Below are 288,358 nucleotides of genomic sequence, written 5' to 3' on the forward strand. Positions count from 1 at the left end.
CTTTATGTGATGTTCTGGGTTTTAATGAGATTGAAGAGTGTTCTCTTAATTTGCATCTTGCGAATTCTACTCTCAAGAAACCCATGGGAAGGATGAATGATGTTCTTAGTATTGCAAATAGGAACTATGTACCCGTGGATTTCATTGTGCTTGACATTGATTGCAATCCTACATGCCCTATTATTCTTGGTAAACCTTTCCTAAGGACTATCGGTGCTATCATCGATATGAAGGAAGGGAATATTAGATTTCAATTTCCTTTAAGGAAGGGCATGGAACACTTTCCTACAAAGAAAATAAGATTGCCTTATGAATCCACGATGAGGGCCACTTATGGTTTGAGCACCAAAGACGACGATACGTGATTCTATCGCTTTTATGCTTAACTAAGGGCGTTAAACAATACCGCTTGTTGGGAGGCAGCCCAATGAATTTATATTTTTCTTTCTGTTTTGTTGCGTCCACACTATCATGATTATGTTGTGATTGTGTTTTTTGTGTTTCTTTTTGTGATTGAGCCAAGCAAAACCTTTATGACTAGTCTTGGTGATGGTTGTTTGATCCTGCTGGAAAAGACAAAAGCTTTTCGCTCACGAGATGATTTTTCATTTTTATTCAGAAAGAGTATTTGAGTTGATTCTTTTTGATGCTGGTTGATATGCCTTTTTCCCAGGCAGTTGTAATTGTTTAGAATTTTTGAGGTACCAGAAGTATACAAAGTATACAGATTGCTACAGACTGGTCTGTTTTGACAGATTCTATTTTTGTTGAGTTGGTTGCTTGTTTTGATGAAACTATGGTTAGTATCGAGGGGTACTAGCCATGGAAAAGTGAGAATACAGTAGGCCAACACCAATATAGATAGAATTCAAGTTTGCTACAGTACCAAAAGAGGTGGTAGTTTGTTTTCTTGTGCTAATGTTATCACGAGTTTCTGTTTAAGTTTTTGTGTTGTGAAGTTTTCAAGTTTTGGGTGATGTTCTCATGGAGAAAGAGATAAGGAGTGGAAAGCTCTCAAGCTTGGGGATGCCCAAGGCATCCCAAGCCAAATTCAGGGACACCAAAAAGCCTAATCTTGGGGATGCCCCAGGAAGGCATCCCCTCTTTCGTCTTCAATTCATCGGTAACATTACTTGGAGCTATATTTTTATTCACCACATGATAAGTGTTTTGCTTGGAGAGTCTTGTATCGTAGGAGTCTTTTCTTTATGTTGTGTCGCAATCATCCTTGCTGCACACCTTTTTGAGAGAGAGACATGCACTCATCGTGATTTTGCTAGAATGTTCATAGTGCTTCACTTATCTCTTTTGAGCTAGATAATTTTGCTCTATGTGCTTCACTTATATCTTTTAGAGCACGGCGGTGCGTGACTTGGTAGTTGGCTTATGCTATGAAAGTAGTCCCAAAAGTGATAGGTACCCAAAGAGGATACAAAAACCTCCATCTTCATGTGCATTGAGTAGAAAGAGAAGTCTTGATTCCTCTCAATTAGTTTTGAGACGTGGATTTGGTAATATTAAGAGCTATGTTAGTAGGGTGTTGTGAATCTAGAAATACTTGTGTTGAAGTTAGTGATTCCCGTAGCATGCACGTATGGTGAACCGCTATGTTAGGAAGTCAGAGCATAATTGATCTATTGATTGTCATCCTTTGTGTTGAGGTCGGGATCGCGCGATGATTAACACCTACCAACCCTTCCCCTCGGAGTATGCGTTTAGCACTTTGTTTTGATTACTAATAAAAACTTTCGCAACAAGTATGTGAGTTCTTCATGACTAATGTGAGTCCATGGTATAGATGAACTTTCACCTTCCACCATTGCTAGCCTCTCTAGTGCCGCACAATTCTCGCGGGTGCACAAACCCACCATATGCCTTCCTCAAAACAGCCACCATACCTACCTACTATGACATTTTCATAGCCATTCTGAGATATATTGCAATGCAATTCCCACCGTTCCGTCTCATGACTTGTGCCGTCGCTCTCATATTGCCATTGCATGATCATAAGATAGCTAGCGAGATGTTCCAATGTCATACGCCAAGCTAGATCGTTGCACATCCCGGTACACTGCCGGAGGCATTTCCTATAGTCATCATCATTTTTAGCTTTGAGCTGTGAGTAAATAAAAGTGTGATGATCATCATTATTAGAGCATTGTACCATGTGAGGAAAAAAAGAGGCCAAAGAGCCCAAATAAAAAAAAGCGGAAAAGAGAAAAAAGAGGCCCAAGTGCCCAAATAAAATAAAATAAAAAAGAGAGAAAAAGAGAGAAGGGACAATTCTACTATCTTTTTCCACACTTGTGCTTCATAATAGCACCATGTTCTTCATGATTGAGAGCTTCTTGCTTTGTCACTACCATATGCTAGTGGGAATCTTCATTATATAACTTGGCTTGTATATTCCAATGATGGGCTTCCTCAAAATTGCCCTAGGTCTTCGTGAGCAAGCAAGTTGGATGCGCACCCACTAGTTCTCCTTTTGAGCTTTCACATACTTATAGCTCTAGTGCATCTCTTGTATGGCAATCCCTACTCATTCACATTGATATCTATTGATGGGCATCTCCATAGCCCTTTGATACGCCGAGTCAATGTGACCATCTCCTCCTTTTTGTCTCACAACCACCACCACACTCTATTCCACCTATAGTGCTATATCCATGGCTCGCTCTCATGTATTGCGTGATAGTTATAAGAAGTTTGAGAAAGTAAGAGTGCAAAAGCAATTACTTGGCCAATACCGGGGTTGTGCATGATTTACATTAGTTGTGTGAGGATGATGGAGCATAGCCAGCTATATGATTTTGTAGGGATAACTTTCCTTGGCCTTGTTATTTTGAAAGTTCATGATTACTTTGCTAGTTTGGTTGAAGTATTATTGTTTTCATGTCAATAGCAAACTATTGTTTCGAATCTTACGGATCTGAACATTCATGTCACGTGAAAGAAGTTGCAAAGGACAACTATGCTAGGTAGCATTCCGCATAAAAAATTCATTCTTTATCACTTCCCTACTCGAGGACGAGCAGAAGTTAAGCTTGGGGATGCTTGATACGTCTCCAACGTATCTATAATTTTTGATGGTTTCATGCTATTATCTTGTCAAACTTTGGATGTTTTGCATGCCTTTTTTATATTTTTTGGGACTAACTTATTAACTCAGTGCCAAGAGCCAGTTCCTGTTTTTCCATGTTTTTGACCCCTTTCAGAGGAGGATTTTGAACGGAGTCCAAATGGAATGAAACTGCCAAAAAGATTTTTTCTGGAACAAAAAAAGATCGGGAAGCCGGAGAATCAGGGCAGAGGGCCACCAGGGACCACACAAGCCCTCATGGCGCGGCCAGGGGGCGCGCGCACCCTGGCTTGTGGGCTCCCTGAGGCTCCTTTGCCCTAGGTTTTGCGCCTATATATTCCCTAAAATTCCATAAAAAATGAGGAGATCATCGAAAGTACTTTTCCGCCGCCGCAAGCTTCTGTCTCCGCAAGATCCCATCCGGGGCACATTCTGGTGCCCTGCCGGAGGGGGGATTCGGATACGGAGGGCTTCTTCATCAACACCATGACCTCTCCGATGATCTGTGAGTAGTTCACCATAGACCTACGGGTCCATAGCTAGTAACTAGATGGCTTCTTCTCTCTCTTGGATCTTCAATACAAAGTTCCTCATGATCTTCATGGAGATCTATCCGTTGTAATCTTCTTTTGCGGTGTGTTTGTCGAGATCCGATGAATTGTCGATTTATGATCAGATTATCTATGAATCTTATTTGAGTTTCTTCTGATCTCTCTTATGCATGATTTCATATCCTTGTAATTCTCTTCGAGTTGTGGGTTTTGTTTGGCCAACTAGATCTATGATTCTTGCAATGGGAGGAGTGCTTGGTTTTGGGTTCATACCGTGCGGTGACCTCACCCAGTGACAGAAGGGGTAGCGAGGCACGCATCGTGTTGTTGCCATCAAGGCTAAAAAGATGGGGTTTTCATCATTGGTTTGAGATTATCCCTCTACATCATGTCATCTTTCTTAAGGCGTTACTCTGTTCGTCATGAACTCAATACACTAGATGCATGCTGGATAGCGGTTGATGTGTGGAGTAATAGTAGTAGATGCAGAAAGTATCGGTCTACTTGTCTCAGACGTGATGCCTATATGTATGATCATTGCCTTAGATATCGTCATGACTTTGCACGGTTCTATCAATTGGTCAACAGTAATTTGTTCACCCACCGTGATATTTGCTATTTTGTGAGAAGCTTCTAGTGAACACTATGGCCCCCGGGTCTACTCCACACCATATTTTCAGCCTTACTCTTTTTACTTCGTTGCACTTTCCGCCTTCAGATCTCACTTTGCAATCAATCTTGAAGGGATTGACAACCCCTTTATTGCGTTGGGTGCAAGGTCTTTTGTGTTTGCGCAGGTACTTTGGACTTGACGAGATTCTCCTACTGGATTGATACCTTGGTTCTCAAACTGAAGGAAATACTTACTACTCGTGTACTGCATCACCCTTTCCTCTTCAAGGGAAAACCCGACACAAACAAGAGAAGTAGCAAGAAGAATTTCTGGCGTTGCAGGGGAAGGAATTTTGTTGCCGTAGCAGAATGCCATTGATGATGTTGAAGAGGATATTCTTCATCATGCCTACAAAATCTTCTTCATCATCATGGCCCTTGATTAGCGCAAGAACACTGCAGAGGATTCTGTAAACAGTCCTGGGTTCATACTTCAGCTCATGGACCAGGAAGGTTGTTCTTGGTGGTTGCCCCTTGGCCGAAGGCTTCATGAGGACTTCCATCAGCTTATTCGGCAGCTCCCGTTCATCATACATCTTCACGGCATGCTCTGAAGGAATTGACACAGGAAGTTCTCGCAGCAGCTCATTTGCAAGGGCCTTGAAGTATGTGTGTTGCGTCATCCAATCCAGCACCCAAGTGTTGATATCTGTTGGATCTCCAGAGATGTGCAGAGTTGCATAGAATTGAAGAACGATGTCGTTGTTCCAATCACAAATATTAGAGCACAGAGGGAGCAGTCCTGCTTCATGAAGAACGTTGAGGACAAGGGCAAAGCAAGGAATTTCTTCAAGCTCAACATGAGGAATATGCGTGTGCTGAAATTTTTTGTTTCTTCCACAAAGCACAGATGCATAGTAGTTGAGCTGAGTCCTAGTCCAAAACTTCATATGCCAGATGCGAGGATTGTCATAAGTATTTTCTCTGATGAAATACATGCGTTCCACAAAGAATGCTTCCTTCTAAAACTTTGGCCGTTTGGAGAAGGGCTGACGCTGCATCGGCTGAAGGTTTTGCTTCTTCCCTTGAGGGGAGACAATCATTGCAGCTTCTGGATTGATAACTATAAGAGCATTCTCTGGATTTGGCGCAGGGGCATTTTCTTCAGCATGTTCCTCAGGATGAGGAATTTCATCTGCTTGTGCCTCAGGCTGAGGATCTTGCTCTGGGTGAGGAATGTCATCAACCTGAGCCTCTGGTTGAGGGTTTTGCTTAGGAGGAGGAATCTCTTCATCCTGTGCCTCAGGCTGAGGATCTTGCACATGATTTGGATTTTCTTCAGGCTGAGGATTTTCTCCTTGGTTTTCCTCAGCTTGAGGAGTTTGCTTGGTGGAGGAGCCAAATTCATCAGCTGGTGCAACTGATCCTTGAGCAGTTTCTTCAGGAGGAATGAATGTTTGAGGACTCTTATGAATTTGAATTTCCTCATCAGTGTGTTCCTCAGACTCAGCATTCTTCATTTCCTCATCAGTCATATGATCCTTGTCTTCGCTTTCGAAGGGAGTCATTTCATATGATGGAGCAATGTTGAGAGGCACTGGGTCCAATGGAGCATTTTCATTGTCAGACTTGAGGCGCTTAGCCTGAGTTGATTCTTCTGTTGAGGAAGCTTTTCTTTTCTTAGCCTCCATTTCTACAACCCTGGTTTTCTTCACGTATGATGCAGATGGAGTCATTTTCTTCACCTTTGAAGATTTTGGTGAAGGCATTTTCTCTTCAGGAGGCAGAGTCGTATCCTTCCTGACGGTTTCCTTAGCTGAAGCAGTTTCTTCAGCTGGAGCAGAGTCATCAGCTGGCTTAGAAGCATCAGTTGACTTAGATGCATCAGCTGGAGCAGTTTCATCAGCTGGAGCAGAGTCATCAGCTGGAGTTTCCTGGGTTATTTCCTCAATAGCCGGTTCAGCAGCACGACTTTCTTGAGGCATTTCCTCAACAGGGACAGGTTGTTCTTCCTCAATCTCAGGCTGCTGAGGTGTTGCTGGAGGGGCAGCCTTTTTGTTGTATTCATCAACTGCATTAGTAGCAAACTTTATGAAATTGTTCTTGAGACTTTGACGATCAGATATCTTGGTGTAGTTGTGAGTCAAAGTCTTCAATTCTGCGTGAGTGGACACAAGTGCATCAGACATCAAGGTGAGGAGATTCTGCTTGAGGAATTTCTCCTTTTCCAGCTTCGGAGCCTTATCTTGTTTGGCTTGCGTCTCCTTCCACTTGGCCTCGTTGATGAAAGTGGCCACCATGTGGCTGATGCGTGGGGGAAGCTTCAAGTCATCTATAGGTGTGTTGGGGTCATCATACCATACATTTATGTAGTCCAAAAGGACTTTTGGGTCCATGGCCAGAGGAATGGTACTGCCTGAAGCTTGTGCTACCCTATCCTGCTTGTTTTTGATGATAGTGCGCACAATCTCATTATCATATTCATCACCGCCTTCTGATGCAGAAGTGACTTTGGTGATTTTGCCTGGGCTTGGTCTGGTTCCTCTCCCAGCAGTCACCTTAGTCTTCATAGGATTTGGTGAAGACTTTGTTTCTGAGCTAGTTGCAGAAGGAACAGAGGAGCCGGAAACAGTCGGCAACTGCTTCACAATCTGCTTCTGTTCAGGCTTTGAAGCTTTGGTGGTGCTGAGGGTTTTGGTGCGGATGCAGGTGCTGCCTTCTGAAGCAATTTCTCCTGAGGCTTTGAAGCCTTTGGTTTTTGCGGCACAGACTTCACTTGAGAATGGCCGTGCCAGAAGTTTCAGCTGCAGAAGAGGTGGCTGCAGTAGCAGCAGCAGCAGCAGATTCTTCATTGAATTTCCACATGGCAGCTTTTGCCTGCTTCTGAAGCTTTGACAAGTGTTTTGTCTTTTCCTCAGGACAGTCATCAATTTTCTTGAGGCATCCTGATAGTCCTCGAGAGGAGGCTGTTTGCCAGGAGGCTTAAGAGCGAATTTCTTCGCGTACTTTGGAGTGACAAATCTGTATTCTTTCCACTCCTTAGCCCACGTGCGTTCTATCTTTTGAAGCCTTATCTCCCTCTTGGGCATTGTTTCTTGCTCATAAGGTGTGCAGTATTCCAGGTATATGTCATCAGGAATATCGATGGCAGTGTTCTGTTCAAGCTTCTTGCCACCCTTTTGCTTCCTTTCATCTTCCATTTTCTTCAGCCGAGGCTTTTTCTGAGGAAATTGAATTCTTGAGGATTCTGATGAAACTTGCAGATTTTCTTCAAGAAACACTACAAATGAGTTAAGTTGATGAGAACCCAGAGATTCATCAGCTGACATTTTGTACATGTGAACAGAGTATAGTTGCAAGGAATGTGGAGAGGTCATATGCGTTCTCAGATTTGATGAAATTGAAAATTTTAAAGTTGAGGAATTTGACCAGTGGGTTGAGGAATTTGTCTAAGCACTCTGATCTTGGGTTTCAGAGTTGTACAGATTCAAAAATTTGCACAATTGAGGAATCTCGTGAAGACTTTTAGATGCTTAGTGAAATTCATCAACAATTGAGGAATAAGCAGTGTTTGAGGAATAGAGACTGATAGACACATGAGAAAAAAATAGATTTCACGAATCTATGGTAAAATAGTAGATCGAAAGGGGCTGTAAAAATAGGGTTTTATTTACCCTATATAGCGCGCACGAAGAACAAAGGAAGAAGCAGCAGTAGATGCTCTTCGGTGCGAGTCCACTGCGCCCTAACTCGGCAACAGAGGACAGCTACGGCAGTGGCGGACGAAGACGTTCCGGTTCCGGCGTGATTTCGGCGATGGAGAGGTCGAGGCAGTAAATCTTTTCCTCGCCGGCGACGAGACTTCTAGCGGTGGCGCTAGGGCTTTGCTGTAGCGGAGAGAAGGCCGAGAGAGGGAACGAAGAGTTTTGACCGGAGGGGGTAAGGACATATTTATAGCCCAGGTGAAAACTGTCCGGCCGATTCTTTCGGACCGAACTACCCCTGCCCTTTAGTCTCCACAGGACACGTGTAGCAACCGTTTAAAGCGGTGGAGATCGTGCTTATCTGATCGTGGGAAGTGGGGTTCAGTTTCTGTGTAACAATTGAAAAATCATTTTTGAAGATTTGACGATTTTGTTACAAAATCATCAGCTGACAAGGACGCAGTAAAGATTTTGAACAAAGTTTCAAGTAGAACGCATATGAAGAATTGAACAGACCGGGTGAGAATAGCATAGAGGGGAAGTAGGGTCCGATCACATTCACTTAGATGAAATATCAAATTTGAAGAAATAGCTATAAGTGAATGTTGTTGAGGACTTTGAAATCATAGTCTATATATATATATATATATATATATATATATATATATAGGCAAATGAAAATCATCAAGTGTCTTTGAAGATTTTGATTAACTTGACGATTTTGTGACAAAGCGTCATGTTGATGAATTTCAGCTTTGAAGAAAGACACGTTTGAAGAACAACAACTTTGAATAAAATCAACTTTTGAAGAAATTCAGCTTTGAAGAATTTCAACTTGAGTAAATTCAAGTTGGGTGGTGGCGTGACCCACCATATAAGAATGTTGATTTCAGATGTCGCGTACAATTGTCGTAGGGCCCTGAGAATCAATTTCTTCGTTGATTTCCGCACACTAAGAGTGATATTCTTCATTGGTTGAAGAAAATCGATTCTTCATGTGTTGCACATCTAAGTCATCAATTTTGCATAAGTGTTAGGATGTGTGCATGTTTTTACAAAACATTTGAAGATTCTAAGATATTTAGCTCACACGGCAACTTGCAAAACCTTTTCTCATCCAAGGGCTTGGTGAAGATATCTGCTAGTTGATCGTCAGTCTTCACATGGTCGATGAGGATATTGCCCTTGAGGACATGGTCCCAAAGAAAATGATGACGAATCTGGATGTGCTTAGTCTTCGAGTGCTGTACTGGGTTGTATGCAATCTTGATCGCACTCTCATTGTCGCAGTAGAGAGGCACATTCTTCATGTTGATGTCGTAGTCCTTGAGGGTTTGCATCATCCATAGCAATTGAGCACAACATGAACCAGCAACAATGTACCCAACTTCGACATTGGAGAGTGAAACGCAGTTCTGCTTCTTTGAGGACGAGCAGACTAGCGATCTTCCGAGGAAATGACATGTGGCAGAGGTTGACTTGCGATCCACACGGTCACCAGCATAGTCAGAATCAGAATATCCCACAAGATGAAGATTTGAGCCCTTGGGGTACCATAATCCTAGTGTTGGTGTGTGAGCTAAGTATCAAAGAATATGCTTGACAGCCTTATGGTGTGATTCCTTCGGTTTTGCTTGAAAACGTGCACACATGCAAACACTAAGCATTATATTTGGCCTAGATGCACAGAAATACAGTAAAGATCCAATCATGGAGTGATATACCCGCTGATCGAATTCTTTACCATTTTCGTGAGTGCAGAGGTCGTCGTTGGTAGGCATTGGAGTCTTGGCACCTTTGCATTCATGCATGTCGAATTTCCTCAGAACATCCTTGAGCTATTTCTCTTGTGATATGAAGATCCCATTGTGTTGTTGACGAATTTGAAGACCTAAGAAGAATTTCAGCTCCCCCATCATAGACATCTGATATACTTCACTCATCATGTAAGCAAATTCATCACTGTAACGTTTGTCAGTACAGCCAAATATCATGTCATCGACATATATCTGGCACACAAATAGTTCATTATCATAAGATTTTGTGAAGAGAGTTGGATCGAGTGAACCAGGTTTGAAGCCTTTCTTCATGAGGAATTCCTTCAATGTATCATACCACGCCCGAGGGGCTTGCTTGAGACCATAGAGCGCCTTTTTGAGTCTGAATACTTTGTCTGGATTCTTTGGATCCTCAAAACCTCGGGGCTGAGAAACATATACTTCTTCCTCAAGCTTACCATTGAGGAATGCACTTTTCACATCCATTTGATATAATATAATGTTATGATGATTAGCATAAGCAAGTAGTATTCGAATAGCTTCAAGTCTAGCAAGGTGCAAAAGTTTCATCGAAATCAATTCCTTTAACCTGTGTGTAGCCTTGTGCTACAAGTCGTGCCTTATTCCTCACCACTTGACCATCCTCATCTTGCTTGTTTTGGAAAATCCACTTGGTGCTGATGATATTGTGCTTGCGAGGATCTGGTCGTTTGACGAGCTCCCATATGTCATTCAGCTTGAATTGAAGAAGTTCGTCTTGCATGGCTTGGATCCACTCCGGTTCCATGAAAGTCTCAGCAACTTTTGAAGGTTCTGTGATAGATACAAAGGAGAAATGCCCACAAAAGTTAACTAAGTGTGAATCTTTTGAGCGAGTGAGAGGATCTGGCGCGTTGATGTCATCGAGGATTTTGTCAAGTTCTACTTCATTTGCAATCCTCGAATGAGCTGGTTGAGGATTTCGTCTGGGCCGAGGAATTGGTTCTGGTGCAATTTCCTCACGAGCATCTTCTTGATTTTCATCAGTGCTGGGAATGATCTCTTCATCAATTTCCTCAGTGGGAACAATGTCTTCAGTCGCTTTGAGCTTTATTGCTTACTCAGGAGACAACTTATCTGGATCAGGAGGCAATTGCTCTCTTTGCGAGCCATTAGTTTCATCGAACCGCACATCTACAGTCTCAACAACCTTGTTGTGATAGGTGTTGAAGACTCTGTAGGTGTGCGAGTCCTTTCCATAACCGAGCATAAAACCCTCATGTGCCTTAGGTGCAAACTTTGAGCTATGTTGAGGATCTCTAATCCAACATTTTGCACCGAAGACTTTGAAATAACTTACATTGGGTTTCTTGTCACTGAGGAGTTCATATGAGGTTTTCTTGTGGAATTTGTGAAGATATACCCTGTTGATGATATGGCAGGCGGTGTTGATTGCTTCAGGACAAAAGCGATGAGGAGTCTGATATTCTTCAAGCATGGTTCTTGCCATCTCAACGAGAGTCATGTTCTTTCTTTCGACGACACCATTCTGTTGAGGAGTATAAGGAGGAGACAATTCGTGAGTAATACCAAGTTCATCAAGATAATTATCAAGACCAGTGTTTTTGAACTCTGTTCCATTATCACTCGTGATGTGTTTGATCTTGACGCCGAACTTCATCGAGGCCCTTGAGGAAAATCGAAGACTTCCTGCACTTCAGTTTTATACAAAATGATATGCATCCATGTGTATCTGGAATAATCATCAACTATGACAAAGCCATATAAAGATGCTGCATTTGTTAGTGTGGCATAATGAGTAGGTCCAAATAGATCCATGTGAAGCAATTCAAACTGACGAGTAGTGGTCATGATAGTCTTCGAGGGGTGCTTGGATCTGGTCATTTTCCCAGACTCACAAGCACCGCAGAGGTGGTCCTTGAGGAATTTGACTGATTCGATGCTGATGACATGCTTCTTCTTCGCGAGCGTGTGCAAATTCCTCATGCCTGCATGACCAAGCCTTCGATGCCACAGCCACCCTTATGAGGTTTTTGCTAGTAAGCAAGTGGCTGGTTGAGGACCTGTAGAGAAATCAACAATGTACAAATCACCTCTTCTAACACCTTCAAAGACTTTGGATCTGTCAGATTCCATGATGACAACACATCTATATCTTCCAAAGATAACAATCATATCAAGATCACAAAGCATTGAGACTGACATAAGGTTAAATCCAAGGGATTCAACAAGCATCACTTTGTCGATGTGTCTGTCCTTGGAAATAGCTACTTTGCCAAGTGCCAATACCTTGCTTTTACCTTTGTCACCATAAGTGATGTGCTTCAGGGGTGATGGAGTCAGTGGCATATTCATCAGCAGGCTTTTGTCACCAGTCATGTGATGTGTGCAGCCACTATCAAGAACCCACTCAGTACTCTTGGGTTTGTCATCCTGCAGATGAATTAGTACATCTTACCGTCTCACATGCTTCAGACTTGAAGAATATGATATCAATTTCATGAGATAGGAATTTCATCATAAATAGTAATTATCAGGACGTGTGAAATAACTTCATCAATATTAGCTTGCGTCCTATCAAGCATTTTCCTTAGGTCTCCAGCAAATTCTTCAGATGATGATTTTCATCTAGAGACCTGACCTGCAGAAGTGATTAGTTCAATTTCTTCACCACCCACATCTGAAGGGGTGGTAAAGCATTCATCATCCTGCGAGCATCATATGAGAAATGAGGCATTGAAGCTAATGCACTTCTCTTAACAGTAGGGGATTAAAGTACTCAAATGAATATGCAGAGAATTTATTTGAGGATTTATGAACATAATGATTTGAAGAATAACGCTCATATTCATATTCCTTGTAATTTCCCTTCATGTTAGAAGCATTAGCACGGGTATGAGCATATGTTTGACCAGTTGAGGATTTTGATCCTCTTGAAGACTTTGGTCCTCCTGAGGAATATGATCTGGGGTTCAAATTCTTCATAGGTGGTGTCATGAGGAAATTCACATGAAGATTTTCAAGGCAACTTTTGGGAACCCAGATTTTCCTCAGGGGAGGCCCATTCCTGCAGTTAGTTCCAACATATCGAGCAAATACTTCACCAGATTGATTTTTAAACAGTTTATAGTTGGAGTCAAATGACTCATCTGAGGAATAGGATAATTCACATGAAAAGCCTGTTAGATTGGATGGATCAAAAGGAGGCCCTTTAGCAGCAACCCATGAGGTTTTGGGATACTGTTCAGGTTTCCAACATGATCCATCAGCATTCAATTTCCTCTCAAAGGCAATTCCTTCTTTCCTCGGGTTCCTGTTCAAGATCTGCTTTTTGAGCACATCACAAATGGTTTGGTGTCCTTTGAGACTTTTGTATATGCATGTCACATACAATTCCTTCAGCCCTGCATTTTCATCATTGACATTCGTAGTTTCCTCAAGTGAGGAATTTGACACTACAGGAGCAGTTGAAGAATTTGTAGCAATAGAAGCATTTGATGATTCTGGTGAAGAATTAGTAGTTTCACGTTCGATGCATTTAAGGCATGGAGGAATGAGTTCAGCCTCAGCAGTACTGATCTGTTGAGCTAGTAATGAACCATTTTCCGTACGAAGATCATCATGAGAAATTCTCAGCTTCTCAAGATCAAGCTTCCTTTGAAGAAATTCATAGGAAAGTTTCTCATGATCAGCGAGGAGTGTAACATGACGATCTTGAACATTATCAAATCTGGACTGAAGACTTTTCATATCTTAAGTGAGGATTTGGGTAAGATTCATTTCATCATTCAACAGATCATCACTTCTGTCTAGCAGTTTCTGAAGCTTTTCTAGGGCAGTTTGTTGTTTAGTGGCAATGATAACAACTTTACTATAACTGGTTTTTTATAATCATCAGGTTCACAGTCACTTGAATCAGAGGAGGAAGCATCATTCAGTACCTTTGAACCTTTTTCCATGAAGCAATAGGTTGGAGCGAAGTCATCAACATAGTCATCAGTGTGGATGGTGTTATCATTTTCTTCAAGGTTGAAGATTGACTTGCTGACGAATGTGGTTGCAAGTGCAAGGCTAGCCTGTCCAGATTCTGAGTCTTCATCAGAACCCTCCTCTTCATCACATTCCCTGGATTCTACCTCAGAATCCATTTCCTTGCCAATAAGTGCCCGAGCCTTTCTGAAACTAGTCTTCTTGTGCGACGAGGACTTTGAGGATCAGGATTTTGAAGATTTATTCTTTTTCTTCGAGTCATCAGAACTTTCATCCTTGTATTTCTTCTTCCTTGATTCCTTTCCCCAACGAGGACAATCAGCAATGTAGTGACCAGATTTTTTGCATTTGTGGCAGGTTCTTTTCTTGTAGTCCTTAGATGAAGATTCTGATTTCCTCATATCTCTTTTTGAAGATTTACCAAACATATACTTCTGGAATTCCCTCACGAGCATTGCAAGCTCCTGTCCAAATTCTTCAGGATCACCAATGCTACCATCCGAGTCTTCTTCTTCAGATGAGGAAATTGCTTTGGCCTTCAGTGCACGTGGTCTAGAATAACTTGGTCCATATAGATCTCTCTTTTCTTCTTGTTGGAATTCATGAGTATTGAGTCTTTCGAGTATATCAGCCGGATCAAGCATCTTGTAGTCTGGTCTTTCTTGAATCATCAGAACTAAAGTATCAAATGAAGAATCCAAAGATCTTAGCAGTTTCTTCACAACTTCGTGATCAGTAATGTCTCGAGCTCCGAGTGCTTGCAGTTCATTTGATATGTCAGTGAGGCGATCAAAGGTATCTAGGTAGCTTTCATTGTCAAGCCTCTTGAAGCTGTTGAAGAGATTGCGAAGAACATCGACACGAGAATCACGCTGGGTTGATACTCCTTCATTAACTTTGGACAGCCTTTCCCAGATAAGTTTTGCTGAGCCCAAAGCACTCACTCTGCCATACTGGCCCTTGCTCACATGGCCACAGATGATATTCTCCGCTTGAGAATCAAGTTGCTTGAACTTCTTCACATCAGCGACATAGACAATAGCAGTGACGATAGGGACACCATGTTCCACAATATACCAGAGATCATTGTCAATAGCTTGTAGATGCATCTGCATCTTGGCCTTCCATAAGGGAAAGTCCTTTCCTTCGAAAGTAAGACATCCTGCAGTAACCTTGATCATGCCTGCAGTCGACATAACTAAAACTCCAGGTGGTTAAACAAAAATCACACAGAACAAGGGAGTACCTTGCTCTGATACCAATTGAAAGTGCGCTATATCGACTAGAGGGGGGTGAATAGGAGATTTTTAGAATATCATCAATGAGGAAATTCCTTTTGAGGAAATTTCTCACTCATGACTAACTTGCAGCGGAAACAGCAAAGGATCAGGAGTGCAAAGTATCACTACAACAGTTTTTCAAGGTGAAGAATATGAAAATCAGTTTGCACAGAAAGTAGGCATAGAGACAGTGGGTGAAGAATAACCGGTATGAAGAATTTGGGTTTGAGGAATTTCAGAGAAGGTCTTCAGCAAATTCTTCAAGCAGTGAGGAATGAAAATCTTCAACATGCAATGTGAGGAATTGAAAGAGTTGAAGAAATAGAACCCGTTTCGCAGCGAAGACAGTGGCTGATGACCCAGTTCCAACTGTTGTGACAGTTGTACATCTGGTTTGGAGTGGCTTGGTATTGAAACCAAAAGACACACAGTCCCGGGACAGCCAGTCCCTATTGTATTATCCCTGAGCTAAGAACACACAGTCCTCGCTCAACACTCGTGGTAAGTCTTCAGGGCAGACTTCCAAACCCTCACAAACTTGGTCACCTGGCGATCCACAATTGACTGCTGGATTGCTCTCGACCATGACGCCTAACCGTGTGGAGGATGCATAGTCCTCAAAGGTAAGAGGCTTCAGTCCCACACTGGAACAACTTCTTCAGTGATGCTCAATCACTTGGTTTACGGTTTATGGTTTGGTGTTTGGGGTATTTCCTCACTGATGAATTACTCTCGAAGTCTTTGAGGAATTTGGGTTGCTCTTATGACAAGTGTGAGTTTCCTACGGAGCATCCAACCAACTAATGGTTGTGGGGGGGGGGGGGGCTATTTATAGCCTGGGAGCATCCTGACATGATTTGACATTAATGCCCTTAAATAATATGATCGTTGGTGTGGATAAGATCAATGATGTGGCGCGACTCGCGGTAACGGTCGGGACCCTCAACTGTGAGAGTCCTCATGTCTCTCATATTCCTCACTTGAGGCTTTTGGTAGGATTAGGCTTGGGTTGAGCATCATGAGGAAATTCATTCCGACGTGTTAATTTGACACCCTTTAACAGTACGGTGTTCCTGTTACTCAAGTGTGAAGAAAATAAAACAGAAAGGATAAATCTTCATGCTTCAAAGTCTTTAGAATGATTTTCTTCAGGACACACCGAATTCCTCATTTTCAATATCTTCATGAGGAATATCAATTTCATCGCAATTTCTTCGCTATTCAATTCTTCAGCTTTAGACCAATTTCTTCAGCCGAAGATATACATTTTTAGGGGTCGATATTCATCGAATATTTCAGACTCCTCAGCGACTTATAGATTCTGTGTGCACTTATGAACACATTAGATACTTAACCTATAAGTCTTCAAACCACCAAAATCACTAAGGGGCACTAGATGCACTTACATATTTCAAAAATGTTTGTCGTATTTGGTCCCTTTGAAGGAATTAATAGACGGCGAGACATTGGAGAGTGCCACTTTTGAGCGTGATGATGATACATTCTTGGTGATCTTCCACTTCAACACGACGATGCCATATCCTTCCCATGGTGATTTGGATTTTGATCCGAGGACGGATCTTTCCCAAGGGGGAGGGGATGATGCAGAGCATCTTATGGACATCACCATAACAATAGTTCATTTGGCAAGTGACACATGCGATATCAACTCGACATACTTAAAGGTGAATCATCTCCTTTACACGTGTTCACTTGACCCCTTCGAGGAAGGTATACTAGTTGACACTCCTCTCATGTGCATATAAAGGTATTGTCGGAGCCCCACGAAGGACGAGGAGGAGTGCCAGCACCTACATACGACTACACCATCCGCGAGGGAAGATTGGAAGAGAAGCAAGAAGAAGAAAGGAAAACTACTAGAAGGCCCGGACCTTCCGGCGTGCTTGGAACCTCCGGACCCAGGACCTTCCAGCTTGCCCGGACCTTCCAACCCCCGGCGACTAGAGCAGCTCCGAGGCGCGCCAACTCCCTCGATAGCCCAAACCCTATCCGGACCTCGCCCGGAACCTCCGGACCCCGGACCTTCCGGCCTGCGTGGAACTTCCGGCCGCAGCGCACCCGAAGTCCGCCCAGTCTAGGGAAACCCCGGAACCTGCCCGGACTTGCCCCAGAACTTCCGGCACGTGGAACTTCCGTCCCAGCCCGAAACTTCTGGCCTGCGCGGGTGCAACCACTCGGGCCCGAGGCCCATGTACCCCCCTCTCGCTCCTATCTCACCCTAGACTATAAATACTTGTCTCCCACCTCTATTGAAACAATAACTTCTATACAATAAGAACATCCATATTAAGTGAAATAGATATGATACCAATTATATCTAATCATCGACATCGATGAATAGAAGAAGGTCCTTCATCTCATCTCATCATCATCACTAATGGTCAAACAAGTTATTACAAGTTTCGAAGAGATAGCGATACATGATACTACAAGTCTCGAATACATGCAACTAACCTTGGTCACAGTCATGTTTCATCATCTATGTAAGCTAGCTATGATCTCATCACATACAATACAAGGCCGATTACGATGAGCAAAAGTGGGATTATGTAGTAGTTCTTAAGGCGTCGGTTCAGATTTCTTTCTCGCGCTAGCGTCCACCGCAATTAATTAGCTTTCGTCTCGATTCTGCTATCAAACCCTTTCTGGCTGCCACTCGGGAAGCGATGCACTTGGTCCTGACACTCTGGCCACTCGTCGTACACTCCCGAAACCCTCCCTATGTACAGGGCATAACACCTCGCCATCAATGATATATATACCCGTCAGAGGTGCATATATATATACCATCAAGTGAATTCAACGATAATATGCAACATAATATATGACGTCGGCCTGTGGAGAGAAAGAGTTAGCAAATGGAATCAACATAAACATAGTTAACGAAATGCATCGAACCAAACTAACTAACTAGAGTGCGGTAGCTTTTACATCTAATAGTGACGTCGTACAGATAAATTCCAAGTTTCGGTTGTAGAGAAAGTAACAACTAAACACACATAGTGTCATCGTGAATCTAAGCAATGTGTCATGGTTTTGTCACGGCATATGTCCTCGTGCAAGGACTTAGGTGTGGAGCCATCGCAACTATGTGGCGGCTTGAGAGGGTCGGTTGGAATCGAGAGACGCGAGTTTACCCAGGTTTGGCCCCTCTGATGGAGGTAAAAGCCTACGTCATGCTTGTTTTTCATTGATGAAGATGATGGTCTCGATTACAAGAGCGCAAAATTGCTACCTCTAATCTCGAGGGTGCCTAATATGTCTATCTCCAGTGACTTGAACTTGTGATTCTGTCCCTCTTGGGGTGCCTTACCCCTCCTTATATAAGTGGAAGGGGTAAGTTTACATGTAGAGTCCTACGAGGAGTAGGAATAGGACTACTATCTCTTGAATCCTAATCCGGGTATTGTTTCCTTTGTGAGGGAGTCTTTCCTCTTCTTTGGGCCTTCTCTTGTGAGCCGGACCTCCTGGCCTCTCTATGAACCACCTTATGCGGGGTTTACGCCGGGCCTTGGGCCTTCAGTCTTGTCATTTGTCTGACCCGCCTACCGGGTCATGAGTGAGTCGCCTGTTGGGGAACATTGCATGGGAAACAAAAATTTTCCTACGCACATGAAGACCTATCATGGTGATGACCATCTACGAGAGGGAGATCAGATCCACATACCCTTGTAGATCGCTAAGTGGGAAGCATTAAGAAACGCGGTTGATGTAGTGGAACGTCTTTGCGATCCAAATTGCCGCCATCCCACGATCCATCCCGATCTAGTGCTGAACGGACGGTACCTCCGCCTTCAGCACACGTACAGCTCGACGATGATCTCCGCCTTCTTGATCCAGCAAGAGGGGGCAGAGAGGGAGATGAGTTCTCCGGTAGCGCAGCGGCATGACGGCGATGGTGGTGGAGCTAGTCTAGCAGGGTTTCGCCTAAGCACCGCTGAAAACTAGACTAGAGGAAAAACGAAGTAGTGGAGGGAGAGAGGGCTGCACAAAGGCTTGGGGGTGCAAAAACCCTCTCAAATCTCCACTATATATAGGAGGAACACGAGGGAGGGTTGGCTTGCCTCCTACTCCAATTAGGAGGGTTCGGCCTAGCCCAAGAGGGAGGATTGCTCCTCCAATTCGGTTTGGTGGGGGAGTCCTTCCCATCTTACCCACTTCCTTCCTTTTTTCCTTTTTCCTTTTTATTTTTGCTTCAGCTGAAATAGGATTATTGGGATGGCCTCACCAGCCCACCAAGGGCTGGTGCGCTACCCATGGGCCTATTAGGTCCTCTCCCGGGTGGGTGGCCCCTCCCGGTAAAACCCCGAAACCCATTCGTCGCTCCCTGTACTTTACCGGTAATGCTCGAGATATTTCCGGAAGCCAAATGCAACAATCCTATATATCAATCTTCATTTCCTGACCATTGCGGAAACCCTCATGACGTTCTGGATCTCATTCGGGACTCTGAACAACATTTGGTTACCAACATCAATAATTCAACTATACCAAAAACTTCTGAGAACACATGCATTTATGTTTCCATTCAATACAATTTTAGCATGGATAATAAACGATTATCTTGAAACAGGAATTATAAAAATAACTATTTTATTATTGCCTCTAGGGCATATTTCCAACAGTCTCCCACTTGCACTAGAGTCAGTAAACTAGCTTCACATCTTTATGTGATTTACAATGTAATGAAGCTAACACCCATACAGTTCTGGTGTTGATCATGCTTCGCTTGTGGAAGAGGTTTAGTTAGTGGATCTGCAACATTTAGATCCGTGTGTACTTTGCAAATATTTATGTCCTCCTCCTTGATGTAATCGCGGATGGCATTGAAGCGTCGCTTTTATGTGTCTGGTCCTCTTGTGAAACCTTGGTTCCTTGGCTAGAGCAATGGCACCCGTGTTGTCACAAAACAAATTGATTGGGTCGAGTGCACTTGGCACTACTCCAAGATCCGCCATGAACTGCTTCATCTAGACACCTTCCTCAGTCGCCTCAGAGGCAACTATGTACTCCACTTCGCATGTAGAATCAGGTACGACGCTTTGCTTGGAACTGCACCAGCTTACCACACACCTGTTAAGAATAAATACATATCCGGTTTGAGACTTAGAGTCATCTGGATCAGTGTCAAAGCTTGCATCGATGTAACCCTTTACGATGAGCTCTTCGTCACCTCATAAACGAGAAACATTTCCTTAGTCCTTTTCAGGTACTTCAGAATATTCTCGACCGCCGCCAGTGCTGCACTCCCGGATCACTCTGAAACCTGCCTGCCATACTTATGGCCAGGCTAACATCCGGTCTTGTGCACAACATTGCATACATGATAGACCCTATGGCTGAAGCATAGGGGACGACACTCATCTTTTCTCTATCTTCTGCAGTTATGGACATTGAGTCTTACTCAACTTTATACCTTGTAACACATGCAATAACCCCTTCTTGGATTATTCCATTTTAAACTTCTTCAAAACTTTATCAAGGTTTGTGCGTTGTGAAAGAACTATTAGGCGCCTTGACCTATCTCTATAGATCTTTATGCCCAATATGTAAGCAGCTTCTCCTAGGTACTTCATTGAAAAACTTTTATTAAAATAATCCTTTACGCTTTCCAGAAACTCTACATTGTTTTCAATCAGCAATATGTCATCCACATATAATATTAGAAACACTATAGAGCTCCCACTCACTTTCTTGTAAATACAAGCTTCTCCAAAAACTTGTATAAAACTGAACGCCTTGATCACCTCATCAAAGCGCCGATTCCAACTCTGAGATACCTGCACCAGTCCATAAATGGATCACTGGAGCTTGCATACTTTGTCAGCATTCTATGGATCGACAAAACCTTCGGGTTGCATCATATACAACTCTTCCTTAAGAAACCCGTTAAGGAACGCCATTTTGACATCCATCTGCCATATTTCATAATCGAAAAATGCAACTATTGCTAACATGATTCGGACGGATTTAAGCATCTCTATGGGTGAGAATATCTCATCGTAGTCAACTCCTTAAACTTGTGAAAAAATCTTTGCCACAAGTCAAGCTTTATAAACAGTCAAATTATCGTGTGCTTCCGTCTTCTTCTGAAGAGCCTTTCGACCTTCAGGTAATACTTCCAAAGTCCATACTTTGTTACATAGATTCTATCTTGGATTTCATGGCTTCTCACCATCTCTTGGAATCTGGGCCCACCATTGCTTCTCCATAATTCACATGTTCATTGTTGTCCAACAAAATGATTGGCAAGATAGGATTCCCGTACCACTCAGGAGCAGTACGTGCTCTTGTCGACCTGCGAGGTCTGAGAGTAATTTGATCTGAAGCTTCATGATCACCATCATTAGCTTCCTCTTCAACTGGTGTTGCCTCAACAGTAATTTCTTTCTGCCGTGCGCCACCATGTTGTTGAAATAGAGGTTCCGCAACCTCACCAAGTTCTATATTCCTCCCACTCAATTCTTTCGAGAGAAACTCTTTCTCAAGAAAAGCTCCGGTCTTAGCGATAAACACTTTGCCATACATCTGTTGGGCGACATCTTGCATCCATCTGTTGGGCGGCTCGTACAGGCGAGCACTGCACCACCGGTTTGATCTAAACTGGACCATGGGGGCGGGTTTTGCACGCGTTTGTTAGGCGGCTCGTATAGACAATTACTGCACCGACATATTGAGTTGAATGTGTGAGCTGTCTGGCGACTTGATACGGTCGCGAGAGTCGGTCATGGCGTTGTAAGCCGCCTTGGTTGGGCGTACGTGAGAGTTGGCCGCATCGTTGTAAGCCGTCTTGGTCGTGAGAGTTGGCCGTGTCATTATAACCAACGCAATGCGACACGGACAAACGCTGATCCAGCCTGATGTTGGTGCGTCTTCATCTCCGCGGCATAATGCCGTTTTCGTGAAGTAGAATTGTCGTGCGTACAAATATCACAGGCGAGAGTAATTGTTTTCGAAGGAATCGAAAATGTACCGATAAAATAAGGCAGATAGCACCTGTTATTTTTTGCAGATGAGCGCTAGAAAATCTTATGACATATTTCATATAGACCAGGCTGCGTGGGCGGTGGCTCAGGCACATCTGTTGTGCGACTCAAATGAGCAGGCGTGGCACTGATGGAATGATATAGACCGGACCGCACGGGTGGCGGCTCGTGCACCGACGTGTTGATGTAGATGCGAGAGTCGACCGCGGCTTTGAAAACCGGTGCAGATGCAAGTTGGCCACGTTGTTGTACGCTGGTGTGAACGTAAGAGGCGGCATCGATGCTATTGATGTCGACGGGCTCCATGCGCTCAATATACACCATCTTTGTACTGACAAATTATCGTGCATAAAATATACTATATGCCAGAGTAATTGACTTTGAATAAACAATGTATACTGAAAAGATAGATAAAAAGGATAGCACCTGGTTTGTTTTTATCGGATAAACACAGACGTTGGTGCTGAATAATGCTGGATGTATACTTTGACCCTGAGTATATTTTATATAGGCAGACCGGTGGTTGATGAATTCCCATTTACCAGATAATGATCGATGCCATGTCTTTCTTCTGCTTTGGCCTTAAGGCTGGCCATAGTGGGAGTAACTTAGGTGGTATCATATGCTTGGAATAGCAAACATGCTGATGTGGCAGATGATTAAAGAAGAGAGAGAGAGAGTTAGAGTAACATAGGTAGATACCGTAACATGTTAAATGCTATACTACTATGTGTCATGCATGTCAATAAATAAGGTGATCTATGATACTAGTTTATGATACTATGCATTATGGAGGTAGTATCATACAATAGTATCATATGCATGATACTACTATGGCCCTGTTTGGATCCATGAGTTAGAGTTAGTTTGAGCTAGTTGGGGTTCAACTAGCCCTAAAGTATCCAAACATAAGGGTTAGATTGGAGCTAGTTGCATCTAACCCACCCAAAAAAACTATCCCACCCAAGAGGTGCTAATTGGAGCTAGTTCTCATGGGGTCCATTAAAAAATATTTTTCTCTCTCTCTCCCACCAGCCAAGAGATGCTAATTGGAGCTAGTTCTAATGGGGTCCATTAAAAAATCACTTTTCTCTTTTCATAAAGTGCATCTATTGTCAATCTAACCCATCCATCCAAACAACTATTTGACTAGAGTTAGTTTAGGGTTAGTCATGAGCTAGAAACTAACCCTAACCACTAGCTAAGCTAGAGTATCCAAACAGGGCCTATATGTTACTCCCCACTATGGTCACCCTAACATGCATGATAGTCCTTTCCTTGAAGATTGTGTCCATCATTAGTACTAGTAGTATTTTACTAATTTTCTTTGGCTTTGGTGTGTGATGGCTTCGGCCTCCTCAGTGATTGAAAATTTGTACACGGACAACAGAACGCGACGATTTGTAGCAAATCGATTTCGCATCAATCTCGATTACGACGATTTGTACTTCCCATCGGATCAGCGTTGACCGCATGTAGTATCAAATCTGCGACGGAAACTCTCACCATCTTTGGTGATATGCGGTAGCGAACAGATCGCAACCCTAGATTTTGATATCCACCTTCTATCAGCTCTTCGGAATATTGTCTCAATACGGGTTATCCTGTGTGATTGTTCCATGCTCATAGCAGTAGTATTGATGTGGGACCTTTTTCCCGTATCAGTCAAATCTCCTGCATTTGCCTTCCTTCTCTGCAAATCTGTTGTTGATGCGCCACAGATGCTACACATCTCGTTGGTGGCAGCTGCGGCCTTGGAATTTGGTTGGTTTGACCCTGCTGCATGCGCCGGCCACCTATTGCCCTTTTTTTTCTTATTTCTTCTCTGTGTACCTTTGCTTCGATCGAGGTTGAGTACGGACGTTGTTGTCTCCCAAGGTGGATTTGATCTGTACGACAGCCACGTGAGTTCACCTTTTAATGCCCTTTGAGTCGGACACGACCGCTGCATATATTGCACATATTGATACTAAAGTAGAAATTTTTGATAGCTTCGACTAGGCGACTTGCGGTGTCGCACAGACGCGCAACCCTAATTCTTTTTTTCTGTGTCTGATGCTTTTTATGTCGATGCCGAAACTTTTCCAATCTTGACAAATGAATTTGGAGTCGATGAAGATTTTTCGAGCCGACTCTTGTGGATCCGGCGGGTCATAAACTCTCGATCCCTAGGAGAGATCCCTTCAAAAACACAACACCACCGTGCGTGGCCCCATGGTGGGCGCCAAATGTCGTGGTTTTTTCACAGCATATGTCCTCGTACAAGGACTTAGATGTGGAGCCATCGCAGCTATGTGGCGGCTTGAGAGGGGTTTGTCGGAATCAAGAGACGTGAGTTTACCCAGGTTCGGCCCCTCCGATGGAGGTAAAAGCCTATGTCCTACTTGTGTTTCGTTGATGAAGATGATGGTCTCGATTACAAGGGTGCGAATTGCTACCTCTAATCTCTTGGGTATCTAATCTGTCTATCTCTAATGACTTGAACTTGTGAATCTGTCCCTCTTGGGGCGCCTTACCCCTCCTTATATAAGTGGAAGGGGTTGGTTTACATGTAGAGTCCTAACAGGAGTAGCAATAAGACTAGTCTCTCTTGAATCCTAATCCGGATCTTGTTTCCTTTCTGAGGGAGTCTTTCCTTTTCTTTGGGACTTCTCTTGTGAGTCGGCCCTCCTGGCCTCTCTATGAACTGCCTTATGCTGGGGGTACGCCGGGCCTTGGGCCTTTAGTCTTGTCATTCGTCTGACCCGCCTACCGGGTCACGAGTGAGTCGCCAAGCTCGGCACGGTCATTAGTGAGTCGCCAAGCTCGACCGGGTCATATTTCAAGCCGGGTTACACCACAAGGTATATCCCCGACACAATGCACTCATGCCATCCGTCCATATCAGGGACGATGTACCCAAGCTTGTTGAAAGGCGTGTTGTCCTGGCGTGGTAGGGCTATGTGGGTGGGTGTTGGAAATATGCCCTAGAGGCAATGATAAAATAGTTATTGTTATATTTCCTGTTTCAAGATAATCGTTTATTATCCATGCTATAATTGTATTGAATGAAAGCATATATACATGTGTGGATATATAGACAAAAAATGTCCCTAGTAATCCTCTAGTCGACTAGTCAGTTGATCAAGGATGGTTAAGGTTTTCTGACCATATGCAAGTGTTGTCACTTGATAACTAGATCACATCATTACGAGAATGATGTGATGGATAAGACCCAAAATATGAACGTAACATGTGATCGTGTCATTTTGTTGCTATTGTTTTCTACGTGTCAAGTATTCATTCCTATGACCATGAGATCATGTAACTCACTGACACCGGAGGAATACCTTGTGTGTATCAAACGTCACAACGTTACCGGGTGACTATAAAGGTACTCTACAGGTATCTCCGAAGGTGTCCGTTGAGTTAGCATGGATCAAGACTGGGATTTTTCACTCCGTGTGACGGTGAGGTATCTCGGGGCCCACTCGGTAATACAACATCACATATAAGCCTTGCAAGCAATGTGAGTCAAGTGTTAGTCGCGGGATCTTGTATTACGGAACGAGTAAAGAGACTTGCCGGTAATGAGACTGAAATAGGTATAGAGACACCGACGATCAAATCTCGGGCAAGTAACATACCGAAGGACAAAGGGAATGTTATACGGGATTATATGAATCCTTGGCATAGAGGTTCAACCGATAATATCTTCGTAGAATATGTAGGATCCAATATGGACATCCAGGTCCCGCTATTGGATATTGACCGGGGAGTGTCTCAGGTCATGTCTACATAGTTCTCGAACCCGCATGGTCTGCACACTTAAGGTTTGGTGACGTTTCAGTATAGTTGAGTTATAGGTGTTGGTGACTGAAGGTAGTTCGGAGTCCCGGATGAGATAATGGACGTCACGAGGGTTTCTGGAATGGTCCGGAAATGAAGATTGATATATAGGATGGTTTCATTTGGTCACCGAAAAGATTTCGGGCATTACCGGCAGTGTACCGGGAGTGACGAATGGGTTCCGGGTTTTCACCGGGAGGGGCCCACCAACCTGGGAGTGAGCCCAATAGTCCTAGGGTGGCGCACCAGCCCTTAGTGGGCTGATGAGGCTAGCCCAAGTGGGCTATGGCGATAGGAAAGAAAAACCAAAAGAAAAAAAAGAGGGAGGTGGGAAGGAAGAGGAGGACTCCTCCTTCCCCAAACCGAATTGGAGTTGGAGTCCTCCTCCGCACTTCGGCCTTCACCCTAGGAGCTCCCTTGAGACCCAAGGCTGGCCCCTCCCCTCCTCCTATATATACTAGAGGTTTTAGGGTTTTTGGGGCACAACTTTTCCACGTGCAATTCAAACCTATACCTCGTAGTTCTTCCTCTACATCAGCTTTCTGTGGTGCTCGGGCGGAGCCGTGCAGGAATAGATCATCACCATCACCGGTGCGCCGTCACGCTGCCCGAGAACTCATCTACTTCCCCGTCTCTCTTGCTGGATCAAGAAGGCGGAGATCGTCATCGAGCTATACGTGTGTTGAACGCGGAGGTGCCGTCCGTTCGGTGCTAGATCGGGACGGATAATGGGACGACGGTGATTTGAATCACGAAGCTGTATCACTACATCAAGTGCGTTTCTTAACGCTTCCCGCTTAGCGATCTACATGGATATGTCGATCCGGTCTCCCTCTTGTAGATGAACATCACCATGATAGGTCTTCGTATGCGTAGGAATTTTTTTGTTTCCCATGCAACGTTCCCCAACAGTGGGGACGTCAGCTTGTGATATTGGACCTCCGTAGAACATCCCATTCTCTTCAATGACGTATTTAATGATGATCGATGCAATATCCTGTTGGATGCGATAGAGGCCATTTTATAGTCGATGATCCGGTACGGTTTGTAAGCCTTCAGACCATCTATGGATATGGGTATCAGATGAAGATGTCATGCAGAGTGACTGTTGATCCCTTTTGTACTCCATCATTAGATGGATGACATAGAATCCATCCTTATTATGTGTTGTTGGTTGCCGGATGCAATAGAAGTTAGTCTTATGGCTGAAACACGCTGTGCCCCTAAAAGTCTTCTTTATTTTGAGGAAGCCACCCCGCATGTTGAAGCAAAGGAGGGCGCTCCCAGAACATACTTGATGTTTGTGTAATCTTTCTTCTCTATGGTCATCGATGGGTCCAAATACACAATGCGTGAACAACGCGGGTAAAAAACGATGAGAATGGAGGTCTCATGGCTGCGCAAAATAAATACACAATCCAGTTAGCGTTCATGCGTGCAAAGTAATGATTGAAATGCATGAAAGGATGTATGTGCTATAGTGTCTATCTGCGGATGACTTACCTGGGATGATTAGGAACGAGAATCGCTTCCTTGTCCTTATTCTTGACCACGAACTCCTCGATGTACTGTGTCACATATTTATGGTTAGCTTCGTCGATCGACAAGAAGCCCTTAGGCATGTAGTATGGGTCCGTGACCGCAATACCGCTTATTTTTTCTCTCGTGACGATGTAGTTCATATGAAGCACAAAAAGACGGAAGGACGTCAAATCGAGCCGCCTCATTAGTTACATATCGAAGATGTAGTCAAATCACAGGAAGAACATGTGTGCAGGACAGTCTCGAATGTACTCCTTGTGAGGATACGACACATGGACCATATAAACCTGGTATCATGTATCCTTCGAGGAGAGAAGGCTTTTCCCCGTCAACAAAAAATGGTCATGCAGTCTCTTGAGATCCCCTATTATGGCGGCTAGCACATCCTTCAGTAAAATTGGTTGATCCGTGATATGGATAGACGACACACCTTTGACCGGTACACTATCTGCAACCTGGGTCTGAGGTGGCGGCTGCCTGCTGGAAGCCACTTTGGCAGCTTTGGCAATAGCCGGGAATTTCTTCGTCGGTCTCTGCCTCTGCTTCTTCTTGGTGGGCTCAGTTGCTGGTTGGTCTGCCAGACCATGTCTGACCACCGCCCCTAGTGTCGTCGGGCTCAACATTTCACGACCTTGTCTTAGTTAAGCTTGGGTTGAGGCGACGTCTAGAGGGGTGTCATGTGAGGCTTGCATGAACAACGACTTCTTGCACTCCCAAGGACGTTCCGGCTCTAGACGTTGCTCATATGACTGACTCATCACTACATCCTCACGTGTGCCAATATTGAGCCACTTCAAAGGGTCCTTGACCTTCATTTCATGATCCATATCCTCATCCATGTGGGCGACATCATCAGTCAGCACCTGACCAGTTGGACCCCCTTACTCGTGTCGCTCGCCCTCACCCAACAACATAGACGATGATTGTAATTGAGTAGGTGGGGTTTTTGTTATACCTTGCTTAGGTCCCGTTGATGTGCTCCCTACCATCTCCAAACAAAGAAGATTCTTCGGCGAGCGGATCAACCAATTTTTGGATTCACCAAGCTGCATCGGTGTCTCGTCATCCTATGCATCGATTTGTTTGGGAAGACATAAACCCTCGTAGCCCTGTACCACACTTGCCACGGAGACCATTAAGGCGTTACAAGGCATATGCCACCTATGGAACAAATGATTATTGGGCTTGATTATAGTATCCTTCCCCACAACCACCAACCCACCGTTCATGTGGTAGAGGACGGTGCATGGAATGGAGACAGCTTGCAAAGACATGTGTACGACGTCAGAGTTACGAAAGGCAACAGGAACAAAAGTTTAGTTAGTTACGTTGATGAGTGTGCGATGCATGTTTACCATGAGGGCATCGATCTCGGCGAATGTCGATGGCCCGACATTTAAGCCACAGACGGAGCACGGGATTCTACCATAGGGTGCATGTGTGGGAGCAAGTGCGGGAAAAGGTATGGGAGCATGCGGTGCTGCTGGAGTAGGTGCGGGTGCGGGCGCCATAGCAGGTCATGTCTACATAGTTCTCGAACCCGCAGGGTCTGCACACTTAAGGTTCGGTGACGTTTCAGTATAGTTGAGTTATAGGTGTTGGTGACTGAAGGTAGTTCGGAGTCCCGGATGAGATAACGGACGTCACGAGGGTTTCTGGAATGGTCCGGAAATGAAGATTGATATATAGGATGGTTTCATTTGGTCACCGAAAAGATTTCGGGCATTACCGGCAGTGTACCGGGAGTGACGAATGGGTTCCGGGTTTTCACCGGGAGGGGCCCACCCACCCGGGAGTGAGCCAATAGTCCTAGGGTGGCGCACCAGCCCTTAGTGGGCTGATGAGGCTAGCCCAAGTGGGCTATGGCGATAGGAAAGAAAAACCAAAAGAAAAAAAAGAGGGAGGTGGGAAGGAAGAGGAGGACTCCTCCTTCCCCAAACCGAATTGGAGTTGGAGTCCTCCTCCGCACTTCGGCCTTCACCCTAGGAGCTCCCTTGAGACCCAAGGCTGGCCCCTCCCCTCCTCCTATATATACTAGAGGTTTTAGGGTTTTTGGGGCACAACTTTTCCACGTGCAATTCAAACCTATACCTCGTAGTTCTTCCTCTACATCAGCTTTCTGTGGTGCTCGGGCGGAGCCGTGCAGGAATAGATCATCACCATCACCGGTGCGCCGTCACGCTGCCGGAGAACTCATCTACTTCCCCGTCTCTCTTGCTGGATCAAGAAGGCGTAGATCGTCATCGAGCTATACGTGTGTTGAACGCGGAGGTGCCGTCCGTTCGGTGCTAGATCGGGACGGATAATGGGACGACGGTGATTTGAATCACGAAGCTGTATCACTACATCAAGTGCGTTTCTTAACGCTTCCCGCTTAGCGATCTACATGGATATGTGGATCCGGTCTCCCTCTTGTAGATGAACATCACCATGATAGGTCTTCGTATGCGTAGGATTTTTTTTGTTTCCCATGCAACGTTCCCCAACAGTGGGGACGTCAGCTTGTGATATTGGACCTCCGTAGAACATCCCATTCTCTTCAATGACGTATTTAATGATGATCGATGCAATATCCTGTTGGATGCGATAGAGGCCATTTTATAGTCGATGATCCGGTACGGTTTGTAAGCCTTCAGACCATCTATGGATATGGGTATCAGATGAAGATGTCATGCAGAGTGACTGTTGATCCCTTTTGTACTCCATCATTAGATGGATGACATAGAATCCATCCTTATTATGTGTTGTTGGTTGCCGGATGCAATAGAAGTTAGTCTTATGGCTGAAACACGCTGTGCCCCTAAAGGTCTTCTTTATTTTGAGGAAGCCAGCCCGCATGTTGAAGCAAAGGAGGCGCTCCCAGAACATACTTGATGTTTGTGTAATCTTTCTTCTCTATGGTCATCGATGGGTCCAAATACACAATGCGTGAACAACGCGGGTAAAAAACGATGAGAATGGAGGTCTCATGGCTGCGCAAAATAAATACACAATCCAGTTAGCGTTCATGCGTGCAAAGTAATGATTGAAATGCATGAAAGGATGTATGTGCTATAGTGTCTATCTGCGGATGACTTACCTGGGATGATTAGGAACGAGAATCGCTTCCTTGTCCTTATTATTGACCACGAACTCCTCGATGTACTGTGTCACATATTTATGGTTAGCTTCGTCGATCGACAAGAAGCCCTTAGGAATGTAGTATGGGTCCGTGACCGCAATACCGCTTATTTTTTCTCTCGTGACGATGTAGTTCATATGAAGCACAAAAAGACGGAAGGACGTCAAATCGAGCCGCCTCATTAGTTACATATCGAAGATGTAGTCAAATCACAGGAAGAACATGTCTGCAGGACAGTCGTGAATGTACTCCTTGTGAGTATACGACACATGGACCATATAAAGCTGGTATCATGTATCCTTCGAGGAGAGAAGGCTTTTCCCCGTAAACAAAAAATGGTCATGCAGTCTCTTGAGATCCCCTATTATGGCGGCTAGCACACCCTTCAGTAAAATTGGTTGATCCGTGATATGGATAGACGACACACCTTTGACTGTTACACTATCTGCAACCTGGGTCTGAGGTGGCGGCTGCCTGCTGGAAGCCACGTTGGCAGCTTTGGCAATAGCCGGGAATTTCTTCGTCGATCTCTGCCTCTGCTTCTTCTTGGTGGGCTCAGTTGCTGGTTGGTCTGCCAGACCATGTCTGACCACCGCCCCTAGTGTCATCGGGCTCATCATTTCACGACCTTGTCTTAGTTAAGCCTGGGTTGAGGCGACATCTAGAGGGGTGTCATGTGAGGCTTGCATGAACAACGACTTCTTGCACTCCCAAGGACGTTCCGGCTCTAGACATTGCTCATATGACTGACTCATCACTACGTCCTCACGTGTGCCAATATTGAGCCACTTCAAAGGGTCCTTGACCTTCATTTCATGATCCATATCCTCATCCATGTGGGCGACATCATCAGTCAGCACCTGACCAGTTGGACCCCCTTACTCGTGTCGCTCGCCCTCACCCAACAACTTAGACGATGATTGTAATTGAGTAGGCGGGGTTTTTGTTATACCTTGCTTAGGTCCCGTTGATGTGCTCCCTACCATCTCCAAACAAAGAAGATTCTTCGGCGAGCGGATCAACCAATTTTTGGATTCACCAAGCTGCATCGGTGTCTCGTCATCCTATGCATCGATTTGTTTGGGAAGACATAAACCCTCGTAGCCCTGTACCACACTTGCCACGGAGACCATTAAGGCGTTACAAGGCATATGCCACCTATGGAACAAATGATTATTGGGCTTGATTATAGTATCCTTCCCCACAACCACCAACCCACCGTTCATGTGGTAGAGGACGGTGCATGGAATGGAGACAGCTTGCAAAGACATGTGTACGACGTCAGAGTTACGAAAGGCAACAGGAACAAAAGTTTAGTTAGTTACGTTGATGAGTGTGCGATGCATGTTTACCATGAGGGCATCGATCTCGGCGAATGTCGATGGCCCGACATTTAAGCCACAGACGGAGCACGGGATTCTACCATAGGGTGCATGTGTGGGAGCAAGTGCGGGAAAAGGTATGGGAGCATGCGGTGCTGCTGGAGTAGGTGCGGGTGCGGGCGCCATAGCAGGTCATGTCTACATAGTTCTCGAACCCGCAGGGTCTGCACACTTAAGGTTCGGTGACGTTTCAGTATAGTTGAGTTATAGGTGTTGGTGACTGAAGGTAGTTCGGAGTCCCGGATGAGATAACGGACGTCACGAGGGTTTCTGGAATGGTCCGGAAATGAAGATTGATATATAGGATGGTTTCATTTGGTCACCGAAAAGATTTCGGGCATTACCGGCAGTGTACCGGGAGTGACGAATGGGTTCCGGGTTTTCACCGGGAGGGGCCCACCCACCCGGGAGTGAGCCAATAGTCCTAGGGTGGCGCACCAGCCCTTAGTGGGCTGATGAGGCTAGCCCAAGTGGGCTATGGCGATAGGAAAGAAAAACCAAAAGAAAAAAAAGAGGGAGGTGGGAAGGAAGAGGAGGACTCCTCCTTCCCCAAACCGAATTGGAGTTGGAGTCCTCCTCCGCACTTCGGCCTTCACCCTAGGAGCTCCCTTGAGACCCAAGGCTGGCCCCTCCCCTCCTCCTATATATACTAGAGGTTTTAGGGTTTTTGGGGCACAACTTTTCCACGTGCAATTCAAACCTATACCTCGTAGTTCTTCCTCTACATCAGCTTTCTGTGGTGCTCGGGCGGAGCCGTGCAGGAATAGATCATCACCATCACTGGTGCGCCGTCACGCTGCCGGAGAACTCATCTACTTCCCCGTCTCTCTTGCTGGATCAAGAAGGCGTAGATCGTCATCGAGCTATACGTGTGTTGAACGCGGAGGTGCCGTCCGTTCGGTGCTAGATCGGGACGGATAATGGGACGACGGTGATTTGAATCACGAAGCTGTATCACTACATCAAGTGCGTTTCTTAACGCTTCCCGCTTAGCGATCTACATGGATATGTGGATCCGGTCTCCCTCTTGTAGATGAACATCACCATGATAGGTCTTCGTATGCGTAGGATTTTTTTTGTTTCCCATGCAACGTTCCCCAACAGTGGGGACGTCAGCTTGTGATATTGGACCTCCGTAGAACATCCCATTCTCTTCAATGACGTATTTAATGATGATTGATGCAATATCCTGTTGGATGCGATAGAGGCCATTTTATAGTCGATGATCCGGTACGGTTTGTAAGCCTTCAGACCATCTATGGATATGGGTATCAGATGAAGATGTCATGCAGAGTGACTGTTGATCCCTTTTGTACTCCATCATTAGATGGATGACATAGAATCCATCCTTATTATGTGTTGTTGGTTGCCGGATGCAATAGAAGTTAGTCTTATGGCTGAAACACGCTGTGCCCCTAAAGGTCTTCTTTATTTTGAGGAAGCCAGCCCGCATGTTGAAGCAAAGGAGGCGCTCCCAGAACATACTTGATGTTTGTGTAATCTTTCTTCTCTATGGTCATCGATGGGTCCAAATGCACAATGCGTGAACAATGCGGGTAAAGAACGATGAGAATGGAGGTCTCATGGCTGCGCAAAATAAATACACAATCCAGTTAGCATTCATGCGTGCAAAGTAATGATTGAAATGCATGAAAGGATGTATGTGCTATAGTGTCTATCTGCGGATGACTTACCTGTGATGATTAGGAATGAGAATCGCTTCCTTGTCCTTATTATTGACCACGAACTCCTCGATGTACTGTGTCACATATTTATGGTTAGCTTCGTCGATCGACAAGAAGCCCTTAGGAATGTAGTATGGGTCCGTGACCGCAATACCGCTTATTTTTTCTCTCGTGACGATGTAGTTCATATGAAGCACAAAAAGACGGAAGGACGTCAAATCGAGCCGCCTCATTAGTTACATATCGAAGATGTAGTCAAATCACAGGAAGAACATGTCTGCAGGACAGTCGTGAATGTACTCCTTGTGAGTATACGACACATGGACCATATAAACCTGGTATCATGTATCATTCGAGGAGAGAAGGCTTTTCCCCGTAAACAAAAAATGGTCATGCAGTCTCTTGAGATCCCCTATTATGGCGGCTAGCACACCCTTCAGTAAAATTGGTTGATCCGTGATATGGATAGACGACACACCTTTGACCGTTACACTATCTGCAACCTGGGTCTGAGGTGGCGGCTGCCTGCTGGAAGCCACGTTGGCAGCTTTGGCAATAGCCGGGAATTTCTTCGTCGATCTCTGCCTCTGCTTCTTCTTGGTGGGCTCAGTTGCTGGTTGGTTTGCCAGACCATGTCTGACCACCGCCCCTAGTGTCATCGGGCTCATCATTTCACGACCTTGTCTTAGTTAAGCCTGGGTTGAGGCGACATCTAGAGGGGTGTCATGTGAGGCTTGCATGAACAACGACTTCTTGCACTCCCAAGGACGTTCCGGCTCCAGACGTTGCTCATATGACTGACTCATCACTACGTCCTCACGTGTGCCAATATTGAGCCACTTCAAAGGGTCCTTGACCTTCATTTCATGATCCATATCCTCATCCATGTGGGCGACATCATCAGTCAGCACCTGACCAGTTGGACCCCCTTACTCGTGTCGCTCGCCCTCACCCAACAACATAGACGATGATTGTAATTGAGTAGGTGGGGTTTTTGTTATACCTTGCTTAGGTCCCGTTGATGTGCTCCATACCACCTCCAAACAAAGAAGATTCTTCGGCGAGAGGATCAACCAATTTTTGGATTCACCAAGCTGCATCGGTGTCTCGTCATCCTATGCATCGATTTGTTTGGGAAGACATAAACCCTCGTAGCCCTGTACCACACTTGCCACGGAGACCATTAAGGCGTTACAAGGCATATGCCACCTATGGAACAAACGATCATTGGGCTTGATTATAGTATCCTTCCCCACAACCACCAACCCACCGTTCATGTGGTAGAGGACGGTGCATGGAATGGAGACAGCTTGCAAAGACATGTGTACGACGTCAGAGTTACGAAAGGCAACAGGAACAAAAGTTTAGTTAGTTACGTTGATGAGTGTGCGATGCATGTTTACCATGAGGGCATCGATCTCGGCGAATGTCGATGGCCCGACATTTAAGCCACAGACGGAGCACGGGATTCTACCATAGGGTGCATGTGTGGGAGCAAGTGCGGGAAAAGGTATGGGAGCATGCGGTGCTGCTGGAGTAGGTGCGGGTGCGGGCGCCATAGCAGGTCATGTCTACATAGTTCTCGAACCCGCAGGGTCTGCACACTTAAGGTTCGGTGACGTTTCATTATAGTTGAGTTATAGGTGTTCGTGACTGAAGGTAGTTCGGAGTCCCGGATGAGATAACAGACGTCACGAGGGTTTCTGGAGTGGTCCGGAAATGAAGATTGATATATAGGATGGTTTCATTTGGTCACCGAAAAGATTTCGGGCATTACCGGCAGTGTACCGGGAGTGACGAATGGGTTCCGGGTTTTCACCGGGAGGGGCCCACCCACCCGGGAGTGAGCCCAATAGTCCTAGGGTGGCGCACCAGCCCTTAGTGGGCTGATGAGGCTAGCCCAAGTGGGCTATGGTGATAGGAAAGAAAAACCAAAAGAAAAAAAAGAGGGAGGTGGGAAGGAAGAGGAGGACTCCTCCTTCCCCAAACCGAATTGGAGTTGGAGTCCTCCTCCGCACTTCGGCCTGCACCCTAGGAGCTCCCTTGAGACCCAAGGCTGGCCCCTCCCCTCCTCCTATATATACTAGAGGTTTTAGGGTTTTTGGGGCACAACTTTTCCACGTGCAATTCAAACCTATACCTCGTAGTTCTTCCTCTACATCAGCTTTCTGTGGTGCTCGGGCGGAGCCGTGCAGGAATAGATCATCACCATCACTGGTGCGCCGTCACGCTGCCGGAGAACTCATCTACTTCCCCGTCTCTCTTTCTGGATCAAGAAGGCGGAGATCGTCATCGAGCTATACGTGTGTTGAACGCGGAGGTGCCGTCCGTTCGGTGCTAGATCGGGACGGATAATGGGACGACGGTGATTCGAATCACGAAGTTGTATCACTACATCAAGTGTGTTTCTTAACGCTTCCCGCTTAGCGATCTACATGGATATGTGGATCCGGTCTCCCTCTTGTAGATGAACATCACCATGATAGGTCTTCGTATGCGTAGGAATTTTTTTTGTTTCCCATGCAACGTTCGCCAACAGTGGGGACGTCAGCTTGTGATATTGGACCTCCGTAGAACATCCCATTCTCTTCAATGACGTATTTAATGATGATCGATGCAATATCCTGTTGGATGCGATAGAGGCCATTTTATAGTCGATGATCCGGTACGGTTTGTAAGCCTTCAGACCATCTATGGATATGGGTATCAGATGAAGATGTCATGCAGAGTGACTGTTGATCCCTTTTGTACTCCATCATTAGATGGATGACGTAGAATCCATCCTTATTATGTGTTGTTGGTTGCCGGATGCAATAGAAGTTAGTCTTATGGCTGAAATACGCTGTGCCCCTAAAGGTCTTCTTTATTTTGAGGAAGCCACCCCGCATGTTGAAGCAAAGGAGGGCGCTCCCAGAACATACTTGATGTTTGTGTAATCTTTCTTCTCTATGGTCATCGATGGGTCCAAATACACAATGCGTGAACAATGCGGGTAAAGAACGATGAGAATGGAGGTCTCATGGCTGCGCAAAATAAATACACAATCCAGTTAGCGTTCATGCGTGCAAAGTAATGATTGAAATGCATGAAAGGATGTATGTGCTATAGCGTCTATCTGCGATGACTTACCTGGGATGATTAGGAACGAGAATCGCTTCCTTGTCCTTATTCTTGACCACGAACTCCTCGATGTACTGTGTCACATATTTATGGTTAGCTTCGTCGATCGACAAGAAGCCCTTAGGCATGTAGTATGGGTCCGTGACCGCAATACCGCTTATTTTTTCTCTCGTGACGATGTAGTTCATATGAAGCACAAAAAGACGGAAGGACGTCAAATCGAGCCGCCTCATTAGTTACATATCGAAGATGTAGTCAAATCACAGGAAGAACATGTCTGCAGGACAGTCGTGAATGTACTCCTTGTGAGGATACGACACATGGACCATATAAACCTGGTATCATGTATCATTCGAGGAGAGAAGGCTTTTCCCCGTCAACAAAAAATGGTCATGCAGTCTCTTGAGATCCCCTATTATGGCGGCTAGCACATCCTTCAGTAAAATTGGTTGATCCGTGATATGGATAGACGACACACCTTTGACCGGTACACTATCTGCAACCTGGGTCTGAGGTGGCGGCTGCCTGCTGGAAGCCACTTTGGCAGCTTTGGCAATAGCCGGGAATTTCTTCGTCGGTCTCTGCCTCTGCTTCTTCTTGGTGGGCTCAGTTGCTGGTTGGTCTGCCAGACCATGTCTGACCACCGCCCCTAGTGTCGTCGGGCTCAACATTTCACGACCTTGTCTTAGTTAAGCTTGGGTTGAGGCGACGTCTAGAGGGGTGTCATGTGAGGCTTGCATGAACAACGACTTCTTGCACTCCCAAGGACGTTCCGGCTCCAGACGTTGCTCATATGACTGACTCATCACTACATCCTCACGTGTGCCAATATTGAGCCACTTCAAAGGGTCCTTGACCTTCATTTCATGATCCATATCCTCATCCATGTGGGCGACATCATCAGTCAGCACCTGACCAGTTGGACCCCCTTACTCGTGTCGCTCGCCCTCACCCAACAACATAGACAATGATTGTAATTGAGTAGGTGGGGTTTTTGTTATACCTTGTTTAGGTCCCGTTGATGTGCTCCCTACCACCTCCAAACAAAGAAGATTCTTCGGCGAGAGGATCAACCAATTTTTGGATTCACCAAGCTGCATCGGTGTCTCGTCATCCTATGCATCGATTTGTTTGGGAAGACATAAACCCTCGTAGCCCTGTACCACACTTGCCACGGAGACCATTAAGGCGTTACAAGGCATATGCCACCTATGGAACAAACGATCATTGGGCTTGATTATAGTATCCTTCTCCACAACCACCAACCCACCGTTCATGTGGTAGAGGACGGTGCATGGAATGGAGACAGCTTGCAAAGACATGTGTACGACGTCAGAGTTACGAAAGGCAAGAGGAACAAAAGTTTAGTTAGTTACGTTCATGAGTGTGCGATGCATGTTTACCATGAGGGCATTGATCTCGGCGAATGTCGATCGCCCGACATTTAAGCCACAAACGGAGCACGGGATTCTACCATAGGGTGCATGTGTGGGAGCAAGTGCCGGAAAAGGTATGGGAGCATGCGGTGCTGCTGGAGTAGGTGCGGGTGCGGGCGCCATAGCAGGTCCTGTCTACATAGTTCTCGAACCCGCAGGGTCTGCACACTTAAGTTTCGGTGACGTTTCAGTATAGTTTATTTATAGGTGTTGGTGACTGAAGGTAGTTCGGAGTCCCAGATGAGATTACGGACGTCACGAGGGTTTCAGGAATGGTCCGGAAATGAAGATTTATATATAGGATGGTTTCATTTGGTCACCGAAAAGATTTCGGGCATTACCCGCAGTGTACCGGGAGGGACGAATGGGTTCCGGGTTTTCACCGGGAGGGGCCCACCCACCCGGGAGTGAGCCCAATAGTTCTAGGGTGGCGCACCAGCCCTTAGTGGGCTGATGAGGCTAGCCCAAGTGGGCTATGGCGATAGGAAAGAAAAACCAAAAGAAAAAAAGAGGGAGGTGGGAAGGAAGAGGAGGACTCCTCCTTCCCCAAACCGAATTGGAGTTGGAGTCCTCCTCCGCACTTCGGCCTTCACCCTAGGAGCTCCCTTGAGACCCAAGTCTGGCCCCTCTCCTCCTCCTATATATACTAGAGGTTTTAGGGTTTTTGGGGCACAACTTTTCCACGTGCAATTCAAACCTATACCTCGTAGTTCTTCCTCTACATCAGCTTTCTGTGGTGCTCGGGCGGAGCCGTGCAGGAATAGATCATCACCATCACCGGTGCGCCATCACGCTGCCGGAGAACTCATCTACTTCCCCGTCTCTCTTTCTGGATCAAGAAGGCGGAGATCGTCATCGAGCTATACGTGTGTTGAACGCGGAGGTGCCGTCCGTTCGGTGCTAGATCGGGACGGATAATGGGACGACGGTGATTCGAATCACGAAGCTGTATCACTACATCAAGTGCGTTTCTTAACGCTTCCCTCTTAGCGATCTACATGGATATGTGGATCCGGTCTCCCTCTTGTAGATGAATATCACCATGATAGGTCTTCGTATGCGTAGGATTTTTTTGTTTCTCATGCAACGTTCCCCAACAGTGGGGACGTCAGCTTGTGATATTGGACCTCCGTAGAACATCCCATTCTCTTCAATGACGTATTTAATGATGATCGATGCAATATCCTGTTGGATGCGATAGAGGCCATTTTATAGTCGATGATCCGGTACGGTTTGTAAGCCTTTAGACCATCTATGGATATGGGTATCAGATGAAGATGTCATGCAGAGTGACTGTTGATCCCTTTTGTACTCCATCATTAGATGGATTACATAGAATCCATCCTTATTATGTGTTGTTGGTTGCGGGATGCAATAGAAGTTAGTCTTATGGCTGAAACACGCTGTGCCCCTAAAGGTCTTCTTTATTTTGAGGAAGCCACCCCGCATGTTGAAGCAAAGGAGGGCGCTCCCAGAACATACTTGATGTTTGTGTAATCTTTCTTCTCTATGGTCATCGATGGGTCCAAATACACAATGCGTGAACAATGCGGGTAAAGAACGATGAGAATGGAGGTCTCATGGCTGCGCAAAATAAATACACAATCCAGTTAGCGTTCATGCGTGCAAAGTAATGATTGAAATGCATGAAAGGATGTATGTGCTATAGTGTCTATCTACGGATGACTTACCTGTGATGATTAGGAACGAGAATCGCTTCCTTGTCCTTATTCTTGACAACGAACTCCTCGATGTACTGTGTCACATATTTATGGTTAGCTTCGTCGATCGACAAGAAGCCCTTAGGCATGTAGTATGGGTCCGTGACCGCAATACCGCTTATTTTTTCTCTCGTGACGATGTAGTTCATATGAAGCACAAAAAGACGGAAGGACGTCAAATCGAGCCGCCTCATTAGTTACATATCGAAGATGTAGTCAAATCACACGAAGAACATGTCTGCAGGATAGTCGTGAATGTACTCCTTGTGAGGATACGACACATGGACCATATAAACCTGGTATCATGTATCATTCGAGGAGAGAAGGCTTTTCCCCGTCAACAAAAAATGGTCATGCAGTCTCTTGAGATCCCCTATTATGGCGGCTAGCACATCCTTCAGTAAAATTGGTTGATCCGTGATATGGATAGACGACACACCTTTGACCGGTACACTATCTGCAACCTGGGTCTGAGGTGGCGGCTGCCTGCTGGAAGCCACTTTGGCAACTTTGGCAATAGCCGGGAATTTCTTCGTCGGTCTCTGCCTCTGCTTCTTCTTGGTGGGCTCAGTTGCTGGTTGGTCTGCCACACCATGTCTGACCACCGCCCCTAGTGTCGTCGGGCTCAACATTTCACGACCTTGTCTTAGTTAAGCTTGGGTTGAGGCGACATCTAGAGGGGTGTCATGTGAGGCTTGCATGAACAACGACTTCTTGCACTCCCAAGGACGTTCCGGCTCCAGACGTTGCTCATATGACTGACTCATCACTACGTCCTCACGTGTGCCAATATTGAGCCACTTCAAAGGGTCCTTGACCTTCATTTCATGATCCATATCCTCATCCATGTGGGCGACATCATCAGTCAGCACCTGACCAGTTGGACCCCCTTACTCGTGTCGCTCGCCCTCACCCAACAACATAGACGATGATTGTAATTGAGTAGGTGGGGTTTTTGTTATACCTTGCTTAGGTCCCGTTGATGTGCTCCCTACCACCTCCAAACAAAGAAGATTCTTCGGTGAGAGGATCAACCAATTTTTGGATTCACCAAGCTGCATCGGTGTCTCGTCATCCTATGCATCGATTTGTTTGGGAAGACATAAACCCTCGTAGCCCTGTACCACACTTGCCACGGAGACCATTAAGGCGTTACAAGGCATATGCCACCTATGGAACAAACGATCATTGGGCTTGATTATAGTATCCTTCCCCACAACCACCAACCCACCGTTCATTTGGTAGAGGACGGTGCATGGAATGGAGACAGCTTGCAAAGACATGTGTACGGCGTCAGAGTTACGAAAGGCAACAGGAACAAAAGTTTAGTTAGTTACGTTGATGAGTGTGCGATGCATGTTTACCATGAGGGCATCGATCTCGGCGAATGTCGATGGCCCGACATTTAAGCCACAGACGGAGCACGGGATTCTACCATAGGGTGCATGTGTGGGAGCAAGTGCGGGAAAAGGTATGGGAGCATGCGGTGCTGCTGGAGTAGGTGCGGGTGCGGGCGCCATAGCAGGTCATGTCTACATAGTTCTCGAACCCGCAGGGTCTGCACACTTAAGGTTCGGTGACGTTTCGGTATAGTTGAGTTATAGGTGTTGGTGACTGAAGGTAGTTCGGAGTCCCAGATGAGATAACGGACGTCACGAGGGTTTCAGGAATGGTCCGGAAATGAAGATTGATATATAGGATGGTTTCATTTGGTCACCGAAAAGATTTCGGGCATTACCGGCAGTGTACCGGGAGTGACGAATGGGTTCCGGGTTTTCACTGGGAGGGGCCCACCCACCCGGGAGTGAGCCCAATAGTCCTAGGGTGGCGCACCAGCCCTTAGTGGGATGATGAGGCTAGCCCAAGTGGGCTATGGCGATAGGAAAGAAAAACCAAAAGAAAAAAAGAGGGAGCTGGGAAGGAAGAGGAGGACTCCTCCTTCCCCAAACCGAATTGGAGTTGGAGTCCTCCTCCGCACTTCGGCCTTCACCCTAGGAGCTCCCTTGAGACCCAAGGCTGGCCCCTCTCCTCCTCCTATATATACTAGAGGTTTTAGGGTTTTTGGGGCACAACTTTTCCACGTGCAATTCAAACCTATACCTCGTAGTTCTTCCTCTACATCAGCTTTCTGTGGTGCTCGGGCGGAGCCGTGCAGGAATAGATCATCACCATCACTGGTGCGCCGTCACGCTGCCGGAGAACTCATCTACTTCCCCGTCTCTCTTTCTGGATCAAGAAGGCGGAGATCATCATCGAGCTATACGTGTGTTGAACGCGGAGGTGCCGTCCGTTCGGTGCTAGATCGGGACGGATAATGGGACGACGGTGATTCGAATCACGAAGCTGTATCACTACATCAAGTGTGTTTCTTAACGCTTCCCTCTTAGCGATCTACATGGATATGTGGATCCGGTCTCCCTCTTGTAGATGAACATCACCATGATAGGTCTTCGTATGCGTAGGATTTTTTTGTTTCCCATGCAACGTTCCCCAACAGTGGGGACGTCAGCTTGTGATATTGGACCTCCGTAGAACATCCCATTCTCTTCAATGACGTATTTAATGATGATCGATGCAATATCCTGTTGGATGCGATAGAGGCCATTTTATAGTCGATGATCCGGTACGGTTTGTAAGCCTTTAGACCATCTATGGATATGGGTATCAGATGAAGATGTCATGCAGAGTGACTGTTGATCCCTTTTGTACTCCATCATTAGATGGATGACATAGAATCCATCCTTATTATGTGTTGTTGGTTGCCGGATGCAATAGAAGTTAGTCTTATGGCTGAAACACGCTGTGCCCCTAAAGGTCTTCTTTATTTTGAGGAAGCCACCCCGCATGTTGAAGCAAAGGAGGGCGCTCCTAGAACATACTTGATGTTTGTGTAATCTTTCTTCTTTATGGTCATCGATGGGTCCAAATACACAATGCGTGAACAATGCGGGTAAAGAACGTTGAGAATGGAGGTCTCATGGCTGCGCAAAATAAATACACAATCCAGTTAGTGTTCATGCGTGCAAAGTAATGATTGAAATGCATGAAAGGATGTATGTGCTATAGTGTCTATCTACGGATGACTTACCTGTGATGATTAGGAACGAGAATCGCTTCCTTGTCCTTATTCTTGACCACGAACTCCTCGATGTACTGTGTCACATATTTATGGTTAGCTTCGTCGATCGACAAGAAGCCCTTAGGCATGTAGTATGGGTCCGTGACCGCAATACCGCTTATTTTTTCTCTCGTGACGATGTAGTTCATATGAAGCACAAAAAGACGGAAGGACGTCAAATCGAGCCGCCTCATTAGTTACATATCGAAGATGTAGTCAAATCACACGAAGAACATGTCTGCAGGATAGTCGTGAATGTACTCCTTGTGAGGATACGACACATGGACCATATAAACCTGGTATCATGTATCATTCGAGGAGAGAAGGCTTTTCCCCGTCAACAAAAAATGGTCATGCAGTCTCTTGAGATCCCCTATTATGGCGGCTAGCACATCCTTCAGTAAAATTGGTTGATCCGTGATATGGATAGACGACACACCTTTGACCGGTACACTATCTGCAACCTGGGTCTGAGGTGGCGGCTGCCTGCTGGAAGCCACTTTGGCAGCTTTGGCAATAGCCGGGAATTTCTTCGTCGGTCTCTGCCTCTGCTTCTTCTTGGTGGGCTCAGTTGCTGGTTGGTCTGCCAGACCATGTCTGACGACCGCCCCTAGTGTCGTCGGGCTCAACATTTCACGACCTTGTCTTAGTTAAGCTTGGGTTGAGGCGACATCTAGAGGGGTGTCATGTGAGGCTTGCATGAACAACGACTTCTTGCACTCCCAAGGACGTTCCGGCTCCAGACGTTGCTCATATGACTGACTCATCACTACGTCCTCACGTGTGCCAATATTGAGCCACTTCAAAGGGTCCTTGACCTTCATTTCATGATCCATATCCTCATCCATGTGGGTGACATCATCAGTCAGCACCTGACCAGTTGGACCCCCTTACTCGTGTCGCTCGCCCTCACCCAACAACATAGACGATGATTGTAATTGAGTAGGTGGGGTTTTTGTTATACCTTGCTTAGGTCCCGTTGATGTGCTCCCTACCACCTCCAAACAAAGAAGATTCTTCGGCGAGAGGATCAACCAATTTTTGGATTCACCAAGCTGCATCGGTGTCTCGTCATCCTATGCATCGATTTGTTTGGGAAGACATAAACCCTCGTAGCCCTGTACCACACTTGCCATGGAGACCATTAAGGCGTTACAAGGCATATGCCACCTATGGAACAAACGATCATTGGGCTTGAATATAGTATCCTTCCCCACAACCACCAACCCACCGTTCATGTGGTAGAGGACGGTGCATGGAATGGAGACAGCTTGCAAAGACATGTGTACGACGTCAGAGTTACGAAAGGCAACAGGAACAAAAGTTTAGTTAGTTACGTTGATGAGTGTGCGATGCATGTTTACCATGAGGGCATCGATCTCGGCGAATGTCGATGGCCCGACATTTAAGCCACAGACGGAGCACGGGATTCTACCATAGGGTGCATGTGTGGGAGCAAGTGCGGGAAAAGGTACGGGAGCATGCGGTGCTGCTGGAGTAGGTGCGGGTGCGGGCGCCATAGCAGGTCATGTCTACATAGTTCTCGAACCCGCAGGGTCTGCACACTTAAGGTTCGGTGACGTTTCAGTATAGTTGAGTTATAGGTGTTGGTGACTGAAGGTAGTTCGGAGTCCCGGATGAGATAACGGACGTCAGGAAGGTTTCTGGAATGGTCCGTAAATGAAGATTGATATATAGGATGGTTTCATTTGGTCACCGAAAAGATTTCGGGCATTACCGGCAGTGTACCGGGAGTGACGAATGGGTTTCGGGTTTTCACCGGGAGGGGCCCACCCACCCGGGAGTGAGCCCAATAGTCCTAGGGTGGCGCACCAGCCCTTAGTGTGCTGATGAGGCTAGCCCAAGTGGGCTATGGCGATAGGAAAGAAAAACCAAAAGAAAAAAAAGAGGGAGGTGGGAAGGAAGAGGAGGACTCCTCCTTCCCCAAACCGAATTGGAGTTGGAGTCCTCCTCCGCACTTCGGCCTTCACCCTAGGAGCTCCCTTGAGACCCAAGGCTGGCCCCTCCCCTCCTCCTATATATACTAGAGGTTTTAGGGTTTTTGGGGCACAACTTTTCCACGTGCAATTCAAACCTATACCTCGTAGTTCTTCCTCTACATCAGCTTTCTGTGGTGCTCGGGCGGAGCCGTGCAGGAATAGATCATCACCATCACCGGTGCGCCGTCACGCTGCCGGAGAACTCATCTACTTCCCCGTCTCTCTTGCTGGATCAAGAAGGCGGAGATCGTCATCGAGCTATACGTGTGTTGAACGCGGAGGTGCCGTCCGTTCGGTGCTAGATCGGGACGGATAATGGGACGACAGTGATTTGAATCACGAAGCTGTATCACTACATCAAGTGCGTTTCTTAACGCTTCCCGCTTAGCGATCTACATGGATATGTGGATCCGGTCTCCCTCTTGTAGATGAACATCACCATGATAGGACTTCGTATGCGTAGGAATTTTTTTGTTTCCCATGCAACGTTCCCCAACAGTGGGGACGTCAGCTTGTGATATTGGACCTCCGTAGAACATCCCATTCTCTTCAATGACGTATTTAATGATGATCGATGCAATATCCTGTTGGATGTGATAGAGGCCATTTTATAGTCGATGATCCGGTACGGTTTGTAAGCCTTCAGACCATCTATGGATATGGGTATCAGATGAAGATGTCATGCAGAGTGACTGTTGATCCCTTTTGTACTCCATCATTAGATGGATGACATAGTATCCATCCTTATTATGTGTTGTTGGTTGCCGAATGCAATAGAAGTTAGTCTTATGGCTGAAACACGCTGTGCCCCTAAAGGTCTTCTTTATTTTGAGGAAGCCACCCCGCATGTTGAAGCAAAGGAGGGCGCTCCCAGAACATACTTGATGTTTGTGTAATCTTTCTTCTCTATGGTCATCGATGGGTCCAAATACACAATGCGTGAACAATGCGGGTAAAGAACGATGAGAATGGAGGTCTTATGGCTGCGCAAAATAAATACACAATCCAGTTAGCGTTCATGCGTGCAAAGTAATGATTGAAATGCATGAATGGATGTATGTGCTATAGTGTCTATCTGCGGATGACTTACCTGGGATGATTAGGAACGAGAATCGCTTCCTTGTCCTTATTCTTGACCACGAACTCCTCGATGTACTGTGTCACATATTTATGGTTAGCTTCGTCGATCGACAAGAAGCCCTTAGGCATGTAGTATGGGTCCGTGACCGCAATACCGCTTATTTTTTCTCTCGTGACGATGTAGTTCATATGAAGCACAAAAAGACGGAAGGACGTCAAATCGAGCCGCCTCATTAGTTACATATCGAAGATGTAGTCAAATCACAGGAAGAACATGTCTGCAGGACAGTCGTGAATGTACTCCTTGTGAGGATACGACACATGGACCATATAAACCTGGTATCATGTATCATTCGAGGAGAGAAGGCTTTTCCCCGTCAACAAAAAATGGTCATGCAGTCTCTTGAGATCCCCTATTATGGCGGCTAGCACATCCTTCAGTAAAATTGGTTGATCCGTGATATGGATAGAAGACACACCTTTGACCGGTACACTATCTGCAACCTGGGTCTGAGGTGGCGGCTGCCTGCTGGAAGCCACTTTGGCAGCTTTGGCAATAGCCGGGAATTTCTTCGTCGGTCTCTGCCTCTGCTTCTTCTTGGTGGGCTCAGTTGCTGGTTGGTCTGCCAGACCATGTCTGACCACCGCCCCTAGTGTCGTCGGGCTCAACATTTCACGACCTTGTCTTAGTTAAGATTGGGTTGAGGCGACATCTAGAGGGGTGTCATGTGAGGCTTGCATGAACAACGACTTCTTGCACTCCCAAGGACGTTCCGGCTCCAGACGTTGCTCATATGACTGACTCATCACTACATCCTCACGTGTGCCAATATTGAGCCACTTCAAAGGGTCCTTGACCTTCATTTCATGATCCATATCCTCATCCATGTGGGCGACATCATCAGTCAGCACCTGACCAGTTGGACCCCCTTACTCGTGTCGCTCGCCCTCACCCAACAACATAGACGATGATTGTAATTGAGTAGGTGGGGTTTTTGTTATACCTTGCTTAGGTCCCGTTGATGTGCTCCCTACCACCTCCAAACAAAGAAGATTCTTCGGCGAGAGGATCAACCAATTTTTGGATTCACCAAGCTGCATCGGTGTCTCGTCATCCTATGCATCGATTTGTTTGGGAAGACATAAACCCTCGTAGCCCTGTACCACACTTGCCACGGAGACCATTAAGGCGTTACAAGGCATATGCCACCTATGGAACAAACGATCATTGGGCTTGATTATAGTATCCTTCCCCACAACCACCAACCCACCGTTCATGTGGTAGAGGACGATGCATGGAATGGAGACAGCTTGCAAAGACATGTGTACGACGTCAGAGTTACGAAAGGCAACAGGAACAAACGTTTAGTTAGTTACGTTGATGAGTGTGCGATGCATGTTTACCATGAGGGCATCGATCTCGGCGAATGTCGATGGCCCGACATTTAAGCCACAGACGAAGCACGGGATTCTACCATAGGGTGCATGTGTGGGAGCAAGTGCGGAAAAAGGTATGGGAGCATGCGGTGCTGCTGGAGTAGGTGCGGGTGCGGGCGCCATAGCAGGTAAGTCCGCGGTTGCGAGGTTCAGTGAGTTTCTCCTGGTGAAGCTAGGGATGGGAATATCAGACGGGGGCGGTTTTGATTTTTTTGCACCAAACTGACCATACTTGGAATCAAGCTTGTCAATGCAGCTACCATATCATTTTTGCAGGCATCTAACGCTGTCCTTCTTGCCTCTTCTACGAGTTCAGTTTGTTTTTCTCCAGCGCAAGCGCCACCTCCTCGTCAATAGTTACTTGAGTTAACTTCTTTCTCTACTTGTTCTCCTTGATGTCCTCCTTATGATAGTACTTCCACATGCCGCCGTCTCCGGCGGCATGCACACGACGATATTGTGGCCGCCTATCGAGCGGTTTTCCGTACATTATGTTGATTGCCCGATTAAAAGGGGTGTCCCATTTGTACTTCATCGACGACTAAGTCGACCAAGTCGGCGATTCACTTTCTGTTGCAAGCTTGTGTTGCCCTCTCTGCAAAATGAGCGTGAATAAATTACGAATGTGACTACAACATCGTCGACTTGATCAGAAGCTAATATAAGGTGGTAAAATAAGAATTACCAATATTCTCATGAATTCCCTTGTAGGCCCGTTCGTGTAATATTCCTTGTTTATAGGCTCCCACTTGAAATGGGCCCTGATGAAGTCATGCTCCCGTTGGTCGATGAACTCAGACAAGGGGTCTGGGAGCCCCAGACGTTCACGTTCCGCGTCCTCCTTAGCCCACACAGGTCTCTTGCCCGTGTAACCATGACTTCCGAGGTGGTGGTTCCCCATCTTCCTTGCCTGAAGCTCCTTGTCTTTATCCGACCTGGCCTTGGCAGATTCTTCAGCGGAATTCACCTTGAACTTTTCAAAGTCCTCTTCCAAAATTGTCGGATTGTCTTCTTTAATGCGGGTGTTGGTTTGATGGTCTACTTTAATCACCTTTGTCACCCCTTGTTTTCTAGGTGCTCAAGTTGTTGCTGAACTTTGTTAGGGCTTTGTTGTTTATTATCTTCATGACATGATCCTTCCACGGGTGCTCGATTTCTTTTTCATTCCGTTCATGGAACAAGAATCTTGCCTGCAACCTAGTTAGGAGCAGGATTCTGAAAGGTTCATTCTTTCAGATTTTTGTGTCACTCATGTTAGCAGTATCCCGTAGGTTGCATGCTAATTGGTTGCTGTACGTCCCTACCACTTCCCGCGGCGGTATTGGCTCGAAACCGCCTTCATGCACCTTCGTGATCACTACTCTTTCGGTCCTGAGTTGATTTGGGTGGTGTGCTCTCTTTGTCTTCTTCGTCCCTTCACTAGCTTCAGTGTCGTCGGTGTCACGATACCCTCTAGTGTTTGTGGCATCAGTATCGTTGGTGTTTTTAGTGTTGGTGTTGGTGGCATTGTTTCCTCGGCGTCGGGACCATCGACGTTGGTAAAAGTGGTCGTCTCCATCTCCTAGCTAGCCATATAGTCGTGGTATGTGTGTGCTTCTCCCTCTTGGGTGCGAGAACCTCCGACTTCATCATTGTCGGCCATGTTTCCTAGGGTTCAATCTAGTAGTTTAATTCTCGAGCTATATATAATTAAATGAATAATGACTCTTGCAAAAATGGCCGATGTTTTGCCTGGCTGTCATTTCATTCTCGTCCCGGCAAATCTCGGGCACTCATTATGTCTACTTTGAAGCACACGTAATATCGAAATTCACGAAATTTTTTATCATGATGTACGATAAAAAATGGGACATATCGAGGGCCTAAAATTTGCCGGAGTGGAAATGAATCAACATTCCGGCGAAATATAGGCCTATCAGAACGAGTTTCCAAGCAAACAAGAATGGCCTGAGGGCCACAACACATTGTATTTGGTCCAATTTGAGTGTTTGGACATCAACTCATCAAAACTTCAAATGGACAATGAGCATTTCATTTTCATTTTCATTGCATTTGGACAACAACTTCTAACGGACATTAAGCGTTTCATGTGAATTTGGGCATTTTAGTTTGAATTTTACTTCAGATGGACAACAAGATGTCCAAATCAGAATGAGGACAATTATTAACTGATTTTTTAGAAAAAAACCTCTTAACTATTTTTCCAGAAATTGTTTACTAATTTCAGAATCCTAATTATCTGTTTTACTATATAATTAACTCAATAGCATGCATAGGGCCTTTGATAGTAGCTAGGAACACTATGACTTTGTTCGAGATTTTCTTCATCAATCACCGTCTACATACTACTCTTGCTATCATCCAAACATTACTACTTATAATCTGATGTAAGATTTGATATCAGGGCTCATATCCTTGCCTATATGATTTTTTGAAAAATTATTGTTGCAATAAAACAAAGCATTCTCATGATTTATATGCATTGTTTCACCAACGTTTTATAACCCTTTAGAGATATTGTTCATAACAGGGTATAATTTCATAATATATATATTGTAAACATGATGGCACAGAACATAACTATTAAATGAATTTTTTCACAAACACAAACTATTAATTTTTTTCCAGAAACACAAACTATTAACTATTTTTTTTGAGAAACTATTAATATTGATTGTTTCCAATACTCACCTAAAAAACAGAGTATTACAATGCTAAAATTCACTGTTATTTTTGTGCATTTACAATTAATTACTACTCCTTGACTACTATAAAAAATATTGTTCACTTAAACTTCACTCTACAATAACTGAAATTTTGTGCATCTACAATTTACTCCACTGTATAAACTTGAATTTGTGTGACATGATATTTCGTTAGTTACTACTCCTTGGCTAAAAAATAAATTATTGCGGAGGAGCATATACAGTTATTTTGAAGAAAATTTTACAGCTCAAGTACTTTACAAGTATTGCATGATAAAATTAAGTTAATTTAAACTGCAAGACCATATGTTTCACCTTTGTATCTACCAGCTAAGGTTGATGCTTGTAGTATCCAATCATACAAGCATTTCCAGTATGTCAAGGAATTGATAAGAGCAAATACATGGGGGTGTCAAAATTATATCCTATGGTTACATAATTTTTTACATTAGGATTAAGTGTTCATTTTAGATATGCACGCTAGCAACTCGTGTGCAGAGTAATATGTGGCTAGTTGAACCTGAATGGTCTCTATCTGCGGAGGTCATGATACACCCGACTTGGAAGGGAGAGGGTGGTGCTCACCAGAGAGAAAGACAGGCGAAGGAGGCGTGGCGATGCGTGGGATGGTGACAGGTGGAGAAGGAGAGCCCGGCAGCATCGCGGTTGTTGTTGGGGTTGTCGGGGTAGAGTGGTCGGCGATGACATCGGGAATGGTGCCGGGTTTGTCAGAGGTGATGTTACCGCAGTCGTCGGGGCCGGTGGAGAAGGAGAGGCTGGGGTTGTCAAACGAGAGAGAAAGAGAGAGAGCAAGGGAGAGGATCGAGAGTGAGACATAAAGAGTGGGGGATTGGGGATGGGGAAGAATGGCTGGGCTATAGCAAGCTTAGCTAAAGCACGTGTGTGCGTGACGCGCAATAGCTAAGTTATCTATAGTGCGTGCCTACAAAATGCGCTATAGCTATAATAACTATAGAGCCTGTGTGGCTCAAACGCGCTACTGCTAACCATTTTGTTTATTTTATAAATTCTTTTTCATTTTTTCCTTTTCTCTTTCTTTTACATTTTTCTTTTTCCTTGTTCTCTTTATTTTTTCTAATTGCCAATTAGGGTTGTTTATGTAGTAATAACACCCGCCCCCGGTTTGTATATATGATCGAGCACCTTTGAATAACGCCTTCTCCCACACTATCACCACCTCCAAATAATAATTAGTGCATAACACACACACACATACACACACACACACACACATATATATATATATATATATATATATTACATCATTTCATCGATAATGGTGTTAAGTACTTATACAAAATAGGTACACTCAAATTATGATCGTTTGTTTATTAGCTTGTGGGCGATGACGCTTGAGACTGATCTTCTTCTTTCCTCTTTTGTTTGTTGTCGAATAATTGACCTCCTCGTCGTGACTTTTCCTTTTCCATGGTATACGATCTTTCTTTTGTAACATTGTCGTGTTTCTTCTCTTGATGTATGGTTCATCATCATCATCATCTTCCCTCATCGGGTCACCATACTGGTCGTAGTCTTCCTCATTGGCGACTCCATCCATTCCGACAATGCTCCTTTTACCTCTCCTCAAGACAACACAGTTGGAATTGAGAGGGTCTTCTATGAATAATCATTGTGTCACGTGCTTAGCGTGTACCCATGGCTCATTTTTGGTGGTTGCTTTCATAGTAGGGTTGGCGTCGGGCATACACATGGTAGGGAAAAGTGGGTTTTCTGTTTGTACGTTCTTAGCCCATCTGACACGGAACATCGTAACGCTATGCAATCGAGAGTATTCAAGCTCCCAGATGTCTTCGACCCTTCCATAGTATCTTCCAGTTACATCATCAGTCAATGCTTCCATCGTGACCCCTGAGTTCTGGTATTCAGTCTTCATATCTTTGGCCTCACTCTAGAACGTGTATCCATTGATATCGTATGCCTCACAAGTCGCGAGGTTGACCGTCGGTCCATGTGCTAAGGTGTGTATCAAATTTCTTTCTATACAACCCTCTTCCGAGGGATTAGCAACAACTTGCTCTTTGAACCAATGCAAGAAAGTGGAGTTGTGCTCTCTAATAACTTTAGCATCTGTCCTGTGCAGCTCATGGTCATGGTAGTTATTTGTGATGGTCTGTTTGTGCAGTGCCAAGAAAGGATCTACCAAATTTAGGTGTTGTAGCAATACTAAGTTAGCTATGTCAAAGTCGTCATGTCGGCTCGAGCGATACACATTCAATTCCCACTGGCCGTTGATGTGACCTTCTCCTTCCAGCTTTCCAGAGTGCTTGTTGATGGGCAAACCAACAATGGGTTCTCCAACCCATAGATAATTCTCACAGAAGGAAATGCACTCCTGGGTCAGATAGCCCTACGCGATGCTTTCATACGTACGAGACATGTTACGAATGAATCCTTTGATGACCCCATTCATCCTCTCGAACAACATCATGTTGTGTAGGAATGTCGGCCCTAGGTCTATGATGTCGTCAAAGATGTGTACACGCACATGCACCATGACGTTAAAGAACGCGGGCACAAAGTACATCTTTAGCTCATTTAGTATGACAATGATCTCTTCCTCTAGCCATTTCAGTTGCTTCACACTAATCGACTTTCGAGAGACAGTGTCAAAAAATGGCATAAATCAGTAAGCGTATCACGGACGCGTGTGTCCAAAATCTCTCTAAGAAAAACCGGGAGTAACTGGATCATCATCACGTGATAATTGTGAGACTTCATCCCGCTGAACTTTTTTTTCTTGGTGTCCAGATATCTTCTTATCCTCGCACAGTATCTGGAACTAACCTTGATTCCAGCAAGCCACTTGAAGAAATGATGGACCTCCTTCGGATCTAAGGTGAAGTAAGAGGGGGGGGCAATACTCATCTGCCTTTTTTTTTTGCTTTTTTGCCCCTATCTTTTGTCTCCTTCTCCTCCGACGAATTTTTACACGACATGTGGAGGTCTTTCCTGATATATAACAATTCTAATACTTTCCTTGCCTTCGGCACATCCTTGGTCTTCTCCGGCAAGTTCATCAATGTTCCAAGCAAACTCTCTAGGATATTCTTCGTGATATGCATTTGATCAAGGCTATGAGGCGTCCTAGTTTGGGCTAGTACTCCAAGTCCTAGAAAACAGACCTCATTTCCATACCTTCAGCAGCGGCTCCGACGCCTTTTTATTCGCCTTTCCTGACAAGGGGTACTGTTCCAAGTTCTTCAACAACTCATCAATTTTGATGCCACTACGCTTACGTGGAGGTCCTCGAAGCTCGGCCTTACCATTGAATAGATCTCCATGCTTTCTCCACGGGTCATCCTTCTTGAGCCATCTTGGATGCCCCATGTACATGATTTTTGAAGACCCGCCATCTTTTGATAGCTACTAAGACGTTGTATCATCCATGCACCTGGTGCATCAGCTATATCGTGGAACACTAGGCCCACGACATATCCGTAAATGAGATAGTCTTGCACCGTCGTGATCAACAGGGCTCTGATGTTGAAATAGTCTCCAGTCCTGGCGTCCCATGTCTTGACCGGTGTTGTCTATAACGTGTCTAAATCCTCTTTCAGTAACTTGGGATACATATTAATCCCAGTTGTTTCAGCCCTTGAATAAGCATAGTCATCTGTATGTATTTTGCCTTCATGCACTTCTAGGGGGAGGTTGTACATCCATACAAACAAGGGCAATGTGCTATGGTTAGTGCGCTGCTTGCCAAATAGATTCATGCCATCACTACTAGCGCCAAGCACGATGTTCCAAGGTCATCTGCGAAATTTTTATATTCAGAATTTAATGCTCTCCACTGACTAGCATGTGCAACGTGTCTCAGCTTCAGATTATCTCCATCATTTAGGTTCACGCTATCCGCGTGCCATCACATGAGATTTGCTTCCTTAGGATCTACGAAATAACACTGCAGATGGGGAGTGATGGGAAAGTACCATACGACTTTCTACGGAGCTTTCTTTCCGGCCTTCTTATATCGTGAAGCATTGCAATTTGGGCAGATGGTCTTTTCCATGTGCTCGTTCCGATATATGATGCAACCATTGATGCATGCATGGTATCTAATGTGCGGCAGCTCAAGAGGGCACACGATGTTCTTGGCCTCGTCGACACTAGTGGGACACATGCTTCCCGTTGGAAGAACCTTCTTTAGATACTTCATAAGGTCATCCATGCTTGCATTTATCCATTTGTTTTTTGCATTCGCCTTGATCAGTTCTAGTGTGAAACTCAAGCGGGTCACCTCGGGATCACAACCATCATACAATGGAGTCTTTGAGTCTAGCTCCAGTTGCGCCAACTTGGCCTCCTCTCTAGAAGCAACTCTGTCGCTAATTTTCCTCTTGCAAAGCAGTTCTCAAACAAGCGGGTCCCGCATGGCTGAACTTAGTACGGACTAAAACTGCGGCCTGTGTGCATCTTCTCCATCATGACCAGCCTCTTCTCCACCAGGTCCTGCCTCTTCTGCATCATGTACAGCGCCATTTCTGACGCCCTCATCTTCGGGCCCATTTTGGATCATCTCTTCGTCTGGGCCAATATCGTTATTTCCTACCGTGTCGACATCCTCATCATCATCATCTTCACTTAGCCATCGAGTATGGCCATCGATGAAACCATGCATTAGCAGGTGTGCCTTGAATTTTCCAGCCTTAAAGGGGCCAAGCCATACTTTATATTTGCATCTACGACACAGACTTAAAACCTACTTCCGTCTGTTTTCATACATATCATCCACCACAGATTGCTAGTTTCTTTGCACCTTGCTTCCATTCATCTTCATGATTGCCTACAAGATGCCAAATAACTATAATTAACCATGTACGCATACAAGCAACAAATTCATACATAATTTTGATATGACCTTCCCTAAACATAGGACATGTCGAGTTTCCTAAAATTCGCCAAAATGGAAATGAATCAACATTTCGACAAAACATAGCCAACTCATGTCTCACATATTTCAACAAATAAAATATATAGGCAACTCACACATGCATACACACAATCACATAGCTCAGTCCTATCGCGCGCGCACCCAAACACGTACACATATTTCCATTCTTGCACATTATCTCTTCTTTTTCCTCACCTATATGTCGGGAGAGAACAAGCCCTATACGAAGATATATATCTCTAGGTAGGGAGAGAGAGAACAATCTAGCTAGTGGGGGGCTAAAATATTAAAGAGAGGGGAGGTTAGGTCACTAATTAATGGAGCTGGTGGTGGATGGCAAAGAAAGAGATGAGGGGGGGGGGGCATTAATGTAGGTGATGGAGGGGCAAAGAAGAGAGTGGATGAATCATTGAAGGAATAATAAGAGGAGAGGTGGGGAAGAAGGAAGAGAGAAAAATAGGTGGGGAAAAGGTGATGGTGGAGGAAAGAAGAGAGTGGGAGGAGGTGGAGCATTGAAGGAAGAAGAAAAGGAGGTGGGGAACAAGGAAGGAGGCAGAAGAGGAGGTGGGGAGAAGGTGGAGCATTGAAGGAAGAAGAAAAGGAGGTGGGGAACAAGGAAGGAGGAAGAAGAGGAGGTGGGGAGAAGGTGGAAGATATGTGGCTAGCGACCATATCAGTAGCGCCTGTTTGTACATGAGCGGTAATAGTATTTAAGCTAGCAGTATCACCATGACACATCTCCAGTGTATCTACTTTTCCTAATGCTTTTGTTTTTGTTTTGGACTCTAATTTGCATGATTTGAAAGGAAGTAACCTGGACTGATGTTTTCAGCAGAACAACCATGGTGTTGTTTTTTCGCAGAAATAAAAGTTCTCGGAATGGAATGAAACTTTTTGGAGATTTTTTCTGGAATATATAAAAAATATTGGAACCAAGATCCACTGGAGGGGGTGCAATAACATCCCACTAGACATCATGGCACGCTAGCCCCCCTAGCACGACGTGGTATCTAGTGGGGCCCACATGGCTCCACTGACCCTAATTCCATCGCTAGAAATTCCTATTTTCGGAGAAAAATTAGGGAGGAAGTTTCATCTCGTTTCATGATACAGAGCCGCGGCCACCTCCTATTCTTCATGTGGAGGCCTAACCTAGAGTCCGTTTGGGGCTCTAGAGAGGGAAATCTTCGATCTTCGTCTTCACTGGCCCTCCACCATCACCAATTCCATGATGCTCTCCACCGGGAGTGAGTAATCCCTTCGTAGGCTTGCTGGTCGGTGAAGAGCTGGATGAGATTCATCATGTAATCGAGTTAATTTTGTTAGGTCTTGATCCCTAGTGTCCATTATGTTCAGAGATAGATGTTGCTGTGACTGTGCTATGCTTAATGCTTGTCACTAGGGCCCGAGTGCCATGATTTCAGATCTGAACCATTTGTTTTTTCACCATTATATCTTTGTTCCTGATCCGATCTTGCTAGTTACATGCACCTACTACGTGTTACGATCCGAATACCCCAAAGTGAAAATAATTGGGATTTTTTCTAGTGATTACCGTAGTTTGAGGAGTTCATGTATTCACTATGTGTTAATGCTTTGTTCCGGTTCTCCATTAAAAGGAGGCCTTTGTCGGACTTCGGGCTCCGCAAAACCCTAAGGACTCGAACACACGGGCATGTGTGGCGATCTCTCTCGGCTCGACCTTACCTAGCCCGCTACTCGATGGAGACAGCAAAGAACTCACTCGATGGTGAGGGGGACACACAACACAACTGTTTACCCAGGTTCGGGTCGCTGCAAAGTGTAAAACCCTACTCATGCTTTTGGTGGATTGCCTCTCACGGAGGTTGGTGGATGAACGAGTACAATGCTCTCGAGCCTCCGAAGGCCAAGTGGCTAGGCGTGTTGCTCCAGGGTTTGATGATCCGATCCTTTGCCAAGTATCCTACCGTCTCTATTTATATTGGAGGCCCGGGTCCTCTTCCCTTATCGTAGGCGGGAAGGGATCCCACAACACCCAGCTTCGGTGGGGGACAAGGGAACATGCTTCCCCTATCAAAAGTGGTCTTCGCATGCAAAGCAGCTGCCAACGCCACAGAGGTGGGCGCGGGGGTGACGCTCGTTCTGCCGGTGGGCGGCCGTGTTCTTGTTGCACCATAAGGGAAACCTTTGGAAGATGCCTTTGGGACCCTGATGTGTTCCTTCCTATTTTGCACTAAAGGGGAAACTCCCCCAACCTGCCATCTGATGCTCGCCTGTCCTTCCATGGCGTCACCCTTGACTGCTGAGGCTTGGCTTTGCCTTGAAATATCTGCCGCTCCGGAGGGGTCCTGAGGAGGCCCCCTGCAGGTCTTGACGGCTCTTCCTCGCGAGGCCTGGCCCCTTGCGAGGGCCTTGTTTAGGGTGGTGCTGTTCCTTGCCGATCTTGCATTAATGAAGTGGGCCAGCCCTGGGCCGCAGGCAGGCAGGTCTGGATGTCCTCATTCACAGAACGCCGACAGTAGCCCTCGGGCCCAAGGCGCGCCTGGGTTGGCTTCTAGGCAAAGCCTTGAAGATGGTCCAAAACATCGCGGGCCCCATTTGCTTGCGAGTGAGGCGACCCACATCTCTTAAAGCTACGCGGTGACGCTCTCGCTCCTCGAGGAGCTCGGGTGGTTCTAGGCCACGACGATGCGATTCCCAAGAGTCACGCAAGCCATCATGTTGCTCATTGAATGTGACCACACCCAACGGCCCTCATGGGTGTGACCGATCGGTGGACAGGTGAGGCGACGTGGGCGGCAACGCTTCCGTCGGCCCACCTCACGGCCCTCATGGGGTGTGCGACGCCCACGCTCCTGCGATGGTTGGTGGCCAGGGTTCACCTATAAATTCGCTCAGCCCCCCTGCGCGGGGGGGGGGGGGGGGGGGGGGAGGGGGCACCGCAACCTTGAGCTTCTTCCCTGCTTCATCCGTCCGCCGCGAGAAAATCTCTTCTCTCCGTCGCCCTTCGTCTTCACGGCCTCTCCCGGAGACGGTTCTGACCGAGGGAAACACGCGGCGCCTCATGTGCCTTCGTCCACCCCCGGAGGCAGCGGAGGAGGGCTCTCAGGGCCTACGCATGTCCGCCACCGCTGGGTGATGGCGACGAGTAAGCCTTTCATTGCGTTTCTTTGCTTGTTGTTTCTTTTGTTGTCCTACGGTTGATCTTCCTTCTTCTTGAGTGCACTCTCCTCCAAGAAGCTAAAACTTGAAGGGCTTCAGGAGGAGGCGGAGGGGTGCAGGCCAGGGCTTGTGGATGTCGAAGCCACCCTCCGGACCGCCCACGGGGACGAGGCGGAGGCTGTGGAGGAGTTGGCGTCGCTGCGGAATCAGGTCCAGGAGGCGACCAACGCCGTCCTCGCTTCCAAGGGTGAGACGTTGAACGCCCGAACGATGGTGCACCAGCGCGCCAAGCAGTTCGCCGGCATTGCTAGCCGGGCGGTAGACGCGACGCGCCGATTTGTGGGAGAGGCCCCAACGCTGCCCAACATGACGACCGACGGGGGCTACCTGACCTTCTTTGAGAGGGTGGTGGAGGCCCTAGATACCGACGTCTCCCGCATGGAGGAGGACAACGTGGCCGACGCACGCAAGCTTCTGGGCCTTGCCTTGATGATTGTCTTCTCCAACCTGCATCGACTTGCTCCGAAATTCGAACTTTGGCGCGTCGTCAAGCCGGCGCCTGCCGAGTCCCATCGTCTCTCCTGGGGTGAAGTCCGGCCTCATGTGGCCGCTCTGGTGGAGCGGTGCGACCGGGTGCCCGTCTCCAGTGAGGAGGAGGACTCCGACACCGAGCCCGTGATCATCAAGGGCGCTGCCGGCGGTTCCTCCCCCTAGGCGTCCCCCATCTCCTGCTTTCCTGTTCCTGCGATGTCAAAAAGACCGTGCCCCGTCGGGCGTTGAAGCCCTGCCGTTATTTCCTTTGATGCTCTCCTCTTTTCTGTTTTTCTCTTGAGGTGATGGCTTGCATGCTGGTGGTCGTTGTAGTTGGGCAGTGATGACCCACAAGTATAGGGGATCAATCGTAGTCCTTTCGATAAGTAAGAGTGTCGAACCCAACGAGGAAGAGAAGGCTCTGATAAACGGTTTTCAGCGAGGTAATAACTGCAAGCACTGAAAGTAGCGGCAACAAGTGATGGTGTAGTGAGGTGAATCGTAGCAAGCGAAAAGTAACAAGTAACAAGTAGTAGCAATGGTGCAACAAGTGGCCCAATCCCTTTTGTAGCAAGGGTCAAGCCTGAACAATGTCTTATAAGAGGAAAAGCGCTCCCGAGGAGACACGGGAATTTTTGTCATGCTAGTTTCATCATGTTCATATGATTCGCGTGCGTTACTTTGATAGTTTGATATGTGGGTGGACCGACGCTTGGGTACTGCCCTTACTTGGACAGGCATCCCACTTATGATTCACCCCTCTCGCAAGCATCCGCAACTACAAAAGAAGAATTAAGACAACGTCTAACCATAGCATTAAACTAGTGGATCCAAATCAGCCCCTTACGAAGCAACGCATAGGCTAGGGTTTAAGCTTCTGTCACTCCAGCAACCCATCGTCTACTTACTACTCCCCAATGCCTTCCTCTAGGCCCAAATATGGTGAAGTGTTATGTAGTCGACGTTCACATAACACCACTAGAGGAAGAGACAACATACAACATATCAAAATACCGAACGAATATCAAATTCACATGACTATTATTAGCATGACTTATCCCATGTCATCAGGAACAAAAGTAACTACTCACAAAGCATAATCATAATCATGACCAGAGGTGTAATGAATAACATCAAGGATCTGAACATAAACTCTTCCACCAAGTAATCCAACTAGCATCAACTACAAAGAGTAATTAACACTATTAGCAACTTTACAAGTACCAATCGGAGTCGCGAGACGAAGATTGGTTACAAGAGATGAACTAGGGATTGGAGAGGAGATGGTGTTGATGAAGATGTTGATGAAGATGCCTCCCCTCTGACGAGAGGAGTGTTGGTGATGACGAAGGCGACGATTTCCCCCTCCGGGAGGGAAGTTTCCCCGGCAGGATCGTCCCGCCGGAGCTCTAGATTGGATCTGCTCAAGTTCCGCCTCGTGGCAGCGGCGAAACCACGAAAAAGCTCCCGAATGATTTTTTCTGGAACGGAACCCTTCATATAGCAAAAGAGGGGGGATAGTGGGCCGCCAGGGTGCCCACAAGCCCTGTTGACGCGGCCAGGGGGGTAGGCCGAGGCAACCAGGCTTGTGGGCCCTTGGTTGCTCCCCTCTGACACTTCTTTCGCCCAATATTTTTTATAAAATCCAAAAAAATCCACGTTGATTTTCAGGACATTTGGAGTTGCGCAGAATAGAGCAATCATACTTGCTCCTTTTCCAGTCCAAAATTCCAGCTGCCAGTATTCTCCCTCTTCAAATAAACCGTGCAAAATAAGAGAGAAAAGGCATAAGTAAGGTTCCACAGAGTATAATAACAGCCCAAAAAGCGATAAATATCAACATGAAAGCATGATGCAAAATGGACGTATCAACTCCCCCAAGCTTAGACCTCGCTTGTCCTCAAGCGAAAACCAAGACCCAAAACAAGTCCACATGTTTAGGGATGAAGGTGTCGATAAAACATAATACGGACATGAGGGCATCATGATCACACATAGAACAACAATCCATCATAGAGATTCTTATGGGAAAGTAACAATTCCTTCAAAAAGCAAAGTATGAAACAAAGACCTTACCGAGAAGTGGTGAACAACCGTCCAAAGTCATTGAAGCAATTACAATTTATCATAATATCAGAAAGAGTCAAATAAGAGCTTGTAAAGCAAATCCACATACTCAATCATCTTTTTTGTTTCCCACAATTGTTAGAACTCACGTGGTACTCATGGTATCGAAGTTTCAGTTGGACACAAAGAAAGATAGGGGCTTATAGTTTGCCTCCCAACCATTTACCTCAAGGGTAAAGTCAACTAAAATAAAGCATAAGTACTCAGCTCCAAGTTGATATATGAATATAGATCTTTCCCAAGCATATGACGTTCACCAAGAAAAAGGCTAAATAAGGAATTGGTGAAGATCACCATGACTCTTACAAGGGCAAAAAGTAAAGGTACAAGATAGGCCCTTCGCAGAGGGAAGCAGAGGTTGTCATGCGCTTTTGAGGTTTGGATGCGTGTCCTCTTAGTGCGGAGGAACATCACTTTATATTGCCTCCTGTGATAAAGAACTTTATTATGCAGTCTGTTGCTTTTATGTCTTCCTCATCACAGGTTCGTACAAAGCTTATTTTCCACACACTAATAGATCATACATATTAGAGAGCAATTTTTATTGCTTGCACCGATGAGAACTTACTTGAGGGTCTTATTCAATCCATATGTAGGTATGGTGGACTCTCATGGCAAAACTGGGTTGAAGGTTTATGGATGCACAAGTAGTATCTGTACTTGGTGCGGGAGTTTTGTCTAATATGAGGTGGAAGCAATCGTCACATGCTAAGGGATCTCTAATCATATAACATTGTTTGGAACCAAGCAAACACAATTCATTATGATGTCTTCCTTGTCCAACATCTACTTCTAAGCATGTAATAGTTTGGTGAGTGCTCACAATTATAGAAGGTGTCTAAGTTGACATATTTATATGTGCACCTCTCTTTCCTTATTACTTCTTATTAATTGCAACAATGACTGAGGTCTATGTTGGTCTACTCTCAGCAAGTTTCAATCATCATACTTGTTATATGTGAAGCTATCACTTTCCATAGGATCATCTCAAGATCTTTCATGCTATCATTCTTTTCATACTTTTGATCACGGCACAAAACAAAGCCCTTGACTAAGATACTCTTTATTATATAGCTCGCAAGCTCGAATACATCAGGGGAGAGACAAAAGTAAAAGATTCAAACTAAAAACACTAAAGACTTATTCCACTAAGAGAAGAAATAAAAACTGAAAAGGAAAGAACTAAAACAAAGGTAAAAGCAAAAGATATAACGGTTATACGATACCAGGGCAACTCCCCCAAGCTTGGCAAAAGCCAAGGGGATTGCCCATACCAATGCTTAGTTGTCTTACTTTGGTGGTGATGGTGGTGGTGTTGTTGAAGTAGTCTTTGCCTTTGATTCCAAGAGAGTTATCAATCTTTGATTTATACCTTTGAGATCTGCGACATGGTTTTCCAGGAAAACAACTTCACGAGAAAGGGAAATATTGCGAGCACGAGTTGTTTCACAAAACCTCAAGAGTTCAATCAAGGAAGGAGACAACACGTGGAGGAAGGGTTGGAGAAAATCTACTCCTTCAACGTCTTCAATGTTGAACCTAGGTTGAGCTTCCTCCCTAGCTTGGGTTTTCTCCTTAGTTTTTTCCCTGGCTTCCTTGACTTCTACTCTTTTCAGATCAGCATCTTCTTCTTCATGAACTTGAGGGACATTATTCTCCCCAACAGATTCCTGAGACATCTTTGCTCTAAATCTACGGCAGACAACATGCTCGAAACAAAAACACAGGAAAACTGCGCGATACGGAGATCAAAACCCTCGGGCATATATATAATGATTTTTTCTGGACCAGAAGGAGTGCTCCGCAAGAAAACGGAGTCCGGGAGGCACACGAGTTGCCCACAAGCCCTGTTGCCACGGCCAGGGGGGTAGGCCGCGACAACGAAGCTTGTGGCCGCCTCGTGCGCTCTCTGGACTGCTTTTTATTTTTCTAATTTTCCATAAATTCCAAAACGGAGAAAATTTGCTATTGGAAAAGTTTCAGAGTCCAATTACTTACCGAAATAGATACCACATGGTTTTCAGGGTCTGAAACAGGCTGATAAACATCCCTTACGTACTCCTGTGGAGTTATGATATTGATGATATTGGTCTCAACATTTATGGGAGTACCAGAGATATAATACTTGATTCTTTGTCTGTTTGCCACTCTAGGAAAATTGCCATCCGTGTTATTGATTTTGATGGCACCGGAACGATATACCTCCTCGACAACGTAGGGACCTTCCCATTTAGAGAGGAGCTTGCCTGCGAAGAATCTTAAACGAGAATTGTATAGTGGGACATAGTCACCTACATTGGACTCTCGTTTTTGTATTATTTTATCGTGCCATCTCTTAACCTTTTCCTTGAACAACTTGGCATTCTCATATGCCTGGGCCCTCCATTCATCTAATGAGCTGATATCAAACAACCGCTTCTCACCGGCAGGTTTGAAATCAAAGTTGAGCTCTTTGATTGCCCAATAAGCTTTGTGTTCCAGCTCAAGAGGTAAATCACAGGCCTTACCGTAAACCATTTTATACGACGACATGCCCATGGGATTCTTATAAGTAGTCCTATAAGCCCATAACGCATCGTCAAGTTTGCTAGACCAATTCTTCCGAGATCTATTGACGGTCTTTTGTAAGATCAATTTGATCTCCCTATTACTCAACTACACTTGACCACTAGAGTGGGGATGATAAGGAGATGCAACTCTATGGTTGACATCATACTTAGCGAGCATCTTGCGGAAAACACCATGAATGAAGTGTGAACCACCATCAGTCATCATATATCTAGGGACTCCAATTCTTGGGAAAATGACTTCTTTAAGCATCTAGATAGAGGTGTGGTGATCAGCATTTTTAGTGGGGATAGCTTCTACCCACTTAGTGACGTAGTCCACAGCAACTAAGATGTGAGCGTACCCATTGGAGCTCGGGAAGGGTCCCATATAATCAAAGCCCCAGACATAAAATGGTTCAATGACAAGTGAATAGTTCATATGCATTTCCTGACACTTACTGATGTTCCCTATTCTTTGACATTCGTCACACAACAAGACAAACTTACGGGCATCCTTGAAGAGAGTGGGCCAATAGAAACCTGATTGCAATACCTTATGAGTAGTTCTGTCTCCAGCATGGTGTCCTCTGTAGGCCTCGGAATGACACTTCTGCAGGATCTGTCCCTGTTCATGTTCAGGCACACAACGTCTGATAACACCATCTACTCCTTCCTTACAAAGGTGAGGATCATCCCAAAAGTAGTGTCTCAAATCAAAGAAGAATTTCTTCTTTTGCTGGTAGGTGAAACTGGGTGGTATGTATTTGGCTACGATATAGTTTGCATAATCAGCATACCACGATACACTATGTGAAGTGCGGATGACATTCAATTGCTCATCAGGAAAGCTGTCATCAATAGGTCGTGGGTCATCACGGACATTCTCCAGCCTAGACAAGTTATCTGCCACAGGGTTATCAGCACCCTTTCGGTCAACGACGTGCAAATCGAATTCCTGTAGTAGGAGAACTCATCTGATTAGCCTAGGCTTAACGTCCTTCTTCTCCATAAGGTACTTAATAGCAGCATGATCAGAGTGAATAGTGACTTCGGAGTCAACTATATAAGATCTGAACTTTTTACATGCAAACACGACTGCTAAAAACTCCTTCTCCGTAGTGGCATAGTTTCTTTGGGCACTGTCTAGAGTTTTACTAGCGTAGTGAACGACATTCAACTTCTTGTCAACTCTTTGTCCTAGGACAGCACCAACAACATAATCACTAGCATCGGACATGATTTCAAAGGGGAAGTTCCAATCAGGTGGTTGAACAATAGGTGCGGTTATCAAGGCCTTCTTAAGTATTTCGAAAGCTTCCTCACAATCCTCATCAAAAACAACAGGAACATCCTTCTGCAAGAGGTTGGTAAGAGGCCTAGAAATCTTAGAGAAGTCTTTGATGAACCTTCTATAGAAACCAGCATGACCTACGAAACTTCGTATACCTCTGGCATTTGTGGGGCAAGGCATTTTCTCAATTGCATCAACCTTAGCCTTATCAACTTCAATGCCTCTCTCAGAGATTTTGTGTCCTAAGAGGATGCCTTCATTAACCATGAAGTGACACTTCTCCCAGTTCAAGACGATGTTGGTATCTTTGCATCTTTGTAAGACTCGATCAAGGTTGCTGAGGCAATTGTCAAAGGAAGAACCATAGATGGAGAAATCCTCCATGAAAACCTTAACAATCTTTTCACAAAAGTCAGAGAATATAGCCATCATACATCTTTGAAAGGTAGCAGGTGCATTGCAGAAGCCAAAAGGCATGCGTCTATAAGCGAAGGTACCAAAGGGGCATGTGAGGGTGGTTTTCTTTTGATCAGATTGTGCAACTGGTATTTGCGAGAAACCTGAATAACCATCTAGAAAGCAGAAGTGTGTGTGTTTAGATAGCCTTTCTAGCATCTGGTCAATAAACGAGAAAGGATAATGGTCTTTCCTAGTTGCCTTGTTCAGTTTCCGGAAGTCTATCACCATCCCATAGCCTGTAATAATCTTTTGTGGGATTAATTCAGTCTTATCATTAGGAACGACGATAATACCTCCCTTCTGAGGTACGCAATGTACTGGACTTACCCAATCACTATGAGCAGCATCATAAATGATTCCTGCTTCCAGAAGCTTTAATATTTCTTTTCTCACGACCTCTTTCATCCTAGGATTTAATCTCCTTTGATGATCAGCAACTGGCTTAGAATCAGGATTGGTTTTAATCTTGTGCTGACATAGAGTGGGACTAATACCCTTAAGATCATTAAGAGTATATCCAATAGCCTCACGGTGCTTCCTCAAAGTTTTTAATAACTTCTTCTCTTCGTGATTCGAGAGGTGAGCACTAATAATAACATGATATATCTCCTTCTCATCAAGATAGGCATACTTAAGAGTATCTGGTAACTGTTTCAGCTCGAACACAGGATCACCCTTTGGTGGGGGAGGATCCCCAAGCAGTTCAACAGGCAGATTATTCTTGAGAATAGGATATTGTTCTAAGACAATTTTATCTATCTCATCTCTTTCTTCCATATGCATATCATTTTCATGCTCAAGCAGATATTGCTCTAAAGGATCCGTAGGAGGTACGACAATAGAGGCAAGAGCAATGATTTCATCCCTACGAGATGACACTTTTTCATGGGGTTGTCTCCCAAACTTGGAGAAGTTAAATTCATGGGACACACCCTCGAAACTAACAGTGACAGTCTGTGTAATGCAATCAATGTGAGCATTGCAGTGTTGAGAAAGGGTCTACCAAATATGATGGGACAAAAGCTATCTTGTGAAGTACCAAGGATGAGGAAGTCAGTAGGATACTTCGTATTACCACACATGACTTCTATGTTTCTCACAATTCCCAGAGGGCAAATAGTGTTTCTATTAGCTAGCGTAATAGTGACATCAATGGGTTCTAACTCAGCAGGTGCAATCTCAGCTTTGATTTCATCATATAGGGAACGGGGTATTGCACTAACACTAGCACCCATATCACATAGACCATGGTAACAGTGGTCTCCTATCTTGACAGAAACAATGGGCAGGCCAACTACAGGTCCGTATTTGTCTTTCGCGTGAGGTGTCCTTACAGAATTTGATAACATGCCCATCTATGTCTTCGGCTAAGAGATCTTTGATAATAGCAACACTAGGTTCGACTCTAATTTCCTCAGGGGATGCAAGTGGTCTAATGTAACCCCTACGTATCAGAGTTGGAGCTTTATAATAATCCTTTATCCTAGCAGGGTAAGGTGGTTTCTCAGCGTAGGCACAAGGAAAAACAGGATCACTAAAAGCAATGACTTTCTCCTCAACTAGATTGGTTTTGGCTATGTTGCTTTCTACAGGAGGATGATATTTAAACCACTTCTCTTTGGGAAGATTAACATGAGCAACAAAAGATTCACATAGAGAAGCTACTATCTCAGAGTCAAGTCCATACTTAGCGCTAAAATCTCTACAAGTGTTTGTTTCAACAAAAGATTTAACGCAATCAAACTGGAAATTCATACCTGACTCCTTACCTTCTTCCAGCTCCCAACCTTCAGAGTTACGTTTGATTCTTTCCAATAAATTCCACTTGTGGTCAATATCCTTCTTCATAAAAGAACCGGTACAAGAAGTGTCAAGCATGGTACGATCTTCATGGGAAAGCCGAGCATAAAAGTTTTGAGTGATAATTTCTCTCGAGAGCTCATGATTGGGGCATGAATATAGCATTGATTTAAGCCTCCCCCAAGCTTGAGCTATGCTTTCCCTGTCACGAGGCCAAAAGTTATAAATATAATTCCAATCACGATGTACTAAATGCATAGGATAGAACTTTTGATGAAAGTCCAATTTCAACCGATTGTAGTCCCATGATCCAGTATCATCACATAGCCTATACCATGTCAACGCCTTATCCTTCAAAGTTAAAGGAAAGACTTTCTTATTTACTTCACCCTCGGGCAAACCTGCAAGCTTAAATAAACCACATACTTCATCTACATAGATTAGATGCAAGTATGGATGTGAAGATCCATCTCCTGTAAAAGGATTAGCCAGCAGTTTCTCAAGCATACTCGAAGGAATTTCATAAAAGATATTTTCAGTAGGTACCTCAGGTTGAGGAACAACTCCTCATGCTTCCGTTCGTGGTGAAGATACCCCGAACAAACTCCTCAAAGGAACAGTTTCCATAGTGACAAGTGACAATGAATTTCAGCACAGTATATAAATGTTTCCTTACCAAATTCCACTTACCAAAGGCGCTTCCTCCCCAGCAACGGCGCCAGAAAAGAGTCTTGATGACCCACAAGTATAGGGGATCAATCATAGTCCTTTCGATAAGTAAGAGTGTCGAACCCAACGAGGTAGAGAAGGCTCTGATAAACGGTTTTCAACAAGGTAATAACTGCAAGCACTGAAAGTAGCGGTAACAAGTGATGGTGTAGTGAGGTGAATCGTAGCAAGAAAAAAGTAACAAGTAACAAGTAGTAGAAATGGTGCAGCAAGTGGCCCAATCCCTTTTGTAGGAAGGGACAAGCCTGAACAAAGTCTTATAAGAGGAAAAGCGCTCCCGAGGACACACGGGAATTTCTATCATGCTAGTTTCATCATGTTCATATGATTCGCGTTCGTTACTTTGATAGTTTGATATGTGGGTGGACCGGCACTTGGGTACTGCCCTTACTTGGACAAGCATTCCACTTATGATTAACCCCTCTCGCAAGCATCCACAACTACAAAAGAAGAATTAAGACAACGTCTAACCGTAGCATTAAACTAGTGGATCCAAATCAGCCCCTTACGAAGCAATGCATAGACTGGGGTTTAAGCTTCTGTCACTCCAGCAACCCATCATCTACTTACTACTCCCCAATGCCTTCCTCTAGGCCCAAATATGGTGAAGTGTTATGTAGTAGACGTTCACATAACACCACTAGAGGAAAAGACAACATACAACATATCAAAATACCGAACGAATATCAAATTCACATGACTATTATTAGCATGACTTATCCCATGTCCTCAGGAACAAAAGTAACTACTCACAAAGCATAATCATAATCATGATCAGAGGTGTAATGAATAGCATCAAGGATCTGAACATAAACTCTTCCACCAAGTAATCCAACTAGCATCAACTACAAAGAGTAATCAACACTACTAGCAACCTTACAAGTACCAATCGGAGTCGCGAGACGAAGATTGGTTACAAGAGATGAACTAGGGATTGGAGAGGAGATGGTGCTAATGAAGATGTTGATGAAGATACCTCCCCTCCGACGAGAGGAGTGTTGGTGATGAGAAGGTGACGATTTCCCCCTCCGGGAGGGAAGTTTCCCCGGCAGGATCGTCCTGCCGGAGCTCTAGATTGGATCTGCTCAAGTTCCGCCTCGTGGCGGCGGCGAAACCACGAAAAAGATCCCGGATGATTTTTCTGGAATGAAACCCTTCATATAGAAAAAGAGGGGGGCCAGTGGGCCGCCAGGGTGCCCACAAGCCCTGTTGCCGCGGCCAGGGGGGTAGGCCGCAGCAACCGGGCTTGTGGGCCCCTCGTTGCTCCCCTCTGACACTTCTTTCGCCCAATATTTTTTTTAAAATCCAAAAAAAATCCATGTTGATTTTCAGGACATTTGGAGTTGCGCAGAATAGAGCACTCATACTTTCCCCTTTTCCAGTCCAGAATTCCAGCTACCGGTATTCTCCCTCTTCAAATAAACCTTGCAAACTAAGAGAGAAAAGGCATAAGTAAGGTTCCACAAAGTATAATAACAGCCCGAAAAGCGATAAATATCAACATGAAAGCATGATGCAAAATGGAGTATCAGGCAACAAAGCTTAGGGCCCGTTGGTGCCCCCGCCGTGGCTTGGGACGATGCGGGAAGCGCGACCTTCTGGAAGTTCTGCCCTCCCGAGGAACCTCTTGTGCCGCCGCGTGCTTGGGTGTTGGACTCACTTCCTGCTGCCGTCGAACCCTTAGATCCTGCATCCCTTCATTAGTGTGCATGCTCTTAATTTACCGTTAGTTTGTCGTAAAGCGAGAGGGTCCCGGTTGGGGCGTGTGATGCACTTTGCTCGTGGGTTTGTGTCGGTTCCTTGTGTAGTTCCTCCAGTGCAACCCCTATTTCATATGTGGAATGAGGTAAAGACCCTTTCGGCACTCTATGTCTGCAGGTCCCGGTCCCGCAGATTTCCTTGCCGCCGTGAGGTTCGACGCGTTACCAGGGCTGCTCCTCACGGGGTGAAGCCCCGACACCCTGGGGGTCGAGTGGCTTCGCGACCAGTAAGGCTCCTGAGGCGCACTGCTCAGGAGCCCCCTTTGACACTCAAGCCGCTCTGCGTCGTTAGGCCCCGGCCTTAACAGCCGGTAAGGCTCCTGAGGCACACCTAGGAACCCCCCTTTCTGGCGCCCGAGCAATTCCACACTTTGTCCCTTAGGTCATCGCCCTAGGGCGCCCGGAAGCCTCCCGAGACTCTTTGTGGTGGTATCAAGTTTCGGTCCGGACCCCCGAGCGGGGGTTGACCACTAAAAAACGTTGCCCCTGAGGTGGCAAGTCCTTGCATTCATGCTCCTTGACTCCTAGGGATGGCGCAGAGCGGTTGTCTCCAAACACGTCCTCCGGACAGGAGGTTTCAAAGCCAGTGAAATAAGAAATGCGAGAGAAAGTTTTTCCCCCCTTTTATTTTTGAAACGTGGGGCATTGAGACTGGAAAAAACCAACTTTTGAAATCGGCCAGTTCAAAGTCAACAGAAGATAGTTCGAATGCAAGAAAAAGCAAGCAAGTGCCGCGTCCAGCATTAAAGCTGGCATAGTCATTGGCGGACTATATGGGTTTCCTTGCCAGCTGCGAGCATGGCCATTGGTGACCATGCTGATTGCCTTCATCTTTTACCCAGCGCGGAGCTCAGGTCTTCCACTAGGCGTGGGGTGGACCCCTTCCTCGTCCTCGGGGGGGGGGGGGCTGGACGTATACAACCTCGGCTTGTTATTGCGTGAGAGTGTCACAGTGGGGGTGTATATGGGAGGTCGCGAGGACGCTTCATCCTCGCGAGTGTCCCTACCCCCGAGGCATTGGGGCCTGAGCTTCTAAAGTCATTGGTGTGCTGTGTTGTACTCAACGCAGAGCATAGGTCTTCCACTAGGCATGGGGTGGACCCCTTCCGCGTCGTCGGGGGGCCCTAGGCGTATACAACCTCGACTCATTATTAGGTGAGAGTGTCACGGGATGAAGTACGTTCCGGAAGGATTGAAGGACAATGCAGAGGTGCGACAGGTTGATGCAGGTCTTGCGTGCTCCCTCCCAGGAGGCCAATTGAGAGCTTTTTATGGCTCTACATTGACAGGCCCCAGTCCCGCACATTTCCCGACCGCCGTTGTGTGGGACCGAGTGAACGATCGTAGCTACGGGGTCGGGCCCTGCCTCCCCTAACATCGACTGGATCAAGGACACTGTTGAGGGAGGCAGGTGGCCTTGTGATCAGTAAGTTCCCTGAGGCTCCATGCTCAGGAACCCCCTTCTAACGTTCGAGCGGCTCTACGTCACCAGGATCTTGTCCCGCACATTTCCCAACCGTTGTTGCGTGGGACCGAGTGAACGGATGTAGTGATACGTCTCTAACGTATCCATAATTTTTGATTGTTCCATGCTATTATATTATCTTCTTGGGATGTCTTATATGCATTTATATGCCATTTTATATCATTTTTGGGACTAACCTATTAACTCAGTGCCAAGTGCCAGTTTCTATTTTTCCGTGCTTTTGACCTTTTTCAGAAAAGAATATTAAACGGAGTCCAAACGGAATAAAACCTACAGGATGATTTTTTCCATAACAGAAGATACGCAGAGGACTTGAGAACCAAGGCAGGAGGTCTCAGGGAGGTAACGAGCCCCCTAGGCACGTCCTAGGGGGGGGGGGGCTAGCAGGCTCGTGGCCACCCCGTGGCTCCTTTGCCCTACCTCTTTCGCATATAAATTCTCTAAAATCCCGAAACCAAGGAAGAGAGCCATGAAAATACTTTTCCGCCGACGCAAGGTTCTGTCTCCGCAAGATCCCATCTGGCGACCGTTCTGGTGCCCTGCCGGAGGGGGATTCGGACACGGAGGGCTTCTGTATCAACACCATTGCCTCTCCAATGATGCGTGAGTAGTTCACCACAGACCTTCGGGTCCATAGCTAGTAGCTAGATGGCGTCTTCTCTCTCTTGGATCTTCAATACAAAGTTCTCCATGTTCTTAATGGAGATCTATCCGATGTAACTTTCTTTTGCGGTGTGTTTGTCGAGATCCGATGAATTGTGGATTTATGATCAGATTATCTATGAATATTATTTGAGTCTCCTCTTATTTCTTATATGCATGATTTCGTATCCTTGTAATTCTCTTCGAGTTATGGGTTTTGTTTGGCCAACTTGATCTATAATTCTTAAAATGGGAGAAATGCTTAGTTTTGGGTTCATACCGTGCGATGTCCTCACCTAGTGACAGAAAGGGTAGCGAGGCACGCATCGTGTTGTTGACATCAAGGGTAAAAATATGGGGTTTATATCATGTTGCATGAATTTATCCCTCTACATCATGTCATCTTGCTTAAGGCGTTACTTCGTTTGTTATGAACTTAATACACTAGATGCATGCTGGATAGCGGTCGATGTGTGGAGTAATAGTAGTACATGCAGACATGGAGATGTTTCAACGTCATACGTAAGCTAGATCGTTGCACATCCCGGTACACTGCCGGAGGCATTTTGTATAGAGCCATTATTGTTCTAAGTATCGAGTTGTAAGTAAATAAAGTGTGATGATCATCATTATTAGAGCATTGTCCCATGTGAGGAAACAAATAAATAGGCCAAAGATGCCCACCAGAAAAAAATAAAAATAAAAGAAGAGGCCAAAGAGACCAAACAAAAAAATGATGAGAGAAAAAGAGAGAAGGGACAATGCTACTATCTTTTTCCACACTTGTGCTTCAAAATAGCACCATGTTCTTCATGATAGAGAGTCTCTTGTTTTGTCACTTTCATATACTAGTGGGAATTTTCATTATATAACTTGGCTTGTATATTCCTATGATGGGCTTCCTCAAAATTGCCTAGGTCTTCGTGAGCAAGCAAGTTGGGTGCACACCCACTAGTTTTCTTTTTCAGCTTTCACACACTTATAACTCTTGTGCATACGTTGCATGGCAATCCCTACTCATTCACATTGATATCTCTTGATGGGCATCTCCATAGCCCGTTGATACGCCGAGTCGATGTGACCATTTCCTCCTTTTTGCCTCACAACCTCCAACACACTCTATTCCACCTATAGTGCTATATCCATGGCTCAAGCTCATGTATTGCGTGAGAGTTGAAAAAGTTTGAGAGAGTAAGAGTGCGAAAACATTTACTTGGCCAATACCGGGGTTGTGCATGATTTAAATTCGTTGTGTGGGGATGATGGAGCATAGCCAGACTATATGATTTTGTAGGGATAATTTTGTTTGGCCTTGTTATTTCAAAAGTTCATGATTACTTTGCTAGTATGCTTGAATTATTATTGTTTTCATCTCAATATTAAACTATTGTTTTGAATCTTACGGATCTTGACATTCATGCCACAATAAAGAAGTTACAAAGAACAAATATGCTAGGTAGCATTCCACATCAAAAATTCGGTCTTTATCACTTCCCTACTCGAGGACGAGCAGGAGTTAAGTTTGGGGATGCTTGATACGTCTCCAACGTATCTATAATTTTTGATTGTTCCATGCTATTATATTATCTTCTTGGGATGTCTTATATACATTTATATGCCATTTTATATCATTTTTGGGACTAACCTATTGACTCAGTGCCTAGTGCCAGTTTCTGTTTTTTCCGTGTTTTTGACCTTTTTCAGAAAAGAATATTAAACGGAGTCCAAACGGAATAAAACTAGCAGGATGATTTTTTCCATAACAGAAAATACACAGAGGACTTGAGAACCAAGGCACGAGGTCTCGGGGGAGGTCACGAGCCCCCTAGGCGCGCCCTAGGGTGGGGCGCCTAGCAGGCTCGTGGGCCCCCCGTGGCTCCTTTGCCCTACCTCTTTCGCCTATAAATTCTCTAAAATCCCGAAACCAAAGAAGAGATCCACGAAAATACTTTTCCGCCGCTGCAAGCTTCTGTCTCCGCAAGATCCCATCTGGGGACAGTCTGGTGCCCTGCCGGAGGGGGATTCGGACACGAAGGGTTTTTCATCAACACCATTGCCTCTCCGATGATGCGTGAGTAGTTCACCATAGATCTTCGGGTCCATAGCTAGCAGCTAGATGGCTTCTTCTTTCTCTTTGATCTTCAATACAAAGTTCTCCATGATCTTCATGGAGATCTAGCCGATGTAACTTTCTTTTGCGGTGTGTTTCTCGAGATCCGATGAATTGTTGATTTATGATCAGATTATCTATGAATATTATTTGAGTCTCCTCTGATTTCTTATATGCATGATTTCATATCCTTGTAATTCTGTTCGAGTTATGGGTTTCGTTTGGCCAACTTGATCTATAATTCTTGCAATGGAAGAAGTTCTTGGTTTTGGGTTCATACCGTGCGGTGTCCTCACCTAGTGACAGAAAGGGTAGCGAGGCACGCATCATGTTGTTGCCATCAAGGGTAAAAAGATGGGGTTTATATCATGTTGCAGGAATTTATCCCTCTACATCATGTCATCTTGCTTAAGGCGTTACTCCGTTAGTTATGAACTTAATACACTAGATGCATGCTGGATAGCGGTCGATGTGTGGAGTAATAGTAGTAGATGCAGACAGTATCGGTCTACTTGTCTCGGCCGTGATGCCTATATGTATGATCATTGCCTTAGATATCTTCATGACTTTGCGCGATTCTATCAATTGCTCGACAGTAATTCGTTCACCCACCGTAATACATGCTATTATGAGAGAAGCCTCTAGTGAACACTATGCCCCCCGGGTCTATTTTACACATCATATATTCAGATCTACCAAAATTACCTTGCTGCACTTTTATTCCTTTTTACCTTTTAGCTCTGTCAGATCTCACCTTGCAAGTAATCGTGAAGGGATTGACAACCCCTTTATCGCGTTGGGTGCAAGTTTGTTTGCTTTTGCGCAGGTTCATTGGTGCCTCATCTTGATACTCCTACTGGATTGATACCTTGGTTCTCAAACTGAGGGAAATACTTATTCCTACTTTGCTGCATCACCCTATCCTCTTCAAGGGAAAAACCAACGCAAGCTCGAGAAGTAGCATGTCGCCACGGGGTCAGGCCCTGTCAACCCCAACAACGACCGGATAACCAAGGACGCTGTCGGGGGCGGTATGTGGCCTTGTGACCGTAAAGGCTCGTGAGGCGCCATGCTCCGGAGCCCCCTTTGACGTTCAAGCAGCTCTGCGTTGCCAGGACCCGGTCCCGCACATTTCCCGACCGCCGCTGCTTGCGACCGAATGAACAATCTCAGCTACGGGGTCAGGCCCTGCCACCTGTGATAACGACAAAATCACCGATGATGATATCAAGGGTGGCAGGTGGCCTTGTGACCGGTAAGACCCCTGGAGCGACATGCTCTGGAGCCCCCTTGGACGCTCAAGCGACTCTGATTTTATCCTGTCGATTGTGGTCCCGTGGAATCGTGGGGCTCCCCCATCCCCACGTTGGGGCGATGCATAGCAGCCGGTGCCCCGGAGCGAGGAAGGTGGATCGCTATGGGATGCAATCAGGGTAGTGTGTCAGATCGCCAAGTGGATGCGATGGAAATTGTAATGTACACGACTTGAAGAAGTATGCCCTGAGTAGTTGAAGTTCCTGCGATCAGCAGACACTCCTTAAGGAAATAAATCCAAAAAATTACCTCGCCGAATATTTGAAGTCCCCTTGCGCCTGAGGAACGCCTCGCGAGGCTAGGCCCCCGATGCCCACGCCTGTATCATGGTCATTGCTGGTGATCTGTGCCACTTGCGTCTCGTCGCGGCATTCGGCTTGTCCTCTTGAGGCTCGTGGGTTTGGCCTTACATAGTCCGTCTGCGGGGAGGGCGGCTAACGCCGCGCCCTGCATCTTAAGGGCGTCCCCTTGCCTGCGCCCCTCGGGTCCGGCTCTAGGAGGAGCCCCCAAACGTTCCTCACTCCTAAGGAGGATAGGCACCCGGGGGTGGGGGGATGCCCGAAGCTCCTCCTCGTCGGGAGGATCAGGTAGTGCCGCATACTCCAAATCATATGGCTCCATGTAGTCGCTCGACCATCCCTTGTGGCCATTCAACAGTGCGACGGTGGCGGTCCCTCTCGACGGTGGAGGGGGATCCCCCTGGCCATGCAGCTCGAAGATCTTCATGCGATAAGCCTCCACGCGAAGTCACTTGTTCCTGTTGCTGCCGCTGGCTGGTCCCGGCGCCGCCCGGTGCTGGCTCCCTCGGTGTCCCGCCATGTCTCCGCTGTCGTAGTTCGTCCGCGCCATCGCGTTTTCCCTCTGCTGGCTGCACCGGAGGGAGTGCTCTTGTCGAGCCGCCCCCGGCTGTCGAGGGCCGACTTGGTATTGGTGATGCGCGCTAGCGTTTGTGCCGGTCGTCCCGTCGTTCTCCTCGCGTCCCTGGTGGTTGTCGGAGTGGTGCACCTCGGGGCCGGTCGCTGGGGTATGGAGAAGGTGGAGGGCGGCTCGTAGCGCGTCTCTTTCGGCTCCGCCCAAGGCGGGTAGGGCCCCAAAACTTCCAGGTCCACGGACCGGCGCACGGTGCGAGCCCCCGGCGCCCTACGCCTGTAGCCTTGAGGATGCACCGGGTTGGATGGTCTTCTGGGCGATGGCGACTAGCTCCATGATGTGGTATGCCTAGGCGTCGAAGCCCCCTGGTGTTGGTCGTTGGCGGAGCATCTCTCTTGCCATCTGCAACGCATCATGTGCGCTCAGGTCTCCCAGGTTGATGCAGTGCACTACGGTTGCCTGGGTCGCCGCCCAGCCACCATGCGCCTGTGTGGTACGAGTGGCCGCCACGATGGAGATGAGGTTGACGACATGGTACGAGCCGTCTGGTCCCGCGACACCGACATGCGAGCTTCCAGTCGCCGTGATGTGGCGGTCAGAGACCAGCTCGACGAGGCTCGGAGAAGTTGGTTGGTCGCCGGCCATTGGTGCAGCGGCCTGTAAGGAGGAAGCTAGGAGAAGGCCTTCACATGCCCCCTACCTGGCGCGCCAAATGTCGGATTTTGGGCTCCGCAAAACCCTAAGCATTCGAACACAGGGCCGTGTGTGGCGATCTCTCTCGGCTCGACCTTACCTAGCCCGCTACTTGATGGAGACGATGAAGAACTCACTCGATGGTGAGGGGGACACATAGCACAACAGTTTACCCAGGTTCGGGCCGCTGCGAAGCGTAAAACCCTACTCCTGCTTTTGGTGGATTGCCTCTCACGGAGGTTGGTGGATGAACTAGTACAATGCTCTCGAGCCTCCGGAGGCCAAGTGGCTAGGCGTGTTGCTCCAGGGTTTCAATGATCCGATCCTTTGCCAAGTATCCTACCCTCTCTACTTATAGTGTAGGCCTGGGTCCTCGTCCCTTATTGTAGGTGGGAAGGGATTCCACAACGGCCAGCTTCAGCGGGGGACAAGGAAACATGCTTCCCCTGTCAAAAGTGGTCTTCGCCTGCAAAGCAGCTGCCAGCGCCACAGAGGTGGGCGCGGGGGTGACGCTCGTTGTGCCGGTGGGCGGCCGTGGTATTGTTGCACTGTAAGGGAAACCTTTGGAAGATGCTTTCGGGACCCTGATGCGTTCCTTCCTCTTTTGCACTAAAGGGAAAACTGCCCTAACCTGCCATCTACTGCTCGCCTGTCCTTCCATGGCGTCACCCTTGACTCCTGAGGCCCGTCCTTGCCTTGAAATATACGCTGCTCCGGAGGGGTCCTGAGGAGGCCCCCTGCGGGTCTTGACGTCCCTCTTCCTCGCGAGGCTTGGCCCCTCGCGAGGGCCTTGTTCAGGGTGGTGCTATTCCTTGCCGATCTTGCGTTGATGAAGTGGGCCAGCCCTCGGCCGCTGGCAGGCAGGTTTGGGTACCCCATTCCCAGAACACCGACACCATTGATATCCCTTAGTTTCCTTATGGACCCCGCTTCCATGGGAGGGTAGGACAAAGGATGTCATGCAAGTTCTTTTCCATAACAATGTATGACTATTTACGGAATACATGCCTACATTATATCGATGAACGGGAGCTAGTTCTGTCTCGCCCTATGTTGTGACTGTTATATGATGAATATTATCCAGCAATATCACCAATCCAGTGCGTACGAGTTTCCCACATATTGTGCCTGCTAAGTTACTATTATTGCTCCTCCTGTTACAACTGTTATCACTGTTACTGCTACTATTACCACTGCTATCAAAACCATCATATTACTGTGCTACTGATCACCATGCCGCAGATAGTAAATTTCCAAGTGTGGTTGAATTGACAACTCAGCTGCTAATACCTGCAAATATTCTTTGTCTCCCCTTGTGTCAAATCTATAAATTTGGGTTGAATACTCTACCCTCGAAAACTATCGTGATCCCATATACTTGTGGGTTCTCACGCTGCTGGCCGATATGCGTTGCTGTTAAGTGAGGCCCGCCACCGTAATCGTAGGAATTTACCAGTAGTGCTTTTTGCTAGAAACATGCTACTGATTGTTAGGTTAGCAGTAGCGCATCAACAATGAGCATGCTACTGGTAAGTGGGACCCACAAACTTAACGATAGAAAAATATCTGTAGCGCCCGTCGTAGGAAGTGCGCTATAGATATGCCATTAGCTGTAGCGCTTTTTTATGGAGCACTGCTAATTTGCGCTAAACATGGGGTATACTTTGGCCCACATAGGAGTAGCATTCTTATGATCCACAAGCGCTACTGATAAGTTTTACCAGAAGCGCCTTTTCCCCTCAGCTAGTGGTACTTAGTAGTAGCGCTTGGCCTGTAAGAGGCGCTATTAGTAAGATTGTGCCTATAAGCTTTTCCCTAGTAGTGAGAGTCCTCACATAGCTACTTAATTGTTTGACTACTCATTGATATTCACTTATATCTTTTGAGAGTACTTTGATTGTTTGCTCTTGTGCTTCACCTATATCGTAAGAGTAAATTGTGAATGAATGAAGTATCATAAATATGAAAATATCAATGTGCTTTATGTCTTGTAGTAGTTTCACATTTGGTTTGGAATGTACAATCCATTGAAGTTTGATAACCACAATATTTGTCATACAAGCAATTCATGAATGATTAGTATACGAAAGAGAACTTTCACATGCAAATATATTATCTTGGACATATTTTATGATTGTGAATACCCATTAATTATTTTCAACCTTGATAAAATTGCTGAAGTTGGACAAGGAAGACAACATAATGGTTATGTTTGTGTATATTTGCATAGAAGTTATATTGTTATGGATCCTCCAACATGTCGTGCTTGTTTAGAACCTTTTGCTAGACAAAACATCGTACAAAGTAGAAATACTACTCGTGCATCCATATCCCTGAGCCAAGTTTCTTCCATGAGAGTCCACCAGACCTACCCGTATATGGTATTTCACTGCCATTCCAAGTAAATTTGCATGTGCCACCTCTAAACATTCAAATAAACATTCGTTTTGTGGGCTCGTACCGCTCATGGAGCAATAGAGAGATCATTATGTTCCATGCTAAGAGAGTTATTCTAAAGATGAGTGTTTATTCACTTGTCATTGCACGAGAGAGGCTGGTAAAAAGGATTCTTAGTCCTGCATAATAGAAAATAAATAAATAAACAAGAACTCACTCTAGAAAGTTGATTGTTTGGAGGGCACCCGTGTATACGGCTAGCCATGGAATGTGTTTGAATGGTGGAGGGGGAGTAAAATTTCAATTTAGTTTGGAAACCGCCAATAATGTAACTAGCATGGAAGATATTGGAAACTCTATTGAGACGTTGGCATGAAAGGCACACCACCCAAAATAACATATCCATCTCTGACTTAAAATAATGAGCTCCGGCTCCTCTGCAAATCCATGTTTTCCTTTGCAAAGGGACCATCTATGTACTTTCATGCTACTTACTCTTCGTGTTGAGTCAACTTCTTATTCCAACCTCAGTCTATTAGTTGCCAAGCACCATGTGGTGGGTAAAGATCTAAACATATATATCCACTCAAATATATTTGATCATGATTCATTATTGTTGACAATTATATTTATGATAAATATGTTGGGAGACAAAACATTAAGCCCCAATCTTTCCCTGTGTTCGATGGATGTTATTTGCTCGAAAATATGCTTTGAGTATTAGCAATCGTAGAAGACTATAAGATAACTAAGTTTATGGAGATCTTACTTAGACTTGATGATCCATTGAAATTGTTTGACGACTAAGAACATATGATGTTGAGTTTTAAGAGAATTCATTGTTTCAACCATGACATGTTAATTAATTGCTACTCAACCATGATGATTTTTATGGAAAATTTGCTAGTTATAATGCTATAAAAAGTGATTGGAGTTATCATTGATCAAACTTATACACTATGCTAGCATTCACACTTCATAAGTTATTTCTTTTATCATTTACCTACTCGAGGACGGGTAGGAATTAAGGTTGGGGATGCTGATACGTCTCCATTGTATCGATAATTTATGAAGTATTCGTGCCATCTTTGCCTATGTTTACAATACTTCTATATGGTTTTGATCCACTTGATATGATTTATTTAGAAATAATGTGGAATGACGTTGTTTTCTGCAGAATTACCATGGTGTTGTTTTTGTGTAGAAAATGAAAGTTCTCGGAATCGCTCGAATTCTTTATATATTTTTTGGGAGGAAATAAGCAATATTGGAGCGAAGAACCACCAATTGGGAGCCACCCGTGGGCCATAAGCCACCATGCCAAGGCCCCCCTAGGTCGCGTTGTGATGGCTTGTGGGGCCCATGTGGCTCCGTTTGGCATGATTCCAACACTGAAAAATCTTATGTATACCGAAGACCCCAAAAATAAAGAGAGAAGTTCCGCTTCGCCGTTGCAACTCTGTGTATCAACAAAAAAACCCATCTGGAAGAGGCGAAATCATCTCTAGTGTCCACCTCCATCATCTTGGTCGAGGCCATGACGAGGTGGGAGTAGTTCACCCTCAGGGATGATGGTATGTACCAATAGTTATGTGTTGAATCTCTCTCGCTGTAACATCCCAAATTTCCAATTTGGAATGTTATTGCATTAGAGAATCTTGCATATCATATTTTATTTGCATAAGTGCTGATCCTAAAAATTCTAAGCAACTCAAGGACCCTTGGAGAGAGTTGGGAATTTATTTATTTTCATATTGGGATTTTCTCAAATAATGAAAAGAGGATCACTGGTTTTTAATTATATTTCTCTTCAAATATTTCATATATAAAAATATGAGAGAGGGGATGATGGTATGTACCAATAGTTATGTGTTGAATCTCTCTCGCTGTAACATCCCAAATTTCCAATTTGGAATGTTATTGCATTAGAGAATCTTGCATATCATATTTTATTTGCATAAGTGCTGATCCTAAAAATTCTAAGCAACTCAAGGACCCTTGGAGAGAGTTGGGAATTTATTTATTTTCATATTGGGATTTTCTCAAATAATGAAAAGAGGATCACTGGTTTTTAATTATATTTCTCTTCAAATATTTCATATATAAAAATATGAGATAGGGGATAAAATTTGAGAGGAAATATTAAAGCCAAATAAAAAAATTTTTGGATTTTTTTGCTATTCTATTGGATTTACGAAAATACGCGTTTTTCAAAATATTATTTCGGCCTTTTAAAAATGTCCACGTTGTAGAGCTCATTTTTAGGCAGCAATTTTTTTTCATCCAAATCGAAGTTTGTATGGACTTCCTTTTTAATTTTCTATCTCGTCCGATTTAAAAAAAAAACGAACCGACCCCGGAGGCCTATATAAGCCGCCCCCCTGCGCACAAACCCTAGCCGCCGCCTCGCCCCGCCCCCGCCGTTGCCACCACCGCTCGCCGCCGGTCGACGGAGCACGCCGCCCTAGGTAGAAAAAAAATATTTTTGCAGATTTTTTTGGGTTTATTTAATTAACGGACGTTCGTCCGTACGTTCGTTTTAATGAACACTGTTCGTTAATTAATTTCAGACGACGAACGCTCGTTCGTCCGTCTGTTCGTCAGATTTATTTTCGGGGATTTTTTTCGCGATTAATTTCGATCGCGATTCGTGATCCGAATTTCGTTTTAGTATAACTTTTCGCTCGTTTATCGGAATCAGGTGATTCAAATGCCCAGATTTTCGTCACGAAAATCTCTTTCCGATTAATCCATTTGCACAAGATTTTCATAAATAAATTTTTTACTTTAGTCCAGATTAGTAAACGAATCTCGTTTCTTTCACAGTTTGATTTGATTCTTTTTGTACTTTGAACTTTCTGGTTAGATATTATTCGATTTTACCCGTGCATATATATTGTTGCTTATGTGTGCTATTGTTTGTTGCGATAGAATACCCGGATTGTGAAGCGTGCTACTACGAGTCCCTAGGTTTTGCGGATCATCAGCAAGACAAGTAACACTTTGATCATATCCCTTATTACCCAGTTTTATTGCTTTAGATCCACCCTCACACATTGCATGGTTAGGATCTAATTAACATGTGGGTTTTGGGAAGTATATACAGAGGTAGAACCTATTACCTGTTTACGATCAAACTTTGGGAGTTACTTTTACGTTATGCTATTATTGCTATGCTATACTCGTAGACGATTATTTGGGTGAGTGATTTCCATGACAGATGTGAGTATTGTTAATTAAAGGTTAACTTAAGGTGGCTACTTAAATACACATCAGGGTGGATTGCTTGAGGCACCCTGGAATCCGAGTGGCTATCAGGATATCCCGGGGGAACCGTGTGATCATCCTAAGGTCCGCCACCCAGCTTCAAAGGGATCATAAGACTATTCATACCTGAAACTTACGTGTGCAGCCGCAAGCTATTATGGGCTCTAGCATAGTTGAGTAAGTTGTGTGAAGCTCTCGAAGTGGTAGACTAGCAGATGTAGAGGGTATAGGTGGTACGGTCTACCCAGAAGTAGAGAGTTAATGCTTCAGAAAGACTGTGTCTCGAATCTCCGACCATGGATGTATTTCGAGTCTTGTGGGAAAAGTGCACAACCTCTGCAGAGTGTACAAACTAATCATGATTAGCCGTGTCCCCGGTTATGGACATCTTGCGTATCTGGTTCTTGGATTTTCATGTGTATCTCAACACGCTAAATTAATTTGCGGGTTAATGATGATTATTTTTGGGTTTGAGTTGGAGGAACCTTCTCATTGTTTAATAACTAACAACGTAGTTAAATAAACTTTGTTCCACTAATATAGGAAGATATTTGGCTTTATGCAAAACTGTTAACCATAGAGCTTTCCACCAGCCAAATATGCATGTACATATAGCTTTTATTTCTGTTCACTCTCTATGTGTTACCTTGCCAGCATATTCCATGTGCTGACCCGTTTCGGGCTGCAACGTTCATGTTGTAGACTTTTCAGATATCGAGTAAGCGCCATAGGTCATTGTTTTGCACTCAGCTATGCCGTTGGAGTTGATGGACCTACTTTATCTTCCAAGCCTTCCGCTGTTATCATATTTAGATGGCCTTAGGCCATATTAATGTAATAAGTTCTCTTTGAGACATTCGTTGTAATATGTGTGTCACTACTGGAACTGATAAATTTGCCGTCTGCCGTGCCTTTGCCGTCTGCTGACGCATGGCAAAGATGCTCTTTGCCGTCAGTTGGTACAAAGCGGACAACAAAGAGGTTGCCGATGGCAAAGGTATTATTTTCCGTCTGCCACCTCTTTGCCGTCTGCTGACGTATGGCAAAGGCCCTAAAGGCGGACGACAAAGAGCACGCGGACGGCAAAGGAGCGCCACCCTAACGGCCAACTCGCGCCCCACCCCACCCACCCCTTCGCCGTCTGCCTCCCCCTAATGGCGCCCAGCCCCCACCCCCGCTCCCCTAACGGCCAACTTGCGCACTGCCCACGCACCCCAGCGCAACTCCTCCCCGCGCACTGCCCACTCCAGCGCCGCCGCCACCATCATCGGAGCTCGCTGGAGCTCGCCCTCCCCACCTCCCCGCGCAACTCCTCCCCGCGACCGTCCTCCACGCGCCCCTCCTTCCCGTGCCCTGCCCACCGAGTGCCGCCGCCGCCACCACCGGAGCCGATCCGGCCCACCACCGCCGTGCGGCCGGAGGTCGCCCTCCCCTCCTCCCCCGCACCTCCTCCCCACCGCCCAGGGCCGGAGCTCGCCCTCCCCTCCTCCCACTGCCCTCCGCCCGGCCGCCCACTGCCCCTACGCAGGTAAGGTTTTTTTTCCTTTTCGCTTTATTTCTTGTTTTTTCTTTTAAATTAGATAGTTAATTTAGATAGTTAGTTTATTTTGTGTTTTTTCTGTTAAATTGGATAGCTAGTTTTTTCTTCTTCTGTGTTTATGTTAAATTAGATAGTTAGTTTATTAAGAAGAAAAAGTAGATAGAAAAGAAGAAAAAAATATAGAAAAAAGAAATGATAGATGAAGAAGGGTATGGGCCCCAAAAAAGAAATGATAGATTTGCATTTGAAGTAAATGTGCATTTTTGACAGAAGTTGCATGTTAAGCTGTTGGTCTGAAGATAGGAGGTGTTGACACAAACCTCATGCATGAAGCATTGATGTAGTTTTATTTGCACCTCTTAGATCTTAGCCTTTTGAGGTTCTATTGTGATAGAACCATGTATGTTTGCGCTGAATTGTATGTTATGCTCCTACTCTACATGCTTTATCTAGTCAAACTTAGAAGAAAATAATAGAATAATAAACTAGAAGAAGAAAGAAGAAGAAGAAGAAGAAAGAGGAGAGGAGGAGAAAGATAAAAGAAAGAAAGAAGAAGAAGAAGAAGAAGAAGAAGAAGAAGAAAGAGGAGAGGAGGAGAAAGATAAAAGAAAGAAGAAGAAGAAGAAGAAGAGGAGGAGGAGGAGGAGGAGAAAGAATAATAATAATAATAATAAGATGATCAAGAAGAAGAAGAAGAAGAAAAAGAGGAGAGAGGAGAAGAAGAAAGAAGAGGACCCTGACCCCCGACCGCGGCCCCCGACCACCGGCGCCCGACGCCACCAACCCCGACCCTCGACCCCCTACCTCCGACGCCACTGACACCCGACTCCCGACCCTCGACACCCGACACCACTGACCCCCGACACCCGACTCTCGACCCCCGACGCCCGACGCCACCAACCCTCGACGCCCGACGCCACCAACCCCCGACCCTCGACCCCCGACCCCCGATGCCACTGACACCCGACTCCTGACCCCCGACCAACGACGCCCGACACCACTGACCCCCGACCCCCAACTCCCGACGCCCGACACCACTAACCCCCGACCCCCGACCTCCAACCCCCGACTCCCGACCCCCGACCCCGACGCCGCTGACCATCGACCCCCGACCCCCTACCCCCGACCCCCGACGCCACTAACCCCCAACCCCGGGCCCCCGACACCTATTTGGCCTCTTGTTGATCAAAAAGACCTCAACCCCCGACGCTAGTGACCCTCGACCCCCGATGACACTGACCCCCGACCATCGACGCATTTAACCAGACTCTCGACCACCGACACCCGACATCACCGACCCTCGACGGCACTGACTCCTGACGCCACTAAGCCCCGACCCCCGACACCTCTTCTGCCTTCTGTTGAACGAGAAGGTGCTTTTCGGCCTTCTAGAGTCCCACGGGGTCATAATTTTGTAAATTATGAGTTAGGTCACATATTTTCCGATTATGTTAATTATAAAAACATCATATTTGTGTTGATCGGGTGAATTTCAATGTGCAGTTGTTCGACGACCTCCACGTGCGTTGGACGAGCTCCGCCCTTGCGTTTGTTGGTGAGGACAAATGGCTTCTCCTCCTACCCCCTTAATTTTCTCTCTCCCGGTCTTCGTGTCGATGAAACTTGCTAGCTATAGGTTTCTTCAATCATGAGTATGCGTGACCAGTATGCGTCTCCCGTTCGAAAGGGCAACATCTATAAATATGCATTTCTTTGCATATTTATAACCGCCATCCTTTCGAATTGTCCAACATTGTCCATGGACAGCCCGAGTATGTGCAGATTGGGTTTGTTTTCCCGTATGCTGTGCTCCGGATCCGATGCGGAATTTCGTCAGTGCCTCCCCTGTTGTTCTCCGGGTACATATCCTCTGTGCTTATTGCTGAGACGTGTATCACGAGAACAGCGAGGAGGTGCTGCCGAAATTCTGCGTTGCATCTGGAGCAGAGCATGGGAAAACGAACCCAGTCTACACATACTCGGGTGGGATGAGGACCTATCCTTACCTATTAGCGTGTAGGTTGCATGGACGTAATAAAACTGACAAACTTGATTAGCGTATGAATATAGATGATGAATTATATATTTATTTCTTGTGCCCCCATAGGTAGCTAGGTAACATGAGTGATCGTGCTTGGATGTACACTGGTCACCCTAGTCAGAAAGACATGACCCATGAATGGTTAACAAAAACCAGGGGGTTTGTGAGAGCCGCATTTGCAAATGGTCAGCATAAAACATGGTGCCCCTGTCCCAACTGCGACAACTGGAAAAAGCAGACAGAGTTTGAAATGGGTAAACACCTGCAGAAGTGGGGTTTTACGCCTAATTATACGGTGTGGACTTTTCATGGTGAGTCTGACCAACGTGCCAGAGCTAAGGTGATTCTTCGTCGCACCGACGAGCATGGTACCGGGATTGAAGACATGGTGCAAGACTTTGATGATGCTCGTGATTCGGACGATGAGATGGAAAACGTCCTCTCCACGAGCAGACTGAGCTTTGTCAGCTGGATGCCATCGCACAAGTAATGGCTCTGAAGGCTCAATTCAACCTAGGCAGAGAATGCTACGACGCGATGATGACGATATTTGGACGCTTTCTACCCAAAGGCCATGTACTGCCTGCAAACTTGTACCAGTCAGAGAAAATCCTTCGTGTACTTAAGATGCCCTATGAGAAGATGCATGCCTGTGAGAATGGATGTGCCTTATTTAGGCTTGAGTATGCGGCCTTGAACTATTGCCCTATTTGCAATTCTTCTAGGTATATTGTGGTAGACAACGACATGGGTGAGAAGAATCAAACCAAAATCCCCATTAGTGTTCTTCGATATCTGCCAACCGTACCAAGACTTCAACGTATTTTCATGGTTGAAGAGATGGCCAGACAGATGACATGGCACAAATTGGGCAAAAGAACCGAACTAGATGCGGATGGGAACAACATGCTGGTACACACTTCAGATGGTTTTGCATGGAGGCACTTCGATGCATTACATAAGGATAAATCGGAAGATCCAAGGCAACCTAGAGTTGCCATCAGCACGGATGGGTTCAATGTGTATGGTATGACGGCAGAACAATACAATTGTTGGCCTGTATTTGTCATTCCACTAAATTTGCCACCCGGAGAGATTATGAAAAGAAAGAACATATTCCTGACGTTGATAATTCCAGGGCCCAACTATCCAGGGAAGAATATGAATGTGTACATGCAGCCGCTTAAGGATGAGTTGCAAGAAGCCTGGGATAATGGGATCAAGACCTACGACGCAGCTACCAAAACAAATTTCAAAATGCATGTGTGGTACATGTACTCGACGCATGATTATCCGGCGTTTGCGCTATTCGCTGGCTGGTGTGTGCATGGAAGGTTCCCGTGCACCACATGCAAGGCAGCTCTTCAGTTCCCTTGGCTGCAGGCTGGTCGCAAGTATTCTTGCTTCGACATGCATAGACAATTCCTGGATCCTGAGCATAAGTTCAGAAAAGACAAGAAGAATTTCATCAAAGGTAGAGTTGTCAAAAACACTGCACCAGCTGCGTTGATAGGCCAACAAACCCTTGATCAGTTAAACGCTCTCGAGCCTGATCCTTTGCGTCCAGGATACTTCAAAGGGTATAATACGGAACACGCCTGGACTCACAAGTCATGCTTATGGGATCTCCCTTACTTCAAAGACCTCCTTTGCCCACACAACATTGACGTGATGCACACTGAAAAGAATATTGCGGAGGCCATTTTTGGTACATTGTTCGGCATAGAGGGGAAGTCAAAAGATAATCCTAAGGCTAGAATCGACCTGGAGGCTCTATGTTATAGACCGTTGCAAAACTTGCGACAACGGAAAGGAAAGCAAAGCGTAGCGAAGCCAAAGGCATGGTTCAATCTTGAAAGGCCAGCTATGAGGGAAATGCTATTGTGGGTGAAAATGAGGTTGATGTTCCCCGATGGGTATGCTGCGAATCTAAAGAGGGGAGCGAGTCTTGAGAAATTGAAAATATTTGGGCTCAAGAGTCATGATTGGCACATATGGATTGAGCGGGTAATGCCGGTGATGTTGCGTGGCTTTATCCCTGAGGATGAATGGCTAGTACTGGCAGAGCTGAGCTATTTCTTCCGTTCTCTTTGTGCGAAAGAACTATCGCCTGGCGTGCTAGATGAAATGGAAGAGTTGGCGCCAGAGTTGATCTGCAAATTAGAAAAGATCTTTCCACCGGGCTTCTTTAATCCAATGCAACATTTGATTTTGCATCTCCCGACCAAGGCAAGAATGGGGGGGGGGGCGTTCAAAATCGATGGTGCAACTCAACTGAGAGGATGCAGAAGACGCTTCGAGCTAAGTGTAAAAATAAACGTAGAATTAAAGCATCGATGGCCGAGGCATTCATTACTGAGGAGGCGGCAAACTTCGTGACAACACACTACGAAGCCAAAAATCATCATTTGCATAACCCGAAGCCTCGGTACAGTGATGGCGATCGAGAAAAAGTTCGATCGAACCTCAGCCTATTCAAAGGTAAGCTCGCACCACCGGGTGCTTCGAAAGGGAAATCGTTGGATGTCGAAGAATGGCGGACCATTTCATTGTATATCTTCACCAACCTAACAGAAGTGCGGCCGTACATAGAGTAAGTTCTCGGTAATTTATTGTTCCACAACTTCTAATTTCTTTGAACTACTCTTATTCCCGGATATTTGATATAGTCGATACGTCGCCGAATTCTTGGATGGAGCGGTCATCGAAAAGGATTCCCTCGAAGAGTATGAGCTTCTCGCAAAGCATGGAGGCGACTATCCTGGTTTCATCTCTTGGTTCAAACAAAGGGTAATTTATTATCATTAAGGGCCCATTTGATTTATTGGTCTAATTTGCGGCTAATGCATCCATTCTTTCGTATTAAACTTGTAGGCTGATGCAGAGTCTATGGACGCCGAGTTGAGACAAGTCGCTAATGGTTTTGACTATAAGGTCCGTTCATTTGACAAATACAACATCAACGGGTATCACTTTCGTACCTTTGGCAAAGAGCTATCTATGCCCGACCTAAAGACTACAAATTGTTCTGTCTCTTCTATTGGCGAAGGAGACACCGAGTATTATGGAAGAGTTGAAGCAATTTACGAACTTCTATTCTATGGTGAAAACCCACCGACCGTCATAGTCTTCATATGTTATTGGTTTGAGCCGAGGGAGACTAGAAGGACTCATGAACATATAGGACTAGTCGAAATCAACCAAAACACCCACTTAGATGTTCCCGATGTCTATATTATGGCTCAACAGGCGACACAAGTTTTCTATCTACCGTGGGCCTGCCAAACTGATCCAAATCTCGAAGGTTGGGATGTCGTTTATGAAGTGCCACCACATTTTAGACCACCTATCCTCAATGAAGAGGATTACGAACCTCACATTAACCCAGACAAATATGAAGGAGAATCCTTCCAAGAAACATGTATGTCCAAGAAACGTTTCAAGAACCGCTCTACTTCACCCCAGAACATTGAAGTAGACAGCGACAGTGTATCCGTCTTAACTCCTGAGCCCGAACAGGAAGAGCTGGAAGAAGAAGACGTTACTGCTGCGGATGACCTGTCACTTCTTGACCGATTACATAATGGTGGCCTTCCACATGTTCTTCGTGATAGTGATGATGATGATGCATTTATTGATGATAGTGATGATCATGATGCATTTATTGACCCCGAAGCATATATAGACGAGGACGATTGTTATTAGTTCATGTCAGGTATTCAACTATTATACTATATATAAATTTTGAGTTCATGTTAGGTATTCAATTTTTATTAGTCATGTTGGTATTTATGACGATGATACACTTAAATTATATACATTTTATTACTCCTGTTTGTATTTATGTTGTACTAATTTCATTTACTCTTTGTCATGACGGGTGTTGAAAGATGGTGGGAAAGGGTCGAAAGCACTCCGTGGCTGCTTCTTCGTCGGCGGGTGATGGGATGGGTACTTCCATTCCTGCCTCGCCTCTTCGGAGAGTGTTGCTCTCTACTTTGCAAGGAGCGCCCCCGTGAGAGGAGGTCGACCCCCCGCGAAGCCGAGAGGCACTAAAGGTACACGTTGTATTCATGTTGGTATTTATGTTGTACTCATGTTGTATGCATATTGGTACTTATATACATTTTATTACTCATGTTGGTATTTATGTTGTACTAAAGGTACACGTGGCCGCGGGAGAGGTAGGGCTACACAGTCTCCGCCACCACCCCAAGCTGATTCACCTGAGCACATGACTTATAGGGTGGATTCGTCGGAGGTGGAGGCTACACGGTCTCCGGTTCACGAGCCTCGGGTCGACGAGCCTCAGGTCGACGAGCCTTCGACCCACGAGACTCCTATCCCAGAGGCTTCCTTCCAGGCGACTCCGGAGCAAAGCAGGGATGAGGGTACGTCCCAAGAGACCCAGTGGGATACCTGGCCTGAGGCAAGTGGCCATGCTGGTAGCGACGAGGAGCTGGGTGAGGGGGCTACCGTCTACCAGCGTGGTAGTTCGGGGCTCCCGCTCGTGCCAGCGACCCCCGAGCAGAGGTGGTCGATTAGGCCATATGGGGACAAGTAAGTTAATTTACTCTTATTTAACCTTTTGCCTTCGCGTTTTCTCAAATATCTAATGTTTTGGCTTTAATTTGTCATACTGTAGGGGTTGGATTGTTGCCAAGGGTGTCCGCAAGCCCAACAGCGTCCTTGGTGTTCTTTGCCGTCAAAACTTCCCAGGGTTTGTTACGTTGCCCGGTCGGGAGCGAGAGGTAGAATGACCTGGGAGCACTACTTGGGTGCCCCGGCCCCGCCGGAGGTGGAGATCAACGGTGTTTTGTGTGACACGAGGGCGGACATGGTGATCCGAAAGTTCTGGGTAATTTCTCTTTCACACAATTATAAATCAACCATAGCTATTTATTGTACTAATCGGTGTTGTCTCGTTTGCAGACCTACTACAGGTGTGAGGAGGGATACGAGGAGGACGCGGCAAAGGTTATCGAAACCGAATGTCGCCGCCTACTTCAAAACTTTCGGCACGAGGCTCGGGTGCAGGCTGTTCGAGACTACTATGCCACGCGGCGTATTAGGCTTGACAAGGCGAAGTGCCGTGATGCTAAGATGGAGAAGGAGCATTACATGAAGGTAATTACATATTATTAAGGCTTTGTAGTTAGTTTCCTTGATTTGGTTCTTACGCGCTCAAATTTCTCTTTATTAACTTAGGTGCCCCTGAGATGGTGTGTGGATAAGATGGATTGTTGGGAGGCCTTGGTGGATCAGTGGTGCTCCGAAACGTGGGAGGCCAGCCACAACAACGCCAAGGAGAGGCGTGGAAAAATGGTTGGTCTGCCACACCATCAAGGGAGCGTCAACTTAATCCAATTTGGCGATAACTGGGTATGTGGTTTGCTTCATGCCTCATGCAATTCATTCTTAATGCTATCTTGAGCCCTTTACCAATACAATTTCCCTCTCTCTCTCTTTTTGGCGCGTCACAATAAGACGGAGGCGCCACAAATGTACGACCTGTATGCGATGGCCCATACTGCCTCGTACAAGAAGGTCAAGGCATTCTCTGAGTCTGACCTCGAGCATCCAGAAATTTTCACCAACATCTCGTCCCACGACAAGATCGTGAAGTACAGAGATCACGGGAAGGCGAGGAAAGGGGAGGATTTTAACCCGAGCGAGGGGCCTATTGATCCAGAGCTGGTGATGATAACTGGCAACAGGAGGCCCCATGGCTCGATCGCAATTGGAGACGGCCTTATACGTTGTCCTAGCTCTCTCCGGCAGATAAAGGCACGCCAAACGAGCTCTTGTCCGGAGATAACACGTCGTGCACGGCCAGTCGAGCTCGCCATCGAGGTTAGTTTAATGGACTCAAATTTCTTTCCCCATTATGTTGTGCGTTGGAACCAATATGCTAACAATGAGTTGTGTTGTAGGCTGCTATTCAGAAAGAGAGAGAGGCAATGCAAGCGGATATGGCGGAGAAGGATAAGGAAATTAGGGAGCTGGAGGAGAGGACGACTGCATTGGTGGAGGCGGAGAGGGCACGGAATGATGCGTCTACCAGGGCCATATACGAGCTCTTCGTGGTAAGTTTCTTCTTCATATTATTTCAAATCTTTCATTTGAATGTCCGTTTCATTAATAAATAAAAAGTTTGACTTGTCGAAACCAAATGTGCAGTCTATGTGCGAGAAGAACGGCCTAGTCCCTCCGCCGATGCCAGTCGTTAACGTGGCGGGGACGGTGAGTTTTCAGTGGAGTGATCTTAAGAGTGTCCTCATGCTAACTACACATTGCAAACGATGTTTGGTGCAGAATATGTCCCGAAACGCATCGCACGACCCTTCTACAATCGAGCCTTCTCCAGGGCAGCCTTCTCCAGGTGAAACAAGCCAGAGCCACCATGCTTGACCCTAACTTAGGTATCTTATTTCTAGTGTCTTAATAAAAGAAAGCTAGATGACATAATTAGCTTAGTTAGCTCCTAAATGGTCTATTTAATAAAAAATGACCTATACTTAGCTAAGTTCTCTCCTAAATGACATAATTAGCTCCAAAAACGCATTCTTAGCCAATTTAGCCCGAAGAAGGGGACGAGAGGAGAAGAAAGAGGAAAAATGAAAGGAAGGAAGAAGAAGAAGAGGAGAAGAAGAAGAAGGAGAGGGAGGAGGATAAGAAGAAGGAGGAGAAGGAGGGGAAGAAGGAGAAGGAGCTCCTCCTTCTCCTTCTTCTTCCTCCTTCTTCCTCCTTCTCCTTCTCCTTCTCCTTTTCTTCTTCTTCTCCTCTTCCTTCTCCTTCTCCTCCTCCTCCTCCTCCTCCTCCTTCTTTTACTTCTTCTTCTCTTTCTCTTATTCTACGTAGCTTAGACTCATCCAACAAAGCCTAAATTGGATAATTATCCATCTAAATGACATAATTAGCTTAGTTAGCTCCTAAATGGTCTATTTAATAAAAAATGACCTATACTTAGCTAAGTTCTCTCCTAAATGACATAATTAGCTCCAAAAACGCATTCTTAGCCAATTTAGCCCGAAGAAGGGGACGAGAGGAGAAGAAAGAGGAAAAATTAAAGGAAGGAAGAAGAAGAAGAGGAGAAGAAGAAGGAGAGGGAGGAGGATAAGAAGAAGGAGGAGAAGGAGGAGAAGAAGGAGAAGGAGCTCTTCCTTCTCCTTCTTCTTCCTCCTTCTTCCTCCTTCTCCTTCTCCTTCTCCTTCTCCTTTTCTTCTTCTTCTCCTCTTCCTTCTCCTTCTCCTCCTCCTCCTCCTCCTCCTTCTTTTACTTCTTCTTCTCTTTCTCTTATTCTACGTAGCTTAGACTCATCCAACAAAGCCTAAATTGGCTAATTATCCATCTAAATGACATAATTAGCTTAGTTAGCTCCTAAATGGTCTATTTAATAAAAAATGACCTATACTTAGCTAAGTTATCTCCTAAATGACATAATTAGCTCCAAAAACGCATTCTTAGCCAATTTAGCCCGAAGAAGGGGACGAGAGGAGAAGAAAGAGGAAAAATGAAAGGAAGGAAGAAGAAGAAGAGGAGAAGAAGAATAAGGAGAGGGAGGAGGATAAGAAGAAGGAGGAGAAGAAGGAGAAGGATCTCCTCCTTGTCCTTCTTCTTCCTCCTTCTCCTTCTCCTTTTCTTCTTCTCCTCCTCTTCCTTCTCCTTCTCCTCCTCCTTATTTTACTTCTTCTTCTCTTTCTCTTATTCTATGTAGCTTAAACTCATCCAACAAAGCCTAAATTGGCTAATTATACATCTAAATGACATAATTAGCTTAGTTAGCTCCTAAATGGTCTATTTAATAAAAAATGACCTATACTTAGCTAAGTTCTCTCCTAAATGACATAATTAGCTCCAAAAAGGCATTCTTGGCCAATTTAGCCCGAAGAAGGGGACGAGAGGAGAAGAAAGAGGAAAAATGAAAGGAAGGAAGAAGAAGAAGAGGAGAAGAAGAAGAAGGAGAGGGAGGAGGATAAGAAGAAGGTGGAGCAGGAGGAGAAGAAGGAGAAGGAGCTCCTCCTTCTCCTTCTTCTTCCTCCTTCTTCCTCCTTCTCCTTCTCCTTCTCCTTTTCTTCTTCTTCTCCTCTTCCTTCTCCTTCTCCTCCTCCTCCTCCTCCTTCTTTTACTTCTTCTTCTCTTTCTCTTATTCTACATAGCTTAGACTCATCCAACAAAGCCTAAATTGGCTAATTATACATCTAAATGACATAATTAGCTTAGTTAGCTCCTAAATGGTCTATTTAATAAAAAATGAACTATACTTAGCTAAGTTCTCTCCTAAATGACATAATTAGCTCCAAAAAGGCATTCTTAGCCAATTTAACCCGAAGAAGGGGACGAGAGGAGAAGAAAGACGAAAAATGAAAGGAAGGAAGAAGAAGAAGAGGAGGAGAAGAAGAAGGAGAGGGAGGAGGATAAGAAGAAGGAGGAGAAGGAGGAGAAGAAGGAGATGGAGATCCTCCTTCTCCTTCTTCTTCCTCCTTATCCTTCTCCTTCTCCTTTTCTTCTTCTTCTCCTCTTCCTTCTCCTTCTCCTCCTCCTCCTCCTTCTTTTACTTCTTCTTCTCTTTCTCTTATTCTATGTAGCCTAGACTCATCCAACAAAGCCTAAATTGGCTAATTATACATCTAAATGACATAATTAGCTTAGTTAGCTCCTAAATGGTCTATTTAATAAAAAATGACCTATACTTAGCTATGTTCTCTCCTAAATGACATAATTAGCTCCAAAAAGGCATTCTTAGCCAATTTAGCCCGAAGAAGGGGACGAGAGGAGAAGAAAGAGGAAAAATGAAAGGAAGGAAGAAGAAGAAGAGGAGAAGAAGAAGAAGGAGAGGGAGGAGGATAGGAAGAAGGAGGAGAAGGAGGAGAAGAAGGAGAAGGAGCTCCTCCTTCTCCTTTTTCCTGCTTCTCCTTCTCCTTCTTCTTTTCTTCTTCTTCTCCCTTCCTTCTCCTTCTCCTCCTCCTCCTCCTCCTCCTCCTTCTTTTACTTCTTCTTCTCTTTCTCTTATTCTACGTAGCTTAGACTCATCCAACAAAGCCGAAATTGGCTAATTATCCATCTAAATGACATAATTAGCTTAGTTTGCTCCTAAATGGTCTACTTAATGAAACATGACCTATAGTTAGCTAAGTTCTCTCCTAAATGACATAATAAGGCTTACGTAGCTGCAACATGACCTATTCCCCCTAACTTAGGTATTAAATGGCCTATAATTAGCCTAGCTAGATAAAAAATGGCTTAATAAGCATAGTTTGCTCCGAAATGACCTATTTTACCCAAGTTAGCTCCGAAAGGACCTATAGTTAGCTAGGGTTCCACCTAAATAACATAATTAGCTTAGTTAGCTCCTAAATGGTCTATACTTAGCTAATTTTCTCCGAAATAACCTATATATACACTACTTCATCTAGTATTATTCTTCTAACTTTCTTATTTGTCATTTTGCATATTACCTTCACTTCACGGGAAGCTTGGAAAATATTGATGGAATTCTTGAAGATGATTTCTTGTACCATGGGTTGTATTGAAACTATTGTAGTATATGAATATATGAAACTTTGTATGCACGTGGATGAAACTGGTGTAATATATGAAACTTTGTATGCACGTGGATGCAACTTGAAAGCTAGATATAAGAGGTTATTTTAATAAGGTTATGAGTACGGAAAGAAATTTATTTATGTCAAATATACATATATATATATATATCCTGATTATTGTTAAAAATGCTGGATATAACAAAAAATAAATAAAAAAGGGGCTGGTTCCCCTCTTTGCCGTCTGCCCCCGCATGGCAAAGAGGGGGAGGTAGACGGCAAAGGGGGGAATTTGCCCCCTCTCTCTCCCCTCTTTGCCGTGTGCCCCCACATGGCAAAGGGGGGTGGGCAGACGGCAAAGGGGGGAATCCGCCCCCTCTCTCTCCCGTCTTTGCCATCTGCCCCCACACGACAAAGGGGGAGGCAGACAGCAAAGGGAGGAGGCCTGCCGTTAACACTTAACGGGGACGTTGCACCCTTTGGCGTCCTAGTTAATTTGCCGTCTGCCCCCTCATCGCAAAGATTCTTTGTCGTCCGCTTTGGGAAAGCTGACGACAAATAACCTCTTCACCGGATTTTTTTTACCGTCTACTTTGCCATCGGCTGACCGACGGCAAAGCCTTTGCCGTCCATGGTTTCACCCTTTGCCGTCCGCTTTGGCAGACGGCAAATTTCTGAATTTCAGTAGTGTGTGATTGCTACTCTGTTATAATACCCATCGAAGTACTGGGCATGTCAGCATACCGATCCAGGGATGACATAGATGCATAGAGACTGGACTGATTGAGGTCTGGTCGCTACAGAGATGGTATCAGAGCACACGTTGACTGTAGGACATGACCACTAAGCTAAAACCATAGGTCACTCCTCTCTTCTCATTTTCTAACTCCTCTCCCCTTTCAAATCTATAGGATGGTGGATAAAAGGAGCAAGTTTACTGAACCGGATGAGGACACATCTTTTGGAAGACACTTGAAGGAAGCCACTAAGTACCTAAACATCGGACTACCAAGCTTCACCAGGACCTTCATCGCCACCCTACCAGAAGAGGAGCGTTGGAAGATTCGAGTTCAAGTTCTAGGAAGGACGTTCATGCTAGTCACTAAGCCCATAGATATTTCCTTTAATGCACCAACCTGGGGCATAGGAAAGAGCATGGCAGCCCAAATTACCATGGGACGCATTGGAGAAGTTTATCACCAGAATCTCGAAGATACTATCTACCAGATTTGTGGATGCCGAGACGACCAGGGTGAGATAGTCATCACCAGGTGGGACAGATCCATTCCCTCTTACATCCAGGAATTGAACCAACACATTCGACTCCAAGAGAATCAGATGTATGAGAGTATGGATACTTTATAGAAGGCAATGACGAGGATTAAGGAGCTGGAGGAAGAACTCAAGTCTACACGAGATGGCTATGAGGAGGAGATGACGACACTTGTGGAGAAGAATGGCGATTTTATTAAGAAGCTAGAAGTCTTCATGACGGAGCCCACGATAGGAGGAGATGAAGATGTTCCCCCTAGCCCAAAGAGCTTCATCATCATCGACGACACCGACTCCGACCCTGATGAAAAAGGTGATGACTACGTTGATGAAGCTGGAGCAGATATCACGGAGTCTTCCGCCGATCAAAACTTCTAGTCGACTACCATATCAGTAGCAGTATTTCCCCATGTAAATATTAGTTTAGCACTTTTGTGAACGTTAGATAGATCGTTTGTATGCTCTTGTTTGAAATTGATTGAGTGATATGATTGTGTTTGTCTCATGAGAATATGAGTAGTGTTTTGTCTTTAGACCTCACTCTATTCTATTTTCTCATCTTCTCTAAACCCCTCAAATGGCACCTCCGAGACGTGAACCCAAATTTGTTTTCCCGCCAGAGATCACCCAATTGATCCAGTAGCAGAATGCCCTGATGCAGATCCTAGTACAGAATGAGAATCAAGGGAAGAACAACAACCCTCCGCCACCACCACCACCTGTTGATCACTTAGCCCGTTTCTTAAGGCTAAATCCGCCGGTGTTCTCTAGTAGCACCGAGCCGATTGTTGCAGATGATTGGCTCCGCAAGATTGGAAGGGAGTTGACCACTGCAGGATCCTCAGATGCGGAAAGAGTATGTTTTGCCGCACATCAGCTAGATGGACCCGCAGCATCATGGTGGGAGAATTTCACAGCCACTTACCCCGTTGACACTGTCACATGTGAGCAGTTTTAGCAAGCTTTTCGCACCGTCCATGTTTCAGGAGGAGCTATGGACATGAAGAAGCGTGAGTTTCACAACTTACACCAAGGAGGGCGCCCAGTTGGCCAGTATGTGGAGGAATTTAGCAAGCTAGCACGTTATGCCCCTGATGACATTGCTACAGATGCCGCTAAACAGGAGAAGTTCCTGGAAGGACTAAATGATGAGCTGAGCATGCAGTTGATGGTGGAAACCTTCAACAACTACCAGGAGTTTGTAGAGAAAGCTCTCATGATTGAAGGGAAGCAGCAGCAGATTGACAATCGCAAGAGAAAGTATGGACAAGGGAGGTTCCATTCTGGAGCTCAGCAGAAGTCCTGTTTTACCCCGAACTCGGGAGGGCACATTCACCACAACCATGGGGGAAATAATTCCCATGGAGGGGGTTTGCATAATGATAGTGGCCCCAGCAACACCCGCCAAGAAGGATCTAAGTCAAATTACTTGTTTCAAGTGCGGGAAGAAGGGACATTACGCCACCGAGTGTCCCGAAGCAAAGAATGGGAATGGCAATGATAGCTCTGGGAAGAATCCCAACCCTTTCAACAAGGGACAAGTAAACCACGTTAGCGTGGAGGAGGTTGAAGCACAACCTGATGCAGTAGTAGGTAAGTTTTTGGTTAAGTCATTTACTGCAATTGTTCTTTTCGATACTGGTGCATCGCATTCATACATATCAATGGGATTTGTGGATAAGTATAACCTATCAACCCAAGCCCTTAGGTCACCCATGTTAGTAACCTCGCCAGGAGCAGAATATATGGCTAGCCTAAGGTGTGATCGGATACCTTTGAGGATGGGTAATTATGTGTTTCCCTCAGACCTAATAATATTGGAGTCACAAGGACTGGATGTAATATTAGGTATGGATTGGTTATCGAAGCATGGAGGGAACATTGACTGCGCTAGTAAGTCGATTTTACTCACCACCCCAGAAGGAAGAAGGATTAAATATGTATCCCAGCATATACCGAAGAGGACTCGAGTAAATTCCTTATCAGGAGTTGTACAGGAGGAAGTACCAGTGGTGAAGGATTTCCCTAATGTATTTCCAGAGGAGTTGCCAGGCATGCCACCGGACAGAGACATTGAGTTTTTGATTGAGCTTTTGCTATGCACAGGACCAATATCCAAGAAACCATATCGGATGCCTGCAAAGGATTTGGAAGAAATTAAGAAGCAGATTAAGGAGTTACTGGATAAAGGCTATATTCTCCCAAGTTCGTCACCTTGGGGGTCACCAATACTTCTAGTGGAGAAGAAGGATGGATAGTTGAGGATGGTTGTTGATTATCGAGGGCTGAATGAAGTGACAATTAAGAACAAGTATCCACTGCCGATGATTAATGATTTGTTTGATCGTTTGCAAGGACGTAAGATATTTTCCAAGATCGATCTGCGATGAGGATACCACCAGCTGAAGATTCGAGAGCAGGATATACCTAAAACAGCTTTTACCATGAGGTATGGGCCATCTGAGTATACTGTTATGTCATTTGGTCTGACCAATGCACCTGCCTATTTCATGAACATGATGAACAAGGTATTTACGGAGTTCTTGGACAAGTTCGTCGTGGTGTTCATTGATGATATTCTGGTCTTCTCGAAGAATGAAGAGGAGCATGAAGAGCATTTGCGTTTGGTACTTGAGAAACTCAGAGAACATTAGTTATATGCCAAGTTCAGCAAGTGTGAGTTTTGGTTGAAGGAAGTTGGTTTCCTCAGACACGTTATATCCGGAGAAGGAATAGCAGTAGACCCCGCCAAAGTTCACACTGTGACAACCAGGGAATCCCCCACAACAGTTGGAGAGATCCGGAGTTTTCTTGGGCTCGCAGCATACTATCGGAGGTTCATTGAGAATTTCTCAAAGATTGCCAAGCCCATGACGGAGTTGCTGAAGAAGGACACCAAGTTCAATTGGACTGAGGAATGTGAAGCCAGTTTCTAGGAGTTTAAGAAACGCTTGGTTACAGCCCAAGTGTTGATTCTTCCAGATCAACGCAAGGATTATCAAGTGTATTGCGACGCTTCTCGTCGAGGACTCGGAGCAGTGTTGATGCAGGAGGGAAGAGTTGTTTTGTATGCTTCACGACAACTTAAACCCCATGAGTTGAACTATGATACTCATGATCTGGAGTTAGCAGCCGTAGTGCATGCACTGAAGACGTGGAGACACTTTCTCATTGGAATCCATTGTGAAGTATACACGGATCACAAGAGTTTGAAGTATATCTTCACTCAGAAGGAGTTGAATCTTAGACAAAGGAGATGGTTGGAACTCATCAAGGATTATGATATGAGATTGCACTATCATCCTGAAAAGTCAAATGTAGTAGCCGATGCGTTAAGCCGCAAGAGTCATGTCAATACACTCATAACCAAAGGATTGCCCGAGGAGTTGGCCGAAGATCTTGGCGAGCTATGCTTGGAGATAGTTCCGAAGGGTTATGTAGCAGCATTGGAAATTCAGTCAACCCTGATGAGTAAGATTAGAGAAGCTCAGAAGTCTGACACAGAGGTTTTCGAGATAAAGGAAAGAATGATCAAGGGAAAGGCCAAAGGATTTCGTGAGGATGAGCACGATACCTTATGGTTTGAGGATCGCGTATTTGTGCCCAATGACCCTGAGGTCAGGAAGTTGATTCTGCAGGAGGCACATGATTCGCCGTATTCGATTCACCCAGGAAATACCAAGATGTATCTGGATTTGAAAGGCAGTTTCTGGTGGACTGGAATGAAGAGGGATATTGCAGAGTGTGTGGCAGTTTGTGATGTTTGTCAGAGAGGGAAGGCAGAGGATCAGAAGCCAGCAGGATTGCTACAACCATTGCCGATACCCGAATGGAAGTGGGACAAGCAAGGCATGTATTTCATCACGGGATTACCCCGAACACGTTTAGGCTATGACTCGATTTGGGTTGTAGTCGACCGTTTGACGAAGGTAGCTCATTTCATCCCAGTAAAGACTACTTACAACAGTGCTAAGTTGGTGAAGATATACATGACCAGGAACGTATGTCTGCATGGAGTTCCGAGAGCCATTGTATTAGATAGACGAACCCAGTTTACCTCAAAGTTCTGGAATCAGTTGCACGAAACCTTGGGAACCAGGCTAGAGTTCAGTACATCCTTTCATCCACAGACAGATGGACAGACCGAGAGAGTCAACCAGATTCTGGAGGACATGCTGAGAGCTTGTGCACTAGATTATGGATCCAGTTGGGACAACAATTTGCCGTACGTAGAGTTCTCCTACAACAACAGCTATCAAGCCAGTTTAGAGATGACCCCTTTCGAAGCTTTGTACGGGAGAAGGTGCAGGACACCGTTGTTATGGGACGAAGTTGGAGACCGTCAGCTGTTCGGACCAGATTTGATTAAGGAATCTGAAGAAAAGGTTAAGTTGATTCGTGATAGACTAAAGGTAGCCCAGTCCAGACAGAAGAGCTATGCAGATTTAAAACGCAAGGAGACAGTTCATGAAGTCGGAGACAGAGTTTATCTTCGCGTGTCCCCACTTCGAGGAGTTAAGCGTTTTGGAGTTAAAGGAAAATTAGCACCATGTTTTGTGGGACCATACAAAGTTCTGGAACGTATGGGAGAAGTTGCTTACAAGTTAGAATTGCCGGAAGGATTGTCGGGAGTTCACAATGTCTTCCATGTTCCCCAACTGAAAAAGTGCCACACAGAGATGGCCGATATTCCTCTAAGAGATACAATACTAGTGGAAGCAATTCAGTTGGATAGTGATTTGACCTACGAGGAGAAACAAGAGAAGATTCTCGAGTATGCCAGCCGAGTCACACGCAACAAGGTTATCAAGTTCTGCAAAGTTCAATGGAGCCACCATACCGAGGAAGAAGCCACCTGGGAACGAGAGGAGGATCTATGGAAAGATCACCCGCACCTATTTTCTAGCCAACCCGAATCTCGAGGGCGTGATTCATCTTAAGGGGGTAGGTTTGTAACATCCCAAATTTCCAATTTGGAATGTTATTGCATTAGAGAATCTTGCATATCATATTTTATTTGCATAATTTGCTGATCCTAAAAATTCTAAGCAACTCAAGGACCCTTGGAGAGAGTTGGGAATTTATTTATTTTCATATTGGGATTTTCTCAAATAATGAAAAGAGGATCATTGGTTTTTAATTATTTTTCTCTTCAAATATTTCATATATAAAAATATGAGAGAGGGGATAAAATGACTTTCCCAAATTTTAGAAATATTTGAGAGGAAATATTAAAGCCAAATAATAAAAAAAATTGGATTTTTTTGCTGTTTTGTTGGATTTACGAAAATACACGTTTTTGAAAATATTATTCCGGCCTTTTAAAAATGTCCACGTTGTAGAGCTCATTTTTAGGAGTCCGGCAAAATTTGTTTCATCAAAATCGGAGTTCGTATGGACTTCCTTTTTAATTTTCTATCTCGTCCGATTAAAAAAACGAACCGACCCCGGAGGCCTATATAAGCCGCCCCCCTGCGCACTAACCCTAGCCGCCGCCTCGTCCCACCGCGCCGCCGCCGCCGCCGCTCGCCGCCGGTCGTCGCCACTCGCCGGAGCACGCCGCCCGAGGTAGAAAAAAATATTTTTGCAGATTTTTTTTGGTTTATTTAGTTAACGGACGTTCGTCCGTACGTTCCTTTTAACGAACACTGTTCGTTAATTAAGTTCAGACGACGAACGTTCGTTTGTCCGTCTATTCGTCAGACTTATTTTCGGAGATTTTTTTCGCGATTAATTTCGATCGCGATTCCTGATCCGAATTTCGTTTTAGTATAACTTTTCGCTCGTTTATCGGAATCAGGTGATTCGAACGCCCAGATTTTCGTCATGAAAATCTCTGTCCGATTAATCCACTTGCAGAACATTTTTATAAATAATTTTTTTACTTTAGTCAGATTAGTAAATGAATCTCGTTTCTTTCGCAGTTTGAGTTTCGTTGATCCGTTTGATTTGATTCTTTTTGCAAACCGGAGTTCTTTACTTGAACTTTCTGGTTAGATCTTATTCTATTTTACCAGTGCATCTATATTGTTGCTTATGTGTGCTATTGTTTGTTGCGATAGAATACCCGGATTGTGAAGCGTGCTACTACGAGTCCCTAGGTTTTGTGGATCATCAGCAAGGCAAGTAACACTTTGCTCATATCCCTTATTACCCAGTTTTATTGCATTATATCCACCCTCACATATTGCATGGTTAGGATCTAATTAACATGTGGGTATTGGGAAGTAGATACAGAGGTAGAACCTATTACCTGTTTACTATCAAACTTTGGGAGTTAATTTTACGTTATGCTATTATTGCTATGCTATGCTCGTAGACGATTATTTGGGTGAGTGATTTCCATGATAGATGTGAGTATTGTTAATTAAAGGTTAACTTAAGGTGGCTACTTAAATACACATCTGGGTGGATTGCTTGAGGCACCCTGGAATCCCGAGTGGCTGTCAGGATATCCCGGGGGAACCGTGTGATCATCCTAAGGTCCGCCACCCAGCTTCAAAGGGATCATAAGACTATTCATACCTGAAACTTACGTGTGCAGCCGCAAGCTATTATGGGCTCTAGCATAGTTGAGTAAGTTGTGTGAAGCTCTCGAAGTGGTAGACTAGCAGATGTAGAGGGTATAGGTGGTACGGTCTACCCAGAAGTAGAGAGTTAATGCTTCAGAAAGACTGTGTCTCGAATCTCCGACCATGGATGTATTTCGCGTCTTGTGGGAAACGTGCACAACCACTGCAGAGTGTACAAACTAATCATGATTAGCCGCGTCCCCGGTTATGGACATCTTGAGTATCTGGTTCTTGGATTTTCTTGTGTATCTCAACACTCTAAATTAATTTGCGGGTTAATGATGATTATTTTTGGGTTTGAGTTGGAGGAACCTTCTCATTGTTTAATAACTAACAACGTAGTTAAATAAACTTTGTTCCACTAATATAGGAAGAAATTTGGCTTTATGCAAAACTGTTAACCATAGAGCTTTCCACCAGCCAAATATGCATGTAGATATAGCTTTTATTTCTGTTCACTCTCTATGTGTTACCTTGCCAGCATATTCCATGTGTTGACCCGTTTCAGGCTGCAATGTTCATGTTGCAGACTTTTTAGGTATCGAGTAAGCGCCATAGGTCGTTGTTTTGCACTCAGCTATGCCGTTGGAGTTGATGGACCTACTTTATCTTCCAAGCCTTCCGCTGTTGTCATATTTAGATGGCCTTAGGCCATATTAATGTAATAAGTTCTCTTTGAGACATTCGTTGTAATATGTGTGTGGTTGCTACTCTGTTATAATACCCATCAAAGTACTGTGCGTGTCAGCATACCGATCCAGGGATGACACAGATGCATAGATACTGGACTGATTGAGGTCTGGTCGCTACACTCGCTCTCTCTCTCTCTCTCTCTCTCTCTCTCGTGTTCTTGAGATGACACGATCTTGATGCATCACGGGCCTTGGTAATCTAGTTGGATCATATGATGTTATTCCCTTTCTACCTTGTTGTGATGAATTGAATCTTTCCCTTTAAGATCTCATTATGTAGGATTGACTATTTTGGTTTGAGGACACTTGATGTACGTCTTGCATGCGGATACCCGTAGTGACATTGTGGTATTCAAGTTATTCACTTGCTATATTTTATGGCATCAACTTGCGGATTCCGGTGACCTTGGGCATCTATGCATAGGAGTTGATTGCACGTTTTCATACTATGTTCTCGGATAGAATGCTTGGGGTGCTCCTTGAAGTTCTTTGTGTTGGATGGAATATGATAAATCTGAAATTGTTTGATGCATGTCGTATAATTTACCACAAATACTTGAGGTGACATTGGAATATCTATGTGACATTAGTGTTGATTGGTATGTATCATGGGTGTTATTCTAGTACGAACTCTAGGGCTGTTTGTGACACTTATAGGAATAGATCAAAAGATTGATCATAAATAGTAACTTTGAGGTGGTTCTACTACCTACACAAATTTCATCTTATTGTTCTCCGCTAGATAGGAATTTTGGAGTGATTCTTTGTTGCACGTTGAGGGAAGATCATATGATTCTACTATGCTAACATTGTTGAGAGATTGCATTAGTGAAAGTATGAACCCTAGGCCTTATTACCAACCATTTATACAATGTTTTTCTTGCTATTTTGTACTTGCTATTTTGTACTTGCTATTTTTCTATTTTCAGATTACAAAAACCTATACCTACTATCCATACTGCAGTTCTATCACCATCTCTTCCCGGGCTTTTGCACCTATACAATTTTCCATTGTATTGGGTGTGTTGGGGACACAAGAGATTTTTTGTATTTGATTGCAAGGTTGTTTGAGAGAGACCATCTTCATTCTACACCTCCCATGGATTGATAAACCTTAGGTCATTCACTTGAGGGAAAATTGCTGCTGTCGTACAAATCTATTCATTTGGAGGCCCAACAACGTGGATGTTTGCCACTAGGAGCAAATAAAGAGATGGTTGCCACTAGGAGCACCCCCGCCGTTGCCTTTGAGCAAGGCCACACAGTGGAGCAAATAAAGAAAACTTGCCTCACCCGCCTTCCTTGATGGAAGTGATGTTAGAAGCCCAAAGAAATAAGACGGAGACTAACCGCGTGCTTAAACGCATCGACCAGAACACTGTACGTCAGCAGCCTAATGACGTGGTGTCCTTAAATGATTTTGTTAAGTTGTAGCCATCCAAGTAGCAAAATTCCATTGACCCCCTCGATGGAGATGATTGGCTGTGCATCATGACTCGAAAGTTACACTCTGTCATTGTGCTCGAGACTGATAAGGTCACCTGTGGTGCCTACTTCCTTGATGGCCCCGCCATTTTGTGGTGGGAGAACTATGAAGCCATGTGTCGTGCTGGCCCAACAACTACTTGGACTAACTTTAGCAATGCCTTCCGCGTCCATCGCATTCCAAAAGGTATTATGGACCTCTAGAGGGAAGAGTTCTGCAGCTTTACCCAAGGCAAGCTAGCTATAGATGCATGTAGCCGTGAGTTTGTAAATCTTGCTCGCTATGCACCCTAAGAGGTGTCGACTGATGCAAAGAGCAGGCAAGGTTCCGTGAAGGTTTGAGCCATGAACTCCGTCGTGATATATGTCTGCACGAGTGCCTTAGTTTCCAGGATCTTGTCAATAAAGCCATGAAAATCGAGACTGGACAGATCGACTATTGGGCGACTAAGAAGCACTCCCGTGATTTCGGCTGGTCATCCGGCTATGGGTCTCACAAGAGACGGGTGTAATCTGGTGATTTTCCAGCCAAGACCTTTGGTGGATCAACTGCCAAATGGGCACCGCGTACTAATCTCGTGATTTTCTCCGAGTGTGGAGAACCGGGACACTATTCTCGTGAGTACCCGCAGAATAATACTTCCAATCAGACTGGGAAGTCTGCTTGTTGTGGAAATCTAGGCAAGGCTTAGTATGTCATATGATCACTCCACTAGTAGATAGATGTGTGGAGAACTGGGAAACTGTTCTTGGTACACGTATTGTCAATTGTCATTGAGCAAGTGTTCTTTTCGATACCGGAGCATCTCATTCGTTCATTTCTGCAAGTTATGCATAGTTGCATAACATGTCTTTTTGTGATATGCTCACTTCACTCGTAGTTTAGACTCCTCGATCCAAATGGAAAACTTCTAGAGTGAGCCATGACAATGAAATTCTTGTTGACAAGCTAGTCTGCCTAGCTTCCCTGATAGCCCTCAAGTCTTCAGATATCAATATCATCTTGGGCATGGACTGGATGTTAGCTCAGTATGCCAAGATTGATACTCGCACTAGGAATGTTCGACTTACCCACCCATTGGATGAGATAGTTAACGTCTCAACTCGAGTTGCCAAGTGCTAACTCTATTCCCTAAATTCCAGTCCTCTTCCAGAACTTGAAGGTATACCGGTAGTCCGTGACTTCCTGGATGTCTTTCCAGAAGAACTGCTAGGCATTCCATCCAACAGGGATGTAGAATTTGTGATAGATCATGTTAGAGGAACTGTCCCAGTAGCCACGAGACCCTATAACATGGCACCCGTAGAGCTAGCCGAACTAAAGAAACAACTCAATATTTCCTTGAAAAATGGTTTCATCCGTACTAGCTCTTCTCCTTGGGCTCGCCCATCCTCTTCGTCATGAAGACGGATGGAACGAATCGGATGGTTGTAGATTATCGACCATTCAATTTGGTTACCATAAAGAATAAGTATGCGCTCCCTAGGATCAATGACATGTATGATTAGCTCGCTAGATCCTCCATCTTTTCCATGATGGATTTGAGGTTGGGCTACCATTAAAGAAAAATAAAAAACGAGGACATTCTAAAACGGGGTCATATTCTTTGAGAATCGCCTAGTGGTTCCCAAGGTTCGATAATTGAGACTATTGATCCTTAAGGAGGCTCATGAATCTCCTCTCACGATTCATCCCGGTAGTACAAAAATGTATCCGGACATACACTAGAGGTTCTAGTGGACTAGGATGAAGAGAGAAGTTGCCCAGTTTGTTGCTAACTGCGACATGTGTCGTCGCGTTAAAGCAAAACATCAAAGGCCTGCTCGGACCCTTCAAACCTTAGCTATTCCTAAATGGAAATGGAAATGGTCGGGTTTCCCAGGACCAAGAGAGGGAATAATGATAACTTCGTGGTCATTGACTGTCTTTCCAAATTGGCTAAGTTCCTTGTTGTTCGAGAGAGTATAACTGCTAGCTAGCTAGCGGAGCTAAATATTTTTGAGATAATGTATCTTCATGGTGTTCCTTTGGAGATTAACTCAAACCATGGAAGTATCTTTTTTTTCTAGATTCTGGGAAAGCTTCCAAAATGCTATGGGCAGACATCTCTCCTTCTACACTACTTTCCATCCATAGTCAAATGGTCAAGTAGAACGAGTCAATCAAATTCTGGAAGACATGCTCAAAGCTTGTGTTATTTTACTCAGCATGAATTGGGAGAAATCTCTTCCATTTACCGAATTTGCTGATAACATTTGTTACCAGTCTATCTTGGGCAAGGTTCCTATTGTGGTTTTGTCATGGCGAATGACCTCTTGATAGGACCAAGTCTAGGAGGCATCACAACTAGGTGGTTTCTTGGATGGGGTTGATCGGAAATGAGAGACAAGATTTTACCCAGGTTCGGCCCCTCCGATGGAGGTAAAATCCTATGTCCTACTTTGTTGTTATTGATGATAATCTCGATTACAAGGGTGTGAAATCACTAACCTAGGTTTCGAGGATTTATTACTTGTCTTCTCAGCCTCACGGGCTCCCCTTTATATATAGGTTCAGGCCGTGAGATTACAACACGGTCCGGGTCGCAATATGACCCGTGACCTACTCTAATTCTTAAATATCTTGTTATCCAAGTAGGGAAAACTCTCTACGTCCACTTCAATGAACCGGCCCGCCAGGTGATCATATTTAACCCGACCTTCAAGATGAGCCGCCTCCTAGGCCTCGTGTGTGAGATAAATCTTGTTCGTTTGCTAGATTTCAAAGGTCGGATCTTCCCCTGTGCGTGTCATGCCGTGGGGTATATCCCCAGCATTAGGCCCAGTTTAATTTGAATTTATCCATGCTAAACTCCATCTTGGAAAGATGGAAAAGTGTTTTCACAATGAAATTAAACTTGAGCTTTTATCCTTAAGCCACTATTTGTCTTATTTTTGTTATTGATGATGTGTGTGGATCAGTAATGTGCCGACTTATTACCTTCGTCCAACACTTAGCTTATTTTTGATTACTTCCGCCACGACGTCATCCTGATGACCGTTGATGTGGATGTGTCCTCATAGCAAATCTTTTCGAACAATCGTAAAATATGACCAGGCACAAATCGAGGCAACCCAACCGCCACTAATCGACATAGCTCCCATATATTTGCCACGCCGTTTTGGGTTTGCCCCCTTCTAAATAGATCAATCGAGGCCATGTATCGCCTTTCCTTGGTCTTCTTCCTCTTGCCACCCTCGGTCTGCTCGAGCTTCACCGGAGTTCAAAATGCAAGAAGCATGTAATGACCAAGATGCGACACTATCCATATTTGGGAACGAGGCCTTATGGATAGAGACGCATCTCGGTGTTTTGCAATTATATATATCATTGCACATATATTTGAAGAGGAGGTGAGTATATGAGTTGGCTTACACTCAACACATGCTAAACTATAAGTCAAACAACATTTATTCAAACATTCAGAAGACACGGTCCGACTGCGGATGAAATCAAACTATAAAATGCAATGACGTCTATCTCAATATCCAAGGAGATGAACAAAGACCCTCTACTCGTCCAGGTACATCTATATCGCTATCTCACCTGCTCTCTTCAGCATACTCCCACTTGAGCTGTGAAGCATCAATTGCCTCAAGATCTGCGGAACCTAAACTTGTGGTGTTGTAGTAATCGATGAGCCATGGGGACTCGACAATCACGTGACCGAGATATGTGGACTAATTAAGTCAACGGGTGAGGTATGGTAATGTGGTGACGTTGCAGTGCACTAAGCATTTATTTGGTGCCTAGCTTGTGAGTACATAATTAAAATTGGGTGGTCTACGCATAAACAGACGTTATCTAGCAATAATCAAGAAGTGATCCTGAACACCTACTTACGTCAAACATAACCCCACCGTGTTCTCAATCAGAGTAGAAACTCACGAGAAGAGTCAGTCACGGTTACACACACAATTGGCATATTTGAATTGAGTTTACTTCAAGCTTTCTAACCAGATGTTAAACAAATTTCCAAGTTGCCACATAGCCGCGGGCATGGCTTTCCGAATGATATTAACCCTGCGGGGGTGCTACAACTAGTCCATCACAAGCTACCACAAGCCGCGTAGGAAACCTTGACCATCGAAAACCCATGATCTCCTTGGATTCCTGATGGAAAACCTCCAGCTTGAGATAGCCCAAAGTATCCTAGGAATCCCTATGCACAAGATATATCGTGAAGGTAAAACAAATCCAGCAAGACCGCCCGACGTGGCGACGACCCTGATAAGAGCCGCGCCTCTCATTCTCAAGACACGTCGGATAAGCACAACATAAAGTGGCCTGATAGAAATCTCCCGAGTTTCCCCAGGTTGGCCTCGCACACGCCTCTAGTTTGGACCAATAATCATTTAGGAGCATTAGCCCGGGGGTCGATTACTTATCCACGGGGTAGCTATTCCCTATGTGTTTTTATTATAAACTTAATTAGCAAATGGAGTACCAATGATGGGTCTTAAAAAATGAGTTTTTAACCAAAACGACTTATCAAGGGGGTCCCCATAACACCCCAAGCATGTTAGGAGCGCTCAATATGGAACAAAACACCAGTAACCGAAACTAGGGGGACAAAAGCGCCACAAAACACCAGGCAAAAGTCCAAGCCCTTCGTATTTTAGCAAGTATATAGGCGCATTAAATTAAATAGCAATAATCAGATGAATTCCAAATTTCCATGTCAACACATGGATCAACCTACATGTGCAACTAGCAACGCTAAATGAAGGGTTGAGCAAGCGCTAACTTAGGTCCAATCAATGTTTTCTAGGATGTGGAGAAGTTAGAGGCTTTTCATGGCATTTTGGAGGCTTGATATTCAGGTGGTAGGCAGCGATAATTAATGATAGAAACGTTACATCTAAGCATAACAAAATTTAAAATGATATCAAGGTCAATGATCATCTTGCCTCGCACTTCTTGTGAGGGATAAAACTCTTGTTCTTCAGGAATGTTTCCAAGAGGATCCTCGTACTCATACTCGACACTTGGAATTGATACGTCTCCAACGTATCTATCATTTTTGATTGTTCCATGCTATTATATTATCTATTTTGGATGTTTTATATGCATTAATATGCTATTTTGTATTATTTTGGGGACTAACCTATTAATCTATAGCCTAGTGCTAGTTTCTGCTTTTTCCATGTTTTTGAGTATTGTAGATAAGGAATATTAAACGGAGTCCAAACGGAACAAAATCTCTGGAAAGATTTTTCTTGGACCACAAGACACCCAAGAGACTTGGAGTATGGGGAAGGGCAACTATTGGGAGGCCACAAGCCTATAGGGCTTGCCCTGGGAGGGTGGCCGCGCCCCCTAGCTTGTGCCCCCTGCAGGTCTCCTAACCCTATTCTTTGGCCTATAAATTCCCGAATATTCCCGTATCACCAAAAAGAGCTAGAAAATACTTTTACGCCGCCGTGAGCCTATGTTCCCGAGAGATCCAATCTGGGAGCCATTTCTGGTAATCTGCCGGACTGGGAATTGATCACGTAGATTGACTCCGTGATAGCAGACCTTCTCCTGCAACGACACCAGAAGAATGCTGCTAGCACTCTCCGGCAATCGAAACTAGAAGAATGTTGTTGACGGCCCACCAGCGCGTGGGATCGTAGCAGTTTTCGAGGGTAGAGTATTCGACCCAAATTTGTTGATTCGCCAGACAGGAGGTGAGAGGATACACTCGAGTATTAGCAGCTGAATTTATCAGATTCAAACACACCTGAAAGATTAGTATCTGCAAGCAAAGTATCAGCAGCAAAGTAGTATGATAACAATGGTGTCAGGTATGATCTGTTGACGGCAGACTATTCCTAACGATTGTATCAATGGCGCCAAGTTGCCCGTTGACGGAAATTGTCTGTTCCCGTCAACGACAGCGTACCAAAATTGTAGCAGGTAGCAGCAGTGTAACGAGTAATAGCAGTGCCAAGGAACAACAGTAGTGACAACAGTAGAAAGTAGTAGCAGCAGCGCAAGACAAGTAACAGCAGCAAAGAAAGACAAGTAACAGCAACAACAACAGTAGTAACAGCAGCAGAGCAAGACAAGTAACAACAACAACAACAGTAGTAACAGCAACAGAGCAAGACAAGTAACATCGGCAGTAGGACAAACTCGTAGGCAATGGGTCGGTGATTTTTTTGGATGATATTCATCATGCAACAGTTATAACACGGAGAGATAAGTGGCTAGCTCCCGTTCGTCAATGTGATGTAGGCATGCATTCCGTGTGTCGTCATACGTGCTTAGGGAAAATAACTTGCATGCCATCTATTGTCCATCCCTCCCGTGGCAGCGGGGTCCAAAAGGAAACTACAGGATATTAAGGTTCTCCTTTTAATAAAGAACCGGACCAACACATTAGCACTTGGTGAACACATGAACTCCTCAAACTATGGTCATCACCGGGAGTGGTTTTGGTTATTGTCACTCCGGGGTTGCCGGATCAATACATAGTAGGTAACTAAAACTTGCAAGATCGGATCTAAAACACACATATATTGGTGACAACATAATAATTTCAGATCTGAAATCATGGCACTCGGGCCCTAGTGACAAGCATTAAGCATGGCAAAGTAGTAGCAACATCAACCTCAGAACATAGTGGATACGAGGGATCAATCACCGTGAAAACTAACTCGATTACATGATAGATCTCATCCTACTCATCACCGGCCAGCGAGCCTACGAATAGATTACTCATGAACGATGAAGAGCTTCATGGAATTGGAGAGGGAAGAAGGTTGATGATGACGATGGCGACGATTTCCCCTCTCCGGAGCCCAAAACGTACTCCAGATCTGCCCTCCAGATGAAGAACAGGATGTGGCGGCGCCTCCGTATCACAAACGCGATGAAATCTTCTCTCTTCATTTTTTCTGGGACGAAAGTGAACTTATAGAGCTGAGATTGGGTGCGTTAGAGCCACGTGGGCCCCACAAGCTTGCCCACCGCCACGATGGGGTGGCGGTGGCAGGGCTTGTGGCCCACTGGCCCACCTCCTCTGGTGGATGTTTGCGCAGGTATTTTTCATATTTTCCGAAAATGTTTCCCGTAAATTTTCAGGATGTTCTGAGAACTTTGATTTCTGCACAAAAATAACACCAAGGCAATTCTGCTGAAAACAGTGTCAGTCCAGGTTAGTTCCATTCAAATCATGCAAATTAGTGTCCAAAACAAGGGCAAAAGAGTTTGGAAAAGTAGATACGATGGAGACGTATTAGAGATCATCTACATCAACTCCATAGCCCCTCCGATGATGTGTGAGTAGTTCACCACAGACCTACAGGTCCATAGCTAGTAGCTAGATGGCTTCTTATCTCTCTTTGATCTTCAATACCATGTTCTTCATGATCTTCATGGATACCTATCCGATGTAATACTCTTTCAGGGTGTGTGTTTTCGAGATCCGATGAATTATGAGTTTATGTTCAGATTATCTATGAATATTATTTGAGTCAATTCTGAATTCTTATATGCATAATTTCATATCTTTGCAAGTCTCTTCGAATTATTGGTTTGGTTTGGCCAACTAGATTGGTAATTCTTGAATGAGAGAAGTGCTTAGTTTTGGGTTCAATCTTGCGGCGTCCTCACCCAGTGACAAAGTAGGGGTAGCGAGGCACGCATTGTATTGTTGCCATCGAAGATAAAAAGATGGGGTTTTCATCATATTGCTTGAGCTTATCCCTGTACATAATGTCATCTTACTTAATGCGTTACTATGTTCTTCATGAACTTAATACTCTAGATGCAGGCAGGAATCGGTTGATGTGTGGAGTATTAGTAGTAGATGCAGAATCGTTTCGGTCGACTTGATACTTACGTGATGCCTATATGCATAATCATTGATTTAGATATCTTCATAATTATTTGCTATTCTATCAATTGCTCGACAATAATTTGTTCACCAACCATATTATTTTCCTTTATGAGAGAAGCCTCTAGTGAAACCTATGGCCCCCGGGGCTATTTTCCATATTATATTTTCAGATCTATAAACAAAAAATACCAAAAATACATTTCTTCAATTTATTTACTTTTGTTTCCGCAATCTTTTATATCTATCTCTATCAGATCTCATTCTTGCAAATAACTCTGAAGGGATTGACAACCCCTTTATAGTGTTGGGTGCAAGTGTTTGATTATTTGTGTAGGTACTACTATTGGGGCCTTGCTTGTTCCTCCTACTGGATTGATACCTTTGTTCTCAACAAACTGAGGGAAATACTTATCTACTTTGTTGCATCACCCTTTCCTCTTCAAGGTAAAACCAACGCAAGTTTAAGAGGTAGCAAGAAGGATTTCTGGCGCCGTTGCCGGGGAGGATAGATAGCAAGATCACGTAGTTTCCAAGTACCCATGTCACATCCCTGAATCCCTACTAGAGTTTAGCAAGGTTGTGCTCATGTAGTTTCCATTGTATCCAAGAAAATTAAATGAAATCAACATCAAAGAAAAGAAAACAAAAGCAAACCCTAGCAACTCTAATTCAAATCAATTCCAAATTTTGGTGACAAATCAATGAACCCAAAATGGCCATTAGAAAAGTTCATCATTGCTGTTAAATGTTGAAAACAAAATATGAGGGGTGAAATATATTTTCAAAATGCTTGTGGCATTTTATTTTAAATTTAAAAGTTACTGAAATCAAGTATATAATTGATTTCAAATAATCCAAAGTTTCCAAAAATGTTGAAAACTTTATACGTGTTTGGAAATTTTCCAAATAACACCCCAACATTTTTCAAACTATTTTAGGAATGCTTAACAGAAACTATTTTTCAAAGCATTTTTCAAACTATTTTTCAAACACCCCAAAAACACAATGAAACAAAGTCAAAAATGCTTAATAGAAAACAGAAATGAAAAAAAAATAGAAACAGACTTACCTGTCGCTCACCCTTGGCCCGACCCAACTCCTGCCTGTCGTCTTCCTCCTACCAGTTGGCAGCACGAGGTGGCCGCCGCTCCCTCCGGCGCGACCACACACCTTAGTGCCTGCCTGGCCGCCGCTTCGCGCTGGCAAGGAGGGGATAAGCCTCCCGCAGCTGTCCCCGAGCTCCTCCTTGCCTCATTCCTCCCCCAGCTCTCTCCTCTCTCGGCCGCCATTAAAGCCCGAGCTGAGCTCGAGCTCGCCGTTGCTCCAGCCCCGCTCCCTCCTACGTGATCTGCACAAAAGCATCGCCGTGGTCTATTGAAGCTCTCCAGCTAGTGCTCGATGCCAAGAATCCCTGAGACGCCGTGACGCCATCGTCTTCAATCTCGGATCCTCGGAGGTCGCTGTTGTTGTTCTCCCTCCTCAGACCGTCCCGAGCCCGCTCTCGTCACCTCTGCACTCGGTGTGAGCTCAGGGTGCTTTCCCCCTCATTTCCTCTCGATCCCGAGCTCTAGGCCTTGATTCCACCGGAGCCCGACGACATCCGTCGCGGGACCTCGTCGCCGGTAGCTCTCCGATGATCGGCTCGTCATTGTGAGGCCACCAACAGCATCAGTGCATCGGTAGAAGCTCTAGGAGCCCAACCCCGCGTGATTTTACCTCGGATTCGATGACCTCGTCATAGCCGGAACTCCGGCAGCTGCTGAGCTTGTCGTCGACGTCATCTCTGGCCATCTTAGCCCCAATTTTTTGCAAAAATGGATCTACGATCGAGCGGCCGATCGTGTAGTGCCTTCTGCCTTGCGTTTGGTCGCCGGAATCGAAAACACGAAGCTCCCCGCCGTCTCTGTAGTTGCCGGAGCCTCGCCGCTGGTGGGTTTGACCCCATCACCGGTGGAGTTGACTCCCCTGTGTCTCTGGCAAGTGGGGCTAACCCCCTGACTAATTAAGCTTAATCAGAATAAAAATAAAAATTATATTAAAAGTTAAATAGCCACTGACATGTGGGTCCAGCTCTGTTAAATAGCTAATTAAGTTTAAACTTAATCTAAAACTCGCGAGAGTCACTCACCAGTGGGACCCACTAGTCATGTTTGACTTTCAACGGCCAGCTGACCTGCTATGTCATGCTGATGCAATAAGTGCAATTCTGGTTTTAAAATAATTCTAGAATAATTGCAAAACTTTGGAAATTCACAGAAATTTGAATATAACTCAAAATCAGACAAATAATATATGTAAATAGATCATAAAAATTCAATGAACACAATGGTGATACTTTCATGAATGAAAAACAAAGTTATGAAACAGCATCAGGTCAAATCAATTAAATGATTAAGATAAATATGCCATTTCAAATGATATTTGAATTTGGATTTCAAACCAGATGCAAACTGAGGTTTCACCAACCAAATTGAATCATATCACCCTTCATGTCATGCCATGTTCATGCATCATGATTGTTGCATATGATTGCTATTAATTGTGTGTTGTTATTCGGTATGCCCCGCCCCTCCGGATACGACTGAATATCTGACAGACGGATATCACCCCTTTGATGAGCAACAAGGCAAGCAACAATTTTGATCATCCCGATAGATCCCATGTTCTCGCTCCTGCTCTTATTTATTGCATTAGGTCAAAATGCTTCAAATGCTTTTACCACATTAGTTGAACCCATTCCTTTGCATGACCTGTCCTTGTCACAGTAATTAGCTAAACCTTGCAACCTAGCATACCTGTAGATGATTGAGCCATGATGTGCCTTATCCTGCTATGCATGCTATGCTTAGAGTTGTGTTTGGTCTGTCATCTGGGTGATGAACAGGATCGTGAGAATGTGCTATGTTAATAAAGGTTGTGTGTTGAACCTGATTTGGTAAAGATACCGGTGAAAGGCTATGTAGGAGTACATGGTGGGTTGTTTCATTGGAACCGTCCTTAGGAACTGAGTTCCGTGTATGTAATCCAAGACTAGATACTACCACACGTTGGGATACTTAATTGACCCTCTCGACTTATTAATCGCCTAGTACTCGGTCCAAGAGTTGCAAGTAGTTTCTGGTGTTTATAGTCATGTTGGACGCCGTGCATATTGCTGACCTTAGAGGTGGGCTATGATGCGGTAGGCAGTGGCACGGTGTACCAAGTGGCACCCGTATGGTGAGCTTGGGAACCCTGCACACATCGTTTGGGGCCGTGGCGGAAACCTCGGCCGGACTTCCATGCGGGTTACTCTCAAATAGGCGATAAACTTGGACTAGGTACTAATGTGGTTAACGGTCGTGGCCGACTCCCTCGCTGGGTTTCTGCTTGAAGGTTGCCGAGGTGCATGACGTGCACATAGCGATAAGTGGCGAGAGTGTGTGTGAAGAAATACACCCCTGCAGGGTTATGATCTATTCGAATAGTCGCGTCCGCGGATATGGACTACTTGGAAACATATGTTGTTCATAGATAACTTTAATGGCTACTCATACAAGTATCAAGATAAGTGTGAGTGTCGTGGATGGCATTTCCGTAGGAATACGGGAATGATTCCATGATGGTGTATTGTTGTGGAGTTAGTGGACTCGTGTGCGAGAAATCAAAGTTGTTGAAACTATTTTAAATCGTAGTTTTGTCTAGCCAAGAGTCAAAGCTGGCTTGTTGCATGAAACACCACAACCCCCTTTATTGATACGTGAGCATGAGTAGATAGATCTGTTCTAAAGTCTTGATGAGTACTCTTGTACTCATGTTTGCTTAATAATTGTTGCAGAGGATACCCACGAGCCAATAGGTGGGTTCTTTCTAGACATCGATGATGACGAGTAGCTGGTGTCCCAGCTACAACCTGGCCCCTTCAGAAGGGATCTGTAGATAGTCAGGCTTTATGCCTTATCCTTCCATCTGTCTGTACTCACACAGCTTTATGCTTTAATTGGTTTGTATGACTTTGATTGTATGACTTGAGTGTTGGGTCGTGTGACCCCTGCTTGTATGAACATATTATGCAAGACTCTTCCGAGTCTTCTAAATAAATGTCATGATGTTGTATGGTTATTTTTGTGATGCCATTGTTGTATCTATGCATATCTAGTATGTCATGCGTATGTGTGATGCACTGTGATATGTATGGGATTCGACACCTAGTCGTATGCCTTAGTAGCTTTCTATACAGAGAAATTCCCTTTGTGATTCCACCAAGCCTTGGTTGTTCGCTACTACTCCGGACACTTTGGTTGACCGGCATGTATCCTTCTTAGCTGCTGTGTCTGTCCCTGCGGGGAAATTTCACGTGGTGTATGGAGTCCTTGTAGCTTGGTACGACTCGTCTATACTCGCTGTTGACCGATACCTGCTTTGCTGGGTTATGTATGCCTGTCTCTGTACAGACGAGCCACTGGAGTTTATGACTAGATATGTCGACCCGGGTTCTTTGACATTGGAATGCTAGGGACACTAATGCATACGTGTGTCAAAAGACTGAAACGGTCCCGGCTAAGGTAAGGTGGCAGCCGTGGGGATAACCGTGCGTGAGACCGCAAAGGAATGCAATGTGTTACAGGATGGATTCCTATGGCTTAGGATCGGGGTCCCGACAACCCATCACGAACTCATCTCTTGCATTTACTTTATTTGCGATTTTCCTCTCGTTTTCCTCTCCCCGACTTCTAAAACGATTTTAGAAAATACCAAAAAGATTTGCCTTTTTATTCGCCCTTTTTCCGTTCTTCTTTTTGTTTGCTTGCTTGTGTGCTAGATTGCTTGCTTTGTCACGATGTCTCAAGAGAATACCAAGTTATGTGACTTTTCCACTACTAATAATAATGATTTTATTAGTACCCGATTGCTCCCGCCACTAGTGCGGAATATTGTGAAATTAATGCCGCTTTGCTCAATCTTGTTATGAAAGAATTATTTTCCCGCCTTCCTAGTGAAGATGCCACATCCCATCTAAACGCTTTCATTGAGTTGTGTGATATGCAAAAGAAGAAAGATGTGGATAATGAAATTGTTAAATTGAAGCTTTTTTCCTTTTTCACTATGAGATCGTGCCAAAACTTGGTTTTCATATTTACCTATAAATAGTATTGATTCATGGAATAAGTGTAAAGATGCTTTTATTTCCAAGTACTTTCCGCCCGCTAAGATTATCTCCCTTACGAACGATATAATGAACTTTAAGCAACTTGGTCATGAGCATGTTGCACAATCTTGGGAGAGGATGAAACTAATGATTAGGAATTGCCCTGCACATGGTTTGAGTTTATTGATGATTATATAAATATTTTATGCGGGATTGAACTTTCCTTCTAGATAATATTATGGAAAACTACTCTCAGTGGCATACCGAAAGATCTCCTACTAGTAAAAGGGTGAACACTATTGAAGAGATAAACACTTTGAGTGGAAGGATGGATGAATTAATGAAATTGTTTGCTAGTTAGAGTGCTCCTATTGATCCCAATGACATGCCTTTGTCTTCTTTGATTGGAAATAATAATGAATCTATGGATGTGAATTTTGTTGGTAGGAACAATTTTGGTAATAACGCGTATAGAGGTAATTTCAATCCTACGCCGTTTCCTAGTAATTCCTGTAATAATTATGGTAATTCCTACAGCAATTGTTATGGAAATTGTAATAAGATGACCTTTGATCTTGACAATAATATTAAAGAATTCATTAGCTCTCAAAAAGGTTTCAATGCTACGATTGAAGAAAAATTGCTCAAGACTGATGATTTGGTTAGGAACATTGATAAAATTTCTCTTGAGATTGATTCTTTGAAAATTCGATCTATTCCACCCAAGCATGATATTAACGGGTCTTTAAAATATATGAGAATTTCTATTGATAAGTATAAGGAAAGAACCGCTAGAATATGTGCTAAGCGTGAATGGCTTGAAAAGGTGTTTTCTCGTGATAATAGTGATGAAGATCTTAAAGTAATTTGTGTGACACGTATTGAATCTTTGTTTTATAGTATAAATCTTGAAAAATATGGGAGTGGAGATGAGTCAACTTTTGTTAAAAGGCGTCCCAATGATTTGGAGTTTTTAGATCATAATGATAAGATTGATAAAAGTGGGATGGAAGAGGTCAAAACTTTAAATAGCAATGAGCCCACTCTTTCGAATTTCAAGGACTTTAATTATGATAGTTGCTCTTTGATCGATTGTGTTCCCTTGTTACAATCAATGTTGAATTCTCCGCATGCTTATTGTGTTCCCTTGTTACAATCAATGTTGAATTCTCCGCATGCTTGTTACAATCAATGTCGAAATAAAGGTTTTACTAAACATATTGTGGATGCCATGATGAAGTCTTAAGAAGAAAAACTTGAGTTGGAAGTTTCTATACCTAGAAAGATTTATGATGAGTGGGAACCTACTATTAATATTAAAGATTATGAGTGCCATACTTTGTGTGATTTCGGTGCTAGCGTTTCCACGATTCCAAAAACTTTATGTGATGTGCTAGGATTCCGTGAATTTGATGATTGCTCTTTAAATTTGCATCTAGCGGATTCTACAAGTAAGAAACCTGCGGGGAGGATTAATGATGTTCTTATTGTTGCAAATAGGAATTATGTGCCCATAGATTTCATTGTTCTTTATATAGATTTCAATCCTACATGTCCTATTATTCTTGGTAGACCTTTCCTTAGAACAATTGATGCAATTATTGATATGAAAGAAGGAAATATTAGGTTCCAACTTTCGTGAAGGAAAGGCATGGAGCACTTTCCTAGAAAGAAAATAAGATTACCTTATAAATCAATTATGAGAGCTACCTATGGATTGCATACCAAAGATGATAATACCTAGATCTATCGCCTTATGCCTAGCTAGGGGCGTTAAACAATAGCGCTTATTGGGAGGCAACCCAATTTTATTTGTTTTTCTTTTGTTTTTTGCTTCAGTTTTTGAGTGCTGCACACATTATTACCTGTGTAATAATTGTGTTTTCTTGTTTTAATTAGTGTATGACCCAAGTAAGAGCTTTGGGATAGTCTATGGTGTTTGCAAGTTGATTTTACTGAAAAACAGAAACTTTTGCTCTTAGTCGAGGAATTTTATAAATTCACTGGAACGTGATTCTAATATTAATTTTTACACAATATTTGTTTAAAAATTTCCTGGATCTTCCTAATTTTCAGAAGTTCTGGAGTTACAGAACTATTCACAGTAAACAGATTGCTACAGACTGTTCGGTTTTTGACAGATTCTGTTTTCTTTGTGTTGTTTGCTTAGTTTGATGAATCTATGGGTTATATCGGGGGGTATGAACCATGGAGAAGTTGGAATACAGTAAATATTACATTAATATAAATAAAGAATGAGTTCACAACAGTACCTAAGTGGTGATTTATTTTTCTTATACTAACGGATCTCATGAGTTTTCTGTTGAGTTTTGTGTTGTGAAGTTTTCAAGTTTTGAGTAAAGATTTGATGGACTACGGAATAAGGAGTGGAAAGACCCTAACCTTGGAGATTAACAAGGCACCCTAAGACATATTTTAGGATACACCACGTGATGATTGGGTGTGATAGACTCAACATTCACATACAACGGGTGCAAAACAGTTGCACACGCGGAACACTCGGGTTAAGCTTGATGAGCCTAGCATGTGCAGACTTGGCCTCGGAACACATGAGACCGAAAGGTCGATCATGAATCATATAGTTGATATGATTAGCATAGGGATGCTTACCACTGAAACTATCCTCATCCCACGTGATGATCATACTTGAGCTAGTGGAATTGGATCATGAACAACTCAAATGACTAGAGAGATGTACTTTTTGAGTGGGAGTTTAGCAAGTAATTTGATTAGCTAAACTCTAATAATATTGAACATAGTCTAAGTCCACTTTGAAAATATTTGTGTTGCAGATCAATGGCTCACGCAACAGTCACCCTGAATTTTAATACGTTCCTAGAGAAAGCTAAGTTGAAAGATGATGGAAGCAACTTTGTAGACTCGGCTCGTAATCTTAAGTTGCTCCTGCAAGATGGGAAGAAGGATTATGTCCTTAATGCTTCGCTAGGAGATGAACCACCCGCCGCGGCTGACCAAGATGTTAAGAACGCTTGGTTAACACGCAAGGAGGACTACTCAGTAGTTCAATGTGTAGTCTTGTATGGCTTAGAGCCGGGAATTCAATGTTGCTTTGAGCGTCATGGAGAATATGAGATGTTCTGGGAGTTGAAGTTTATTTTTCAGAAGAACGCCCGGATTGAGAGGTATGAGACCTCCGATAAATTCTATGCTTGCAAGATGGAGGAGACTTCGTGTGTTAGTGAACATGTGCTCAAAATGTCTGGGTACTCAAACCGTCTAGCTGAGCTGGGGATTGAACTCCCGCAAGAGGCTATCACTGACAGAATTCTTCAATCACCGCCACCAAGCTATAAGGGCTTTGTGTTGAACTATAACATGCAAGGGATGAATAAGTCACCCTACGAGTTATTCGCGATGCTGTAAGTCGTAGAGTCAGAACTCCGTAAAGAGCATCAAGTGTTGATGGTGAATAAGACCACTAGTTTCAAGAGAAACGACAAAGGAAAGAAGGGTAATTGAAAGAAGAGCGGCAAGCCTGTTGCCAATCCGACGAAGAAACCCAAAGCTGGACCTAAGCCTGAAACGGAGTGCTATTATTGCAAGGGTATGGGTCACTAGAAGCGCAACTGCCCCAAGTATCTGGTTGATAAGAAGGCGGCCAAGGAAAAATCAGGTATATTCGATATACATGTTATTGATGTGTACTTAACCACCTCTCGTAGTAGTGCCTGGGTATTCGATACTGGTTCTGTCGCTCATATTTGCAACTCGAAACAGGATCGGCAGAATAAGCAAAGACTGGCGAAGGATGAAGTGACTATGCGCGTGGGAAATGGTTCCAAGGTTGATGCAATCGCCGTCGGCACAGTTTCACTTCAGTTACCATCAGGATTAGTTATGAACTTAAATAAATGTTATTTAGTGCCTGCGTTAAGCATGAACATTATATCTGGATCTTGTTTATTGCGAGACGGTTACTCGTTTAAGTCAGAGAATAATGGTTGTTCTATTTCTATGAGTAATATATTTTATGGTCATGCACCCAATGTGAGAGGATTGTTCATATTGAATCTTGATAGTGATAATACACATATACATAACATTGAGATCAAAAGAGTTAGAGTTAACAATGATAGCGCCATGTTTTTATGGCACTGCCGCTTAGGTCATATTGGTGTAAAGCGCATGAAGAAACTCCATACCGATGGACTTTTGGAGTCACTTGACTTTGATTCACTTGACACGTGCGAACCATGCCTCATGGGCAAGATGACTAAAACTCCGTTCTCCGGAACAATGGAGCGTGCATGTGACTTGTTGGAAATCATACATACCGATGTGTGTGGTCCGATGAGTGTGGAGGCATGCGGCGGATATCGTTATTTTCTCACCTTCACTAACGATTTAAGTAGATATTGTTATGTCTACTTGATGAAGCACAAGTCTGAGACATTCGAAAAGTTCAAACAATTTCAGAGTGAAGTCAAAAATCATCATAACGAGAAGATCAAGTTCCTACAGTCTGATCGTGGGGGTGAGTATCTGAGTTTCGACTTTGGTATTCACTTAAGACGATGTGGAATTCTTTCACAGTTGACACCGCCTGGAACACCACAGCGTAATGGTGTGTCCGAACGTCGTAATCGTACTTTGTTAGAGATGGTGCGATCTATGATGTCTCTTACCGATTTGTCGTTGTCGTTTGGGGGTTATGCATTAGAAACAACTTCATTCACTTTAAATAGGGCACCATCAAAATCCGTTGAGATGACACCATACGAACTGTGGTATGGCAAAAGACCAAAGTTGTCGTTTCTTAAAGTTTGGGGATGTGATGCTTATGTCAAAAATTTTCAGCCTGAAAAGCTAGAACCCAAAGCGGAAAAGTGCGTCTTCATAGGTTACCCAAAGGAGACAATCGGGTATACCTTCTATCTCAAATCCGAGGGCAAAGTGTTTGTTGCTAAAAACGGAGCTTTTCTTGAGAAGGAGTTTCTCTCGAAAGAATTGAGTGGGAGGAAGATAGAACTTGATGAGGTTGTCGAACCTCTAATTCCTCTTGATGGTGGTGTAGGGCAAGGGGAAACCCCTGTTGCCGCGGCATCAGTTGAGGAACAAGTTGATGATGATGATCATGAAACTTCGGATCAAGTTAATGTCAGACCTTAAAAGTCGACAAGATCACGTACTGCTCTCGAGTGGTATGATAATCCTGTCTTGTTGATTATGTTGTTGGACAACAATGAACCTAGTAATTATGAAGAAGCAATGGTGGGCTCAGATTCGAACAAATGGCTGGAGGCCATGAAGTCCGATATAGGATCCATGTACGAGAAAAAAGTGTGGACTTTAGAAGTACTACCTGAAGGCCGCAAGGCTATTGGGAACAAATGGATCTATAAGAAGAAGACAGACACAGACGGTAATGTGACCGTTTATAAAGCTTGACTTGTGGCAAAGAGTTTTTCAGAAGTTCAAGGAATTGACTACGATGAGACTTTCTCACCGGTAGCGATGCTTAAGTCTGTCCGAATCATGTTAGCAATAGCTGCCTTTTACGATTATGAAATCTGGCAGATGGATGTCAAAACAGCGTTCCTTAACGATTTTCTTAAGGAAGAGTTGTATATGATGCAACCCGAAGGTTTTTTCGATCCTAAGAATGCTGACAAAGTGTGCAAGCTCCAGCGATCCATTTATGGACTGGTGCAAGCATCTCGGAGTTGGAATAAGCATTTTGATGAGGTGATCAAAGCATTTGGGTTTATACAAGTGGTTGGAGAATCTTGTATTTACAAGAAAGTGAGTGGGAGCTGTGTGGCATTTCTAATATTATATGTGGACGACATATTGCTGATTGGAAACAACGTGGAGCTTTTGGAGAGCATAAATGGTTACTTGAATAAAAGTTTCTCTATGAAGGACCTAGGAGAAGCTGCTTACATTCTAGGCATTAAGATCTATAGGGATAGATCGAAACGGTTGATAGGACTTTCACAAAGCACATACCTTGATAAAGTTTTGAAGAAGTTCAAAATGGATCAGTCCAAGAAAGCGTTCTTTCCAGTATTACAAGGTACAAAATTGAGTAAGACTCAGTGCCCAGCAACTGCGGAAGATAGAAAGACAATGAGTTCCGTCCCCTACGCTTGAGCCGTCGGTTCTATCATGTATGCAATGTTGTGCACTAGACCAGACGTCAGCTTGGCCATAAGTATGGCAGGCAGGTTTCAGAGTAATTCAGAAGTGGATCACTGGACGGCGGTCAAGAATATTCTAAAGTACCTGAAAAGGACTAAGGAAATGTTCCTCGTGTATGGAGGTGACAAGGAGCTCGTCGTAAAAGGTCACGTTGACGCAAGTTTTGAAACCGATCCGGATGACTCGAAGTCTCAAACTGGATACGTATTTATTCTTAATGGGGGTGCGGTAAGCTGGTGCAGTTCCAAGCAGAGCGTCGTAGCAAATTCTACATGTGAAGCGGAGTACATGGCTGCCTCTGAGGCGGCAAAGGAGGGACAATTCATGATAGATCTTGGAGTTGTGCCGAGCGCACTAGATCCATTGACTCTGTTATGTGAAAACAGTGGTGTCATTGCCTCAGCAAAGGAACCAAGGTTTCACAAGAAGACCAGACACATCAAACGACTCTTCAACCTCATCCGCGACTACGTCAAAGGAGAGGACGTAAATATTTGCAAAGTGCACACGGATCGGAATGTAGCAGACCCGCTGACTAAACCTCTTCCACGGGCAAAACATGATCAACACCAGAACTGTATGGGTGTTCGATTTATTACAATGTAAATCACATGGCGATGTGAGGACTAGATTATTGACTCTGGTGCAAGTGGGAGACTATTGGAAATATGCCCTAGAGGCAATAATAAATAGTTATTATTATATTTCCTGTTTAAAGATAATCGTTTATTATGCATGCTATAATTGTATTGAATGAAAACATAGATACATGTGTGGAAAAATAGACACAACAATGCCCCTAGCAAGCCTCTAGTTGGCTAGCCAGTTGGTCAAGGATAGTCAAGGTTTTTCTGGGTATGTGCAAAGTGTTGTTGCTTGATAACTGGATCACATCACTAGGAGAATCATGTGATGGACTAGACCCAAACTATGAACGTAGCATATTGATCGTGTCATTTTATTGCTATTGTTTTCTGCGTGTCAAGTATTTGTTCCTATGACCATGAGATCATATAACCCACTGGCACCGGAGGGATGCCTTGTGTGTATCAAACGTCTCAACGTAACTGGGTGACTATAAAGGTGTTCTACAGGTATCTCCGAAGGTGTCCGTTGGGTTAGTATGGATCAAGACTGGGATTTGTCAATCCGTGTGACGGAGAGGTATCTCGGGGCCCACTCGGTAATACGACATCACACACAAGCCTTGCAAGCAATGTGACTAAGTGTAAGTCACGGGATCTTGTATTACAGAACGAGAAAAGAGACTTGCCGGTAACGAGATTGAAATAGGTATGCGGATACCGACGATCGAATCTCGGGCAAGTAACATACCGAAGGACAAAGGGAATGACAAACGAGATTGCCTGAATCCTTGACACTGAGGTTCAAATGATAAGTTATTTGGACAATGTGTAGGATCCAATTTGGGCATCCAGGTCCCGCTATTGGATATTGACCGAGGAGTACCTCGAGGCATGTCTGCATAGTTCTCGAACCCGCAGGGTCTGCACACTTAAGGTTCGACGGTATTTTAGTATAGTTGAGTTATATGTGTGGTTACCGAATGTTGTTCGGAGTCCTGGATGAGATCATGGACGTCACGAGGGTTTTCAGAATGGTCCGGAGACGAAGATTGATATATAGGATGACCTCATTTGATTTCCGGAAGGTTTTCGGGCATTAACGGGAATGTACCGGGAGTGACAAATGGGTTCCGGATGTTCACCGGGAGAGGGGCAACCCACCCGGGGAAGCCCATAGGCTTTAGGGGTGGTGCACCAGCCCTTAGTGGGATGATGGGACAGCCCAAGAGGCCCTATGTGCAGGAGATAAGAAATCAAAGGAAAAGGAAAAAAAGGGAGGTGGGAAGGAAGGGAAGGACTCCACCTTCCAATCCTAGTTGGACTAGGATTGGAGGTGGACTCCTCCACCTCCCTAGCCGGTGCACCTTTGGGTCTAGGACCCCAAGGAAAGCCTCCCCTCCCCTCCTCCGATATATAGTGGGGTTCTAGGGCTGATTTGAGACAACTTTGCCATGGTAGCCCGGCCACAAAACACCACGGTTTTTACTCTAGATCATATTTCTGCGGAGCTCGGGCAGAGCCTTGCAGGAGTAGATCCTTCACAACCACCGGAGTTTCGTCATGCTGCTGGACAACTCATCTACTTCCCCGTCTTTCTTGCTGGATCAAGAAGGCCGAGATCATCGTCGAGCGGTACGTGTGCTGAACGCGGAGGTGCCGTCCGTTCGACACTAGATCGGAGCGGATCGTGGGACGGATCGCGGGATGGTTCGTGGGACAGTTCGCGGGGTGGATCGAGGGATGTGAGGACGTTCCACTACATCAACCGCGTTTCTTAATGCTTCCTGCTATGTGATCTACAAGGGTACGTAGATCCAAATCTCCTGTCATAAATGGACATCACCATGATAGGTCTTCGTGCGCGTAGGAAATTTTTTGTTTCCCACGCGCGTTCCCCAACAGTGCATAGTGCTGACCTTAGAGGTGGGCTATGATGTGTTAGGCAGTGGCATGGTGTACCAAGTGGCACCCGGATGGTGGGCTTGGGAACCCTGTGCACATCGTTTGGGGCGGTGTCCGAAACCTCGGCCGAACTTCCGTGCGGGTTACTCTCAAATAGGCGATAAACCTGGACTAGGTACTAATGTGGTTAACGGTCGTGGCCGACTCCCTCGCTGGGCTTCCGCTTGAAGGTTGCCGAGGTGCATGACGTGCACATAGCGATAAGTGGTGATTGCGTGTGTGAAGAAGTACACCCCTGCAGGGTGATGATCTATTCAAATAGCCGCGTCCGCGGATATGGACTACTTGTAAACATATGTTGTTCATAGATAACTTTAATGGCTACTCATAAAATTATCAAGATAAGTGTGAGTGTCGTGGATGGCATCTTCGTAGGAAGACGGGAATGATTCCATGACGGTGTATTGTTGTGGAGTTAGTGGACTCGTGTCCGAGAAATCAAAGTTGTTAAAACTATTTTAAAACGTAGTTTTGTCTAGCCAAGAGTCAAAGCTGGCTTGTTGCATGAAACACCACAACCCCCTTTATTGATACCTGAGCATGAGTGGATAGATCTGTTCTAAAGTCTTGCTGAGTACTCTTGTACTCATGTTTGCTTAATAATTGTTGCAGAGGATACCCACGAGCCAACAGGTGGGTTCTTTCTAGACATCGATGATGACGACTAGCTGGTGTCCCAGCTACGACCTGGCCCCTTCAGAAGGGATCTGTAGATAGTCAGGCTTTATGCCTTATCCTTTCATCTGTCTGTACTCAGATAGCTTTATGCTTCCGTTGGGTTGTATGACTTTGATTGTATGACTTGAGTGTTGGGTCGTGTGACCCCTGCTTGTATGAACATATTATGCAAGACTCTTCCGAGTCTTCTAAATAAATGTCATGATGTTGAATGGTTATGTTATGATGCCATTTTTGTATCTATGCATATCTAGTATGTCATGCGTACGTGTGATGCACTGTGATATGTATGGGATTCGACACCTAGTCGCATGGCTTAGTAGCTTTCTATACAGAGAAATTCCCCTTTGTGATTCCACCGAGCCTTGGTAGTTCGCTACTGCTCCGGACATTTTGGTTGACCGACATGTATCCTTCTTAGCTGTTGTGTCTGTTCCTACGGGGAAATGTCACGTGGTGTAATGGAGTCCTTGTAGCTTGCTACGACCCGTCTACACTCGTTGTTGACCAACACCTGCTTTGCTGGGTTATGTATGCCTGTCTCTGTACAGACGAGCCACTTGAGTTTATGACTAGATATGTCGACCCGGGTTCTTTGACATTGGAATGGTAGTGAGACTAATGCATACATGTGTCAAAAGACGCAAATGGTCCCGGCTAAGGTAAGGTGGCAGCCGTGGGGATAATCGTGCGTGAGACCACAAAGGAACGCAATGTGTTACAGGCTGGATTCCTATGGCTTAGGATCGGGGTCCCGACAGCATTGGTATCAGAGCCTGACTGACTATAGGATTACCAAGCCAAACTGGTCGAAGTTGAGTTTAGAATTGCTCTAGTTATATATAAGGGAATTTTTTGTGGAAGGGAAAGTAAGATTCTTGCTTCTCTGCTCAAGTCATTCTATTCTGGTCATCCTCGTCTTTTCTGCGGGGATTAAGAACTAGGTTACCTATCTTTCTCTCAGGATCATGTATTATTAGTTGGTAGATTATAGGACAGTGAGTTGAGAGTTACTTCGAGTTTCTTTTATTCCAAAGAAAAGAAAGTAAGTTTTGATGACCATGGAATTGAACTTGATGGTTGAGTGGTTATGCTATCCTATCTTTTGTGGGTTGTCTCAAAATTGTTTTTGAGCATTTACAGCCGTTATGCTGCCCAATTTTGACTCCAGAGCTCTAATGCCTTTTGCATTACTCTCTATTTCAGATGCCTGGCCGTCCTTCTCGTTAGGTGGTCCATCTGACCATGTGCATTGATGTGCCGGGTCACACGACCATGCTAGTCAGGATGATGTCAGTAGCCGGTTACCGCTGGTACCCAGAGTATACAGTGGAGGACCAGTATCGGGATTTTAACCAGAGTTAGTACCTGTGCACTGTTAGGGTATTCCCAGATTACCCTGGCGCCGAGGAGCCGATCCATTGTCCTTATGGATTGGGGGTTACTGTTGACATGGCGGTACAAGATGTTGTCTATTCAATGTTGACCATCATGAGAGCTAGACATGCACTGCTGCAAAATTCAGAGTTCTTCTATGTTCCCGCCTCTCAGCCAGGAGAAGAAGGATACCTCAGTGGGGTCTACTTTGATTCCTCTATGGAGGATCCGCTGCTGCAGTCCACCGTTGAGATGTTAGAGAATAGAGACAGGGATGATCGTGCCCTTCGTATGGAGCTCTATGCTACACGTGCCCGTCCGTGGACGACTTTGACACAGCTGGCACTTGTTGTCCAGACAGGGTATGGAGATATGGAGATGTTGAACCCTATTAGGACTCATCTTCCATCTCATGTTGAATGGCCTGCTATAGGAGGAGTTACCCCTCTTTGGGGACCTCTACTACCACCAGTGAGGGGACCAAGGCCACACCCGTGTCCTTACGGTTCCCACGGGTCTGAGGCTCGAGTATTTCGTGATCTGTAGGTTGAGCTCCCAGGCCATGGAGGCAACCTTTATGAGATGTTTTATGCGGATGCCTGAACCTGTGAGTGGAAGAGTAGTATGGTAGTAGTTGTACTTCCACAGTCCTGTGTGCCTTGTGGAGTATGCTTATGTCGTAAGATGAGTTTCGGAGGCATAGATAAATAATGTATAGGAAGCTTGGAAAGTCTCTGATGAGTAGTATCATATTTTCAGTAGTTTGCTCTTCCGGTTGAGGTTGTACTGAACTATGTAATGGTGTGTATGAACCATGGTGTATATATAGCAGTTGCTTCTTACCATGTTGTTCGGATGTTCATTTCCGCATTCCATGTGTTCAGTGCATTCTTAATCCATAGCTAGTATTGATGTTGATATTAGTCTAAGCTGTGAATTTGTTTGCCACGATGGTGTTCACCAGGCTGAACCGTGCCCCTGCCCATGAGCAAGGAGAAGGTAGTCAAGCATCGCAGGAAGAATAGCCTCACCCACCTTCTCTGGCGGGAGTTATGCTTGAGGCGGAAAGAAACAAAAGAGAGACCAACCGTCTACTAGAGCGTATTGAGCAAAATACGGCTCATCAGCCGAGGAATGATGCAGTGTCCCTTAATGACTTCGTGAAGCTGAATCCCCCGAAGTTCCATCACTCTGTCGATCCTCTCGATGCTGTTGACTGGTTGTGCAGTATATCGCTCAAGATTCGCTCTGCAAATGTTTCTGAGGCCGACAAAGTGACCTTTGTGACATACTTTCTGGAAGGACCCGCCAATCTATGGTGGGAGAATTTTGAAGCTATGCGTCCTGCCGGACTAGCAACCACATGGGAAAACCTTAGTGCAGTCTTCCGTCTGCACCAAATTCCAGAGGGTCTGATGGACCGTAAGAGAGAGGAATTTTGTGCCTTCACCCAGGGAAAGTTGATCTTGGATGCTTATAGCCGCGAGTTCGGTAATTTCGCTCGCTATGCAACTAAAGAGGTGTCAACTGATGCCAAGAAACAAGCAAGATTCCGCAAGGGTCTGAGCCGTGAACTTCGTCGTGACCTGCACCTCCACGAATGTACAAGCTTTCAAGGCGATCAGTGCCGAGACTGGTCATACCGATTATGAAGCCACGAAGAAGCACTCCCATGACTCTGGCTCCTCATCTGGTTCCGTGTTCCCAAAATGCAGGCTGTGGGTCCCAAATAGCTCTCTGCCGCCAAGATATACCCCGAGACCATCTTATGTGGCGCCTCAGGAAAATCAGACCAACCCTCCCGCAAAGACCTATGGTGGTCCAGCTAGTAATGCTGCACCACGTGCCAATCAGGTGATCTGCTACAAGTCTGGAGAACCAGGACACTATTCACGAGAGTGTCCTCAGAATATAGGTGCCAAGCAACCTGGAAAGTCCGTTGGGCGAGGCAAGTCGGACAAAGCTTACTATGCGAAGCCAACTCCTACACGTGGCCGCGTGAATTATGTTTCAGTAGAAGAAGTTGCAGAGGATCCCGATGTCATAATTGGTACGCTCCTTGTCAATCATCACCCATTGTCTATTCTTTTTGACACTGGGTCATCTCATTCTTTCATTTCATAAAGTTATGCATAGTTGCATAACTTGTTCTTTTGTGATATGCCAATCCCATTGGTTGTCCAAACCCCTGGTAGTAAGTGGCAAACCTCCAGGATAACCTATGACAATGAAATCCTAGTAGACAGGCTAGTTTTTCTAGCATGTTTGATAGCCCTGAAATCTTCGGATATCAATATCATCTTGGGTATGGATTGGATGTCAGCTCACTATGCCAAGATTGATACTCATTCTAGAAATGTTCAGCTTACCCATCCCTCTGGTGAGATAGTTAATGTCTCCACTCGAGTTGCCAAATGCCAACTCTATTCCCTCAATGCCAACCCTCTCCGAGAGCTTGAAGACATTCCGGTAGTCCGTGACTTGCCGGATGTTTTTCCAGAAGAACTGCGAGGAATTCCACCTGACAGGGATGTAGAGTTTGTGATGGACCTTGTTCCGGTAACTGTTCCAATAGCCAGAAGACCTTATAAGATGGCACCCCTGGAGCTAGCCGGACTTAAGAAGCAACTAGATGAGGCCTTGAATAAAGGTTTCATTCGTCCTAGCTCTTCTCCTTGGGCTTGTCCTGTCCTCTTTGTCAAGAAGAAAGATGGAACGGATCGGATGGTTGTAGACTATCGACCAGTTAACCTGGTCACCATAAGGAACAAGTATCCGCTCCCCAGGATCAACTACCTCTATCATCAGCTCGCTGGATCCTCAGTCTTCTCCAAAATGGATTTGAGGTTGGGTTACCATCAAATCAAGATCAAGAACAGGGACATTCCAAAAATGGCTTTTGTCACTCGGTATGGCCAATACGAGTACACCGTCACGTCCTTCGGTTTAACCAATGCCCCAACCACCTTCTCTCGCTTGATGAATTCAATCTTCATGGAGTATTTGGATAAATTCGTCGTGGTATACCTCGATGATATTCTCATCTACTCGAAGAACGAACAAGAACATGCCGAGCATCTAAGGTTGGTATTGATGAAACTTCGAGAGCATCGCCTTTATGCCAAGTTTTCAATATGTGAATTTTGGTTACCAGAAGTGACCTATCTAGGCCACGTAATCTCTGGTAAGGGTATTGCTGTCAATCCCGAGAGAGTTCAAGCCGTCCTTGATTGGACTCAACCTGAATCGGTTAAGCAAGTTAGGAGATTTCTCGGTCTAGCGAGCTATTGTCGCCGCTTTGTCGAGACTTTCTCCAAGGTTGCAAAGCCTCTAACTGAACTCCTCAAGAAAGATAAAAAGTTCGAGTGGACACCACACTGTGAGCATAGTTTTCAAGAATTGAAAAGACGCCTCACTTCCGCACGTGTGTTGCTACCACCAGATTTTTCTAAGGACTTCGTTATCTATTGCGACGCCTCGCGACAAGGATTAGGTTGCATTCTCATGCAGGAGCATCATGTGAGTGCATACGCATCTTGACAGTTGCGTCCACATGAGGATAATTATACCACACATGATCTCGAGCTTGCGGCTGTAGTCCATGCACTTAAAACCTCGCGACATTACCTTCTTGGTAATCATTGCCAAATATTCAATGATCACCAAAGTCTAAAATATATCTTCACCCAGGCGGATTTGTATCTCAAGCAAAGACAGTGGGTTGAGTTGATCACAGATTACGACTTAGGGATAACTTACACCCCGGGGAAGGCCAATGTTATGGCTGATGCACTAAGTCGCAAGTGTTATTGTAACTATTTGATGTTACAACAAGGTCAACCACATCTCTATGAGGAATTTCGGAAGTTAAACCTTCACATTGTTCCTCAAGGATTCCTTTCTAACCTGGTGGCGAAACCTACTCTTGGGGATCAAATCATAGCCATGCAGACATATGATATGGGTATATCCCGGATCAAGGAGAATATTGCTAGTGGAAACGCTAGGGATTTCTCTATCAATGAGCAAGGTGTCGTGTTCTTTAAGAACCGTCTAGTGGTTCCTAAGAGCAAACGTGTGCGGTAGTTGATCCTTAAGGAGGCTCATGATTCTCCTCTTACTATTCATCCCAGTAGTACTAAGATGTATCAGTACCTACGCCAGAGATTTTGGTGGACTAGGATGAAGAGGGAAATTGCTGAGTTCGTTGCTAACTGCGACGTTTGTCGTCGAGTTAAGGAAGAACATCATAGGCCTCCTGGAACCCTTCAACCTTTAGCTATTCCTGAATGGAAATGGGATAAGGTCAGTATGGATTTCATCACTGGATTTCCCAAGATCAAGAAAGGAAATAATGCTATCTTTGTGGTCATTGACCGTCTCTCCAAAGTATCTCATTTTCGTGCAGTTCGTGAGAGTATAATAGCTAGCCAGCTAGCAGAGTTATATATCTCTTGAATAGTGTCTCTTCATGGTGTTCGTGTGGAGATTAACTCACACCGTGGAAGTATTTTTACTTCCCGCTTCTGAGAAAGTTTTCAGAATGCCATGGGGACTCACCTATCTTTTAGCACTTCTTTACATCCTCAATCAAGTGGTCAAGTAGAAAGAGTGAATCAAATCCTAGAAGATATGCTCCGAGCTTGTGTTATTTCGTTCGACATGAATTGGGAGAAGTGCCTTCCATTCGCCGAATTTGCTTATAACAATAGTTATCAATCAATCTTGGGAAAAGCTCCTTTTGAAGTTCTCTCTGGACGAAGATGTCGAACACCTCTTAATTGGTAAGAAACCGGAGAGAGGCAACTCTTTGGTCCGGATATGATCCAGGAAGCAGAAGAGCAAGTTTGCATTATTCGTGAATAGTTGAAAACAGCCTAGTCTCGTCAAAAGAGCCAATATGATCGTCATCATAAGGTTGTGACCTTTGAAGTTGACGAGAAGGCTTACTTTCGGGTTACACCTTTGAAGGGTACCCATCGTTTCGGTATCAAGGGCAAGTCGGCTCCTCGTTACATCGGTCCTTTTCGCATTCTTGCCAAACGAGGAGAAGTTGCCTACCAATTGGAACTTCCTCCGCATCTTTCCAAGCTTCATGATGTATTCCACGTCTCGCGACTCAGGCGTTGCTTTTCGGATCCTATCCGTGGAGTGGACCACGAAACGCTTGATCTCCAAGATAACCTTTCATACCGAGAATACCCTATTCGTATTCTTGATCAAGCTGAGGGTACCACTTGACGTCGAAACCTCAAGTTTCTTAAAGTTCAATGGTCAAATCATTCTAAAAAATAGACAACATGGGAAAGAGAGGATCGTCTATGACTTGAGTATCCCGCGCTATTCTCGACGACTTCCAAATCTCGGAACGAGATTCTTTTGAGTGGGGGTGAGTTGTCACATCCCTGAATCCCTAGTAGAGTTTAGCAAGGTTGTGCTCATGTCTTTTCCATTGCATCCAAGAACATGAAATGAAATCAACAGCAAAGAAAACAAAACAAAAGCAAACCCTAGCAACTCTAGTTCAAATCAATTCCAAATTTTAGTGACAAATCAATGAACCCAAAATGGCCATTAGAAAAGTTCATCATTACTCATAAATGTTGAAAACAAAATATCAGGAGTGAAATATATTTTCAAAATGCTTTTAGCATTTTATTTTTAATTTAAAAGTTACTGAAATCAAGTATATAATTGATTCCAATAATCCAAAGTTTCCAAAAATGTTGAAAACTTTATATGTGTTTGGCAATTTTGCAAATAACACCCCAGCATTTTTCAAACTATTTTAGGAATAGTTTGGAGCCAAAAAAAAAATGAAACAAAGTCAGAAATGCTTAACACAAAACACAAATGGAAAAAAATAGAAACTGACTTACCTGTCGCTCACCCCTTGCCCGACCCAGTTCCTGCCTGTCGTCTTCCTGCTGCCAGTCGGCAGCAGGAGGTGGCCGCCGCTCCCTCCGGCGCGGCCACGCACTTGCATGCGTGCCGGGCCGACGCTTCGCGCTCGCAAGGAGGGGATAAGCCAACCGCAGCTGTCCCCGAGCTCCTCCCTCCTTCGCCTTATTCCTCCCCCAACTCTCTCCTCTCTCGACCGCCATTAGAGCCCGAGCCGAGCTCGACCTCGACATTGCTCCCGCCCCGCTCCCTCCTGCCTGAGCTACGCAAAAGCATCGCTGTGGTCTACTGAAGTTCTCCAGCTAGCTGCTCGACGTCGAGAAATCCTGAGACGTCGTGACGCCATCGTATTCAACCTCGGATCCCCGGAGCTCGCTGCCGTCGTTCTCCCTCCTCACACCATCCCCGAGCCCGCTCTCATCGCCTCTGCACTCCCTATGAGATCAGGGTGCTTTCCCCCTCATTTTCCCTCTCGATCCCGATTTCTAGGCCCTGATTCCACCAAAGCCCGACGAGATCCGCCGCGGGACCTCGTCGCCGGTAGCTCTCCGGTGATCACCTGGTCATTCTGAGGCCACCAGCAGCATCAGAGCATCGCGTAGATGCTCTAGGAGCCCAACCCTGCGTGATTTGCCCTCGGATTCTATGACCTCCTCATAGCCCGAACTCTGGCAGCCGCTGAGCTCGTCGCCGGCGTCATCTCTGGCGATCTTAGCCCCTGTTCTTTGCAAAAATGGATCTGCGATCGAGCGGCCGATCGTCTGGTGCCTTCCGCCTTGCGTTTGGTCGCCGGAATAGAAAACCCGAAGCTCCCCGCCGTGTTGGTGGTCGCTAGAGCCTCGCTGCTGGTGGGTTTGACCCCATCGCCGGTGGGGTTGACTCCCCTGAGTCTGTGTCAAGTGGGGCGAGCCCCCTGACTAATTAAGCTTAGTCAAAATAAAAAATATATTAAAAGTTAAATAGCCACTGACATGTGGGTCCATCTCTTTTAAATAGCTAATTAAGTTTAAACTTAATCTAAAACTGGCCAGAGTCACTAATTAGTGGGTCCCACTGGTCAGGTTTGACTTTCAACGGCCAGCTGATCTGCTCATGTCATGCTGATGCAATAATTCCAATTCTGGTTTTAAAATAATTCCAGAATAATTCCAAAACTTTGGAAATTCATAGAAATTTGAATATAACTCCAAATCAGATAAATAATATATGCAAATTGATCAGAAAAATTCAATGAACACAATGGTGGTACTTTCATGCATGAAAAACAAAGTTATGAAACATCATCACGTCAAATCAATTAAATGACTAAGATAAATATGCCATTTCAAATGATATTTGAATTTGGATTTCAAACCAGATGCAAACTAAGGTTTCACCAACCACATTGAATCATATCACCCTTCATTTCATGCCATGTTCATGAATCATGATTGTTGCATATGATTGCTATTAATTGTATATTGTTATTCGGTAGGCGCCGCCCCTTCGGATACGGCTGAATATCCGACTGACGGATATCACCCCTCTACTGAGCAACAAGGCAAGCAACAATTTTGATCATCCCGATAAATCCCATGTTCTCGCTCCTGCTCTTATTTATTGCATTAGGTCAAAATGCTTCAAATTCTTTTACCATGTTAGTTGAACCCATTCCTTGTCACAATAATTAGCTAAACCTTGCAACCTAGCATACCTGTAGATGCTTGAGCCATGATGTGCCTTATCCTGCTATGCGTGCTATGCTTAGAGTTGTGTTTGGTCTGTCAGCTGGGTGATGAACATGATCGTGAGAATGTGCTCTGTTAATAAATGTTGTGTGTTGAACCTGATTTGGTAAAGATACCGGTGAAAGGCTATGTAGGAGTACATGGTGGGTTGTTTCATTGGAACCGTTCTTAGGAACTGAGTTCCGTGTATGTAATCCAAGACTAGATACTACCACACGTTGGGATACTTAATTGACCCTCTCGACTTATTAATCGCCTAGTACTCGGTCCAGGAGTTGCAAGTAGTTTCTGGTGTTTATAGTCATGCTGGAGGCCGTGCATAGTGCTGACCTTAGAGGTGGGCTATGATGCGGTAGGCAGTGGCACGATGTACCAAGTGGCACCCAGATGGTGGGCTTGGGAACCCTGCGCACATCATTTGTGGTCGTGGCGGAAACCTAAGCCGGACTTCCGTGCAGGTTACTCTCAAATAGGCGGACTACCTGGACTAGGTACTAATGTGGTTAACGGTCGTGGCCGACTCCCTCGTTGGGCTTCCGCTTGATGGTTGCTGAGGTGCATGACGTGCATATAGCGATAAGTGGCGTGACTGTGTGTGAAGAATTACACCCCAGGAGGGTTATGATCTATTTGAATAGCCGCGTCCGCGGATATGGACTACTTGGAAACATATGTTGTTCACAGATAACTTTAATGGCTACTCATAAAAGTATCAAGGTAAGTGTGAGTGTCGTGGATGGCATTTCCGTAGGAAGATGGGAATGATTCCATGACGATGTATTGTTGTGGAGTTAGTGGACTCGTGTGCGAGAAATCAAAGTTGTTAAAACTATTTTAAAACGTAGTTTTGTCTAGCCAAGAGTCAAAGCTGGTTTGCCATGAAACACCACAACCCCCTTTATTGATACTTGAGCATGAGTAGATAGGTCTGTTCTAAAGTCTTGCTGAGTACTCTTGTACTCATGTTTGCTTAATAATTGTTGCAGAGGATACCCACAAGCCAAGTGGTGGGTTCTTTCTAGACATCGATGATGACGAGTAGCTAGTGTGCCAGCTACGACTTGGCCCCTTCAGAAGGGATCTGTAGATAGTCAGGCTTTATGCCTTATCCTTTCATGTGTCTGTACTCAGACAACTTTATGCTTCCGTTGGTTTGTATGACTTTGATTGTATGACTTGAGTGTTGGTCATGTGACCCCTGCTTGTATGAACATATTATGCAAGACTCTTCCGAGTCTTCTAAATAAATGTCGTGATGTTGTATGGTTACGTTGTGATGCCATTGTTGTATCTATGCATATCTAGTATGTCATGCGTACGTGTGATGCACTGTGATATGTATGGGATTCGACACCTTGTCGTATGCATTAGTAGCTTTCTACACAGAGAAATGCCCCTTTGTGATTCCACCGAGCCTTGGTAGTTCGCTACTGCTCCGGACACTTTGGTTGACCGGCATGTATCCTTCTTAGCTTCTGTGTCTGTCCATACGGGGAAATGTCACGCGGTGTAATGGAGTCCTTGTATCTTGCTTTGTCACGATGTCTCAAGATAATACCAAGTTATGTCACTTTTCCACTACTAATAATAATGATTTTATTAGTACCCCGATTGCTCCCGCGACTAGTGCGGAATCTTGTGAAATTAATGCCGCTTTGCTCAATCTTGTTATGAAAGAATAATTTTCCCGCCTTCCTATTGAAGATGCCACATCCCATCTAAACGCTTTCATTGAGTTGTGTGATATGAAAAAGAAGAAAGATATGGATAATGAAATTGTTAAATTGAAGCTTTTTTCCTTTCTCACTATGAGATCGTGCCAAAACTTGGTTTTGATCTTTACCTACAAATAGTATTGATTCATGGAATAAATGTAAAGATGCTTTTATTTCCAAGTACTTTCCGCCCGCTAAGATTATCTCCCTTAGGAACGATATAATGAATTTTAAGCAACTTGATCATGAGCATGTTTCACAATCTTGGGAGAGGATGAAATTAATGATTAGGACTTGCCCTGCACATGGTTTGAGTTTATGGATGATTATACAAATTTTTTATGCGGGGTTGAACTTTCCTTCTAGAAATCTTTTAGATTCCGCCGTGGGTGGTAATTTTATGGAAATCACAATAGGAGAAGCTACTTAACTCCTAGATAATATTATGGCAAATTACTCTCAATGGCATACCGAAAGATCTCCTACTAGTAAAAGGGTGAACACTATTGAAGAAATAAATACTTTGAGTGGAAAGATGGATGAATTAATGAAATTGTTTGCTATTAAGAGTGCCCTATTGATCCCAATGACATGCCTTTGTCTTCTTTGATTGGAAATAATAATGAATCTATGGATGTGAGTTTTATTGGTAGGAACAATTTTGGTAATAACGCGTATAGAGGTAATTTCAATCCTAGGTCGTTTCCTAGTAATTCCACTAATAATTATGGTAATTCCTACAACAATTGTTATGGAAATTATAATAAGATGACCTCTGATCTTGATAATAATATGAAAGAATTCATTAGCTCTCAAAAAGGTTTCAGTGCTATGATTGAAGAAAAATTGCTCAAGACTGATGATTTGGCTAGGAACATTGATAAAATTTCTCTTGATATTGATTTTTTGAAAATTAGATTATTCCACCCAAGCATGATATTAACGAGTCTTTAAAATCTATGAGAATTTCTATTGATGAGTATAAGGAAAGAACCGCTAGAATATGTCGTAAGCGTGAATGGCTTGAAAAGGTGTTTTCTCGTGATAATGGTGATGAATATCTTAAAGTAATTTGTGTGACACATATTGACTCTTTGTTTTATAGTATAAATCTTGAAAAAGATGGGACTAGAGATGAGTCAACTTTTGTTAAAAGGCGTCCCAATGGTTCGGAGTTTTTAGATCTTAATGATAAGATTTATATAAGTGGGATGGAAGAGGTCAAAACTTTAAATAGCAATGAGCCCACTCTTTCAAATTTCAAGGACTTTAATTACGATAGTTGCTGTTTGATCGATTGTGTTTCCTTGTTACAATCCATGTTGAATTCTCCGCATGCTTATAGTCGAAATAAAGCTTTTACTAAACATATTGTGGATGCCATGATGAAGTCTTAAGAAGAAAAACTTGAGTTGGAAGTTTCTATACCTAGAAAGATTTATGATGAGTGGGAACCTACTATTAATATTAAAGATTATGAGTGCCATACTTTGTGTGATTTGGGTGCTAGTGTTTCCACGATTCCAAAAACTTTATGTGATGGGCTAGGATTCCGTGAATTTGATGATTGCTCTTTAAATTTGCACCTAGTGGATTCTACAATTAAGAAACCTGCGGGAAGGATTAATGATGTTCTTATTGTTCCAAATAGGAATTATGTGCCCATAGATTTCATTGTTCTTTATATAGATTTCAATCCTGCATGTCCTATTATTCTTGGTAGACCTTTCCTTAGAACAATTGATGCAATTATTGATACGAAAGAAGGAAATATGATGTTCCAACTTCCGTGAAGGAAAGGCATGGAGCACTTTCCTAGAAATAAAATAAGATTACCTTCTGAATCTATTACGAGAGCTACCTATGGATTGCATACCAAAGATGATAATACCTAGATCTATCGCCTTATGCCCAGGTAGGGGCGTTAAACAATAGCGCTTATTGGGAGGCAACCCAATTTTATTTGGTTTGCTTTTGTTTTTTGCTTATGTTTTTGAGTGATGCACACATTATTACCTCTGTAATAATTGTGTTTCTTGTTTGAATTAGTGTATGAGCCAAGTAAGACCTTTGGGATGGTCTATGGTGTTTGCAAGTTGATTTTGTTGAAAAACAGAAACTTTCGCTTTCAGCCGAGGAATTTCATAATCTTAATTATTTACATAATCTAATCTTAATTATTTACATAATATTTGTTTAACAATTTCCCAGATCTTCCTAATTTTTCAGAAGGTTTGGAGTTACAGAACTATTCACAGTAAGCAGATTGCTACAAACTGTTCGGTTTTTTAAAGATTCTGTTTTCTTTGTGTTGTTTGCTTATTTTGATGAATCTATAAGTTATATCGGGGGGGGGGTATGAAACATGGATAAGTTGGAATACATTAAATATTACATCAATATAAATAAAGAATGAGTTCACAACAGTACCTAAGTGGTGATTTATTTTTCTTATACTAACGGATCTCATGAGTTTTCTGTTGAGTTTTGTCTTGTGAAGTTTTCAAGTTTTGAGTAAAGATTTGATGGACTATGGAATAAGGAGTGGAAAGAGCCTAAGCTTGGGGAGTAACAAGGCACCCTAAGACATATTTAAGGATACCAAAAAGCGTAAGATTGGGTATGCTCCGGAAGGCATCCCCTCGTTCGTCTTTAATCCATCGGTAAATTTACTTGAGGCTATATTTTTATTCACCACATGATATGTGTTTTCCTTGGAGCGTCTTCTATGATATGAGTCTTTAATTGTTAGATTTCCACAATCATCCTTGCTTCACACATCTTTTGAGAGAGAGACACACCGAATCGTGAATTTATTAGAATACTCTTTGTGCTTCACTTATATCTTTTGACCTAGGCAATGTTGCTCTAGTGCTTCACTTATATGTTTTAGAGCACAATGGTGTTGTGTTTTATAGTAATTTCTAAAATCTCGTACCTCACTTATATTATTTTGAGAGTTCTTTAAACAACATGGTACTTGGTTTAGGTTATGAATTTAGTCCTAATATAATAGGCATCCAAGAGGGATATAATAAAAACTTTCATATTAAGTGCATTGAATATGTTGGGAAGTTTGTTTCCTTGCATATAGTTTTGAGATATGAAGATAGGAATATGAGATTCATGCTAGTAAGTAATTGTGAATTAGAAGAAATACTTGTGTTAAAGCTTGTGATTCCCCTAGCATGCACGTATGGTAAACCGTTATGTGATGAAGTCGGAGCATGATTTGTTGAATGATTGTCAACCTTTGTGTGGAGGTCGGGGTCGTGCGATGGTTAACTCCAACCAACCCTTCCCTTAGGAGTATGCATCTAATACTTCGCTTCGATAACTAATAGGATTTTGCAATAAGTATGTGAGTTCTTTATGACTAATATTGAGTTCATGGATTATACACTCTCTCACCCTTCCACCTTTGCTAGCCTCTCTAGTACCGCGCAACTTCCGCCTGTACATTAAACCCACCTTCCTCAAAACAGCCACCATATATTTTCCTCAAAACAACCACCATATGTACGTATTATGGCATTTTCATAGCCATTCCGAGATATATTGCCATGCAACACCATTGTCTCGTTTTTATGACATGCACCATCACTTCCATATTGCTTATAGAGTCATACTTTGTTCTAGATATCGAGTTGTCATTTTTGAGTTGTAAGTAAATAAAAGTGTGATGATTTGCATTATTAGAGCACTGTCTCATGTGAGAAAAGGATGATGGAAGCTATGATTCCCTCACAAGTTGGGATGAGTCTCGAGACTTTACGAAAAATAAAAGAGGCCAACGAAGCCCATAAAAAAAATAAAAGAGGCCCAAAAATCCAATTCAAAAAAAAGAAAAAAAAGGAAAAATGATGAGAGAAAGAGAGAAGGGACAATGCTACTATCTTTTTCCCCACTTGTGCTTCAAAGTAGCACCATGTTATCCATAGAGTCTCCTATTTTGTCACTTTCATACAACTAGTGGTATTACATCTTTTTCAAATCCACCTAGTTTTCTTTTTGAGCTTCCATACACTTATAGCTCTAGTGCATTTGTTGCATGGCAATCCCTACCCACTCACATTAATATCTATTGATGTGCATCTCCATAGCCCGTTGATATGCCTAGTTGATGTGAGACTATCTTCTCCTTTTTTTTGCAACCTCCACCACACTCTATTCCACCTATAGTGCTATATCCATGTCTCATGCTTATGTCTTGCGTGAGAGTTGAAAAGGTTTGAGAACTTAAAAAGTGTGAAACAATTGCTTGATTTTCACCAGGGTTGTGCATGATTTAGATACTTTGTGTGGTGAAGATAGAGCATAGCCAGACCGTATGATTTTGTAGGGATAACTTTTTAAGACCATGTTATTTTGAAAGAAAGCAATAATGTTATTTGTATGCTTGGGGACGAGCAGGAATTAAGCTTGGGATGCTTGATACGTCTGAAACGTATCTATAATTTTTAATTGTTCCATGCTCTTATATTATCTGTTTTGGATGTTTTATATGCATTAATATGTTGTTTTATCTTATTTTTGGGACTAACCTATTAATCTAGAGCCCGGTGCCAGTTTTTTCCCCATGTTTTTGAGTATTGCAGATAAGGAATATTAAACAGAGTACAAACGGAACAAAATCTCCGAAATGATTTTTCTTGGACCAGAAGACACCCATGAGACTTGGAGTAGGGGGCAGGGCAACTGCCGGGAGGCCACAAGTCTGCAGGGCGCTCCCTGGCCTAGTATGGTCGCGCTCTCTGACTTGTGGGCCCCCTGCAGGTCTCCTAACTCTATTCTTTGGCCTATAAATTCCCAAATATTCCCATATCGTCAAAAAGAGCCACGAAAATACTTTTATGCCACCGGGAGCCTCTGTTCCCGAGAGATCCAATCTGGGAGCCTTTTTTGATAATCTGTCGGATAGGGAATTGATCACAGAGGGCATCTACATCAACTCCATTGCCCCTGTGATGATGTGTGAGTAGTTCACCACATACCTACGGGTCCATAACTAGTAGCTAGATGGCTTCTTCTTTCTCTTTGATCTTCAATACCATGTTCTTCATGATCTTCATGGAGATCTATCCGATGTAATACTCTTTTGCGGTGTGTTTGTCGAGATCCGATGAATTGTGAGTTTATGTTTAGATTATCTATGAATATTATTTGAGTCTCTTCTAAATTCTTATATGCATGATTTCATATCTTTCCAAGTCTCTTTGAGTTATTGGTTTGGTTCGGCCAACTACATTGGTAATTCTTGCAATGGGAGAAGTGCTTAGTTTTGGGTTCAGTCTTGCGGTGTCCTCACCCAGTGACAAAGTAGGGGTAGCGAGGCACGGATTGTATTGTTGCCATCGAGGATAAAAAGATGGGGTTTTCATCATATTGCTTGAGTTTATCCCTCTACATCATGTCATCTTACTTAATGCGTTACTCTGTTCTTCATGAACTTAATACTCTAGATGCAGGCAGGAGTCGGTTGATGTGTGGAGTAATAGTAGTAGATGCATAATCGTTCGGTCTACTTGATACCAACGTGATGGCTATATGCATAATCATTGCCTTAGATATCTTTATATTTATTTGCTTTTCTATCAATTGCTCGACAATAATTTGTTCACCCACCGTATTATTTTCCTTTATGAGAGAAGCCTCTAGTGAAACCTATGGCCCCCGGGTCTATTTTCCATATTATATTTTCATATCTATAAACCAAAAATACCAAAAATACATTTCTACAATTTATTTACTTTTTTTCCGCAATCTTTTATATCTATCTCCATCAGATCTTATCCTTGCAAATAACTCTAAATGGATTGACAACCCCTTTATAGTGTTGGGTGCAAGTGTTTGATTATTTGTGTAGGTACTACTATTGGGACCTTGCTTGTTCCTCCTACTGGATTGATACCTCGGTTCTAAAAAAACTGAGAAAATAATTATTTACTTCGCTGTATCACCCTTGCCTCTTCAAGGGAAAGCCAACGCAAGCTCAAGAGGTAGCAAGAACTAACTCCAAGAAGAAATAACAACCAATAAACATACAAGCAAGATGAATGACCAAGTTGAAATATGCACGCTGATGGGGTTATAGTCCTAGGGTAGGGTCATAGGCCTGCCCTATGGGTCCTACCCAAGGACTACCCTTCATAAGGGATAAGGCCCTTAGTCAGTTCCGACTGAATTAAGGACTTCCCATCATCCAGTCGGTGACGATTCCTCCATCATCCAGTCGGAGATGAGCATTCAGAGCGTATCAAACTTACCGACTCGATTCCACTCTGTACATCGTAACCCCCCTGGAGGGCAACGGCCATACGTTTCCATGTACCTTTATTAGTATTTAAGACATACTTACCTGTAACGTGGGCATTTATTCGCCACTACTCCACCCCTGTGCACCGAACCGTTGTAAAGGGCAGCGCACTCTATATAAGCCGCCCTTCCCCACTAGTGTAGGGGTTAGCAATTCATTGTAATCCATATTCCACTGGACACCAAGCTCCCAAGAGCACCGAGACGTAGGGCTTTTACCTCCACCGTAGAGGGGCCTGAACTCATACAACCTCACCGTAGCTAAGGCTCTGCCCATCCTTTCGTACCCTATACATCTACTATCAGACTTATACCCACGACAGTTGGCGCCCACCTTGGGGCAGGCGTCTAAGCGACTTCCGGCGAGTTTGCGACTACATCATCATGTCATCCGGTGGAGATTTGAGCATGGGTTACGGGATCCTCTTAGGTGCTCTCTCCTTCATCGTCGACGATTCGGCATGGCTTCAGGATGCCCCTCTCGACGTCGAGGCGCTCCCCAGTCGCGGGGCTAATTACTTCCGTGTCGGCGCCCGCGGTATCCTTCTTCTCCAGCAGTCGGCTCCGGTGTCGACCTACGTCGCCGTCGCACGCCGCAACAAGCGGTCCCGCCGTCCACGGCTCCAGCGTTGGGTGCAACACGCCCAGGCGCGCCAGAACGCGTCCTCACAAGTGGCGGTCCTAGAGTCGGTTGTAGTTGCGCCGCCGTCCTAGCGCTCGGACCCAGTTCCGACTGAGTTTCCTTCCGAGTACTTGGTTCACGGTCCTGGAGCCGAAGTGCACATGGCCAACTCCCATGAAAGTCGGCGAAACATCCGGCGCTCTCCATCAGCCCCGCCGTTCTGCCAGTCGGCACACTCGTCGGACCAACGTGGAGGTATTCCGCACACCCGTCCTCAACCTGGCTGCCGCCGCCAAAATAGCCGATTCCCTCCAGCCAACTGATTCAGAGGCTGGCAGAGGGATCGAGCAAATCCGTGCCCTGTTGCACACGGCGCAGCAGCAAAATTCGGCGGTCTCCTAGTCGCACAACAGGATCCACAATAGTTATGTTCATGCGAACACGCATCGGTCAGTTCACAGCCCCGGTTCTCATCAGCGACACAGGGGAGGCAGCCGTTCCATGAATCCCGAAGATCGTCGCCGTTCACACACCCCTCCGTGGGGTGGGCCCTACGGGCCCCGACATCATGATGATCGGCGTTCGGTCGGTGACACTTATGATCCAAGGCCCGACGCAAGAGGATATATCACCCAGAGGAGGGTCGACAGGGGCCGGGCCCACCGCGATGGTCACGATATAGACCGTCCGAGTGGAAGCAGGATCATCGTCTCTGCTCCCGAGTGTTTCAGTCGAGCCATCCGTTCGGCTGCATCCCTCCCAACTTCCGATTGACGACGGGGATCAGCAAGTTTACAGGAGAATCCAAGCCAGAAACGTGGCTGGACGACTACCGAGTGGAAGTCCAGATTGGAGGTGGGGACGACCACGTCGCCATAAAACACCTCCCCCTGATGCTCGACGGCTCGGCACGAGCGTGGCTGAACCAGTTGGCTCCTTCAAGCATCTACAGCTGGGCAGATCTGGCCCGAGTCTTCATCAGGACCTTTGAAGGGACGTGCCAACGCCCTGTTGGTCTCGTGGAGCTCCAGCACTGTGTCCAAAAGCAGAATGAGCCCCTGCGTGATTTCATTCAGTGTTGGACGACCCTCTACCACACGGTGGAGAACGTCACGGAGCACCAAGTAGTCTGCGCCTTCAAGGCAGGCGTGCGGTACAAAGATCTGTACCTGAAGTTCGGAAGAACAGGCAAAATCTCCATGAGTAAGATGATGGAGATAGCGGCACGCTATGCAAATGGCGAAGAAGTGGACCGCATTCGTAGCGGCAAGCACAAAGTAGTCGCCGATGGAGATGGGAACAACACTCGGAAGCAGAAGCAGAAAGCTTCATCCACTCCGCAGGCAGAGGCCGCAGCCGTTACCAATGCCAAGTTCAAGGGCAAGGGGAAGGCTCAGTTCACCCCCAAGAAGAAGCAGTTCGGAAACCACATCCTGGATCAGCCATGTCCAATTCACATGAAGATGGATGAAGAGGGCAACGCCATATTTCTGAAGCATACCACTCGGCAATGTCGCCTTCTGATCCAGGGGTTCGGCGAAGGGCAGCTGAGTGAAAAGGACAATGAATAGGATGAGGAGGACAAGGAGGATCCGTTCCCCCAAGTCCATGCAACACTGATAATTTTTAATGATGTTGAAAGCAAGAGTCGACTGAAGCTGGTGAACAGGGAGGTGAACATGGCCACACCAACCAACCCCACGTTCCTCAAGTGGTCTCAGACTGCGATCACCTTTGACCAGTCGGATCATCCAGCACACGTACCCACCCCAGGGAGGCAGGCCCAAAGGTGTGATCACTATCACAGGCAATTGGCAGCGGGCCGAGGAGTGTCTGCAGCAGGGATCGAGGATCGCCGATTAGCACATGGCTGTCCTCGAGCTAGACGAGTACAAGAAGACAGTCGACCCCGCCGACTTGATGCATTCGAAGAAACCAGCTTCGGAGTCCGCGTTCCGTCGGCGGGAGAGACGAAGAAGGTCAGCATCCACCCGACGGACGACACCATTGCCCCGACGAACATCTCCACCACCCTCGATCCTAAATAGGAAGCCGAGCTCATCCAATTCCTCCGTGAGAACTAGGACATCTTCGCATGGAAGCCCGCTGACATGCTAGGTGTACCCAGGGAGTTGGCTGAGCACCGACTGCGTGTGGATCCTGCTCCTCGGCTTGTCCGAGAACGCTTGCTTCGGTCTGCCGCGCACAAGAGGAAGGCAATCGGAGAAGAGGTGGCTAAGCTTTTGGCAGCCAACTTCATTCGCGAGGTACACCACTCCGAGTGGCTCGTCAATGTTGTCATGGTGCCCAAGAAGGACAAGTCTCTCCGAATGTGCATCGACTTCAAGCATCTCAATAAGGTCTGCCCGAAAGACCATTTCCCGCTCCCCAGCATCGATCAAATAATCGATTCGACTGTGGGTTGCGAGCGTTTGTCATTCCTTGATGCCTACTCGGGCTATCATCAGATCCGTCTGTATGGCCCCGATGAATTAAAAACAGCCTTCATCACCCCATTCGGGTGCTTCTGCTACATCACTATGCCATTTGGTTTGAAGAATGTAGGAGCAACCTTTATGCGCATGATCCAAAAATGCCTCCTTGACCAGATCGGTCGGAATGTGGAGGCGTATATGGATGATATCGTAGTCAAGTCACGCAAAAGTTCCGACCTGCTGACTGACTTGGCAGAAACATTCGCCAACCTTTGTAGGTACGATATCAAGCTCAACCCAGCCAAGTGTTCATTCGGTGTTCCCAGCGGAAAGTTACTCGGTTTCTTCGTTTCCGAATGAGGGATCGATGTCAACCCCGAAAAGATCGGGACCATCGTCCGAATGGAGCGGCGGTCAGAATACAAGATGTTTAAAGGCTCACAGGTTGCCTAGCGGCTTTGAGCAGGTTTATCAGTCGACTCGACGAGAAGGCACTTCCTCTGTACTGACTCATGAAGAAATCAGATACTTTCGAGTGGACAGACGAAGCCCAAATCACATTCGACGACCTCAAAGTCCTACTTTCCACCCAACCGGTTCTTACTGCTCCGCTCAGTGAAGAACCCCTTCTTCTGTACATCGCGGCTACAAATCAAGTCATCAGCATTGTTCTCGTAGTCGAACGGGAAGAAGAAGGCAAAGCATACAAGGTTCAGCGGCCAGTGTATTATGTCTCCGAAGTCCTGACTCCTTCCAAGCAGAGGTATCCCCACTATCAAAAACTTATCTACGGGATTTACATGACTGCGAAGAAGGTGGATCATTATTTCCAAGACCACTCGGTGTCTGTCGTTTCTGATGCTCTGTTGTCGGAAATCCTACACAATCGGGACGCATCAGGCCGAGCGGGGAAGTGGGCAATGGAGATGTTATACTACGACATCAAGTTCGAGGCCATGAAAGCTATAAAGTCTCAAGCTCTGGCTGACTTCATAGCAGAATGGGTAGAACAACAACAATCCACTCACATCTACTCGGCTCATTGGACAATGTTCTTCGATGGGTCCAAGATGTTGAATGGCTCCGGCGCTGGCGTTGTGATCATATCGCCAAAGGGTGACAAACTCAAGTATGTGTTGCAGATACACTTTGATTCCTCCAACAACGAGGCAGAGTATGAAGCTCTCCTTTATGGACTGCGCATGGCCGTCGCACTCGGCGTCCGTCGCCTGATGGTCTATGGCGATTCGGATTTGGTGGTTAATCAAGTGATGAAGGAGTGGGACGTGAGGAACCCCACCATGACCACATACTGCAATGCGGTGAGGAAGCTCGAGAAAAAGTTTGAAGGTCTAGAACTCCACCATGTTCCGCGACTGAAAAACCAAGCAGCTGATGAATTGGGGAAACTTGGATCCACTCGAAGACCAGTCCCGAGTGACGTCTGCCTCGAGCACCTTCACCTTCCCTCAGTTAAAGAAGATCCTTTCACAGAGGAACAAGTACAACAAAAGAGTTCGACAGATCCGACTGAAGTCGAAGTCCCTGCTGTGGTTGATTGGATCATGGAGATTCTTGCTATCATCCCCGATTAGACTGTGCCGTTCATTGCATACATCCTGAGGCAAGAATTACCAGAAGAGGAAGTCCAAGCCAGACAGATCGTCCGCAGGTCAAAGTCGTTCACTGTCATTGATGGCCAGTTGTACAAGGAAAGCGTTTCAGGCGTCCTTCCACGATGCATCTCCCCTGAGGAAGGACAGTTAATCCTGGAAGAAATTCACTCGGGAACCTGCGGTCATCACACCTCCCCAAGGGCAATCGTCGCCAAAGCATTCAGAGCTGGCTTCTTCTGGCTGCAGGCGAATGAAATGGCGAAGGATATGGTCGACCGATGCGAAGGCTGTCAGTTCTACTCTAACAAGTCCCACAAGCCAACATCTTCGTTGAAGACAATCCCTCTTGTTTGGCCGTTTGCAGTGTGGGGATTAGATACAGTCGGTCCATTCAGGACAGGCCAAGGGGGATTCACACATCTGTTGGTGGCAGTCGACAAGTTCACAAAGTGGATTGAAGCCAAGCCCATCAAGAAGCTTGACGCCCTTACGGCCATCAAGTTTGTCAGGGACATCATCTCCAGATTCGGGGTACCTCACATCATAATCACTGACAATGGAACAAACTTTGACTCGGACAGATTCAAAGGTTTCTGTACAGGCCAAGGTATCCGAGTGGATTTTGCATCTCTGGCGCATCCCCAAACAAACGGGCAAGCAGAGCGGGTGAATGGACTTATTCTGCAAGGTTTGAAGCCTCGACTCCTGCGAGAAGTGGGACATGCCGCCGGCGCATGGGTCACCGAGCTGCCTTCGGTGCTTTGGAGTCTCCGCACAACCCCAAATAGATATACAGGGAGATCCCCGTTCTTCCTCGTTTACGGAGCAGAGGCAGTCCTTCCGAGTGACTTGCTTCACAACGCTCCACGAGTTGAACTCTTCTCCGAAGCTGAAGCAGAGCAAGCAAGGCAAGACAGAGTGGATCTTCTAGAGGAGGAGCATGAGATGGCACTGACTCGCTCAACCATTTATCAACAAGATCTGCGGCGCTTTCACGCGCGACACGTCAGGAGTCGTACATTCCAAGAAGGCGACCTGGTGCTCCGAGTGGATCAGTAGAGACCTCACAAGTTGGCTCCCGCCTCGGAAGGACCCTTCATCATCTCCAAGGTGCTGAACATAGGATCATATCGACTCTACAACCTCGACAGGGAAACGGACGAGCCGCGAGCATGGAACGGAGATCTCCTGAAGCACTTCTACACGTGACCGTCGACTGAAGCAATGTAAAGAACAAGTATCGTTGAAGTAATACAAAGCAGATTGAGTTTTTGCAGATTCAAAATTGTTCCGCATTCGCAGACTCCGGTCTCAAAGAAAAACTTAGCTGTGATCCAGAATCACCTAAGTACAAACTATCTCCGAGTGTGCACTGAACGTCGCACTCGGAGACTTAGCTGCAATCCAGTATCGCCTAAGTACAAACTTTCTCCGAGTGTGCACTAAACGTCGCACTCGGAGACTTAGCTGTGATCTAGAATCGCCTAAGTACTAACTTTCTCTGAGTGTGCACTAAACGTCGCACTCGGAGACTTAGCTGCGATCCAGAATCGCCTAAGTACTAACTTTCTCCGAGTGTGCACTAAAACGTCGCACTCGGGGACTTAGCTGCGATCCAGAATCGCCTAAGTACAAACTTTTTCCAAGTGTGTACTAAAACGTCGCACTCGGGGACTTAGCTGTGATCCAGGATCGCCTAAGTACAAACTTTTTCTGAGTGTGTACTAAAACGTCGCACTCGGGGACTTAGCTGCGATCCACGATCGTCTAAGTAATAACTTTCTCCGAGTGTGCACTAAAACGTCGCACTCGGGGACTTAGCTGCAATCCAGGATCGCCTAAGTAATAACTTTCTCCGAGTGTGCACTAAACATCGCACTCGGGGACTTAGCCGCGATCCAGAATCACCTAAGTACTAACTTTCTCCGAGCGTGCACTAAACGTCGCACTCGGGGACTTGTCTGCGACCAAGAATCGCCTAAGTAGAAAGCTTCCTTCGAGTGTATCTTACAGATCTACTCGGAGGCTTAGCAGACCCTCATTGAGGCTCATGTAGATGTCAAGACAACTGACAATTACATGAGTAGCAGAGCCTCATTGAGGCTCATGTAGATGTCAAGACAACTGGCAATTACATGAGTAGCAACTCGCTCCGGCTACGACCTTACAGTCGCGCTCGACGACTTAGCTGCGATCACGAATCGCCTAAGTACACAATTGCCTTCGAGTGTATCCTAGAGATCCACTCGGAGACTCAGCAGACCCTCATTGAGGCTCATGCACATGTCAAGACAAATGACAACTACATGCTCCGCATGTTTGCCACTGGCTTCACCAAGAAATGCCAAACAAAAACCACGAGCCAAAATCGTGTCAACAATTCTTTGGGAAAGGAAGAGCAAAATACTCGATTCAAATTCAAAGTTCGTTTAAAGATAGTCGGTTCAGTGTAGATCAAGCTTATCCACACCGAACCACAATGTGACGGCCAACAGCAGTGGCCAAAGTTTGATACAACTACCACTCGGCATACCGAGGTAAAGTTTTTTCAAGCGTCGTCAGGATTGGCACTAGGACTGGCAGGCTCCACGAAAGCATCGAGGTCGATCCCGTGTGCGATGCGAGTGGCGCTCTCGAGGAAGGTCTCCATGAAATCTTCGAGTCGAAGCTTCTTCGGGTTGGCGACCTGCAGCGCCTTCAGCTTCTCTTCGCGAGCCTCCTTGCAGTGCACTCGGACCAGCGACCGCGCCACATCCGCACCACAGCGAGCAGCAGACTTCTTCCACGCCTGCACTCGGTTCGGGACGTCCTCCAGCCGATTCATCAACCCTTCCATCTCCCGCCGGGACTCGTCTTCGGGCCACAGCTCCTCGTCGGTTCGGCCGACGACCTCTCTCAGGCGACCGATGAAAGGTACCACTTTGCCCAGGCGAATGTGCGCTCGGAGCATGTCTTGATTGGCGTCATCGCCGAGTGGAACGTTCGGAATAACCGACCGCTCAACGTCAGCTGCTTCAGCCTCAGCGTCCATACAAAAATCTGCAGAGACAAGACGAGTAGAAAGTAAGCGCAGAATGAAATACACAGTCAAGAAGCACTCGGAATAAACTTACCACCGAGCAGTGCAATCATCTTCCTAGCAGGTACTTCTCTTGCGATACACACCGACTGTTCAACGACCTCATCTGACCCATCAACTCAGTTCTTTGTTTCCCCATTTTCTCCATTTCGGCCACCAATGCCTTGTTTGCCTCACGGGACTCCTCCAAGGACTTCTCTCGTTCAGCCAGAGCGCCCTTCACACCAGCCAAGTCATGCACTGCTGTCTCCAGTTCCGCAGCAAGCTGAATCTTTTCAGCCTTCAGAGTGTTGTACGCTGATCCCATCTTGCAAGTCTTCTGCAAATCAGCGTGAAGAGAAGATCAGACGAATTCCACAAGGAAAACAATAAAAACTCGAAGTTCTTCAAACCCCTGCCGACGCAAGCAGTCGACAGCGGTCTCGGGGACTACACCCAGTGGGTTCACTAAGAGTGACCCCACTGGCATGAAGCTCAAACAGGTCCGCCCTATTGAGATACATAACAAAAAACAAGCCTATGAGGCTACTACTACCCGACCTGAGTAAAATTACTCTCGGGGACTAACCCAGTAGGTGCACTCGGAGTGCCCCCACCGTAACATTCGAACAGATTAGTTTTGATATGATCAAGTTAAAGAAAATGTATATAAAGACAACTGTTGGTGCACGCACTCGACAGAAGTCTCGGGGACTACACCCACTGGGTTCACTAAGAGTGAACCCACTGCAAAATAATCATACCGTATCCGAGTATATTGCTTAAACACCCAGTGGGTTACAAGGGGAAAGTAAATACTTACTAGCCCACTTACTCGGTTATCGTCCCGGAGTTCCAAGCTTCGCTTGTACACAGACGCGATGGAGTCGTACGCTCTCTTGGCATCACCCGCCATCAACTCCGTCTGCACCATGGCCCCCTTGGCAGCTCCCACCTGATCTTCCGGGAGGCGCTGGCCGTCGTATTGGACGGTCGATGGACCTGGCACCACAAGAGACTCCTTGGGCATCCCAAGTCCTGCTCCAGTCGGTTCAGCAGCGATGAGTGACGTTTCAGTCGACGACATCGTCTCGGTTGGCGGCGCGTCCATGGCGGGAGTAGTAACACATGGAACAGCCTCAAGGACAGGCACCGCAGCTTGCTCGGACCTCTTCTGGTCGTCCTCCTCCACATGAATCACCTCTGAAGGAAGCCCGACCGAACGACGTGAGACCACAGGAAAAAGGGCAAGACCAAAGACAGAATTCGTGAAACAATAATGTAAGCTCTCGGAGTCGCCACGACGTACCTTGCTGGGATGTGGCAACATTGTCCGTATCCATGGGATCGTCTTCCTGGCGTGGCAGAGAAGTGGCGGAGGTGGCAGCTCTGTCGAGTAAAATTCACTCGACCAATAAGCATGAGTTCAATCAAATACTGGAAGAAGATAGGAGAACAATACACTTACGCTGAAGCGACGGGAACGGCGATCCTCATCCGCGGTAAAGCCTTCCGAGGCTTGGATCCACTTGGTTTGGCCACCTTAGAGGGCTGACCCGCGGGCTCAGCAGCAGAGTCCCTGGTCCTCTTTGTGCTCCGAGCACTCGAAACCAAGGGAGTAGCTGGCAAGGCACTCGGAACCACAGGAGGAGCTGGCGGGGCACTCGAGGCCGCTGGGGGAGCCGACGAAGCCACGGGTTCGTGAAGGCGTTTAATTCGAGGCTCTGGTGGTGGGGCTGGCGAGTTCTGTTCCTCATCTTCCCCCTCTTCTTCTTCGGACTCCTCCTCCGTCTCCCCACTGTCGGAGACGTACTCGACGCTCTCCACGCTGCCCTCCTGGCTGCCTGCCTCTTCCTCAGCCGGATTCCCATTCGAGACAGGAGAAAACCAGTTGGTCCACACCTGCACGAGATACAGTCAACAACATGAGACGTCACACAGTGATACAAGAAAAAGCGATAAATCTAAGACAATTGTGTGCAATCGACAAGTTATACTCACCTCATTCGGAGGAGGGTTGTCGGCGCGGAAGGGCTTCACTCGCCGAGCTCCTTTGGGGTTATCACAGGCGCTTGTGATGATGCGGACCCACGCCGTCACAACCTCCCCGGTCACGCACTCGGGGTGAGTACGAGTGGAGTCCTCAGGCCCCGTGTAGAGCCACATGGCGTGGTGTCGAGCTTGCAAAGGCTGGATACGCTGACCCAGGAAAATCTCCAGCAAATCTATGCCAGTGACTCCCTTTCGGACGACCTCTACCAGCGCATCGACCAGAGGCTGGATCTGGATCTTTTCCATCTTCGTGAGCGCAAGCTGCCTAGGCGGAGCCGGTCGGTCTAGACGAAAAGGTGGCAGTCCAGTTGCGGCATTCGCGCAAGCAACGTCCTGGCAGTAGAACCAAGTCGACTGCCAGTTCCTAACGGATTCAGACAACTGAAGAGCTGGATAGCTACTTTTACTTTTCTTGTGGAAGCCTAAGCTTCCGCAGAGCTGGAGGAGATGAGTTTTGTCGTCCGACTGGCTAAGTCTTTTGATGGTCTGGCATCTAGCGGAGAAGATGTGCTTAAAGAGCCCCCAATGGGGAGGACAACCGATAAAGCACTCGCATAGCACGACGAAGGCAGAGATATGAGCTATTGCGTTGGGAGGAAAATGGTGGAGCTGCGCCCCGAAGTGGTTCATTATACCTCTGAAGAAGGGATGAGGAGGCAGAGAGAAGCCTCGGTACACGTGACTGAGCAGCAAGACGCGCTCCCCCTCCTGGGGCGCTGGCTCCGTCTCGCCCTCCGCCGGCAGCCTCCACGTCTTGTTCTCGATCATTCCTTGCTCCACCATTTTCCACGGTGACGGTGCCGGACATGATCGAGCTGGTGGAGCAAGCCATGATCGACTTGGTTCTACTGCCAGGACGTTGCTTGCCCGAATGCCGCAACTGGTCTGCCACCTTTTAGCCTAGACCGACCGGCTCCACCTAGGCAGCTTGCGCTCACGAAGATGGAAAAGATCCAGATCCAGCCTCTGGTCGATGCGCTGGTAGAGGTCGTCCGAAAGGGAGTCACTGGCATAGATTTGCTGGAGATTTTTCTGGGTCGGCGTATCTAGCCTTTGGAAGCTCGACACCACGCCATGTGGCACTACACGGGGCCAGAGGACTCCACTCGGACTAACCCCGAGTGCGTGATCGGGGAGGTTGTGATGTCGTGGGTCTGCAACATCACAGGCGCCTGCGATAACCCCAGAGGAGCCCGGAGAGTGAAGCCCTTCCGTGCGGACAACCCTCCTCCGAATGAGGTGATTATAACTTGTCGAGTGCACACAGTTGTCTTAGATTTATCGCTCTTTCTTGTATCACTGTCTGACGTCTGATGTTGTCGACTGTATCTCGTGCATGCGTGGACCAACTGGTTTCTCCTGTCTCAAACGGGAATCCGGCTGAGGAAGAGGAAGGCAGCCAGGAGGGCAGCGTGGAGAGCATCGAGTACGTCTCCAACAGTGGGGAGACGGAGGAGGAGTCCGAAGAAGAACAGGGGGAAGATGAGGAACAGAACTCACCACCCCCACCACCAGAGCCTCGAACTAAACGCCGTCACGAACCCGTGGCTCCGTCGGCTCCCCTAGCTGCCTCGAGTGCCCCGCGAGCTCCTCCTGTGGTTCCGAGTGCCTTGCCAGCTACTCCCGTGGTTCCGAGTGCTCGAAGCACAAAGAGGACCTGGGACTCTGCTGCTGAGCCCGCGGGCCAGCCCTCTAAGGTGGCCAAACCGAGTGGATCCAAGCCTCGGAAGGCTTTGCCGCGGATGAGGATCGCCGTTCCCGTCACCTCAGCGTAAGTGTATTGTTCTCCTATCTTCTTCGAGTATTTGATTGAACTAATGCTTATTGGTCGAGTGAATTTTACTCGACAGAGTTGCCACCTCCGCCACTTCTCTGCCACGCCAGGAAGACGATCCCATGGATACGGACAACGTTGCCAGATCCCAGCAAGGTACGTCGTGGCGACTCCGAGAGCTTACATTATTGTTTCACAAATTCTGTCTTTGGTCTTGCCCTTTTTCCTGTGGTCTCACGTCGTTCGGTCGGGCTTCCTTCAGAGGTGATTCATGTGGAGGAGGACGACCAGAAGAGGTCAGAGCAAGCTGCGGTGCCTATCCTTGAGGCTGTTCCATCTGTTACTACTCCCGCCATGGACGCGCCGCCAACCGAGACGATGCCCTCGACTGAAACGGCGCTCATCGCTGCTGAACCGACTGGAGCAGGACTTGGGATGCCCAAGGAGTCTCTTGTGGTGCCAGGTCCATCGACCGTCCAGTACGACGCCCAGCGCCTCCCGGAAGATCAGGTGGGAGCTGCCAAGGGGGCCATGGTGCAGGCGGAGGTGATGCCAAGAGAGCGTACGACTCCATCGCGTCTGTGTACAAGCGAAGCTTGGAACTCCGGGACGATATCCGAGTAAGTGGGCTAGTAAGTATTTAATTTCCCCTTGTAACCCACTGGGTGTTTAAGCAATATACTCGGATACATTATGATTATTTTGCAGTGGGTTCACTCTTAGTGAACCCAGTGGGTGTAGTCCCCGAGACTTCTGTCGATTGCTTGTACCGACAGTTGTCTTTATATACATTTTCTTTAACTTGATCAGATCAAAACTAATCTGTTCGAATGTTACCGATGGGGGCACTCCGAGTGCACCTACTGGGTTAGTCCCCGAGAGTAATTTTACTCAGGTCGGGTAGTAGTAGCCTCATAGGCTTGTTTTTTGTTATGTATCTCAATAGGGCGGACCTGTTTGAGCTTCATGCCAGTGGGGCCACTCTTAGTGAACCCACTGGGTGTAGTCCCCGAGACCGCTGTCGACTGCTTGCATCGGCAGGGGTCTAGAGAACTTCGAGTTTTTATTGTTTTCCTTGTTGAATTTGTCTGATCTTCTCTTCGTGCTGATTTGCAGAAGACTTGCGAGATGGGATCACCGTACAACACTCTGGAGACTGAAAAGATTCAGCTTGCTGCGGAACTGGAGGCAGCAGTGCATGACTTGGCTGGTGTGAAGGGCGCTTTGGCTGGACGAGAGAAGTCCTTGGAGGAGTCCCGTGAGGCAAACAAGGCATTGGTGGCCGAAATGGAGAAAATGGGGAAACAAAGAACTGAGCTGATGGGTCAGATGAGGTCGTTGAACAGTCGGTGTATATCGCAAGAGAAGTACGTCAGTGACAGGGCTAGGAAGATTATTGCGCTGCTCGGTGGTAAGTTTATTGCGAGTGCTTCTTCACTGCGTATTTCATTCTGTGCTTACGTTCTGCTCGTCTTGTCTTTGTAGATTTTTGTATGGACGCTGAGGCTGAAGCAGCTGACGTTGAGCGGTCGGTTATTCCGAACGTTCCACTCGGCGACGCTGCCAATCGAGACATGCTCCGAGCGCACATTCGGGTGGGCAAAGTGGTACCTTTCATCGTTCGCTTAAGAGAGGTCATCGGCCGAATCGACAAGGAGCTGTGGCCCGAAGACGAGTCCCGGCGGAAGATGGAAGGGTTGATGAATCGGCTGCAGTACGTCCCGAACCGAGTGCAGGCGTGGAAGAAGTCTGCTGCTCGCTTTGGTGCGGACGTGGCGCGGTCACTGGTCTGAGTGCACTGCAAGGAGGCTCGCGAAGAGAAGCTGAAGGCGCTGCAGGTCGCCAACACGAAGAAGCTTCGATTCGAAGATTTCATGGAGACCTTCATTGAGAGCGCCACTCGCATCGCAGACGGGATCGACCTCGACACTTTCGTGGAGCCTGCGAGTCCCAGTGCCAGTCCTGACGACGCTTGAAAAAACTTTACCTCGGTATGCCGAGTGGTAGTTGTATCAAACTTTGGCCACTGTTGTTCGCCGTCACATTCGTGGTTCGGTGTGGATAAGCTTGATCTGCACCGAACCGACTATCTTTAAACGAACTTTGAATTTGAATCGAATATTTTGCTCTTCCTTTCCCAAAGAATTGTTGACACGATTTTGGCTCGTGTTTTTTGTTTGGCGTTTCTTGGTGAAGCCAGTGGAAAACACGCGGAGCATGTAGTTGTCATTTGTCTTGACATGTGCATGAGCCTCAATGAGGGTCTGCTGAGTCTCCGAGTGGATCTCTAGGATACACTCGAAGGCAATTGTGTACTTAGGCAATTCGTGATCGCAGCTAAGTCTTCGAGCGCGACTCTAAGGTCGTAGCCGGAGCGAGTTGCTACTCATGTAATTGCCAGTTGTCTTGACATCTACATGAGCCTCAATGAGGTTCTGCTACTCATGTAATTGTCAGTTGTCTTGACATCTACATGAGCCTCAATGACGGTCTGTTAAGCCTCCGAGTGGATCTATAAGATACACTCGAAGGAAGCTTTCTACTTAGGCGATTCTTGGTCGCAGACAAGTCCACGAGTGCGACGTTTAGTGCACGCTCGGAGAAAGTTAGTACTTAGGCGATTCTGGATCGCGGCTAAGTCCCCGAGTGCGACGTTTAGTGCACACTCGGAGAAAGTTATTACTTAGGCGATCCTGGATCGCAGCTAAGTCCCCGAGTGCGACGTTTTAGGGCACACTCGGAGAAAGTTATTACTTAGGCGATCCTGGATCGCAGCTAAGTCCCCGAGTGCGACGTTTTAGTACACACTCGAAAAAAGTTTGTACTTAGGAGATTCTGGATCGCACCTAAGTCCCCGAGTGCGACATTTTAGTACACACTCGGAAAAAGTTTGTACTTAGGCGATTCTGGATCGCAGCTAAGTCCTCGAGTGCGACGTTTTAGTGCACACTCAGAGAAAGTTAGTACTTAGGCGATTCTGGATCACAGCTAAGTCCCTGAGTGCGACGTTTAGTGCACACTCGAAGAAAGTTAGTACTTAGGCGATTCTGGATCGCAGCTAAGTCTCCGAGTGCGACGTTTAGTGCACACTCGGAGAAAGTTAGTACTTAGGCGATTCTGGATCGCAGCTAAGTCTCCGAGTGCGATGTTTAGTGCACACTCAAAGAAAGTTTGTACTTAGGCGATACTGGATCGCAGCTAAGTCTCCGAGTGCGACGTTCAGTGCACACTCAGAGAAATTTTGTACTTAGGCGATACTGGATCGCAGCTAAGTCCCCGAGTGTGACGTTTAGTGCACACTCGGAGAAAGTTAGTACTTAGGCGATTCTGGATCGCAGCTAAGTTTTTTTTGAGACCGGAGTCTGCGAACACGGAAGAATTTTGAATCTGCAAAAACTCAATCTTCTTTGTATTACTTCAACGATACTTGTTGTTTACATTGCTTCAGTCGACGGTCACGTGTAGAAGCGCTTCAGGAGATCTCCGTTCCATGCTCGCGGCTCGTCCGTTTCCCTGTCGAGGTTGTAAAGTCGATATGCTCCGTTGTTCAGCACCTTGGAGATGATGAAGGGTCCTTCCTAGGCGGGAGCCAACTTGTGAGGTCTCTGCTGATCCACTCGGAGTACCAGGTCGCCTGCTTGGAATGTACAACTCCTGACGTGTCGTGCGTGAAAGCACCGCAGATCTTGTTGATAAATGGTTGAGCGAGTCAGTGCCATCTCGCGCTCCTCCTGTAGAAGATCCACTCCTTCTTGCCTTGCTTGCTCTTCTTCAGCTTCGGAGAATAGTTCAACTCGTGGAGCATTGTGAAGCAAGTCACTCGGAAGGACTGCCTCTGCTCCGTAAACAAGGAAGAACGGGGATCGCCCTATAGTTCTATTTGGGGTTGTGCGGAGGCCTGAAAGCACCGAAGGCAGCTCGGTGACCCATGCGCCGGCGGCATGTCCCACTTCTCGCAGGAGTCGAGGCTTAAAACCTTGCAGAATAAGTCCATTCGCCCGCTCTGCTTGCCCGTTAGTTTGGGGATGCGCCACAGATGCAAAATCCACTCGGATACCTTGGCCTGTACAGAAACATTTGAACCTGTCCGAGTCAAAGTGTGTTCCATTGTCAGTGATTATGCTGTGAGGTACCCCGAATCTGGAGATGATGTCCCTGACAAACTCGATGGCCGTAATGGCGTCGAGCTTCTTGATGGGCTTGGCTTCAATCCACTTTGTGAACTTGTCGACTGCCACCAACAGATGTGTGAATCCCCCTTGGCCTGTCCTGAATGGACCGACTGTATCTAATCCCCACACTGCAAACGGCCAAACAAGAGGGATTGTCTTCAACGCAGATGTTGGCTTGTGGGACTTGTTAGAGTAGAACTGACAGCCTTCGCATCGGTCGACCATATCCTTCGCCATTTCATTCGCCTCCAGCCTAAAGAAGCCATCTCTGAATGCTTTGGCGACGATTGCCCTTGAGGAGGCATGATGACCGCAGGTTCCCGAGTGAATTTCTTCCAGGATTAACTGTCCTTCCTCAGGGGAGATGCACCATTGAAGGACGCCTGAAACGCTTTCCTTGTACAACTGGCCATCAATGACAGTGAACGACTTTGACCTGCGGACGATCTGTCTGGCTTGGACTTCGTCTTCTGGTAATTCTTGCCTCAGGATGTATGCAATGAACGGCACAGTCCAATCGGGGATGATAGCAAGAATCTCGATGATCAAATCAACCACAGGAGGGACTTCGACTTCAGTCGGATCTGTCGAGCTCTTTGGTTGTACTGGTTCCTCTGTGAAAGGATCTTCTTTAACTGAGGGAAGGTGAAGGTGCTCGAGGCAGACGTCACTCGGGACTGGTGTCTGAGTGGATCCAAGTTTCGCCAATTCATCAGCTGCTTGGTTTTTCAGTCGCGGAACCTGGTGGAGTTCCAGACCTTCAAACTTTTTCTCGAGCTTCCTCATGGTGGGGTTCCTGACGTCCCACTCCTTCATCACTTGATTAACCACCAAATCCGAATCGCCATAGACCATCAGGCGACGGACGCCGAGTGCGATGGCCATGCGCAGTCCATAAAGGAGAGCTTCATACTCTGCCTCGTTTTTGTAGGAATCAAAGTGTATCTGCAACACATACTTGAGTTTGTCACCCTTTGGCGATATGATCACAACGCCAGCGCCGGAGCCATTCAACATCTTGGACCCATCGAAGAACATTGTCCAATGAGCCGAGTAGATGTGAGTCGGTTGCTGTTGTTCTACCCATTCTACTATGAAGTCAGCCAGAGCTTGAGACTTTATAGCTTTCTTGGCCTCGAACTTGATGTCGCAGTATAACATCTCCATTGCCCACTTCGCCGCTCGGCCTGATGCGTCCCGATTGTGTAGGATTTCCGACAACGGAGCATCAGAAACGACAGACACCGAGTGGTCTTGGAAATAATGATCCACCTTCTTCGCAGTCATGTAAATCCCGTAGATAAGTTTTTGATAGTGGGGATACCTCTCCTTGGAAGGAGTCAGGACTTCGGAGACATAATACACTGGCCGCTGAACCTTGAATGCTTTGCCTTCTTCTTCCCGTTCGACTACGAGAACAATGCTGATGACTTGATTTGTAGCCGCGATGTACAGAAGAAGGGGTTCTTCACTGAGCGGAGCAGTAAGAACCGGCTGGGTGGAAAGTAGGACTTTGAGGTCGTCGAATGTGATTTGGGCTTCGTCTGTCCACTCGAAAGTATCTGATTTCTTCATGAGTCGGTACAGAGGAAGTGCCTTCTCGTCGAGTCGACTGATAAACCTACTCAAAGCCGCTAGGAAACCTGTGAGCCTTTAAACATCGTGTATTCTGACCGCCGCTCCATTCGGACGATGGTCCCGATCTTTTCGGGGTTGACATCGATCCCTCGTTCGGAAACGAAGAAACCGAGTAACTTTCCGCTGGGAACACCGAATGAACACTTGGCTGGGTTGAGCTTGATATCGTACCAACGAAGGTTGGCAAATGTTTCTGCCAAGTCAGTCAGCAGGTCGGAACTTTTGCGTGACTTGACTACGATATCATCCATATACGCCTCCACATTCCGACCGATCTGGTCAAGGAGGCATTTTTGGATCATGCCCATAAAGGTTGCTCCTACATTCTTCAAACCAAATGGCATAGTGATGTAGCAGAAGCACCCGAATGGGATGTTAAAGGCTGTTTTTAATTCATTGGGGCCATGCAGATGGATCTGATGATAGCCCGAGTAGGCATTAAGGAATGACAAACGCTCGCAACCCGCAGTCGAATCGACAATATGATCGAAGCGGGGGAGCGGGAAATGGTCTTTCGGGCAGACCTTATTGAGATGCTTGAAGTCGATGCACATTTGGAGAGACTTGTCCTTCTCGGGCACCATGTCAACATTGGCGAGCCACTCGGAGTGGTGTACCTCGCGAATGAAGTTGGCTGCCAAAAGCTTATCCACCTCTTTTCCGATTGCCTTCCTCTTGTGCGCGGTGGACCGACGCAAGCGTTCTCGGACAGGCCGAGCAGCAGGATCCACATGCAGTCGGTGCTCAGCCAACTCCCTGGGTACACTTGGCATGTCAGCGGGCTTCCATGCGAAGATGTCCCAGTTCTCACGGAGGAATTGGATGAGCTCGGCTTCCTATTTAGGATCGAGGGTGGTGGAGATGTTCGTCGGGGCAGCGGTGTCGTCCGTCGGCTGGATGCTGACCTTCTTCGTCTCTCCCGCCGACTGGAATGCGGACTCCGAAGCCGGCTTCCTCGAACGCATCAAGTCAGCGGGGTCGACTGTCTTCTTGTACTCGTCAAGCTCGAGGACAGCCATTTGCTGATCGGCGATCCTCGATCCCTGCTGCAGACACTCCTCGGCCCGCTGTCGATTGCCTGTGATAGTGATCACACCTTTTGGGCCTAGCATTTTCAGCTTTAGGTACACGTAATATGGACGGGCCATGAAACGCGCATACGCCGGGCGGCCCAGAATTGCGTGGTACGCACTCTGGAAGTCCACCACCTCGAATGTCAGTTTTTCCTTGCGGAAGTTCTTGTCGGAGCCGAAGACGACGTCCAACGTGATCTGGCCGAGTGACTTGGCCTTTTGTCCCGGGATGATTCCATGGAACTGCATGCTACTCTCGCTAAGTTTGGACATCGGAATGCCCATCCCTTTGAGAGTGTCAGCGTACATGATGTTCAAGCCGCTGCCGCCGTCCATGAGGACTTGGCGTAGTCGGACTCCTTCCACCACCGGGTCGACGACCAAAGCCTGCCTCCCTGGGGTGGGTACGTGTGCTGGATGATCCGACTGGTCAAAGGTCATCGTAGTCTGAGACCACTTGAGGAACGTGGGGTTGGTCGGTGTGGCCATGTTCACCTCCCTGTTCACCAGCTTCAGTCAACTCTTGCTTTCAACGTCAGCAAAAATCATCAGTGTTGCATGGACTTGGGGGAACGGATCCTCCTTGTCCTCCTCATCCTGTTCATTGTCCTTTTCACTTGGCTTCCCCTCGCCGAACCCCTGGATCAGGAGGTAACATTGCCGAGTGGTATGCTTCAGAAATATGGCGTTGCCCGCTTCATCCATCTTCTGTGAATTGGACATGGCTGATCCAGTATGTGGTTTCCGAACTGCTTCTTCTTGGGGGTGAACTGAGCCTTCCCCTTGTCCTTGAACTTGGCATTGGTAACGGCTGCGGCCTCTGCCTGCGGAGTGGACGGAGCTTTCTACTTCTGCTTCCGAGTGCTGTTCCCATCTCCATCAGCGACTGCTTTGTGCTTGCCGCTACGAATGCGGTCCTCTTCTTCGCCATTTGCATAGCGTCCCGCTATCTCCATCATCTTACTCATGGAGATGTCGCCTGTTCGACCGAACTTCAGGTACAGATCTCTGTACCGCACGCCTGCCTTGAAGGTGCAGACTGCTTGGTGCTCTGTGACGTTCTCCACCGTGTGGTAGAGGGTCGCCCAACGTTGAATGAAATCGCGCAGGGGCTCATTCTGCTTCTGGACACAGTGCTGGAGCTCCACGAGACCAGCAGGGCGTTTGCACGTCCCTTCGAAGGTCCTGATGAAGACTCGAGCCAGATCAGCCCAGCTGTAGATGCTTGAAGGAGCCAACTGGTTCAGCCACGCTCGTGCCGAGCCGTCGAGCATCAGGCGGAGGTGTTTCATGGCGACGTGGTCGTCCCCACCTCCGATCTGGACTGCCACTCGGTAGTCGTCCAACCACGTTTCTGGCTTGGATTCTCCTATAAACTTCCTGATCCCCTTCGCCAATCGGAAGTTGGGAGGGATGTCAACCGAACGGATGGCTCGACTGAAACACTCGGGACCAGAGACGATGGTCCTACTTCCACTCGGACGGTCTATATCGTGACCATCGCGGTGGGCCCGGCCCCTGTCGACCTTCCTCTGGGCGATATATCCTCTTGAGTCGGGCCTTGGATCATAAGTGTCACCGACCGAACGCCGATCATCATGATGTCGGGGCCCGTAGGGCCCACCCCGCGGAGGGGTGGGTGAGTCGCGACGATCTTCGGGATTCATGGAACGGCTGCCTCCCCTGTGTCGCTGATGAGAACCGGGGTTGTGAACTGACAGATGCGTGTTCGCATGAACAGAACTATTGTGGATCCTGTTATGCGACTGGGAGACCGCCGAATTTTGCTGTTGCGCCGTGTGCAGCAGGGCACGGATCTGCTCGATCCCTCTGCCAGCCTCTGAATCAGTTGGCTGGAGGGAATCGGCTATTTTGGCGGCGGCAGCCAGGTTGAGGACGGGTGTGCGGAACACCTCCACGTTGCTCCGACGAGTGTGCCGACTGGCAGAATGGCGGGGCTGACGGCGAGCGCCGGATGTTTCACCGACCTCATGCTCGTTCCGGCCGGTTTGGCGGAGACTTTCATGGGAGTTGGCCATGTGCACTTCGGCTGGAGGCCCGCGACCCAAGTACTCTGAAGGAAACTCAGTCGGAACTGGGTCCGAGCGCTGGGACGGCGGCGCAACTACAACCGACTCTAGGACCGCCACATGTGAGGACGCGTTCTGGCGCACCTGGGCGTATTGCACCCAACGCTGGAGCCGCGGACGGCGGGACCGCTTGTTGCGGCGCGCGACGGCGATGTAGGTCGACACCGGAGCCGACTGCTGGAGAAGAAGGATACCGCGGGCGCCGGCACGGAAGTGCGTAGCCCCGCGACTGGGGAGCGCCTCGACGTCGAGAGGGGCATCCTGAAGCCATGCCGAATCGTCGACGATGAAGGAGAGAGTGCCGAAGAGGATCTCGTGACCCATGCTCAAATCTCCACCGGATGACATGATGATGTAGTCGCAAACTCGCCGGAAGTCGCTTAGACGCCTGCCCCACGGTGGGCGCCAACTGTCGTGGGTATAAGTCTGACAGTAGATGTATAGGGTACGAAAGGATGGGCAGAGCCTTAGCTACGGCGAGGTTGTATGAGTTCAGGCCCCTCTACGGTGGAGGTAAAAGCCCTACGTCTCAGTGCTCTTGGGAGCTTGGTGTCGAGTGGAATATGGATTACAATGAATTGCTAACAGTGGGGAAGGGCGGTTTATATAGAGCGCGCTTCCCTTTACAACGGTTCGGTGCACAGGGGTGGAGTAGTGGCGAATAAATGCCCACGTTACAGGTAACGTATGTCTTAAATGCTAATAAAGGTACATGGAAACGTATGACCGTTGCCCTCCAGGGGGGTTACGATGTACAGAGTGGAATCCAGTCGGTAAGTTTGATACGCTCCGAATGCTCATCTCCGACTGGATGATGGAGGAATCGGCACCGACTAGATGATGGGAAGTCCTTAATTCAGTCGGAACTGACTAAGGGCCTTATCCCTTATGAAGGGTAGTCCATGGGTAGGACCCATAGGGCAGGCCTATGACCCTACCCTAGGACTATAACCCCACCACCAGACCATCTTAACGCCTCGACTGAATTATCGGGTTGGCCATATGAAGAAGAGAAGAAACTGTAGGCACACATACCCTTGAGGTTGAGAGCTTTCATTGCTGATAGAATCACCAGAATCAATCTGATGTGGTGCTAGGTAAGCTGGCGGATTCAGTTCCTTAGCTTGACGAGTGACTTGATGTGGAATTACACTGGCGAGTTGATATATGCTCAATGCTTCAATGAGATGTATTTTATAGAGAGTGACATCAACACAGCCACCAAGAATATTTTTGGCGACTCAAAGGAAAAATGTAGCATGACCGGGTTACCTCTGTTTTGCTTGACTAACCCGATTCCCCGAGTAAGTAATCTTCAAACTTGTCTATCTTCTTTATAAGAATTTTCTAACCTATCATTTTCATATTTCCGGCTTGTATTTTCTTTGTAGGAAAATTCTGATTGGCGGAAAGCTAGAGACGGGACCGGTGTTCTTCCTCCATCTGGGCACTTGAGGTAAATAAAATTTGTAAAAATGGTTTCAGGTCCCATACACATTGCATGGTCATTGGGCAACGATTTGGATCCATAAGGTGAGTCTTGAGAGAGGGAGAAGTTTTGTGGATTAAAACACAAGCAAGCAAAAAAGCAATCAACATTGAAGTCAAGCATCACAAGCACACAAAAAGTTTTGTTGGCCCTAATTTGTGAGTCATGTTGACTTAGTCACGAGAGGTAAAACAAAGGGTGTGCCAGACCTATCCCCTTACAAGAATCTCACCCCCGGGATTCCTAGGCTACGTGGAAAACATACAAAAATTTGGGTTTTAGGTAGTCTTCACGTCCTCATGTTGCTCCTTCTTCGATGTGATTGCTCCGGTGCATTTTGAAGTGCTTCATGATACAACTCCGAATGTTTCTCTTGGCTTCGTCTGAGGGTGAACGGGGTTCTGGCAATATGCTTTACTTGACTAAAGGTTAAGGGCTTGGTGAATGATGTTAGGGCAAGGGTCTCGCTTGCGTGTGTACTCCAAAGTCGGAATACGGGACAAAACAATGTGTCTGCGTGCTGGTCTTGGGTTATTCATGTTGGTTAGTGACATCTAGATGTCTTGTGTTAGAATAGAACGGTAAATGTTTTTTATAGGATCCCGTCGATGGGGAAGTCGTTGACTCCGTTAAAGGCGGTGATCTTCCATCGCAGGTGATCTTCAGTCGCAGGTGGTCTTCATAACTCGGAGTGTTGAAGTGTGTCAACGTAGGCTTCTCGTCGTGATCTTGTGCTTCAGTAAGTTCCCAGTTATGTTCTTCATTCGTCTTCACCCATTTGTCTTCGTCGCCACAGATGCATGTTTCCGGTGTGTATTCAGATGCTTGGTCTTGTAGCCTCTTCGTAGCTTCTTGTGAAAAAGTCTAAGTTGAGTCTCGTCCCTAAGACTAAGTTTAGAGACATTGTGTTGAAACGGGTTCTATCACCTAGTCTGAGGGGGTCCTAGATGAGCTGTCTACCCAAAAGTATAAACCAGCCATCCACCCATGGTCTGAGGCTTCGCAAGTGGGGTGAACCACCTTTGACAAGAGTTTGACCATGGTGTAGTCAGGCTTCACGTCTTTGATTGGACCAAAAACATCTCTTTAATTTCTCTTTATGTCAAAAGGATTCATTGTGCTTGAACATCGATGCTTCTTAACATAGTCTGGTTGATGTAGTCGGCAAAGGAGTGATGGTTGACTCCTATTGCTTCTTCTTCATTGTCGTGGTTTCCAACCATATTGGTTGTTTATCTTGCTTGGGTAAGATTGTCTTGTGCCGCTTGGACGTTGCTTCGAGAAGTCCACCCCTTCAAGGTAAAACCTTACATTTGAAAGCCATGGAAGTTGGTGCTTCTTTGGATCATCCAAATAAGACTAAGGTGTTCCTTAGTCTCCTTGGGTAAATAAGTATGTCATCCATGAGGACAATATCATATTTCTCCAAGCATCACATAAACACATTGCTCACACAATATGGGAGAGGAGAGGGCGTTTGTTCCGGATGTTCACTGATACGTCCCAAACGTATCTATAATTTCTGCTTGTTCCATGATCTTTTGGGTGACATTGTTATATGTTTTGCTGCACTTTTATATCTTTTTACACATATTTGGACTGACCTACTAACTCACTACACCCAGTGCGAGTTCCTATCTGCTGATGTCTTTTTTGCAGGGACTTTTACCCAAATTTACAGAGTCCCAAAAATCTCGAGAAAAATATATAAAAATCAGCGTGACGGAAGCTTCGAGACGCCCGAAGGAGAGCCGGAGGGGGCCACATGTCACTTAGGTGGCCTGCCCGCGCGGCCTAGGGGAGGCCGCGCCAAGAGGCCGCCTGAGTGACTGGGACCACCCCTGGTGCCCTCCTTTGGCCTATATTTAGCCCCCGTCGAGGAAACCCTGATTCCGGAACCCTTTTCTCCAAAAGCAATTCTGATCTCCGCTGGCATCGCCGACAAGTTTCAGGGGATTGAATACCTGTGCCGGCACCCTGCCGGGACGGGGAAGTGCCCCAGATACATCTCCATCGACGTTTCTTCGTCCCTACATGAAGTGGGAGTAGTTCCTCCTCGGGTCTAAGGTCTTCTATGGTAGCTATGTGGTTAATTCTCTCTCTCATGATGTGATCTTGATTGCGATCGTGGGCTATGTTAATCTAGGATGATCCCATGATGTTTCCCCTTCTTCTATGTATTGGATTGATGTACTCACTTGATCTTATCTAGTATAATCCCCGAGACCATGGTGACAGCGGTCTATTGGACATTGGTTAGAAATTATTTTCATGAGTGATTTCCTCTTTTGTGAAGTGATTGAAGATTGAGAGTATCTTGGTGCTTGTCTTTGACTATCCTTGAGATACGTTGTGATGATTGTGGTACTCTCTTTGGATGGCCGTGGTGACATTGTGAAATCCATAGAGAGAACTACAAACTCTGAGGTGTGCTTTTGTAGCCCTACATAATTCTCGTCCTCTCTTGATCACAAAGGAATGACCTCTGAGTACGTCTCCATTGCATGTTTTAGTGGAAATATCATGTGATTGGACTATGTTAATATTGTTGGGAGTTGCCACTAGTGAAAGTATGAAGCCTATGCCCTATTTCTCACCATTGTTACACCGTTTATGCTCACTTTTGTCACTTGCTACCTTGCTGCCATTTCTATTTCAGATTTATATTACCTTGCTTTGCCACACCTATCACCCATATTTTACCATCTCTTCGCCGAACTAGTGCACCTATACAACTGACAATTGTATGGAACACAAGAGACTTCTTGTATCTTAATTGCAGGGTTGCTTGAGAGAGACCATCTTCAACCTCTACTTCCGTGAGTTTGATAAACCTTAGGTCATCCACTTGAGGGAAATTTCTGTTGTCCTACAAACCTCTACGCTTGGAGGCCCAACATAATCTACAAGAATAGAAGCATGCTTAGACATCAAGCTATTTCTGGCGCCATTGTTGGGGAGGTGAGTGCTTGAAGGTATATCTTCAGATCTTGCAATTAAATATTTTCTTTTCTTGTTTTTATTTTCACTAGTTTGGCTTATGGAAAACTACACTCTTAGTTCGCTGCTTGGGGAAGACCGCTTTACCACACCCGTGGTAGAGAAGTCTGTTCCACCTAGTGAATGTATCCCATTCAAAATACCACTTGGGATAATTGAAATAATTAGGAAAGATTGTTATGCAGGATATGGAACAGTCAGTCCTTGTGATCATTTGTTGAAACTTACAGAACTTTGTGAGTTGTTTAAGATTTCAGGTTTGGCAAGAGATCGAGTCAGGAGGAAATTATTTGCCTTGTCACTGAAAGGAAAAGCACTGGAATGGTATATGCTACTATATGATTCTCACCTACGGGATTGGGAAGAGATGCAGTCTCTCTTTTACTCCAAGTTTTATCCTCTTCATGAAGTCCATAAGAATAGGAATTATGTTTATAATTTCTATCCTCATGACGAAGAGAGCATAGCTCAAGCTTGGGGGGGGGACTGAAACTTTAATGCTAAAATGTCTTAACCATGGGCTCCCCAAAGATATGATTATTACTTATTTCTATGCGAGGCTCTCTCGACAGGATAAAGACTGGCTCGATGCTTCCTCTATGGGTTCTTTCACAAACGAAAAGATTGATGCTATATGGGAACTCCTTGAAAGAATTCAAGGCAATACTGAATATTGGGAGATCGACAAAGGTAAAGAGTCAGGTATAAATTATGAGTATGATTGCATTAAGGCCTTTGTTGAAACTGCAAGTTTTAATAAGTTTAGTGCAAATTTGGGCTTGATACTCACCTCCTTGTTGATTTCCTCAAATCTATTGCTTCACATCATAATATTCCTAGGGAGAATTGGATCAATCATCATGAATCTTTGAAGGAGATTGGCAAAGAAAATGAAATTATTAATGATAATTGCAACATGCATGATCCAATTTCTGAAAATGAAGTTTTATATAAGCATGTTAATTTTTGTGGAGTGGATAGACCTTGTGAAAGGCCTATGATTGAAGAAGAGAAGTATTGTAATCAACATAAGCATGAAAGAACAATCACTTGGGTTATAGATTTAAATTAAATTGCTAGAGAATTGTGTGACCTTTATCCTTTTACTTGTGAACTTTGTGGTATAGCTTGTCACTTTAATTTTCAGTGCATGAACTTTCAAAACATAACTGTTAACCAGTTGGGTGATAACATGATCACTTCTAATCTTTATGATGAACTCATGTTATTTTTGATGTGTGAAGAGTTATCAGAAAAAACTTCTCGGCTAGATGATAATGCCTTAGGAATAAACAACACTTTGCAAAAATGCCAACTCTATTGTGTTGTTAATTGCCATGAAAATGATTACATAAGTAAGATTAGAAAGGAGGGAACTTTACCAAAGCATAAAAATGTCTCTTATGTTTCCACTAATAAAAAGGAGAGTTTCTCCCAAGTTTCCCCCATTGTTTCTAATGGTAAACTAGAATATTTGGAGAAGCTTCCTCTCCAACCACACCCTCCTAAGGTGAAGAAGAAAAAAAGAAGAGGAGGAAGAGGAATAAGAAGGGGTATCAACCTGGCCTGAGCATATTTCTCGCATCAACTTTTATCCTAACATACATAAATTTATGGAGGATGGTGAGGTTGATTGTTATTATCTTGATGATAAGTCAGTAGGTACTATTGAAGATGATTTTGATTATGATATGCATGTTACTTATTGTGATTGGGAAGATGATGATAATGCTACTTGTGATCTTGAAAATATTTTTGGTACCAACTTTCAAAATGATGATATGGAAAGCTCTAAGTTTCGGGATGATAGGATTGCAAGTCCTTTACCCATTAGTGATGTGATAATTGATAATTCTTTTGCTAGTAAGAATAAAGACAACATGTTTACAAATATAGTTGCTAGCAATAATAATGCTCTTCTCTACCATGATGATGTTATAACTCCTATCTATAGTGATTATAAAGATACCTATGACATAAGGAGAAATTATCCATATGAAACTTGTCATAATCATGGAGGTAATTACTCCCTTGCTGAACACCATCTCCCCAATACCCAATTAATCTATAGTGTTCAGGTTGTTTATGATAGTCCTACTCCCACTATTACCAATGAGAAAGATTATGCTTATGTGGATAGTAAGAGTACCTTTTTGCATGTGGATCATGGTAACAATGCTTTATGTGATACTTATATTGTTGAGTTTATTCATGATGCCACTGAAATTATTATGATAAGGGAACATATGCTTATAGATATTTCAATAATATCAAGTTCCCTCTCTTTATGTCGAAGGTTTTGAAGTTGCACTTGCTTTGCCTTCCTGTGCTTATTGCTTTGTGCTTCAATGAATTATTCTATTGCAATATTCCTATGCATAGGAAGCATTTTATACTTAAATGTGTTTGGTATTTGCTTCTTGATGCTCTCTTTTGTTCTACAACTGTTATTCCTACAAGGGCATCATTAAAATCTTAAGCCTATCTTTATGGCTATAAAGAAAGAGCTCTACGAAGAGAACCCTTGTTATCTTTACTTTGAGTTTTTACTTTCAGTTTTTAGTGGTCTTGATGCTTGTTACTACTGCAGCAACATCATTGTATCTTTATTTTCAAGCTTTGTGCCAAGTTTTAGCCTCCGATTGCAAGAAAGTTCAAAAGTTGTGACATGCTGTCCAGAAACAAATTCTGTCTTCTTGACAGAAAAATTCGCCAAAAATCACTAGATCATCTTTCGTATCTGAATTGTTTTTACAGCATGATCTATATAATTTTGTTTCTGGCATCTGTTCTGAGTTTATTGATTTGAGTTGAAGAAGTGCCCCGGATAAATTATTTACTACCTGCTGTTTTGTTTTCACAGATTCTGCCATGTTTTGCGTTTTCATCATTTTGCAAATCTTAAGCTTGTTTTTCCTTGGCAAAAAACCTTTTGGAAATCATGAGAAATAGTATATTTTCACGAAAATCATTCTTTCTAGTAGTTAATGAATTATTTTATTAAGGTTACTAACCACTCTAATCAGCTTTTGATGAGTTTCGTATGAAGGGAGTTTTCAAGTATGGGATGGGAGATGATGAAAGAAGATACATGAGTGTCAAGCGCTCAATCTGGGGGATGCCCCCGTGCACCCCAATAAATATTTAAGGAGACTCATGCGTCTAATCTTCGGGATGCCCCTGTGCATCCCCTTCTCTATCAACAATCATCAGTTCGTCCATCTCGATGCTATATATATTTTTATCGCTTTATATGTTATGTGCAATGCTTGGAGCGTCCCGCTCTTTAGTTTTTAGTTTGTTTTAGTTTTTCTTGCTGTTCATAATAATTTGGAACCTAGCCTTCCTTGTTTGGGAGACAAACATGCTCCATTCCACTCTAGAACACAACATAGGTTTTCATGCTTATCTTTTTTGCGTGTTCTTTATCTTTACTTAGCTACTGTCATGCTTAGCTCTTAGTTTTCATGCTATATCTTTTTAAGATATTTTATTTAGGTTTATTTTGGAACTCTCTTGAGTTATCATGCTTATCTTGTTTAGACAGTTGGCTCGTTGCACTGAATTGTGTGTCTTGCAAGTGTAGGTAATTGAGGTTGCTATTTAACTATATTAGTAACTTGCAATAGTTTTGAGGTATTGGTTTGAGTAATGTTTGGACTATTGGTGCCAATAGCTTGAGCGTATTAGTGATAGGTGTCATATTTTGGAAAGTCCGTGTGTTTTTCAAGAACTAAAAATTAGTTGAGAACTCTAGCTACTAAATTGATCGCTAACCTCTAGAGGGGTTGGAATATATAGAGTACCCTCACGTTACCATTAGTCGACGATGCGCAAGGATAACCAAACCCCCAAACACTCCTTCTCGGGGTACTTGTATCCTTGTGAATTTCCTAACTAGATAGAGAGTTGCCGATAATAAGTGTATGAGTTCTTCGGACTAATGTGAGTATTCGATTGTTGGCACTTCCACTATCCATATTTTGCTGGCCTCTTTGTTACCGTGCATTGCTCTTTCTCATATCGAGAGTGGGTGCTAACTTCGTCGGTGCATCCAAACCCATGACATGATATGCTCTTTCATACATAAGCCTCATTATATCTTTTCTCAAAACAACCACCATACCTACCCATTAAGGCATTTCCATAGCCTTTCCGAGATACATTGCCATGCAACATCCATCATCTCATGACTTGATATTCATGTCATACATGTTTTTGTTTGATCGAGGAGCCGCATGCTAGTTGGGCCTTGCCCATATCACTCCTGCATGATGCGCTAGTATCATTTCATATCCTGCTACACTGGCAGAGGCATATATTTGCATACATCATGATAGTTTTCCCTTGTCTTTATGTTGAGTACTTCTTATAAAGTGTGATGATTTTTCTTTCTGTTCTTGTAAAACATAGAGTGTTGCCATTAAGAGAGGAAAATATCCCTAAGAGGACAAATTAAAAGATCCCAAAGAGGAGAAATGAGAGATAAAAAGAAAGAGCCAAAGAGGCCACAAATAATAAAAAAAAGAGAAAAAGAAAAAAGAAATAAAAAAAGAGAAGCGGGCAAAACTACTATTTCTTTGGAAAGATCCACACTCGTACTCCATTGCTATATTTGTACAACATAGAGATTATCATTCATGCATAACTATGTGGGGGCCCTTACACTATAGAACTTGGTTTGCATATTCCAATGATGAGCCTCCTCAAACGAGCTCTAGGTCTTCATGAGCCAACAAGTTGGATGCACCCCCACTAGTTCCATTGGAGAGCTTACTTACCTCATATGTGCATCCGTTACATGGCAATCCCTACTCCTCACATCATAACTATCATTTGCCTTTTTCTCCCCTATGGTTGTCCTCATTGATGTGAGCCTTTCACACCTTTTTGTCTTCCTTCCCCATCATTATTCTATTTTCCATCCAAAGTGGCAACATATCTTGCTTACGCTCATCCATTGCATGAGTGCTCAAAGTCGAAAGGGAGAGGATCATTTTGACTTGTGCCTAACTAGTGGTCTGGGGATGAGTCAAAATAATATTTCGAAGGAGACCAAGTGTGAAGTTCAATAGATTGAGTTCTCAATTAAAAAATATTTTTATCCTCTCAACCAATCTCCCATTTCTTGCACGCAAACGCCATTTGGAGACATTCGAGTCACGGACAGCGAGAGCTCCTGCACCTTTATGTTCTTACTTTGCTATTTTCAATACTAAATATACACTCTTGCTTGTTATTGTCTTGACTTGAATTGCATATCTTACTTTCTTTACTTTGAAGTTCTAATATGTGTGTTGGCATGTCACCACATAAATTATTTGTGTTATCATTTACCTACTCGAGGACGAGCATGAATTAAGCTTGGGAATGTTGATACGTCCCAAACGTATCTATAATTTCTGCTTGTTCCATGATATTTTGGGTGACATTGTTATATGTTTTGCTGCACTTTTATATCTTTTTACACATATTTGGACTAACCTACTAACTCAGTGCACCCAGTTCCAGTTCCTGTCTGCTGATGTCTTTTTTTGCAGGGACTTTTACCAAAATTTACAGAGTCCCAAAAATCCCGAGAGAAAAATATAAAAATCAGCGTGACGGAAGCTTCTAGTCGCCCGAACGAGAGCCTGAGGGGGGACACGTGTCACCCAGGAAGCTTGCCCGCACGGCTTAGGGGGAGGCCGCACCAAGAGGCCTCCTGAGCGACTGGGACCACCCCTGGTGCCATCCTTTGGCCTATATTTAGCCCCCGTCGAGGAAACCCTGATTCCGGAACCCTTTTCTCCAGAAGCAATTCCGATCTCCGCTGGCATCGCCGACAAGTTTCGGGGGACATAATTCCGGTACCGGCACCCTGCCGGGATGGGAAAGTGCCCCCGGATTCATCTCCATCGACGTTGCCTCCTCCCTACATGAAGCGGGAGTAGTTCCTCCTCGGGGATGAGGTCTTCTATAGTAGCTATGTGGGAAATCCATAGAGAGAACTACGAACTCTGAGGTGTGCTTTTGTAGCCCTACATAATTCTCGTCCTCTCTTGATCACAAAGGAATGACCTCCGAGTACGTATCCATTGCATGTTTTAGTGGAAATATCATGTGATTAGACTATGTTAATATTGTTGGGAGTGGCCACTAATGAAAGTATGAAGCCTAGGTCCTATTTCTCACCATTGTTACACCGTTTATGCTCACTTTTTTCACTTGCTACCTTGCTGCCATTTTTATTTCAGATTTATATTACCTTGCTTTGCCACACCTATCACCCATATTTTACCATCTCTTCACCAAACTAGTGCATCTATACAACTGACAATTGTATTAGGTGTGTTGGGGACACAAGACTTCTTGTATCTTAATTGCAGGGTTGCTTGAGAGATACCATCTTCAACCTCTACTTCCCTGAGTTCGATAAACCTTAGGTCATCCACTTGAGGGAAATTGCTGCTGTCCTATAAACCTCTGCGCTTGGAGGCCCAACATAGTCTACAAGAATAGAAGCGTGCATAGACATCAGTCACTTGCCAACGGGTTGGTGATCCAACACAACCTAGTTCTTCATGTCGACCTCCTCATGGACATGGCCGATAGTGGTTGTGGTGGACTATTGGCCATAATCTATGAATTAGAGCCAAGACCTATGGTCATAATCCGACCATGTTATGTCTCATTAGAGCTTCGGGGTTTCGAGGAGATTAGGATGTGAGTGAACGTCTATCATCTTATTCTTGAGTACACTCCTTAGATGCCAATAGTCTTACCTGTTTCTCCAAATAGAATCATTCAATATCATCAAAAGTACTCTCTCATCTTGTTCAACTCCAACATCACTTATGCTATTCAAATCCAAGGTTCTAAGAGAAGGACTAAACCAAAAATCTCATAAGTATACTATAGTCAACTCACGTGTATCCCTATGTAAAAATCCTCGGGAAGCATACAAGCCACTAAGCTTGATTGCGACACTACAAATCCAAGTTCTCAACCAAATTATCCAAGGTCTAAGGTACTACATTTCTTCGCTAAGGAAACACGTAATATACCAATCCAAGATCTTGTTTCCTTCCTAAGAATCCAATAAAGTGGTCCTTAAATGCCATCAATCATTACATGATCCAGTACTCCTACAAATCCAATGTTTATGGAGTTCTGTATAGTTTCCTAGAGTTCCTATAATCCACAAATTATTGCAGGGACTATTATCACCATATATCCACCAACTCCCAATATCATGAGCCACTAAACTCGAAGGTCAAGCTTATATAGATTCTTAAATCACCCCTAACATCATCCAATTACTTCTACTTATCATCCACCGAGACACATGGTATCGTGATCAATATCATTGGACTAAATCGAAATTACTCCGAACCATGTGGTCTCATTTATCATTGACACTCTATTAGGATTACCTATTTAAATCTAAATCTCATGTCCATCAAGAATTCCTACTGGTTACTCCAAGCCATTGTTGTAACATCATCAATCCATGACCACTAGTCAGAATCAAGTTATTATACCACCAAGAATTTTCAACATATGATCCCGAATTGTCCTACTAGATACAATCTACTAAGGAAAATCAAGTTATGCTGCTCTATCAACTTCGATCCACCAAATTCATTTATCGTCATGAAAGTCTCGTAATCCACCAAAGGGTCTCAACTATTCCCTAAAGATATCTACTATAACCTCGCCAAATAATTAGTCTACTAATTGTGTATCCTCAAGAGGATCTCTTCTATGGCATCAAGGTTCTGGTGCTAGCTCAAAACTGAAAGGTTCTCATTCACTATGATCACTAGTCCCATAACAAACCTAGTCCTAAGCAAGGGTTACTGAAGCACAAGGTGATGTGGCAAATCCGTGTATTAAACACGTGATCATAGATTTGATCTCGGGAAGCTTGTGAGGTCTAGGTTGGTCTAGGAAGGGGTTTTCAATCTTGAGGGAAAAGCATAACTCTACGGGGTTGTGTGTGTTTGAGTATGTTGTAATCAAAGTCTTCATTGCTAGTTGTGTGTCGAGGAGGAATCCTTGGTGAATGTTGTCTTGCTGGACTTCAGTTGCCGAGATGGGGGAGAGGGGAAAGTAGCATAGGGGGGAGTTCCTAAGGGGTTGGTATAGTGCAAGTGCACTCAACCAAGCACTGAAAAGGCCGAATACAAACATAAAGATGAGGCAGGTGATATAGCCGCATACCCATTGCATAGGGCAAAAGTGCGACTTATATCAAAGCTCGAACAAGCAAAAAAAAGCAACACACAACATGGTTCCATTCGAACCATCACAGGACTTGACTTCGCATAAGGGATACATGACTCATCCTACCATAGGGGTTCTCGGACTGAGTAGTTGTTCTTGCTTTGTGTCTTGGAGAGGAGTCCGCCCAGTCTTTTGGGTCTTCTTCAGGTGTCACTACGTCTCTTGTTGTTGTTTGTCGAAACCATACGGGTTGATCCTGAAAAACCTTCAACAACTTTTCTCTAGTGAGCTGATGGCAAAAGTGGCACCTCATAGATGTTGTTGACAGGGTCTTCTGTTGAATTCATAATCTTGTCAATATGTCTTCTTGTATTCCAAGGCATCGAGAGTTCCAAGTGGACAATCCCTTATGCAATGACATGGAGAAGGCATGATAGAGTTCTGACCTGTCGGTTATGTTGATGATAATATCAACACCAAGAGTGGGGGATGAAGAGAATCGTTTTCCTACTCACTATGGCGAGGCGGGCCAAATGGCGAGGTTCTCATCCACATGTGGTTGTCGACACACAACAATAAGGATAAGGTCATACTTTTAGCGATGTATATCATGATCTTGCATATCTTATGTCTTGATCATCGTAGGCCAAGGTTGCTTCATTCTCGTGCAGTGTCAATGGTGTCACCACCTTCCAAGCCTTGATGTCCTCATTCCTCAAGAAGGTAGATATTGTTGGTGTCTTCTTGTTGTAGTGTTGCCAACCTTGTCTTCCAAATATCTGGGTGATGTTTGGCAAGGTTGGTTCCTTGCAGGTTACCCACCAGTATTTCAAGGAATCTGGTGGTTAGGGGCGTAAGGGTGTTAGCGACCATTTTCAAGTATTGAAAAGGTCGATGAGGAGAGTTAAGAGACTAGGGGTGGAAGTGCTAAGGCAAGAACCTTTGCTTCCTTTGAAAATTTAGAAGAGGTGATAAATATAGAGGTTTTGTAAGTGATTTAGAAGGGCTTGGAAAAACAGTTTTGTCCTAACTAACGTCCAAGCTAACTAAGGGCTTCCTACACTCAGTATGGATCTGATACCACCTCTGTGGGGACCCCAATTCATAAGTCGCGATAAGTGAATGCACGTGTTGAGTGATCTCAAAGATCATTGCTCACCGAAGACACAAAAACTAAATAACAGGAGTCTTGCATCCATTACGTACCGTTTAACTCAAATATGGCCTCCATGGCCAAGTCTTCATATATTTATAGCGGAAATCTTCAACGATAGCGTGAACCCATGCCATCTAACTTAACCCTATAGTCATTCTGACTGGGAAGCGTCCAAGCTCGCATGTACATCACCAAGTTATTCTCCATCATATCATGTTCTTTCATGTATGTCCATTAAAATAACTAGTGCAAGCCAATGAGTACTTTGAATGTACTCGCAAGCAACCTGTAACACCCCAAATTTCTGCCAAGATTTTTATTTAATAAATTTGGCCTAAATGCTGTTAAATTTTTATTTCTCGATCTTGTGTTAATTTCGCAGAAAACCCTCTCTTATTCTTGATTTTGTGAATAACTCTTCTATGAGCTAAAACTTTTTGAGAACCTTTGTGTGACTTGAGGATTGACTCAAATATTCCCTCCCCACTGATTATTTCAAAAAAGAATTTTCCTTAAATATTATCTCCCAACTCTATTATTCAAAACTGGTTTCTTATTATTTTAGGGTCCAGTTTTGAACTGCATCTACCTATTAACCTGTTCTAAAAATTCCACACGAAGCTTTATTATTACCTACTATGTTTCTGGATCAACTTTATATAATAAAATAGCCAAGTGTTTCGACAGGATTAAGGAAATTAATTAATCTTACTTTCTGGTCCAATTATAGATTTGCACTACAACCCCTTAAGAAAAGTCTCCAAAAATTCTACCAAAGTTTGTAGTAGCCAAGGGGTTCATACAAATGAGTTTTATGCAAAAACCTAGCTAAGTATTTTTGTAAAATATTTCTTTTTGCCATCTTTTCTGTTCTCGTCCAAATAGGTGCTTTACACTAAAATCTCTTCATTAAAGTCTGTAATAATTTTGTAAAAAATTGTGGAGGTCAAGAGGTTTATAGGAATAAGTTTTTTGAAAAAAATATATGTTGGTATTTTGAAATTTTGAGCACTACTTCTTGTTTTGTGTTCTGGACCAGATTGGCGTTTTGAACTACAACCCCACTTTTTCCTTCCCCAATGCTCTTGAGAATTTTTGTGCTTGTAGTCCATCCAATGAAACCCTTAAGTACCAAACTCAACCCCATTGGAGTTGTTTCAACCCGTGTTGCATTGTCATTTTGTTTCTGTCCAGAAATGGATTTTTACTAGAATTGCATTGTGAAGTTGTTGAGTTGCTAAATCTAATCCTGCCATCTTTCTGCCCATCCAGTGAGACTTATGTCTCAAAATTTCCATGGCTAGCAAGTGCCCCTAGATGCCATTAGCATTCTGTCAAACACCTGGTGTCCCTGACCAGAAATACATGCCTGAGCGTGCTCTAGAGCGCGTGTTTTGCAGCGAGCAGATCAAGCCGCCGCGTCGCAGCCCGTGATGCCCCCTCGTTTCTCGAAGAGGCCTTAGCAAGTGTGTTATCTCACACGAGCTCCTCGTTCCCCCTGTAGCCTATGCTGCCCCTGCCGTGCCTGCATCGCCGCAGTCGCGCCGGCCGTCATCAAGGTGCAGTAGCAGCACAATGTCGCAGCGCCACCTAAACGCCCCCAGCGTGCCACCTACACCTTGGACCACCCTTGCATCGAGCCAAAGCCTCCCCTTGACCCGTCGCCGCTTCGACCCCGTTCCCGTGCCCTCACTAGAGCTTATCCTCTCATCATGGCACCGACACCCCGAGGAAATAAATAGGAGCCCCGAGGCTGTGTGTTGACTCAAGCCTCTCCCTCGAAGCCTCAGCCAGCGTCCCAAGCCCCAATTTAAGCCAAGGCCCCTTCATTCCCAACTCCGGTGACCTTCGGCTACCGTAGCCACTCGGGTCGATTCGGTCCTACCAGTGAGCTTTACCCCTGCCCGAACCTTCATCTTGAACCTCCTAGACCTAGCGGAGCTACCCCAACCCCCGTCGTGCACCTAGGACCCCTCCTAGCAAGTGCCCCGTCGGAGCCGAAGATCCCTCCGCCGTGGAGGAAGGGCTGCTCGATTCCGGTAGCCGCCGCGGCCCCAAGGTAGTGAAATGGATATGCCTTGGTCCCCTGAGCACGCCGATACCCTCTGTTCCTCGAATGGTGGCTCCTGTCGCCGGTGAGCCTCGCCGGAGCCCCCTTCCTTCGGCCAGAGGAGGAAGGAGGAGACCCGAGTCAAACCTGCTCATGGGACCCACATGTCAGCATCTCTGCCACATCCTGAGCCCGCGCAACTGGAGGCGCATATCGCCAAGTACGTTTTCCCTCCTGCGCTAGCGTCTTTTGACCCGAAGCGTTTTCTTTTTTCTTGGATTTTCTAAAATAGACTTTGACTAGAACGTTGACTCGCTATATCTTTTTGTAGAAAACTCCAAATGAGTTGATTTTTTTCTCACCTCTTTAAAATTCTGCCTAGTTTATTTTAGTATTTATTTGAAAATTTTCCAAGACAATATTATGTGCTGTTTTTAAATTGTGTGTTAATTAGCATATATTTTTAAATCGGCTTTGAAGAGTGGAGTTAAAACTTGCTAAAGTATTGTGGTAGACCCCACCTCTGTACACTTGGAAGGCATGCAACCTGAACCTACTTCTAACTTGGTTATGTGTGTTGCTTGGTGAAAGTAACATAGGGTTATGCTATTTTTGTGTTGTTATTTCATGTGGAAAATCTACATATAGTTTCATGATTTTTGGAAGTAAAGGTTTCTATGATTGTGATGCATGGACACTGGTCACTCTTCCCTACCCTACATGTCTACCAGATGGGATTCGGTGAGAGTCGGTGTTTTGTGGAGACACAATCGTGGGATTGACACCTCGTGGACGAGAGTGGTCAATGAGGCATGTTAGGTGGTTAGTGATTCTGTTTATGCATGGTATGTACTAATCATGTAGGTGATACTTAAACCTCTTAAATCGACCCTAGATCGAGTCTTATCAGTATGTCTCCTTATTTGCGTGCTACCATAGTTTCCTGGTTAATGGATTTGGTATAGTCAATTGCAGACCTATTATCATTCACACACTAGTAGAGGGGCCGGGATGAAGGTATCCACGACCGTGGTATAATCCCAGTCATCCGGTCAGGAGGCATGGGTGTTTCCTGTCTAGGATCAGAAGGGTGGGCACTCCTCATAAGCGCGCGATATAAATATTGTTGATCCCATGCTAGTCGAGGTTGGAGCCTTCCCGATATAAATATTGTTGATCCCATTCTAAGTATCCACATCTAAAATGCCGTACGCGGAATTAGTCATAGTGACTATTGAAAAACGCGGGCAATGGGTAAAGAGTACACCCTCTGCAGAGTCAAAACTATTCGAGTAGCCGTGTCCATGGTCAAGGACGTGAGTTGACTAGTCAAGTGTAGGTCTAATTGTCGGTCTTCGGAGGTAGTTAACGGAGTATGAGGCTAATCAGGAAATATGGTGGATGAATTTAAACATTATTCTCTTTGAACTAACCATTATGATTTTTGTTGTGAATATCCGTGGGATGGTTGTACCTCTTGGATATACTCTATTAAATTTATATAAGCCCTTTTATGTGGTATCGCTGAGACGCCCGACTGTGGCATGCTTGTTACTATTTCATATAAGCCCTTTATGTGGTGTCGTTGAGACGCCCGACTGTGGCATGCATGTTACTACTTATATAAGCCCATTATGTGGTGTCGCTGAGACGCCCGACTTCGGCATGTCTTATATTGCATCCTAAGTTAATACTATTATTGATTGCTTAATAACTTTCAGTATGATTATTGCTCCACTACTAATGCTTCAGTACTAAATTGAGTTGATGTAGTATTATGATATCATTATGTGTGTATGAATAACCTTGCAAGTTACATGTTTGCTTCATAATGTTTTGCGAGTACATTCAAAGTACACACTGGCTTGTCCCTCGCTATTGTCTTGGCCAGATTGCAAGCTTGGAGAGGAGGTGCTTGACGAGAAGCTTGAAGCATAGGCTTCAAGGATAGGAGTGAGCGAGATGGGAGTTAGTCCGGTCAACTGTTCCTGTGGGAAATGGAGTCCTAGAGGAGTTGGAGATCCCAGTAACGCTGCCGCCATCAACCATTAGAAACCCTTTTGATGTACTCATTAGACCACTTTGGTCATGTACTTCAATGTGTATTTTTGCTTGGACAATCGTATCGAGGAAAGGTGTGCCAGCTAACAGTATTTCTGGGGTTGGTATACTTAAAGGGCTATTTGAAGGGAAATTGAAATCCCCGAAAATCTGGTCCCTACAACCTTGGTATCAGAGACAGGATGACCGTTGGCTAATCCTATCTAAGCCGGGTAAATAAGCACTAGAAGACCACCCATCAAACCAATGCGCTCGCCACCGGTCAAGTTTGCCCTAACCAGTAGCCGAATAGTGTTCGCCAACACTTTTAGGCAAGGCGGTGCGCAACCTATCAGACTAGCCCTATGGTCACACGCCAGTGGCCATGACCCTTTTGTCATTCTCGCAATCTTGCGAGAGAAGACTTCGTTCGCCTTTTCTATAAAGGGAGCTAGTGTCCCGCACAACATAGCATGACCACAACCACCCCGAGATGCCAGAGCCCATTGTCCACAATGAAACCACTACTGCAGACCAAGGAGGTTTTGTAGCCATTCTGGCCAGCCTAACCCGTTGTGCCTTTGCCATGGAAGAGCCCCCGGAGTATGTTTTGTACGAAGAGTGCACAAGTGGTGACATTCATCACTTCTAGGCCACGGTACACATCTACGACAAGAGTATCACCCAAGAGCGTCCCCATCGGTTCACCGGAAGGTCAACTTCCTATGAGCCCGAAGCCATCCAGCTGGCAGCTCGAGAGGCAATGGGTCAACTCCGGCACTTGTCGCCAGGAGTTAACTGCCGCTCGTTCTACTACTACCCTAACCGTGAAGGTTATGGTAGGCCGATTCAGGTCGCCATCGGAGACCATGAGACTGACCCCACCTTGTTGCACCTTGTGCGCTATGTGAGGGCACAAGAGGCATTGTACGACCAGGTCACCCTCGAACTGATTGCAGCTTGCGCAGAGCTGGCTCGTCTGAGGAGGAGAGAAGCGGAGCCTGAAGCTAGCAACCCTGTAGTGTTGTTTGGGAGACCGATTGAGCTCCAGCGGTTTGTCCCAGCTGCCGACCCAAGTCACGCGCCTGTCTCCCCCGAGAAGCTTTGCCGCATTTTGGGGATTTCCTCCAACGGGACAGTAGCTACAGCACCACGCAATGGACACCCCCGCTACCCCGACCTTGTAGCTCCACACCCTTCCCGGAGCAACCGTGACGCCGTAATTCCAGCAGACTCGACGTTTGGAAGACTTGCTCACCTAAATGTAAACGAAGTAGACTAGGCCTTGACCATGTTGTCGAATTCGCCTCATGTAATATATGAGCTAGTATGGGCAACTGTTTTTGTCTTATTATTTTCAACACTACGGGTAATCACCTGTATATGCTTTTAGGCAGCATAACTATAGTTGGACACGACGCCGATAGTCTATCGCAATAAAGTGTCACTATGGTCTTGACCAAAACCCTTTGGACCAAGACAACCATCGAGGCCAACCCAACCTGCAATATGTGTCCTGATACGTCTCAAACGTATCTATAATTTTTGTTGGTTTCACGCTGTTATCTTGTCAACTTTTGATGATTTATATACCTTTTATATCTTTTTTGGGACTAACTTATTAATTCAGTGCCAAGTGCCAGTTCCTGTTTTTTTGTGTGTTTTTGACTCTTTTCAGATCTGATTTTGGAACGGAGTCCAAACAGAATAAAATCCCCGAAATAAATTTTTCCAGAACAGAAGAAGATCGGGATGCTTGAGGGCCAAGGCAGTGGGCCCACAGGGAGCCCACAAGCCCTGTTGCCGCGGCCCGGGGGGGCCGCGGCAACCAGGCTTGTGGCCTCCCTGGCGCTCCCCTGCCCAAGCTCTTTGGCCTATAAATTTCCTAAAATCCCAGAAAAAATCAGGGAATCCACGAAAACACTTTTCCGCCGCCGCAAGCTTCCGTTTCCGCGAGATCTCATCTGGAGACCCTTCTCGGTGCCCTGCCGGAGGGAACTTTGGAGTTGGAGGGCTTCTACATCAACATCATTCCCTCTCCAATGACTCGTGAGTAGTCCACTTCAGACCTAAGGGTCCATAGTTAGTAGCTATATGGCTTCTTCTCTCTCTCGGATCTTCAATACAAAGTTCTCCATGATCTTCATGGAGATCTATCCGATGTAATCCTCTTTGGCAGTGTGTTTGTCGAGATCCGATGAATTGTGGATTTGTGATCATATTATCTATGAATTATATTTGAGTCTTTGCTTATTTCTTATATGCATGATTTGATATCCTTGTAAGTCTCTCCGAGTCTTAGGTTTTGTTTGGCCAACTAGATCTATGATTCTTGCAATGGGAGAAGTGCTTGGTTTTGGGTTCATACCGTGTGGTGACCTTTCCCAGTGACAGAAGGGGCAGCAAGGCACGCATCATGTTGTTGCCATCAAGGGTAACAAGATGGGCTTTTATCGTAGATATGAGATTGTCCATCTACATCATGTCATCTTGTTCTATCAATTGCTCGATAGTAATTCGTTCACCCACTGTCTACTTGCTTTCATAAGAGAATCCACTAGTGAACACTACGGCCCCCGGGTCTATTCACAACTATCGTCTCCACCTTCACTTTTACTTTGCTTTGTTTACTTTGTTGCTTTCAGTTCTCACTTTGCAAACAATCTATAAGGGATTGATAACCCCTTCATAGCATTGGGTGCAAGCTCTTTGTGTTTGTGCACGTACTTGTGACTTGAACGCTCCTCCTACTGGATTGATATCTTGGTTCTCAAATTGAGGGAAATACTTACCGCCGTTGTGCTACATCATCCTTTCCTCTTCAAGGGAACACCAACGCAAGGCTCCAAGGCTGCGGGGAAATCCTTTGCATATTTGCCAAGGAAGTCCCAATAGGCGTAGCCGTAGCAGCAGGATTCCTGGACCGTTGCCAGGGAAGGTCTGTTGTCGCAGTAGCATGTCCCCAACCCCGCCTATATAAGGATCACCCCGTGATCTTCCCAGCAACACTCACCTTGTACACTGCTTTCACAGCCTTTTGCCACGCTACCCCAAGGGAGTAACCTCAGAACCCCGGATGCAACTGTGGGCAGTTTTGTTAAAGTATTATGGGATTTTACCCGCAGTACCATGGGTTCCTCCTTCCCACCCCGGTACGAGCTGTTCAAATCGAGGATCACTCCCACTACCTCGAAATATTGGGAGGTTGTGCACATTTTCCTAGTAGACCCTAACCAAGACCCCACGGAAATCTGCTTCAGTGGAAAATCTATGTCAACCCTAGAAATGGCCATAGAGGTTGTTGCCTACGAAGCGGTTACTTGCCTTCATTATGCAGTACCGTATGCCAGTGAAAGGGGGTATTGTTATTTTCCGAGCTGTGCAGAACCCGGAGGAGCAGCATCTTTTCCAGGGACCCGTTTAGAGAGAGACCCCGTTTTGGTAAGGCTCGTGCAAGATGTCATCGCTCAAGAGCATTTGACACAGCACGTGATGGAGTTTCTCCAGAACCTCGCCATCCAGAACCCTCAAATCGCCATTGGCGAACCCCTAAGGACAAGCCTAGTAGGACGCATTCTGCGAGTCCTCCAACCCCTTGCCCCCGAAGACGAAGTGGATATTCCCCTGTCAGGAAAATTTCCCCATGACCATTAGAATTTTCTTTTGCGTGCACTGTAAATACCTTGCAGTATAGTCATGTTTGTGTAATGTGATGAATGTGCCTTGTATTTTTATCACTACATGCATGTGTTCTAATTTGTGTGATCACATCAATTTTTTTCCTTCAACTCTTCCCTTGCAATGACCTTTGCATGATTGATTCCTTCTACTCCAGGAAATAGATAGCTCAACGGAGATTTTATTCGTGTGCCAGATAGTTCACAACCACACCCACTCTGCCAATATACTAAAAGCAGAACCGCACACACGGGACCCCAGCTAGCTACCTTGCTAACACCACAGTTCCTCCGAGAGGAAGGCATAATTTATTTTTGCGAGAGTGCTACCAACACACTGGCAGCCACCTCGCAATTTTTGCACGCGCCTAGTCTTCGTGTTCATCGCCCTTGCGGAGAGCTGCCACTCGAGCAGCAGTGTCACGACGATCATCTTGGATCATCACGCACAACAGCGCCGAGCAATCAATCAACGCCGCCACCCCTCCGACCAGCAGGATGATCAGCCACCCCGGGTACTCCTCCGCCATTGGAGCCTGAGGTTGAGAGTGAGATAGAGGAGAGAATGACGCAACCGTTTTATAGCCTGAGGTCAGTGCGTGATGGGCGCAGTCCACCAGCGTTGCTCGTCGCTCGATCGCCGGTGTTCGGAAGTGAATCCACAAGCAGTGCCGACAAAGCACTGGCTCGCGACGCGAGTGCTCATTGCGCCGATAGCTAGTACGCCGCGCACGAGCACGGCATGGCCCTAGACGTCTATGAGCTAGACGCCACGCATGGAGAAAGTAGCGTAAAGCGCGCGAGAGAGAGGAAAGAGGAGAGACGGAGGAAGAAGAAGAGACTGACCATGGGTCCTGGACCCACATGTCGGCGAGAGAGAGCACTATGCACTCGGGTACGACAAGCAAATTCGGAACTGGAGTATTTTCCTTTTTCGAAAGATTTTTGGTTGTAGCCATTTGTAGAAAGACCTCGTTTTGCCAAACCGTAGCTTTTGCGTGTATCACAAATACCACACTGTAGCAACACCAATTATTGTTTTTTTACTATGATTCCCTTGCTTCTATTTAAAACCACTTGAGGTTTGTTTCTAACAAATCTCGAGGACGAGATTTTTCTTAAGGTGGGTAGAGTTTGTAACACCCCAAATATCTGCCAAGATTTTTATTTAATATTTCGGCCCGAATGCTGTTAAATTTTTATTTCTTGGTTTGCTGTTAATTTAAAAAAAACCTCTGTTATTCTTTATTTTGTGAATAACTCTTCTATGAGCTAAAACTTTTTGAGAACCTTTGTGTGACTTGACGATTGACTCAAATATTCCCTCCGTACCGATTATTTCAGAATAGAATTTTTCTTAAATATTATCTCCCAACTCTATTATTCAAAACTGGTTTCTTATTATTTTTGGGTCCACTTTAGAACTGCAGCTACCAATTAACCTCTTCTAAAAATTTCACAATAAGCTTGACTATTACCTACTATGTTTCTGGATCAACTTCATATAATAAAATAGACAAGTGTTTTGACAGGATTAAGGAAATTAATTAATCTTACTTTCTGGTCCAATTGTAGATTTGCACTACAACCCCTTAAGAAAACTCTCCAAAAATTCTACCAAAATTTTTAGTAGCCAAGGGGTTCATACAAATGAGTTTTATGCAAAAACCTAGCTAAGTATTTTGGTAAAATATTGCTTTTTTCCATCTTTTCTGTTCTGGTCCAAATAGGTGCTTCACACTACAACCTCTTCATTAAAGTCTCTAATAATTTTGTAAAAATTTGTGGAGGTCAAGAGGTTTATAGGAATAAGTTTTCTGCAAAAATATATGTTGGTCTTTTGAAATATTTGAGAACCACTTCTTGTTTTTTGTTCTGGACCAGATTGGCCTTTTGAACTACAACCCCACTTTTTCCTTCCCCAATGCTCTTGATAATTTTTGTGCTTGTAGTCCATCCAATGAAACCCTTAAGTACCAAACCTCAACCCAATTGGAGTTGTTTTAACCCCTGTTGCATTTCCATTTTGTTTCTGTCCAGAAATGGATTTTTACTAGAATTGCATTGTGAAGTTGTTGAGTTGCTAAATCTAATCCTGCCATCTGTCTCCCCATCCAGTGAGACTTATGTCTGGAAGTTTCCATGGCTAGCAAGTGCCCCTAGATGCCATTGGTAGTCTGTCAAACAATTGGTGTCCCTGACCAGAAATGGCACGATATTTTGTTTGTATGGTGAAGTTGAGCGCTAGACCAAACTAGCATGTCTAGCAGACCCAAAGTAAGACCATTAGTCGATCTGGAGCGTTTCACCACCAGCCCAATTCCCTAGCTAGCCGTAGCATTTGCGCTGAGCACCTGGCAGGCATGCCTTAGCGTGCTCTAGAGCGCGCATTTTGCAGCCAGCAAATCGAGCAGCCGCGCCGCAGCCCCTGCCGCCCCCTCGTTGCCCGAAGAGGACTTAGCGTGTGTGCTATCTCGCACGAGCTCCTCGTGCACCCCTGTAGCCTCTGCTGCCCCTGCCGTGCCTGCATTGCCGCAGTCGCGCTGGCTGTCGTCAAGCTGCAGTAGCAGCGCAGCATCGCCCAAATGCTCCCAGCGCGCCACCTGCAACCTTTGACCACCCCTGCGTCGAGCCAAAGTCTCCCCTTGGCCATTCGCTGCGCCGGCCCCGTTCCTGCGCCCTCACCACAGACTGTCCCCGGCGAGCTTATCCTCTCCTTGCGACACCGACACCCCGAGGCTATAAATAGGAGCCCCAAGGCCATGCGTCGACTCAAGCCTCTCCCCCGAAGCCTCAGCCAACGTCCTAAGCCCCAATTTAAGCCAGGTCCCCTTCGTTCCCAACTCCGGTGACCTTCGGCAACCGTAGCCCCTCGGGTCGAGTCGGTCCTACTAGTGAGCTTTCCCCCTGCCTGAGTCTTCAGCTCGAACCTCCTAGACCTAGCGGAGCTACCACAACCCTCGTCCTGCACCTAGGACCCCTCCTAGAGAGTGCCCCATTGGAGCCGAAGATCCCTCCACCGTAGAGGAAGGGCTGCTCGATTCCGGCAGCCGCCGCGAAATGGATGCACCTTGGTCCCCTGAGCACGCCGATACCCTCCGTTCCTCGAATGGTGGCTCATGTCGCCGTTGATCCTCGCTGGAGCCCTCTTCCTTCGGCTAGAGGAGGAAGTAGGAGACCCGAGTTAAACCTGCTCGTGGGACCCGTGCGTCAGCGTCTCTGCCCCAGCCTGAGCCCGCGCGAGTGGAGGCGCATCTCGCCAAGTTCGTTTTCCCTCCTGAGCTAGCGTCTTTTGACCCGAAGCGTTTTCTTTTCTTTTTGATTTTCTAAAACAGATTTTGACCAAAACTTTGACTGGTTATATCTTTTTGTAGAAAACTCCAAATGATTGATTCTTTTTCTCACCTCTTTCAAATTCTGCCTAGTTTATTTTAGTATTTATTTGAAAATTTTCCAAGACAATTTTATGTGCTATTTTTAAATTGTGTGTTCATTAGCATATATTTAAATATGCTTTGAAGAGTGGATTTAAAACTTGCTAAAGTATTGTGGTGGACCCCACCTCTCTACACTTGGAAGGCAAGCATCCTTAACCTACTTCTAACTTGGTTATGTGTGTTGCTTGGTGAAAGTAACATAGGGTTATGCTATATTTGTGGTGTTACTTCATGTGGCAAATCATACATATAGTTTCATGATTTTTGGAAGTAAAGGTTTCTATGATTGTGATGCATGGACATTGGTCACTCTTTCCTACCCTACATGTCTACCGGATGGGATTCGGTGAGAATCGGTGTTTTGTGGGTACACGACCGTGGGATTGACACCTCGTGGACGAGAGTGGTCAAGAGGCATGTTAGGTGGTTAGTGGCTCTTTTTACGCATGATATGCACTAATCATACAGGTGATACTTAAACATCCTAAGTTGACCCTAGATTAAGTCTTGTCAGTATGTCTCCTTATTTCCGTGCTACCATAGTTTCCTGGATAATGGATTCGGTATAGTCAGTTGCAGACCTATTGTCAGTTTGGCTGGTATACTTAAAGGGCCATTTGCAAATATCCATATGAACAAGTTACAGATAATAATAAGGAAGGGTTGAACTTCTCATGTTCTATCATCAGGTCAAGTCATCTGATTTATCTCAAGTGTCATACTTCTCTCTCTCTCTCTCTCTCACACACACACACCCAAACACACCAAATTTTGGTAAAACATCTCGACATAGTCTAAGGAGGACCTCCAAGTGACCATGACCGTGAACACGACTATTCGAATAGTTTTACACTCTGTAGCGGTTGCGTGCTGTACCCACAAGAATCATGGAACTTCCTTGTCAACCACGACTCGTGGTATATCACATACCCGAGGTAAGCAGCCGAACAATGCCTTTCCCTTCGCGACACTAAACAGAGAGTCCACTTGTTGGCCTACATACTCATGACATACATCATACGAGACTTGCTCAATATCGCGCCATACTCGAGTGGAAACAATGGTTTGCCCAGTTTCTATAAAACAACCAATTAACGCCCGACTTGGCACGATCCCTTATCCAGAGGGTAACTCTGGCCCACTCACCACTAGTAATGCGGGCTCTTTGCTAGTATCGACGATGGTAATCAACAAGGCCCCTTCCCATAAAGGGGTATCATGGTTGCACACGTAGGGTTGGGATGGTTAGAAGATCTTTAATCCATTTTCAAAAACAAAACACTCAGTTTACTCCATACACCACTTCTTTCTCAAGTGGTTACCTTAGCTCAACACCATCTCCCTCGGGCATTAGTGGCACCCGAAGGGGTTTTAGAAAAGTGGTTGAAATGATTTCCTTTCCGACACCATGCATTTTCCCATCCCATAACGTCCTAACTATTTCCCACCCGCACAACCCTCATAAGAAGGTAGGGTCATCATTGGTGCAAGTATTAACAAGGAAAGTAATGGAGGTAACCCACCATGGTGGTCACTGATTTATGATTCGATGCAACAGAATAAAGTGCTATATGCCATGCATATAATAGTTTCATAGTTGTCGTGGGAATGACCCTAACAATAGTACCTAGGGGTACGAACAAAGGGGCGATGTCTAACTAGGCGCAGCGGATACACTCGGATGTATGAGTTTAGGCCCCACTCGGAAGTAGTAAAAACCCTACGTCTCGAGCCCTGAGGTTGACGTTTTCTTATGGGGTATGAAAGATTACAATGTACAGAACCCTTCAGCTGGAGCCCTGGTGTGGCTTAATGTGGGGACCCAGCTTATGAGTCGAGATCGCCGTGCTAAGTGATCCCAGAGATCAATGCTCACCGAACACACATACCGAATAAGAGAGTGTTACATCCAAATACCGATTATTACAACACAAGACCGAATGGTGAGGTTCACAAGGCAGGGCCTAAGGCCAAATCACTCAAATACAACTAGAAGCAGAAATCATAGGGGCTAAGCGGGTGCCCATGCCATCAAGCCTACACTGACATGCATTCTGACTTGGAAGCGTCCTAGTTCGCATGGGCGTCTCCGAAGACATACTTGTCTCCAAACTCACGTCCTTCCATGTCTGGTCAATAACATAACCACTCGCAAGCCAATGAGTACTTTGAATGTACTCGCAAACAGCCCATGATATGAACAATGAAAGTGAAGGATAACAATAACATGCATATTTGGTGGAACTTCTCTTGGTGGAATGATCATGAATATGCATCAAATTAAAGAATTACTTTTGAAGAATAGGTTATAGATATCAATATATCTATCGAGGGCTAAACCATCCGGGCTCACCCTACATACCAAGTCACCAAACTTGGTCATATCATTACTTTCGTAGCAACACTTTTTTCATCACCACACACACACACACTTGGTTTATGCGGAAACAACTGGACGTAGTTTAAGCAGGATTACCCAACTATCCTTGACCTGGACACGGCTATTCGAATAGTTTTACACTCTGCAGAGGTAGTACGCTGGACCCATGAGATCTAGGAAACTTTCGTGTCATCCACGACTCGCAGTATATATCATACCCGAGGTAAGAACTCGATAATGGCCTTTCCCCTGACGATACTAGACAAAGAGGTCCACTCGATTGGTTCCCATCCCACATGTTGTACATCTTACGAGCACCAACTCTGGACAGTATCAACCATGCTGGGACTAACGGTGTGCCTGGAACTCATAAATATGGCATAGTCATCCTACCGGGCACGACCCCATCACGAGAGTGACCACACATCACTCCCACCAGTAGTAATGTGGTTCTTTGCTAGCACTGACCAGAGTAATCAACATAGCCCCGTCCCATAAGGGGTAGCGTGCTCGGACTGGTAAGGTTGGGACGGTCGACACATCGTAAATCTAATCCCATTTCCGAAACCATACTCACACAAATACTGGGTGCACCACTTCACCAAAAGTGGCCACCTAACTCATAATCACCCTCGGGCATTGGTGGCACCCGACGGGGTTTTCATAAACCTTTGATTTATGTCAACAACATGCTCCTTCTATTATTCTAGTATTACTTGTCATCATGATAATAGCGTGACCCTCAAGGGGTAGGATCAAACTCAATGCATGTGCTCCGGAGGAGCCATCGGTAACATCACATCAAATGATTTACCGACACTTATGATCATATGCAACGGGAATACTTGCTATCTTAACATGCAATATAACATATGCCCAGTCATGGTGAATGGGTTGCTTGCCTTGGGCAGCTAGCTATCTCGGGACTTAGAGGTCTTCCGCTCCGATTCCCTCGTCACACGGATTTTCTATCGTCGATAAGACAATAAATAAGAAATAGCTCACAGAGAAAGAGATCACAAGGTCATTTTTAAAAATGTTCTTTATTACTGATAAATCTAAGTTGTCATTTTGAAAAATATTAGCCTCAAATTCTTTTGAAGGAACATTTCTTAAATTAACCAAACAGAAGCAAAACTATTCCAATTTAGTCCTTTTTGTTATTGTAAAACATAATAGTTGTAGAAAAAATCATCCAATCATATCATTAAATACTACATATTTTTAGAAGAAGAATAGTGGAAAAATTATATTTTTAGACTGGTTAATTTTTTTTATAAAAATGTTAGAAATCAGGTTCGAATAATAAAAGAAAACGGGCTTAGTCCCTGGCCTGGCTCGTCCTGGAATTGGGCTGGCCCATGGCCAGCCGATAACCTGCCCAGGCGCGTGCACCGTCAGGTTTCAACCTGACGTGCGGCGCCCTACTGTCAGTGGCTGTGGACAGCGCGAGGGAGGAGGCTGGGCCACCGATAGGTGGGGCACACCTGTCGGGGTCGTCTCCTACCTCTGGCCAGAGAGGAGGAGGAGTACGCCGGCGAGGCTGCCGACGCTCTCAAGCCCCAACAAGGACTGGAATGGGTTTGACATGACGTCGCCTACTTGCTGGTGGTTGGAACAACGTCGGAGAGGCAGAGGTTCGCCGGCAACGAGGAGGCCGTGGCAGAGGAGTTTCGGGAGATGGTCGAGGAGGTGGCTAGAGGCTCGAAAATGCTCGAGCGAGCTGGGGGAAAGCTTCCTGAGGTTGAGGGGATCAGTTTGGTGGGTCGAGGGGCGCATGAGCCGTCGTGTAGCCGGAGATCGACCAGAGCTCCGAGGCGGAGGGGCCTCGGTCTATCTTGAGCACCGGGGCTCTGCTGGTTTGCTGGGGTGGCTAGGGAGGTTCTAGTGGTCGTGGTGAAGCTATCTAAGGGGTGCTGGAGCGAGGGGGAGGGCTATAAATAGGCTCGCGACGGTGAGCCGATTCAGGAGCGCCGGTGACTCGCCGTGGCGCACATGGGGGTGCAGAGAGGGGCTGGGGCCGTAACCACGGTCTCACGACATGGTTTTGGACTGCTAGAACCACCTGTTGCAGAGGGATAGAGGGAGGAGTCGAGCATCCGTGGCCGCGCAACCTTGGCCGGTTCTGGTGCGCGCGTGCACGCGTCGCACGAGCTCTAGCGCGGGGAAGGAGGGGCCATGAGGGTTGCTCGACACAGACGGGTTGTTGGGGAAGAGGATGGGCACCTGGGGGAGGCTGTAACTGGCTGAGAGCGTCGCCCACACCTTGGTGGCTTCCTGTAGCGCGCCCAGAGCGCAGTTTTGGCATGCCACGGCATGTTGCTGCACTCTGAGGGACTTTGGACGTGTCTAGCATGTCCTGGCACTGGCTGGGAGTGTGTCTAGCCGTTTGGGTCCAGTGGGAGCTTCGGCTGGTCAAGGGAGACAAGAAATACTGGTGCTGTCAGCCTTGAACTAAAGCCTAAATTGGAGTTTTTGGCCTTTCCACTTTGAACCAGTGAGAGGCCAGTTGACTGGGTTAGATATGGATACTGGCCACCTAATCGATGAGTTTGGAGCAAAGGGGTTGGGTTTAGCTGTGCCTAAGGTGGCTTTTCTCTATCTATCAGAAGGTGCTCGATAGTGGTTTGAGGGGTTTGCACCCCACCACTGGTGCTGCAACTTAACAGGTTTGGGTTTGGTGCTAAAACATGGGGTTTCACCAAGTTTGAGCTCCATTGGACAAGTTCAGCTTTGTAAACTTGAAAACATTTCAATTTGACCAGATCTGTCCCTTCCAAAGAGAGTATGGGCAAACTAAGTCCCACAAATCCCATTTTTGGTGTGGAACCCTCATTTGAGGTATTAGGCATTCCTGCAAAGTTTTAGCATCATTGGATAAACTTTGCTATGTAGAGTTGCTCTAACTTCAATCTGGACACAAGGGGTTTTAGGGTTATTTGGGGTCCTTAATCACCTTCGATCAAGGTGAAACTTTATATGGACACCAAATATGGCTTAGGGATACCACTGGAATTTTCTAGGATTTTATTGAGAATATTTCCTTTGGAAATATTTCAAAAGGTCAAAACAGACACAAATGGCTTGTAGGGTTTTATTCAAATAATTATAATATAAAATAGGGTTTAAAATCTTATATATGGAAAATATATGTCCTTCTGATCATCTCCAAATTTAACAGATTTTTCTAAGGCAGAAAAGTATTTTTCCATGTAGGAATACCAATTCTGGCCTCAGAAATGAACATGCAATTAAATTAGGAAAACATTTATAAAAATAATTATTTTTGTGGTTTTGGAATATAAGGATAGGTTAAAATCAGATCACCAACTTGAGTAGAAACCAATCTTGCCACCAAGGACAAGTAGTTCAACTCAAAGTAGGTTTTTGCCTTGATCAGAATCAGATAAAGGTTTTTAGAAATAATTCAATGTTGTGAAATGGGGTTTTTATCATCTCATGATCACACACACAAGCATACAATGACAATCATGGCACTCACATCATTAGTTTTGAAAAAGTTTTAACAAGCTCAGATTTTCACAATACAGAGAATGTGGTAGTAAAAACAGGGTGTGACAAACCTATCCCCCTTACAAGAATCTCGTCCTCGAGATTCCTATGCTACGTGCTAAAAAAAGGTCTGAAAACTCAAATCGGAGATAGTCTTCACGCTCCCATGTTGCTTCAGCTTCTGTGTGGTTGCTCCATTGAACCATGAAATACTTTATGGTGCTGGTGCAACGCTCAACTTCATCCAGAATGCGGATCGGCTTCTGGCGGTAGGTGAGATCAGGCTGAAGGTCAATGGCCTGATGGTCAATGTCCTTGTAAAGATCGGGATGATTTGGCGCTTGAAGACACTTCCGAAGTTGTGACACGTGGAAGACGTTGTGCACACTCGAAAGTTCCGGAGGTAGCTCCAACTGATAAACAACTTCTCCACGCCTTGTCGTGATCTTAAAAGGTCCAATGAACCTTGGAGCAAGTTTCCGTTTAACGTGGAAACGCTTGGTTCCCTTGAGAGGTGTGACACGAAGGTACACCAGGTCTCCGGGAATGAACTCCACATCCATGCGGCGAGAATCCGCATAGCTCTTTAGTCATGACTTGGCTGCCTTTAGATTCTCTCGGACCAGTTGCACCTTTTCTACTGCCTTGTGCAAAACTTCCGGCCCGAAAATTAGTCCTTCTCCGGTTTCGGATCAGTTGAGTGGGGTGCGGCACTTTTGTCCATACAATACTTCGAACGGGGCCATCTGGAGACTGGACTGGTAGGTGTTGTTGTATGAAAACTGAGCGAACGGCAGACAGTCTTCCCATTTGTCTCCATGTGCCCGTTTGTGAGTGGAAAGCAGTGCTGAAAGAGAGCTTGGTTCCGAGGGTTCTTGGAACTTTTTCCAAAATCTTGAGGTGAACTGCGTGCCTCGGTCAGATACAAACTTCTTAGGAACTCCATGAAGGCTTACAATACGCTCAATATAGAGACTAGCCAACTTGTTCCCATCATAAGTGGTGTTGACAGGAATGAAATGGGTCACTTTGGTCAAATGGTCGACAATAACCCATATAGAGTCATGGCCTCTGCTAGACCTTCGTAAGCCGATAACAAAGTCCATGCCTATCTTGTCCCACTTCCATTCTGCCACTTTGAGAGGTTGTAGCTGTCTTGCAGGTTGCTGATGCTCAGCCTTGACTTGTTGGCACACGTTGCACTTGCCAACATAAGACACTATTTCCTTCTTCATGCCATGCCCCCAGAATCTTTCTCGGAGGTCTTGATACATCTTGGTACCACCGGGGTGAATAGAGTAGGGTGTATCATGTGCTTCCTGTAGGATCAAGTCCTTGAGTTCAGCCTTGTTGGGTACACATAAACGTTGCCCAAACCACACCACTCCTTGTTCATCCATCGAGAATCCTGGGGCCTTGCCTTCTTGAATCTTCTTCCTGATGCCTTCAGTGCTCGTATGACCCTTCTGGGCCTCCTTGATGTCGTCCACCAGCGTTGGCTTGACTTCGAGGTTATCTAGGAATCCTGATTACACTAGCTCCAACCCGAAGTTCTCCAATTCTTCATATAAGGCGGGTTGCCTTTCCTTGAGCATGGCGTTCAAGGTGTTGGTCTTCCGGCTTAAGGCATCAGCCACTACATTGGCCTCACCGGGGTGATATTGAATGCTGAGGTCGTAGTCTTTGATTAACTCCAACCATCTACGTTGCCTCATATTCAATTCCCTTTGGGTGAAGATATACTTCAGACTTTTGTGGTCAGTGTATATTTCACATCGCTTGCCCAGAAGGTAATGTCGCCATGTCTTCAGGGCATGCACTACTGCTGCCAACTCGAGATCATGGGTGGCATAGTTCTCCTCATGCAGGTGCAGTTGCCATGACAGATCCGCCATGACTCTGCCATCCTACATTAGAACCCCACCGAGTCCGGTCCTGGAGGCATCACAATATATGAGAAACTCCTTGATGATATCCGGAGTGGCCAATACCGGGGCAGTGGTTAATCTCTTCTTCAATTCTTTGAAGCTCACTTCACACTCCGGTGTCCATTCAAACTTCTTGCCCTTCTTCAAGAGCTGAGTCATGGGTCGAGCGATGCTGGAGAATCCTTCTACGAACTTGCGGCAATATCCTGTGAGTCCGAGGAAGCTTCTGAATTCCTTCACATCAATTGGCGATTCCCAGATGGTTACCGTAGTAATCTTGGATGGATCAACTGCCAATCCGCTTGTTGTGATGGTATGATCCAAGAATCCAACTTCGTTCATCTAAAATTGGAATTTCCTGAAGTTGGCATAAAGTTGTTGCTCTCAAAGCTTCTCCAATACTAACCTCAAGTGTTGCTCATGCTCTTCTTTGGACTTGGAAAAGATTAATATGTCATCAATGAATACGACGACAAACTTGTCTAGGTATTCCGTGAAGATCTTTTTCATGAGGTACATGAAGTAAGCCGAGGCATTAGTCAACCCAAAAGACATGACAGTGCATTCATACAGACCGGGTCACGAACGCAGTCTTGGCTATGTCCTGAGGTCGGATCTTCAGTTGGTAATATCCAGATCGGAGGACGATCTTGGAGAATACCTTAGATCCATTTAGCTGATCGAACAAGTCTTCAATCTTGGGGAGTGGGTACTTGTTCTTGATCGCGACCTCACTAAGAGAACGGTAATCGACGCAGAGTCTGATGGTTCCATCCTTCTTGGACATGAAGAGAACAGGTGATCCCCAAGGTGACGCACTCAGACGAATAAACCCTTTCCTGAGTTGCTCATCCAGTTGCTTCTTCAATTCTGCTAGCTCTTCACCATTATAGATATGCCTCGATCCGGGCATGAGCTCAATGATGAACTCGATGTCTCGGTCAGGAGGCATCCCTCGTAGCTCATCAGGAAAGACGACCGGGTATTCACAGACTATTGGCACTCGTTCGAGTTCTTCCTCTGACAGGATGTTAACCTGTGGTACTCGAGCGGGTACTAGCTCAGAGAGATACATGACTTTGACCCCTTGGTTGCTTGTAACAGTAATGGCTCTATTGGCACAGTCCAAGATGCTTTGATGCTTGGCCAACCAATCCATGATGAGAATTACTTCTAGGCCTTGCGACTTAAGCACAATGAGATCCGCTAAGAAGCTCGTCCCATTGATAACTATCCCGACCTTCCTACACCCTAGGTTGGTCTTCAAAACTGCTCCTGAGGTTTGAATTTCCATATGCCCACGAAGCAATGTAGGTTCTAAACCACATTTTTCCGCAGTATTTTGCGTAACAAAAGAATGCGAAGCACCAAAATCAAACAATACTGTTGCTGGGGTAGAGTTGTTGAGGAACGTACCCAGAATGCAGTCCGGGTCTTCCTGGGCCTCTTCTGCGGAAATATGATTAATCCGCCCCTTGCTATGATACTGTTGATTGCGGGGAGCCTGATTCCTGCCTGGTGCTCCTTCGCCTGGATTTGGTGCATTGGGCAGCGGAGCATCGGGTTTCTTGTTGGGGCACTGCCTGGAATAGTGCCCTGTTTGTCCACATCCGAAACAGGTAACTTGCGCTGGAAGATTGGTCTTGACTCCACCGTTGTTCGACGGATTGCTTGCTGGCTTGGTGTTGACTTGCTGCTGAGGCTGGTAGTTCTGGCAAAATGTTGGATACTTGTACTGCTGCTACTGATAGTTGGGTCTTGCTGGAGCTGACTGCCATGGTTGTGGCTTCGTGTTACTCGGTCCTCCACTACCCATTAGCTTGCGCTTACGGGTGTCATCCATAGCACGACGCTTGTCTTCCAACATAAGGGCCTTACTAACCAGATCCTCGAAGGTCCGACATTCACAAGCAACCAGCTGATACTGGAGTGACTGTTGTAGGCCTTCCATAAAGTGTTCCACTTTGGCGGCCTCACTGTTGACGTCCTGAGGCGCGTACCTTGACACGAGGTTGAACTTTTGCAAATATTCCTTGACCGATCCACTTCCTTGCCTTAAGGCTAGGAATTCCCACTTCTTAATGGTCATCATTTCGGGAGGAATGTGAGGAGCGCGGAATCCATCTTCGAACACAACCCAAGTGATGACTTGCCCTGCTAGCATGATCTGAAATCCATCCCACCAAGCTCTTGGCCGTGCCTCCGAGACAGTGAGAAGCATAGAGAACTTTCTCACGATCGTCAGTGCACTTGACCAGCGCGAGGAGGTCTTCGATAGTACGGATCCAGTCATCGGCATCCAATAGTTCAGTCGTCTTCGTGAATATGGGTGGCGTAGTTCGTATGAACTCAGAGAGAGTAGAGCGACCATTGCCATTCAAGTTCTGCAGCGGGTTGTTCACCAAGGTTTGAGCCAGCTGCTGAATAGCGGCATTGTTGGCTTGACGCTCTGATGACCCACAAGTATAGGGGATCTATCGTAGTCCTTTCGATAAGTAAGAGTGTCGAACCCAACACGGAGCAGAAAGATCTGATAAGTGGTTTTCAGCAAGGTAATATCTGCAAGCACTGAAATTATCGGTAAGAAGTAGTTGTGTGGTGAGATGATTCGTAGCAAGCAACAAGTAACATAAGTAGCAACGGTGCAGCAAGGTGGCCCCATCCCTTTTGTAGCAAGGGACAAGCCTGGAAAAAGTCTTATAGGAGGAGAAACGCTCCCAAGGACACACAGGAATTTTTGTCATGCTAGTTTTCATCATGTTCATATGATTCGCGTTCGTTACTTTGATAGTTTGATATGTGGGTGGACCGGCGCTTGGGTACTGCCCTTACTTCGACAAGCATCCCACTTATGATTAACCCCTCTCGCAAGCATCCATAACTACGGAAGAAGAATTAAGACAAAGTCTAACCATAGCATTAAACTAGTGGATCCAAATCAGCCCCTTACGAAGTAACGCATAAACTAGGGTTTAAGATTCTGTCACTCTAGCAACCCATCATCTACTTACTACTTCCAAATGCCATCATCTAGGCCCAAATAATGGTGAAGTGTTATGTAGTCAACGCTCACATAACACCACTCTCTGCCCATTTACCACTCTCTGCCCATTTACCACCATCCGTTATGGTGAAGTGATAATATTGCTTTCAACATTTATGGGAGTACCTGAGATATAATGCTTGATTCTCTGCCCATTTACCACTCTAGGACAATTACCTTCCGTATCGTTGATCTTGATAGCACCGGAACGATATACTTCCTCAACAATATAGGGACCTTCCCATTTAGAGAGAAGCTTGCGTGCAAAGAATCTTAAATGAGAATTATATAGCAAGACATAATCACTTACTTTGAACTCACACTTTTGTATCCTCTTATCATGCCACCTCCTAACCTTCTCTTTGGACAACTTGGCATTCTCATATGCCTGAGTTCTCCATTCACCAAGCGAGCTAATGTCAAATAACCTCTTCTCACCAGCAAGTTTGAAGTCAAAGTTGAGCTCTTTGATTGCCCAATAAGCTTTATGTTCTAGTTCCGGAGGTAAATGATATGCTTTACCATACACCATTTTGTACGGAGACATGCCCATGGGATTCTTATAGGTAGTTCTATAGGCCCACAGTGCATCATCACATCAAATGGTTCAATTACAAGTGAATAGTTCATAGGCATTTCCTGACGTTTACGGATATTACCTATTCTTTGACATTCGTCACAAGACAAGACAAACTTCCGGGTTTCCTTGAAGAGAGTGGGCCAATAGAAACCTGATTGCAATACCTTGTGTGCAGTTCTATCTCCCGCATGGTGTCCTCCGTAGGCCTCGGAGTGACACTTCTATAGGATCTGTCCCTGTGCATGTTCACGTACACAACGTCTAATAACACCATCTACTCCTTCCTTATAAAGGTGAGGATCGTCCCAAAAGTAATGTCTCTAGTCAAAGAAGAATTTCTTCTTTTCCTGGTATGTGAAACTAGGTGGTATTTATTTAGCAACGATATAGTTTGCATAATCAGCATACCACGGTGCACTACGTGAAGCATTGATGACATTTAGTTGCTCATCAGGAAAGCTATCATCAATAGGGTGTGGGTCATCAAGAACATTCTCCAACCTAGGCAAGTTATCTGCTACTGGGTTATCATCACCCTTTCTGTCAACAACATGCAAATCAAATTCTTGTAGCAAGAGAACCCATCTGATAAGTCTAGGTTTAGCGTCTTTCTTCTCCATGAGGTACTTCATAGCAGCGTGATCAGTGTGAATAGTGACTTTGGAATCAACTATGTAAGACCTGAACTTTTCACATGCAAACACGACTGCTAAAAATTTCTTTTCCGTAGTAGCATAGTTTCTTTGGGCACTGTCTAGAGTTTTACTAGCATAGTGAATAACATTCAACTTCTTATCAACTCTTTTCCCTAGGACAACACCAACAACATAATCACTAGCATCACACATGATTTCAAAAGGTAAGTTCCAATCAGGTGGTTGAACAATAGGTGCAGTTATCAAAGCCTTCTTAAGTATTTCGAAGGCTTCCTCATAATCATCGTCAAAGACAAAAGGAATATCCTTTTGCAAGAGATTGGTAAGAGGCCTAGAAATCTTAGAGAAGTATTTAATGAACCTTCTATAGAAACAAGCATGACCAAGGAAACTTCTTATACCTTTGATATCTGTGGGGTATGGTAGTTTCTCGATTGCATCAACCTTAGCCTTATCGACTTCAATACCTCTTTCAGAAATTTGATGTCCTAAGACGATGCCTTCATTAACCATAAAGTGGCACTTCTCCCAATTCAAGACAAGATTGGTATCTTTACATCTCTTTAAGACTTGATCAAGGTTGCTGAGGCAGTCATCAAAGGAAGACCCGTAAACGGAGAAGTCATCCATGAAAACCTCAATAATCTTTTCACAGAAGTCAGAGAATATATCCATCATACATCTTTGAAAGGTGGCAGGTGCATTACATATGCCAAAAGGCATACGTCTATAAGCAAAGGTACCAAAAGGGCAGGTGAAAGTGGTTTTGTCCTGATCAGATTGTGCAACTGGTATTTGGGAGAAACCAGAATAACCGTCTAGAAAGCAGAAGTGTGTGTGTTTAGACAGTCTTTCTAGCATTTGGTATATAAAAGGCAAAGGGTAATGATCTTTCCTAGTGGCTTTATTCAATTTCCTAAAATCAATCACCATGCTATAGCCAGTGATAATTCTCTGCGGGATCAATTCAACCTTATCATTAGGGACAATGGTAATACCTCCCTTCTTAGGGACGCAATGCACCAGACTCACCCAATCACTATGAGCAACAGGATAGATAATACCTACTTCCAAGAGCTTTAGTATTTCTTTTCTTACTACTTCTTTCATCTTAGGATTTAATCTCCATTGATGATTAGCAACTGGTTTGGAATCAGGATCAGTCTTAATCTTGTGCTGCCATAGTGTTGTACTAATGCCCTTAAGATCATCAAGAGTATATCCAATAGCAGCACGGTGCTTCCTCAGAGTTTTTAGTAACTTATTTTCTTCATCCTATGAGAGGCTAGCACTAATTATGACAGGATATATCTCTTTTTCATCAAGATAAGCAGACTTAAGAGTATCAGGCAACTGTTTAAGCTCGAAAACAGGATCACCCTTTGGTGGGGTTGGATCCCCAAGCAGTTCAACAGGCAGATTATTCTTAAGTATAGGATATTGTTCTAAGACAACTCTATCTATCACATCCCTTTCATCCATATGCATATCATTTTCATTCTCAAGCAAGTACTACTCTAAGGGATCAGTAGGAGGTACGTCAATAGAAGTGAAGGCAATAGTTTCATCCTTACTAGGCAACGCTTTTTCATGAGGTTGTTTATCAAACTTGGAGAAATTAAACTCATGTGACATACCTTCAAAGCCAACAGTGACAGTTGGCTTCTCACCGTCAATATGAGAATTGACAGTATTGAGAAAAGGTCTGCCAAATATGATGGGGCAAATGCTATCTTGGGTGGTAGCAAGAACGAGGAAATCAGCAGGATACTTCGTTTTACCACACAAGACTTCAACATCCCTAACAATTCCCACAGGGAAGACATTACCTCTATTGGCAAGCTGAGTAGTGACATCAATGGGTTCTATCTCGACAGGTGCAATCTCGTTTTTTATTTCATCATATAAGGATTGAGGTATTGCACTAACACTAGCACCCACGTCACATAAACCACGGTAGCAATGATCTCCTATCTTATCAGAAACAACAGGCGTGCCAACAACAGGCCTATGTTTGTCTCTAGCATGAGGTTTAGCAATACTAGTAGCATCTTCACAAAAATGAATATTATGTCCCTCAACATCGTCGGACAGGAGATCTTTGATAATAGCAATGCTAGGTTCAACTCTAATTTGCTCAGGGGGTGTAGGTGTTCTAATGTAGCCTCTACGTATCACAGTTGAAGCTTTAGAATGATCCTTTATCCTAACAGGGAAAGGTGGTTTCTCAATGTAAGCACTGGGAACAATAGGATCATTATAGGCAATGACCTTCTCTTCAACTGGATTGGGTTTAACTACATTGACTTCTAAGGGAGGATGATATTTAAACCACTTCTCTTTGGGGAGATCAATATGAGCAACAAATGATTCACACGATGAAGCTACTATCTCAGAGTCAAGTCCATACTTAGCGCTAAAATCACAAAAAGTATTTGTTTGAACAAAGGATTTAACGCAATCAAACTTGAAATTGATACCTGACTCCTTACCTTCATCAAGCTCCCAATATTCAGAGTTGCATTTAATTCTCTCCAATAAATTCCATTTGAAGTCAATATCTCTCTTCATAAAAGAACCGGTACCAGAAGTGTCAAGTATGGTGCGATCATCATGAGAAAGCCGATCATAGAAGTTCTGAATGATAATTTCTCTCGAGAGTTCATGGTTGGGGCATGAATATAACATTGATTTAAGCCTCCCCCAAGCTTGAGCGAAGCTTTCTCTATCACCAGGCCAAAAATTATAAATATAATTCCGATCACGATGTACTAAATGCATTGGATAAAACTTTTGATGAAATTTCAATTTCAACCAATTGTAGTTCCATGATCCAGTATCATCACATAGCCTATACCATGTCAACGCCTTATCCTTCGAAGATAAAGGAAAGACCTTCTTCTTGACCTCATCCTCGGGCAAACCTGCAAGCTTAAATAAACCACAAACATCATCTACATAGATTAGATGCAAGTCTGGATGTGATGTTCCATCTACTATAAAAGGATTAGCCAGCAATTTCTCAAGCATACCCGAAGGAAATTCAAAGCAAATATTTTCAGTAGGTGCAGCAGGTTAAGGAGCAACTCTTTGTGCTTCCGTTCGAGGTGAAGATACCCCAAGCAATCCCCTCAAAGGATTAGTTTCCATAGTGACAAGCGACAATAAATTTGAGCACACTATATGAATGTTTCCTTACCATGTTCCACTTACCAAAGGCACTTCACTCCCCGGTAACGGCGCCAGAAAAGAGTCTTGATGACCCACAAGTATAGGGGATCTGTCGTAGTCCTTTCGATAAGTAAGAGTGTCGAACCCACCGAGGAGCAGAAGGATCTGACAAGTTGTTTTCAGCAAGGTAATATCTGCAAGCACTGAAATTATCGGTAACAAGTAGTTGTGTGGTGAGATGATTCATAGCAAGCAACAAGTAACAAAAGTAGCAACGGTGCAGCAATGTGGCCCAATCCCTTTTGTAGGAAGGGACAAGCATGGACAAAGTCTTATAGGAGGAAAAACGCTCTCGAGGACACATGGGAATTTCTGTCATGCTAGTTTTCATCATGTCCATATGATTCAGTTTCGTTACTTTGATAGTTTGATATGTGGGTGGACCGGCGCTTGGGTACTACCCTTAATTGGACAACCATCCCACTTATGATTAACCCCTCTCGCAAGCATCCGCAACTACGAAAGAAGAATTAAGACAAAGTCGAACCATATCATTAAACTAGTGGATCCAAATCAGCCCCTTACAAAGTAACGCATAAACTAGGGTTTAAGCTTCTGTCACTCTAGCAACCCATCATATACTTACTACTTCCCAATGCCTTCCTCTAGGCCCAAATAATGGTGAATTGTTATGTAGTCGACGCTCACATAACACCACTAGAGGAAAAACAACATACAACACATCAAAATATCGAACGAATACCAAATTCACATGAGTACTATTAGCATGACTTATCCCATGTCCTCAGGAACAAAAGTAACTACTCACAAAGCATAATCATATTCATGAACAGAGAGGTAATGAGTAGCATCAAGGATCTGAACATAAACTCTTCCACCAAATAATCCAACTAGCATCAACTACAAAGAGTAATTAACACTACTAGCAACCTTACATGTACCAATCGGAGTCGCGAGACGGAGATTGGTTACAAGTGATGAACTAGGGTTTGGAGATGAGATGGTGCTGATGAAGATGTTGATGGTGATGAGTCCCCTCCGATGAGAGGAGTGTTGGTGATGACGATGGCGACGGTTGCCCCCTCCGGGAGGGAAGTTTCCCCGGCAGGATCGTCCTGCCGGAGCTCTAGATTGGTTCTGCTCAAGTTCCGCGTCGTGGTGGCGGAGAATCCTCCGAAAAGCCTCCTCTCGATTTTTTCCGGAACAAAACCCTTCATATAGCAGAAGAGGGGAGCCAGTGGGCCAGCAGGGAGCCCACAAGCCCCCTAGGCGCGGCTAGGGGGTGGTCGCGTCTACCAGGCTTGTGGCCCCCTGGTTGTGCTCCTGTGGCACTTCTTCGGCACAGTATTTTTTATTTATTCCCAAAAAAATCCACGTTTATTTTCACGGCTTTTGGAGTTGCGCAGAATAGGCATCTCAAAGTTGCTCCTTTTTCAGGCCAGAATTCCAGCTGCCGGTATTCTCCCTCTTCATGTAAACCTTGCAAAATAAGAGAGAAAAGGCATAAGTATTGTACCTTGAAGTGTAATAATAGCCCAAAAAGCAATAAATGTCAACATGAAAGCATGATGAAAAATGTACGTATCAACTCCCGCAAGCTTAGACCTCGCTTGTCCTCAAGCGAAAACCTAGATCAATAAACATGCCCACATGTTTAGGGAGAGAGGTGTTGACAAAACAATACACGAACATGTAGGCATCATGATCATGATCAGAACAGCAATACCAACATATGAACTCTTATGCTAAAGTGACAGTTCATTCACAAAGTAAAGCATGGATCAAGAACCTTACCGACAATCAACAACCGATAGCCTTTAGTCATTGAAGCAATTGCAATTTATCACAACATCAGAAAGAGTCAAATAAGAGCTTGTAAAGCAAATCCACATACTCAATCATCTTTTCGTTCTCTACAATTGCTAAAAATCACGTGGTACTCATGAGATCAAAGTTTCAGCTGGACACAGAGAAAGATAGGGCCTTATAGTTTCGCCTCCCAACCATTTACCTCAAGGGTAATGTCAACAATAATAATTCATGAATACTTACTTCCAGGTTGATATATGAATATAGATCTTTCCCTAGCATATGACGTTAGCCAAGATAAAGGCGAGATAAGGAATTGGTGAAGATCACCATGACTCTTTCAAGGGAAAAAAGTAAAGGTACAAGAAAGGCCCTTCGCAGAGGGAAGCAGAGGTTGTCATGCGCTTTTGAGGTTTGGATGCGTGTCCTCTTAGTGTGGAGGAACATCACTTTATATTGCCTCCTGTGATAAAGAACTTTATTATGCAGTCTGTCGCTTTTATCTCTTCCTCATCACAGGTTCGTACAAAGCTTATTTTTCACACACTAATAGATCATACATATTAGGGAGCAATTTTTATTGCTTGCACCGATCACAACTTACTTGATGGATCTAATTCAATCCATAGGTAGGTATGGTGGACTCTCATGGCAAAACTGGGTTGAAGGTTTGTGGATGCATAAGTAGTATCTCTACTTGGTGCGGGAGTTTTGGCTAATATGAGGTGGAAGTAATCGTCACATGCTAAGGTATCTCTAGTCATATAACATTGTTCGGAACCAAGCAAACACAATGCATTATGTTGTCTTTCTTGTCCAACATCTACTTCTAAGCATGCAATAGTTTAGTGAGTGTTCACAATCATAGATGGTGTCAAAGATGATATATTTATATGTGAACCTCTCCTTCTTTATCACTTCCTATTAATTGCAACAATAACCCATTTCTACGTTTGTCTACCCTCAACAAGTTTCAATCATCATTATTTTTCTATGTGAAGCCATCACTTCCCATAAGATCATTACATGATCTCTCATGCTTTTGTTCCTTTCTCAATCTATTGATCATGGCATGAGGCAAAGACCTTCAACTAAGACACTCTTTATTATATGGCTCACGAGCTCGAATACATCGGGGGTGACACGAAGCAAAACTCAAGCCTAAAACACTAAGACCTTTATTCTACTAGAGGAAGAGAAAACTTAAAAGGAACAAACTAAAACAAAGGTAAAGGCAAAAGATTTGATGGTGATACGATACCGGGGCAACTCCCCCAATCTTGGCACAAGCCAAGGGAATTGCCCATACCCAAGCTTAGTTGTCTTCCTTTGGAGGTGATGGTGGTGGAGTTGTTGCAGAGGTCTTGAGCTTGTTTAATTTCTACTTGAGCATAAAATTCTGCTCCCTCATATCATCATTTTCCTCTTCAAGCTTCAACACCCTTTGGCATAATTCCTTCTTACTCTCCTACAAGAAACGAGAAGGAATAAACAAAGTCTTAGGCTTTTTCCATGAGTCAGGGAGGCTCGACTTCTTGAACTCCAGATGCGTGTGTCCAGGTTGAGGTAGAGGAGCCTCCTCTTCATCGGAACTTGTTTGTTCCTTCCCCTTGGGATCATAATCTTCTTCCTCATCGGTGGTCCAGCCATAAGGATGCAAGTCCCCATGGACCTTGGGGTCAGCAAGGTAATCGGCTACATAGCTCTCCCCGTCCGAATCTTGAGAAGACATCTTGCCCTAAATCTGCGGCAGTAAACAGGCTCGAAACAAAAACAGAGGAAATCTGCGTGATAACAGGGTCGGACCTTACGGGAGAATAAATAATGATTTTTTTCCGACCAGAAGGAGTACTCCGCACGAAAACAGAGTCCGGGAGGCACATGAGGTGGCCACAAGCCCCCCAGGCGCGGCCAGGGGGTGGGCCCGCGCCTGGCAGGCTTGTCGCCTCCTCGCGCGCTTTCCGGACTACTTCCAATTTTTCTATTTTTTAAATATTCCAAAACGGAGAAAAATTCCTACTGGAAAAGTTTTGGAGTCTGTTTTCTTACCGAATCACATACCTCTTCGTTTTCGGAGTCTAAAACAGGCTGACAAATATCCCTTAGGTATTCTTCCGGAGTTATGGTATTGATAATATTGCTTTCAACATTTATGGGAGTACCTGAGATATAATGCTTGATTCTTTGCCCATTTACCACTCTCGGACAATTACCTTCCGTGTCGTTGATCTTGATAGCACCGGAACGATATACTTCGTCAACAATATAGGGACCTTCGCATTTAGAGAGAAGCTTGCCTGCAAAGAATCTTAAATGAGAATTATATAGCACAACATAATCACCTACTTTGAACTCACGCTTTTGTATCATCTTATCATGCCACCACTTAACCTTCTCTTTGATCAACTTGGCATTCTCATATGCCCGAGTTCTCCATTCACCAAGCGAGCTAATGTCAAATAACGTCTTCTCACCAGCAAGTTTGAAGCCAAAGTTGAGCTCTTTGATTGCCCAATAAGCTTTATGCTCTAGTTCGAGAGGTAAATGATATGCTCTACCGTTCACCATTTTGTACGGAGACATGCCCATGGGATTCTTATAGGAAGTTCTATAAGCCCACAGTGCATCATCACATCAAATGGTTCAATTACAAGTGAATAGTTCATAGGCATTTCCTGACGTTTACCGATATTACCTATTCTTTGACATTCGTCACAAGACAAGACAAACTTACGGGCATCCTTGAAGAGAGTGGGCCAATAGAAACCTGATTGCAATACCTTGTGTGCAGTTCTATCTCCCGCATGGTGTCCTCCGTAGGCCTCGGAGTGACACTTCTATAGGATCTGTCCCTGTTCATGTTCAGGTACACAACGTCTAATAACACCATCTACTCCTTCCTTATAAAGGTGAGGATCATCCCTGGTATGTGAAACTAGGTGGTATTTATTTAGCAACGATATAGTTTGCATAATCAGCATACCACGGTGCACTACGTGAAGCATTGATGACATTCAGTTGCTCATCAGGAAAGCTATCATCAACAGGGTGTGGGTCATCAAGAACATTCTCCAACCTAGGCAAGTTATCCGCTACTGGGTTATCAGCACCCTTTCTGTCGATAACATGCAAATCAAATTCTTGTAGCAGGAGAACCCATCAGATAAGTCTAGGTTTAGTGTCTTTCTTCTCCATGAGGTACTTAATAGCTGCGTGATCAGTGTGAATAGTGACTTTGGAATCAACTATGTAAGACCTGAACTTTTCACATGCAAACACGACTGCTAAAAAATTCTTTTCCGTAGTAGCATAGTTTCTTTGGGCACTGTCTAGAGTTTTACTAGCATAGTGAAAAACATTCAACTTCTTATCAACTCTTTTCCCTAGGACAACACCAACAACATAATCACTAGCATCACACATGATTTCAGAAGGTAAGTTCCAATCAGGTGGTTGAACAATAGGTGCAGTTATCAAAGCCTTCTTAAGTATTTCGAAGGCTTCCTCATAATCATCGTCTAAGACAAAAGGAATATCCTTTTGCAAGAGATTGGTAAGAGGCCTAGAAATCTTAGAGAAGTCCTTAATGAACCTGCTATAGAAACAAGCATGACCAAGGAAACTTCTTATAACTTTGATATGTGTGGGGTATGGCATTTCCTCGATTGCATCAACCTCACCCTTATCGACTTCAATACATGTTTCAGAAATTTTATGTCCTAAGATGATGCCTTCATTAACCATAAAGTGGCACTTCTCCCAATTCAAGACAAGATTGGTATCTTTACATCTTTGTAAGACTTGATCAAGGTTGCTGAGGCAGTCATCAAAGGAAGACCCGTAAACGGAGAAGTCATCCATGAAAACCTCAACAATCTTTTCACAAAAGTCAGAGAATATAGCCATCATACATCTTTGAAAGGTGGCAGGTGCATTACATATGGAAAAAGGCATACGTCTATAAGCAAAGGTACCGAAAGGGCAGGTGAGAGTGGTTTTCTCCTGATCAGATTGTGCAACTGGTATTTGGGAGAAAACAGAATAACCGTCTAGAAAGCAGAAGTGTGTGTGTTTAGACAGTCTTTCTAGCATTTGGTCTATAAAAGACAAAGGATAATGATCTTTCCTAGTGGCTTTATTCAATTTCCTAAAATCAATCACCATGCTATAGCTAGTGATAATTCTCTGCGGGATCAATTCAACCTTATCATTAGGGACAATGGTAATACCTCCCTTCTTAGGGACGCAATGCACCAGACTCACCCAATCACTATGAGCAACAGGATAGATAATACCTACTTCCAGGAGCTTTAGTATTTCTTTTCTTACTACTTCTTTCATCTTGGGATTTAATCTCCTTTGATGATCAGCAACTGGTTTGGAATCAGGATCAGTCTTAATCTTGTGCTGCCATAGTGTTGTACTAATGCCCTTAAGATCATCAAGAGTATATCCAATAGCAGCATGGTGCTTCCTCAGAGTTTTTAGTAACTTATTTTCTTCATCCACTGAGAGGCTAGCACTAATTATGACAGGATATATCTCTTTTTCATCAAGCTAAGCAGACTTAAGAGTATCAGGCAACTGTTTAAGCTCGAAAACAGGATCACCCTTTGGTGGGGGTGGATCCCCAAGCAGTTCAACATGAAGATTATTCTTAAGGATAGGACATTGTTCTAAGACAACTCTATCTATCACATCCCTTTCATCCATATGCATATCATTTTCATTCTCAAGCAAGTACTGCTCTAAGGGATCAGTAGGAGGTACATCAATAGAAGTTAAGGCAATAGTTTCATCCTCACTAGGCCACGCTTTTTCATGAGGTTGTCTACCAAACTTGGAGAAATTGAATTGACTGGATTGAGAAAAGGTCTGCCAAATATGATGGGACAAATGCTATCTTGGGCGGTAGCAAGAACGAGTAAATCAACATGATACTTCATTTTACCACACAAGACTTCAACATCCCTAACAATTCCCACAGGGCAAATAGTATCTCTATTGGCAAGCTGAATAGTGACATCAATGGGTTCTATCTCGACAGGTGCAATCTCGTTTTTGATTTCATCATATAAGGATTGAGTTATTGCACTAACACTAGCACCCACGTCACATAAACCATGGTAGAAATGGTCTCCTATCTTAACAGAAACAGCAGGCGTGCCAATAATAGGCCTATGTTTGTCTCTAGCGTGAGGTTTAGCAATACTAGCAGCATCTTCACAAAAATGAATATTATGTCCCTCAACATCGTCGGACAAGAGATCTTTGATAATAGTAATCCTAGGTTCAACTCTAATTTGCTCAGGGGGTGTAGGTGTTCTAATGTAGCCTCTACGTATCACAGTTGAAGCTTTAGAATGATCCTTTATCCTAATAGGGAAAGGTGGTTTCTCAATGTAAGCACTTGGAACAATAGGATCATTATAGGAAATGAATTTCTCTTCAACTGGATTGGGTTTAACTACATTGACTTCTAAGGGAGGATGATATTTAAACCACTTCTCTTTGGGGAGATCAATATGAGCAACAAATGATTCACACGATGAAGCTACTATCTCAGAGTCAAGTCCATACTTAGTGCTAATATCACAAAAAGTATTTGTTTGAACAAAGGATTTAACGCAATCAAACTTGAAATTCATACCTGACTCCTTACCTTCATCAAGATCCCAATCTTCAGAGTTGCATTTAATTCTCTCCAATAAATTCCATTTGAAGTTAATATCTCTCTTCATAAAAGAACCGGTACCAGAAGTTCCAAGTATGGTGCGATCATCATGAGAAAGTCGAGCATAGAAGTTCTGAATGATAATTTCTCTCGAGAGCTCATGGTTGGGGCACGAATATAACATTAATTTAAGCCTCCCCCAAGCTTGAGCGATGCTTTCTCTGTCACGAGGCCAAAAATTATAAATATAATTCCGATCATGATGTACTAAATGCATAGGATAAAACTTTTGATGAAATTTAAATTTCAACCAATTGTAGTTCCATGATCCAGTATCATCACATAGCCTGTACCATGTCAACGCCTTATCCTTCAAAGATAAAGGAAATACCTTCTTCTTGACCTCATCCTCGGGCAAACCTGCAAGCTTAAATAAACCACAAACTTCATCTACATAGATTAGATGCAAGTCTGGATGTGATGTTCCATCTCCTATAAAAGGATTAGCCAGCAATTTCTCAAGCATACCCAAAGGAAATTCAAAGAAAATATTTTCAGTAGGTGCAGCAGGTTAAGGAGCAACTCTTTGTGCTTCCGTTCGAGGTGAAGATACCCCGAGAAAGCCCCTCAAAGGATTAGTTTCCATAGTGACAAGCGACAATAAATTTGAGCACACTATATGAATGTTTCCTTACCATGTTCCACTTACCAAAGGCACTTCACTCCCCGTCAACGGCGCCAGAAAAGAGTCTTGATGACCCACAAGTATAGGGGATCTGTCGTAGTCCTTTCGATAAGTAAGAGTGTCGAACCCAACGAGGAGCAGAAGGATCTGATAAGTGGTTTTCAGCAAGGTAATATCTGCAAGCACTGAAATTATCGGTAACAAGTAGTTGTGTGGTGAGATGATTCATAGCACGCAACAAGTAACAAAAGTAGCAACGGTGTAGCAAGGTGGCCCAATCCCTTTTGTAGGAAGGGACAAGCCTGGACAAAGTCTTATAGGAGGAAAAACGCTCTCGAGGACACACGGGAATTTCTGTCATGCTAGTTTTCATCATGTTCATATGATTCAGGTTCGTTACTTTGATAGTTTGATATGTGGGTGGACCGGCACTTGGGTAGTGCCCTTACTTGGACAAGCATCCCACTTATGATTAACCCCTCTCGCAAGCATCCGCAACTACGAAAGAAGAATTAAGACAAAGTCGAACCATATCATTAAACTAGTGGATCCAAATCAGCCCCTTACGAAGTAACACATAAACTAGGGTTTAAGCTTCTGTCACTCTAGCAACCCATCATATACATACTACTTCCCAATGCCTTCCTCTAGGCCCAAATAATGGTGAAGTGTTATGTAGTCGACGCTCACATAACACCACTAGAGGAAAACAACATACAACACATCAAAATATCAAACGAATACCAAATTCACATGACTACTATTAGCATGACTTATCACATGTCCTCAGGAACAAAAGTAACTACTCACAAAGCATAATAATATTCATGACCAGAGAGGTAATGAGTAGCATCAAGGATCTGAACATAAATTCTACCACCAAATAATCCAACTAGCATAATAATATTCATGACCAGAGAGGTAATGAGTAGCATCAATGAGTCCCCTCCGATGAGAGGAGTATTGGTGATGACGATGGCGATGATTTCCCCCCTCCGGGAGGGAAGTTTCCCCGGCAGGATCGTCCTGCCGGAGCTCTAGATTGGTTCTGCTCAAGTTCCACCTCTTGGTGGCGGCGAATCCTCTGAAAAGCCTCCTCTCGATTTTTTCCGAAATGAAACCCTTCATATAGTAGAAGAGGGGAACCAGTGGGCCAGCAGGGAGCCCACAAGCCCCCTAGGCGTGACCAGGGGGTGGCCGCGCCTACCAGGCTTGTGGCCCCCTGATTGCGCTCCTCTGGCACTTCTTCGGCCCAGTATTTTTTATATATTCCCAAAAAAATCCACGTTGATTTTCACGGCTTTTGGAGTTGCGCAGAATAGGCATCCCAAACTTGCTCCTTTTTCAGGCCAGAATTCCAGCTGCAGGCATTCTCCCTCTTCATGTAAACCTTGCAAAATAAGGGAGAAAATGCATAAGTATTGTACCTTGAAGTGTAATAACATCCCAAAAAGCAATAAATATCAACATGAAAGCATGATGCATAATGGACGTATCACGCTCCTCTCGAAGAGCTTGAAGGAACTGAGCCATAGTCAAGCTTTCAGGAGGAGGCGGTGGCGGTCGAACATCGTCTTGCTGCTTGTGGTGATCTCCAGCTTGAGCTTCCCCTTTGGTTCCCTGTTGCTGACCTGAAGAGGCAGAGCCGAGGTTGCCGAAGGTGCTGTCAGGGGAGTAGACAGGTCAATTTGCCGAACTGGCAGAAATCATAAGGGATGATGTTCTAGTAAAGAGGGGGTTTGGTGTTCTGCTAGTGTGAAAAATTTAAGCCAATGGTTTTGAAAAGAGCTACTGCATTAGTTTTAAAACAAGCTGCCTAAGGCAGAATGCGACTTGCATCCAACAGGCTTACACAACCCTCGTGGTTCATACAAACCGATACAAGAACTCATACGCTCGGGGGTACATCTTAATTGCCTACGATGCTAAAGTTAAGCGGCTGACTGCACGGTCTCATAAGCGGGTTCAGCGGGATCTTCGTCTGCATCTTCATCTTCATTAGTGCTTCCCTTCTTTGAAGGAATAGGAGAAGGAAGCGGACCATCATGACGTCTCTTGGTTGGCGAGGTAGCGAAGATTTTGGTGTACTCTTCCGCGGTCAAGCGACGACTCAGAAGAGGAGTGGACTGAAGCGGTGGTATTCCTCCTCGAAAAGCAAAACCAGGTGGTCCTACGGGTGCTCCTTCCTTGTTCACCTTGTGCTTCTTCATCTTCTCCGTGCGAAGTAGATCCTTGACTTGGTGCACCTCTTGGCGAATCCTAGTTGACTCCTTGATCAAAAGGTGCGTCAAAGTGTCGGAGGAGAGACTGAAGTAGGTCTGAAACCTCAGTGGCATCCCGTCCTCGGAAGATGCGTTGAGTGTCCAACTCCCGTCTACCCCATCCTTAACAAAAGGTAGGTGACGAGCGCCTCTCATGCTGCGGTCTCCACTTCGAACATCAGATCTTCCATCTGTGGCCCTTCAAAGAACCAACTAGTCGGGGAGCCATTAGCCTTCACTATCACGTCCACGTGATATTCCTTAGTGTCGGCGTTGACCCAGTGCTCGTGGTAGAGAAATATAAGTGTGCGGCGTACTTGACACTTCTCGAGGCTATCACTCAAAAGCAGAGGAAGGCCCGTCTCGAGAAGCATCTCAGGTATGGCGGCCATCTACAAGATGTAGAGGAGAGAGTTAGAAAGTTTTTAGTGGGTGCAGAATCCGAGGTACGTCTATGTGCAGAATCCAAGGAGAGAGATAGAAAGTCTATGTGCACTAATCGTCTCAGCTATCGTCCATGCTACCTAAGGCTACCTATATTCAGGATGGCTCTGATACCAGCTCTGTGGGGACCCCGACTTACGAGTCGAGATCGCCGTGCTCAGTGATCCCGGAGATCAATGCTCACCGAACACAGATACCGAATAAGAGATTCTTACATCCAAATACCGATTATTACAACACACGACCGAATGGTCAGGTTCACAAGGCAGGGCCTAAGGCCAAATCACTCAAATACAACTAGAAGTGGAAATCATAGGGGCTAAGCGGGTGCCCATGCCATGAAGCCTACACCGACACGCATTCTGACTTGGAAGCGTCCTAGTTCGCAGGGGCGTCTCCGAAGACATACTCGTCTCCAAACTCCGGTCCTTCCATGTCTGGTCAATAACATAACTAGTGGCAAGCCAATGAGTACTTTGAATGTACTGCAAACAACCCATGATATGAACAATGAAAGTGAAGGATAACAATAACATGTATCTTTGGTGGAACTTCTCTTGGTGGAATGATCATGAATATGCATCAAATTAAAGAATTACTTTTGAAGAACAGGTTACAGATATCAATATATCTATCGAGGGCTGAACCATCCGGGCTCACCCTACATGCCAAGTCACCATACTTGGTCACATCATTACTTTCATAACAACACCTTCTTCATCACCACACACACACAAACTTGGTTTATGCAGAAACGACTGGACGTAGTTTAAGCAGGATTATCCAACTGTCCTTAACCGTGGACACGACTATTCGAATAGTTTTACACTCTGCAGAGGTAGTACACTGGACCCACGAGATCCGGGAAACTTCCATGTCATCCATGACTCGCGGTATATATCATACCCGAGGTAAGTACCCGATCAATGCCTTTCCCCTGACGATACTAGACAAAGAGGTCCACTCGATTGGTACCCAGCCCACATGTTGTATGTCTTACGAGCACCAACTCTGGACAGTATCAACCATGCAGGGACCAATGGTGTGCCTGGAACTCATAAAAATGGCATAGTCGTCCTACTGGCCACCTAATCTATGAGTTTGGAGCAAAGGGGTTGGGTTTCGTTGTGGCTAAGGTGGCTTTTCTGTATCTGTCAGAAGGTGCTCGACAATGGTTTGAGGGGGTTGCACCCCACCACTGGTGCTGCAACTTAACAGGTTTTGGTTTGGTGCTAAAACATGGGGTTTCACCAAGTTTGAGCTACATTGGACAAGTAGGTTTGTAGACTTGAAAACACTTCAATTTGACCAGATATGACCCTTGCAAAGAGAGTGTGGGCAAATTAAGTCCCATAAATCCCATTTTTGGTGTGGAACCCTCATTTGAGGTATTAGGCATTCTTGCAAAGTTTCAACATCATTGGATAAACTTTGCTGTGTAGAGTTGCTATAACTTCAATCTAGACAGAAGGGGTTTTAGGGTTATTTGGGGTCCTTAATCACCTTGGATCAAGGTGAAACTTTATGTGGACACCAAATATGGCTTAGGGATACCATTGGAATTTCCTACGATTTTATTGAGAATATTCCTTTGGAAATATTTCAAAACGCCAAAATAGACAGAAATGGCTTCAAGGGTTTTATTCAAATAATTATAATATAAAATAGGGCTTAAAATCTTATGTATGGAAAATATATGTCCTTGTGATCATCTCCAAATTTAATCTGATTTTTCTAAGGCAGAAAAGTATTTTTCCATGTAGGAATACAAATTCTGGCCTCAGAAATGGACATGCAATTAAATTAGGAAAACATTTGTAAAAGTATTTATTTTTGCAGTTTTGGAATATAAAGATAGGTTAAAATCAGATCACCAACTTGAGTAGAAACCAATCCTGCCACGAAGGACAAGTAGTGCAACTCAAAGTAGGGTTTTTGCCTTGATCGAAATCAGATAAAGGTTTCTAGAAATAATTCAATGTTGTGAAATGGGTTTTTTTTATCATCTCATGATCACACACAGAAGCATACAATGACAATCATGGCACTCACATCATTAGTTTTGTAAAAAAATTAACAAGCTCAGATTTTCACAATACAAAGAATGTGGTAGTAAAAACAGGGTGTGACACTTAAATAGTTGCTGCCACGACCGGCCGAGCTTTGTTACAAGGCCTTCACTCTACTTCATGTGATGGATTAAGTCCTTAGATGTTGCAGACTCTTCGATGCCTTCATCTTGCGGTGGTCCATTTGCCAGAATCATCCGACTAACACAAGGTGATCCGAGTGACTCCAGGGAGGCCAAGTGACAGTTGCTGAACCCAGTGAGGTCAAGGCTACAACGATGACTTTAAGGACACTGATGTTCATAAGGGGTCCTAGGTGGCCCTACCCCCAATGTACAACCCCATCAGTAGCCTACGAATTGGTTGAGGTATCTCTGATGTTTTGGAGATTCTTGGGCTGTAGCTCGGGGCTGCGTCATTCGGACTCTTGGCAAACCTTGACGGATTCAAGAGTGACAAGTTCCGACTTCCCGGTCATCCCTGTATGCCTGTAGTCGGTAGTGATCGACTCTCTGTCAGGAAGATCGGTTCCACAAGTTGGCGGACGAGAGCTTTGAACTCTGCGTGCTCAATCGACGAGTTGAGATGGATCCCCACTCGCATTGAGGCAAGGATGACAGGTCGTCCTCATTGATTCCCCGAATGATCGGGGCCCCGTGGGCGGGACGGGTGAAAAGAACATTCGTCTCTCCTCGTCTCACACCGTGTATATGGAATCCATTCGGGATATGAGGCGGAAAGGTTTCTTCCGCAACTTTTGAATTGAGGGAGCGTGCGCCGACAACGGTTTCGGCGGAGACGCGGGTAGTGGAAATAGTGGGGTGACGCCCCGATTTCCATGCCTGTGATGTCGCTGTCATGCTACACTACACGCCATCCTCGTGATACTACAAATCTTCCTCGGTCTGGCGATGTAGTCGGTGGGGAATCTTGTCGATGGGTATCTAAAGCGTAAGGCGAAAGAGAGAGGAGACCGCATCACAGAATCGGGTTCTTTCCATCGCCGCTTACTCCTCTTGCCACCAAAAACAAGAATCACTTGCTGCCTCCATCAATTCTTGTCCCCGACCTCTCCGCCACTCAATCATGGTGAAGGGAGCGATGTCGAAGGCCGAGCGAGCTAAGAAAGGGTCGCATGGATCCTCCTCGAAAGCCAGAGTGTTCCCGCGAGGATGGATCCAGGTCGACGGGATGTTGTACCTTATCTCGGAGGGGCCGTTGTTGGAGCTGGAGGGCAAAGGCCTTGTCACCTACGGGTTCTGGCGACTGTGCGGGGATGGCGAGATAGAGCGAGTGTCCCAGAACGACAAGCGAGTGATCTTGGTCACCCACATCGATAGAGGTTTTCTATGGATCCGCACCCCTTTTTGCAAGTGTTTCTTGCATTCTTCGGGGCTCAGCTCTGCCCCCCAATGATGTCTCATATGTATCTGCATTTATGTCTCTGTGTGAGAATTTCCTCGGGTGTCAGCCGCATCGGGGTTTGTTCAAGCGCCTGTTCACGTGTTGAGTGATGACCATGAAGAAGTCTTCCTCCTCGGGGGGGGGGGAGAACCAATGTAGCGCATCTTTGTGGTGGCTTAGGTATTCAGCTCAGGGGTAAGAGTAGCTTCCCCGAGATGATTTTCCCAGATTCGATGAAGAACTGGAAGGACTCTTGGTTTTATTACCGAGACGTACCAGTCGGCGAGGGTCATTCGGGCCTCTCGCCTAATACAGTTGACATGATCCAGCCAACCCCTGCCTTGAAGTTGTCCAAGGAGTAGAAGACCGATGTAGATATCTTGATGATAGCGGTGGTTTCCTTGATCCGGAAGGGCATAAATGGGATTGTCACACCCTGTGTTTGACTCTCCTAACTAATTAACTTTTCTCAAAAATTAGCACCAATCAAAATTTTTATGAGTGGTTGTGATGCTTGAAGTGATTGTTTCTTGCTTGCTTGTATGCATGCGTTTCACTCTCAATGTTCCTGCTACTCTCCAAACTCACCTCCTTGATCCAAACCCTTGCCTAATGATCATGCTGTGTATATAGGACGAGAAACTATTTTTACCAAACATTATTTTGACCAAAAATCATTTCCTTGATTTAAGGTTTCAAAAACCCGTGAGTTGGGATTTGTACTACAAATCCTCATGTTAGGGAAGTTATTTTTCACCAAATATTTATTTAAATCCCATTTTCAAAATGGCTTCCCAAAACCATAATATTATTATTCAAAAGTTATTTTACTAGTTTATTTAAATACCTTTCTCTGATGCCAGGAATGGTCCCTTATGAAGGAAAGTTACTTTTATTGCTTTCAAAATATTTGAGAAAATTTAGGGAAACTCAGTGGGCATATATATTCCACATATAAGAGTTTCAACACATGGTCATGTTCAAAATATTAGCCAAAACCCTTAAAACCCTTCCTGCCTATTTCTAGCTTTTGGAATATTTCATAAGAAATATTCTCAATAAATTCCTGTAAAATTCTAGCATCTCACATATGATATATGTGATGATCTTGCAAAGTTTCATCTCAATCCAAGTTGATTTGATTCACTTAATTATTCTAAAACCATATCTGTCCAGATCAAAATTTGAGCAACTGTACATTGCCAAGTGTCTCCAATTGTGCTCAAATTTGGTGGAAATGTTGTGATACTCCAATAATGCATCCACACCAAGTGGTGCATCAAGGAGAATAGAAGAACTTGTCCCAAACCCCTCAAAACCTTCTGTGTTGATTTCTAACATTGGGGAAACTTTACATTATAAAGTTTCTCCAATTAACCACAAACATTTTGGGCATGCTCTAATTGTCAAGTAATACCACCACACTAAGTTGTGGATTGGTGGGAATTGATTTGCATGGTTTTATATGCAGAAAGCCATTTCTGCCTATTTCATGGGATTTTCAAGTCTACATTGGAAACTTTCTCCACCAAATCCCAAATTTGGTGTCTAAGCCTATTTTCATCTATTATGTGATCCTGTTAAGTTTCATAGAAATTGAATCCAACTGGTAGCCCTACCATCCATCAAACACCTTCTCTACATGTACCAAAGTTGCTGCTTTGGCCCCTTCCACTTATCTCCTTGAGCTTAATTTTTTACCACAACTCTCTCTAGTCGCCTTTCACCTCCAATAACCTTTCCATGGACACTGGTCAATTATTGGAGGGTGACTCCATCTATCGACCTCTCATTTTTACCTTGGCAACACTAGTTTTACCCTTCTGCTATACTTCTCCTCATGCCAATGCCCCCACCTCTTTCCAGAGAGCCTCTAGCATGCTAATGTTCATTACAAACCAAAATATGGTATGCTCATGTGGGAAATATGAGCAGCACATCAACAACTTGATTTTTGGCAGAAATGTAGTCTTGAACTACAACTGCTAGCTAATGTCATTCCCGTGAGCTGAAAATTGGCACTCTTGTAGTCCTTCCATAAACAAGACTGCTAGACAAGGTCTCATCTCAATTTCATCTCCGTGCAAACACTTTTTGCTAGCCCCAAGTTTGTTGTTGCAAACTTAAACACAGCTGAAACCCTGCCTAATCTGCTCCATTCAAGTTCAAACTTCACGAGTGCTCTCTCCCACGCATGCCTTGCATGTTTGACACCTTGGTCTTGCCATGGGGTTGCCGTGTACACGTAGTGGGGTGGTGACCACCACCCTGACATGCAATAATGGTGATCTCCACCTTGTCTTCACCCTTTAGGCCATGTTTAGCCAAGGGAGTTTGTCCCAGAGCGCCAGGGCACTCCCCTTTGACCGTTCAAGCCCTCCCCGACGCCTAGAAGCTGCCAAGCCCCCTCTGACACGCGTGTTGTGGCCGTGCTCAGAGCACCCGAGGCGCTCCCGAGTCTCTCCTCTACACCCCCTCCATTTAGGGTCTCCCTAGAGCCCTGTAGTCTTCCTCCTACTCCCCTCTCTTCCTTGAATTTCCTAGACCAGCCCAAATCGGCCAGGAGCTCCCCATCTGCCTCCAATGGCCGAAGCTCGCCGCGACCCTTGCTCTAAATGCGGGCACGTAAGGTGTCCGTTCCCTCTCTGGTCTACGCTGGATCCCCTGCACCTTCGCCGCCTCCTCCCTCTCCTCTCCTCCCTCTCCAAGTGGCCGGAGCACCAATCCTAGGGCCCCCGTCATCAGTCTCCGCTGTAGCCAGGGCCCCCTCTCCTTGGCGCTCCTCTGCGGGGGCTCACCCCCTGGTTGGATGCAGGGTTCTTCCCCGAGCGTTCTGGTGGCCGGGGCTCTACCAGGGGCGGTTTGAGCCGCCGACGCGTCGGCCTATCCCCTCTAACAAGCCGTGTGGGACCACGCGAGGTTGAAGAAGGGTGTGCCAGTGAGGCCAGCAATTCCACTGGTCAGCCTCTAGACGGGCCTGCCGGACCCGCCGGTCGGGTTAAGTGGACACGGCCTATGGCGGTGGTCGCCTTCGTGTGCGGAAAGCGCACTCCAGCAAATACGCCTTCAGCGCAGGCCTCCGCTGGAGCGAGCGAGAAGCTGGGCCGGCCCGCGGCCTGTCTAGCACGCACAACACAACTTAATCCACTCGTAAAACCCCCTTTCATTATTTTTCATTTATCATAAACTTCAAAAGTCCATAAACAATTCTTATGGATTCCAAATCTAATGATTCAAATTTCTACAAGTTCCTAAATTCAAGGTATATCCAGATATGTGCATTGTACATTTTCCGAAAAGAGTTATCTGTGGGGTTAATATGCAAATGCCCATTTGAATATTTTAAACACCACCTTACAAAATCCTAGAGCATTTAAATCAGCTCCAAATGGAGTGATTCCAATTTCGAGAGTCTTGTAATATCATGCATTATTTTTCAAGCATTAGTCAACATTTTTATCTGGCATGTTTCTTTTGCATTAAATAAATAGCTCTTTTTTGCTATTTATCCAATGTTAGAAAATCTCTACAATATTCTTATCCACTTCAAATCCAATGAAACAACTTTCTAAATGTTTCTAAAATCATGCTTTGTTAAATGAGTACCTCCACTCATTTTTAGAAGAATGTTTTCTGTTGGCTTCTTAAAGGATCACCTGTTCCTCCTTTCGTACATTCAAAAATCCCTGATGGTCCAAATCTCCTAGAGCAAGCTTCAGGTATTTTTCTTATAACGAGAGAGGTCCAAGAAAAAATAAAAATCCTATTTATATAGAACTTTTGTTTCTACTTGCTGTGTGGCTTACTGTGATTGTTTTCGACGATAGTAGACGGAGTAAACGGAGTACTCGGAGTTGGACCGGAAGACCTCGAAGACGCCGAGGACTTATGTGAGCAAAGGCAAGCAGCCCTTTGACCATGTCTGAGAAAATGTTTTAAGCATGTGATACGTCGCAAACGTATCTATAATTTCTTCTTGTTCCATGATCTTTTGGATGACAATGTTGTATGTTTTGCTACACTTTTATTTCATTTTACACATACTTGTACTAACCTACTAACTCAGTGCACCCAGTGCCAGTTTCTATCTTCTGATGTCTATTTTGCACGGGCTTTTACCCAGTTTTTCGAAGCCCGAAAAAATACAGAAAAAATATATTAAAAAAATCAGCGAAACAGAAGCTTCGGGAACACCGAAGGACGGCCAGAGGGGGGCGAGGGGCCTCCAAGGCGGCCTGCTGGCGCGGCCAGGCCCTAGACCGCGCCAGGAAGTTCCTGGGTGGGTCCCACCTTCTCCGGTGCCCTCCGTTGGCCTATATTTAGAGATCCGTGAGGAAACCTCGCAGATTTTTTGGAATCGCGAATTTCTCCATCATTTTGCCACCGCAGCGTGTAACACCGTGTGTTTGGCTTTCCTGACTAATTAACTTATTCCAAAAATTAGGACCATTTAAATTTTTTGTGAATGCTTGTGATGCTTAAACTAACTATTGTTTGCCTACCTGCTTGAATACATGTGATTGCTCCCCCAATAATTCTTTCCATCCTCCAACAAACCTCCTCATCCCATGTTCTCCTGCCTAATGATCACGCCATGTGTTTACGACAAATATCTATTTTTACCAAATATTATTTTCACCAAAAAGCATTTCTTTGAATCAAACTATGAAACCCCAGAGATGAGACTTGTACTACAAGTCCTCAAATTTGGGAATTTATTTGGCACCAATTATTTTATTTAAAACCTATTATAAAAATGTCTTCCAAAAACAACAATATTATTGTTTTAAAATTTATTTTATTATTTTATTTAAATGCCTTTCTACGAGGCCAGAAATGGTCTCCTGTGAAGGAAAGTTATTTTTATTGCTTTCGAAATATTTAAGAAAATTTAGGGAAACTCACTTGATATATTTATACCATATATATGAGTTTCAACAAATGGTCATGTTCAAAATATTGGGCAAACCCCTCCAAAACCCTTCCTGCCTATTTCAAGCTTTTGAAATATTTCTATTAGAAATATTCTCAATAAATTCGAGTATAATTTCAGCATGTCACCTATGATATGCTTTATGATCTTGCCAAGTTTCAACTCAATCCAAGTTAATTTGACTCCCCTAATTATTCTAAAACCTTGTGTGTCCAGATTCAAATTTGAGCAGATCTACGTTGTGAAGTGTCTCCAATTGTGCTCAAATTTGGTGGGCATGTTCTAATACTCCAATAATGCATCCACACCAAGTGGTACATCAAGGAGAATAGAGGAACTTGTCCTAAGACCCTCAAAACCCTCTGTGTTGATTTATGACTTTGGTAAACTTTAGATTATAAAGTTTCTCCAATTAACCCAAAACTTTTTCTGCATGCCCTAATGCTGAAATAATACCCCTACACCAAATACTGGATTTGTGGGAATTGATTTGAATAGGGTTGTAAGCAGAAATCCATTTCTGCCCATTTTTGGGGTTTTCCAAGTCTACATTGGAAAACTTCTCCAGCAAGTCCCAAATTTGGTGTGCAAGCTTATTTTCATCTATTATTTGATCTTGTTAAGTTTCATAGCAATTGGAATCCATCTAGTAGCCTAACCACGGATCAAACACCTTGTGTGCACTCACTAAATTGGCATCTTTGATCCCTTCCACTTTTACCCGTGAGCTCAACTTTTTACCACAGCCTCAAATAGTTACATTTTACCTCCAGTAACATCCCCATGGCCACTGGTCAATTATTGGAGGGAGAACCTTTGTAACTACTTCTCTTTTTCACCCTTGGCAACACTGTTTTACCTCTCTTACTATACTTCTGCTAAACCCAAGACTCCCAATTCTTTCCAGAGCATCTCTAGTATGCCAATGCTTCATTTAAAACCTAGAGATGACATGCTCATGTGGAGAAAATGAGCAGCACATCTACAAGTTCATTTCTGGCTGAAAGGTAGCTTTGTACAGCAAGTGCTAGCTACACTTCTTTGCTTGAGCTGAATTTTTGCACATGTGTAGTCCTTCCATACCGCATGCTCCAGGACATGGTTTCACCTCCCATCTCTGCCTATAAAACCACTTGTATCAGCCTCTAGCTTCCTGCTGAAAGGTTTACCTCAGTCAATAGCCGTTCAAATCAACTCCACTTGAATCCAAACTCCTCACTCACCTTCCAGATAGCATGCCCCACCTCCGAGACATCTTTGACTGGTCACCAGGACCCTGTTGGCACTGGTGCCCGTGGTGACCACCAACCTGGACTACAATATGGGTGCTCTACACTTTGTTGCATTCCTCTAGTCCATCTCTTGCTGAACCAAGATGCCCCAGTGTGTCTTGGAGTCTTCCTTTGACCATTCAAAGCATCTCCATCCACTAGCTAGATTCCAAAGTTACTCTGTGACGTGTGGCACCCATCCCACGGGTGCACCCGAGAGCTTCCAAGCTCTCCTCCCTTCTCTTCTCTTATCTCCCTCTTCCCAAGTCTCTCTTGCACCCCTCTTGCTGGAGAGCATACTAGGCTCCCTATTCAAGCACCGACACTCCCCAATCCCTCCTCCTCCTTCTTCCATGCCATGTACGAAGTTCACCGGAGGCCTTCGCTCGAGCTAGGCCAACCAGGAGGGTTTCCCCTCGGCCCTAGCTTCCCCTAGGGTCCTCGTAGCTGGCTCTGCTCCTCTCGAGCACCTCCCGTTCCCTCCCTTCGCTGCTGGTGCCGAAGCTGGAAAGGTCGTTGGCCTCCCCGCAGATGCGTCGCCGGCTCCCCCTTTGCAGCCCCTTCGCGGGCGCCATGTATGGGAATGGGGGCGGCACGGCCTCCTCAGCCCACCGACGCTCTCACCTTGGCAGACGGTGGCCCGAGACGTGGCGCCCACGCGGCAACCTCCATCCCTGTTGTTCCCCCGCGCCGGCGAGAGGAAGGGGACGACCCTGCAGGCGGGTCCCCCTGGACAGCCACTCCAGCCGGCCCAGTTGGATTAAGTGGTCGCGCCCCGTCTGGCGGGCGTTTCCCTCGCGCGGTGGCGCATTCACAGAAGTGCGCGTCCAACGTGGCCGGTTGCTCATGGCTGGAGCCATTAGGCCGGCCCATCTGGCAATCTGCCGCTCTAGGCCCAGGTTAACCTCTGGTTGGGACCGCCTTTTTTAGATTATTCTTTTAGCAGGATATTCGAAAATCCTTAGAAAAATCATACTAACTCCAAATTACTTGATTCAAATTTCTACAGGTTCCTAAATTCGAGCTCTATCCACATATGTGCCTTGCACATTTTTCCAAGACATGTTTCTGTGGTGTTTTCCTTAAATCCAATTCTGGATCAATAAATAGCTTCCAGAGGACTCAATTCAACTCCAACTGGAGTGATTCAAAACTCCAGAGCCCTCTAAAATCATGCCCTATTTTTGAAGCCTTGGTTAACATTTTCGTGTGACTTACTTCTGTTGCAATAAATAAATAGCTTCCTATTTCTATTTATTCCATATTAGAAAACTCCTAGAATATTCATATAAACTCCAAATCCAGTGAATCAACTTTCTAAATATTTCTAAAATCATGCTCTATTTATTGATTGCCTCCACTCATTTCTAAGAGAATGATTTTTGTAGGCTTCTTCAATAATCACCTATTCCTCCTTTCGTCCATTCAACAATCCTTGATGATTCAAATCTCCTATGGAGAGCTTCAGGTATTTTTCTTATGACCAGAGAGGTCCAGGAAAAATATAACTTTTATTTTTGTGGCACTTTAATTTCTGCTTGCTGTGTGGCTTACCGTGGTTGTTTCCGGCGATAGTTGACGGGTAGATGGAATATTCAGAGTTGGAGCAGAAGACCTCGAAGACCCTGAAGACTTACGTGAGCAAGGCAAGCAGCACGTTGATCATGACTGAGCATATGTTACTTCGCATGTTAAAGTAGCGAGTATTCCCATTGCTCATGATCATAAGTGCTGGTAATCATTTGATATGATTTTACCGAAGGCTCCCCCGGAGCACATGCATTGAGCTTGACCCTACCACTTGAGGGACGTGCTAATACCATGTTGACAAGTAAAGATAGAAGTAGTATTATCATGAGCATGTTGTTGACGTAAATCAAGAGTTTACTAAAACCCCATTGGGTGCCACTAATGCCCGAGGGTGATGATGAGTTAGGTGGTCACTTTTGGTGAAGTGATGCACCCAGTATTTGTGTGAGTATGATTTCGGAAATGGGATTAGATTTATGATGTGTCGACCGTCCCAACCTTACCAGTATGACCACCTTACCCCTCGTGGGACGGGGCTATGTTAATTACTCTGGTTGGTGCTAGCAAAGAGCCACATTACTAGTGGCGAGAGTGATGTGTGGTCACTCTCGTGATGGGGTCGTGCCAGGTAGGACGACTATGCCATTTTTATGAGTTCCAGTCACACCGTTGGTCCCCGCATGGTTGGTACTGTCCAGAGTTGGTGCTCGTAAGACGTACAACATGTGGGCTGGGTACCAATCGAGTGGACATCTTTGTCTAGTATCATCATGGGAAAGGCATTGATCGGGTACTTACCTCGGGTATGTGATATACCGCGAGTCGTGGATGACTCGGAAGTTTCCCGGATCTCGTGGGCCCAGCGTACTACCTCTGCAGAGTGTAAACTATTCGAATAGTCGTGTCCACGGTCAAGGACAGTTGGGTAATCCTGCTTAAACTACGTCCAGATATTTCTGCATAAACCAAGTGTGAGTGTTTGTGGTGTTCGAAAAAGGTGTTGCTATGAAAGTGATGATATGACCAAGTTCGGTGACTTGGCATATAGGGTGAACCCGGATGGTTCCGCCCTCGACGGATATGTTGATATATGTAACCTGTTCTTCAAAAGTAATTCTTTAACTTGATGCATATTCATGATCATTCCACCAAGATGAGTTACACCAAAGATGCATGATATTGTTATCCTTCACTTTCGTTGTTCATATCATGGGCTGTTTGCGAGTACATTCAAGCTTTCCACTAGTTATTTCATTGACCATGTATGCAAGAACAGGATATGGTGAAGATTAACTCGATGACTTTCTTGCGAGCTAGGACGCTTCCCAGTAAGAATGCCTGTAGGTTAAGGCTGATGGCATGGAAATGGTCGCTAGTACCTTATGCCCTCTGACCACGGGATAAATTGAAATCATCGCGGGTAGCCTCGAAGGAAGTAACCTCTCCAGGGAAACAGCTGTGCTAAAGGACAGAGAAGACAACACTACGATCAAACGACACCAACAGAAGTAGCTCCATGAAGACCAAGGACATCGAGATTTAGAAGATGGTGACACGCTGGGCACTGTTCTAGAGTGATGCCACTTTCACCTATGATAATCTGGACATAATATATGCAAACCATGATTTGCATCACTAATAGAGCAAGCTTGATAATTAAAAGGATTGTGTCGACCACCATCGGTGGATGAGAACCTTGCCATTTGGTCCGCCTCACCTTAGTGAGCAGGAAAACGGTTCTCTTCATCCCCCGCTCTAGGTGTCGATATCGCAAATAGTATGAATGATAGATCAAAACTCTATCATGTCTTGCAAATATCGATGCATGAAGATGTCCACTTGAGACTCTCGAAGCCTCAGAAGACAAGAAGCGATGACAGGATTATGAAGACAACAGAAGACCCTACACTGACAGCAATGAAGAACTACCGTCGTCGGCAACTCCTCAGACGAGAAGAAAACAAGAGTTCTTTACAACTCAAGCGAATTGCTTCCGCAAGCGACAACAAGAGGCATGACAACACCATGAGAAGGTCCAGAAGACTTAGCGGACTCCTCTCCGAGGCAAGAAGCGATCACGACTGTCGAGTCTTAGAACCCTAGGTTAGGATGAGTCGTAAAGCCCCTATGCGAAGTCGAGTCCGTGAAATGGTTTGAATGGACCATGTTCTGTGTTGCTTATTTTTGTTGTTGTGCTTTGATATATGCCACCCTTATGCTTATGCAACAAGCATGCGGTTATATCACTCGTCTTATTTTGATGTTCAAAACGATTTTTGGCACTTGTTTGAGTTGACTTTCCAACGCTTGTTTGATTGCACTAAGGCCCTTAGACACTCCCCTCTATGCTCTCTCTCTCTCTCACCCCTCTCGACAACTGAAGACGGCAAGGCAAGATGCACCAAGGATCCACTTTGAAGGATGGCTGACACTGAAGACACTAACTGTGCTATGCTTAACCACACGCAACCCATAGGAGTGTGCTTTTCCCTCAATATTGGAAAACCACACTAGACCAGACTAACCTCCACAAACCTTTCCGGCTCAAATTTTCTGGTCACGTGTCTAATACACGGACTTGCCAGAACACGTGTAGGTCCCCAATGAACCCCGCTTAGCACCTTGTTCTTAATGGAACAAGTGATCGCGGTGAACAAGTATCCTTCAATCTTAAGCTAGCACCGTAACCTTGATGCCATAAGTAGGACCGTTCTTGGATATAAAGTATTAGACTAAGATTGTTGTGATAATGATAGTTGTCTTGAAGATATAGCCACACTATTTTGGTTGATCATGAGAAACTTATAATGGTAGGTGAACTTGGTGGAGCAAATTGATGTGGTAGCATACCATACCTATTCCTAGAGTAAGATTGGGTTTAGTAGGACGATCATTATCGCGATCAACAATATTTTGGTGGTATACATGACTTTAGCAAGTAGTTGGCCTGATTTGATGTTTTCACCATAATAACTTGGAGTATCAAGTAGACTTCCTATTGGATTTGAGTCCTGGATTTAAATAGGTAATCATAATAGAGCATCAAGGATGACAGAGACCACACGCTTCGGAGTAAATTGGATTTAGCCCAATAATCTCGATCGTGATACCATGTTTCTCGGTGGATATAGAGTGCGTATACTTGGAGTTGTCAAATTGATTTACAACCTATGTGGTTTGGCCTTGGAGATTAGCTGGCCATGATTATTGAAGTTGGTGGATATATAATGACGTAATCCTTGCAGTAATATACGAATTATGAGGACTCTAAGAGATTATGTTGAACCCCATAAATGTTGGATTTGTAGGAGTGAGAGGTCTAGTAATGATTGATCGGAATGATGGATCACTCGATCAGATTCATAGAAAGGAAACAAGATATTGGATTGGTAAATTATGTCTTTCCTTAATATAGTAATGCAGTACTGTGTCCATTGTGTGATCTAGCTGGACATTGGATTTGTAGCATTCCAGTGCAACCTTAGCAGCTTATATACCTCCCCGAGGTTCTTGCATAGTAATGCATGTGCATTCACTACTGGAAATCAGTATTTTGCCATCTGCCTAGTCTTTGCCGTCTGCTAGCTGATGGCAAAGATAGTCTTTGCCGTCAGCTTCAGCAAAACGGACGGCACAGTACTAGCTGATGGCATACAGTCTTTTTGCCATCTGTCACTTCTTTGCCGTCTGCTAGCGGACAAATAGTCCAGAGGCAGACGGGAAAGATGTAGATAGGCCCACCTGACCGCGGGGTGGTTAGGTCAAACAGGAGTCGGGCCTTTGCCGTCTGCTGGTGGACGGCAAAGAGTCCGGAGGCAGACGGCAAAGAGTCTAGACTCTCTTTGCCGTCCGCCGGCAGACGGCAAAGCGCTAACTCCGTTAACGGCTCCTTCCCCCCACCCCGCCCCTCTCTCTCTGTAACGGCTCATCCCCCGCGCGCCCCTCGCTCTCTCTCCCCACCCCGCGCGCTCCTCTCTCCGGCCGCCAGGACCACCGTCGCGCCGCCGGCCCCGTCGCGTCGCCGCCCCTGCCACTGCCCCACCTCGCCCCCGCTACCTCTGCCGCTGCCGCTGCCCTACCACCGTCGCGCCACCGCACCTGGCGCCCCCGGCGCCGCCCCGCCACCCCGGCCCCTCCACAGCCGCCCCTCTCGGTGAGCCCCAACACCCCCACCCCCATCCCCCCACCCGCATTATTTTTACGTGTTTTATTATTTTTTAGTAGTTTTAGTACATGTTATTGTTAGTAGTTTTAGTGGTAGATTTAGTTAGGTTAGTAGTTTCAGTTAGGTTAGTAGATTTAGTTAGGTTAGTAGTTTTAGTTAGGTTAGTAGATTTAGTTAGGAGGAGAAGAGGAGAAGAGGAGGAGGAGGAGGACAAGAAGAGGAGAAGAATAAGAGGAGTAGGAGGAGGAGGAGGAGAAGAAAAAGAAGAAGAAGAGGAGAAGAAAAAAATAAGAAGGAGAAGAAGAAGAAAAAGAAGAAGAAGAGAAGAAAAAAATAAGAAGGAGAAGAAGTAAAGAAGAAGAGAAGAAGAGAATAAGAAAAAAATAAGAAGGAGAAGCATTGAAAAAAGAAGAAGAAGTTGATTTTTTATTGTTTGGTATTTAGTGGTAGCTAGATTCTTTTTTGGTTACTTAGTGGTAGATTTTGTTTTTGTTATAGTGGTAGATTCTGTTTTTGTTATTTTTTTTGCTGTTTAGCTTGTTTTCCTCTAAAATGGGATAATTAGCCCATTTAGCTCAAAAAAGACATAATTCGGTAATTTAGCTCCAACAAGAGGAGAAGAGGAGAAGAAATAGACAAAATGAAAACAAAGAAGAAGAAGAAGAAGAAGAAGAAGAAGAGAAGAAGGAGAAGGACGAGGAGGAGGAGGATGAGGAGGAGGAAGAGAAGGCCAAGGACCTTCTATCCTTCTTGTGACGCCCTTGGCTTAATCGTACGCTAGTCATACACGCAAATGCGTACGATCAAACCCAAGGACTCACGGGGAGATATCACAACACAACTCTAGACACAAATAAAATAACATCAGCTTCATATTACAAGCCAGGGGCCTCGAGGGCTAGAATACAAAAGCTAGATAAACACACGAGTCAGCGGAAGCAACAAATATCTGAGTACAGACATAAAACATGGGGTGCCTTAGAGAAGGCTAGCACAAAAGATACAACGATCGAACGAGGCGAGTCCTCCTGCCTGGGAACCTCCTAACTACTCCTGATCATCAGCGGCCTCCACGTAGTAGGCACCGTCGGGGTAGCGGTCGTCGGTGGCAGGGACCTCCATCTCCTGGGCTCCATCATTTGGTCGCAGCAAACGGATCAAGGGGACAAGGGGGGAGCAAAGCAGCGGTGAGTACTCATCCAAAGTACTCGCAAGTCTTACATCAGAACTATTCTAATTATGCACCAGTATCAAAGAAGGGGGGGTGTATATGTGGACTGACTGCAGCAATGCGAGAATAGAGAGAGAAGGCCTAGTCCTATCGAAGACTAGCATCTTCAGGGTCTTGCAGCAATAGACGAGAGTAGAACAGGGGGGTAACACATTGATAGTCATATTGTTGCAGCAATATTAAAGTGAGGTCACGCCTAAAGATCCTCCCTCGACTCCCTGCGAGGAAGCAATCCCGAGGCAAACTAATTCCAATTAAGTAACAATTGTAGTTGTAAAAGATCGGGGCACAACTCCAAGTCGTCCTGTAACCGTGGACACGGCTATCCGAATAGTTAATTTTCATCCCTGCAGGGGTGCACCACATGTCCCGTCACGCTCGATAACACTCTGGCCGGACATACTTTTCTGGGTCCTGCCCGGCCTCGGAATATCGACACGTCGCCGCCCCACCTAAGACTAATCAGAGAGGCCAGCCCGCCGGTCTAAATCCTAAGCACAAAGGGTTCGTGGGCCCAGTTCCCCTTCACGCTCCTGCACGTGGCGTGGGCGGCCGACGTCAGTCCTAGCATCCCTTAATCACAAGCGCGATGCATCTCGGGACCACTCGGGCGCGCGCCGCTACATTGCTGGCATCTAAAAAGCTTCGGCTGATACCGCGACGCCGAGTACCCATAATTCTTCCCGCGTAGCCGGTTAGTGCGAAAAGGTCTCCGACCAACCCAGATCAAATACCCAAATCCATTAGCATTTTAATTAGGCCAGCAACACAGTCTCGCGGGAATCCACCCGTCTTACAACTAATCACCAATGATCCCAGTAACATGGTCGAGTAACTGTGTGGTTGTAACATCGGGGGAGTCCGAGGTATCACTCTCGTTGGATTCCAAACGATGTATCCGTCAAGGTGGGCTTAGAGGAATCACCCTCGGGGGTCCCACACTCGCGGGGTTGCACGACAGAGGCGGCATCGGGAATGGTGAAAGAGGAATCACCCTCGATAACCACGACCGACTAGCTATACTACAGAGATATCATCAGGAGTACTTAGCGAGGTGTCACCCTCGGTACCCGATAGTATCTCTGTAGCGTCGTACAATAAGGGGGGGGTGAATGTGCTGTGTCGGGTCTGGCTCGTCGATCAGAGATCGAGATTTGAAAACAAGCGGGGCAACTAATCTACGGGGTCAGAGGGGATGACTGCTCCACCTATACTAAGCATATTAAAAGTACAAGACAGAAAGTAGCAGTTCATCAAAAACAGGCTATGCATCAGATATAGGAGCTAACTACAACAGTAGCAAAATACTAATGCAAGCAGTAGGAAGAAAGACATAGGCGATATAGGAATGATCAAGGGGAGTTTGCTTGCCTTGTGCTCTGCGGCAAAGGACTAATCGGCAGGGTAGTAGATGTACCCGGCAGCAGCGTCAGTCTCGGGGTCTACCGGTAAGAAGAGGGGGAAGAAACAATAAATAATAGCACCGATGCAACACAAAGCATGACATGGAAAGATGCAGGCTAAACATGAGCTAACGCAGCAACATCCGTCATAGACGGGTCGGAAGAATATCTGACGATATTTTCCCGGGTCTCGGGCTACTGCCGGTTATACTGGAAACGATGGAAAAGTTCCATGTTTGCTATGCTAGGGACGCATGACAGACGAACGGACCGTGTACCCGGGTTCGTCTCGCTTTGCTGATCAACTTTCATGTTGAAATTATTTTGATCTGACTTACGGATTATTTAATATTAATTTTCAAAGTTTTATTAAATATTTAAGAATTAAAAACAGATTTAAAGGATTTAGTAAAATCCTATTATGACATCATCGCGATGTCATGTTGACATCAGCAGTTGACTGGTCAACTGACCAGCGGGTCCCGAACGTCATAGGCACAAGTTTTATTTAAGATTAAATATTATTTAATCAGATTAATTCAGTGGGGGACCCGCGTGTCATACTCTAATTATTCTAATTACTTAATTTAACTAATATATCTATTTATTTATTTAAGAAAAACATTATTTTTATAATTTATATTAACTCTCGCGTGGGGCCTCCCTGTCATAGACAGCGGGTGCATTGGCCCCACCGGTAAGTGACCCTAGGCCATTTACTCATCTTTTTATTATTAGATACCTAACAGTGCAAATACCGTATTCCTCTAAATATCCATATACGCAAATACATACATCACATCTCATACATACATACATACATACATACATACGCATTTAATACATCATTTGTTTTTATTCATTTTTTTTCAACAACACTCATCTCTCTCTCTCTGTTAACACACAGAGAACTCTCTCTGCTAACACAACCTAGAGGAACCAAATATTCAAATCCTCCTACCGGAGTCTACCGTCGACGGATCGATGCCCCGTTTGTCGGAACGGAACCGGGGCGGTGAGGAGATCGACATGGTGGGAGGAGCCCGAGGAGGGGCTCACCGACGGTGACGAGACGGGCCGGTGAAGCCGGAGTTCATGGGAAGGGGCGGAGGAGACGGCGTGGTTCCGGTGGTGAAGAGGACGGTGATGATGGTGGTGACGTGCCGGCGAGGGGGAGCCGGTCGGATCCGGCGAGATGATGACGTCTCCCTGCCCGGTCCCTCCCGGACCGAGCGGGAGATGGCCGACGGGGACCGGGGCTTGCCGCGGGGAGGAGGAGGCCGAGGGGCTCGCCGGCGGGAGGAGGTGGCGCGCCGGCCAGGGAGGGGGCTCGCCGGACATGGAGGCAGGGGACGGGCCGCCGGGGAAGGAGGTGGAGCGGAGGGGCACGGACGAGAGGGAGCGAGGCGGCAGGGGCCGCCGGCGGGAGGCAGGGGCCGAGGTGGGAGGCGAGGTGGGGAAGGCAAGGAGGCCGTGAGGGGAGGGGACGCCGGGGGAGGAGAGGAGCCGTGGGGGGGGGGGGGGGGCTCGCCGGCGGGATTAGAGGGGAGGGCCGCCGTGGGAGGAGGGTCGTGGGGGGGAGAGGGGCTCGGGAGATGGGAGGGAGTGTCGGTGCGGTGGGGGAGACCGAGAGGGGTCTCTCGTGGGGGTGAGGGGTCACGAGAGAGAGAGAGATTCTCTCGTGCGGGGGGTGGGTGGCGAGGAGAGCCTCCCTGGTGGCGGCGGCAGGGGAGGGAAAAGGGGGAGTGGGGCGGTTGGGCTTAGGGTTTGGGGGGGGGGGGTTTATACCTCCCCAATTAGGTGGGCTGGCTGGGTCAATTTGGCCCACTCGGGCCAGGGGGGGAGGGTCTGATTTCCTTTTTTTTTAATTGCTTTCTTTCCTATTTATTTTACTAACTGATTTTTCTTTTTAAATACTTTCTTTTATTTATACTTTCTTTTACAATTTATTATACATACTTTTAATTCTTTCTTTTATTTATTTATTTTCATTTACTATATTTCCTTTATTCATCTTATTCAATATCCACATTTAAATATATATAGTGTTTACCGATAATCCCTAAAGTGCCCGATTCGATATTATAATCCGTTAGGGAATTTCTTTTGATAACTCCCCGACGTTTTCATTTCAACAACACGAAAAATCTTTTCTCGTCTGACTTTATTTTAAAGCTTCGAATTTGATTCGGTTTCAACCAACACGAGATCATTGATATCACTTCCGATGACGTGGCATCATTAGCGCGGGATCAGTGTCGCTTAACTACAATCATTACTGTAGCAAAAGTCGAGGATGTCACACTTCTCCTCCTCCTCCTTCTCCTCCTCCTCATGTTTCTTGATTTCTTCTTATTCTCCTCCTCCTCCTCTTTCTTCTCCTCTTTCATATTATCCTTGCTTTAATTAACCCAATAATGACATAATTAGCCCAATTAGCTCCAAAATACCATAATAAGCTCAAAATGGCACAAGAACCTTGGTTAGCTCATGAATATTATATACTTAGCTTGTTTTCCTCTAAAATGACATAATTGGAATATTTAGCTCAAAAAAGACATAACTAGGTAATTTAGCTCCAACAAGACGAGAAGAGGAGAAGAAATAGGCAAAATGAAAAGATAGAAGAAGAAGAGATGAAGAAGAAGAGAAGAAGGAGAAGGAGGAGCAGGAGGAGGAGGAGAAGGCCAAGGACCTTCTAGTCCTTCTCCTCCTCCTCCTTCTTCTTGATTTCTTCTTCTTCTCCTCCTCCTCCTCTTTCTTTTCCTCTTTCATATTATCCTTGCTTTAATTAACCCAACAATGACATAATTAGCCCATTTAGCTCCAAAATACCATAATAAGCTCAAAATGGCACAAGAACCTTGGTTAGCTCATGAAGATTATATACTTAGCTTGTTTTCCTCTAAAATGACATAATTGGAATATTTAGCTCAAAAAGACATAATTAGGTAATTTAGCTCCAACAAGAGGAGAAGAGGAGAAGAAATAAGCAAAATGAAAAGATAGAAGAAGAAGAAGAGATGAAGAAGAAGAGAAGAGGGAGGAGGAGGAGGAGGAGGAGGAGGAGGAGGCCAAGGACCTTCTAGTCCTTCTCCTCCTCCTCATCCTTCTTGATTTCTTCTTATTCTCCTCCTCCTCCTCTTTCTTCTCCTCTTTCATATTATCCTTGCTTTAATTAACCCAACAATGACATAATTAGCCCATTTAGCTCCAAAATACCATAATAAGCTCAAAATGGCACAAGAACCTTGGTTAGCTCATGAATATTATATACTTAGCTTGTTTTCCTCTAAAATGACATAATTGGAATATTTAGCTCAAAAAGACATAATTAGGTAATTTAGCTCCAACAAGAGGAGAATAGGAGAAGAAATAGGCAAAATGAAAAGATAGAAGAAGAAGAATAAGAGATGAAGAAGAAGAGAAGAAGGAGAATGAGGAGGAGGAGGAGGAGGAGAAGGCCAAGGACCTTCTAGTCCTTCTCCTCCTCCTCCTTCTTGATTTCTTCTTCTTCTCCTCCTCCTCCTCTTTCTTCTCCTCTTTCATATTACCCTTGCAATTAACCCAAAAATGACATAATTAGCCCATTTAGCTCCAAAATACCATAATAAGCTCAAAATGGCATAAGAACCTTGGTTAGCTCATGAATATTATATACTTAGCTTGTTTTCCTCTAAAATGACATAATTGGAATATTTAGCTCAAAAAGAAGGAGAAGGAAGAAGAAGAAGAAGAAGAGAAGAAGAAGAGAAGGAGAAGGAGAAGAAGAATAAGGAGGAGGAGAAGAAGATAAGAAGAAGGAGAAGGAGGAGAAGAAGGAGAAGGAGCCCTCCTTCTCCTTCTTCTTCTCTCCTTATTCTCCTCCTTCGTCTCCTTCTTCTCTTCTTTTTTCTTCTTCTCCTCGTCCTTCTCCTTCTCCTTCCCCTTCCCCTCCTCCTCCTCCTCCTTCTTGTTTTTCTTCTCCTTGTTCTCTTCTTGCTTCTTCTCTTTCTTCTTCAGTTTAGCTTATTTGTCATATATATGTTGTTGTTCTTCTTCTTCTGACTTTCTTATTCCCATTTTGCAGATTGGATGTACTACATGAATGGAAGTTGGCGTTGGAGTGCTTTAGTTTCCGTTTTTATTTGAGTTGATGAACAATGTGTTGGTTCTTTGTATGTGTTGATGAACAGTGTGTTGATGAACAATATATGTGCAACTATATGTATGTATATATGGATGAAACTTTGTATGTGTTGGTTCTTTTGATATATGGGATGTATGTTGATGAACAAATGGCATTGATGAGCTTTATATGTATATCATATATGTGTTGTGATCTATTTATGATATATGTGCTATGATTTATATGTATATGTGCTATCAAATAGAAAAAATAAATAAAAATGTGACAATATAGGCTCTTTGCCGTCTGCTAGCTGATGGCAAAGGCCTTTGCCGTCAGCTGACCGACAGCAAAGGTGCCACGTGGCGCCCAGCTATGCAACCTCGGAAGTAGCAGCTGGCCATATAGTCTCTTTGCCGTCTGCTTCCTGGGGGGCAGACGACAAAGGAGAGGGCACAGAGGAGGAGGCAGACGGCAAAGAGTGGAGAGAGGGGGAGGGGAGGGGAGGAGAAGGCAGACGGCAAAGATTGACGGGGAGGCAGACGGCAAAGATTGACGGGGAGGCAGACGGCAAAGGCTCCGTTAACCCCTAACGGAGGCAACGCGTGTCGGCTGCCGTCTCAAGAGCTTTGCCGACAGCTCGTGAGGAAAGCTGACGGCAAAGAGCTTTGCCGTCCGCCTTACGTGGGCACACGACAAAGAAGGACCTATGACGTCGTAGGCTGATGCAGAAATTTTGCCGGCCGTGACAATCTTTGCCGTCTGTGCTATTGTCTTTGCCGTCAGGGATACTGTCTTTGCCGTCTGTGATGGCAGACGGCAAAGAAGGTGATTCCTGTAGTGATTGGGGCTACACCATACTTGTAGCGTTTGGGTTAGTTCTTCCCTCAACCCTGGAGTAGACTAGCATGAGCGGTGTGGAGTTGACTCATGGGGGATGGTATCTTCGATGAGATGAGGTGATGTTGTCCCGAGTTAGAGGTCAAACTATTGGCATCGAAGGAATGTGCTTACAGATTAAATGATAGTTGTTCGCCCACATCCTAGTTCCACGAGACCCTAAAGCTTCGCCCATTGTGTCTGTGACGAACATAGGCATGAAGGTCCAGGTCATGTGGACCGTAAACTCCCCCCCTCGGCCAGCGATCCCTCATAGCAAGTCCTCGTTCTCCTCACCTGACTCTTGAACACTTTGCTTATGTATTGTTTGGGGGAAGTATGTGGTCATCCTCACTGATGACATACTAACTCACCCAGTAAGAGGAAGAACACCTTAGTCCTGTTTGGACGAGCCCAGGAACGCCGATTGTTATGCTTCTCGAGGGTACAGTGTTACCTCGAGAAGGTGGGCTTCTTGAAGCAACCCCAAAACAACGGAAGTCTACCCTACTCAAGTCAAGACGAAGAACTGCCATGGCGAGGAAGCCACAACATTGACAAGAAGCAATAAAAGTCAACCACCGATCGTGCACCGACTACATCAACAATGTCCAGAAGCCTCGACGATTCAAGACGTTGATACCTTTGGACAAGTGAGAGGATCAGAAAACCTGCTAAAGATGATTCCCCGCTTGCCGAGTCGCAGACCTTGGGAATGGATGACTGATCTATACTCTTGGGTAGCCAGCTCATCCAAAACTCCTCGCACCCCCCCAAGATGGCAGGACCTAATCTAGACTCTGAGTCTCCGAGCTTAGACTCATGGGTGAGACCCAACCCGGACCCTTTCACGAGAAGCCTTCGAAGACCGCTGCAACGCCCTCAAGGATGAAGACCATTTGCGACCAGAGTTTTCCTGGCGTAAGGAGTCAAAGAATTTCCCATAAGTAGGAAGCTACACAAAGACTTTGGGATTGCGTTCTAACACGAGACATCTTGACGTCACTAACCGGCGTGCGAAGCCCCAGGACCAGAAACCAGACACACCATCTTGCCACGTATGTTGACTTTGGAATACACTTGCAAGCCAGAACCTTGCACATACTAAGCTCACCAAGCCATTGACCCCGGTCAAGCATAACTTATTGCCAGAGCCCACCCACGATCAGGCAAGGACGTGCAAAACATTCGAAGTTGTATCATCAAGCACCTCAAGATCACAATAGCAAGATGGGGACATGAAGACTACCTCCGACTCAAGATTTTGAATCTCTCAAACCCCAAGCCTAGAAATCTCGGGAACGATATTTTCTTAAGGGGGTAAGATCTGTAACACCCTATGTTTGGCTTTCCTGAGTAATTAACTTATTCTAAAAACCAGGACCAATTGAATTTTTTGTGAATGCTTGTGATGCTTGAACTGACTATTGTTTGCCTGCCTGCTTGAATACATGTGATTGCTCCCCCAATAATTCTTGCCATCCTCCAACTCACCTCCTCATCCCATGTTCTCCTGCCTAATGATCATGCCATGTGTTTAGGACAAATATCTATTTTTACCAAATATTATTTTCACCAAAAAGCATTTCTTTGAATCAAACTTTCAAACCCGTGAGATGAGATTTGTACTACAAGTCCTCAAATTAGGGAATTTATTTGTCACCAATTATTTTATTTAAAACCTATTATCAAAATGTCTTCCAAAAACAACAATATTATTATTTTAAAATTTATTTTATTATTTTATTTAAATGCCTTTCTGTGAAGCCAGAATTGGTCTCCTATGAAGGGAAGTAATTTTTATTGCTTTCAAAATATTTAAGAAAATTTAGGGAAACTCAGTGGATATATTTATTCCGTATATATGAGTTTCAACACATGGTCATGTTCGAAATATTGGGAAAACCCCTCCAAAACCCTTCCTGCCTATTGCAAGCTTTTGGAATATTTCTATTAGAAATATTCTCAATAAATTCTAGTAAAATTCCAGCATGTCACCTATGATATGCTGGATGATCTTGACAAGTTTCAACTCGATCCAAGTTGATTTGACTCCCCTAATTGTTCTAAAACCCTGTTTGTCCAGATTCAAATTTGAGCAGCTCTACATTGTCAAGTGTCTCCAATTGTGCTCAAATTTTGTGGGCATGTTCTCATAATCCAATAATGCATCCACACCAAGTGGTACATCAAGGAGAATAGAGGAACTTGTCCTAAGACCCTCAAAACCCTCTCTGTTGATTTCTGACTTTGGTAAACTTTACATTATAAAGTTTCTCCAATTAACCCCAAACTTTTTGTGCATGCCCCAATGCTCAAATAATGCCCCTACACCAAATATTGATTGTGGTAATTGATTTGAATAGGGTTGTAAGCAAAAATCCATTTCTGCCCATTTTAGGGGTTTTCCAAATCTACATTGGAAAACTTCTCCAGCAATTCCCAAATTTGGTGTGCAAGCTTATTTTCATCTATTATTTAATCCTTTTAAGTTTCATAGCAACTGGAATCCATCTGGTAGCCTAACCACAGATCAAACACCTTGTGTGCACTCACTAAATTGGCTTCTTTGATCCCTTCACTTTTACCCTTGAGCACAACTTTTTACCACAACCTCAGATACTTACATTTTACCTCTAGTAACATCCCCATGGCCACCGGTCAATTATTGGAGGGAGACCCCTTGTAACTACTTCTCTTGTTCACCCTTGGCAGCACTGTTTTACCTCTCTTTCCATACTTCTACTTAACCCAAGACTCCCAATTCTTTCCAGAGCATCTCTAGTATGCCAATGCTTCATTTAAAACCTAGAGATGGCATGCTCATGTGGAGAAAATGAGCAGCACATCTACAAGTTCATTTCTGGCTAAAAGGTAGCTTTGTACAACAAGTCCTAGCTACACTTCTTTGCTTGAGCTGAATTTTTGCAGATGTGTAGTCCTTCCATACCGCATGCTCCAGCACATGGTTTCACCTGCCATCTCTGCTTGTAAAAACCACTTGTATCAGCCTCTAGTTTCCTGCTGAAAGGTTTACCTCAGTGAACAGCCGTTCAAATCAACTCCACTTGAATCCAAACTCCTCACTCACCTTCGAGATAGCATGCCCCACCTCCCAGACATCTTTGACTGGTCACCAGGACCCTGTTGGCACTGGTGCCCGTGGTGACCACCACCCTGGACTACAATATGGGTGCTCTGCACTTTGTTGCTTTCCTCTAGTCCAACTCTTGCTGAACCAAGATGCCCAGTGTGTCTCGGAGTCTTCTTTGACCATTCAAAGCATCTCCATCCACTATCTAGCTTCCAAAGTTCCTCTGGGACGTGTGGTACCCATGACCACGGGTGCACCCGAGAGCTTCCAAGCTCTCCTCCCTTCTCCTCCTCTCTTATCTCCCTCTTCCCAAGTCTCTCTCGCACCCCTCTTACTGGAGAGCATCCCATGCTCCCTATTGGAGCCCCGGCACTCCCCAATCCATCCTCCTCCTTCTTCCATACCATGACCGAAGCTCACCGGAGGCCTTCGCTCGAGCCAGGCCAAGCAGGAGGTTTTCCCCTCGGCCCTAGATTCCCTTGGGGTCCTCCTAGTTGGCTCTACTCCTCTCGAGCACCTCCCGTTCCCTCCCTTCACTGCTGGTGCGGACGCTGGAAAGGTCGTCGGCTTCCTCGCAGATGCACCGCCGGGTCCCCCTTTGCAGCCCCTCCGCGGGCGCCATGTATGGGAATGGGGGCGGCGTGGCCTCCTGAGCTCGCAGGCGCTCTCACCTGGGCAGAGGGTGGCTCGAGAGGCGACGCCCACGCAACAACGTCCACCCCTGCTGTTCCCCCGTGCCGGCGAGAGGAACGGGACGACCCTGCAGGCGGGGCCCCCTGGAGAGCCACTCCAGCCGGCCTAGATGGATTAAGTGGTCGCGCCCCTCTGGCGGGCGTTTCCCTCGCGCGTTGGTGCATTCACATAAGTGCGCGTCCAACGTGGCCTGTTGCTCGCTGCTGGAGCCATTGGGCCGGCCCATCAGGCAATCTGCCGCTCTAGGCGCAGATTAACCTCTCGTTGGGACCCCCTTTTTTAGTTTATTCTTTTAGCAGAATATTCAAAAATCCTTAGAAAAATCATACTAACTCCAAATTACTTGATTCAAATTTCTACAAGTTCCTAAATTTCAAGATGTATCCACATATGTGCCTTGCACATTTTTCCAAGACATGTTTCTGTGGTGTTCTCTCAAAATCTAATTCTGGATAATTTAAACCCCACTTTGTGAAAATCCTAGAGGACTCAATTAAACTCCAATTGGAGTGATTCCAAATTCCAGAGCCCTCTAAAACCATACCCTATTTTTGAAGCCTTGGTCAGCATTTTTTTGTGACTTACTTCTGTTGCAATAAATAAATAGCTTCCTATTGCTATTTATTCCATATTAGAAAACTCCTAGAATATTCATATAAACTCCAAATCCAGTGAATCAACTTTCTAAATATTTATAAAATCATGCTCTGTTTATTGATTGCCTCCACTCATTTCTAAGAGAATGATTTCTCTAGGCTTCTTCAATAATCACCTATTCCTCCTTTCGTCCATTCAACAATCCTTGATGATTCAAATCTCCTATGGAGAGCTTCAGGTATTTTTCTTATGACCACAGATCCAGGAAAAATATAACTTCTATTTTTTTGGCACTTTTATTTCCGCTTGCTGTGTGGCTTACCATGGTTGTTTCCGACGATAGTTGACGGGTAGACGGAGTATTCAGAGTTGGAGCGGAAGACCTCGAAGACCCCGAGGACTTACTGTGAGCACGGCAAGCAGCCATTTGACCATGACTGAGCATATATTACTTCGCATGTTAAAGTAGCGAGTATTCCCGTTGCATATGATCGTAAGTGTCGGTAATCATTTGATATGATTTTACCGAAGGCTCCCCCGGAGCACATGCATATTCCCATTGGATATGATCATAAGTCTCCGTAATCATTTGATATGATTTTACCAACGGCTCCCCTGGAACACATGCATTGAGCTTGACCCTACCCCTTGAGGGTCATGCTAATACCATGTTGACAAGTAAAGATAGCAGTAGTATTATCATGAGCATGTTGTTGACCTAAAGCAAGAGTTTACTAAAACCACGTCGGGTGCCACTAATGCCTGAGGGTGATGATAAGTTAGGTGGTCACTTTTGGTGAAGTGATGCACCCAATATTTGTGTGAGTATGGTTTCGAAATGGGATTAGATTTATGATGTGTCGACCGTCCCAACCATACCAGTACGATTACTTTGCCCCTCGTGAGACGGGGCTATGTTAATTACTCTGGTCGGTACTAGCAAACAGCCACATTACTAGTGGCGGGAGTGATGTGTGGTCACTCTCGTGATGGGGTCGTGCCAGGTCGGACGACTATGCCATTTTATGAGTTCCAGTCACACAGTTGGTCCCCGCATGGTTGGTATTGTCCAGATTTAGTGCTCGTAAGACGTACAACATGTGGGCTGGGTACCAATTGAGTGGACCTCTTTGTCTAGTATCGTTAGGGGAAAGGCATTGATCGGGTACTTACCTTGGGTCTGTGATATACCGCGAGTCGTGGATTTCACGGAAGTTTCCCGGATCTCATGGATCCAGCGTACTACCTCTGCGGAGTGTAAACTATTCGAATAGCCGTGTCCACGGTCAAGGACAGTTGGGTAATCCATCTTAAACTACGTCCAGATATTTCCGCATAAACCAATTGTGAGTGTGTATGGTGTTGGAAAAAGGTGTTGCTGTGACAGTGATGATATGACCAAGTTCGGTGACTTGGTATATAGGGTGAACCCGGATGGTTCAGCCCTCGACAGACATGTTGATATCTGTAACCTGTTCTTCAAAAGTAATTCTTTAACTTTATGCATATTCATGATTATTCCACCAAGATGAGTTACACCAAATATGCATGATATTGTTATCCTTCACTTTTGTTGTTCATATCATGGGCTGTTTGGGAGTACATTCAAAGTACTTATTGGCTTGCCACTAGTTATTTCATTGACCAGGTATGCAAGAACATGATACGGTGAAGATTAACTCGGTGACGTTCTTGCGAGCTAGGATGCTTCCCAGTCAGAATGCCTGTAGGTTAAGGCCGACGGCATGGGTTCACGCCTTCAACCAATAATTCCGCTATTGGTCCAATTTGGAGTGTTGGCCTTTAAGGCCTATATATGTAAGACTCGACCGAGGTGGTCATTTACTGTATCAAACGGTATTTATGCATGTAAGACTCTTTTATTCGGTATCTGTGTTCGGTGAGCATTGATCTCTGGGATCACTGAGCATCGCGATCTCGACTCGTTAGTCAGGGTCCCCACACAGCGCTTCCAAGATCGGGTGCGTCAGGAGACCCCTTCCGGCACCCTGTCGGAGGGAGGATTGACGTCCGGGAGCTTCTCCACTGCCATGGATGCTTCCCGGATGTGGCGCGAGTATTCCTCCTTGGACCATGAGTCCATGATGAGTAGCTATGTGATGTCTTCTCTCCAATCTTGTGCTTCAATGGTTAGTCCTTGTGAGCTTCCCTACATGATCAAGGCATCTATTTAATTATCTTGATTTTGCTATGCTCGGTTTGTTGGGATCTGATGGACTATGAGATTATCTTCAGATTGTTACGAGTTATATATTTGATTATCCTTTTATATTACGTTCCTTAGTGATTCTTGCATATTATCCGTTGATTTTATTGCTTTGGCCAATTAGTAAATCGTAACTCCAAGAGGGAGCATTATGCATGATTGTGGGTTCGGGCCCCTCGAGTCTAGCTTGAGTGAGAGAAACATGAGACAAGGGGATGTGCTTTTTCCCACCAGGGAGAAAACAACGGTGCTTGTGACCACGGTTGCAAGGATTGTTTACCTTACACATAGTTCGTCAACGCAGTTGTCCGTTGCTTTGAGTTTACACTTTGCGTGGGGCTGGCAACTTAATACCGGAGAGATGTTCTGGATAGATATCTCAAGGTGGATGATTAGTAAGTAGATGCTGATTAATAAACGGTCTACTTGTCTTGGCGTATTGCCCATTACTATTGATATTCATACTATCAAGGAGCATAATTAGCACTCCGATGCGATCATAATTCTGTCAATTGCCCAACTGTGATTTGTTTACCCTAGCATAGTTGTTTATCGTCTTTTGGGAGAGAGACATCACTAGTGAACATCATGTGACTCTGGTCCATATCACCATCATTGTTTACACCTCCATCATTTACTGCTTTCCTTTACTTTTTTGTTGCAATCACTATTACCTTCCCGCTTGTGTTTTGATCGTTTGCAAACTACAAGGCTGGAGAGATTGACAACCTCTCTGTACTCGCTGGGAGCAAAGTTATATGTTGTGTGTGCAAGTCCACATCTTCTGCTAGCGCTAGGGTGGAATACACCTACTTGTTGAGCCTAGGAGTCCTCCTGGTTCGATAAACCTTACAGTCTCCGTGTAAGGGAAATTTGCTGCTGACTACATCTCCACCTTCCACTTGGGGTATCCAACGAGGGGCGAGAAGTATATACATCATCTCGTCATCAAGAGAATTTCTAGCGCCGTTGCGGGGGACTCCACTCTTCAAGATAGGGGAGTTGCACACTATCTTTTACCTTCGCTTTTTAGTCTTGTTAGTTTGCTTTCTAGTTCTTTCTTTAGATTCTTATGGAAAAAACCACAAAAAAATAGTTGCTTTTCTCTTGCTTGTTGCCACTGCTATGGGTTCCACTGAGAACACCAAGTTGTGTGACTTCACTAGTCACAACAACAATGAGATTATCTACACTCCTATTGCTACTCCTGCCACTGAGACCACTTCCTATGAGATTAAACCTGCTTTGGTGAACCTTGTTATGAAAGATCAAGTCTCCGGTGCTGGAGATGATGCTGCTTTGCACTTGAGCAATTTTGTTGAGCTCTGTGATATGCAAAAATATAAAGAAGTAGATGGCTATATTGTTAAACTTAAGGTTTTTCCGTTCTCATTGAGAGGAGGAGCTAAAGTGTGGCTTCAATCTTTTCCTAGGAATAGCATAGATTCTTGGGATAAGTGGAAATATGCTTTTATTGGGAAGTATTACCCACCTACTAAGATTATCCAGTTGAGGAGTACCATTATGAATTTTAGACAATTGGATAATGAACATGTTGCTCAAGCTTGGGAACGTATGAAATTTCTTGTTAAGAATTGCCCTACTCATGGTTTGACTACTTGGATGGTTATCCAAACTTTTTATGCGGTATTGAACTTTACCTCGCGGAATCTGTTACACTCGGCCGCAGGAGGAACCTTTATGTGAACAACACTTGGTGCTTCCACAAAGCTATTGGATGAGAGGATGACAAATTATTCTCAATGGCACACCGACAGAGCTCCAACAGGTAGGAAGGTAAACTCTGTTGAGGAGTTCTCCTCCCTTAATAATAAGATTGACATGATCATGACTCTACTTACTAAGCAAGCTCCTATTGATCCTCATGATGTTCCCTTAAATTCTTTGGTTGCTCAAGAAAGATAGCAAGTGGATGTTAATTTTATTTCTAGGAACAACTTCAACAACAATGCTTATAGGAGTAATTTTGGTAGCAATCCTAAACCGTTCCCATCCAACAACAATGGGAACAATAAAAATTATCCTAGCACCAAAAACTCCACTTCTGAATTAGAGAGCATGCTTAAGGATTTTATCACTTCTCAAAAAGCCTTCAACAAGAGTGTAGAAGAGAAACTATAAAAATTAGATAGTCTCTCTTTCAAGATGGCCAACATAGCTCATGATGTAGAGATGCTTAAAATTAGAACTTCCCACTTGTTGAAAGGAACACCACACCCATGAATGCTATCCAAATCCAAATTAATGTGAACATCAGAATGCTAGCCAAACTTAAAGAGAGGTGGGCTAGAGAAAAAGAAGAGGAGGAGAGAATTAAGAGCCTTCCTACACACACTACCATTGCTACTATACAAGTTGTTGAGGATCTCAAAAATCTTAGCACCCATCGCACTCCTAGTCCCAATGGACCCATTAATGGTGATGCTAATACCTCAAATATAGGACAAGAAGGTCCTATGAATTTAAAGACTACCAAGAGAATGAGCTTAGATGAAATTATTACCACTTTAATTAATGGTAGTAACCTTGATTTTGACAATTGTAGTATCTCTGAAGTCATGACCTTTTTGTAAAGAATGGCTAAAGACCCCCACACTAGTGCACTCAATATTGGCTTCACCGAGCATATTACCAATGCTCTTATCAAAGCTAGGGAGGAGATGCTCAAGCTAGAGACTTCTATTCCTAGAGAATTATAAGATGGTTGGGATCCTATAGTCAAAATTAAATTGAATAATATCTCCTGCTTTGCTTTGCGTGATGTTGGAGCTAGTGCTTCCGTTATGCCCAAAAGAATGCATGATATGCTTCATTGGAAACCTTATGATCCATGTTCTTTTGGTGTTCTTCTCATTGATTCTTCCATAAAGAAACCTTTAGGAATAATTCATGATGTTCTTATTATTGTCAATGATAATTATGTGCCCGTTGATTTTCTTATTATGGACACTGAATGTGATCCTTCGTGTCCAATTATTTTGGGACGTCCTTTTCTCCGCACCGTTGGTGCTATCATTGACATGAAAGAGAGAATTATTGAATTCCAATTTCCTCTTAAAAAGGGAATGGAACACTTCCCTAGAAGGAAGATTAAGTTACCTTATGATTCTGTTACACGGACAATGCATTCTTTTGGAGTTGATAACACTTGATCTTCTTGCATTATGCCTAGTTCAAAGGCATAAAAGAAAGCGCTTGTTGGGAGGCAACCCAATTTGTTTTTACTTTCTGTTTCAGTGGTCTTAATGTGTGTTACTACTGTAGAAACATCATTGTATCTTTATTTTTAAGCTTTGTGCCAAGTTATAGCATCCGATTGCAAGAAAGTTCAAAAGTTCTGCATGCTGTCCAGAAACAGATTCTGTCTTCTTGATGCAACAATTTGCCAAACATCACCAGTTTATCTTTTTGATCTGAATTGTTTTGACAGCATGCTCTATATAATTGTCTTTCTAGCATCTGTTCTGAGTTTTTTTAATTTGAGTTGCAGAAGTACCCCGAATAAATTATTTACTATCTGTTGTTCTGTTTTTCGCAGATTCTGCCATGTTTTGCGTTTTCATTGTTTTGAAAATCCTAAGCTTGCTTTTTATTTGCAAAAACCTTTTGGCAATCATGAGAAGCAGTAGATTTTAATGAAAATCTTTATTTCCAGCAGGTATTGAATTATTTTGTTAAGCGAACTAACCACTATAATCAGCTTATGATGAGTTTTGTATGAAGGGAGTTTTCAAGTATGCGATGGGAGAGATAATGAAAGAAGATAAAGGAGTGTCAAACGCTCAAGCTTGGGGATTCCCCCATGCATCCCAAGAAATATTCAAGGAGACTCAGGCGTCTAAGCTTGGGGATGCCCCCGTGCATCCCCTTCTCTAGCAACAACCATCAGTTCGTCCATCTTCATGCTATATTTTTATCACTTCATATGTTATGTGCTATGCTTGGAGTGTCCCACTATTTTCTTTTTAGTTTGTTTTAGTTTTGTTTGCTGGTCATAACAAGTCGGAACCTAGCCTACCTTGTTTGGGAGAGAGACATGCTCCATTCCACTCTAGAACACAACATGGCTTTTCATGCTTATCCTTTTGTGTGTGTTCTTCATCTTTTCTTAGCTACTGTCATGCTTAGCTCTTAGTTTTCATGCTTATATTTTTAAGAGCTATTATTTAGGTTGATTTCGGAACTCTCTTGAGTTATCATGCTTATCTTGTTTAGACAGTTGCCTCATTGCACTGAGTTGTGTGTCTTGCATGAGTAGGTAATCGAGGTTGCTATTTAAGTATAGTAGTAACTTGCAATAGTTTTGAGGTATTGATTTGAGTAATATTTGGACTATTGGTGCCAAGAGCTTGAGCCTATTAGTGATAGGTGTCATATTTTGGGAAATCCGTGTGTTTTTCAAAAACAAAAAATTAGTTGAGAACTCTAGCTACTAAATTGATCGCTAACCTCTGGAGTGGTTGGAATATATAGAGTACCCTCACGTTACCATGAGTCGACGATGCGCAAGGATAACCAAACCCCCAAACATTCCTCCTCGTGGTACTTGTCTCTTCGTGAATTTCCTAACTAGATAGAGAGTTACCGATAATAACTGTATGAGTTCTTCCGACTATTGTGAGTATTTGATTGTTGGCATTTCCACCATCCATATTTGGCTAGCCTATTCGGTACCGTGCATTGCCCTTTCTCACATTGAGAGTTGGTGCACACTAAGCTGGTGCATCCAAACCCATGACATGATACGCTTTGTCATACATAAGCCTCATTATATCTTTTGTCAAAAAAGCCACCATACCTACCTACTAAGGCATTTCCGTAGCCTTTCCGAGATGCATTGCCATGCAACATCCATCATCTCAGGACTTTATCTTCATGTCATACATGCTTTTGCTTGATTATAGAGCCGCATGCTAGTTGGGCCTTTCCCTCGGTACTACTACATGACGCGCTAGTATAATTGCATATCCTGCTACACTGGCAGAGGCATACATTTGCATACATCATGATAGTTTTCACTTGTCTTTATGTTGAGTACTTCTTATAAAGTGTGATGTTTTTTCTTTCTATTCATGTAAAACATAGAGTGTTGCCCTTAAGAGAGGAAAAGATCCCAAAGTAGACAAAACAAAAGATCCCAAAGAGGACAAGTGAGAGATAAAAAAGAAAGAGCCAAAGAGGCCACAAAAAATAAAAAAGAGAAAAGAAAAAGAAATAAAAAGAGAGAAGGGGGCAACACTACTACTCCTTTTGAAAGATCCACACTCGTACTCCATTGTTATAATGGTACTACATAGAGATTATCATTCATGCATAACTATGCGGGGACCCTTACACTATAGAACTTGGTTTGCATATTCCAATGATGAGCCTCCTCAAATGAGCTCTAGGTCGTCATGATCAAACAAGTTGGATGCACCCCCACTAGTTCCATTGGAGAGCTTTCCTTAGCTCATATGTGCATCGATCCTTACATGGCAATCCCTACTCCTCACATCATATCTATCATTTGGCTTTCTCTCGCCTATGGTTGTCCTCATTGATGTGAGACTTTGACACCTTTTTGTATTCCTTCCCCATCATTATTCTATTTGCCATCCTAAGTGCCAACATATCTTGTTTACGCTCATTCATTGCATTAGTTCTCAAAATCGAAAGGGAGAGGATAATTTTGAATTGTGCCTGACAAGTGGTCTGGGGATGAGTCAAAATAAGGTTCCGAAGGAGGCTAAGTGTGAGGTTTAGTAGATTGAGTTCTAAATTAAAAAATATATTTTATCTCTGAACCCATCTACCACTTCTTGCACGCAAACACCATTTGGAGATATTCGAGTCATGGACAGCGAGAGCTCTTTCACCTTTATGTTCTTACTTTGCTAAATTTAATACTAGATATAGACTCTTGTTTGTTATTTCCTTGACTTGCATTGCATATCTCACTTGCTTTACTTTGAAGTTCTTATATGTGTGTTAGCATGTCACCACAGAAATTATTATGTTATCATTTATCTACTCGAGGCCAAGGAGAAATTAAGCTTGGGGATGTTGATACGTCCCAAACATATCTATAATTTCTGCTTGTTCCATGATCTTTTGGGTGACAATGTTATATGTTTTGCTACACTTTTATATCCTTTTACACATATTTGGACTAACCTACTAAGTCAGTGCACACAACGCCAATTTATGTCTGCTGATGTCTATTTTGCAGGGGCTTTTACCAAATTTTCCGAAGCCCGAAAAAATACAAAAAAATATATAAAAAAATCAGCGAAACAGAAGCTTCAGGATCACCAAAGGAGGGCCACACGGGGGCCAGGGGCCTCGCAGGCGGCCTGTTGGCCTATATTTAGAGATCCATGAGGAAACCTTCGCAGACTTTCTGGAATCGCGAATTTCTCCATCTTTCCGCCGCCGCAACGCTTCCTAGATCGGGAGCGTCAGAAGACCTCGTCCCATCACTCTGCCGTATGGAGGATTGACATCCGGGAGCTTCTCCACCGCCATGGACGCTTCTCGGACGTGCCGTGAGTAGTCCTCATGAGACCATGAGTCAGTGACCTATATCTATGTGATGTCTTCTCTCCAATCGTGTGCTTCAATGGTTAGTCCTTGTGAGGTGCCCTACATGATCAAGGCATCTATGTAATTCTCTAGCTTTTGCTATGTTCGATTTGTTGGGATCTGATGGATTATGAGACTATGTTGAGATTGTTATGAGTTATATATTTTATTATCCTATTATATTATGTTCCTTAGTGATTCTTGCATGTTATCCGTTGCTTTTTATTGCTTTGGCCAAGTAGCAGATCGTAACTCCAAGAGGGAGCATGAAGCATGATTTTGGGTTGGGGCCCCTCGATGTCTAGCTTGAGTGATAGAAACATGAGACTAGGGGATGTGCTTGTTGCCACCAGGGAGAAAACAACGGTGCTTGTGACCATGGTTGCAAGGATTGTATACCTTACTTATAGTTCGTTAATGCAGTTGTCCATTGCTTTGAGTTTACACTTTGGGTGGGGCTCGGAACTTAATACCGGAGATATGTTTTGGATAGATATCTCAAGGTGGATGATTAGTAAGTAGATGCTGATGAATAAACGGTCTACTTGTCTTGGCGTACTTCCCATTACTATTGAACCTCATACTATCAAGGAGCATAATTAGCATTGCGGTGCGATCATAATTCTGTCAATTGCCCAACTGTGATTTGTTTACCCTAACATAGTTGTTTATTGTCTTTTGGGAGAGAGAAATCACTACTGAACATCATGTGACTCCATTCTATATCACCATCATTGTTTACACCTCCATCATTTACCGCTTTACTTTACTTTTCCGGTGCAATCACTATTACCTTCCCGCTTGTATTATGATCGTTTGCAAACTACAAGGACGATGAGATTGACAACCTCTCTGTACTCGTTGGGAGCGAAGTTATTTTTTGTGTGTGGAGGTCCATGTCTTCTGCTAGCACCAGGGTAGAATACACCTACTTGTTGATCCTAGGAGTCCTCCTGGTTCTATAAACCTTATAGTCTCCGTGTAAGGGAAATTTGCTGCTGACTACATCTCCACCTTCCACTTGGGGTATCCAACAAGGGACGAGAAGTATATACATCATCTTGTCATCATCATGCCATGTTGAATACCTTATTTCGATGCATGTAGTCAGGATTAGTCGATCCACCCCGGTATGGTGTTACCGATGGCTCTTCTGGAGCACTTGCATTTGAGCATGACCTTACCATCTATGTGGGTCACGCTGATAAAATGTTGACAAGTACTCCCTCCGTCCCAAAATAACTGTCTCAAGCTTAGTACAAATTTGTACTAGAGCTAGTACAAAGTTAAGACACTTATTTTGGGACGGAGGGAGTAGATAGCAGTGCTACGAATAGGATGATCACATGCATGGTGATGGTAACACAGAGGTGATACTAAAGGTTTTACGATAACCCCGTCGGGTGCCACTAATGCCCGAGGGTGATGGTTTTGAGCTCGATGACCACTTGAGAAATAAGTGGTGTGCCAGGAAATGATTTGTGTGAGTGGTTTCAGAAATGTATTAGATTTATGATGTGTCGACCATCCCAACCTTACATGTGCGACCACGATACCCCTTTATGGGACGGGGCTTGGTTGATTACTTTGGTTGGTGCTAACGAAGGGCCCGCATTACTAGTCGCGGGAGTAATATGGTCACTCTCGTGACGGGGTCATACCAGGTAGGTCGACTATGCCATTTTTACGCGTTCCGGGCACACCGTTGGTCCCCGCATGGATGATACGGTCTAGAGTTGGTGCTCGTAAGACATACATCATGTGGGCTGGGTACCAATCGAGTGGACTCTTTGTCTAGTGTCGTCAAGGGAAAGGAAATGATTGGGTACTTACCTCATGTATGTTATATACCGCAAGTCGTGGCTGACATGGAAGTTTCCCGGATCTCGTGGTTACAATGTACAACCTCTACAGAGTGTCAAACTATTCGAATAGCCGTGTCCACAGTCAAGGACAGTTGGGTGGTGCTGCTTAAACAACGTCCAGTCATTTCCGCATAAACCAAGTGTGTGTGTGTGGTTGAGAAAGATGATATTGTCAAGTACGATGACTTGGCATATAGGGTGAACCTGAGGTGTTCATCCCTCAGCAGATGTGTTGAAACCTTTAACCTGTTCTTGTGATTATCGTATACCTTATGATGCATGGTTATACCTACACTTGACCATGTTTTTGCAATTAAAGATAAACCTTCTTTCCGCAAAGGATGCATTCTTATGCTAGTTCATGTTCCTTTATTACCTTGTTCCACAACATGGGCTGTTTGCAAGTATATTCAAAGTACTCATTGGCTTGCCACTGGTTATTTCATTGAGCATGTATGAGAGAACAGGAAATGGTGAATATGTGGGGACCCCGACTTACGAGTCGAGATCGCCGAATGAACGTGCTGAGTGATCCCAGAGATTAATGCTCACCGAACAAACATATACTGAATATTAATAGTCTTACATCCAATATACCGTTTAATACAAAAAATGACCATCAAGGTCGAGTCTCACATAGGTAGGGCCTATAAGGCCAATCACACTGATACAACTACTAGCGGAAATCTTGGGAATAAACGGTAGCCAATGCCACTAGTTATTTCATTGACCATGTATGAGAGAACATGAAATAGTGAAGAGTAACTTGGTGACGTTCCTACGAGCTAGGACACTTCCAAGTCAGAATGCCTATAGGTTAAGGCTGATGGCATGGGTTCATGGTTTCGACCAGTGATTCCACTACTGGTCCAGCTTGGTTTGTTGGCCTTCAAGGCCCTATATATGTAAGACTTGAGCAAGGTCATTATTTGTATCATATGGTATGTATGGATGCAAGACTCTTGTTATTCAGTTTGTATGTGTTTGGTGAGCATTGATTTGTGGGATCACTAAGCACGTTCATTTGGCGATCTCGACTCGTAAGTCGGGGTCCCCACAGGGATGGACCTCTTGGAAGTCTTCTTCCAGCGTAGGATCCAGCCTCTTCATGCTAGAGTCCACCCTTTGTGGAAATATGAAGGGCCAGATGATCCGACTCGAGTCCATCCTGAGGAGCTCGGAGAAGAGGTGATGAAGAATAAACTCAAGGCCATTACCCAAGTGAGAGATAACCCCAGGAGCTCCAGGCAGGTGCTTCCTTTCACGGTGGATAATCAACTCAATGAGGTGAGTCGTCGAGCATCTATACCGAGTGAATTTGTTCATTGTTTCAACAACCCATTTCTGATTTTGCTTCCTTCATTCGGCAAGCTTTCACAAGGCTGGTCAGTTCCATACCGGCGATCGATCACTCGGCCATTGACGTGGAGAGTGACACTAAAAACCAAGACACCGAGATCCTAGAGGGCATGAAGGACGACAAAGACGATGAAGGCGACAATGTGGAGACAGAGGAGAGCGAGGAGGAGCAAGGAGACGAGGCGGAATCTTCTCTGTCCGACTAAGTCCAAGTCGAGACCCATTCCAAGGTGTGCTAGGACCCCGGTGTCTGCACAAGCGCCCCAAAGACTCCGTTGACGGTGAAGCCGAGTGTATCAGCCATGCCAACTCGCAGCTCCAAGTTGGGTAGGAGTGAGCCCAAGGTGCTACTGGAGCAGGCCGCCAAGCAACCAAAGATCTCGAGTTCTTAACCTCGTAAGGCCGTTCTGTCGCGCATCAAGGTCAACATGCCTCTGGCTTCGGCGTAAGTATCTTTACTGATTGATTTGTCTCAGTTTGAGCAATGTGTTCTGAGTGATGATTGGGCTTTGTTGTTTCTGTTGAAGGCCTGATACTTCGACTGCTTCACTGGATCCCAGGACCTGTGACAAAGGTAGAGCTGATGTTGATGTTTCTTGATCGAAAGGTAACCCTTGAACTTTCCTAGTAATTCATTTGGAATTCGGGTTTTGGATATTTGAGTGGTCTTTGTAATATCTTGTGGACATATGCAGAGTGACATGTGCAGAGTGACATGACATGATTGAACTCGACGCTGATTTCCCTTCTTTAGCGGGAGAAGTGCTGAAGCAGGCTCCGACACCCAACCGAGTGAATATCAAGGCCAAGACTTGTGTGTTGCATGAGGTTGCTTCGGCTGGGGCATCACTCGGACAATATCCGCTGACCACTTCATCGTCTAATCCCAAGGATCGCAACATCTTCCAGCTCCACCTTACCTTAGAGGACCAGGGGGTGGCGCACAAGGAGGCCTTGGCTCAGCTGAACGTGATGGTTGGGCGATTGAAGGAGGCGTATGACGTGAGTGAAGCCGTGGAAAAGAATGTTCGGATAAGTCCTTCACGCACGTACTTATTTTGTAGCCTGATCCTTAGTAGGAATCCCGAGTGGGTATGCCCAGGGGCACACCCAGGGCACACCCACTAGGTGTTAGTGGGAGCGTGCTGAGCGCACCCACTGGGTGTTAGTGGGAGCGTGCTGGGTGCACCCACTCGGTGTACTCCCCGAGGATACCGTCGACAGTGCCAGTCAGCGGTAGTCATTTTTCTTGGTATGTTCGACAAAGTCAAGTAGGGTGTAGAGCCATTTTTTTCTTCCATCTTTCGAGTGGGGGCACGCTGAGCGCACACACTAGGTGTAGTCCCTGAGGCTACATTCGACTGGAGCTGTCGACAGTAGTCTCGATTTCTTTGTTTTGATTGATAAAGGTCGGTCGAGTACGAATCCCTTATCCTCTATCATTCCATTGGGGGCGCACTGAGAACACCCACCGGGTGTAGTCCCTGAGGCTACCATTGACGGTGGCAGTCGGCGATAGTCTTAGAGTCACGACATAATGTTATGCCTTTCTTGTATTTGTTGATTGCAGACTGTTGGTGGTCCCGTGGGCCGCAATGACGCCATGAAAACAGAGTTCCAGGAACTCCGAATGAGTCTTGATGCGGAGAAAGCCAAGAGCAAGTGACTGGAACAGGAAAAGAAAACAAGTGAGGGTATGTCCCCACCATCCGACTAACACTCTATTAGGTTGTCTTTCCTTATCCGACTGAGGCTGTCTTCTCAGATCGCCTTTCCGAGAGGCTGAAGAATTCCATTTCTCTAGTGACCATGAAGGAAGCCCTCGAGAAAAGGGATGAAGAACTCACATCCGCTTGTAAGGATGTCAAGCAAAAAACCCTCGCAGTTGAGGCCAAGCTCGTGATGGTTGGCACTTTGGAGGAAGATAATCGGCTTTTGAAAACCGATGCGGGGAAGACCACGATGGAGCTTGCCGAGTTGAAGAAGCATTATGGGACTGGTAAACCAACCTCGAGAAAGCCACTGCTAAGAAAGCTGAGCTCGAGATGTTCGTCGACGACTTCAGCGTGGAGCTCTGTGAGAAGCTCAAAGGTATGTCGAGCGCCCAAATATTTCCCCATTATCATTCTGAAATTGCCAATTGGCGTTTCTCATCCTTTATTTTCCATTGAGTGTAGCATTTTTGGTCGATGTTGAACAAGAGATGACGCAAATAGAGAACGAGCTGCATTGCAAGAGAGGGCTTCTGAACGACAGTGCTACCTTGTCTGTCCTTAGGCTAGAGGATCGCATCGATTATGTAATGGCTTGTTTCGAGCTGCTTCAGTCGGCCATTGGATAGGTTGACCAATAAAAGACACATGAAGATGCTCCCATGAAGGATGCCCAGTCCTTTGTGAACTATGTGAAGGCCATTCCCAACGAACTTAAGTCGTGGAACAAATCATCAGCAAGGGCCAGAGCTAACATTGCCCTTTCGCTCGTCCGCATCCATTGCAAGGTGGTGGATGAAAAGAAGCTCAAGAATCATTGATTCGTAAACCGCAAAAGCGGCAAGTTTGAATACTTCATGGAGATGTTCATGGCGGCGGCCACACGGATCGGAGGGGGAATCGATCTTGGCACCTTCGTCAAAACAGGGGAATCTCCGGCCTCTGAGTGATGATCGGAGGAAAAACATTTAAGATTTAATTTGACGTGGGATGCCAAGTGATTTTATGTAACCTCAAACTTCGAATAGGCTCTGGGCCCTCTCTTTTGTGTAGCTTTAGCTGAACTTGATCCCGTCTATCCGCAATTTATTTTGGATCTTATTCGCTTGGTCGTCTTCGTTTGGTGTTGTTTATATTCGGCCGAAAGCTGTTTCATGTCTGAGTCCTCGAGTGTGGAAGTTGTCCTCACTTGGTATTATTTGCTACTTAGGAGAAAGCTTGTTCGCGGCTAACCCCTGATTGTCGAGGTTGTCCTCACTTTGGATTGTTTGTAACTTAGGTGGAAGTTGGTTCACAGCTAAGCTCACTGAGTGTGGAGGTTGTCCTCTCTCCGTATCGTTTGTAACTTAGGCGAAAGTTGGTTCGCGGCTAAGCCTCTGAATGTGGAGGTTATACTCACTCGGTATCGGTTGTGACTTAGGAAAAAGCTGGTTCGTGGCTAAGACCCCGAGTGTGGCGATTGTCCTGACTTGAGATCATTTCTCCCTAGGCGAAAGCGGAATCACAGTTTGGGATGATTGTCCTCTTCATCTTGGCGTCCAAATTAATATCTTGATTTCATTCGGAACCACTTTAACTTAGGCGAAGGTTGGTTCATGGGTTAGCCTCCGAGTGTGGAGACCATCCTCACTCGAGGAAGGGTTTACCTTAGGCGAAGTAGGTTCGCTGCCAAGAAATGTTTGTCTTGGCGTCCGGATGAAGATATTGCCTTCATTTGGACGCACTTTAACTTAAGCGAAGGCTGGTTCGCAGTTAAGCCCCCGAGTGTGGAGACCGTCCTCACTCAGGGAAGGGTTTAACTTAGGTGAAGCAGGTTCGCTACCAAGAAATGTTTGTTTTGTTCATCTTGGCGTCTGAATGGAGATCTTGCCTTCATTCGGAACTAGTTTAACCTCCACATTTTGGGGCTTAGCTGTGGACCAGCTTACCATGGGGAAAGCTGGTCCACAGCTAAGCCCCCGAGTGTGGAGGTTTCCACGATCACTCGGGGAAGGGTCTACCTTAGGCGAAACATGTTCGCTACCAAGATGGTTTTGTTCTTTGGAACATGGCTTAGGCGAAAATTGGTTCGCCGCTAAGCCCCCGAGTGAGGAGATTGTCCGCACTCGAGGTTGGTTTTACCTTAAGAGAAAACAAGTTCATAGTTAAGGATTGTCCACCCACTGGGGGTGTATTTCACCGGAGTGAAGTGTCTGAATATAGTTGAATAAAGTAAGCACTTTATTTTTCTATTCATTCGGGTTCATTACAGGAATGAAGAAGGACAGTTCTATGTGTAGAACTTGTGGAGAAAGTCCGCGTTCCAGGTTCTGGGTTCCTCTGTATTGTTATCGATGTTGTACAGTCGATAAGCTCCATTCTGCAGGACATTGGAGATGACGAAAGCCCCAGCTTGTGAGATTTCTGTTGGTCCAATCGGAGGAGTAGATCCCCCTCTTGAAACACTCGCCCCCTGACTTTTTTGTCATGGTAGCGTCCAAGGTCTTGCTGGTATGACGTGGATCCAAAGAGGGCTAGCTCCCTCTCTTCCTCCAGAAGATCCAAATTGTCTTGGCATGCTTCTTCAGCTTCCACTTTGTTGTACTGCTCCACTTGAGGAGAGTTGTGTCGTAATTCGCTCGACAGGACGGCTTCTGTCCCATACACCTTGAAGAGTGGAGTAGGCCTGGTTGAACGATTCAGAGTCGTTCGCATACCCCACAGGACAGATGGTAATTCTTCGACCAAAGCACCACCGGCATATTTGAGGTCTCTCATCATCCGGGGCTTAAGTTCTTGAAGTATCATTACATTCGCTGGTTTCGCCCGTCCATTCGTCTACGGGTGCACCACAGAGGTGTAGTTAATCCGAGTGCCTTGGGAGTGGAAAAACTCATGGAACTCATCTGAGCCAAAGTTGGTTCCATTGTCGGTGATGATATCGTGAGGGACTCCAAATCTGAAGATAATCTTCCGAATGAAGCCGACGGGACTCGCCATGTCCGAGTTTTTGATGGGTTTAACTTCGATCAACTTGGTGAACTTATCCACCACAACTCAAGCCGGCGCACAAAGGGCCTATCATGTCTAGGCCCCATATGGTGAATGGCCAAGTGAGCGGAATCGTCTTAAGTTCAGATGTAGGCTTGTGCGATTGATTCTTGTAGAACTTGCACCCGACACATCGGTCCATCGAGTCCCTTGCTGCCTCATTGGCTCGGGGCCAATAAAAACCTGCTCAAAAGGCCTTGGCCACCAAGGTCTGAGAGGACACATGGTGTCCACAGGTTCCCGAGTGGATCTCGTGCAGGATTCGTAGACCTTCCTCCGGAGAGATGCACTTGTGGCTGACTCCTGTAACGCTTTTCTTGTACAGTTTGTCTCCAAGTACTTCGAAAGCTTTTGACTGTCGAATGATCTGATGGGTTCCTATTCATTCTCGTGAAGCTCTTGCCGGAGCAAGTAAACTAGATAAGGTTGAGTCCATTCGGGAGTGATGACCAACATCTCGTGGACGACGTCAACCATGGCCGGGATGTCGATCTCAGTCGGATTAGACGGACCAATTTCTTGTGGGGGCTCTTTTGTAAAGGGATCCTCCTTGACTGAGGGGGCGTGTAGGTGCTCGTGGAATGCACCCTTTGGAACAATCTTCTGAGTGGAGGGGTCGTCGGCCACTTGGTTCTTGGCTCGGGGCACATGGTGTAGTTCCAACCCTTCGAAGTTTTTTTCCATCTTTGTGACTGCGTTGTAGTAGACTTCATTGCTGGGCTTCGGAAGACCCATTCCTTCATGAGTTGGTTGACAACGATATCCAAGTCTCCGTAAACCATCAATCGGCGGATGCCGAGTGAGATGGCCATGCGGAGCTCATACAGGAGGGCCTCGTACTCGGCCTCATTGTTGGAGGAATCGAAGTGAATTCGGAGCTCGTAGCTCTATCGATCTCCCCTTGGGGAAACGAGAACCACTCTAGCCCCCGAGCCATGGAGCATCTTGGATCCATCGAAGAACATGGTCCAATGCTTGGGGACGACTCGAGCAGGCTGTTCTTGCTCTACCCATTCAGCAAGAAAATCTTCGAGGGCCTGAGACTTGATTGCTTTCTTGGCTTCAAACTTGATCTCGAGTGGTAGGAGCTCAATCGCCCATTTGGCCACTCATCCGGTTGCATCCTGATTGTGCAAAATTTCTGCTAGGGGAGCACCGCTGATGAAGACACTACTAGGAAAAGAGCTAATGGCGCACCAGACAAGTAGTGCGCCACTACTATATAGCAGTGGCGCACCATTTGCAGGTATGCCATTAGTGTGATGGACACTAATGGCACACCACACACTCGGTGCGCCACTACTATATATATATATATATACATATATACATTTGCAAAACTACTAATGGCACACCACCAGCTGGTGGGCCATTAGTAACCAGGGTTACTAATGGCGCATCTGTAGGTGGTGCGCCGCTACTACTTTTTTTTGCAAAACTACTAATGGCGCACCACCAGCTGGTGCGCCATTAGTAACCAGGGTTACTAATGGCGCATCTGTAGGTGGTGCGCCACTACTATAATTTTCTTTTGCAAAACAACTAATGGCACACCACCAGGTGGTGCGCCATTAGTAACCCTGGTTACTAATGGCGCACCAGCTGGTGGTGCGCCATTAGTAGTTTTGCAAAAAAAATATCTCCCTGCCACCCACGACCCCAAACCTAGCAAGCCCTCTCTCGTCCTCATCCTCTCCTCCTGCGCCCCACCACATTGCAATCGCCGCTGCGCCATGGCCTCCCCGGCCCGAACCACCATCGCCGCCAAGCAAGGCCACCGTGCTCCTCCTCTTCTCCCCGTCGCCGGAGCGCCAAGAAACCAAGAACCCGCTCTCCATCTCCGCCGTGCAGAGCCCAGCCCCTCCCCTCTGCATCGGTCCAACTCAAGCGACCCATGGAGCAGTTCCACCACGGCCAGCCCGTGCGGCTGCGGAGCCGCGAGATCGGCACGTACCTGCACGCCGAGGAGGATGGGTGTGGCGTCTCCCTCCACCACCGTCGGGCGTCGATGAACGCGACCTGGGCGGTGCACGTGTACCAGCCCCCCCTCCCCCCCGCTCGCAGGTGCCGTACCTGCTCCTCCACAGCGCCGCCTACGGGAGGTACCTCCCCGCCATGGATGGGCTGGCACCGGTAGGCCACCCTGGGTTTCGCATTGAGCAGCGCAGCTACAACCAGGGTGAGGACGCCAAAGCTTCCACGTTGTTGTTGTTGTCGCCGGGACGTCTCGTGAGAGCCCCCTCCACTTCCTAACTCATCTCCTTTGGCAACAAAATCTTATATTTGCACTAGTCTTCAACTTGTCTGTGCTAATCTGCCAGTGCTTGGGAAACAGTGTTCGAATCGATTGCTCAAACTTTTGCTGCTAATCTGAAAAATAGTATGAACGTTTTGCAGTAGTCTGATTGCAGAACCTTTTGCTGCTAATCTGTTTTAGTTAGGAATCTGAACTGCTGTAGGATTATAGACATCAGTAAAAGTAGCTGAATCGAATCAGTAGGTGTTAAACATTCACAACCTTTTGCTAGAAGATTTTGGTCGTAGGCCTAGTCCTGGAACTATGATATATTTGCTGGAACTATGATATATTTGATGGAACTATGATATATTTGCGTCTGTAGGATTATATTTTCAATGTAAGTTATTGCCTTTTGACCCTGTATTTTTTAAAGGTTTAGTGCTTCTGTTCTAGTATGTGATAATACCATTCATTGTTAACTCGTAAGTACTAGTTTGATGGAAAACACCCACGGAAAATATGTCCAATGTGTATGATGTTGACACTTCTGCTCTCTCAGGATAGAAATTAAGCATGATCTAAAATTGTCTATATTAAAACAAAGCTTCTTGTTCTTCAAGAAAAATACAAGTTCACATATGCAAAAATTAGACTACCAGGTACTAGCATCCTTGTAGCACTGTAATGCTCATGGTATTTGCAGAATTCACAGTATTTTCTGCTGCTCCGTCGGCGCCATAGTTATTTTCTACAAAATACATAGGCTATTTTGGAGTTGGAAGTGATATATCTCCATTCTCCAGAAAGGACACAATTGATGACATGAGTGGCCGCGCATTTGAGCTGCCTTGAACACATAAGAGTCCGATATGGATGCACCGTAAAGTTTCATCCCGTGAGCAGCTCCCCACAATTGGCGAGTCAACAAAATCCTTTGTGTTCCCATCCTTCCATAAGCTCCATGCCTGCATCCATTCTCTTCCCTTTCAAGATGCATATATTTACTCTACTTGCAGAAATTCAAACATGTCATGCCGTTTCATTAGTTCCTGTACACAATTCAAATGTGGAACATTGCATTGATTGGGTGTCAGTCACCTGTTTTTAGCCTTGTCCAATGAAACATGCCAGGAAGGTGGGGTCTGTTGTAGCTGTTTTGTTGCCGGCACTGACCATGACTACCCCAGCTACTTCTGATGGGGCGTCCACAGTGACAATCTCATCCGTAATGGTAGCAAGGGAGTTTCCACTTAAAGGAGCACCCTGAATGTACCCGTCAAGAATGAAGACAACAATAGATTGTTGTGCATACGTCAAATTTTACCATCAAAATTAGAAGAGGTGTGTGTTTTGCTAGACTACATTTCAGGAAGAACGTTTGGAGTTTTAGCCAACCCATGATGATAACCTGCATCGGTTATGTTCAAGTCTGCCAAGAACAACATCGACGATATTACTCCAAACTTGAACATACTATTTTCCTACACAGATATTTGCTCCACCAACAAAATCTAGAGTTAAATACTCATACTTTTACTTCCTATATATCGAGGAGTATCTCTCAAGAAGCTATATTCCGGATATACGTAGATCTACTCAGAACTCTTCCCACGGATCAATGACATGGCGCCCATCCATCCATCTATCTCACCATCTCACATCCATCCATCCATGTATCTACAAGAAAAAAAGAAAAAAGGATAACCCCACCCGCAACCCAAACCCTAGCCCTCTTCCTCCCTCCCCCCCTCCCCCCCTCTGTTGCGCCCGCCGCCGGCCCTCTCCCTCGCTTAAGTTTCGGTCCACCTCCCCGCCCGCCGACGAGGTGACCTCATCTCCCCTGCTCCCCGCCCCTGATTTGCAAGGCCAAAGCTAGAGGGGCAGGAGCGCCACCGTGAATCCCATCCCCATCCCCGCACCACTGCCGATCTCGCCCGCCCGTAGGACCCCAACCACAGCCCATTCCCTCCCTCGCACGCATGAACACCCGTCCATCCGTCCGGCCCAGAGGAGCGGAGTGCGCGCACTCTCCAAGACGGACCTTGCAGGGGCCCCGATTCCGGCGGCTTTGGTGCGACGTGGGAGCTGGGACGAGAGGCGAAGGGAATGGCGGGCGCACCGAGGAAGAAGATGGTGGAGCGGTACGAGATGGGGTGGACCATCGGGCACGGGTCGTTCGCCATGGTGAAGTTCGTCGTCGACGCCGACATGGGCGTCCCCGTCGCCATGAAGGTGCTCGACAAGGCCACCATCCTCAATCACCGCATGCTGCAACATGTAGCAGCCCCTCCCTCTCCCTCCCTTGACCCATCCACCCTCAGTTGTTCCCACTAGCACGAATCCAAATCAAACTCCTCAGGTACTCTATACTTTGTGTTGGGGTTCTTCAAAATTTTGTTCTACTGCTAATATTCCATCAAGAGGAATACCAATTCATTGTTTGATTTATTCGGAATGTGTTTTATCATACAGGAGTAACTATGTTCAGACAACTGTAGCTAGCTCATTGTTCCTAAAGTTAGAAATGGTGGCACTCTGTCGTTAAATTTGATACTTGCATTCAGAATTGTCATTGGCGGTACAGTATGTTGTGCTCTGCATCTATGCTTACATAAAATAAGATTACACTGTGAATTGCTCTATGAGATTTTTTTTTGTTTGGCATCAAACATACTGCCGTTTCAGGCATAAGCTAGATTTGATCAGGCTGGAGGCAAGATTCACCAGTTGCTTGTGTCTTAAAGGGGTGGAATGTGGCAAGATTTGATCAGAGCTGCAACGCATAAATTACATCAAATCTTAGTTGAGTACTGTCACGCATACCTGGGTGGAATATGCATGTGGAACAATGTGCACCATATAGTAATGCTAATAGGAGCCTTCATATGATTGAAAAACTGTTAATAGGAGCACCTCAAACTTTTCTTTGGAGAAAATATGTCTCTTTTTGTTCGATTTGAGTTCGTACTCCCCTGGTTGGGAACATATATGACACACTTTTGGAGATCTTTTAGGATAGGAACACGTCGCCGTCGTATTCAACCAGAGTTCGAGATAATAACTTATTATGTACTAAAATAGATGCTATGTCAAATGACTTTTTCAGAAAGGTGGGGATTCATATGGCATCTCTCTCTTGCGTGCAGGTGCTCCCGGCGGCGTGGCGCGGGCCGTCTGATTGAGAAGGCTTGATCTTTTTTGTTGTTGTTGGCGCTGTTGCCTGGAGGGTGGTGGCTGCGGAGATGGGCGTCGGAGGGTAGAAGATCTAGCTGGGGACGGTGGGGCGCTCGGCCTCTCTGTGGTGTCCTCTGTATCCACTGTCATCTGCAACAAGGACCTCATGAGCTCCCTTGGCTTCACCTTTGGTGTGAGATCTAACTGTTTCTTGCTTCCCAGCTTCTTGATCCGTTATGTATGTGCTCATGCTTGGTTCTCTATGACTTTGCTGGATCTATCTACCCATGTCCATTCGTGCTATGCTCTTCGGTTGTGCACGTGCACGCTTAGAATTATTAACACCAGATGATGCTCAGCTTATGTGGTAGCTTTGGCCAAGGAGTGCCAATTGAACTTGGTGTGTTTGATAGCTATTTATTGTGATTCGTCGTAGCATATTGTAGAAATCAGGAGACCATGAGTGTAAAATGATAAGAGTGACTAGTTTCCTGGAGCTAGCGTACTTACTGCGAAAGCTTCGATTAGTTTTCGTAATGAACGAGGTTGTGTATCTACGGTTCAAAAAAAAGAAGGTTGTGTACATGTCCTGGTTGCTTGCTGCTTCGGTAGCTTGACAGATGGGAGTAGTATCTTTGTTTGTTTGTGCTGCCTGGAGTGTATGTACATGTGATGTTCAAAAACTTGTTAGCTTTGACTTTCATTTTTCTTTCTTATTTCTGAATGTTGCTTATTTCTTTGTGTATAGAATAGGGTGAGCTTTTGCTGACGAGTGAATGAGGGTGCCGAGCTCATTGACTCCGTCCTCGTCGTCGTCTGCAAGGAGGTCGAGAATCATGACTGCCTCCAAGGTCTTTGTTTTTTCCTCTTCTCCATTTCCCTATTTCTTCTAATGTTACTCCGTTCCGTTCATCCGTGCTCCGCGTCGGCGGCGTGGATCTGGAGCATAGGAGAAATGGTGGCTGACGGATCTGTGTGGGTGTAGGTTTCCAGGTGTGCCAATTGCTGGGCGGCGGCACGGGGTCCAGCATGGGCGCGCTGCTCATCTCCAACATCCGGGAGGAGTACCCGGACTGCATGATGATCACCTTCTCTGTCTTCCCCTAGTGCCGCCCGCAGCCTCAGATCACACAAGATAGTTTGTTGTTTGTTATTTTTTGTTTTACAAGTACTAATCATCTGCGTAGCTCGCGACTGACAAGACGATAATACATCCGAGTGCATTTCCCTTTTTTTGTTTTAGGATATGTTTTAGTAGGATTTTGCTTGTGTACTAAGAGAAGCTCTTTTCTGCCTCGTGCAGTAGCTCGGAGAGGAAGAAGAAAGAAGAGGAGCTGCATGCTGGATGAATCTAGACCAACTCCAACCCAGCCCTAGTACTTGTAGATGTTATACATATAGTAGATGGTATATATTCAGTCATCCACTTATGACTGTCCGCTCGAGCGGCTCGACGAGCTTGATTTGAGGGCAAAGAACACAGGTTAAGATCTATCTATAGCATCTCTCACCACATCTTAGTTTCGATTTAGTGATGCAAAAATAAGTTTAATACTATATTTAGCAATGCTGAAACTAGAATTGGTAAGTACGCCCTATCGTGGCAGCTACATACTCCTGGTCACCTGTATGCTCATCTAATTACAATGGTGTTTGAACTAGTTTTGAAACTGATTAGATGGATGTGTGAAGTGTTTCTTCCTTGCTTATAAAGCTGGCCTATTGTATTGAAACTGATGTGTGTAGTGTTTCTTCCTTCCAGTGGCATTCGGCGAATCAGCTACAATCCGTGTGCTTCATTTCACCAAGTAAAATCAAATCACACGAACGGCGATTCAAAGTAAGAGCGGCAACTTCTAGCACACCTACATTGCGAACATTAACAAACAAACACAATTGCCACAATGGGATAAGAACTGCTCTGAGTTTCTAGGTGTTCATTAGTGAATAAATTGGTAAAGTGCTGCTGATCTATGATTGGCCGATTCTATTCACCTTGCTAGAGTTCCTTGGTAAAATTAACAATGTAAAACAAAATGCAAACTTTGACATTTAGATATGATTTGTACTTTCTCTTCAGTCCACGAGAGTATTTATCTGCTTCCTTCAACATGGGATATTCTGGTGCAAAATTGTGTTGTGAGCAGTGATATTGCCTGAGTGCTCATCTTCGAGATGGGTGACATGGATGATATGGAAGATTTTGATGGCTTTGGTGATGAAGATGGTAAACATTTCCCTTGTTTCTACTGATTTTAATTTTGCATGTTATAGAGTGCTCTGATTTGCGAAGATACTTCTCATTTTTCTGTGTTCACTAGATAATGTAAAGAAACTTTAAATTTTCTGAATTATGGGCCTTGAAATTCCATTCTGACTTGTTTAATTATGTATGCGATGTAGAAATATTTATTTGGACAAAATGGTTATTTGGCATAGTCGTGCCAACTGCAAATGTGACCTCCATACAAAATACAAAATGATTGCAGATGATGGAGATGAAGATGATATGGAAGAGCCAGTAACAAAGAAACCCAAGCGATCAGACTCTGATTCAAGTTCAAAGATTGGGCGGAAATCTAGGAAGGTTATCACCGAGGTAAATCGATTGTTCTCAGTATGATTTTTTGGACATGAGTATGAATGTTCTTGATGTCATCATACACCATGTCCCCTATAAACCTTGATAAAGTCGAACACATCTTACTGTCTTGTCAGTTGTCATGTACGATTTGTTGTCCAACACATAAAGTAGTAGTAGCCTAGGGGGGATCAGTAATTATGCTTTTCTCTTTATGAAAGCTCTTTGGATGATTTCTTTCTTGTATAGGTTCTCCCAAAATATGCATTTGTTTCACAATGTTAGTTTTTCTTTCAAACTGATTTCATCGTGCCGTACGCTAATTTGAACTAAGCACAAATTCCTGCCGGAGCATAATTTGTTCCTCACCTTTCCGCAACAGGTGGAAGAAGACGAGGACAGGGGTAGCAGGCAAAGGACACGAATGTGATTCTCCAGGCACGGCTTCAGTAACATGCTTGGTGTCGATGATGTTGTACTTTAGATAATTTTGCCTGTCTTTCTCGTGACGACCGCAGCTCTCTTCTATGTGATGGTAGTTTAGATGATCGATATCGACTTGTAATGTGAAGACAAACTCGCTACTCGCGGTCTCGAGACTTGTAATGTTCTAACTTTGTTCGATATTTTAAATTCGTAGATTAACATGATGAATTGTATTCGGAGAATAATCTTCTATTGTATTCGATAAATCTGCTGTTTATATGTTGTGCTCTCAATATTATGTGCAGTAATATGTTTTGTAATCTGTGCAAATATCATAAAAAAAGAAAAAAATAATACCTAGTATTCATACAAGTGGCGCACTGCAAAAGCACACTAGTGGCGCATCGTCAACTAGTGTGCCATTAGTAAGCCAGAGCACATGGGTAAATATGGCCCGTGGGAGCCATACTAATGGCGCACCATGAGCTATACTAATGGCGCACTACCTGGTGTTCCATTAGTATACCAGATACTAATGGCGCACCATGAGCTATACTAATGGTGCACTGCCTCGTGCGCCATTAGTATAGCAGATACTAATGGCGCACCACAGGTGCACCATTACTAAAAAATTCTAATAGTGTGATGCTAGTGGCGCACCTGTCGTGCGCCATTAGTAGCCAAAACAGGTGCGCCACTAGCAAGCCTTTTCCTAGTAGTGTGATTACCGAGTGATCTTGAAAATAGTGGGCCACCTTCTTCACAGTCAGGTAGATCCCATAGACCAACTTCTGGGAGTGTGGATAACTTAGTTTTGAAGGTGTCGACACTTCCAAAATGTAGAAGATGGGCCATTGTACCATGTACACTTTGCAAACTTCTTCTCGCTCTACGGTGGGTACGGTGCAAACCACTTGGCTAGTGGCAGGGATGTACAGGAGCAAGGGCTCCTGGCTGCTCGGAGCAGCCAACACCAGGTGGGTGGAAAGCAGATCTTTAAGTTGGTCGAATGGGACCTGCTCTTCATCGAGCCAGTCGAACCTGTAGGATTTCTTCATCAATCGGTAAAGATGAAGAGCCTTCTCATCGAGTCTTCAGATGAAGCGACTCATGGCTACGAGGCAGGCAGTAAGTCTCTGCACATCGTGGATCTGCTCCGGCCGTCTCATCTAGATGATGGCTCCGATCTTGTCGGGATTGGCATCGATATCTCGTTCCAAAACAAGGAAACCGAGTAGCTTACAAGACGGTACACCAAAGGTGCATTTGGCTTGATTGAGCTTAATCCCGAATCATCGATGGTTTGCGAAGGTTTTGGCGAGGTCGGCCAGGTGGTCAGAACCTTTCCTGGATTTGACCACAATGTCATCCATGCATGGTTCCACATTCCGACTGCTCTGTTTCTGAAACATTTTTGAATCATGTGCTGAAAGGTAGCTCTAGCGTTTTTGAGACCGAATGACATCATGATGTAACAAAAAGACCCAAATGGGTGATGAAGGCTGTCTTTATTTGGTCAGGTCCATATATTCGGATCTGGTGGTACCCGAAGTATGCATCTAGGAATGACAGGCATTCACATCCGGCATTGGAATCTACGATTTGATCTATGCAAGGTAGAGCGAAGTGGTCGTTCAGGCAGGCCCTATTGAGGTGTTTAAAGTCAATACACATACGGAGTGAATTGTTCTTCTTTGGCACAAGGACCACGTTCACCAACCACTCGAAGTGGTAGACCTCGCGGATGAACTCGGCAGCTAGGAGCCAAGAGATCTCTTCATCGATTGCCCTATGCTACTCCACGGATGAGCAGCGCAGGTGTTCCTTGACGGGCTTGACATTCGGGTCCACTCGGAGGCGTGGCTCAGCCAGCTCCCTGGGAACACCCGGCATATCAGACGACTTCCATGTGAAGATATCCCAGTTCTCATGGAGGAACTAGATGAGCTTGGCTTCCTATTTATCTCCGAGTGAGGTGCTGATGTTGATCGCAAAAGCACTAGGATCGGTGGGGTGGACGTGGAGCTGCTTCGTCTCACTAGCCGACTGAAAGAGGATTCAGTAGCTGGACACTTTGACTTGAGAAGATCTGCGGTGTCCACTGCCTTCTTGTACCCACCAAGCTCGGTTGTGAGGACCTACTCGTTGGCGATCTTATAGCCTTGCTGGAGGCACTCCTCGACAACCTTCGATTGCGAGTCACCGTAATCACGCCTTTTATCCCTGGCATCTTAAGCTTAAGCTACACTTAACATGGGCAGGCCATGAAACGTGCATAGGCAGGCCTACCTAGGATGGCATGATAGGTGCTGCAAAAGTCAACAACTTCGAAGGTCAATCACTCCTTCCAAAAAAAATTCTTGCCACCGAATACGACGCTCAAAGTGATCTACCGATTGATTCGACCTTCTTCCCGGGGATGACCCGTGGAACTGCATGTTACTCTTGCTCAGTTGGGACAACGGGATGTCCATGGCTTCTTGAGTGTCCACATAGATGATGTTAAGGCCGCTGCCTCGGTCCATGAGTTCTTTCCGCACCCGGATCCCGTTGACCGCGGGATCCACCACCAGCGCCTGCCTCCGGGGGTGGCTATGTTGGCGGGGTGGTCTGACTGGTCGAATGTGACGGGTGTCTTCTCCCAGTCCAGGTACTTCGTGACAGTCAGGGCTGCCATGTTCACCTCCCGATCGATAACCATCAATGGGCTCTTGCTCTCATCGTCAACGTAGATCACGAGGGTCGCCTCAATATTCGGGTCCCCGAAGGCGTCCGTTGGGTCGTCCACATCCTCCTTGTCACCGGAGGGCTCTCCGCCCTTCTCCTTCTTGAGAAGACGACAGTCGCGAGCTATGTGCTTGGAGGGGATGGTCTCCCCCTCCTCATCCTTGCGAGAATGAATCGGACACTCTAGTCCAACAGGCTGCTCTTGGACTCAGCCTTCCTTTTGCCAGCCCAATCCTTTTTCTTCTTCGTGGATTTATTTTGGCTCTACCCTGGGACAACACCTACTTTGGCTTTATCTGATTCGTCTCCTTTTCACTTTTGCTTCTTCCTAGCATTGCCCACCTGATGGGTTTCGCTCGATCTGCCTTTTCCACTGTGGAGGAGTTCTTCTTCTTTGCCATTCCCGTACAGATTGGCGATCACCATGGACCTACTGAGGGATAGGTCCCCTGATCGGCAAAACTTTAGAATGAGCTCCTGATACCGAGTTCCCGCTTTGAAAGAGCACACAGCCTGGTGCTTGCTGACATTCTCAACGGTGTTGTGAAGTGTGGCCCACCGCTGGATGTACTCCCTAAGAGTCTCGTTGCTCTTCTGGCCACAATGATGCACCTCCGTCGGACCACCTGGGCGCTTGTATGTGCCCTCGAAGGTCTTGAAAAACACTCGGATGAGATCGCCCCAACTTTGGATGCTGCTGGAGGGCAGCTGGTTAAGGAAAGCCCTCGCAGACCTCTCCAACATGAGGGGCTAATGCTTCATAGGAACGTAATCGTCGCCGCCGCCGATCTGGACGGCCACTAGATAGTCTTCCAGTGAGGTCTATGGCTTCGACTCGCCATTGAACTTTCCGATCCCCGTGTCCAACCGGTAGTTGGAGGTGATTTCTGCTTTGCGGATGTGTGGTACGAAGCACTCGAGGTCGGCAACTCCCCGACCAGCTCGCGATTGATCAACCATGTGTTGTGTGATTATAGACCGAGCATTGAACTCGGGGTCCCAATAGTCATCGCCCTCATTACCCCGACTAGGATTGGGGCTTGGCACGCGGTCATGAGGACAACGGCCGAGTGAGCCACTCCCCTCGGGGGGTGACCTGGTTTGGTCTCAATTACCTTGCCGCCAGTCTCTATGCGGGACTCTCGGAAGAGGAGGACACCTTTCACGCCATCTGTGCACGTGCAGGCTATGAGCCGATTGCACGGTGTACGCCTGGACGGACTTGCAAGGAACATTCAACGCCGAATATCAATTTTTGGAAAATATGCAAGGAACATCGTGTTTGGTGTGTGTACCAATGGCATGAATCCGTTTGGAAACCAGAGCACCAACCACAACACATGGCTCGTCTTTGTATGAAGACAAAGTACATACACATTAGCATTCCGATTCAAGGGCCGAAACAACCTGGAATTAATATTAACCTGTATACGGTGCTTCCGAAAGAGGAGCTAGACACTTTATGGAAATCGTGGGTCAAGACATGGGACGCCAGCACAAGAGAATATTTCTATAAGAGAGCTGCGCTCATGACGACGGTGCACGACTATCTCGATTACGGGTACACCTCAGGCCAAGTGTGCCACGGATACCACGGATGCATGAGGTGCATATATGATACAATGACTCAGCAGCTTATGTCAACGAAAGATGGTGGGACTGGGAAAATCGTATACATGGGGCATCATAGATGGCTCGAAAAGGATGACCCGTGGAGAAAACGTGGATATCTATTCCATGGTTTGGCTGAGCATCGAGGACCTCCACGTAAGAGGAGCGGCGCCGAAATCAACAAGCTATTGAATAACTGGCAACAGTGCCCTGCGCCGGGAAAGATGGATAAGGCGCCAGAGCCGCTTCTGAAAGTATGGAAAATGAGGTATGTTTTCTGGGACTTGGAGTATTGGACAAATCACGACACGCCTCATTGCATTGATCAAATGCATATCACGAAGAATGTCCTCGAGAGCTTGCTTGGCACACTATTGAATATGCTGGAGAAGACCAAGGATGGGCCGAAGGCAAGGAAAGACTTGGAAGATTTGGAGATCAGGGGTATCTCCACATGCCCCGTAAAAAGTCGACGGAGGAGACGGAGACGGAGATGATGGTAGGGCCAAGGGGAAGAAAAGTAAACAAGAAGGAGGAGAATTGTTGCCCCCCTTCTTGCTTCACCTTAATTCCGAAGGAGATTGATCAATTCATCAAGTGCCTTACAGGAATCAAAGTTAGTTCCGGTTACTGTGGGAAGATAAGAATATTTCTAGACACCAAGAATAAAAGGTTCAGCAGGATGAACTCCCATGAATGTCACGTGATGATGACGCAGATACTCCCGGTTGCCATTAGATGGATAATGGACAAGCATGTATGTAAGACGCTTACTGGTCTGTACAACTTCTTCGATGTTATCTCTCGAAAGTCCATCAGTGTGAAGCAGCTCCAAGGGATACAAGAAGAGATCGTTATCATTTTATGTGAAATTGAGATGTACATCCCACCCGCGTTCTTTGAGGCCATGGTACATCTGTGTGTCCACATCATGGACGACATCATCGACCATGGTCCGACATCCCTTCACAACGTGATGCCGTTTGAGAGGATGAATGGGGTCATCAAAGGATTCGTTCGTAACATGTCCCGTCTTGAGGGGTGCATCGTCCAGGGGTATCTGACCAAAGAGTGCATCTCCTTTTGCGAGAATTATATAGGCAAAGAAGTCCCTGTTGTTGGTTTGCCCGTCAACAAGCACCATGAGAGGCTCGGAGGAGAAGGTCACACCAACGGCCGGAGGGAATTGCACGTGGACTACTCGGATCAACGGGGCGACTTTGACAGGGCTCACTTAGTAGTGCTACAACACCTAGATGTGGTATATGATTATGTGACACTGCACAAAGAAATCATCGCAAAGAAGTACCATGATCATGGGATGCGCAAGACGGACAACGAAGTTACTATAGAGCACAATACCACTTTCTTGTGTTGGTTCAAAGAGCAGGCTCGTGCTAATCCCTCAGAAGAGGGCAGTGTGGATGGGTTTCTCATACACGTTTTAGATCATGGACACGCACCCAAACTCCTGTCCTATGAGGCATACGATATCAGCAGGTACATGTTCTACACGGAGGTCAAAGACATGGACGGTCATTACCAGAACTCAGGGGTGACAATTGAATGTGCGACGGACTCCAACGGCACAACGGAAAGATTTTACAAAAGGGTCGAAGAGATCTGGGGCTTAACTATGCCGGAAGGCACGATGCGATGATGTTCCGTGTCAGGTAGGCTAAGCCCGTCGTAAGAGAAAACAAGTATTTCACTACCATGTCTATACCCAACGCTAAGAGCGCTACCACGAACGTTAACGTCATCGCCAAAACCGAGCCATGGATACACACTAAGCATGTGACACAATGCTTCTTCATAACCGATCCGACCAATCCCAGCCGTGTTATTGTGAGGAGAGGCAAAAGGAACATCGTCGGAATGGATGGAATCGCCAACGAGGAAGACTACGACCAATACGACCACCCGATGAGGGAAGATGGCGATGACGATGAAGCATACGTGAAAAGAAGAATCAAGACTACATTACCTCAGAAACTCCATGGTGCCAGAAAAGAAGAATCAACACAATGAACAAGAAAGGAAAGAAGCTCAATGTGAAACATCTTCGACGCAGCTGAGAAACAATCATTTATATATATGTATGTATTTTGTGTACGAAACAACACATGGTTTCGGTAATATTCATGCAGTGTGGGAGGGAGACGTACGTTCTCGTCGTCGACTCCGTGCGAGAGACCGTCGGGATAAAAATGAAAACAAAAACCAAAAACAAAAGGGAGAAAGCAACACAAAAGAAAAGTAAACAGAAAAGGAAAGGAAAATAATAAAAATTAAAGTAAAATAATAATAAAATAAATAAAATAAAAGGGAAAGTAATAAAGAAAATAGTGTTAGCAGTAGCACTGGATTGGTAAACACGTTACTACTAACCTAGCAGTAGCGCTAGTACCAAACCAGCACTATTGCTATTTGTCCTAGGGCATTTAGTAGTAGCGCTGGATTGGTACCAACGCTACTGCTAGGTTAGCAGTAGCGCGTTTACCAATCCAGCGCTACTACTATGTTTACTTAACCTGCTTAAAAATTTCCCTAACTCCCCCTATCCCTCCACTCCTGCCTCTCCCCCCTCTTCGCCCGCTCCTATGTCGTCGTTGCCGCCCGTCCCTACGTGCCCTCCTCCATCATTCCCGTCCCCAAACGCCTGCTTCCTCTTCCTGGACCTCACGTTGTCTCCGTCGTGTGGCCTTTCTCCCCCGAGGTACGCCTCCCCCTCCCCTCCTTGCCCCTCTCTATTTCAATTGTCGTTGCCGCCGCTGTCGCGTGGCCTCTCGCCCTCTCCCTCCAGTCCGGCCTCACCCCCTCTCCCTCCACTGCCCCTCTCCCTCCACTCCTGCCTCTCCCCCTCTCCCTCCACTCCCCCTCTCCCTCCTCTCCGGCCTCTCACCCTCTCCACCCGCGTGCCATCGTCGTTGTCGCCGCCGTCACGTGGCTGTCGCGTGACATACGCTCCAATCATCGGTTCTGACGATGCTATAGAGGCTTGCAAACTCTAAATATGAGTCACCAGGATTGCTAGGTCGCTACACAGGCCATTATTCCATGGACCAAAGTTTCTTTGTACATGTAGTAGTTCAAACCCCAGCAGTAGGCCGATGGAGCTCTTTACATGTTGGGATAGCTCTAGTTCAGTGTCAGACATGTGTTTTTGGGGAAGGAAAGACAAGTGGACTTTACAACCGGAAGTTAGATGTTGGGCTAATACGAGAATGGGGACATGGCAGAGAAAGCAATTGTGCATTCGTATAATCATAAGTGTGCTTTCGGCCGACAAATATCAATTGGCTAAGCTCTTCAAATTGGCCAGTCAAATGGTGCTCAAACTGTGCTATGTTGTTTCGGAGTTGAGGAATAGGTGGTAAATGTAGATGTAGAAGACCTGAGCATGACAACCTATACTAATGCGACTTTATTTACCCATTCATTCTCTTTTTGGCAAGTTGTTCTAGCGGATCGTACAGTAGGTACGGGATGGGCATGGGCATTCTAGTGGGTGAATGATGGCTTTCAGTGCCCAGCAAGTTTGCCTCACTCAACTCTGCTTTTGCTGCTTAAGGAGGGCCAGGAACCCTTATGACTTACCTCTTGCTTCGTTCATTCATATTCACATATCAATTTGTGGCCATTCCTTTTGTTCTTTGCTGCTGAGGACTCTTATCTTATAGTTGGATGTGAAGATCCACCAGCGTTCTCTTGTCTCTGTAGGCAACTATCAAAGATATGCAATAGGTGGGTGGGGCTTTTAACATGCTTAGGGTAGGTGACAATTCCTATTTGGTAGGAGAAAGCCTCTTTTCTTGGTCTTCCACTGACCCAAATGGGTCAAAGTCTGGTTGATGCTACCTGAGACAAAATGAGCTACCCCTTTGAATGCTACGTGGTACGTAGCATGACACTTTTAGTATTAATTAGATCATGGTTGTTTTATTGTAGGTAGTATGGTACTTTTATTAATTAAGACCATGGCCATTTTTATGAAATACATTATGGTTGTTTTATTATAGGTTGCATGTCACTCTTTTGTGTGTGTTAGACATTATGTTAAGTTTTGCCGGAATGTCCGAGTCGCGTTTTGCCGGAATGTTGATTCATTCCGTTCTGGCAAATTTCAGGCGCTCCATATATTCACTTTTTAGCAAAGGTCATGCCGAAAATTTCCGTGAATTTCGGCATGACTTGTGCTAGAAACTGGGACATATGGAGTGCCCGAAAATTGTCGGGAAGGGGAATGAATCGACATTCCGACCAAATATAGCCCCCCTTTTATTATTCATGATATTTGGCCTAAAATTAAACTATTATACTTAAATACTCATAGGAAATTAATATGTCTAGCCACCACGAAGCCGGTGCTTTTGTTCGCCATGAAGAAGACCATTTCGAGGAAGCAAATCATTTTTTGATTACCTTGACAAATGGGACATGCGGATGCAAGGTGGCAATGAGACCAATACCAACACCGACACTGCAATCGGTAGTGATAGTGGCACCGACACCAAGACCGGCGATGATGTTGACGTGACTGGTGAAGGACCGAAGCCGAAGAGGGAGAGAAATACAAACGTGCTCGGTACCAAACAAATTGTGGTCAGCACACAAGTGCTATGGCAATCAACTAGGATGCATCGTGAGGGAAACCGCCAACATCAACGACGAAAAGTTAAAGAAGATACCACATGTGTTGTACACGCTCCTAACAAATTTGCACAATAGGTTCTTGTTCCCTGGGGGACTAAAAAAACCTTCCGTGGGATGACGAACCCATGACAAAGATAAACAGCAAGGCAATGTTGACGTTCACCAACGCCTTGTCCGCCTAGAAAGTAAGGGTGAAAAAATCAATTCTGAACAACAAACCGTGGTCCGAGATTCATGCCGACAATCCATCACTAACGAAAGAGGGCTTCGAAAAATTCAAGGAGGCTTGTGCTAGAGAAGAAGCGTAGAAAAAGTCAGAGAAAATGAAGGAGCTACAAGACAGAAACACACCTGCCCACCGCCTCGGAAGCCGCGGTTACGAGGGGAAGAGGCATGTATGGGCCAAGGAGGACGCCGAACGTGAAAGTCACGGAATTCCAGACCCCTTGGCGGAGTTCACCGACCCGTAGGAGCGTGACTGGATTAGGGCCTGACACTAGTGGGACCCCGTCAATAAGGTGTTTTCCACGAACCCGAACACGAGGGAGTTCATGAGACTACTGGTAATTGTTGTATTACCACCTTATATTAATTAGCTTCCAATCAATTCGACCACTAGTTTTGTCACATTTATATACGATCCACGTTCCTTTTGCTGAAAGAGGAGCACCAAAAGGCAGACGAAAGCGAGGAGTCATCTTAGTCGTCGGCGAGGCCCAAGTGGGACAACCCGTTCAACCGGGCCCTGAACATACTTAAAAATGTCTTGGTGGACAAACCTCCATCTTATGGACGTGTTCACGGCGTTGGAGATGGCGCCTTGTGGATGAAGTACTACCACGAGAAGCCAGAGGAAAAAAAGCAAAGATGACAGCTTCCTCAACAGACCATCGACGAGAAGGTTGTGCAAGCGGTCGATAAGAGCGAAGCGGAGAACAAAGAAGAGATGGCCAAGGTAATCGATGATAAGGTCAATAAAGCTATGGCAGCTTCCTTGGGACAATTGGTTCCAACAGTTTTTGAGTTTGTGAGGAGGAATACAAAAAAAGGCCAGAGGACTTTCCCCTTCTCAGCTTTGTCGGGAGGAATTCTGCAAACATCGCACCACGAGCACCTGCTCATGCAACCGCAGATGCTCCCATACCTGGTCTTGCTCTGGTTCATAGCAGCCCATCCTCCGTATCTAGTGTGCTCGGCGGGGCTTTGTCTTTGGCTGAGATTGACGCCATCACGGTAATTACATGTCATACAATCTTCAACAACATGTCTATATAGTCTTCCATTTCAGTTGCCTTTCGGATGTCTGACATAGTAGTGATGTCTTCGCAGGCTGACGAGACCCCGTGCACACTACTATACAATGTCAACGGCCAGAAGGTAGACGTGGGAAAGGCCACGATCATGAAGACGAAGGACCGCATGCTCCACAACCGACACATACCCCATGGCGTCTTCGAAGGTTGTGTGGCCAGTGTGAAAGCGAGCTTTGAGGATTTGCCTCTTTTGACACCAGTCAATTAAGACGAGACCCCTAAACATATTGGCCCATGCAAGAGTTGGATCTTTCCTTGGCCGAGGACTCAACTTCGTGTCGAGGCGCTCAGTAGCACCACCAACAATAACTCCTCAACAAGGTATGAACACCACCCCACCTACCCAATTACCTGCACCTGTCGCGGCGGGTGATAGCGGTCGACGAGGTGAGGAGAGCCTCCATTAGTGCGAGCTGAAGTTGCCCCCGTCAAAGAAGCAAATGTTGATGATCTCATGGAGGAGGATGCTGATGACCCTAACCAGTATATCAATACCGGTTATGATGATGCTCGGGAGTATGACTCAGGTTATGAACGTGGAGATGACTTGATGATGCATGAATTGCCGGAGCCGCAACGTCCTACACGTGATTGCAAAAAGTATCTCTTCATGCGATCCTTGCAGGAGACACCTCCAGATGCCGCCTTGATCCAGCAAGAACAACTTGGGGGCCGTCCGCTGGTAATTAGCCCGACGACGCTGGAAGTGGTGGTTAGGGAAGGTATGGTGGGCTCACTACCGCCACTCGCCAAGAAGCGAAGGAGGAGACCGGAGAAGAAAGGATCTAAAGGAGCCAGAGCTGCTTCAACCAGCCAGCCACCTCTAAAGCCCCGAGAGGTAGGCCAACTACCTGTCGTAGGTGCGGATCGTTTCCATGTCGCCGGTAACCCGATCCTACCTCATAAAGCGCTAGATAACATACATAACAATGATCTAAGGAGACTTCATGATGATGTGTTGTCCATAGAGAGAAGACTTCTCAGCACAGAAAAACCAGGATACTACCCGCTTTACCCGGCTTAGGTTCCGGGTGCGATGTCATGCATCGACAGATGGCCCGCGGATAAGTTCATCCTGCGATTTGACTACATCTACGACATGTTCCACATGACGAAGCTGGATTTTCAGTTCATCTGCCTGTATGCGATCTATCTCAACTACATCCTCAGGCCTAATACATAGAATATATCTACATCGCGGACCCGTACTATATGCACAAGAGATTCTTGGTAGTCTGCAAAGAGCACCCCGACTATGCGAGCAAGTACATCAGTGATTTCATGATCGGTAATTAGGACAAGGAAACGATTCTCCTGCCTTATCATCCCACGTAAGTCATCTGCGTATATCCTTTCGTATGTTTCTATTATTCCTTTGAAAGCATTGAAGCTAATTTGAGGTGTACCTATTTTGCGCAGCGCGCAGGGGGGCACCGTCCTCATCAGTCTGTACCCACAATACTCCCATGCTCTTTACTTGGACTCGTCGAAGAACATCGAGAAAAAGGATTACACGCACATAAAGAGTTTTCTCGATAGTGCCTTGATAACCTTCAACCCTATTGGTGGATATATCAAGGTAAAAAATTACAGGAACCAAGCGCCTGATTTCGGCCATAAGACCGACTTCTCGTGCATCCAACAACCGAACACTAGTAAGACTGATGGATTCTACCTCATACATCACCAGATTGAGTACAAAAGGGATAATCAACGCCTTCGCATGTCAGCTAATTCCGGCGATGCCGAGATTTTCAACTGGGCCACAAGCATAGGAACGACACAGGATCATCAAATTCGAGCTGAGTTTTATCACATACAGTGTGAACTTGCCCAGGTGATCAGGAAGCAGGTCGTCGAACAAGGAGGGATGTTCTTCCATGGGCCAATGATGCGGGAGAATGTCAGAGAACTGCTATGCGCTCAGCGTCTGGACCTAAAGCCTTTCAACCATCTCGGGTCATTCATCCCTGACTATGAAGATTGGGGCGCCGACATGGAGGAGTGATTGATGATGACAATATGTGTTTATAATTAGTACTACCGACTTTCTATGAACTAGTGTATACATCGGTCTAGTTAATTAGTTTGTGTATGAGGAAGTTTGTTATTTATGTTTACTGCTTGTATTCTGCTAACAATGCCTCTTTGTGTTTCTCAAGTACATTATGTTGCATATTATATAATGTTGTTAATCAACTTCTGACGCAGGTACATAGATCAGAGATGGTGAAGGGCTGCTACACCGTATTCATTGGGAGGGTTCCAGGAGTGTACGACCACTAGCGAGACACTCAAGCCCAGGTGGACAGGTACCCGGGCACTAGCCACAGAGGGTTCGACAGCAGAGCCGAAGCAGAGATGAGTTACTTGAGGTGGATGTTATGGCAAGAGACAGAACGAAACCGGTGCCTTAAGAAGTGCTGCATAGTCATACTCTTGCTCATATTGATCGCTCTTCTCTTCTACATGATGGTTTAGATAGTGATGAAGAAACTTGTGGGTGTGCCATGACTTGTGTGTATTGCTATTTTCGAGATTTGATGATATTTGTGTTCGATAACGATATATGTGTTGCATAATGATGATGATGGTATAAATGACGAGACTACTTTATGTGTATGATATGATGAGAATAATGCATGTTTATTATGATACGATGAAACTACTATTTAGAGCATGCACAAATACGTAGAGGGGGCATAAATACGATGGGAATTAAATATTGAAAGCTGTAACATTAGCAGTAGAGCTGGCTTAGCCGTAGTGCTTTATTTATTCCAGCACTACTGCTAACGTAGATACTAGTAGCGCTTTAAATCCAGCTCTACTTCTAACAGGTTAGATGTAGCATGTTAGTAGTAGCGCTGCCCCCAACGCTACCGGTCAGGGAAAAACCAGCGCTACTAGTAGGCTTTCTCCTAGTAGTGACTTGTGGCGGCTCGCCTCCAGGACTCTTTAATCCAATCTGATATTTATTTGGAACGATCTAAGGCCAAGTTTGATGAAGAAAAGGCTGGCTTATTGGCTAGTAGAAGAAGCCGAAAAAAAGTCTTGGGTCAGTCACTAATGGGTTGAACACGCTGAAGAAGCATGTTACCAACATGGATGATGCCATCTTTGGTACAACTTTGATATTTCTACTATACTTTTCTAGGTCAACAAATTTGTCAGCTCATAGTCATGTTTGTCTTCTTTATGCAGGGCGAAAATATCACAATCTGTTGCAAGGGCCAATAGTCAAGCTGAAAGCGATCTTCACATATGTGGAGCAAATGCTCACGGGATGCATCTTTTCTATTACAGCAGTAAAAACTCTTGAGCAGCCACCTAAAAGCTCAAAGAGATGTTGAATCATCTGTCTACCATACTTCAATGGGTTGAAGAGTTTAGGAAATCGGCTTCTCGTGCTCCAGCTAATATGGCTCTTGCTCGCGCAAAGGTGTATTTGGCTGAGTTCGATTTAGTGGCGATGAAGGTGGGTTTCTAGAATACAAGATTATCGGCTCATAATTTTCGGAGAAAGATTATGCCAATTGCACGAAGGAGACCCGCCTGCTGTCAACTTTAATTGCTGAAGAGCTAAATCTGATAAAGTATCAACCAGCCTATTCAAAGGGGAATAAGCTAATAGACCCGCCGAAGGACGACCCCTTTAAACTTGTTCCTCCTCGCCGTAAACAATCTTTTGCTCCTCATGTAGATTCATCTATTAACGTACCTAGAGATTCAAACTTCAAGGCTCTAACCACAATGTAGTATATTTCAAGGGACCTCCAGCTCCAAGAAGATGAGCCGGCTCCATCGAATCCAGAAGGTACTCGCATAGAGGACCAAAAAGTCCCTACTGAGGCAGCGGACGCGCGAGTTAGCCTACAAGAGTGGTCCTTAGGTTTGGTGGAGAAACTTTGACTTTTTGTGGCTTCTCAAATGAGCATGTAATAGGAGTAGGAAACTTTTATCCGTCTTCCGCTCCATCGTGCATGTAATACTTGTTATTTTTGCCGTGGTAACTTGTGAATGTGTTATACTTTTCATCATGATTCCTGTTATCTAGGTAAGTTGTGTTTCTTCTGTGTATGGTAAGACGCCAATAATAAGATCATGCTTGGATACATTGAGTCCTTGGCTCCTATTATCAAATAAGTCGTCTTTCTTTTGTGTATTATAAGCTGCCTAAAATAAGATCCAGCTTGGATATAGTGAATTCTTTGGTATTTTGACAAGGTAAATAACTGGTCATCATAGGATCTAGTGAAATAACCCGGGGTATCTTTGGATTACCCGACAATAATAAGATAAAATGGTGTACATGTAAAACAAGATAAAACAACATAAGTATATAGTTGTATAAATTATAAGCTGACTTTTAAGGCTCGGTATTGAGACTGGATTTTGAGGCTCAAGTGTTGCTTCACTGAACCTGGCATATAGCCCATTGTTTATTCTCGCTTCCTGTAAGCCAGCTCTCATGTGACTTAAGCCGGTATTTTAACTTGTATAAGTTTAGGGTCCATATGGATTGACTTATCAAAGTACACCGGTTCACCTTTTTGGAGTAGTATCTTGCAAAGAGGCAAGTTTAATCAAGATTATAGTGGCATTTAGTCAGGTCAAGTGGGAAATTAAAGGCTAACTCATTGAGTCAGGAGCCCCCTGGACCCCGAGTATTGAGGGTGCGGGCTTTACTATATTTAACACAAAGGTATATACATAGGTATGTACAATGAGATGGAGCCAGTGGCTCTAAGTATAATAAGGCCGAAGATGAGAAATGTTCCAAGGCCTGTTGGTCTCTTCTTCAAATGTGTGGGATTTCTCGTGTTCTCGGATATCAATCAGATAATATGACCCATTGTTTAGGTTCTTGTTGATGACAGAAGGCCCTTCCCATGATGATGAAAGCTTATGCATCACTACTAGGAAAAAGCTTATACACATAATCTTAGCAGTAGCGCTTGTTAAAAAAAGCGCTACTGCTATGTAACAGTAGTGCGCGATGAAGCAGCCTGCTACTGCTACCCAAATAGGAGTAGCGCGTCCTGATAAAATGCGCTGCTACTGTGACTGTTCTAACTGTTGCTGCCAGGCTTAGTATAGTAGTAGCGCTCTTCTTGAAACCGCGCTACTCCTGAGTTTGACAGCAGCAACGTGTTGGTATAGTAGTAGCACTCTTGTTCAAACCGCGCTACTACTAAGTTTGTCAGCAGCAGCGCGTTGTTTCAAAAAGCAATGTAGCTAAGTAGCTATATCGCTTTTTGGGTAAGAGTGTTACTACTAAATTTGACTTCCCCATGTGCACGGGCGTCCCTCCCCCAATTCCCCATTGTTCTCGCACGCGTCTCCCCAACCTCTCCCTCGCCAGCCCTGCTCCCTCCTCGCCCCTACCTTTGTCGCCGTCACCGGAACCACCACTGGAGCCACGCGCCATCGCCGCCACCGGAGCTGCACGCCATCGCCATCACTGGAGCCGCCACCGGAGACGCACGCCGTCGCCGTGACCGGAGCCGTGCACCATCACCGCCATCGGAGCTGCTTGCCCTCGGAGCCAACCTCGTCTGCTCATCACCACCACTGGCTTCCTCGACGCATGTGCCTTCCTCGACGCATGTGCCTCCCTCGTTGTCACCAGAGCCGCCGTAGACGCTACCGGAGCCACCCTCAACGCCCTCCTCTCTGTAAGTCCCACCCCTCCTCTCTAGGTTAATTAACTTAGGTGAATTTAGTTATGAACCATAGGAATTAGCTAGGTTAACTAGGTAGGTTAAGTAACTAAGTGAACTAGATAGGTTAATTTGGTTAACTAACTAGGTTAACTAGCTAGGTTAATTTGGTTAACTAACTAGGTTAACTAACTATGTGCTCCTAGTAGTATATATAGTGGTACTAGTAGATGTTAATTAGGTTGGGGTAGTAGTGGTACTAGTAGCTTTTAATTAGATGTTTTTTGGTTAGGGAAGTAGGGTTTTACTAGGTTAAACAGGTGAAGTTAAATGAATGACCTAAATGAATGAAATTAGTAGTTAACTGAATTTTCAGGAGAAATTTGTATATGCTTAAGTACTGAACTAAATATTATTTTTAGGACAAACTTGTATATGCTTAAGTATTTAACCAAATTAGGGCAGTAGGGTTAGTTTAGGGAAACATATCACTATAAAAATATAAATTTCTATGAGTGCTGCAAGTGTACTAGGTTCTTAATTTTTACTGTTTTTATTATGACAGAAATTTTGCACATAATTTGAATCGAGTTCTAGGGTTCATAATTTGAAATTTAGGACAGAAATTGAGTTGTAAGTTTAATAATTTATATTAGGACAACAATTTAGGACAGAAATATGTAATGGTTCTACGTTTCTAGGGTTCATCCATCTATACTTGGTTTTGAATTGAGTTTGAGAGAGCATGAGAATTATGTAGATTTTCTTGAAGTGTCGAACAGTAGAAGATGTGAACTTGAAGTTGTCATGTTATATGAAAATTCCTCAATAGTGTTTGCTCATGTTTATCTACTGATGCAGTATCTCATGTACATGTTCTGAAGTGGTCCTGTTATATGCAACATTGAGGTGGTTCGATTGTGCCCAAGTGGCCTTTTGTTGTTTCCAGGGAATGAAGTTGAGTGGCCTATGTTTTTCTAGAATGTTGATTCATTTCCATTCTAGAAAATTTCAGGTGCTCGATTTGTCCACTTTCTAGCAAAGGTCATGCCAAAAAATTCTGTGTATTTCGGCATGACTTGTTCTATAAACTAGGACATATCGAGTGCCCGGGATTTTCCGCACCGGGAATGAATCAACGTTCCTGCAAAACGTAGGCCTTTTTATGTCATTATTCATTTTATTAGGCCTAGAAATAATTGACTAGATTTAATCGTAGGAAACATGGCTAGCGACGATGAAGGAGAGGGTTCTGGTGATTTCAACACCTATGAGGCGTAACACACTCATTTGAACCTTCTCGACGAGCAATGGTTGTTGCAGGGCCCACCTGAAACATCTGAGACTAAGACCGAAATCGAGACTGGCGCTGAGATCTAAACCGGCACCACGACCGGCACCGAGACTAGCAAAGCCGGTATAGAACGAAAACTATTGGGGATATTACCCGCTGTGTAACCCTCCCCACTAGGACGGGTCAGGTTCATGGAAACTCAAAGCCCAAGAACACAAGAGGCGTGAGATGATCTTCGTCATGAGGGCCGGTTCAGCCCATGAGCCCTGAGGGTGACCCAGGACCCAAGAAGAGGAAGACTCGCTGGGAGGTTTCCTTACTTGAGAGACACGGCAGGTTAGACATATATTGGGTCATGATTCATGATGTGACCTAGACTCCTGTGAACCTAGGGCCTCGACCTATATATAAAGGCGAGTCTCTAGGATAGAAAGATTATGTTACAATCCATCGAGAGCTAGGTCAGGCGAGTTACGCACCCTTGTAATCGATTCCACCATAAAATATACACAAAGCATGACGTAGGTTTTATCTCCATCGGAGGGGCCGAACCTTGGTAAACCCGAGTCTCGCTTCCGCTCAACCCCTTTGAGTCACCACAAAGGTGCGATGGCTCCATCACTAAGTCCTTTCACGAGGATATCTGCCATGACAAAACCACAATAGTTGGCACCCAGCGTGGGGCTAGCGCACGGTGGAGTTGAGTTCTCAAAGGGAGCCCTTCCAGGGTTTGGGAGCTACGCGGTCGGCCTCATGACTAAGAGCCACAGGGAAAAGTACTACATCCACAACTCTCATTGGGGGCCTGATGCTGTTTTGACCGAGTCCGGATACAGGGTCCCCTTCGGCAAGATTCATGTCTTCATTGGCAAGTTTGGGGCTCCCGTACCTGAGTCGGACACCTTCACCGACCTCGTCGAGCCGGACCGGTACGCCCATCCTGCTAAACATCAGGTCAGGACACGTCGTGCCTTCGTTGATTTTACGCAGGGGATCAACCTCCCAGATGAGCCAGTGATCCAGGAGAACACCCCTGTCAACTCGGACGATGAGTCGTCCATCCGCGACACAGATTCGATCTACCCTCTCCACAAAGGGCGGCTTGGGGGATTGCCTGAGGCAGCAATCTCTGAGGATTTCGATGGACCCCATCGTCAGGTCGCCATCTACATGGCAGGAGCAGGAGCAGCTCAGCCGACCACGGCCGGCACCAACGAAGCCAGTGGATCAGGAAAGACTTCGGCTCAAGCTATGGTGGATCTGGTAGCAGATATGGCTAAACTCACGGTAGTTGCCATGACGGCGGAGAACCAGGAAGAGTTCAACACCAAGTTAACAAAGCTGAGGGAGGAGATGGCCAAGATCCATTGCGAGATTGAAGGCGAGGCTACCAGGATGGCGACCCAACGGCCCCAGCTGCCGTAGAGACAGAGCGGCTAAGTGTCCAGGGATGGCGGCTTGAACGACAGCAGCGCGCTTTCGATGCGATTCACCAGAGGAGACATCGCAATTGTCTACCAATAGATCTGAATCCTACTCGACTCTTAGACATCCCACATACGCCTAGGATGAAACATAACCAGCCATGGTGAGTTACTCAGCATGTTGACCCGACTCAGTTGCCGCCCAAACCACAAGCACCTCAGCCGGCGCCAGCCAAGCCGCCATGCTTCCATACATCACGGGGTCAGTTTTCTAACCCCGTTGACAATGTATTAGCTGCGACCCGCACCCTAGAGTCTCTTCCCATCTACGGAAACTCTCTAGATAAGGTGGAGGCAAGGAACGCCATCGAGATGTTGAAAACAGCGGTGGTCCAATAGGCGCATTACTCGTATAGTTGTGATCGGCTGCGGTCCACGCCTCAGGCAAGTCGTACCAGGAGTCTCCATGATGACCCG

General features: G+C 45.2%; 1 long non-coding RNA gene across 1 annotated transcript; it reads left to right on the top strand.

The window, feature by feature from the left end:
• The first annotated feature begins 268,372 nt into the window (after positions 1 to 268,372).
• LOC123395985 lies at positions 268,373 to 269,472 on the top strand. The gene is made up of 3 exons (XR_006609873.1): positions 268,373 to 268,413; positions 268,676 to 268,785; positions 269,150 to 269,472. It is a non-coding gene; the product is annotated as an uncharacterized LOC123395985 (long non-coding RNA).
• Positions 269,473 to 288,358: the final 18,886 nt, after the last annotated feature.

Source organism: Hordeum vulgare, chromosome 5H (assembly GCF_904849725.1).
Source record: "Hordeum vulgare subsp. vulgare chromosome 5H, MorexV3_pseudomolecules_assembly, whole genome shotgun sequence".
NCBI lineage: Eukaryota > Viridiplantae > Streptophyta > Magnoliopsida > Poales > Poaceae > Hordeum > Hordeum vulgare.